At 40.3% G+C, this 250,652-nt stretch overlaps 8 protein-coding genes and 1 gene segment (V, D, J or C); 5 read left to right on the forward strand and 4 right to left on the reverse strand.

The window, feature by feature from the left end:
- The first annotated feature begins 2,709 nt into the window (after positions 1-2,709).
- On the forward strand, positions 2,710-67,356 carry numb (NUMB endocytic adaptor protein). 3 transcript variants are annotated; one of them, XM_074691712.1, is made up of 11 exons: positions 2,711-2,879; positions 40,348-40,484; positions 48,472-48,546; positions 58,609-58,641; positions 59,351-59,425; positions 61,669-61,809; positions 62,156-62,360; positions 62,451-62,750; positions 62,908-63,051; positions 64,713-64,865; positions 65,116-67,355. In XM_074691712.1, the coding sequence occupies exons 2-11, from the start codon at positions 40,359-40,361 to the stop codon at positions 65,892-65,894; spliced, it is 2,031 nt and encodes a 676-aa protein (XP_074547813.1). In that variant the 5' UTR covers positions 2,711-2,879; positions 40,348-40,358; the 3' UTR covers positions 65,895-67,355. The 3 variants fall into 3 exon arrangements, with proteins under 3 accessions (XP_074547815.1, XP_074547813.1, XP_074547814.1); XM_074691714.1 differs by lacking the exon at positions 64,713-64,865 and having other exon boundaries at positions 2,710-2,879; positions 65,116-67,356; XM_074691713.1 differs by lacking the exon at positions 58,609-58,641.
- A 385-nt stretch (positions 67,357-67,741) lies between these two features.
- On the forward strand, positions 67,742-74,447 carry exd2 (exonuclease 3'-5' domain containing 2). 2 transcript variants are annotated; one of them, XM_074692159.1, is made up of 10 exons: positions 67,742-67,861; positions 69,352-69,422; positions 69,512-69,950; positions 70,040-70,296; positions 70,387-70,531; positions 70,712-71,022; positions 71,181-71,287; positions 72,440-72,575; positions 72,813-73,181; positions 73,365-74,447. In XM_074692159.1, exons 3-10 carry the CDS (start codon positions 69,552-69,554, stop codon positions 73,579-73,581), a joined length of 1,941 nt encoding a protein of 646 aa, XP_074548260.1. In that variant the 5' UTR covers positions 67,742-67,861; positions 69,352-69,422; positions 69,512-69,551; the 3' UTR covers positions 73,582-74,447. The 2 variants fall into 2 exon arrangements, with proteins under 2 accessions (XP_074548260.1, XP_074548261.1); XM_074692160.1 differs by having other exon boundaries at positions 70,405-70,531; positions 73,365-74,446.
- Positions 74,448-79,562: 5,115 nt separating this feature from the next.
- LOC141806520 (BRD4-interacting chromatin-remodeling complex-associated protein) lies at positions 79,563-96,826 on the reverse strand. 3 transcript variants are annotated; one of them, XM_074692096.1, is made up of 14 exons: positions 96,689-96,826; positions 95,614-95,801; positions 92,749-92,794; positions 92,482-92,524; positions 92,217-92,282; positions 90,517-92,040; positions 89,523-89,741; positions 88,888-89,434; positions 88,643-88,791; positions 87,925-87,986; positions 85,606-85,754; positions 84,187-84,281; positions 83,997-84,099; positions 79,563-81,807 (listed from the first exon to the last, which is right to left on the reverse strand). In XM_074692096.1, the coding sequence occupies exons 3-14, from the start codon at positions 92,787-92,789 to the stop codon at positions 81,089-81,091; spliced, it is 3,717 nt and encodes a 1,238-aa protein (XP_074548197.1). In that variant the 5' UTR covers positions 92,790-92,794; positions 95,614-95,801; positions 96,689-96,826; the 3' UTR covers positions 79,563-81,088. The 3 variants fall into 3 exon arrangements, with proteins under 3 accessions (XP_074548197.1, XP_074548195.1, XP_074548196.1); XM_074692094.1 differs by having other exon boundaries at positions 89,523-89,744; XM_074692095.1 differs by lacking the exon at positions 96,689-96,826 and adding an exon at positions 96,149-96,606 and having other exon boundaries at positions 89,523-89,744.
- A 1,544-nt stretch (positions 96,827-98,370) lies between these two features.
- Positions 98,371-102,973, reverse strand: LOC141806740 (enhancer of rudimentary homolog). Its single transcript, XM_074692402.1, has 4 exons — positions 102,841-102,973; positions 102,138-102,225; positions 100,872-100,992; positions 98,371-98,650 (listed from the first exon to the last, which is right to left on the reverse strand). Exons 1-4 carry the CDS (start codon positions 102,841-102,843, stop codon positions 98,548-98,550), a joined length of 315 nt encoding a protein of 104 aa, XP_074548503.1. The 5' UTR covers positions 102,844-102,973; the 3' UTR covers positions 98,371-98,547.
- Positions 102,974-104,194: 1,221 nt separating this feature from the next.
- On the forward strand, positions 104,195-119,995 carry psen1 (presenilin 1). Its single transcript, XM_074692836.1, has 11 exons — positions 104,195-104,347; positions 107,222-107,307; positions 108,584-108,891; positions 109,887-110,028; positions 110,676-110,743; positions 110,849-111,069; positions 113,613-113,711; positions 114,450-114,545; positions 114,627-114,800; positions 117,764-117,882; positions 118,079-119,995. Exons 2-11 carry the CDS (start codon positions 107,272-107,274, stop codon positions 118,232-118,234), a joined length of 1,419 nt encoding a protein of 472 aa, XP_074548937.1. The 5' UTR covers positions 104,195-104,347; positions 107,222-107,271; the 3' UTR covers positions 118,235-119,995.
- Positions 119,996-128,737: 8,742 nt separating this feature from the next.
- Positions 128,738-158,063, forward strand: paplna (papilin a, proteoglycan-like sulfated glycoprotein). Its single transcript, XM_074691723.1, has 28 exons — positions 128,738-129,189; positions 132,635-132,697; positions 133,168-133,271; positions 137,783-137,843; positions 138,043-138,145; positions 138,249-138,379; positions 140,193-140,316; positions 140,447-140,527; positions 140,612-140,784; positions 142,265-142,388; positions 142,474-142,600; positions 142,693-142,758; positions 144,974-145,178; positions 145,333-145,515; positions 145,623-145,773; positions 145,961-146,041; positions 148,415-148,610; positions 148,858-148,942; positions 149,343-149,469; positions 150,505-151,093; positions 152,581-152,739; positions 153,524-153,651; positions 155,043-155,097; positions 155,208-155,354; positions 155,614-155,741; positions 155,939-156,047; positions 156,716-156,891; positions 157,383-158,063. Exons 2-28 carry the CDS (start codon positions 132,641-132,643, stop codon positions 157,541-157,543), a joined length of 3,831 nt encoding a protein of 1,276 aa, XP_074547824.1. The 5' UTR covers positions 128,738-129,189; positions 132,635-132,640; the 3' UTR covers positions 157,544-158,063.
- Positions 158,064-161,399: 3,336 nt separating this feature from the next.
- Positions 161,400-170,416, reverse strand: LOC141806795 (T-cell receptor beta-1 chain C region-like). The segment is given in 7 exon segments: positions 161,400-161,510; positions 161,608-161,723; positions 161,842-161,871; positions 161,976-162,332; positions 166,019-166,067; positions 169,937-170,250; positions 170,368-170,416. Coding segments are annotated over 7 exon segments (936 nt in total).
- Positions 170,417-208,877: 38,461 nt separating this feature from the next.
- On the forward strand, positions 208,878-213,919 carry LOC141806842 (dynein regulatory complex subunit 4-like). The gene is made up of 11 exons (XM_074692526.1): positions 208,878-209,000; positions 209,200-209,295; positions 209,787-209,984; positions 210,892-211,101; positions 211,224-211,278; positions 211,365-211,561; positions 211,731-211,880; positions 211,987-212,067; positions 212,150-212,359; positions 212,445-212,510; positions 212,598-213,919. Exons 1-11 carry the CDS (start codon positions 208,998-209,000, stop codon positions 212,709-212,711), a joined length of 1,380 nt encoding a protein of 459 aa, XP_074548627.1. The 5' UTR covers positions 208,878-208,997; the 3' UTR covers positions 212,712-213,919.
- A 1,657-nt stretch (positions 213,920-215,576) lies between these two features.
- Positions 215,577-232,198, reverse strand: LOC141806796 (uncharacterized). Its single transcript, XM_074692475.1, has 11 exons — positions 231,994-232,198; positions 230,278-230,343; positions 229,846-230,144; positions 226,423-226,602; positions 223,847-223,850; positions 223,421-223,699; positions 219,126-219,194; positions 216,231-216,602; positions 216,120-216,131; positions 215,862-215,968; positions 215,577-215,674 (listed from the first exon to the last, which is right to left on the reverse strand). Exons 1-11 carry the CDS (start codon positions 232,196-232,198, stop codon positions 215,648-215,650), a joined length of 1,620 nt encoding a protein of 539 aa, XP_074548576.1. The 3' UTR covers positions 215,577-215,647.
- Between the last annotated feature and the right edge of the window lie 18,454 nt (positions 232,199-250,652).

Here is a 250,652-nt window from a genome sequence, read left to right on the forward strand (position 1 = left end):
CTTCAAAAACAGGAGAGAACTACATTTATATGTACGGATGTAGAAAAATATTAGAAAACATCTGAATTGAATCTTCTTTCTTTTGTAAAGCATCTGTTAAAAACACATCAAACTTGTAAACAAAAATTTTGAATATGTCATTTTTGAGTTTTTAGTGCTGCTTTGATGGGATAATCCCTCATCCAATCCAATCCAACTTTATTTGTTAAGTGCTAAAAAAAAACAGACACTCTTGACCAAAGTACTGTAAAGAGAAATTAGATAATTAAAATAAAAAAAAACATACATCACTATTAAAACATCATTAAAATGCACAAAAAAGAGCAATCAAATAATTGTATAATTAAAAATAAAAAAAATAGAATCAGGGATTGCTGTGTGTTAAAAGCCAGAGAAATTATGCCATTACTTTTTAAAATTCGATACAGATAAATGAATCCTAAAGACTTCCTCTTTTCCCTTTCTTGTGACTTGGAGCCACTTACAGGTTAATTTGGATGAAGGATTAAGTTCATTTACTGACCACACCTAGAAATATTCTGTCACCACTAAAAATCCTGTAATGAAAATGGTACTGAAGTAAAAGTTTTCAGTTTTTCATTCTACATTCATGTGACCAAGAAACCCCAATGAGGACAAAAGCCTGGCAAAGATAGCAGTCTTACAGATTTAAATTCAACAAATTAACTAAAGCTGATTTTAAATAAGTAAAATGTGTCAAAGAAAAACGTGCACCTGCATCACGTTACTGAATTTACACATAGAGACCACAAGAGGGTGCAACATCCCCACAGTTGATTGAAAGGCCTCATGGTTACATTTATGACTCTCCGGCCTTCACAGGGTGATGGATGAGTGCTTGCTGTGAAAAAGGGGTCATAAAGAAGACTGGGTTTGAGATAATTAAGAATAAAAGAGGACGACAGGCTGTAAATAAAAGCCAGACAGTTTATGTTTGTGTTTGAGAGAGAGATTCACAGCTGGAGTATTGTTCAGACAATACTTTAACTTATAATTATCAGCATAACAGGCTTGACAACTTTGTTAACCTGAGTTTTTTTTCTTTGTTAGCTTTGCAACCTTGCAGGCCACAAGACGTGCCACACTGCAGCTTAGTAGGCCTCAAAAGTATGTCAGGAATGTAACTAAACTCTGATAAACTTCTGGCCTTTTAGAGGGGCTGAGGTTTCGTCATCGGGGGCAGTGAGGGTAAACAAATCATGAGGAGAAGAGGCTAACACATGGCCAAAGAGCAAGACATTACAAAAGTTAAAAATAAAACAAGAATACTATGTTTAAAATGTGGAAGCAAGACAAGCCTTGAAACAAGTTCCCCATCTAACAGCAGGTTGTTTTTGCATAGCTGGTAGAGATAATGAAGAACATGGCAGCTGCTGGACACCAAAGAGGAAATGTAATAAAGTAGATTTAATCAAACACTGCACTTACCTCACATCATATAATGTAATTCTTTGTTTCCCGTGTAAAAAGTTGCTCTAATAATAAGTAACTCAAAATGAAGATGTGGCAGAAAATTCAAAACAGAAATTAAGAGCTTTATAAATCTAAATTGTGCATATGTTCAAGATGAATACATCTTAAAAATCAAAATGAAAAATAAACAGCTGAAGCTTGAAATGGTTAAACATGAGTGTCTGCCTGTTAGGTATTGTTTACCACACCACAGTAACTTGTTAAATGTTGTATAGTGATCTACTCATGGAGGATTAAGATATGATACAGCTCTTATCCTATACTATGAGACTGGATCTTCTCTTATCTTGGATCTTTGGTAATCACATAACTAAGAGTTTGGCCTGGACCTGCTGTTTTTCAAAGCTTCTTAAGATAAAAATATGTTGCCTATATTCACTTAATCAAGTGATCACATTAATATGACAGGTTCAAGTATGAGTTACATTTCCCAATATTCCAAAACACTTTAGTTTTTTACCTGGAATAAGAAAAAAAATCAATTTGCAGCTATGTTTACTTACTAAAGTCAGGTCAGTCCTTATTTCTGGATTATAATAACAAACCTCTCTGCACAGCCAACCATGACTTTCGAGTGATCATCTTTATAATAGATGACGATGCTGCAAAAATATTCAATACCTCACTGCAGACATTGATTGTTGCAATATACTTTACGGTTTGGGGAAACATATCTTTCTTCTTTTTTATTTCCAACGTATAATACACGTAAAATGTATGTCCTTATATTCAAATCAAGGCAAAGCACATGTATTTTCTCTTACTTTTGAGGTCGACTTCCACTTTGTTGTTGACCACATCCTCCAATGTGATGTTACACCATTCACAATATATCATTCACAAAACATACACAAGATCTCTGCATTAACTGCTTTTGATTTTGCTTTTTCAAGCAGGAACACTGGGCTATATCATTAAGCTGTCCCAATTTACCTGAATGTACCCTTATTGATCTTTTCCATGAGTTGTTGTGCTGTTTACGTCTGGACCCCATCAATAGTTCACAGATAATTTGCGTGATTTAGTTTTCACATGTTTAACCACTATGACAGAGTGGCTTTCTCAAAATGGGATGTTGCTGATGTCTTGAAATATTCAGTGCATGTCCAGTTTGATCCTGGTCGAGCTGTCAATCCTCTATCGATCACCTCCGATGTGCACGCGCCGGCCAATGAGGCCTCGCGGAGGCGGTCCGTTGCTAAGGAGGAAGTTTGGTTGAGTCTCCGCGTAGCAGCCATTCAGCGGCGGTGTCTGAAGCGATTGGACTGAGAGCGTCTCCCGCAACACTTTCTGTGGAATTTGAATTATTTTTGGCACAGCACGGCTCGTGATACACAGGTGACGGCTTCAAGGGGGAATCTTCCGGATCGCAGCGGTGATCACAGGTATGTTGAAGAAACGTGTACCAGTTTGTGTCAATGCTCCTGCCCGGTTACGCTCGTTAGCTCCAGAAGCTAAGCAGCACTAGCCTGTGTTTTCGGATGCGGCACGCGCAGCTCCGGCTGTTAGCTCCCCTCAGACCCAATTTCATGGCTTTCAGGTTAGCTCGCTTTGCTAACATGACAAGAAATGTGAAGAAAGTCTACTGAAAGGCTGCGAGGGTGTTAACCATCCTCAGGAGATACTGGAGGAAACGTACGGGTGAGCTAACAGGTTAGTTAGCTAGCTAACGATAGTGAAGCTCAACTTACCTGGTCAACTTCAAGAGACGGACGTTACTCAGCAACCTGAGCTAAAAGGATGAAAAAGCTACCAGCTAGCAGCACCGTTTGGCGGAACATTTTAAAAACCGTACACATCACTTGTTTAGTTCCACTGTAAATAATGGAGAGTGACATTTGTATCTCTTTTATTTGCAAATTGAGCACGTCATTAATGAATACATTAATGGATACCGATGTTATAATACGCTGATCTGCACCAGAGTTAGCCTTGAGCTAATTTTTATGCAAGACATAATATACAGGCTGGAAGTTTAATATCCTTGCAGTTACTAAACACCACTGACAAAAATAGAAATGAAAATACGACACTTGATACAGAGTGACTGGGAGTAGTACATCACGAACACACACACCCACGAGCAACAAGTAATATCTGATTCAAGTTAAATGCCAATCTGAAGGAAGTTGAGTAGCTATTTAAGGGTTTTATTTTTTAGTTTTAATGCAAAAAAAGTAACTTTCTATCTTCTGCCTTCTTCTGAGTTAGGCAGGGGACTGTAAAGAAATGGTCTTCAGACGAGGATGTTATTGTGGATTTAGTAGACTTCTCAAAGTAGAGTCAACAGCATTAGAGATGGGACCAAAATATTTTAACTCCTTGGACAGAAATTTAAGTATAAAAGCAGTTTGATGACACCCAGCTCTCAAGACAAAACAATATGAGATACTGGAGTCATGACAGTAAGATCAAACCCTCATTATCCTGTAATAAGGTTAACTTCACGTTTACTTTCTGTTGCAGCTTCCTCTGCACCCCCAACACTACCCTAGTGGTTTAAAGCTGATATAAAAAGTTGCCATGAGTCTTGCCTGGCCAAATGAGCTACACCGAGACCAACTTGGATGGCAAAGTTGATTGTGTGTGCATAGTACTTTGTGACTGGCTCCAACCTTACCTCTGGATTAGCCGCTTCCATATTACATGCCCACTGTCACAGTGCTTAGATATTGTTTGTGTCTTGTCTGTCACTCTGTTGCTGTTTATTGATTTCACCGTGTGCCCCAAAATGCTGCCAAACGGATGATTGAAAAGCTGGCGTCTCGCATGCTAATTTTCAAGTCCAGCATCAGACTTTGTCATGCTGGCTACAGCTCTGAAATTGCTAGACAGCTTTTAATCTTGGCGAAAAATACTGTCACTCTTTAAAATTGATCTTGTCACACCCCTGAAGTGAAATCAGAATAATCAAAACTCTATTATTCTTCATTATGACAGAGTGAGTTTTTCTTAGATTTATTATTCAGAATTTAAAAACTCTTACACTTTAATGTCAGTTTCACTATCATGCTTCAGGTAAATACAGTCAAAGGTTTGTATTTATTGCGCTTAGGTTGTGACTTGGCAGGTTTGTAAAAAAGCGTGTGGTTTATATAAAGACAGCTGCTCAGACGTTCACCGCCCAGCCACATGGCAGGTTGATTCCCCTTCAGATATAAACTGTGACTCACAGCCTTAACATTTTTGTGTGGTGTGATAATGTGCCCTAGATTATCGTATATGGAAATGAGAACATGGCTAGACCTTCAGCTAGTGTAGTGACAGAGTTTACTTCTTGGAGCAGCCACGCGTTGAGCAAGAGATTTCCATCTTTGATCAGATAAACAGCAGTGGTCACATTACCTTCCACATGCCGACTTTACAAAGATAGCTGCGTGACAGATTGTGTTTGATAGCAACATACAGCAAAACACCCCGCTTAATAGACTCTAACCTTATTTGGTTGCTCTTGTTGACTTATTTATGCTTTATTCATGAGCTGGTGATGAGGTTTGTGACCTGAAGCTTAGTTATGTATTGGAGCTTATCTAAGATCACATTGTTTTCATCCACTGCCTGAATGAGTTTCTAACATGCAAATGATGCTCGTTATTTCATATTAACAGCTCAAAAAATCCAAACATACTCACTTTACTACCTTAAGAGGCAAAGAAAAGCATCAAATCACGTTTCATAACCTCATCTCTGCAAGTTATTTCTGCATTTTTGCCTGTGAAAGAAACTGAAACGGTCATTAGTTCCTCAGTTAGTTGGATTTAACAGTTGGGTTTAAAAATTTTGGGATATTTGTTACTGATGTTTGTCTTTTGGAAGAGAATCTGATGTTTGTATCAGACAAAAAAGGAGACTGATGTGAAAGTTTTTTTCCCACTTGAAATTCTGCAAGTAACTCATGGCTTAGCTCATCATGTGGAATGAGGGAGTGCAAGATTGGCTATCCGCCTCCCAACCCACCGTGCGAGTCTGTCAGCTGTTTGACAGAGGAGGAGAATATGAGAGTTGGTATCCGTACGAAGCTTTGTGATTCACTCTGTGGGAGAAACCAGCTCCACTGTCAGCAGCTTGCCCTGTTCTCTAAGGAGAGGCCTTTTCTTGGCAGTGATTTGTGCATGTGAATGCTGAGTAGTGATGCAACATGGGTAGATAAACCCGCCATGTGATGACGACGCAATCAAAGGGCTTCACTTTTGTCCCCCTGATAGCAGTGAGGTTGTGAAGCCTGCTGATGGTGAAAGCAGTAGCAAATTCAACGTAAGCGTAGCTCCCTGGCTCACTGTTAACTTAATAGATATGACAGGAGATACATGTGCCTCAGTGTGTCTGCTCTTCTCTTCCAGCATCAAACTGTCCCCATCAGAACTCTCTATCTGTGACCGCCTCCTGACTGCTCACCTGTCAGTTTAATCCTCATTTCAGCTCCGATGTGGGCCATCGAACATGTGGGCTAATGTTGTCATTTATAACCCATGCTTTCTGTCAACACCATTGCTCCCGAGGAGTGTGGGCACACCAAGCATATTTGGAGTGGTTGAACAAAATGCTCAAATGTTTGCTCATACAGTTAAAGTAGCGTGGGAAGGTGAGAGTAAGGATGTGTAAACTCAGGTGAAGAGATTCTGATTTGAGCTGCGGTGGCTGGATGAATGGAGCTGGGGTTGTTAAGAAGTCAAGTTGTGTCTTCATGACGATACAACAAAGGTGCTAGCAAGGCTGGTAGTAAATAAATAACATCAAAAGCTAGTGTTTTTACAGTTATGTCCCTTACTAGGGACACTTACTTATCAATCTGATTCTTTATTAATCTGTTTTTTGGTTCCTCCTGGGAATTTTCTGTGTATAAAAAGTCGACTTTACAGGTTTTCTGTGTCAACAACATTTTATTGAGTTTATAGAATAAATGTGACATGACACAGTGTGTAATATCGTGCGTAGACATATGTTTTATCATGTTGGTGGTGTTGCCACCCTTGATTGATATTGACAGTGTTTCACAAATTGCGCTTTGCATTTAAAGCATCCTTTTTATAGAGTGAAGCCAAGCTTTCGATTGCTTTGATCTTTCAGATTTGGATTCAGACAACTTTATTAATCCCACATGGGGCAATTCGTGTGGAGCAGCTTTGACAAGACGGATACACAAACAGGAACAAGGACAAGTTGATATAAAAGCAACAGTAAAAAGAATTTAAAAAAACTACACAAGTAGTTAAAACTTAAGAACATGAAAAGACTAAAGGAGATGATGTCACTGGGCAAGGTTAAAAGTTCTCCCATTGTCTTAGGGCGTATTCAGACCTGGACTGTTCTGTCCGCTTTAAACGGACCAGGGTTCGTTTCCCACGCTGGTGCGGACTTTTCATGCAGGTGTGAATAGACACAAACGAACCCTGGTGCGGACCAAACAACCGGACCGAGACCCACTTTTTGAGGTGGTCTCGGTCCGCTTCCAAACGAACTCTGGTGCGGTTTGCGGTTCTCCGTTGAAGGTCTGAATACAAACCAAGGTCCATTCAAACTAACTACAAGATACATGCGCCTTTTGGGCCTATAAAGCCACCGTAACCTAACCGTCTTTGGTTCATACCTGATCCACCATCTTCTGTTTAGCCACGCTGTTGCTAGCATGTTGTGGGTCAGGACACGCAGAGCATAGCGTCTCCTTGCTGCGTGCATTCGTCTTCGCTGTTCCTAAATTTAAAACGGTGTTGTTAAGTCTGCTTTGAAGGAGCTGCTCTTGAAACTGAAAATGATTTTGCAGCTCTAATAAGAGCACAAACACACGTTTACCTCCATTTCCAGGTCTGTATTCTGTGTGCCGCCCTTTGTCAGTGCTGTCCAATGAGAGCACTGATCGTCACACATGTGGATGTGTGTACAGAACATAGTCCACTTGCAAAAAGTACAATCTGAATAGGAACCGCACCAAACGAAAAAAATAAAGTCCGCTTTTGGTCCGGACCAAACAAGTGGACCAAAGGACTTTTCTGGTCTGAATACAGCCTTAGAAATAATGCTGCCAACAGATGAGAGTGATTGACATGTGACAAGTCATGTGACAATGATGCAAGGTTCGGGTGCTCTGGCGTAATGTAGGGAATCAACAAGGAAATCGTTGAGCATAAAGACTAAAAGTGTTGATGGATCAAACCATTTCTTAATTTATTCTTAACAGAACTTGGTCATCGATGCCCATCCCTATCCCTGACCTAATGGACTGTCATTCTTGATGTCTGACTTTGTATTTCATAAACGAGCAGACACATAACACATAAACTGTATGCCACAAAAAATTCCTTTGAGTTGTATTATTCAGATAGTTTCTTTTTAAAACACTAACTGGAACGATCTCTGAAATTTTGCAAGGAAAATATTAACACCGTTTCTTTCTTATGTGATCTGATAGCTTTTGGAACTGAATAAGAATCTATCACTTATCCTCATACTGTATGTCTGGGCCAGTTTTTCATGTACAAAGGCATCAGTTTTGAATTTAGTCGTCAAAAAACACATGAAGGTTTTTCTGGCTTAAAATGCAGGACATCTTGACAAGTCTTTTGTTTGAGTGAAAGTAAAAAATGACTCATTTGAGAAGTGGAATTTCTGTTGACACTCCACTCTGCCAAAAGCTGTAACCTTTTGAGGTTATTAGCTACCAAAACACAGTCTGATGGCACATCACAGTTTGATTATTTTTATCCCAGACAGTCATGTACTTGAAATTAGTTGGTGTGAGTCAGGGTGGATTGTTTACAGAAACACAAACTTTTCTGCAGCAGTTGTATCCATAAAAAATGACCTGTAAATGTTTTCAACCAGACAATATCTCACACATGGGAATTTGTAGCTTAGCATCATCATACAGACGGCATACTGTACTCACTCGTAGGATCCGCACACACTGCTCCCTGTATTGAGCAGATTGGGACTGGATCCAAGAGGGACACTGTGAGAAGATCCAGCCAGAGGGGAGCTTTTAGAATCAGGATCTCAGATGTGCAGCTGACCCCGTTTCGACACGAGTAGCCCAAAATAGGTTGTGCGGCTCCGCAGAGTTAGACTGAACTTTGTTTGATGTGTTTGTTGGTGAGCAGCGGTGTTGTGTTATCCTCCAGACTCCGCTCCACCACAGAGGGAAATTCTTTTTTTGTCGGATTTGACCTTTTCACAAAAAGCTAGATCTGTTTCAGAAAGAGTGTACACAAACCCAGGCATAAACAAGCTGGAGGCTGGGGCGCACCTCGTGTTCAGTCACACAAACACACATATCCACACATTTAAAGAAGTCAGGAAAGGTTAGGAAACCTGATGACAAGTTTACATTTGTTGCATTGTTCTTTTTGAATTTTAGAGCTTATAGATTTTTTTTCCTAATGTAAAGATGTGTAAGTTGTGCTTGTGATGTAGTTTTTACCAATTTTTTTTAAGGGTTGTGCAAAAACACTGTGCCATCCGCTGCTGCCTGCACGTTATCTCCTATTTTTAGACCCCAGCAAAAGTGATGACTCAGCAAAGTGACTGTCAAACGAAAGAAATTGGTACGATATGATGCGATACGTTTTTTCATCTCCTCTCTCTCGAAACCCAGATTGTATTTGTTTCCCACGTCAGTCACAACCACAGCTGCTCCTTATTATTCTTCCCTTCACTCACATCCCTTTGACTCTACATTCTTTGTGTGACCTTTGGCGTTGCACAATCACATGAATCAAAACCTGTTCGAGATGTTTATTGAGCAAGAGTTAAATCCTACCTCAAAAAGTTCAGTGTCTCAACTCAATAAAGCAAATTTGGTTTTATAGACTTCCAAGACACTGCCATTAAACTGCATTAGCCTCATTGTTTTCTACAAACTGTGCAGTATTTCTACCTGCAGGCTGTTGCATTATTTGTCTTTGTCAGCACTCATTTGAGAGAGGAAAAAACAAGGTTGACTGTTTCACAGTATTGTACTGCTTTGAACCCAGTTCTTTGAGTGTCTCCATGTGGGGCAATGTCTTTATCTCTTAATTAGGTCCAAAGGGCACCGGACTCCTCATTTCCCCGCTCTGTTTAAAACTCGGGATCAGGGCAGGGAGGGTTCGGGGGGAGTGCGTCACTGTATGTGAGGAGTTGCCTTTCAGGTTTGTGTCTGGGGTAGGCTCTGGGGCCCAGGGACTCCTTTTGTCTCCTATACAAAGTGATACCTGAGCCTCCTGGACAGGGACAGCTCATGCTTTATTCAGCCCTCTGATCTCTGGTTTAATTACGAGTGACACGGGACAGAAGGATCGCAGGTGTATCTCCCAGGATGGGAACTTTGTATGTCAATGAGTGCCAGCCAGAGAGGTTGTTTTACACCTTAAAGAGACACAACAAACCAAGAGGAGTGGTAGGGGTTTGTAGTTTTGGTTTCAGTGGTTTGGCTAGTAAGAAGAAAGTTTCTTGACCCATAGACCTGTCACTATAATAAATCGATTAACCGAACGATAAATAAAAACGTCTTTGGTAAGTTTGCCAGCCTCGATAAACTGACACGTGCATGCATAGTTGTTTTCCTTCTCTCTTTCGACCAAAGAGGCTGAATGAGAAGATGGCTCACTACGTCTATCTTTCCTAACATCGGGGTGCATAGGTTCTATAGCGGATTTAGCGGATTTATCGCGGAGTGAGCATCTGTCGAAAATGTGATCTTTGGCATCTTTTGCGATGGGGCTGCTTGCGCATACACACGGAGAGAGCTGAAGCGAGCGCCCTGAGGGGTAAGGAGGAAACACACGCTAATATGAATGATGGCACGAAAGACACGGTTCTTAAGCCACCTGCCACAGTCCCAGTGTGGGAATATTTTGTTTTTTATCAGAATGAACAAAGTGTGAGCTCATGAACACCAATGAGCTGATATGTCGCATTTGTTTGAAAATAGTGGCGACGAAGAAGAAGACGAAGGGGAGGTGCAGTGGAGCCTTGTTCTTTGACAATCCCCTCTTACTGAGGCTTTTGGTCGGCAAAGTAAATAGAAATAAAAGCGCCAAATGGTGGGCGCTCAAAGACAGCTACATTGCCAAAGAAATGCAGCCCTTCAATATGATTGAAAGCCAGAAATGTTAAAAATGTTTGACAGACAGTACGGATTGACTGGGAAAAAGTACATGTTACAAACAATTCAGGAACTGTATAAACTCCCTTTTATTTAGGCTATAGTTTTTATTGTTGTTTTTTCTTTAGAGACAGGATCTGTTTTATTGTTTTTGATTAGTATTAATAATTTTCATTGACATGTACTTTTTTCTAAAAGAGAGTCCATTACATTTTCATTGTTTTTTTCTCTTTCTTGTTTGTTAAATTTATTATATTTTTGTTTAATTTATTTTATTTAAAACATCCTGACCTTTTAATTACAGTTAAATACTCTTAAGAAATTAAAGTTTCTTGCTTTTGATATGGTGTACTCACTTAATTATCCCATTTATCATAATTACATCCATGAAAAAAATGAAAAAAAAAAACCAAAATAATATTGACAATAATATCGTTTATTGGCAATAATATTTTGGAAAATTATCGTCTAGCAAAATTTGTTATCGTGACAGGCCTATTGATCCATCATATCATCTGGTTCCTTTGAGGTGCTCAAGTTTGAGAATTGTCATTTCCAAACCTTTTCTAAAGGGGTGTTACCTTTTATTTTTCATCAGCCAAGGTACCCTGACACACAGCAAAAACTTTTTTAAAAAGACACTAAATCTGGTTTTGACATCCAGTAATAAAAACACAATTTCTTCGATCCTCCCTATGCACTGTCAACATCTCTGTGTGTGGTTGTTGTAATAACTCCCTGTCTACTAAGTGACATGTGTGCGTCTGTGTTTACGTCTAATGACAGCCTGTCTATAGTTTGACTGACAGCAAACCTATTCCCTCATACATGCTGCACAATTTCTGTTTACTCTGCTGAGCCTCGTTCAGTGTTGTTTTCTCATATAATCCTGTATGATCTGTGGTCTGACCTCTCGTAGCCCCACCTACATACCCACTTTCATCTCCCTGGTTGTGCAGCAGTGTTGCTGTGGAACCTGTTCCCTGATAACCACCGTATTGGTTGCTGGGTGATGGAGTGATGAGGACAGAATGACCCAACAGGTCACTCAGTTCTGTTTCCTATGATGAAATAAAGAAAAGTCCCTGCTTGTGAAATTCATTGAGTCAGAGATAATGGCGTACGACAGCTCCAGCTTTCACCAACAGATGTACATCTATATTCTGATATTTCTTTTTATAATTGGCAAACAAGAAGCCTTGATTTATTTTGTGCAATTTAAAGCTCCCACTAATGTTCTGCTACATGAGGTGTGTTTCTCAATTCATTGACACCAGTTAGACAGGAATAAAGTTAAGTTTGTGAAGTAAATTAACACCATTGGCTTTCTAAATTAACGTAGTTTGTCGCCTGTAAGAATGTCAAGCTGTATCTAAGCTGTCTTGTCTCTGCCAGGCTGCATTGTTTAACAAACAGCCACAGAAGTACAAGACAAACGTCAAGATTAGCATCACCTAACATGAGGACAGGTGTGGACATGGATAAGAAGACAGGGTTATTTATTTATTTTCTTTTTTTTGGGACATACTTGATATCCAGCTGTGTTTTTAAAAACATTCTTATGGGCTGAGAAATTTTCCACCAGAAACTGATTTAGAAGTGTTATATTAAATTTTAGATTCACAGAGATCCTCTTTACGTCAGCTTTTAGGGTGTGTCAAAGTCTGTTTTTCTGACATGGTGGTTTTTGCATTACAAAACTTAAGTTACCGACAACAGTTGTAGGATGCACTGCAAAAATATTGTCACCTTTCAGCCACTCATTTACACGGAAACAGCGTTTTAGCCAACCTTAAAAGCAAACTGTCGAAAGAGTGGTTTTTTTCTGAAACGCTGCAGCCGCTATTGCCATGTAAACAGTAAACCAGTAAGCTGACGTCACGCTCCTCTTCACGCAAGGACCAAGGTTAAAATAGTTTGGATTTGTCATTATGGTTTAGTTTTAGTTAGTTTTGACATTTTTTTCCATTATAGTTTAGTTTTAATTAGTTTTGGAGTGAGCATTCTAGTTTTTATTTAGTTTCAATTTTTGCAACAAGGCTAAGTTTTATTTTAGTTTTAGTTTTTTCGTACCTTATTAACCAGGTGCAGGATTCAAAAAGGTCAGAGTAAATATTTTGTAATACTGTTTATTTTCCAGTTCAACATAGTGCTCACTGTTCAGTCAATACTGATACTGAACTGTTGGCTGCTGCCTTAAACACAAGAAAATAATATAAACTTAATATAAAAATATAAACGTAAATTATATAAAATAATGTTAACATGAATTGAATAAAAATAATAAAAACATAAATTATATAAAACAATATAATATGAGCTTTAATAATTAGAAACTTGGACTCTGTAACAATAAAGTCAGACTAACATGAAATTTAACTATTACAGATGCTCTGATTCATTGCTCCTCTATGTTTCGTCACAGCACAGCGCACAGCCAGTCAGTGCAGTAAACAAGCACGTCCCAGTACGTCGCTGTGATGATGCCGTACGGCGCTGACAACTGACTAAATCTGTTGTAAAATTGGTTGGGAAAATGTGTTGGATTGATTTAAATTCTAAAGGCTATTATATCAAAAACTATAACTAAGGACATTTTGTCTTTAATTTTGGTTAATTTCAGTTAGTTTTGTGGACACAAGATACAGTTTTAGTCTACTTTTCGTTTTTGTCTTCTTTTCTAGTTTTTATTAGTTTGAGTTAACTGCAATGTATTTTAAATTTTAGTTTTCCTTTTTAGTTTCGTTTTAGTTAACTATTATAACCATGGCAAGGACATACAACATTACAAGAGTACTGTTGATATGATTGTGCTGCTCAATCTGCTGACTGTCTTTCACCAAAATGTGCATCTGTTGCTCCACTTCTGCTCTCAACATTCCCCAATACACCAGATGATCAGCCCAAATCTACTTCAGTGTATATCTACCAAAAGCTGCTTCTGGACAAGACAGTTATAGCACCAACTACAGGCTTACTACAGCGTTTTCAGTCCATCACTGTTTCTGTGTGAAGGCAGATTTTTTTCACTGTTCTTGAGCATTTTTGAGTGAAACATTGTGTAAACGGGGCCTAAGAATTTGTGATCTCTTGTAGAAATTTCAGAACAAAAAATATGAGTCAGCATAAGTTTCAGCAAATTAGCTGATATCCATAATGAGTCAAAAAAGGCCTGTTAAAAAGTTCAACAAGTCTTGTAACTCCAGGCTTCAGAGCTGTGAGAACAGCCTCTTCTGCTGACTCGTGGTTTACAGGAAAACACTCTCTGGTCCATATGGATCGACTTGGACCGGCACTGGCTGTTGTGTAAGTGCAGTGTGTCCGATCCAAGGTCCTCCTGCTACTGTGCTTCTGTTGAATAAGTTTTAGATGCGGGTATGCAGAAAATTCAGCGAGGGGACACTGAGGTTTCATGGTGTAATTGTGCTCTTCTGTCATTTTTACTGTGGCAAAGTGGTTTCAGTGGTCTGAAAAGCGTTTTGGGTCACAGTATTGTTGACAACTGAGGGAGCACAGAAACCTCTCCTGATCGATAATGAACGTTCCCCAAGCCCCAAGAAAGAAGTCAATTATTAATGAGCAGAATATCATGTTCTTCAAGACGAGAGGCTAGATTTTGTTTATAGATATGCACTGCCTCAAACAGACTTTTGGGGAGAGGTTTAAGAATGTTTTTGATGGACCGCACAGTTGGAATTTCTTTCAGCCCGTTTTTCTGTCAGAAAATGTAAAACATGTGAGGAACAGGTAGTTCAGCCTTTTCCTGGGTATGAAAGGGTTATCAGTGCTGATGGGCGGCGAAGAACATGTTTCCTGTGTGTTGCATCACCGTGCAGCGTGTTCGGCACTGCAGTGTTTTGTTTACCACAGAATTACAGGGACAGGTGTGTGAGCAGCATGTGTTTGCACATTTGCTGTACGTATGTTTCGCTGCACATAGCGTGGCAGAGAGTGTGAAAAAGCAGAGACATGTGCAGCAGGTTTACACACGCTCCACCGTTGCAGCATTTACTCCACCACCGAACGGTCCGCGTTAGAGGGGGGACGTCTGGCTCGTGAGAGTGCCACTGTGCTGAGTCGACAGGAGGGGAACAATTGCTTCACTGTGCTGCTGTCCGTTTGGCCGCCTTCATGCAGCATTTCAACGAGGGGCACCGTCGGCTTTTGGCTCTGTGAGCCTTGTTGACCAGGCCTTTGCCTGCTGGTCACTGACCCGTTGTGCCCACAGTGCCTGCAGCTCGTCAGGCCTCTGAGGACTGACGATTATCCCACAGTAATTGGTGCCTGGGCTCCGGCTGATCAAAGGTACCCGGCTGATTGTAGAGCCTTGGTAATTTTCCATTCTCTGATGCTCTGCAGTCTCTGCCTGTTGCTCTGTCTTCCTGCCTGCCTGCCCAGACCCTGGCTGTGGCTGAGGAGGGAGAGGCTTGATGTCTGTCAGCTTTATTAACCTTTATTAAGCCTACTTTTCTCATAGGAGATGACAGGGCAGGGCTGCCCTTTCTTTGCCCTTTAAAAATCCTTCTTCCCTGTAAGATTAACTTTACGAAGGTGTATTTATGGGTAGACCTGTAAACCAGTTTGTCAAAATCAATAGATAGTAAGGTAAAAGTTCAGGTCCCAGAACTGTGGTGTACCTAGCAGCCATGTGACTTGGTAAAGCTTTGTTGAGCAAGACATCTCCACCTGAGTCATGTGCCGCGCAGGCTTTCTGACTCTCTGAACTTTTCACTCCCTGATTTTTCTGATTAGTTTTAGATATGCACTTGAGGGTGTAATGCTTGGTGACATCATCCTGATTATTCTTTGGTAGGTGTAAAACCTGAGGATTTACAACCCCTCATACAATTACCCACTGATATGAGCCTATAATAGATATGCGTTACGTAACATGATGCAGAAAATAATGCTTTGGATGATTTTGAAATACTGTCATCGTTTTCAATTATCCAACAAAATTTTCCTTGGCTTTGTAATTTAATATTCTCCTCCCTGTCTGGATCACATTCAGCAGAGCAGCAAAGCTCAACAGAAGAAAGTTGACAGCAGTTTGCTCTAAACACACAGTATTCATTTTGATACATACTCACTAATAAAGTTATTACCTCTGCCTGTGTGTCTGCGAACAACACAACTCAAAAAGTAACAAACAGATCTTGATGATATTTTCAGGAAATGTTCAAAATGAGATAAGAAAGAAGTGATTAAATTTTGGAGGTGATCCAGATCACTGTCTGGATCCAGGATTATTTTAAAGGATTCTTTGTCATTCCGAGATAGGGCTGTTTTCACCATATGTGTATATAACTCCACAATAAATGGTCAGATTGCTTCGCAAAACAATACAAGACAAGGTCACCATAATTTCTGAAAGATGTAAGAGTACGATCCAGATCCTGGCAAAATTCTGGATACTAAGATCCGAAATATGAAATATGTACAGGGTCATCATCATTTTCATCATTTTCAACACTGTCAGGTAACAAATTATCATACAAACCTGCAACAAACACCAAATTGTAGCAGACAGTCTGCTGAAAGGGAGTATAACATTAAAGTAGGACTAAAGTGTTGCGTGAGGTTTGCGCTCTCTGAGTGCTTTTCTTGTCTCCATATATAAACCAGCCCTCTTGATGTCTTTTCAAACTTAAATCAAAAAGTTGTTTTCAGAATGTGTGCACCTTTAAACAGAAATACAGATATCAGAACCAGCTCAAGAAATGCTTTTAACTGGCCAATGAATTCCTCCCCTCCAAAGTGAGTATCATAAATTCCATCTAAAAGCTCCATAATGGTCACGTCTGACTAGTTTACATGCTGACTATATCAAGCATGATTAATCAACACTGCCACAAATGTCTGCTTAGTGTTCCTCAAATCTTAAAATACAACTTGATTTTACGGCCTTCCCGACTTCCACCTCTGACTGCAGAGAAAGGGCTTGATTACCCGGCTCCTTGGCCATGTGAACCGACATGATGAAACCACTTCTTATGTTCACATTACTGCCTGCTACTTTGGACTCTCTTACTACCGAGCTGTCCAGCATTTCTGGAAAAAGAAGGCGTCTTACCATGGCTGTTGAATCATTCCTGGCACTGAAATAAAAGGGCACTATTGAACACGTTGCTTGCTCCATTGCTTACATAAACTTTAGTGTCTATGACGTTATAGAAAGGGTATTTTCTGGTGAAACTTGTCATGATACAATCTCATTCTCCCTGACAATCCTATAGAGTTCATAGTCCAGCCCTCCACAGGTGCTTTCCAAGCTGGTTTCACTCACCACAGAACTATTTCCTTACAGCGTTGAAATCCGCAAGGACGAAAGTGTACCCTACTTCTGGGCCAGTGCTGCGATCACTAATCTAATTAAACCACCCAGCTAACACAATTCCAGCCATTAGGACTTAAGCCATTGCTTGGCAACATAGCATGGTTCTCAGCAGATAGATTTCTCACATATACAGTAAAGGAAGCTCCGCACTGTCCTGTAGTCATTTTCTCGAAGCAAAGTCCTGTCCCCCTCCTGCTGTGAGCCGCACCATAAATCTGCTGGCTAAATAGCCAGGTAGCAGCAGCAGTTTGGTTTAATCTGTTGCGTAACTTCTGTTCTACAGTCATCCTCCTCTTGACAAACAGCCCAACCAGGAAACAAAGAGGAGAGTTCAGGTACGTGGAAAGAATTCCTGACAGCAGAGAGCAGCTCCCCAGCTGCACTGAACACTATAGCAGCTCTTTTTACACTCATGCTCACAAGACCAGTTTGGTTGGCTGATTCTTGACGTCAATACAGGACGGCGTGCATCATGTGGACTCCAGTTACTATTTGAGTCAGTTTTTTTCCTTTTTTTACCCTTTGAAGGTGAATAAAAAGGAAGTTTCATTAGTTTGGTCACAGACTTTGCTTTATTTCCTAAAGCTTAGGTTACACGACATAACACAAGACTTAAAAAAGAGTTTTACACCTGTTACTTCAACTGTTGGACTAATGCAAGGTGTAGACATCATACTGCACACTGCTCCTGCCCCAATTCTGATCCCAAGTATCAGATCAGGGCCGATCGTGTCGTTTTCTAATTAATTGGTGATCAGCATCCTAGATGATCTTCTCAGCTCATCATGCACATTAGCCTTCAATGAGTGCAGTTTGCCTCTAAAACACTTATGCGTCAGTATAACCGAGTGCTCTGAGTTCATCCAGCCTCGTAGAGTTAATGAGAAAATGATAAAATAACAAATAATACAAAGAATAGAATATTCTTTATGTGTTACAGCAGCATTACAACAAACAAAGTGCAATAGTAAAATAGAATTTATAATAATACAATATAAAAATTAGACACAAAAAAAAAAACTTTTTTCACAAGAGCAAAATAAGTACAAGAATAAAAGAATTAACAATGAATACCGAACTGCAGTTCCCAGTGGGTTTTTTTTTATATTGAATGGTACAGTGATGGGGAACAACAGCCATGTTTGGCTTTTTATAGAGCCAAGCTGAAACCTCTGGTCTTAAAATATGAGACAATGCGGAAGTGTTAAAATCTGCAGTTTGTTGAGTGCCTGTTTGAGGCTGGCTTTGGAAATACTGGAAGTCACATAAACACCAAGACAAAAAAAATGCTGTATTCACCTCAAAAATAAATATGTTTACAGTCTGGTACAAGAAATGTCTCCCATCTGAATCACTAATTTCTCTATCAGCACATACTAAATACTGTACACACAATATGGCCATGCCAGCTGATTTGCTTTAAAACTCTGTTTTTTAGAAACAGACTGGTGACATCATTCGTTTATTGGACAGTCTATGTACTGAACACATGCACAACCAGAAACATTACAGCATTAACATCTGCTTTACAGCATCTTACGGTAACTCTCCTGAGACACATGGTTTAAACAATGAAAACAAACACAGGACAGTGTGTTACTTTAGCATTAGCAACTCTGTAGCTGAAATGTCAGCCGTGTGGAAATATTTCAAACCAGAAAGTGAGAATGTCAATACTTCTATATACTATGATCTTTTGTAATTGTTTCACATGTTTCATGTGCGAGGAGGGAGTTGCTAAGTTAAAGGCTAAGGTCCAATAGCTGAGATTGGGGTCAGGACATCCTTCTTCTAAAACGAAGCAGAAATAGAAGCAGCTTTTGACCAGCGTCAGCAGCCTTGTGTGTTGTGGTTTTCCTTTTCTGTGGCCATCAAAGTTGTAACTGTCTTTGGGTGAGCACTCTGCGCTAACAGACTGGTTCCCTTAACCAACTGAATGATTCAAAGGGGAGCACTGCAACCCCAGCAAACATAACTCTGACTTTAGAACAGAGCAGGCGTCAGTAAATCACCTGAGAAGTTGTTGCTGTAATGTCAACATAACTATTGAAGAATATGAAACATGAAGATGAATTCACTTGGCTTGAAGGATGAGTTAGACAGAAAATAATTCACGTAGGTTTGTGTGTGTCTGTGTGTATCTGGCTTGGTTGGTGAAGTGATTCAGTGTCCGTTCACTCAGCAGGAAGTTCCTGTTCAACTCCATCCTCTCATCACGCCTGCTGATGGACAAATACAGCTACTGACACACACACCAACACACACACAGAGTATAAAAGGCCAATGTGCTCTCATTCACTAACATTGTTGTCGGTTTGAAAAGACGTATCATTGACACACATTGACTTCAGCTGAAACCATTGAGTGGCTCCTCTGCGTGTTATTGATTCTTCCAATCTTTTTCCATGTAATCCATTTTCTCTCCCTCTCTTCATCCTTTTTTTTCTCCTTTCAGCATCTTTTCTCACACTCGTTTTTCATTCTTCCTTCTCTAATCCTCCTCCTCCTGTGTTGCCTCTTCTCTGCCTTTTTTTCCTCACCCGACCACTTCTGTGTGTTTGTGTATGTGTTATTTCTGCTCAGTCCAACCCTCCCTGTGGATCAGGGTTCGTATCCACGCGACTAACATGTTCTCTAGTGTATATGTGACGCTCCACTACGTGTCAGAAGTGTGTGTGAATGTCAGAAGTCAGCAGCGCAGTGTGTAAAGCCCCAGCAGAATACATTTCACCCTGCAGCCATGTCTAGATGATGATTGGGAGAGCAGTGAGGAGTGACGAGCCTTCATCACTCACTGAACACACATGCTGACACCATTCCTCTCTGCAGGGCATCCCTCGCCTCTCATACTCTCTGATAGCCTGCTAGTGGGATTCTTCTCTCCACTCAAGTAAAAGTGAAACTAAGCATTGAGGTCAGTTTGATAGATTTGCTTGTGTCAGGATATTTGTTATGATTAATACCTACACACTGACATGCTTGTTATAAGGGTGTGCGATTTCGCCTCAATATTATATCTCGATAGTTTAAGGAAATTTGCGATAATGATATTTATGACGATATTGGGAAAAAAATGAACAAGATATTATCAGTGGTTGCTGCCTCTTAATAGAAGCACTTTTATTGCACACACAGCATGGAAGCCACTTTTCCAGTCACTTACTACTACTACACAAGTTTGAAATGTAAACATAGTAAGTAGGTTAGATCCAGAGGAAATCTGACTTTTTGGGGGAGGAAAAATTAATCTTGGAGGTGAAAAACCTGCAGGACTATGTGGTTCTCCTGTGATCTTGTGATCTCAGGTATCCAGCTGCGATGGGCGCTGCATCCAGAGGTATGTGCTCAAAAACCGCAGCGCTGGGCTGTGTGGCGCTTACGCCTTATGTGTAAATTAGGGGTAAGGCTGATAGGGTTCAGACGTTCAGCTTGACCACGTTTGTTGTAGAGGCAAAAAACTCCATTGATGAAAACGTAGCTTTCACATCCTCCTCACGTGCCTTCATAGCCTGGTTGTATTCGGCCGTGTGTTTCAGCCTTAGGTGGTGAAACATGTTTGTGGTGTTGCCACCCTTCGCGGCAATAGTTCTGCACATTTTGCATATGTTGTGTTTTGCTGCATGCCTGATCTTTGGAAGCCAAACCACTTCTACACTAGGTATAGGTACCGAATTAAGTACTTTTTTAGGTACTGACTAAATTTCATCTTTAGTACAGATTCACATGAAATCAAGAAGTACCATGTTTAGGTACCTAAACGCATCCTTGAGACTGAGAGAGGGGATAAGTAGATATTTGTGTCACGCTGGACATGAACACTGCATTGCAAGTTTATATATCGAGGAATAAATATTTGAAGTAGTAGAAGTAAATACTGTATCGTTTCGAATGTGAAAGGTACCCATCACTACTCTACACCCTGAGGTAGCTCCTCTTTTAGGCACTAAATCCTCATGTGAGGACAAAGGCGATGCTGCCATGCTACTTTTGTTCTTGGCCATTGTTGTTTTGTACAAAGCAGGGAGCACCATACATTATTTCATCTCTGAACTGTAAATATCATGAGATGACAAATTTATGTTGTCAAAAAATTTACACTGGTACTGTCGTAGGCGTCATGATAGGGTAACCCCCACTTGTTATGTTGATATTCTGCCATGATTAGGGATGGGTACCTTTCACATTTAAAACGATACGGTACTGATGCCTGGTACCTGGCAATCGGAACCGGTACTCAGCAGTACCAATTTTCGGTACTGTTTTGTGTTTCTGTGGTAAAAAATACCAATTTGTTTAGTAATAAAATACATATTATTTTTGACTACATATTTATTCTTAATTAAATAACCTTGCAATGCTGTGTTCACGCCCAGCATGGAAAATTGGCTACCCTTCCACTCCCTCACAGTCACAAGTATGCATTTAGGTACCTAAACATGGTACCTTTTGATTTTACATGAACCGGTCCCTGATACTTTTGACAGAATTCGGTCATTACCTATAAAAGTAACTAATTCGGTACCCATCCCTAATGCCCGGTACCAGGCAATCGGTACTGGTACTCAACTGTTCCAATTTTCGGTACTTTTTTGTTTATGAGGTGAAAATATGATTTTTTTTTACTAATAAAGTACACTTTCTTTTTCAATTTAACAAATTTCCTCTTCAATATATAACCTTGCAATGCCGTGCTCATGTTCAGCATGGAAAATCGCCTACCCTTCCACTCCATCACAGTCACAAGGATGCGTTTAGGTACCTAAACATGGTACCTTTTGATTTCACCTGAATCGGTACCCGGTACTTTTGACAGAATTTGGTCAGTACCTATAAAAGTACCCAAATTTGGTACCCATCCCTAGCCGTGATATCTGTTGGTTAAAAACGCTGAGCAGTGATAGATATACATCCATTCGTGTGTCGGAATGTACTTTTAGCCTTTTGTTTGCATCTGCCTCTTTTGCTCACTTTCTTTGCACATTAGCATAGAAGACTGACTCATTTGCATCATATGTAGAGACTCTAACCTCCTGCTACTGCAAAGTGTGTCCACTCCATAATCTCTGTTTACCAAGATGTGGGAGAGTATTTATCATAAGTGGCAGCCTTTCTTAGTCATCAGTAACAGTTTCCAGGGTGGACACCACATTAAAGCATATTGCAAGGCTCTGCCAACCTCGATAGACAGCCCGATTTAACTTTCTCCTTATGCATTAGTACCACACACAGTATGAAAAACATCCCTGTGCAGTTCAATCCCTCCTGGATTGGCTCTGAAGCTCGTTATGGGAGCGAGTTAATTGGCTCAGATCACTGCATCATTTCATAGTCTTTGTACTTTTTCTTTGATGCTAAAATTTATTCCCTTCACTTTTTAAAATTCGCAATCACGTAATGTGTTTAATCGATAAATGTCCCTATTAAGCGAGTGTTTGCCTGGGGCTGTTACATCGCTGCGAGTCAGTGCCCTATAATCATAGCTTCTTTTAAAGGAGCAAAGTCATTTGGCAGCTGCAGGGCCGATGTCTCCTCTGGGTTCGCCTTAGCCGAAAGGAAGGGAGGAGGGTAAGCAGAGTGGGGCAGACTGGGACCTGTGGTTTGTCAACATTAAACTCACTGAAAGATGTCAGGATTGCATCAACCAGGTAGTGTGAGCAAAATTAAAGAGTCTGGTTTTCTTTCTTTTTTTTCATGAGGCTGTTATTCTCAAACCAATCTAACAAAAAAATTTTTTTAGCCTGTCTAGATTTTTTATTAAATCCTTTCCTGTTTTGATGCATGGCATACGTTCTTGATCATAAATGTAACTTTGATTGGTGGTTAAATCGAAAGAATTTTTACAGTCAGCAGCAGCCGAAAGCTGGTAGCAGGCTGTGTATGTCAGCAGCAATGACTGTGCGTCAGAAACCCAGCAGCTACAGCTGTAGTCACATGCTCTGATGTGGTTAAATGAGAATTGACGTAGCTGCTGGGGCAGAGGAAGAGCCGAGTGTTAACTGAGAGATCTCTGGCTTGTGATAGCTGCAGCCCTGAGCAACGACTGTGCATGAAGTAAGTCGCACATTGCCTGAAACACATTGCACAATTATTGGTAACATCTCTGTATCATGTATTTTTTTCTTCTGAATCAGCAGCTCTGCAGGAAGCACATGGTTACACCTTACTGTTTTCACATCTTTGCCCCCCACCAGGAAGAATTCAGTTTAGGCCCTGATGTTTCAGCTGTAACTTCATAAACATGTTGGAAATGATTCGACACAGCCTGTGTAGCCAGTCAGGGGTTAAAACCTCGGCTCCTCTTTACCATAACAGGCTGCTTGCTCAACATTTTCAGCAGTGGCTTGTAAAGTGGATGTTGACACATGGGACTTCAACCAAAGTTCTCAGATTGTTGCTGTCTCTGCCCACTCACTAATCCACGTGCACCCTCTGGGCTCAGGTTGCACCAAGTCCAAAGTGGTGATATCGACTTGAGAGCGGTCAGCGATCAGAATTTGGTCTGCACTCTCAGTTTGCTGATAGAAATGAGAAGTTATAGGCACAGCTTGCAGTCTTTGATCAGTATCCGTCCTCCTGGGCTCTGTCAATGTGCTAAGGTTTTCTTTTTTTAAAAATATGAGCCAGCCGTAAGGAGGATTAATAGATCATGTATTAACAGTGCTTTACTGGGGCCTGGTGAATGTGTAACATTGTCCTCCTCAGGTCAGTGCAGTTCACGGACTCAGTGTGTAGTATTTTGGCCTGATTTCTCCTCCCTGCTGCAGTGCTTTACTTTCATTCTGCGATGAAAACAAATCAATAAAACAAAATCATCAGCCTTAACAATTTTCTTAGGTGAAAAAAAAGCAATAAATCAAAGCAGAAGTTGGGGCCTATTTGACTTTTTGAGCCTTTTTTGCCCTTTTTTGGGCTGAGATTTGTGCCCTTAGAAACTGGATTTGAATTATTATACTGAATTTGGAAAGCATGATTTGAATAAGATTAAAAATATGAAACCGAATTGTTTCGCTTTGAAATTGTTTTATAATGCCCATTTCAGATTCAGTTTTAAGATTCATTTTCAACTTGGCACAACTATTTTGTCATCTACATCGATGAGAAAAATTGAGCACAAATTCACAGAAATCCTCTTCACTTCTGCAAAATCGTATTTTTGTCTGAAGATCAGGGACTGGGTAATTAGGTTTGCAGGTTTTCCGATATTACATTCATGCCTCTGGTGTTAAGCACACCCGCCCTGTGAAAAAGTTTTTATGGACTTGAAGAGGATTTCAGTGAGTTTCTGTAAAACTAGGGGTGTAACGGTACATGTATCCGTGCTGAACCACTCCATACAGTACAGTAAGTTTACGTTAGCCGCTGCAGATGGATCTTTAATATTCACGTGAGTAGTCGTCTATGATTGGCTGAGCAGGGAAGGCGTTTTAATATTCATGAAGAAAGTGGTCTGTGATCCATGCTTTGCGATCATGTGCATATCATGAGGACGTGACGTCTCACGGTGAGCCAATCAGAAGATGAATATCAAAGAGTTTCCGTAGCCACAGGAGCTTGTGTCTGAATTGTGCATCATGGCTGCTGCTAACGACCAACCGGAGCTTGAAGAGCCTACCCCCTCGCTGTATAATGGCAAGTTTTTAGTTTGATAAACATGCTAAACAAGCAAATGGTTTTGCGTTGTTCCATACTGTACCGGAAATGTACCGAACCGTGACCCTAAAACCAAGGTACGTACCGAACCATGATTTTTGTGTACCGTTACAACCCTATGTAAAACTGAATCTGGATTGTGCAAGCTGCGCTTGAAGTTTGTATTTTTCAATTTAAGGAATATGGAGAGCTGAATTTTCAAGTCCTTTAAATACAATTTCAAACCCTGAATTCAATTTCAGATCATGCTTTTTAGATTCAGTATATTCATTCAAATTCTGCTTCTAGTGGCAGAAATCTCAGCCCATAGATGTTGTGTTTACACTTGTGGGTTTATACAAGCCTGTATCTACTTTCACTACTGCTGCTGCTGTGTGCTTTGTGTGTTTGAGGCAGTGATGTAATGGGGAAAAAGTAAACATGTTTTCTATGAGTAGCTTTTATGCTCCAAGGTTTACTCCATGTTTTCCAGCAGAGGTCACTTCTTGTAGAGTCACTCAGGAAAGACGTGTTGTGGTTCGCTCTGAGTGATAGCAGGCGGAGGGGTTTAGCTTCTGTGACAGTCTGAACAAGAAAAGCACTCAGAGAGCACAGACCTCCACCAAGCATATTGTGATTGTCACGCAAAACTTTAGTCCTACTTTAATGTTATACTCCCTTTCAGCAGACTGTCTGCTACAATTTGGTGTTAGTTGCAGGTTTGTACAATAATTTGTTACCTTACAGTGTTGAAAATTATGACCCAGTACATATTTCATATTCTGGATCTTAGTTTTCAGAAAATTGCCAGGATCTGGATCGTACTTTTACATGTGTCAGAAATTATGATGACCTTGTCTTGTTTTGTTTTGCAAAGCAATCCAACCATTTATGGTGGAGTTACACACCCATATGTTGATAACGGCCCTATCTCACAATGATGAAGAATCCTTTAAAAAAAAGTCCTGGATCCAGACGGTGATCCGAATCTCCTCAAAAATTTAATCACTTCTTCCTTATCCCATTTTGAACATTTCCTGAAAATTTTATCAAGATATGTTTGTTACTTTTTGAGTTATATTGTTCACAAACAGAGACTCTCCAAAAAAAACACAACCTCCTCCAAAACCATACCTCCTGGAGGTAATAACACTGATGTCTTTCCAATCATAAAGTGAAATACAGATTCTCGTCAAGTTAAACTGGAGGGAGACAAACTGCAGTGACGCCTGAAGATTTACACCTGATTCAATTCTTCTTGCCATGGAAGGGGAAATGTTTTTTGATCCAGACTTTAGCCCTCTGAAACAGCTTGCTGATAGGGATGCACGATATTGGATTTTTGCCGATATCCGATATGCCTATATATTGAAACCCCTTTTGGTCGATACCGATACCGACACTGATAATCACAAGTTTGTTTGTTTTTTCCACTGTAAAGAAAGCTAAGTCTATCCTGTACTGGAATTTATATGTTACTCTAATTGTGACGGTCTTGTTTGTTTAAGAAACACAAGACAAAAAACATTTGATTTTACCATAAATAAGAAATGTATTATTTTTTCAAACTCAAGACATTCAGTATTGAAATACAGAAAAATAATTCCTTTAGATCACATGAACTTTAAATGTACAATGCATTTTTAAACATAACCAAGTGGCATTTGATTATTTTAGAGCTACTGTAACAACCTGGTGACAGACACAGAGCTCTGCAGTGCAAATAAATGAAGTGCTACATTTTATTTAAGGAGCTTATTTTTCAGATGGAAAATAATAATAATCCTAACTGAATGACACCTTATCGGCTGTGCATATCGGCAGAAATTTTCACATCTGCCGATACCGATAAACGTGTTTTTAAGCTTTTATCTGCCGATACCGATATTGTGCCGATAATATCGTGCATCCCTACTTGCTAACTAATTTTGGATTTGAGGACCAAGTTTGAACTTAAAAAAAAATGTTCTGACACTTAACACAAAAGGATTTAACAGTGGTTTGTCCTGAGACAAATAGCCATTTTGTCCGCCCCTGCTCATTTTCACATTCACTTTATGAAGATCTGCTTGGACCAGGGAGCAGGATTGATGGAGTAAAGGCACTCAGGCCGCTACCTCCAACCCCCCTCGAGCTAGCTTTCAGTTTACAGCCCCCCTTCATGGTGTTTACAGCTCTCCTCCCTTACTTGAAACTCCACTCTATTAAGCATACTGCCGCCTCTGGCAAGATAAGTAAAAAAAAAAAAAAAAAAACAATCACAGAAATGCAGTTTTGGGGCAAGTGCATGGCTCATAACTCTTAAGGATGCCTTGCAGTGGAAACCAGGACAGATCGATTCAGTCTGTGAGTCACAGCCGAGGCATGCCTGAGAGGAGAGGATACAGTGACAGTGATTTGCCACTCCCTGGTGCCAGGGCACTGCCCCGCTCGTTTAAATGTGGCCTCAGCTGTTGCCCAAAGTGATGTGTGGCTCTCCTCGGTGAATGGCTGGATGGCTTTCTTACTTTGCTGTTGGGATGGGCCCCCTTGATATCACACCACACACACACACACACACACAAACACACACTGCATACGCTCTGAGTTCGAATGGCTGGAGGGAAAAGCTGCTCAGTATCCCCTGAGCAGCAGCCTGGGCCCTACTTTCTTTCTCTGCAAACTCTTACCCCTGCAGTCATGTGTGCTGAGGAAACGGAGGTCATCATGTCTTGCTGGGGGCAGGGAACAGATTGAAGGACTCTGAAATGATTCAGAGGCAGACAGGGAGTGAGTGAGCCGTGCAAACAGTAGCCACTGCTTCTATTCCCACATTTCCTTCCTCTGCTGAGCTACCACCCTTTCACACTGAGTCCTCTTCGTTCCCTCTGGACTCGTATTCAGAACATGAAACATTTCAAACCTCCCGAATTAGAGATTTCCAAGAAATAAAGACACAGACTCATTTATCCTGCTGAGTCTTTTCTGTATTTTTAGTATCTTAACTTGTGCTTCAGCGAGTCATGCTTCCTGCATTTAGCTGGTCTTGCTTTGTACACTGCCGTGTTGACAGTCAAAGCTTGTTTTGGTTGTGTCCCTTGGATGTGCAGCAGTCTTCCCATAAGGGCTGGGCAATATAGCCTAAAAATAAAATCCCAGATTTTTTCACAAAAAAAATCTTTTTTTTTTTTTTTTGACTATTTTTTTCCCAAACTTCATTGACATTCTAGTTTCTGTTGTCTTGTCAGTGAACTGTTAAATCACGCTGCTCACATGCTGAGTCAGCAGTTTCTGCGGTACAAAAAGTGCGCAATAGCGGAGGAGAAAAATGTTTCTTTTTTTTAAATCAACCACAAAGAAAAACTCCAACTAACTGACATAATCGATTTATTGACCAGGCCTGCTTCTCATTATGTTTGTGGGGTTGAATCCTCACAGACAAAGGTTGTACCACAGGAAATAAAGTGATCTTATCTTTCTCAGACTGTGGGATTGGTGATTTCCACAGTTTTTAAAACGAGCAGCATAAATTGAAACTGACTGAATTAAAGTTGAATCAGTTTTTTTCTGGATGGAGGATCTTTGGATAACCTTTGACCTTTGATGCTTACATGGATAATGGTGCTTTCACAGCTTCCTTGTGATGTTTTGCACACTTTCATCCACGTTTTCTTCTTCTTTTTTTTCCTCCCTCTCTACTCCTCTTTTTACATAAGCAGCCCAAGCTACAAACCAGGGCCTGGAAAATTGGATTACCACGGTTACAGCATTTTTCAAATTCTCTCTTCATTTGGCTGTTTGCGAGCAGAGCAGTCTGAGGCACTATCACCCCGTCGGCCGGCTTCTCTGATAACAGCGCCCAGCAGATATGCCAGGCGGGCAGGCGTGCTTTGCATCACGGATGGCTGACTGGCTGGCTCTGATGATTGAGACCATCCTATCGCCCTGTTGCTCTCCAAACTATAAACTCAGATAACAAGGAATTCTGTGAACAGAGCGGTACAAAATAGGATGAAGAGTAACGCCTGGCACGGCGGTGGGGCGACTCATGAAAGGAGACAGACGGACAGTGGAGCCTCTTTGTCTTGAGCTCCAGCCCATTCTTCCTCTTCCTCCGTCTCCTGCTCTCACGCTCACACACTCTCCTGGCCTTTCTCTCCCTCCCTCTGTATCTCTTTTCTTGAAACCAAACCGCTGTACTCATCCCTAGGATCCTTCTGCAAGGATTAATCAGTTTTCCATTCCTGGAGAGATTATTCAAATACTGTTACATCCACAGCCAGAAGCAGTTCCCTTTTTTCCCAAGCAGCAGCAGCAGCAGCAGTTCTGACTGAAGGAAAAGTCCTGTTAGTCTCTTTCTTTTCCCTGCTATCTCTTTAACCCTGAAGGCTATCTCATGACCCTTTCTTAGAGTTTCTTTCTCTTATTTGTGAGATAGTTGTGGGGTACAGCTGGCTGTAAAACAAATTGCCCCTCAGGGAGGATAAAGATATCCTTGATCCTTGATCTGTAGTTTGTCTTGTTGTTTGCCTCTCTTCTCACTGTTTTCTGTCCACTTTGTGCTCCACACTGATCATATTGCATGTAGAGTCTTCAAGATCCCTCTGTTGCTTAATTCTGTGTAAGCTGTTACACAGAAAGCAGAAATGGACCTTGTGTAATTGTCCTCATTAGTGAACAGCCAGAGATCCTCACTTCAGCAAACTCCAGGAGCTGTGACAGCTCCAGCAGGGTTTAGATCCTGCCGTCCTGAACCAGAGCCTTCACCTCCCTACACCGCCTTCACACTCTGGCCCTCATTTAACTCCCACAGTCCCTCAGATGTGATGTAAAATTTGTCTCATCATCAAGTACACATTCATGTTTGAGGCCATGTCCACATGTAGACAGGTATATGGGAAACCGCATATATTTTTATGCATTAACGCTGTCGTCCACACGAAACCGCAGCTTTACATCACTGACTAAGATATTTTCTGAAAACTCTGGCCAAAGTGAAGATTTTGGACAACTCTGATTGCATGGTTTCGTGTGGACGCCGGTAAACAGAGTTTTGGTTCTCAAATGTCACAGCTGAATGACAGGGGCTCATTCTGATTGGATGGCACGGGTTTGATATCTGGAAAACACTGCCCTTTATGGGTTTTGCATGCCTAAATCCACACTTATCAGGGGATTTGCCTACTGTGTGTGGATGAAAGTATTTTTAAAAACTAACAAAGGGGGGGGGGGGTACTCTTTTTTGAATATACCTGGCTGCGTATGGACATGGCCTGATTAGGTACCTTTTTAGTTACCAACTGAATTCTATCAAAAGTACCAGGTACTAATTCACGTTAAATCGAAAGGTACCATGTTTAGGTACCTGAACACATCCTTGTGACTGTGAGGGACTGGAAGAGTGGGGGACTTTCCATGCTGGTCATCAACACAGCATTGCAAGGTTATATATTGAAGAATAAGTATGTTACATCAAAGAAATTTGAGATTTAATTATTATTAAATTTTATCAAATTGATATTTTTTACCACATGAACACAAAAAAGTACCTGAATTGGTATCATTTCAAATGTGAAAGTTACCCATCCCCAGTCAACATGCTGTGAGAAAACACCTCAAAAATTCTTCATTTGTGAATGAATGAATGAATGAACGCTTTAGTTCAAACATGTGAACATAATACAAAAAGAAAAAAAAAGGAAAATCAACAGGGAAAAGAACAAATGAAAACACAAAAATAAATAATAAAAGAGAAAGAAATACAAAAAAAAAAAAAAAAAAAACAAGGGAAAACAAAACAACAGCAACAATAAAAACAATTTTGACATGTTCGAAAAGGAGGAACTTCAAGAAAAAAGGCGATCTCTTTCTCTTTAGTCCAACCCCGTGTCTGTGGTTGAACATGATGTTGCTGGTTTGGCATTCATCATTTTTTTAATCTGTAATGAGAAAAAAAGAAATTTCTACCAATGAAAAAACAAGAACAGTCAAATAGCGAGAATTCTGGACACACAAACCTAAAGACAGTTACTAAAGATTGATCAAACCCTACCTTTTGTCATCAGGCTCCTCTGTGCCTTTTGCTTTTTCTTTGTAGCCATACAAAGAGCAGCATTTAGAGGTCACACCTTTTATATTTAGCTGTATCGGTCTTCACTTGAAAGAACTACACCAGTGTGATTCTCAATGCTGTTTCCATTAATGTCTACAAAGATCATAAAACTTTGTGAAGTATGTGCCAGACTCAGAGGCTTAAGTGCCCCTCTGTTCTCCTCCAGGTTTACCGCCCTGCATTGATCAGATGTTTTTTTAATCCAGTGGAAATAAAATATTTAAAGACATTTTGATGCTGTTAGGAGAACATTATCCTTATTTTGAACCTGAATAAATCAAACCTGAGGGGAAATGTGTGTAAGCTCTCAGCACCCCTGCCTGTTTTTCATCTTCCCTCTCCTTCACCTTCTCCTGTCTTTACTCCCTGCTTCATCTTTCCTTTCTGTCTCTGGCTCATGGCCAAGGAGACTGACTGCGCCTCACATGACCATCACCCATCCCGAAACCAGCCGTGGTACTCTGCACCAGGCGGCAAACCACCGGCAGACTTTCCCCCTCACTGCTCATTCTGGCCCAGTCTGCCTGGCCTCCATCCCGCTCACTTTTCACACCTCCCTGCCAACACTACTGCACACGCTGAATGGAGTTACCTAATGCTGCTGGTGCTGCAGCTAATGCAGATTTCATGCACAAGTTCCCTGTTTGACATGGGATAATGAACATGTGTGTTTGACCTACAGGTCTACTTTCAAAGGTTAATCCTGGTTGTTTCTGTTTGCATTGAGCTCTCTCATCTGAGAGCACCACAGTGTTCAACCTGCTATGATATCAGAGAAGAGAAATGTCATATTTTCCAGAGTGTTAAAGGAGATAAAGTGATCACAGGATTTTGCAGCAGAAATTGAATCAGTTTTAAATCTTTTCAAGTATTGATTCTGTACTTACATAAAGTTCTGTAAAGCCCAAAACAAGCCAGAACATCTTTATGAAAGGTCTAACTCAAGTCCAACAGGGTCATAAGGTCAAGTTTAGATAATTTATGGTAGATTGCAACACATTTGATAGATTTTTGATAATGTGAATTTAGAATAGAATCAGAATTTTTATGCATTTATTCATTTCACAGCGTCATTTTAGCTTATTTTATGAATGAATCCAGCAGTAGAGCACTGGAAGTGTTCAAGTCTCTGATGTTGTCTCTGTGTTTAACACTAGGTTATTTAACCCAGAGCTCAGCGTTTACTCCACACAGATGGGAGGAAGCAGCATTAAATGGTCCCTGACAAAGCACTTCCTTTTCCTCTATAGTCTTCATGCTGCTCTGCTGTTGTGTTGTATTTGATAACTTGGTAATCTCACTTCTGTGCCACTGATAGTAACTGAGCGGTTTTATTTATTCCTCAACCAACTTAATGCTTCATTCAGAAACCGTTCAATGAAATACAGCAGAAACTAGAAGTCTACTTAAAGTGTACAAAACGATACATAAATGTTTGTTTTTTTCACTGTCTGACATTAAATCTGACTAAACCTTTCTTCTTTTAAATCAGTAAGGATTACAAAAGCTATTTTTTTTGTTATATGAAAGAGTAACAACAGAGGAAGTTTATGAGATTTTTTTTATTACTTTCTTCAAATTAAAAACTCAACTAAGTTCACTATTCCTTCAAACAACTTAGTAAAAGCTACACGATGATTATGATGTCATAGTTTTTAGAAACTTTAATAGGTAAATAGTGAGTGTATTTTAAGGCACACCTCAAACATACTACTTCCTTATGAGACATCATGAGACGAGGGATGTCCCGATATTACATTTTCACTTCCGATACGATACTGATACTGCAGCATTGAGTATTGACCGATACAGATATTAATCTGATACGATATCAGCATTAAACATGCATACTTTTCTTACTTATTTTGTAGTATGTCTGTCATGTTAGAAAAGGCTTGATTAAGTGATATTATTCAAACAAAGAACAGTAGTCAGCAACAGTAGGTATGAGGAAAAACTGAACCATTTATTATTAACCAATGGGTAACAGAAACTGCTTATATCTGAGATTTTAGATGCATTTCGATACAATACCGATATTTGTTTTTTTGCTTATATCTGACCTATATCCGATATCAATATCGGACTGGGACACCTCTACATGAGACATACATGACTCTGGTTGGGGACAGGCTCTGTGTCCCAGAGATGAACTTTTTTTTCTTTGGTGTTAAATGTGGGTATCAACCCCAGAACACAAGGAAAACACTTTGTGGAGATGCTGGCTGAAGCTGGTAACAGAGCATCATCATCCACAGCCAAATGAGTCCTGTACTGACGCGGGCTAAGAGGCCACTTGGCGAGGAAGAAGACATGACTCCAGAAGAAACATGAAAAAGCTGGACCACAGTTTGCAAAATGCTAAAAGGGACAAAGACCTTGATTTTTGGAGACATATCCTGTGGTCTGATGAAACTAAAATCAAACTGTTTGGCCATAATGAACATTGTTTCGTTTGTTAGAAAGGGGAAACCTGGAGGCCTGAGAACAACATCCTGAAGCAACCCATGTATTTTGATTTTCTTAAGTGACCATGGATCGTGGTTTTGGAGAACTCTTTTGTCATTCTTGGTGTACCTGGAATGCTTTAGCACTGTTGTTTTCACTGTTTACAAAACTTCACTCTGAAATAGTGGAGCTAATTTAGCCTAGCCTTCATGTCTCTTGATAAGTGCAGCTAGCTTGTCGACTCCACATCACTAAGACCCCAAAGATCTGTCCGTTTTCTCCATGAATTGTTAAAAAAAAACTCCAATGCAAGCTCTCACAGGTTTTAAAGATGCCTGTGATACATTGTGATCAGTCACTCAATGTTAACTCTTCTCACTAAAGCCTCTTTTATCCCTCAGAGAGCAGCTTCTGAGCAACACAAAAGTATTCAAATGATCTCTAAGTGCTCATTCCAAGCATGTGATATTTTGGATTTTTACTCATAACACATTCATAAATTCATAAATGCAGCAATTTTACGCTTCCTCTCCCACGCACACGAGTGGATGTGTCTTAGTTACATTCCTGCTCTCTCCTTATTTGGCTCTGAAGTATGCAGGAGGGAAGGCGTGTGGGCTGTACGCTGGAAGACGTGTATGTGTTGAGAGGTTTAGACGGTGAGTTTAGATTGTTGCAACAAGTAAAGTTATAGAAATTAGGGAAAACACCCAACTATTATTCAGAGTGCTACAGCTTTCTGTCCACTGTTGATTAACTTATGGAGTCTTCAAACAGAGCTCTCCTGTTATTCACCACCACTTATATCAGCTTCTTCAGCCTGATGAGTATTTGGCCTAATAATGTCATTTTTGAGCTTCTGGTTTTAATTTGTTTTTCCAGAATGAATTAAGTATCAGGTTATGGGATGTTGATTGATGTTCTCTTCTCTTAAAGGGGCAGTGAGGATTTTAAAAGTAATCTTGAAAAAGTCTCCCTTTTGGATATATGACCGATCATAATCTACGCTTTAAAATCAGATTATCAGCAGCACCACTGTAGGTTATTTCGAAATGCCACTTCTTAGCATTTAGAGTCTCTATGACAACACCACACAGGCTGACGAAGTTTAAAAGTGAGAAGAGAGATTTAGTTTTTCTCTGCTAAAAACGATTTCTGTGATTAGTTTTGTAGTGATGGTTGACACAGGAGTCTAACTGTCAGACAGAAAAAGGACAGAAGAGCAGAAAAAAGCTAAACAGGAGAGTGATACAGCCTGAGCTAAAGGCTAAAAGGACTAAGCTGTTAGTGATAATGTGGTCTGTTCAAACTTGAGAGTCTATCAATAAAATAAAGAGTGAGGTTACGTTAGCTCTGATTGGTAGATGACTGGTAGGACATAATCAGGATTCACTAACACAGGGGTGGCCAACCAGTCAGAGACCAAGAGCCACAAAAATTACCATGGTACTACAAAGAACCACATTACACATGGGGTCTTACAAACACACTTCCTCTCACACATAAACGAAATAACATAAAATGACAATCAATACACTTCCAATTTTCAAAGCAAGATTTACTGTGTTTGTTAGTGTGTTTAAAATTCGTACCAGAGAAGAGAAACTGAAACTTAAGTATCAATCGCAACTGATCCCAACGTTGGCATCCATATATATAGTTAAGATTGATTGGCACACCACTACTCATATAAATATATATTTTTTGTATGAATGGATCGAAGAGCCACACACCGAAAGGCAAAGAGCCACATGCGGCTCGCGAGCCACAGGTTGGCCACCCCTGCACTAATGTTACACATTGCCGACTCATCTCACAGCATCGGGCTGTCAGCTATGTATCACGGCTACTAACTTACTGTAGGCTTGTTGTCACATTAGCCTATAGATACGTCGTAGCACCAGGCTGCTATTAGCGCTACATATAGCCGGCTATTGATGTCACGCTTCAAACCGTAGCGCTACATAACTGTACTGACCTGTAAAGACCTTAATTCGTCAAGTTGTATCCAGTAAAAGATGTCTTAAACAAAGAAAATTAGTTCCAAAACAAACACACTCCTGGTTGAAAGGCACATCTTTACAACAGTGTGCATGAGACTCCAGTCCAACAGATCCTCCTCATAGCATCTTTAAATTTTCCTGGTTTTCTGGAAGTTTTGGACTATTTAATAATCGCTGAAGACTGAACTGAGAAGTTGTCTGTGCAGCCCTGAAACGTTCCTCCATCTGGTACTTATTTGTAGGAACTGTGTGCTTGTCAAGTTGGCAAACTAGTTCACCAGCATAAAAACACAGCTGTCTCAAATTCTGGTGCAGCTCTTTAATAGAGATGCTTTGTCGTTGCTGTTGTTGTTACAGTATCACAAACAAGTTGTGTTTCTTGAAGTTGTGGCAGGAAACTCATCAGCCGTTGTCTTCACGTTACGGAGATCTGTTCCTGATTGGTGTGTGATGTGGAGCGACGATGTGACAAGTGTGTCTGAAAGGATGACATTTGCTCAGAAACAAATGTTTTAAACTGTTGTGCTGAAGAAGACGGGGTGCCAAAGCACTGACAAATGAGTTCTGCTTCTGCTCCTCCTCTTCACTCTGCAGGCTGGCAGCATGCAGCCTGTCACTGGCATTGCAGTGAGCCCAAACATGATATGACCTAAATAAACCAGTGTGTTAGCAAAGAGAGACAGATGAAGCAATATTTTCCTCCCCTCTAACTTCAGTTGTCTTGTTTTCAGTTACACATTCAACTGCAGGCCACAACTTGTGCAAGTGTGTGTGTGCACTCACTCAAGTCACACTGGCTGGTTTCCTATCATGTCACCTGCAGAGCTACTTGGCTTGTTATACAAAGCAGGTACTTTTACAACAGCTAAGCTGTTGTTCAACATCTCAATGGATGTCTCTTCCCTTGGTGTCACACATCTTAACTTGAGCACTTGTTTTCCTACAAGGAGGGAAACATAGGAGTTATCATTTTCATTTTCATTTTTGGATTCTTGCAGCCTTTTTTAGCCTTTGTGATTTGAAAATTGCATTCTATTACATTGCAATGTTGGTTTCAATTCGATTAATTGTTCAGCCCTCATCAAAATGCAATCAGGATTTGAGAATGTGCAATTATGTAAAGGCATCAAAGGCTGCGATCTGGGATTTATGATTTAAATAGCTATGTGCACCTACAAACATTACAGCCTCTCCAGCCTCGGACTCTGTTTGCTTTAGTGTGCAGCGTCCTATGATAGTAAAAGACAACACCCTGATGGACACATTATATATAATCTGTATTAACAGTGCAGAGAGTTTCATATCAACTAGACCTCTTCTCTGTATAACTTCAAACTCTTTCCTTTAGTATTCTGTGTTTTATGCTGCACTAAGCAGTTGGCTTTTGAACTTTTCCTGGAACATATACAAAGCTGAGACATCTTTTTATTTACCCACAGATAAAAAAAATATTTGATAGACACGTGCTGCCCATTAAAAATAACACTTGGTTTAATTTATGCTTTAGATGGTTAAATACATATTAATCTTACTCAGAAAACCCCCAGCTTTCCAAAGAAAGTTCCATCTTTTTGGTGATATTGCTGGATCATGATTTATAAACATTGACTGTGGGTAGGGAAACAGGTCACTGATGGGTGATCCACATTAACATCAAAAGTGTGGCACATTGCATGGCCCTAAAAGGCCCTTGAGAAGTTGTTTGACTTTTACCTAAGGAAACGTTGAGTCCCATCTTTCACTGCAACCCTGTATGCCATGAAATGAACCCCCCATGAAGTGAACCCTCCGTTCAGTATTGATCCGTGTGTTCATAAAAAAGTAACCCGAGGTTCCTGCAAACAGTTTTTTTTTTTTTTTTTAACCTTTATTCAACCAGGAAAAAGACTCATTGAGATTGAAAAAGAGTGTCCTTGCCAAGACAGCAGCAGCACATTACAAATACACAATATACACCCTACACAACATAAAATTGACAAATACCTCAAGGATTCAAAAACATCTTACACCAGACAAGACATCTGCAGACAGATGACTCTGTCTCAAACTTGACAGACCCTGACCCTGGGACCCTGGGTATGCGCTCCCAAGCAGGGGCGTGACCAGACTTTTTGAGACTCTGGTGACCTGACTAGAAGGGAGGGCTGAAATTTTGGGAACCCACAATTTTAATGTGATATTATGATTTTTATTTTGTTTTTTATTTATTTTATAAATAGGCTTTAGTATTTACAAAAAAAGAAAATACTTATAAACTAAAAGAAAAAAACAGCATTCAAAAGTAAAATTTGTAGTGTACTGATAACAGTACTATACAAGCTTTTTCAGTTGTATTTTTAAAAATTCAGTATCAATAAAATAGAAATGTGTGTGTTTTTAATTGAGATATACATCCAATCCAATCCAATCCAATCCACTTTATTTATATAGCACATTTTAAAAAACATTTAAGTTCACCAAAGTGCTGCACAGTTAAAATAACGTGAGGAAATCAATAAAAGAAATAAAATCAATTTAAATAACACATCGTAAAAAATAAGAGTCATAAAAAAAGGGGTTAAGACCATAAAAGACATAAAAGGACACGGATCACACAACTCTCATGCTGAGTTAAAAGCCAAAGAATAAAAGTGAGTTTCAAGAAACGATTTAAAAGTCGTTAGCGTGAGGGATGTTTTCATTTTGAGTGGCAGATCATTCCACAATTTGGGAGCCACCACCGAAAAGGCTCGATCACCTCGGGTCTTTAAATGAGTTTTAGGGACCACGGGGGGGAAAGTGGTCAGCAGACCTCAGGGACCGCGAGGGGGTGTAAACATTATACATGTTTCACAACAAACCAGATATTCATTAACATTAGGGTATTGATACAATATCGAGTGTCACTGGTCCCATGACGTGGCTCTAGATCTCACTAGACGGGTTTTAACAGCCTGATTTTTTCCCCTCACATTATGTGGAAAGTGAGAGACAAGAACTCAATCATTGGAGACAAAACCTCTGCTTTAGATTTGGCAGCGGTCATGCTACCACTCAGTGGCAGAGATCCCAACTGCCATTAGAAATTGTACTCATGCCATTTTACAAAACATCAATACATGAAGTAAGCAGCAAGTTTAACTCTGTGTTGTGTTGTGTTTTGGCCACGCTCAGGGTATTTGGAATGGAACGCTACAGCACAGGACAGAATTATGCCCATGAGTGATTCCTGACTCCAAGGTCCACTCCAGGCCCCGTCTTTAATGACAGGAGGAAGTTTGATGTGTTTTGGTGGCCTGGTCAGGACTGAAAGCTTCTTTGTGTGCTGCCCACAGAGCTTTGGAGCCTGTTATGGACAGATAAGAGAAGCTCACCTCAAACACTCTTTCAAGCCCCACCAGTACTGTCTCACAGGACAGGTTTCACTGTGCAAACACACAGCTCAGGCCTGTGTGTTTAAGTAGGTGCATATGTGTGTGTGGTAGCTGTGAGCATGTCTGTGAGTGAGCACTGCAGCTTCCAGTTTGTTTCTGTGTATGTGTGTGTGTGTGTGTGTGTGTGTTGGCGGACAGTCAGTCCTCCTGGATTAAAGACCTTTAATCCCGTCGATCCTCATCAGCTCAGAAGTTAATGGGTATAACTTGTTAGTCAAGGAGTCCACTCTGCTCACGTGTCAAAAGTTAGTGCTGCATGGCTGGAAGAGTCCTGGTCATCGGTTTGGAGTCGCTATGGGAGACGCGAGGCAGCCTTTGGATGATGGATGCACCTCTCAGCTCGAGTTTAGATCAGCAACTTTTAATTGGGTCTCTGGTTTCTTGTGCCCCCTAATCTCCTCCCAAAGCCAAGACGACACGCCTGCGCCGTTTAGAGTAGTGCTTTCAGTCTAATTACTCGTGCTGTTTTAAGGTTTTCAGAGGATTTCTGAGTTTTAACCTGCTCTCAACTCAAAAGCAAAAGCACATTTTTAAAAGAACATTATGAAACTTTGGTTTATCGTCATTTCTTTTGCTCAGTTTTAACAACACTGCTGTCTCCAAAGTACTAGACCAGATACTCATCTTGAGATTTGGGCAGAAATTGTCCTGAGCTCTTATCAACAGATAACAACGCAGCAGAGAGAGCTTCAGAGCGGCCAGGGGGCTGTACTCTGTCACCATCTCATTTTCTGCTCCCGTCACAGATGATTTTGTGGTTTTTGGACTCTCACTTTGTTTGAAACTTGTTGTGCTGATAATCCTGCACTGCTCTGTGTACAGTATCCCCCATGTTATCATTCACCGCAATGTTTTGCGCTTTATAATCTCATACCTAAGATAGTAGGGGTGGGAGAAAAAATCAAACATTGATATTTTGGGATTTTTTTGTTTGATGATATCAAAGTTATTGTCTTTTTTTTTAAATTCAGATTCTTCATTTCAGTCTTTGTTTATAAACTGCATTGGCAAAAAGTTAGCACTCTTCTCCAGCAGAGGGTGAAGTGCTTCTTGCATTTTATGGGAAATCATGGCTCCTGGTAAATTGTTAAATATATTGTAAGTGTTAAAAAAAGCAAACTAAAAATCGCAAAAATCGTAAATATTGTTGAATTGCAATCTAAAACGAATCGGCACCACAAAAATTGTAATTGAATCGAACCGCGAGAAAAGCATTTTGTTCTAGCCCTATCAGATACACACTCTGCTACAGTCTGCAGCTTTAAGTCATTGTTTAATTCTTCGTAAAAAAAAAAAGTTCAGTGAAGGAGAGGTTTGCTGTAGTCTTCAAAATGTCCAAAACAAAAGTTCAGATTAACTGTCTTTGAAAGCAAACCTGTAGGCTGGTATATTCAGCAGGTGAAGGGTCGCTCTGTGGGAGCAGCAGACTGTCCTTAAGTCTCCTTTGTTCCCTTTTTATTTTAGCCGCCCTGACTCCTGACCCAACAGACTCATCACATCCTCCTTATGAGTCAGTCACACACAAAGGGTTGTCCTCTGGAGTCAGAATTCAGATTTTCCCTTGATACAAGGACTTAGCATGAGACATAAAGCTGTTATCTTGCACTTTGGTTCTGCATAATCACCTTCCTCACATCTGTTATCAAAAACAGGATGTTGACTCATCTGTGTTGTGACATATGTGATGTGCTGCATAAGAATGAACACATTTCTTAACTTTTGTTTTAGAACTGTTTGCACCTTGAGCACGTATCCAGCCTTCATCTCCTCCTCTGTACTGCACCTTCAGATCCTGCTGCTACACAGCTCTGTTTTCATCCTCGGATTAATAAAATGTCCCTCCTCTCTCACAGGGAGCTCAGCGATGAATAAGCTACGGCAGAGCTTCCGCCGGAAGAAAGACGTCTACGTGCCAGAGTCGAGTCGGCCGCACCAGTGGCAGACAGATGAGGAGGCGGTCCGCAGCGGCAAATGTAGCTTTGCAGTCAAGGTGACTCTCCCTCAAACACACACAGACACACCTGCATACAAAACCTCACACACAAAGTATCTCTTACACAGAGCAGCGCTGACCTTACTGTAGCACATACAGTGAAACTTGCTCACTGCCCGGCTCCCCAAGGACGCTGCTTGTGATTAATCATAAGCATTCAGAGGCTGTAAGCACAGCTTTTATCTGGGTTGCAACATTATCTGCTTGTGCTTTCTAAAACTGTGGGATGTGTGCAAACTATAAATTTCAAGCCTTCCTTGAATCATCGAGTTAAAAGTGCAAAAATGGAGAAAATGTTTCATTATTGCTAGTGAACAAATTAGGTCTAAAGCAAGGGTAGGCAGCCTTTTCCATGACTCGTGCCACTTTAAAGTACACTCATACCCAAAGTGCCAGTACTTCTTTCTTAAATCATTGACAATCGATAGGAAAGTCTTCGTGAATGGTTTTCCATGCTTAGCTACGCAGTGAGAAATGCTATAACCTCCTCCCATTGCCTGGTTTTTAACAGTAGAGTAAGTTTTGAATGTGTTGCTTTGTTTCGCACACTTTGCTAACACTGTTTTTGTGTTCGGTCTCTCAAAGACCTGATGTCCTGCATACCATACTTTTACAGCAGAGGGTGCATATAGCTCGATCTTTGCCCATCTTTGGCAATAGATCCATACTATCTCATCCAGCTATGTTGGAAAGAATGACTGGAACTTGGTTTGTTTGCCTTGATAACACCGCTAAATGGACACGATTGCAAGCTAACAGATTGACATCCCAAGAGATTTGCGGTAATGCTCTTGCAAGATACATTTGCGTAATTGTAGCGCTATGATTTAAATTTATTATTTAAAGTGATACTCTGGGATGGAACAAGTTGGGTCCTATCACAAGGTTTAGGGCAGAAATTACCCCTACAGCAGTGTTTTTGTGCAGCAGAAGCCCAGGGCGCACACACCAAACACCTCCTCTGCACTCAGATGGGGCCATTTTTTACTTGACCAAAAACACAAATACATGGACTCACACCGAAAAATTCTGATATCAGTCTGCATTCACGCTTTATTTAGAGAATTTTCAGCGCGTTACTTTCACACAAAAACACAGCTAAATAAGGCTCTAGTTCTCATCGTGTCTCTCCCTCCTGGCAGACTACCTGTGTTTGTTTATATCTGGCATGCCGCGCGCAGACTGATACGCTAAGCGGCAAGCGTCTCGTAGCCAGCTGTGGCTCTGCAGCGGAGATAGCGCCGTTTACGACACAATGAGAACTAGAGCCTTATTTAGCTGTGTATTTGTGTGAAAGTTACGCGCTGAAAATTCTCTAAATAAAGCGTGAATGCAGACTGTTATCAGATTTTTTCGGTGGGAGTCCGTTTATTTGTGTTTTTGGTCAAGTAAAATATGGCCCCGTCTGAGTGCAGAGGAAACCGGCTGAGGAGCAGGGAGGGGGTGTTTGGTGCGTGCGCCCTGGCCTTCTGCTGCACAAAAACACTGCTGTAGGGGTAATTTCTGCCCTAAACCTTGTGATAGGACCCAACTTGTTCCATCCCAGAGTATCACTTTAAGGTCATAAGTGTTAACTTCAACTTCAACTTTATTGTATTTATATGGCACTTTTCATGCACTTGTGCAACACAAAGTGCCTCACAGAGGATAAAAACAAAAAAAAGCCAAAGAAATACAACTAAATAGAATACAACACAAAAGTTTTACAATCTATTTTATTTATTTGTTTTGTCCTCTGCCTCATTGTAATTATTCTTTGCGTGCCAACATAAATAGCATCACGTGCCAGCTATGGCACCCATGCCCTAGGTTGCCTACCCCTGGTCTAGAGACATAAAGAACTGGACATACTGTCCTGTAGCTGATGGAGTGGAGAGTTCTCTGTATTTTGGCAACAAAGCCTCTAACGGTACGCTTCCTCTCCTTGCATCGAGTAAAAAGGGAATTGAAAACCTCAGAGAGGAGAAAGTTTTCCTGAGAATATAGGAACTGCATTGCAGCTCAGTGCATGCAGATTGCCTATAACCACAGTTGTGGTTTCCTTATAGAGGGAACTGGGAGTTGAACCGAGTCTTATTAGCAGAGGAGTGGTGGAAACTTAAAGGAAGGGGAAGAAGGGTGTAAGATTTCCACCTGCAGCTTAAGAGTGATCCTGCTTTGCTTTTCCCCTGAGTGAGATTTGTTTGTATTTTCCACAATATTCTTTTAACGCTGTTTTTCATGTGTAGATGAGTATTTACTCTAAACATTTACTTTAAACTTTCTTGCGTCAACCCAAAGAGTTGGTGTATTTGTGATGAAAATAGAGTTTAGAGCTCCTTCAGCCACACACATGCACGCACTCTTCTTCTACTAACACTTTTCCCCTCTGCACTGGCTCTCATCATGCCGGTGCAACCTACCATGCTACTCCTCTGTGTCTCTCCTCCCCTTCCTGCTCCCTGGGCTACTAGTCTGGGTGCCTCAGAGATGCCGGTTTCTGTGTGTGTGGGCTGGAACAGTTGCAGTAAAATAATCACTATTGCCACCATTAAGAGAAACTAGTAGAGGAAGACAGTTTCAATGTTAGTTGTCCTGTCAGGATGCAAACTCATAGTCCATAGCTGCACTCTCACATTTGATGCATGTTCACTTTAAGCTGAAACTGCAGTGACAGACTGATATTCATCATTCAAGGTGATCGTCAAAGGCATAAAAATGTAGACTTGCTCTTTCTGTCCGACAATATTTAAAGACTCGCGCTGAATATGAGATGAGATTGCTTTTTGAAGCTCATGTATAACAAATGAAAAAGAGGTGACAAAGGAAGAATTTCTATGAACTCTGAGAACCATACAGTCTCATTTGTATGGAAATGAGTGCGCAGAGTGTGTGGACAGACTTTGTGTTGACTATGAGATCCATTTTGTGACTTAAAACTGATTCATGTGACCAATCTCTGGACTGGATTCCTAGAAAACACTGAGGTTACATTTACAGAATAAATCCAACATTAGGAAAACAGTTACAAATATGTCTTGGTGTATATTTTTGTGTTCTTTTTTTCACAGATTACTTAAAATAGATGTTGACATCGATGTGATTCCTAATCTCAGGTATAGGATCAGTCTAATTGATTGATCTACTTCTATTTGATAAGTGATCAGCAATTTATCCAATTTTCTCAAGCGATCATCCCTGTTATCTGTCACTGAGTAAAATGTGCTACTAAACGCCAAAGAGTCACTATAACCAAGCACTCTGAGTTCCCCCTGACCGCTAACTTGATGAGAAAATAATAGAATAATGAATAGTGCATTGACATTGTACAGCCACACTTTAAGCTTTATTTAAAAACACATGCACAACCAGACACTTTACAGCAATAACATCCGCTTTACAACACCCTACGGTAACTTTCTAGGGACATACGGTTCAAAAAGGCAGAAACAAACCCATAGGACAGTCTGCTACCTTAGCATTAGCAACTCCATAGCTTAAATGTTAGCAGTGTGGAAATAGTTTATCAAACTAGAATGTGAAGCCATCCAGCAGCCACATTGGAGAATCTTGTTAATGTCTTATATTTATGTTTGTAGTTTTGACTCTAACATCTAAACTATCTGGACTAAATTAAATTGATTTAATAAGCTCAAGACATATTTTAGCTATTGTTTTTTTACTATTCAGTTTTGCTAAAACACTAAAAAAAGGGTGCCTCTTTACCTCCTAAGCAAAGTTTGTCTCTGCAAACCAGGGGTGCACCAATCACAAATTTTCTGGTCAATCACCGATCTTTGAAAAGCCTGACTTGCCGAAACAGATTTGGGCCGATATTGATTATTATTTTTTTATTTTTTATCAGACAGCCAATACCTTTAATTTTCCAATTTTATTTTTTTGAAAATAATTGAACAATACCTGTGAAAAAATAAAATCTTTATGTTTTATCTTAAAGAACCAAAAAAGTGTCCTGAGTTTTGGTTCTCAGAGCAAAAAGCAACAAAAGCTGGCTGTCAGACCTTCCTGGTGGTATAAGATCAGTTTCATATGTAAGAATGGGCCGATCACCGATCCCTGACCCCCAAATTAAGGAAATCAGTGGCTATTAAAAACTTAAAAATCAAAAAAGGGGCAAAAACATCCCCAGAAGTAATGTGACTTTTGAGGATGCATTAGTTAAACTGTATTTTGAAACATCAGGCTTATATTATTTTACAGGTTTTGCCACACAAAGGAGCAATGTGCCTCTCAAGATGAGGCTATGATACATCAGCATAAGTTAGCGTAACTATTTGCAGGAGGACCAACTGGGAACTTGTTATTTACCACAGAAATGAGAAGAGTCCCCAGTATGGGATCTATTTATCGATGTTAAATATTTTTCTTCTAAATCCTTAAAATAAAAACATTACCACACTGTTCTCCTTGTTTTCTGCCTGTGGTCTCGACCTCTGCCTGTCTTATCCTTGGCTGCTCCAAATGTTTACAAAAAGTGAATTTCAGCTCTTCTCACAGTTGCACCTTGTGTTGATTCTACTTTACCTCTGATGGCCTCTCTACAGCGGGAAAATGTAAATACAACATGTCGATGTATGTGTGCTTCTCATCAAAGCTGAACAGATCAGTGCAGAGGCAGTGACTGCAGAATAATTTCAGTATCATCATATTATGTGTAAAATGAATCTAATTTCAGCCCACTGTGGGATTAGAGCAGAGGGAAACTAATCCATGAGTGGGCATGAACAAAACCTGATTTAAGAACAAAATTACCCTACATGTGTACAACACCGCACAGGAAATGTATATTCATTTTTTGATGGGGCTTTCTTTTCATCCTCTGAGTGTAAGTGTTTCCGGTTGTTTCTGCCAGCTAGTTACTCACAGGATAGAGTAAGAGGCTAAATGAGGCATCTGTTGTGACACTTCAAGGCTCCCCTGCAATTTACTCCTCACACCTCAGCTCATCTCCGGGTTGAGCTGCTGTTAGCAACACCGCTGCTTTCACTGTCCTCACTACCCACAACTGCCTCTTCACATCAGTATTGTCCTGTATGCACACATATTTCTGTGTGCATTTTGATGCCTGTGTTTGTGCACATGTGTATTCTTGATACGGTGACAGTGTGACTCACAGCTGTGGCGTCACACTCTGAAAATAGCAGGGCCAGAGGGTGGGGTTGACAGGCGTGGGTCAGCGTCACTCTGTGTCTGTGTATCTATAAGGAAAGGGTAAGGACTTCCTCTCTGGCCCCGTGTGCACAATGGCTTCTGGGCCGGTCAGCGCTTGTGACTCTTGGGCGACACGCAGCAGGGTGTGATGCGGCTCAGGAGGAGGGAGGCTCACACCAAAGGAGGCGGCCTTTTCCGTTCATTCAGTCACAGCGAGACCCGCTCACGTAGGATTTCCAGGTCATCTTAGTGTTGAGTTGTTGCTTGGTTTGGGTTTTCCAAAGAAATGACTGATTCGAATGTATGGAGTGATCAATCTTTCTTTCTGCAGCTTAGACTCTGACAGATCCTGATGTGACTAAATGAAGTCTGGATTCTGGGATAGAGTGCCTCTGCACTCCATCTTTATAGCTTACATCTTTGTTGTGTATATTTTAAGTGGTGCACTGATTCCCTCTGGCTTATGACAGTGTAATCTTCTGGCTACTGTTCCCTTCTTTTAAGAAGAGCATAAAAAATAAGAGCACAATAAAGTGTGGGGACATTCCGTTAAATAGTGTGTGTGTGTGTGTGTGTGTGTGTGTGTGTGTGTGTGTGTGTGTGTGTGTGTATGTGTGTGTGGATTTTGAAGATATCTCTGATAAAAGCAAAAGTTTATTACTTCTCTCAGATGATACAAACAGCAGCTTTGATGTATTCATTCAACCACATAATTTCAGGAGGGTAACCCTCGTGAAGAAGTCCCCCAGCCTTAAAGAGACTGTCGAGCTGTAAGGATGGCTTTTGTGCAACAAGTTTAGCTAGAAGGAGTTCTTGTTTTATTTTAGGCAGCATGTTTATTATTGTTACAAACTTTAAAAGGTCTTTGAATTTCAAATTTGTTAGACTATTGTCACAAACTTAGCTATTTAGTTTTTTTTTTTTTTTTCATTTAACTGTACTGCCTGGGAGCTGTTTAATAAACATATACTTGAAGGCATTTGATTGCAGTTAAGTGTTGGAGTTTGTATTATTCAAAATTTTGACACCAATATTTTCACTTTGACTGCAAATGAATATCGGCTTCAAATATCGCATATCAGCCTCCTTGACCACAAATAATCGGTATCGGTCCTGAAAAATCCACATCGGTCTATCTCTAATGTCCAGTAAATATCCAGAAACTTTCCATGGGAAGTTCCACTTGGGGAATTTGGAAATATTTGGAATAATTTTTAAAACTTTCTTAACTTTATGTAGTACTCAGGTGGATTCTTTAACAGTTTTGTATTGTGGGTTGGCCTGAGCAGACAACAAATTTTGCTGGATGAGATATTGTCCCTAGTTATTGACAATAAAGGATATTATTGACAATATTATTTTGAGACCAAATTAACCACTAATGTAAAAAATGTATATCATAATAATGCAATACACCCTTTCAAATGCAATAAACTTGTATTTCTCATGAGTATTTTGTAATAATGTAATTGGAATACCAATAACTTTCAAAGCAAACTATACTCTCCGTGTCCATGCAAATTCTCACTTATCCAGCTCAGTTATTCTAAATGCACCAAACGAGGCAACTTGACTGTTCAGAGTTTGTGAAGACGTTCCTTCTCTCATCCACGAGCCTTCATCAGCTTTTTCATTTCATCAGCTTCATCCCAAACTACAAAAACAAACACGCATGAACATAGTGATATATTGCAGCTGGCCAAGTTATTGAGTTTGTTTCATTTATTGAACCATAAATTGATTTAATGACTAACATCCCAGGCCTAGTTGTGGGCACTGAAGGGAGTGTGGCCTCAATAATAATAATAATAATAATACATTTTATTTATATAGCGCTTTTCAGGAACTCAAAGACACTTAACAACTGTTAAAATCAATACAAACAACGAACAGAAGTCAAACAGAACAAAACAAAACAAAGCAAAGCAACAGTACAATCACAAATTAAAAGCTAATTTAAAAAGGTGAGTTTTTCACAGAGATTTGAATAAAGAGAAGTCGGAGCAGTTTTGTACTCCAGCTATGTTTAAAGTCCCAGTTTACTACTAAATTCCTCTTTATTCCCATTAATTCCTGTTAAAAGCTTCTGACTTTGAAAATTCTTGGAATTTTGCCACCCTGAGCTTAAGTTTTTTAAAGCCAGGGAAAAAATCATTCTTCTTTAATATCACTGTAACATGAAGGAGTTGGTTGCTTGTAAAAGTGCATTAATCCACCTTTAAAGGTTGATACTGACGCTTTACTCCTTAGTTATCACCGCGCACTGGGTAGTGATTGATGATAGAGCCTTATTTTGTGGAGAACGACATCCCTTTCTTTAAAGTATCACAAAAACAAGTAACTTTTGTAAAACCAAAAAATGACTCCAACTAGCCAGTATCTAGTAGAGGAAATGTTTTTAAACGAAACCGGGATCAGAAATCAACCCTGAGTGATGTTGTCACTTTCATCAAATCTATCTCTAGCTGTTTGCTGACCACGCTGAGGTCAGGGGAAAGAGCAGCCTGGTTTTGCCTCGTCATGTCTCTTTGTACTGTCTTATGTATAACAGTCCTCCAAAAACCTCACACTCACTCACGCTCTCCAAAGACTAAATTAGAGATCGACTGGGGAGCTGTTGAACTGCGATTGACCCGAAAATGGTAATTAATGAGGTGTATAAATCACAAGCACCACCCTACCGGGGAATATCAGAGAGTCTGGACTCACTTTAATACCCGATCTCCCTCCAGAGTTTATTATTGTAATTTCACTTAAACGTCTGCAGATAGCCACAGGAAAAGCCTGTCGAAGCACGGCTAACTCTCTCTTTCTCTGTCTCTCCCCCTTGCAGTACCTCGGCCATGTGGAGGTGGAGGAGTCCCGAGGCATGCACATCTGTGAGGATGCAGTGAAGCGGCTAAAGACGGTATGTTTCACTAGAAACCCCTCAGTACTTCTAGGAACGAGGCTGCTAAATACCAGACACGGTCCTACTTCCTGTCTGTCTGTTTCTTATCTCTCCCCTGTTAGTTTCCCTCACTCTGCTTCCAACATCCTACTGACTCCTTCTAACATTTCCTTTATTTCACCCTCCTCCATGAGCCACCAAGTGTAGTTTTCTTCTTCTTTTGTAGTTTTGATTTCCTGCCTAGTTCACTCAGTCCAGGGTGTTGCTGTTTGTCAGGGAGGGTCTCCTCCTGTCGTGACCCTCAGACAACCTCCAGGGGTGTCAGGGTTGGATCTGAATGCACTCCCCCTTTCTTTTGCTGGCTCTCCCTCTTCCTAACCCTCTTCATGCGCTGTCTCAGCCGGAGGAGACGGACCGGCATGTACTTCCTGCTGCAGTGGATTCCGGTGGAGTTGCGCAAAAGGAACAAATTCCAGTTTAGGGAGCAGAGGAGGGGGAAGCCGTGGAGCGAATGCTTTTCCGTGCTGTCAATTGTTCCCAAGGCCCCACCCAGGCCATAAACTTCTGTGGGTTAACGAGTCTTTAGTCAGGGCCAAACTGAGTCGGCAGGTCTGCTTCTAGATGAGTCTTAACAGGAGGATCAGCACGTCAGGCTTGACTCACTCTGCCAGGAAGATTGAGAAAGTTCTGATGCCAGCTTTCAGTTTCAGTTTTAATCAAAACTGAGTATCTTTAATTCTTATTCTGATACAAATCATGTAAATGGCCTTCATTCATTTTTTATGTTTGACTCAATGAGCTGTTTAAAATAACTTGAGCTTGTGAGAGCCATTTTCAGCGTGATTGCACTGTAAAATATGTCCGCCTGGGGAATAATTTTATATTTTATGAACGCAATTAACAGACGGTAAAACACCTACATTCTCATACCGTTTAAAACAGTATAATAAAGCAAAACTAGATGAGAAAACACACACACACGTACACACACAGTTATGTGCAAGAGCCTGCTTCTGGTACGCTGGTACGCTCATTCAGTAATTCTATTATATATTCTTTCATTTTTTTGACCTAAGTTTGACACTTTTGTGCTGCCATCTTGGTTTTGAAGTAAACACATTTAGACAAGACAGTGGACACACTTGTCTAAATTGATGGACAAATCTGTACTCTGACAACCTGTCAGTCAAAGAGGCCAAGCACCAAAGGATGTCCTGTATCTTATTTTACATCATGGGTAAGATAGAAAATAAGACATTAAATCTTTAACTTGCTGCTCCACTGTTTGGCGGAGCTCTTTTTGAGTTGCTATATCTCATTAAAAATAAATGGGAAAAATGCTGGAAAAAAAATCAAATTATAGGACAAGAAAAATACAATTTATGAGAAAATCAGTCCTTATTTGGAGGTGAAAAGTCATTTTTTATTAGGTTAAAATGAAGTCAAAATGGATTGAAAGTCAGGAATTTGAAAGAAAACGAAACTTAAGGGAAAAATTCATCATCGAGATTAAGGTCAAGAGTCTGATGAAAGTCAAATAAAAGGTTAAAATACAAGATTTAATGATTTAATTATTTGTAATTTGGACTTTTTGGATTTACTCCTGTCATCATGACTTTTCTCCCACGTCGCTATAAAAACTTTTCAGGTAGGAATGTTCTTCACTTCAGCTTTGCTGCTTTGCTGTTTGATAGAGCATTTTTTTAACCGCTTTATCTCATTAAAAAAATGTGAAACTGAGTAAAAGCTGATTAGGTCGTCTCTACAAATGGAAAAGCAAGTTCTGAATTTTGTGGTTTCTGATCTTTGTGCTCCAAAAACAAAAAGTACAAAACATTTTTTTTTCTTTTTTTTCCTTGGAAGAAACTTCAAAGGGTTATAAATGAAATACACTGTATATCCCTTGCCTTTAAAAGGTTAGTGTTAAAGGGCTACAAGAAAGTGAAGTTAAAGGGTTTATTTTGGATCAAGACTTGGGATATGAAATGAAAATTAACTTTTGGCACCACTAAGCAAAAATCTGACGCATTCCCAGACAAGTACGTCCATCACTTTTTGCCATAGGAGCGTGTTTCTGTATTTCACTCACTGTGGATCAAATTCACATTTACAGCAACACACAAGCACACAAGTCGAACACACACACACACACACACACACACACTGTCAGACAGGCGCTCACAGGCAAATGATTTGTACGTACACAGGAAGAAGTGCACCCAGAGGCACAGCGGCCGGACATACTGTATACACACTGCTGTCTGATGAGGTCACATGGTGTGCAGAGAGCCTCAGGCTGTCAGGGCTTATTGAGTTTCATTCATATTAACACAGAGGACAAAATGGAGGCAACATAGAAAAAGAGAGGCGGGTGTTTGATCGCATGTCCTGCAGGCTGTGACTTTCTAAACCCTCTAGACGTCATGACATCTCTGGATCAGAGGTTTTGCTTTTCTAATCCATGTTTATAATTTGTGAGATCAGATCATAGACTGTATGTAGAGTGGACAGCGTGGCTACACCATTTACAGTTATACGGTTTTGAAGCCAAAATACCTCCGTCATAGGCGGAGACAATGGTAGCAGTTGACTGTGAGGGATTCTGAGATAATCTGAATGGATCCGGGTGACAAAAATATATATTTTTTTTCTTTTGAGAGTCTAATCACTTCTTGACTCTACCTCCTGACATGTTTAACAACTACCGTAAAAATACACAAGAACGGCAGCTGTCAGTCATCATCAAACATGACCAAAAACCTTGTTTTAAACCTCTTATAAATAATGAAAATGAAACTTTTCAGAAAAAAAGAGAACTTGGTATCAGTCGATACCAAAGCCCAGATATTGGTATCGTATTTGGACCAGAAAAGCTTGATAGGTGCATCCCTAAATCGTCCGTGAGAAACATTTCTACAAGATGTACTAATTTTTTAAAGTTTGACCACAGCCCATCTGGAATGACTGGAGAGACAGATTTTCTGACCAATCACCAGGGGGAGCAGCTTTTATGGCGACCTCACTTCGAGCTGAGCAAGATGACGTCCATTTTTTACAGTCTATTGATCAGATTAGATTTTGCTTTGTTCAAAATGAACATCAAGCTGTCTGTTAACCAAACTTTTTCATGTCAAATGCATGAAATCACATAAACTGGGAAAGTAAACTGACCTACAGAAACATGACTTAACAAAGCTGGGTTCCTGTGCACATCTTATATTGTAAGGATTAGGAAATGTACTGACTTATATTTGGCCTGATGACACTGGAGAAATGATTGGTCTATGCTCTGGGAAAGCTTTTCAAATATCCTCTTAATTTGAAAATTCATAATACAAGACATATCATATTTGCAACACCTGGCACAGGAGCCCAGAACAGCAAACAGAAGCATATGACACTGCTGTGTGTCACCCTGCCCTTCACTTCTGATTAGTTCTGCTCTCGGTGATTTTCAGACAAGAGTGGAATGGTAAACCATGAGCTGTTCTTGACACGATGGCGCCTCTGAAGATGGAGGAGAGAAAGCTGCGATTTAACTCACAAAAGAAAGTTTGACTCAGGGGTTCTCACAGTGATCTGAATCATAGATGTGCAATGCTAACACCATCTAAAGTCCATTTAAACTGTTTCTTTGTTCTAAGCTAGCAGCGCGCTTGACTCATAGCCGCTCACAGTGATTGTTTAAAGTGTGCTGCAAGTTTTCCCTGCCAAAGCTAGACTGTCCAGACCAGACCAGACCAGGACCACCCTTAAACAGAGACATGCAATTAGTGAGGCCCAATAAATCCCTCTTCATCCTCACTGATTCTTTAATAAGCTAGCTGTTGCCGGGCAACAAATACAACTCCAGTGGGTGCAGAGAGAGTGTGAGATAATATTACTCAGCAATAAAGTATTTCTAGGAAATAATGACTAAATTGATCTGGCACTGAGCCCCGCACCTTCAGATGCTTCATTATCCTGTGAGGGCAGATTCCTGAAAGTTAGGTAACAGCAGTCAGAGCAGCAAGAGATTAAAACATCGCGTCTGGTGGAGAAAAAGGAAGAAGTCATGCGTCTTAGTGTCCCTGTGTACATGCCGCGCTCAGGCGGAGCATACTGGTGGTCTAGCTGTCAATCTATGTGTGTGTTTGTGGTTGTGACAGTTTAAGCTTTGAGCCAGCTCCACTGTTTTCCCAGCAGCCTTTGGGACAGTTTTCTCACAACCTGTGACTTAAAGGGGAGGATAGAGGTGGGTGTTGTAGGAGAAGGAGGCTGCAGCAGCACACTGCAGCACCAACAACCTCCAACGAGCTGCCCCTTTTTTTTTTTTTTTTCTGCTTTGTCATCATGACATCACTTCCTGCTGTTGGCTGTGGGCCCAGGGTAGGAGGACGTGTGTTCTGTGTTCTCGCAGTGGGAATGTTTCTTTTGTTTTTTTTGCTGTGGCTCAGGAGCTCGTGGTGACCTGGAGTGCTTCCCCTGTGCAGACGGGGCGGAGCACCCCACCAGGAGATTCTGACATGCCGAAAGAATTCCAATTGTGTTTGCACACCAACATCCGGCAGCCTCAGGGTGCGTCATTGACGGTGTATCTGATTCCATTAGACAGAGCGTATATTAGGTGCTGTTTTGACTTTTAGTGTCACATGGTATGAAGAGCTGCCTCTCCATTCTAGCAGAGATACTTCCTGAGTAAACACCAAACAAGGGCAACTGCAAAACAAATCCTCACTTAACCCAGAGCTCAGCTGCTCCACAAAAATGCCCTGAACTTCAAAATGTCACTTATATAAAATGTTATTACGAGTATTGGAGGATGTATTTTGAATCCTCTCTTTGTGTAGCTCATGTCCAGGTTCAGGGTGTCACACTGGATACGTAACCGACCTCTTGACTTATTGGTGGTTTCATATGTTTTGACATTGTCTCATCGTCCGGGCTGAATTAGAATCTGGGTGATTCTTCAGTTGAGGGAGTTTTTCTGTCCCCAGGGTAGATTTCCAAGAAGAAAAATGTTTTTTGTTTTAAACAAATTTGTAAGGGTAAGGTGGAAGAAGTTATGAAAAAAGTAACTGTGTCTCAATGATGATATTTTAATACTTTTTCTCAGCAAAATATAACCATAAATTAATTGCAAATTGAACAAATATAAACTTTATAAATTTGGAAAGTGTGTTTTTAAGTTATTATGAGGAAATGTAACGTGAAGATTTAAATGAATTTAGCCCTTTTTTGAGTAGAATAGAATAGAAAATACTTTATTTATCCCAAAGGGTAAATTTATGAGGAGTCACAGCAGCAATTAAGAAAACAAAAGTGAGAAAGTGTATAGAAAGTGCAAAAAGGTCCATAAGAAAATAGATAATGACAGCTTGTCCAATAATCCCCCAGTTCAGCCAGCTTCCACCTCCACAGGGTCCAGGACTGAGCTTCTTCAGCGGTCTGTTCAGTCTCTGGCGTTAGTGTCTGATATTAGCTCTGTTAGCCATGTCTGTGAATGGCATGATGCTACTCTGCCCTCTGGTATTCCCTCTGTTGCTGGGTTAGCACGGCTAGCTCGTCCATCTTATTAGAGATAGATCTTATGTTCCCAATAACAATGGATGGAAGGACAGGTTGATGGCGTCACTTATTATCTCTCACCTGAGAACCAGCATGTCGTCCTCACCTCCTTCTCATCACCTTGTGGGGAAACATCAGGCCTTGCAGCAGTTAGCATTGACATGCTACAGGCTGCTAACAGCTGATTTCACATGTAAACAATGCAGCCATGGTTACATTTAGGATCTCTAGACAAACACAGGAGCAAAAGTAGTAAAAATATCACTGAAGGAAAAACCAGTTTGGTGTCCACAACCAATAAATTAGCCATAAAAGTAATGATTCACTTCATATACAAAGATGATGAAAAAGAGCGCTCTATATACTATTATATGATTTATATTGAGGGGATATAAAAATACCTGGATCAGGGAAAAGCCCAGAACAGTAAAATTCTTGCACATTTGAATTTTCAATTGACAGAAAAAGTATTAAAATATCATCATTTAGACACTGTTATTTTTTCCCTAGCTTCTTCAACCTAACTCTTACAATTACAATATTTTTTTTTTGTAAAAAACATTTTTTTTATAAAAATCTACCCTGGGGATGAAAAACTCCCAATCACCCATCTCCTCCTGTTTTTAATGTGTCTTTTTTTTTCGTGTTTTAGAGGTGCATTGTTGCACACATCAGCCTGTATAGGATGTTATACAAGATGTGTGACTTGTTAGTTGCACATACTGCTTGTGGCTAGCCTTGTTTTTGGGGGCTGGCATTACTTGAAGCCACTTGTCAGAAGTATAGCTAAAAACAAACGCGTCTGTGGGTTGCAGAGTTGTCCCACAGAGAAAAAAAGGGGGTCGAGTGTGGACAGTTTTGGTAACACAGAAGACTGTGTCCTGCCTTGTCATCTTAACCTTGATCTTTTAAAACTCAGCTCTCCTTTCTGCCCAGAAAGCTCTCCTCCCGCTGCTGTAGTTTCACCCCACTTCTCACATTGAATGCATTGAATATTGTTTTACCTTTTGTTCCTGTTATACAATTTTTTTGTCTTTTTGAGCAGGTTTTATTGTCGTGTTGCAGAGAATTACCTCCAAAATCTCCCTCCCCCACACTACCCTCACATTCTAGTTAACCTCAACCATGTAGAGATTTCTCCCCCCCTTTACCTTAGTGCACTAACTCAAGCTGTGCAGCCTCCACCGCCATCTGCATGTCTGTGTGCGTCTCACAAACACACACACCAACTCACTAACAAGCGCTTAGCTCACTCCAAATGAATCTCCAGAGCTGGTTAACACGTTAAATCATGCATTAACATGGTGCTCGGAGTGCCGTCTCCACTGTGGCTGTGTAACAGGAGCAGAGTGGCACTCCTTTTCACAGCTTATGGGGAGGAGAGGAACTCTCAGGGAGCGAGGGAGGTCGGGTGGAAAGGGGGAGGGAAGGGGAGGATTAAGACCAGGGCAGGGTCTGGTTGTGGTGTCTTTGTGTGGTTGAGGCGGCCTAAACTTGACCCCCTGACTCTGTCCGACCGGAGAACAGTCACAGGTTTGACTCAGAGGTCAAACCGCCGTCTGTGGGAATCTGTTTCTGTCTGCTGAACCACCATGGAATGACCAGGTCTTGGTCCACGAATCAGAGAGGACAGAATAAAATGGGATTTGGGATTATCCCCTCTTCGAACTCTCACAGACACACACCTTAAGGGCCTGCTGCCTTTATCTCCTCTGTCCAGGCTGCTTGGTGTGCTTTGTGAGCTGTCCCAGTCTTGTAGGGTTGTTATTCTTGTTGTGTAAATAACAGAAGAACTCAGGGGTGACTTTTGCTGTTGTCAGGGGACCAGTTAATTTGGTTTACTGGCTTCTAATGTGGTTACACTAACAGTAAGGGCTGGGCGATAATTCATACACAACATCCTAAAACATGATCCAGAAAAAAATCTGCTCTACGATACATCCTGGGCACTTCTCAAGCTGATACAGATCAGTCTGCAGCCCGTCAGTCTGCACTTTATAGTCTGCATGTCAAAGTAAATGTCAACCCACTCCCTAAGCAGTGCTTTGTGTACAGAAGAAGTCATGCAATGCTCTCTGGAAAAGAGAAAAGTTAAACCAGGAAGCTTAGAAGCGATGATGAGAACTCTAACATTTTAAGAAAAATCTTAAAGAGTGAAACTTGTCAAGTTAAAGCATATTTTCAGTGCAGCTGTGCGAGCATCCTCCCACCAGACACACTGAAGAGTTTGAGAGAAAGACTCATTTTCACACGGAAATGGCCTTTTAATGTGTTTCTGGTGGTTTCAGTTACCGCATCAGTCGTTCTTCACCCAAAAACAACCTTAACTAATGACAGCATCAGCTCAGCTCCGTCCTTTAAAAGCATCTGGGGCATACTGATCCACATTATGAAACTGAGTCATTTAGTATTTTTAATTACAGCAGTCCATTGTGGATAATTGTGCTCCCAGTGGAAACCTTGAACAATGATCATCGAAGGAATCTTAACCACAAACAAGCCCGGAGCAGAGAAACAAGCTGAGCTAATGGCTCTTTTCACATCGCGAGTCCGAAACATCACAGCTCAGCCGCCGTCACGCCTCTGTACTTTCACATCCTCTAACAGTGGTGTATTGGTTTCCAAGTGTGATTTCACGTTGCATTACAGCGTTGCAGAAGCACAAGAGCTAAACACACAGCGGGGGCTTCACGTAGTCTCACACACACACATACACAGCACTGTTCTGCCCCGCCTGCACCTCCTGATCCCGTCTCTCTCCTGTAAAGCCCGCTACTTCCTTTGAAATCAACACAGTGGTGAGACAACTTTTCCCACCGTTATGTCTCCAAAACAGTCATATCAAAACTTAAAATCACATCTTTACAGTGTTGGAACTAGGGCAACAGCTAACGATTATTTTAGTAATCGATTACTCTGACTATTATGTTTATGATTAATCGATAAATCCGGGAGAAAAAAGGATGAGAATGCATGATTATAAAATTCACAAAACCAAACTTGTTTTTATCTTAGTTGATGACTATTGTTTCCTTAAAGTTATATACAAAAAAACAACATAATTGAACATAGTTTAAGCTGGCCAGATGCTACATTTATAAACTGTAACAAGTGACATAAATGTATGGGCAAATAAACAGAAAACATACTGTTTTTGTCATCAGTTTAAGAACTTAGTGGTCCAAAAAGGCAAAAAAATAAAAATGTGGCATCCCCTCTGCCCTACCACTGTCTGTAGCAGCTGATGCTAATGCTAACTAGGGATGGGTACGGAATCAGGTACTTTTATAGGTACCGACCTAATTCTGTCAAAAGTATAAGGTACCAATTCACGTAAAATCAAAAGGTACCATATTTAGGTACCTAAACACACCCTTGTGACTGCGAGGGAGTGAAAGAATAGTTGATTTTCCATGATGGACATGAACACAGCATTGCAAGGTTATATACTGAAGAATAGTTATGTTAAACTGAAAAATAATATTTTATTATAAGAGAAATTGATATTTTTTACCACATAAACTAAAAAAATTACCGAAAATTGGGACCGTTGAGTACCGGTACCGATTGCCAGGTACTGGGCATCTGTACCGTATCGTTTTAAATGTGAAAGGTATCCATCCTTGATGATAACGTTGGTTTAATTAACTCCTTGTGGTTTTCAAACAGGATGATGATTTAATGAAAAAGACCAAATGAGTCCTGAAAGACATACCATGTATTTCACAACATATAAAAGGAGTGTATGTGGGATTTTGTAGCTACTTGCCTCGCCGTTGAGCTCCCCGGCTCGTCATCGATGAGCCCAACATGTTTGCGTTATAAGTGCTGGATCATTGCAGTTTTACTGCCGTGCCTTCTGAGGTCATTTTTGCTAGTGTTGCAGTTACCACGCTGTGTGCTTTTACTCAGTGTGAAATACTCCCAAACTCTGTGTTTACTTGTTTCCCTCACCTGCCGGCTCAGCTTCTCCTCCACCACATTGATCTGTTTACATGTGATGCATTCAGCCACACAGCCCAGGTAATCCACACTTTAGTCAAGTAGGTGGCGGTAATGCACCTTCGAATACACTGAAGACAAACTAATACAGTAATGGCGCAGCACAGAGCATCCATTATGGAAAAAAATGTTGTTGACGCTTTTACTAATCAATTCATTGTTGCAGCCCTCGTCGAAACAACTCATGTCTTTGCCAAATTTGACCACCTCTTTTATCTTTTTTGATTAAATCATTTGTGACATCGCCTAGCCCTACTAGTTTTCCAATAACATTCACAGCATCACCTGTCCAAACCTCCATCAGTGCGACTCCACGTGGAGCTACCTGATTCATTTCCTCTCTGTCTCACTCATAACCCAGCTTCACCTCCACAAACAAACAAAAAACCCAAATCATATCCCTCCCTGTGGGCTCTAGACAATTTTTAGACCTCTTAGGTAACATTTTCATGCCTTGTTCCTCCCCCGTCTCCTCCACCCCTCTCACCCACCCTCCCCCCCTTGTTTTTTTTTCACCACATCCACTTCCAGGACAGGAAATTCTTCAAAGGATTCTTTGCAAAAGTAAGTTATTGCTTTGTGTGTCTGAGTGTGTCTCTTGATTATGAGCATTGTTATAATTTTTTTCCTCCTCTCACGTAACACCTCACCCTTTGATCACACCTGAAGGCTGGGAGGAACGCACACACAAACACACGCACACACATGTATACACAGAGCGAAAGGAGGGGGGGTCTGTCTGGATTGAGACGATCACTGTGATGCATGTGTCTCTGAGCAGGTGGGATGGTTCACACTGGGGTGGGGCACTTTTTGTTTTTTCTGGTGTGTGTGTGTGTGTGTGTTTTTGTATTAACAGGCGTGCCTTTTCTCCCTTCAGCCCTTCTTCAATGAATCAAGCGTGGAACAATAAACTATTTGAGTGAATTAGTGTTTCTGTCATGCACACACACACACACACACACACACACACACGTGTAATTATTCTTTAATGCTGTTGTTCTAACCAACGGGGGCCACCACTGTCAGCTGCATCAGAGCACCAGTCCTCAAACCAACCTTCTTGTTTCTTTGATTCAAATTCGGGTACTACTGAATGACACAGCACATCTCCCTGAATTGTGTCCTCTCTTTTGTCTCTTACCTGGCTCCTTCTCTCTATTCACAGGTGTGCTTTGTGTGTGTGACAGGGTTTTTATGAAAAGATATCCACTAAGCATGGAGAGACTGGAAATGTTTCTCACTGCTTTCTGTCCCTGTGTTTCCTCCACAGGCCGGGAAGAAGCCGGTGCGGGCTGTGCTGTGGGTGTCTGCAGATGGTCTACGTGTCGTAGATGACAAAACAAAGGTAAGGTCTTCTAACACGGGCTCAAACACACCTCGATCAGAAAGATCGAGCTGCATTAGGAGGCATAGGTGGCTTCAGTGAAAGCAGAAGCCTCAGCTGTTGGTAATGATATATAAACTGTTTTACCTGTGGACTAGTGACCTCAACAAGGCTCTTTTGAAATATGTGCTCACTGCACCTGCAGGATTAGATATGATCAACAGTGAAGGTAACACTGACACCTGCTGGATATCACTGGTACTACAACAAAGCCTACCCACACATCTTTTAAAGGAAATTTAAAGTCTGGGGTCAGTTTCACATACTTCTTAATGACTGATAGGAACAGAGAATTTTAGTGTTAACAGTGAAGATCTCAGCCTTTAAACAAGCCGTAAGCAAGTTCCCAGGAACAAAGACTGTTATTCAAAGCGTCTCACAGACTCACTAAAAGGATCCAAACAAAAATAAACCCCTTTGTGTTTTATGAGTCTCTTTTTAACCGCCCTGCTCCATTCACAAAAACAAGTGTTTGCTCCTCATGTCGGGATCTGTCAGCTTGAAATAGTTTCCTCTCTGAAGTGAACAGATTTTAGTTCTGTGTGAATTTTCTTCTCATGGAGCAACCTGGTCTTAGCGGTTCAGGTGTGCGCCCCGTACACACAGCCTAAAGTTCTTGTCAAAACTGGACTCGCAGCCTTGACCGTTTCCTGCGTGTTTTCTCCTTTCTCTACACCCCATTTTTTAGGTAAGATAATCCTTTATTTGTCCCACAACAGGGAAATTTACAGAGCTACAGCAGCAAATAAGAAAGTGTACGGTGCAAACATCACAATAAGAGTATTTGAAACAGTGTAACCTAGAAAAAATATATGCAGGCGAGAAATATGTCGAGAACCAATATAAAAGAAAGAAAAGTGCACAGACTGATAACACAAAAGTACAAAGTGTTTTCTGAAAGGGGTGAGACATGTAGTCCATCAGAGACGACAGCTTGGCCATCAGTCTCCTGTCAGCCTCCTCCTCCACAGGGTCCAGAAGGCCGCCCAGGACAGTCTGTTCAGTCTCACTCTCTCCTTTATCCTGTTGCCCACAGAAGGTGAAATCCTTCCAATGTAGCGTTTCATGTCCAGTGTTAGTGCCGTTAGCCAATTCTGTGTGAATAGCATGATGCTACTCTGTAGGTATCCCCTAGCTCGTCCATCTTGTTGAAGATGGATCCTACGTTCCTCATAACGATCGATGGAAGGACAGGTCTATATTGTCTCTTCTCAGCTTGCGCCACAGTGCGTGTGCGTAGTCCTCGCCTCCCTCTCAGCTCACAGGGAGCTTTAGGCCTGTCGTTATCCTGTCTATCCTCAGCTGTCCTATCAAGAAAGCCAAAAATGTAACTAAAAAAAACTGTCCTTTATCACCTAAGTTTCAATTTCATTTCTCCTCCTACAAGAAAAACCGTTCATTCTATCAACTAGGGATGTCCCGATATTACATTTTCACTTCCGATACGATACTGATACTGCAGCATTGAGTATTGGCCGATACCGATATTAGATACAATATCAGCATTAAACATGCATACTTTTCTTACTTATTTTGTAGTATGTCTGTCATATTAGAAAAGGCTTGATTAAGTGATATTATTCAAACAAAGAACAGTAGTCAGCAACAGTAGGTATGAGGAAAAACTGACTCATTTATTATTAACCAATGGGTAACAGAAACTGCTTATATCAGAGATTTTGGATGCATTCCAATACGATACCAATACTTGTTTTTTTGCTGATATCGGACCAATATCTGATATCAATATCGGACTGGGACACCTCTATTATCAACACAGAGTTTTTCAGGGTTGAGGTAGTTTGTTGTTCAACAAGAGAGAGAGAATACTAAACCCACATGTCTTTAATATGAAGGTGATACCAATTATCAGATCCTTGCTTTAGATTTCCTTTGCGTTATCCAGCCTAATAACCTGTGCTGCATTTTGTGACATCTTTTTTTATCATACGAAAAATAGAGAGTACAAACTTTCAGGGTCTGAGATTCCTCTTTGGGTGAGGGGATTAGTTATTTTGTCAGAGAGCAGCACTCGTTGAGCTGGAAGCAGAGATTTCAGCACTCATGAAGCCTCTTGAAGCCTCCATATTGAAGCCCTGTTCACAAAGCAATCACTGTGCTCCTGTTTTGATTTGCCGACATTGAGTGTCACTTCACCCCTGACAGAAGATTTCGTCGTAATGAGGTAAAAATGATTTTTGCAGGACCTGATTCTGGACCAGACAATAGAGAAAGTGTCATTCTGCGCTCCAGACCGAAACTTTGAGCGGGCGTTCTCCTACATCTGCAGGGATGGAACGACAAGACGCTGGATCTGCCACTGTTTTATGGCCATTAAAGACTCAGTGAGTGCCTCCATGCTGAAATACTTAATCAGTGTTACTACAACAGTTTCTACAAATGTTGAGGTATTTGCTCCAAATCTGCTCACACCTCTGTTAAAAGGTTTAAAAGCTTACAGAGTTCTTATCCAGTCAGCAATTGAACGGGTCTGTTTAAAATAGTTTTTTTTTCTTTGACTGTTTTATATGTTTGTTCTGGTTTGAATAGTGTTTGAAATGTTTTTACTATATTTCTAAATCCTAATTTGATTTCTGTTCATCTGTGTTGCATGAAAATTTTAAGCATGTAATAAAATGTATAAACATGAGGCTTAAGTCAGAGAGACATTAATTTTCTGCTTTGATCCAGGGAGAACGTCTCAGTCACGCTGTTGGTTGTGCATTTGCTGCCTGTCTGGAGCGAAAACAGAAACGAGAGAAGGAGTGTGGGGTCACAGCGACCTTTGACGCCAACAGAACCACTTTCACCCGGGAGGGCTCGTTTCGTGTCACAACAGCAACGGAGGCGGCAGAGCGGGAGGAAGTCATGAGGCAGCTGCAGGATGCTAAAAAAGGTTTGTCCCTGAGTTTTGGTGTCGTGACTGTTTCTCTACGACCTGATGTTGCCGCTTCTTTCTTGCTTCAACGTCGCCTTTCTCTCACAGCAGAGACAGATGTGACCATTGCCGGGAACTCCGCCGCCAGTGTGACAAACTCCTCCACCCACCCGACGGGAGGCTCACCTTCTCCATCGTCCTCCCCTCCACTCTCCATGACCACGCTGGGACCCCAGGCGATACCACGCAGACACGCACCGGCTGACGTTATCGCCAGGCAGGGCTCCTTCAGAGGCTTCCCGGCTCTCAGTCAGAAGACTTCTCCTTTCAAACGACAGCTGTCGCTGCGCATGAACGAGCTGCCTTCCACCATGCAGCGCAAGTCTGACTTCCCCATGAAGAACACAGGTGAGTTTGGATGCTGAGCCCACGGCTCCTTTGTTTTCTCACACAACCTGCTGATAACCTTCAGGCACAGCTGACTGAAAACTCCTCTGGAAAGAAAAAGACTTTACAACTTTTAAACAACTACAGCTGTTTGATTGTCTTATTGTTGCCCCTCCAGTTCCTGAGGTGGAAGGAGAAAGTGACAGCATCAGCTCGCTGTGCACTCAGATCACCTCAGCTTTCAGTGGACCCCCAGAGGACCCCTTTTCCTCGGCCCCGATGCCCAAACCGGCTTCATCTCCACAATCTCCTGTAGCACCAGGTAAAACATGGAGCTGAGCCTGTATATGACACCAAGATATATCACTTCTGCTTAGGGATACACAATAATAGATATTTTGGTAATATCCAAGATGCCGATATTTAGCAACTCATTTAGCCGATACCAATATTTTTTCTGCGCATATAATTGCAGAAATCATCAACTCTCTTCTGTATTCAAAGTTGCGTATTGTATTTTGGTGCATACTTTGAAAGCTGGATGATACTGTTCCTGAGGAAATCATAAGATTACCCATAACCAGGGCAAATTTAGCCCATTTCATAATTGACAGTAAACGCAACCTCTATTCACAGGGAACATGTGAGAAGTGCAACCGTACAAAAATTAAACCCAAACTGGATAAAATGGTTAACTTTGGTGAATGGCAAATGTGACTAAAGTTGTCAGATACATGTTCCTCACAGACTGCTGTCTTAGTTTAACTTAAAATTGGAACAAAATATGGGACTGCCCTATCTGAACTATGCAAACAAAACCACAAAAACTTCAAAAAATATCCGCAGCTTCAGCTCATTATTTTATTGGTTTATCAATAATTCAATATCTCCCAATACTGATAACATGCAGATAACTAGGGTTGCATCGATATGAAGATTTTGGCCGTTACCGATATCCGATATAAATATTTCTGTTATGGCCGGTAACCAATATTTACCGATGTCAATATTGGTTTAAATTAAAAAGGAAAAAAAAACACAACACAGATGATGTGTCAAGGTGATTCAGAGAGAAAGAGTGGCGCGATCATGAGAAAAGATGAGAGAGATCATGAAAAGGATCAAAGTAAAAATGTGATCAAAAAAAGTTTGTTTTGTCTGTTTTTTTGATCAAAAACAGGAATAGAGACATAAAAGAAGAGAGTGCACTCGTCTTAGGTAGTTTTGGTGTTCACATAGTCTTAAAAAAACAATACTATTTGGGTTTTGAAAGATCGATCAAGATACTCTGAAAATGGCTGGCAGGTGATGAGTAAATATCGGCCCACTCTAACATGTCAGCCGATACAGATATGTTAAAAAAATGACCCACATCGGCCGATACGGATATAGATACCAATATATCGTGCATCTCTACTGTTAATATTGTGTATCCCTAGTTCTGCTTTAGTCTCAGTCTCTATCGGTGTGAGTGTTATTTTGTCTCACCAAACTTTAATTAGAATTTCAGACTCAAACCCCGAAGTCAGATGCCATTCACTGGAGTAAATTAAAGGTTTAGGGAGCAGGTCAGAAAGTTTAGTGGACCTATCACAGCATTTAGTGATTTTAATGTCAGGCCAGTTCTCCAACAATCAGTAACAGAATGAAAAACAACACACTGAGTTTGCAGCAGATGTCTGCCAAAACTAACCCTCCCCGGCCAACAGTTGCTCATTGCCCAGTGTTTGGCAGAGTGTTCTGGTCTTTACGCTCTGCAGGAAGTGATCAGACGTGTGTTAGTTGAATTTTAAATATGCTGTTACAGAAGCAGTGCCTGCACACATTTCCCCATCACCACATTTGTAATGTTTATTTCATAAACACGATTAACATTTTGTTGAAACAGTGTATTAATTGCATGATTATGTTGTGCACGTCTAACAAAAGACTGCCTGACACACCGGCCTGCTCGTACTAGCTTCTGTCTCTTGTCTGCTGTAGTGAACGGCACAGCTCCTGCCTTCTCTGTCACTGCTGCTGCATCTGCTGCTGCCGTAACCTCTAACCCCCCAGTTCTGCCCCCTGCCCTGCCTGCTCGAGACACTAACCCCTGGGCTAAGACCCCAGGAGGGGCCCCGGGCTCTGTACAGCCAGGTAAGCACTAATGAGGCATGATCCACATGTGTGCATGTCACAGGGTGAACTCAGTGTATCTCCAGTTATAAAAGCAGAGTCTTGTGAGGGGTGGATTATGTTAAGCAAATTAGTTAGGAATTGAAACTCTAGTGTTGAATAATGACTGATAAATGTTGAAGGAAACAAAAGACCAGATAAGCCAGAAGGATGAAGCCTTCTCTGTTGATTGTTTGAAGTTTCACTCCCTTTCTTTGCCTTCTTTTAACAGGAAGTAACTGGACAGCACCCACTCCAGTTATAGTGGTCCCTCCCTCATCGTCCCCCGTCATGTCCTCCCACAAACGCACCCCATCTGAAGCAGACCGGTGGCTAGAGGAGGTCACAAAGTCTGTACGAGCCCCACTGCCTAATCCGATTCTAGCAGGAGCTACGCCTCCCGCTCAGCCGTTCACAGCTCCTGTAGTACCGATGCCCGAGGCTCCTTCTCCCCAGGTTCCTCTGGTGTCCTGCGCGATTCCTCCAGCGGCCTTCTTACCCCTGCAGCCCACAGTGCCCGTCTTGCCCCCTCGTCATCCAGCCTTTCAGGCTCAGGCTCCAGCCTCCTACCCGATGCCGAATGGGCTGCCATTCCCTCAGCCCAGCGTGCCTGTGGTCGGCATCACGCCCTCGCAGATGGTGGCTAACGTGTTCGGCTCGGCCACGCAACCCCAGCCCTTCCCGATCCCAGCCACCACAACAACGCAGCACGACGCTCAGGCAGTAGGCAACATCAGCCCCTTTATCAAACCCCCACAGCCTGTAGCAGTGCACCCCGCCCCCCTCCAGCCAGCCAACGGCAGTGTGACCTTTAACGGGGCAGACAGCTGGGCTGCCCCGTCCCAACTCGCTCCATCATCCCCAGCCACACAGCCGCCACAACAGCAGCAGGAAGATGCCTTTGAGGCCCAGTGGGCAGCCTTGGAGAGCCGCTCCCGCCAGCGCACCACACCCTCCCCGACAAATCCCTTCTCCACTGAGCTGCACAAGACTTTTGAGATCCAGCTCTGAAGGCTGCGTCTGAGATTAGAAAGGCCTGGACAATAGAGAAGTGTGTGATTGACTCACGGAGAGAGGGGAACAGCTTTGTGTCTCTCTTTATCTTGGTTTCAGTGGAAGAGCTCAGCAGGACAAATAAAACAGTGAGACCGTGGAGAGCAGGGGGGGTCAGCAGGGAGCCAAGCCCTGTGCAGCAGAGAGGAGAGAAAAAAAAAGAACTCGCTGCTGTTAACGAGAGTGCAGCTCCCCGATGTGTCATTAGCTTCGTCTGTAATGTTTTGTTTGTGCTGTGGAGAGCAAGGTCATCCTTACCCTGTGGAATATCTGTGCTGAGCCACACCCAAACCCTTGTCAACCCCCCCAGCACCCACTCAGGTGTGGTGGCTCCTGTCTCCTACCTGCTTTTGCTCAATCCAGTTCCTGGCGCCCCCTGTTGGCAGAAGGAGATCGCCCTCATCTGGCAGAGGAACTGCAGCACTGAGAGAACTCAGCTTCCACATGAGAAGTTCTCATGATTAACTTCCCAATCAGAAGAAGCGAGTGAGACAATGCCAAATCTTTATTTTTATGCATTAAGTATATTTTAAATAGCTTTGGATCTAACAGAAGAGTTGTAAGTAATCGTGCCAAAGGCACAGGCTAGCTACAATGAGACATGTTCCTGTATACATGAAATTACCGTATATATTATACATAAAAAATATATATATCTATAAAGAATCTATACTGTACACACAGCTTACAGCAGTGCTAATTTTTAATGTGATGTAAAGAGATTTTGTGAAGGGACAGCTGCTTTACTCTTGTTTTTGTTTTAATTATTTTTGAAGAAGAAATCTCTTTATTTCCGTCTGATGCATCCTGTGATTGGATGTGAAGCATCTCACTGTAAATAGGGTATCATTGCAGCAACAATCAATGTGGACCTGGTGGTGGTGCCCGACTGGTTGCCTCTCTTCTCTGTGCTCAGTTTTGATAGTACACATTAGTGCTCCACACTTTACTTCTTCTGTCTTCACTGTCATTCTTTTTGTGTGGTAACGATCTCGTTTTTTTATTTAATGCTGTAGGATGAGTCGTCTTCTGTTTCACCATCTCTTATATTATTTTTTTAAGTAGTTGATTTCCAAATTTTTATTTTGCACAAGCACTAAAGTAGATGATTTGACCTCACAGGTGACCTTGATCAACACAGGGGAGTTAGTCTGTGGTTCAGCCTCCTTTGGCTCTGACGGCTAACAAAAAACTACCGAGGGGATTAAAACAGTTTCATCTCTCACTGTCATGAGTCCCTGTCCTCTCTCTGTCATGTTTTTATTTTTTTAAATCAAGCCTGTGAATATGATCTATTATCTGATCTATTTTTCCATTTTGTAATTATTTCATTACTTTATTCCACTTCTTTGGAGAAATATTGAAGCTAAAAGATTGAATAAATTGATGGTGGTAGAGGAGAATGTGGTCTGTGTTTTTGAGTGAATCTACCTGGGCACAGGGTAAACTTGGAGCAATTTTCCATTTAAAAGGCAGAATGTATTTAATTTTATTTTTAATTTTGCCCCGTATTGCTTTTATACAGAATATATAATAATAATTTTATTACAAGACAAAATAAGCTTCCCTATTGAAATAAAGGGTGAAATAATGTGTTATTATGGCTCAAAAAAACCTTTGTTATCCAGATATAACAAAGAAATATCAGATTAATTTGTAAAAATATAAATTAAAGTGGTCTTATCTTTGAAATAATTGAGAAGTCCAGCTTCTTTTAAGAAACACAAGCCACCAGTTGTGTTTTTAAACATATCTTTTTAAGACCATGTTTTATGGTGATGCTGTTACTCCATCCGTCCGACAGGGGGCGCCGGCTGCAGGGCTGCTTCGTTATAAAAACAGCCCGGAAGACATGGCTCAGAAGCATACAGAAGCAAAGATACATGTGCGGATTACCTGGCGTTGTGTTGATTAAAAGCGTAGAGGTAAGAATCTACCTTCATGAAACACTGCGCGGTGTTTGGAGTTTATCACAAACAGTTTGTCACGAGGACGTTTGGTCGGACGAGCCGCGAGGCTGCAAGTTAACCGGCTAGCTGTTGTGGCTAACACGGCTAACGTCTGTTTAACTTTGATTCCTATGAGAAAGGAAACAAGACGAACGACCACAACAAACTCTGCTAATAAAACCAGCCTCATGTTGAGAAGAATACCTATTTTAGCTTCGGTCTGTCTGAAAACATTAATGCTGGAGACGTTATCTGACGTTAGCTGTGAAGTGATCGCTGTACGTTCATTTTAACGGGGGTATGACAGCTCGTTGGTTTATGAACTCATATAATCCTCTACATAATAAACAGAACAGCTATCTTAACCAGATAACATTACCTGTGACAGATGCTACAAGGGGGTGAAGGGATCACCTTCCTCCTCCTTCTAAAGCAAGGTCTCATCATTAAGTACTTTTGCTTTTGCCCTTAAAAGCCGAAACACTGGGCAGTTTCTGTAAGCTGTCCCAGTTTCCCATTTACTTTATCGTAAGGGGGAGCAGTTTGATGTTTTTGCTTTGAAGTACTAAAGCGGGTTACCTGTACAAAACTGTCTACTTGAACTCATTTTACTGAAGACGTAGGCAAAACTAGGGGGCTACGGTGGCCCCGAAGTGCAAAACAAAACAACAACAAAAAAGAGAAAACACAAAAAAGAAAATTATTAGCCTTATAGCATGACTGTCCAAGCCCTTTTTGAAGTTTTCAGAAAAAAAGCAAGAACACATTTTTTTAATGTATATTATTTTTTCATTTCTATTTACAATATTATATGTATATTAAACATATTATTGATGTTAACTTATTTCATTTTAATTTATTTGACTCAGGCAATTATGCTATGAGGCTAACAAAATGTAAATTCATAAAAGTGATGCAACATCAAAAAAGAAAATACAGAGGAAATGGAAACAGTAGGTACCTTCCCTGCCAGCGATCAGTGCTGATTGGATTTTTCACACAATTTTTCGCCTTTTCCTCATTTTTGTGTGTTTGTGTTTTCTATTTTGTGATTCCATTTTCTTACTTGTTGTCACATTTTCTTTTGTGTTGTCATCGTGTTTTCTACTTCAGGGCCACCGTACTGGTCTGTTTATCTACTAAGTGAGCGTTAAATGTACTTTATTTGAAATGTACTGAAAGGCAGTTGTGAATGGTAACAAAATCAATTCAGTGGAGTATTGTACTCGTGTACATTAAATCAGTTTTGTATTTCAGTAAATCTTGTGACTTTTCTTTCACGATATTTGTAAAACAAAACTTTTTTGGCTCTACTAAATTTCTACTACCGCTCCTGTTGCTCAAAGAGGATTTCCTGGCTCTCCATGACAGACAGATTTTGGCATTTATGAGGGTGATTATCTTTGATGCTGTTGATCAACAAACAAAGCTTTTATGTCACAGCTGTTCTCTTTTTGTTGCTCCAGAAAGATGCATCTACTGTTCACATCACTAAAGCAGAGCCAGGTTTTTATGGCATCACACTGACACTGGACAGGTAACATCATTTATCTTTTAACTGTAAGAGTAAAGTTGTAATGCACATATCCATGACTTAACTCTTGTGTTTTTTTTTTTTATCTCCAGGTTTGCACTTTCCACCAGCTGAACATCACTACAAACCATCATGTCTCATCGAGGACCTTTAACGCCCGTCATCACGACAGTTTTAGGGGTGACTTTAGGCGGGCTGCTCATATGGCAGGTTTACCGGACAAAAAGGAAGAGGCTGCCTTTCATCCAGAAGGCGGCTGATCCTATAGAAGCCCCGTGTCCTGTTGAAAAGAAGTTAACAGCCGCAGAGTGTAAAGCCACACAAGTGCTACGTGTACAGGACAGAGAGTGTGCGGCTGTGGAGTGTCAGAGCTCCAAAGTGCTGCCCCCTCCTGTGAAGACGCCGACGTCTGAGCAGCTGCTGGGAGTGAAGCCGGTGATGGTGAGCTCTGCAGAAGAATGGCAGCAGCTGTGGCCGCTGATGGAGAAGGAGTTGTCGGTCTTCCCCGTGCTGGGGCTCGACTGTGAATGGGTAAATACAGTATTTTTACAGCTTTTGTATTTGATACGTCCTCTTATAGCGTTCCTCGGTCTCTTATAAGCTGCTGTTTCTTCTCCCAGGTGTCCATCAAAGGCCGAACGTCTGCAGTCTCCCTCTTACAGATGTCCACCTACTCGGGTCTGTGTGTCCTGGTGAGGCTGTTGGCGTTTCGAAACGGCCAGCAGTCTTTCCCTCTCAGCCTAATGGAAGTCCTCAGAGACCCGCACATCCTAAAAGTCGGCGTTGGCTGCTACGAAGACGGAAAGCGCCTGACTCGTGACTACGGTCTGTCGCTGTCGTGTACAGTCGACCTGCGCTACATCGCCTTGAGACAGAGGTACACTTAAGTCAATTGTCTTTTTTTTTCTCATTTGTCTGTGTTCATCTCATTGTGATATCCTTCATCAGGTGAAATAATCCTCTTAAGCTCTGTCTCCATTTCCAGGCAAACTACAGTGAGTAACGGCCTTAGCCTGAAGTCTCTGGCAGCAGATCTGTTGAATGTATCTCTGGATAAATCTCTGGAGCTGCGCTGCAGTGACTGGGAGGCAGATCAACTGACAACAGAGCAGGTGAGTCACAGTTTTACAGCCTCTCCACATTTCTCATCCTCTTATTTGTTCCATCTGTTAATAAATCAGCAGCTCAAAGTGCAACATCCGTGGAAAAGCTTGAGGATATATTTTTTTAAGTGTCAGAATCTCTCCAGTCAGTCTTAAAAGCGGACATCAAATCTGTTATCTCCCCACCAGATGACCTACGCTGCCAGAGACGCCCAAGTATCCGTCGCCCTCTTCCTTCATCTCCTCGGCCTCCACTCTGAAGCCAGTCCCGCCTTTTCCAGCGGGTGCTCGTACTCTGAGTTGGCGTCCCGCTGCCAGGGCCTGGTGGACGTTCCCTTCAGGGGCCGAGGAGACGGAGAGGACAGGAGCGCTGACGGAGAGAGGAGGCGGAGGACACGGAAGCTGGCCTGTTGTGAAAGCCCAGAGTCTGGAGATCAGCAAGTCCCAGACCCTCGAAAGAACAACAAGAGGAAACCACTGGGTGTGGGCTACTCCGCCAGGTGAGGAAGAAGCACAGAGTTATCAAAAAGCAAACCTGCTCAGACTCATTGTTCTCAGTGAAACAGTTCCTCCATTCAGGACTTGATTTTGGACACGGTGTGCTGCTGGATAAAAACCTTTCAAGCTCAAACCCTGGTATAACCTCTGTGTTTTACAGGAAGTCTCCTCTCTACGATAACTGCTTCCTGCACGCTCCTGACGGCCAGCCTCTGTGTACCTGTGACAAGAAGAAAGCCAAATGGTACCTAGATAAAGGAATAGGAGGTACACTAGATAATTTTGAATTTACAATGTGCAGCTTTCGCCTTTGAGAAAATCTCTCATTTAGTTTGAATTTGCCATTAGCCAGACTAAATGTGTGCTCATTTTTAAACCGCTACACATTCATATACTGCAGAAATTCCTGAATCGGTCTAAAAACAGAAACAATCTGTTCTTGAAATAGCACGAGATCTCTCCACAAGATCAAGACTGAAATGATGAGGTCATCATAGATAAAAATCCTGTAGCTGGTTAATGACACATTAAAGGGTGTGGGCCTCAATCACCAAGCTCTACCCATAGCTCCACCCCCTACAGGCTTTCAGAGGGCTGTCCAATAAGAGGGAAGGGGGTTAGTGAAGTAGGGAGCCTTGAGCCTTAAATCAGACACACAAGATCTGGGCAGGAGAATGCGTAAGGCTTTTATGCCTTTTAACAGTCCGCACGGTGTCCGTTTGTATCCATTCCCATACTGCAGGGGGCAGCGTATCACAAATGTACGTCTACCAGAGTACTAAACAAGAGTTGCAGAAGTTAAGTTTTGTTTACAACACATTTTCATATTTTTTTTCGAAGATTTTTCCAGGTTCTTTAAACAGATTACACATTTCTGCTGAGAGTGGCCGCAATTTCACGCCGAGAATTATTTACCACTCAGTTATCGCAGTGATCCCTGTGTGAAGTCGCACAGATGTTTGTATTTCTCCACTTTGACCACTAGGAGATCCCGTTCTTCTGCCATCTTGTCTGTGAGTCTTCGTCTGGCAGGTTAGAAATTTTCAAGTGTGCGCAGCGCGGAAACTTTCCGTGTGAAAGGAACCGCGCAGGTGCGGAAATGACGTCATTTGTCTGCACAAAGCTGCGCGGACCCTGCGGACAGGCCAAGCATAAATCAGCCTTTAAACGACAGCAGCTTAGACAAAGTGTTTGAGACCAAGATGTAAATTCATGTAAAGCTACAACAGGTGCATAATGACTAAAAACCTGTTTAATCCCAAATTTTTCCTGCACAGTAAGTGCATACACTTCATTCCTTCAACCTCCCTAGTACATAATATGTTTGATTTTTTTAAAAACCTATAATTTTTTATAAGTCTCTTTATTTATTTTTATTTTCATTTCATTATTCCAACAAACAGTCTGTTTCTGACCCAGTGCTGCAGAGTGAAGATCCTTTCATCGTGAGGCTGCTGTTCGAGCCGTCAGGACGTCCTGATTCTCAGCAGGACTATTATCTCACCGCCAAAGAGAACCTCTGTGTGGTCTGCGGGAAAGCAGATTCATACATCAGGTGAGAAATCATTATCCGTCATCTGTCTGTTCACCTGAGACCGAGGATGTTATTCATGAGGAGCTCTGTGTTTAGGAAAGGTTGTTTGATTTCTCAGATTCAAAAGTAGGTTTGAGATCTGTGTTTCATTCACTGGTTTGAAAATTGACTGTATTTTTTTTTGGGGCCTCTTCATGTTTTGATAATTTAGTGAAACAGTCACACAAAAGTTCTGATTGATTTATTTTCCTCCCTCAGGAAAAACATTGTGCCCCATGAATACAGGCGGCATTTTCCCACTGAGATGAAGGACCACAACTCCCACGACATCCTGCTGCTCTGCACCAGCTGCCACGCAGCTTCCAACGTGCACGACAGCTTCCTGAAGCAGCAGCTGGCTGAAGAGTTTGCTGCCCCTCAGGGCTGTGAGGAGGGGGTCCGTCTGCTAGAGGACTCAGATCGACGGCGGGTCCGTTCTGCGGCCCGCGCTCTCCTCACCGCTGGGGGCGGACTGCCGGAGCAGCGGCGAGACGAGCTGCAGGATTTGATCAGAAGTTTCCTGAACATGAATGAGGAAGAGGAGCTGACGGATGACGCTCTGCAGCAGGCCGCTGGACTAGAAACCAGGTGGGATTCATTAATGTGACAGCTGTGATGCTTTAATGCTCTACTACCTGGATGTAGAGATGCACAGATGACAGATGTGTCCTTTTTTGATTTTGAATGATCTGATTTCACCTTCAGACCAGATTGGAAGTTTTAATTCTGAGTGAATCCTCTAGAGTCTGACCCCTCCTCTCTCCTCTGCAGGATCTTCAATGAGGCCTACGTCCCTCATGGTCTGAAGGTGGTCCAGGCTCACGCCGAGCGAGGCCTGCCAGGACTCATGGAGCTGGAGCGACGCTGGAGGCAGCACTTCCTCACCAGCATGCAGCCCCGACACCTCCCCCCTCTGTGGTCCGTGGACCACAACCACAACAAGTTCCTCCGCAAATACGGAGAGGACTTGCCAATCAAACTCAACTGACGTCTGCGGGACCACACGAGGGACCAGAAGCTGCTACAGACTGAGGAAAGAAACTGAATCGTCTCGTCTGATGGTCGGATCCTCACAGCCACTCTTTCCATTTCACAAGCCAAATTTTTTTTTAAGTGAGCAGATGAAGGAAGTGATCCACCAGCTGGGTGTGCGGCTGTGAGCGCCAACACTGGACGCTGATTCTGTGTTGCTTTGCATTGAGTATAATTTTAATATGAATTTAAATTATTTAACACTCTGCCCTGCTTTGTTTTCAGTCTATTGTCTGTTTTAAGTCAATAGATGAAGGTGAGATCCCCAGAGGCATCCTGAAAAGGACTTCACCTTCACCCTGTTTCTTTACTTGGAGGCGAGTCTGGTTTGGAGGTGCCTTTGGGTGGCGTCTCAGAGGTTTTGGTGTATGATTTCACACAGAGGTGGCGTAGAAAGCTCCCCACAGCAAAGTTGGCTCATTTATCATGCAATCCCCTGATGTTTGCATCCTGCTGCTGATTCTCCCGACGGTTCAGACTCGTCTATGGCTCGTGTTTTAACGTGCCTCTTAATCCCTGAAACCGGACTGGAGAGTGTTTTGGAGCAGCAGGACATGACTTCCTTTCAGTTCACAGCCGTTTATCTCTGACGTCTTTGCACAGAATCCAAACAGCACAGCGAAGAAGAGGTGCCAACTTTAACCTGAGTTATGAACTTTTACTTCAACACTAAGCCCCTCAGACCTCCCCTGTCCCCTCCTTCCAAGGCAGATTGATCTTTTTAGAGCACGATGAGTTTATTTACAGCTGCTATGACTTGATTTCTGGATGTAAGCTGTTTTTGTTTTCCTAAATTGTGACTGAAAAAATAATAAAAGTAATGTTTGTATTAATTAATCTGTGTCTCATGCTAAAAAAGTCACACAAACAAACACATTCATTGTTCCTTTTTTATTTCTTACAAAATCACAGTTTAATAAATAGTCTGTAAAAATGAGTACAAAAGCGGTTTTCTTAACATTTCATATATGAATCACTCGTGACTTTCAGCTCAAAGGAGTCTTCAGTTGGATTTTTTTTGTCAGGAATGACTTTTTTTTTTCTTCTTTTTTTTTTTACAATCTAGTTTTGCTGAATTAAGGCCTCTTGATTTTGGCATCAGAACAATCTGTCAGTCAAATGTTTTGTATCTGAATTAGTGTAGAGTTATGAGCTCCCCTGGTTTCACAGTTCAGTCAGAAAAAAAACAACAAAAAAATAATAAATAGGTAAATAAAATGTACAAATAAATACCAAAATGGCTCAACATGCAGATGCTGACAAAACGAAGCACATTTCTAATGTTCAGTGTTTGACACTGCAGACAAACAATGGCACGTGAGGCTGCTTCTTTAAAGGGATTCCACCGAAAATTCACGTAATTTCCCTTTTTATCGAAGGAAAAAAAAGGAGGGCACAAGTAAGGAAACACTTTCTTAAAAATAAAACAATTTTGGTGGAATTCCCCTTTTTTCGAAGTATACTGTGACAAGGAGTGCAATCTTGTGTTGTGAAAGACACTCTGACATCTTTACTGCATTACATTGAAACCTCTGCAGGTGGAAACACACCGGAACGTTCCATCATCGGGCTCAGTTTGTGTTTTAGGAATCTCTCCTCTGAAGGAAGTCAAGGAAAGGAGACAGATAAAACAGATTGGTACCACTCAGTCGTCTGTTTCTCCAGAATGAAGCCTACGAAACCAGATGCTAGCTGGTTAGCTTAAACCAAGATGGGAAGCAGCAGCCTGGGTTGAAAAAGTAACAACAGAAACTTAAACACATAGCTTGTCTTTTTCGAGTTGTATACGACGCAAACCAAAAGTTTTTAAAGCTTCACGGCAATCCTGAAAGTTGAGCTGAGGTTTTTGGCCTCTTGGGGGCAGCAGAAACGAGCTGTGAGAACAATATTAACTCACACTCGCGTCCATAGACTGTACATAGAGTGGACAGCGAGTCTGTGCAGTAAAGACTGTGATGGATTCTGGGAGAATCTGAGTGGAGCTGGGTGACATGATAATAATTATTTTTTTTCTTTCGAGTCTAATCTCTTCTTGACTCTACCTCCCGACATATTTTACAATCCCAGAAAAAAAAACACAAGAACGGCAGCTGTCAATCATCGTTAAACGTGACGTAAAACCTCGTTTTTAACCTCTTATAACTAATGAAAACAAAACTTTTCAGAAAAAGAGGACTTGAATACAAGGCAGCCAAATGATATCTTCAAATCACCACACCAACCGGTCGTGAGAAACATTTCTACAAGGTGTATTAATTTTTTTAAGTTTGACCACAGCCCATCTGGAGTGACTGGAGAGCTGGATTTTTTTACCTATACTGCAGCCAGCCACCAGGGGGAGCAGTTTTTGCAGCGACTTCACTTTGAGCCGAGCAAGATGATGTCTATTTTTTTTACAGTCTATGTTCGCGTCCCAGCTCTGGCAAAAATAGGAGCCTTCTGCATCAGATATGCAATGCTGTTTGCAGGATGAAGCTGTGATGCGTCACAGGACGTCGAAAGTACACAGCAACTACCTAAAAATAGAAATTGACTTTCGAAACACACTGAACCACATAAAAATCAGATTAATTGAGTTTGAGGGAACTCCTCGGTTACACGACTCCATAAAACGGGCCAGATTGAACGCACCTTGTGTAAGTGGATAAAGCAACTTGAAAAAAAGTTATGCTCCATTTTTGGTCTCCACCACCCTCAGAAGGGACAATAGTTGTTTGAGCTGCTTACAGGGACTATTTTTTAACATAACTCAAAAATGAATATACGGGTCTTGATGAAACTTTCAGGAAATGTTCAAAATGGGATAAGGAAGAATTTATTAAATTTTGGAGGTGATCGGGATCACCGTCTGGATCCAGGATTCTTTTAAGGGATTTTTTATCATTGTGAGATAGGGCCGTTTTCACCATACATGTATGTAACTCTACGATAAATGGTTGGGTTGCTTTGCAAAATAATACAAGACAAGGTCACCATAATTTCTGACAGATGCAAAAGTACAATCCAGATCCTGGCAATATTCTGGGCACTAAGATCTGGAATATGAAATATGTACTGGGTCATCATAATTTTCAACACTGTCAGGTCACAAATTATCGTCTGAACCTGCAATTAACACCAAATTGTATTAGACAGTCTGCTGGAAGGGAGTATAACATTAAAGTAAGACTAAAGTGTTGGTAACAATCACAATATGCTTGGCTTTTAATATGAGCAACACATATACATTATTAGGCTGCTTTTTGATTCAAAAACAGCAATTTTATAATCCCTTTTCAAATGTTTTAGACTCTTTTAGAGGTTCCAGTTGATTGTTTTTACCTTTTAACAGCCAGGCCAGCCTTGTTTCAGCTTCTTATGCTAAGCTACGCTAACTGAATCTCACCTCATAGGAGCAAACAGACACAAGAGTGGATTCAAAGTGTTTCTCAAACTGCTTCTGTAAAAAAAAAAAAAAAAAGGTCTCCGGTGTGTTTCCACCTGAACTTTCTTTGGAGGATTCATCACTAAATTACTGCATATTATAACTCCTTTTGTTCATCCAACAAAAGAAAACTTCACAAATAAATACAAGAAATGAGAAGGCCTGTTTGATCCCAGCCCCAGATCTCTGGAGGTGTTTCACTTTTACAACATTTCAAACGTCTTCTCTTCACAGATTCAGTCTCCTGAAAAGAACGTTAAATTATAACAGTAAGGCAAACTTCATTCTTTCCAATTCATGAACCACATTTTTAAACATTTCAATTCATGCCAAAGAGAATTTGAGTTAGAATACTTTGCACATTTTATATGAAGGAGTCAGAAATCGACTTCCATTCTCACCAATTCGACAAGAGAAGAATCACGTTTTTTGTCCAAACAGACCTTAAAGATTGTCACATGAACACAAGCAAAAATAAAAACTGCTTCACAACTGACGTCAGAATTCTGTCCAGTAATCTTCAAACTAAAGTCAACTCTCGGTTTGTGAGAATGTGAAGCGGACGATTCCTCGAGTTTTTTTGGTTCAAAGGCTGCGTGACGATGCAGAGAGGCTTACGTTCTGTACAGTGTGTTAGAAAGAAAATGACAGTTTTGGTGTTTTTTGTTTTTAAGCTCTGGACAATTGCATGAACATGTATGTCATTAAGTGACCCCTAAAACATGTCTGACACGTATTTTCATAAACTACACGGGCTTTAATGACAGAAAAAAAAACTCTCCTCACTCCTGGAAACATCCTGCATCGTTTCCTCACTGCACGATTCTGGATCCACTCAACTGGGTTCACCGGAAGCTGTGGTTAGAAGCACTTTTTTAGTTATCAAGATTCACCTCAGTTTTAAAAAAAAGTTAAAATTTTACTTTGATTATTAAAAAAAAACTTCAAATGTCAAGTCAAAATAACGAGATAGTCATGGTTAGACAATAAAAGTCAAAGAAACGACACAAAAAGTCATTATTATGGCAATATTATGAGTAGGAAAGAAAAAGTTTAACTTATAAAAGACAAGTTTACAGGGGAGTCGTAATAAAGTTAAGTCAAAAAAGAAAGGTTAAATATTTGAGAAGTCAAAAGTGTGGTTAAGAATCATGATCGTTATAAAAACACAATGTAGGAATTAATTCATAATTAAAGGAGAAAAAAGTTCAAACAATGAGGTGAACCGTTGACGTTGAGGGATGAAAAGCTGCTTCTAAAGACAATTATAAGAAAACTAACAGATTGAAAAAATTCAGATGAATTAGATAATTTATAAGAAAAACAAGGCAAAATTATTAAGTAATATCAGAATTAAGAGGAAAAGTCAAAATCATGAGCTCTACGTCATAATTAGGGGTGGGAATCGAAAATAGGTTCCTGTTGAGAATCGATAAAAAATGTTTCAGTCCATCGATATCGTTAGCCTTTGTGCTTAATGATTCTCTTATCAATTTTTTACACTATGCCAGAGCTACAGGACCTTATGTGACTGGTCTGCCGCAGCTTTCTTAGCCTAGCAGTTTGATAACATTTCCCAAGAAAACCCTGTTTAAGGATTTCTAGCTTAAATTTTTCTGACGAACTGAGCACTCAAAGAAATCTACATTACTCTCTCACAGGAGATTCCTATTCAATACATTCAAAATAAACAAAATAGTGCTAGCTTGATGCTAATGTATATGGGAAATATATGCTAGCGGTTAGCATACATCGGTATAACTTTGGCTTCAGAGTAGAATTTCAACTTTCATCACAGAGGCATATCAGTAACTCTTTTTAAACAATACTGAGAACTCCAAATGTCAAAATTCTTTCAAGCAAAAGTTAGGCTCATGGTTGGTTTCATAACTACAACAAGGTTCCGAACAACTTAGAATAATGCTATAACCACTTTGAAACTCTGGATGGCCTACTTGAGTCAATAACATACTACAAAACTGTACATCAACGTCACATGATGTGCAACTTTTACTTATTTCTGTATATTTATGCCAGGAGATATCCAGATCCAGTAACCGATTACATATTTATTCGCTTGAAAAAGAAGGAATTGATAAGGGAATCTATAAAGAATTGAATCAATAAGCAGAATCAATAAGGGCATTGATATCGATAAAATCAATGCCCATCCCTAGTCATAATGAGATGAAAATATGGGAAACAAATGGAAAATCTGTGAGTTTGATTTTAAAAAAGTCAAGGTATGAGATGAAAAATTATCTGAATGTAAAAAGTGCGGTTTATGAGAAAATCATTTGCTATTTGGGAATAAAGGGTTATTTTTGGGACATAGTGAAAAAAAAGAGTGAAAAGTAGAAAATCTAAAAGAAAAAAGAAACTATAGAATTAAACTCATATTCATGATTAAAGTCAAGAGTCTGGTGAAAGTCGTTGATTTACTTTTTTATATTTTGGACTCCGGACTTACTTCAACATTTTATCAGGTAGAAATGATCTTAACTTTAGCTCTTGATTATTTTTTAATACATATTTGATTGAATATAACGCATGGTTTCTCATCTCATATTTCACCTTTTGTTTCATATTTTGACTTTTTCCCTCATCAAACTGTTTTATCTCTTTACAATAAATTGAGTGTCATATTTTTTTCCCATAATTGTGCTTTTTAATGTTTATTATTATCATTATTTATAGACTGCTAGGCTATACCAGCGCTCTATAACTATGTCTTTAACTGTCTCATCTCAGAATTTCAATTGTTTTTGAGTAATTTTATTTAATTTTACAATTTGAAACTTTTATATTGTAACTTTGATTTTTTTCAGAACTATTTTCAAAGCACACCGTTACAGCTGTGTGTTTCCTTGGCCACTGATTGCCAGCGAGGCTACCCTGCTCCTCAGGCTATCTTTGTTGAATTAGTGTTGTTTGATATTTAATTCTTTCTGTGTTATAATAATAAATCTATTTTGTGAGTTTTAAGGTGTCTCACTGTGATGCTTCTTAGTGTCAACATTTAAAGGTTTAATCCGCAACTTCTGAACATGTGAGCTCCAGCTGAGTGGATCTATCGTGCAGTGCAGAAACGAGCCGTTTGTTTTTCTCCCAGTGAGGCTGAGACATTACCTCCTTCTTCTTTTCCTCACTGCTCTGAACTCATTATTGCTTAAATGTTATTAAGACAGAACAAACGGGGCGCGAGTCTCGTCTCTAAAACTCAGAGTATTTCACAGTCAGACTCCAGCATGAATGATAAGAAGGGTCCAAACTCTTGGAAAACAAATAAAAACTGCTTCATCGTTTTTGTTCTTCGTGCTCCCCTCGTGGTTCTTTCTGCTTCCACACACACACACACACACACACACGCTCCAGTTTGTGTGAGAGACACGACACGGACGTTTGCTGGTGTATTCAGGATGTCACAAATTCTTTGGAGTTTCATTCGATAAGCCGAGATGACAGCCTGCAGGAGGGGGGGTTTATGCACTGTCCCCCTGCAGGATGCAATGTTTCCACACACACTCTTTACACACACACACACACGCTCAGTGCTCACCTTCCTCAATGCAACTCATCTGAAAACACAATTGGCACAGATTATCAAAATAAATACCCTGGAAGCTTGGCACTATGTAAAAGAAACTTCACATTTTGGAAAGAAATCTTATAAAAAACTATTGAATAATCTCAGTCTACTCCACGTCCTCCTCTCCTCCTCACTATTACTTAGAGACTCTATATGCTGATGAAGCTCACACCAGTGTCGTAAACCTCTGAATGACTTGACTACCACTGAAACAATATAGCTCCTATTCAAATAGACTTTTTTTTTTCCACAAACGTACATCAAAATGAAGTATCTAACATCTATGGGACTATAGATAGTGCTGTTGTCTGGTATGCATCTCTTTATAGTGCCTCTGAATTCTCTCCTCCGCCCTCGTCTCTCAATCACTTCTTTAAGAAGCTAAGTTCTCTGATCCCACCTCAGTCGGGTGTTTCTGTATCCGTGTGGACGCCTGTCAGTGTGTTTTACTCACAGGTGACCCCCGAGGATGCTGGTGACAGCCTGGTCCAGTGCGGGGCCTGTTGTGGAGGCCCTGGTCGGGGCTGCGGAGGGGCCCTGCAGGCGCTGAAGCTCCAGGATGCTGTCGATGGCGCTCTGCAGATGTTCGCTGAGCATGTTGTCCTCTTGGAGTGCGGGAGGAGGCGGGGGAGGGCTGAAGCTCTGCTCCGAGTGAGGCGACGCATCCAGCCTGAAGCATTTCAGTTTCGGGGCGCTGACATCTCTCAACTCGAAGCAGCCGGCCTCTGGCATAGAAAGAGCATTTTTGGGAGCTTTTATTTTGAAACTGGGTGCCGTCTGTGGGACTTCCTCTGCCGCGTCGCAGGGCAGAGCTCCGTTTGAGATCTCCTCCTCCTGCTGTGGAGGAGGCTGGGATGCTCCGTTAGGTGCCTGAGAGTGGCGTTCAGTCATAGCCCCGCCCCCGTTGGTCAGCTGACCTGTGTGGTCCCTCTTGAGTCCCGGGTCGCAGGCGGAGTTGTGGATGACCTTACGGGAGCCGGACTCCTGCTTGATGGTGAGCCTGAGGGCGCCGCGGGAGCTGGAGCGGTACGTCTTCAGGCCCGGGGGGCGGTCGGACAGTCGGGTCCAGGCAGGGGGAGAGGAGGGGCTGCTGGAAGAGCAGGAGTGGGAGGGGCCAGAGGAGGAGTAGGGGGAAGACGCTGATGAAGCCAAGGCCATCATGAAAGACTCTGGAGGAGAGAAACTGAGACATTAGCAGGATTTCTGCTCAGAGGTACAAAAAATCTGCAGCAATAATAATATTAAATAAACAAAAGAGTTTATTTCTGAAACACTCATGAACAATATGGGGCGCTGATTGTAAAGTTACACACACAACAAATAACATTTCTCCACATTTAGCTCTAAAACATCACTTCTGCAGATTACGAAAAATATTTCTGAAATATATCTGTCAAATATTAAATACAAATGTTGAATGTTATTTATAAATGTTATGAATGAATGACCTAATTCTAAATATTTAGCTAAGACGAAATGTTTGTTAAAAATTTATGAAGCTTTTGCAAATATTTCTCAATATTTGCCAAGGTTCCTAAATATTTAGTCAAGATTTCCAAATCTTAAGCAAAAATTTCTAAATCTTTAGCAAATATTTCTAAATATTCAGCAAATATTTCTAAATATTTTATTTAATATGCAAATTCACTCTCCAGCCTGCCAGTTAGTACCAAAATAAAAGTTAGAGGAAGCAATTTTGAGAATATCAGGCCCTTCTTCTTCTTTGTCATTTCTCAAAATCAACTTGGCTGGATCGCTTCCTCAAACTTTTATTCCAGTACTTTTTGTGGGCAGGAGTGTGAATTTGCATGTTAGCTAAATATTTAGAAATCGTACCTCAAGATTTAGAAATCTTGACTAAATATTTAGAAATCTTAGCAAATATTTAGAAATTGTTGCAAAAGATTTATTATTTTTTCATAAATATTCAGTCTTAGCTAAATGTTTAGAATGAAACTAAGTGTTTAGACATGTAGCTAAATATTTAGAATCAGGACTAGAGATGGGTACCGAGTTAGGTACTTTTATAGGTACCGACCGAATTCTGTCAGAGTACCGGGTATCGATTCATGTAAAACCAAAAGGTACCATGTTTAGGTACCTAAATGCATCCTTATGACTGTGAGGGAGTGGAAGAGTAGGTGATTTTTTCATGCTGGACATGAACACAGCATTGCAAGGTTATATATTGAAGAATAAATTTGTTAAATTGAATTTTTTTATATATTTCATTATTAACCAAATTGATATTTTTTACCACATAAACACAAAAAGTACCGAAACCGTTGAGTACCGGTACCGGTTGTCAGGTACTGGGCATTGGTATCGTATCGTTTCAAATGTGAAAGGTACCCATCCCTTGTCATAAGTACCAAGTACCAAAAGGTAAAACCAAAGTACCAAGTAAAACCAAAAGGTACCATGTTCAAGGTACCTAAATGCATCCTTGTGACTGTGAGGAAGTGTAAGAGTAGGTGATTTTTCATGGTGGACATGTACACAGCATTGCAAGTTTACATATTGAAGAATAAATATATTGAGTTGAATTTTTTTTATATTTTACTATTAAACAAATTGATATTTTTTTACCACATGAACACAAAAAAGTACCGAAAATTGGTACTGTTGAGTACCGTTACCGATTGCCAGGTACCGTATCGTTTGGATTACGAAAGGTACCCATCCCTAGTCAGGACATTCATTTATAACATTTATAAATTACCTTCAACATTAGATATAACACTTAACATTTAGATATAACATTTAACAATTAGATAAAGTATCCAACATTTATATGTAATATTTGGGAAATATATTTTACAAATATTTCTCTAAATCTGCAGAAAAGTGATGTTTTAGAGATAAAGTTGGAGAAATGTTATTTGCAGTGTGTGCAACTTTACAATCGGCGCCCCGTAGAACAAATATCCCAACACCAGAGCTGACTTTTCATCCTTTCCAGCAGCTTCTTTGCCCCTTTTCTTTTTTTGTTTCCGACTTTTTAATTAACACAACACCCCAGCTTTAATTTGCTCTTAACCTCCCTCATGTAATTTTCTTGTCATCATGCCGAGCCTTTCTCAGCAAGACCTCGCTCCACATTTACGCGGCTTAATTACACGCTCACACCTGGGAGCTGCTCCCAAGCAAATATGAGGTTAAGTGCTGCGCTCCGAGGCGCCACTGAATGAGTTTGTTATAAAAACAGAGAGAGCGTCACTAATTCGCTCTTCTGTCTCACTGCTGGGATTTAACACTAAAATTGGATAAATTCACACTCATACACACACACACAGAGACACACACAGGCTCAGTAGAAATAGGCGCTGGTGTGTTTTCCTCTAGCCGGGACACTGACCTGGGTCTCTGCGGACTCTCCGTCTGTCCTCGGCCAAAGCGCTGCGCTCAGCCTGGAGGAAGAGACGCTCCAACATGACCATCTCTGCTGACGGACTCTCCTGCTGTAGAAACAGATCAGATCCACATCACAGACATGCAGCGTCACAAGTTTCTCGTGGATCAGTTCCTGAGTGAGACTGACGTCTTACCTGAGTCTCTCTGACCAGTAGCTGCCTGTATTTGTTGACCATGTCCTTGGTGCGCTTCAGCAGGAAACCAGACACGCTGTCAAACTCCTGATCCACTGTGAGAGGACAAATATCATTCAGTCATTAGCTAGCTGGGAAATAATAACTTCCTGTTGATGATGATAATGATATGACTAATGATTTTCTCACAATTTTTTTTTAACAGAATGAGCTTGAAGACAAAATATGACTGGGAAAGATTCTTTAAATTATTTCTGCAACTGCAAAACCATGCAGTGAATAAAAAATTGAAAACACACACATTTTTTTTTTATTGTATAAAAACTACAAAACATATTTTCTCTTATTTTCAACAAATTAAGGAGAATTCCCCTTTTTAATTCTCTTGGCAAAAAGTGCCAGTGTAATTATATTTTATCCTGAAAACAAAAAAATAATTACAAACTTCTTTTTTTTTTTTTTTACAAATCTCACATCAAAATAGCTAAATAAATTGTAAATATAAACAAAATCTCTTTAAATAAACAATCTCAGGTCTGCATGTGTTTCTAGTTTAGGATTTACATGTTTTTTTAGTACGGAAAAAGCTCTCTGCTGTTAAGATAGGGGATAACAATTTATTTTTTATCTCAGTTCATTTGAATCTTCACACGATGCATCTCCACATCCCTGCTGAAAACTTTGTTGCATACTGAGCAGATCAATAAAACTGAAGCATATTTTCAGATTTGCTAACATTAGAAACGAGAGCAGCAAAGAAGCCTAAAGAAGCAGAGCTCCCCCTACTGGCAGGCTGTGGAACAGGTCACAAAGCCCACCTCCTCCATTATAACAGATGCCTGAACGCAGCAGGAGCCTTATTTGTCTTTACAGCTGTCAATCATGATGAAGCATCCCCTCTCATAGCAGATAAACAAACTGAACAACTCTTGTTTTTGTTTTTATTCTTAGAATATGGTCAACTTTATCCATTTGTCATCATGAACATTTTCTTTAAGATTTAACAATCTTTACATCTCAGTATTAACTTTAAGGCTGTTTCTGTTTTTGTCAGTTATTTTAATTTTCACAGTCATTCAACAAGTCAAGCTAACAATCTCCATCTTTCTTTGGCTCAATCATCCTTTTGTCAGTTGCATCCCCTTAGAGGATGAGCAAGCTAACTCAGTTTATGTCTTTATGTCAATAACTGTGTTAAAAAAAGACAAATTATCCCAGAAACAGAAACTTTCAGTCACACCTTGAACTGGTTAAGCTTCATGTTTCTTTCAGGTTTTTAAAACTTCCACATCACAGTAAATTCTTTATGGCCATTACTGCAATCCACCAGCAGGGGGAGCTCCAAACAGTTTCATTTCACTTCAGAGAGCGGCTCTGCCGTCCATCTTTCTATAAAACCAGCAGCTAAATCTCACCAACCTAAATCAAAGTCCTCCTGAGTGGGCAGGTGACCTGCACAGGCGTGGTACGGCAGCAGGCGTCTGACGGCGTCCTTCAGCGTGGAAAAGGCCGGGCCGGTGAAGGGGGTGTGGACTGTTCTGTGGTCCAAACAGATCTGCTGCTGGAACCTGAAGGACACAGCAAGAGGAGCCATCAGTTTGAGCATAGAGACACAGACGGTTTGTAAATGGTTTTAAACATTTCATCAGTCTCTGGAGGGCTAAGCAGTGAAGTTAGTTTAAGTTGAGTTTTATGAATAAAAATGGCAGAAACTGAGGGCGAGGGGAAACTTTTCAGGCTGAAACAGCTGTTCCTGAGACCTGAGACGCCGGATAATCAAGATACTGAACTTTGCTCATTAGTAGAAAATAAAACTGACTACAGGCACGTATTGATATTTTCTAAATTAATCTTCTGCCACTGGTACCTGATTCTAGTGGCAACCGAAAAATGTGGAAATCAGATGAAATATCTTCTGTTTTCATTGTTTTATATAAAATTTCCCCCATTTTTCTGTTTAAATTTGTACAATAATGGATGAAGTAGGCAATCGTAAATAGTTTGATTTTGATGAACATATATAAGACCAAAAGGGAAAGGAGTTCTTGGCGATGCTATGACTGATTAAGTCGAGTATCATTTCTGAGTCACTCAAACAGGAAGAGGAAGAGGAGCAGCAGATCATGTAGAAGCAGTCAAAGGAGTCCTGTAAGAGCTGGATTAAAACATTTCAGCAGGATCAGAGCTAATCCAGCCGACTCTTCATACATGAACTGGCTGATTAGAGCTGAGGTAAGAAAGCCTCTTTGCAGCTCATCATATCCAGATGTTTAACAAGTCAAATCCACAATAAGCCTGAAGAGATGTTAACGAAGGACACGACAGGTCAGCTGAGGGCAGATTTGAGCGCTGACAGAGACATCTGGGATTAGTTAAAGGATATTAGGAGTATTTTACTTTAACACCTTCTCCTCAGTGAAATAGACTCGTGTTCCCCTCAAACTGGAGTACCAGAGGTTTCCTGGTTTAGAGCAGCCTGTGAACGTGTACATGGCTATTGGTGGGAACATTTTTTGATGAAGAAGAATATTTTCTTTTTAATTCAATACTTTTAATTTTTTAAATATAAAATGAAGGTTTTACAGGTAAAAAATAGATAAAGGTAATTAATATTCAACAGCACACTACAATACATCCTAGAAAGGAACATACGATGGTGAGAGGTCAATCATAAATTAGAGCATAAATGGAAAAAAAAAAAAAAAGGGATGCCGGGCACACAATACAACTGTGTTGCTTTTAGTTTTGAAAAGAGCAACATTTGCTTAGCACCCTGTTGTGGCTGCATTTGGAGTGGGTCATTACTTTGTATGGTTCATTTTTTCTCCTGTGTTTGTCTAGAGATCCTACATGTAACCATAGCTGCATTGTTTACATGTGAGGTCAGCTGTTAGCAGCCTGTAGCATGTCAATGCTAACTGGTGCAAGGCCTGATGTTTCCCCACAAGGTGAGGAGAAGGAGGTGAGGATGAAATGCTGGTACTGAGGTGTGAACCAGGAAGTGACGACATGGACCTGTCCTTCCATCCATTGTTATTGGGAACGTAAGATCTATCTCCAATAAGATGGATGAGTTAGCCGTGCTAACCCAGCAACAGAGGGAATACCAGAAGGCAGAGTAGCATCATGCTATTCACAGACATGGCTAACAGAGCTAACACCAGACACCAACACCACATTGGAAGAGCTTCACCTGCTGTGAGCAGACAGGATCCAGGAGACAGAGAGTGAACAGACTGCTGAAGAAGCTCAGTCCTGGACCCTGTGGAGGTGGAGGCTGGCTGAACTGGAGAATGATGGACGAGCTGTCATCATCTATTTTCTTTAGACCTTTTTGCACTTTCTATACACTTTCTTACTTTTGTTTTCTTGACTGCTGCTGTGACTCCTCCTGATTTTCCTCTCAGGGATAAATAAAGTATCTATTCTATTCTATGTTGAAATACGAGGAAGCAGAATATCCCCTCTTTATGTCAACAAAACCAAACATCACAGAGTTGGCTCAGCTAATTTCTTCAGGCTTTTTGATCGGGTGTAGATACTTTCCATTGTTTATTCTTCAACAGTGTGTGTACAACAGTCAAACTGAGAGAAAAATAAACAGATCTATGAGACAAACTCAGACACTGTTGGAAATCCCAGGAGCCCCAGTACGCTCTCTGCTGAATGATTTCCATTTCACGTTATTTCTCCTCCAACATCTCACTCCACCGGTCTGAGTTATTGCTCTGTTCTTACCTGTGCCGGCGCATTGCTGGTGTGAGCCTCTCCTCTCTCTGCTGCTCCGGTGGAGCTGCCAGCTGGCAAAGAGAGGACAATTAGGAGGAGATCAGAGGACGGAGACAGGGGGCATTTTTTCAGTCAGTCATGATACGTTTTGCTGCATTTAGACCAAAAATGGATCTCAAAGCTTTGAGCTAAAGGGTAATTAGCCTTTAGATTGGGCTTTATCACTCTATAACACAAGGGCTAAGCTGTTTGTGATAATGTTGATTCCAACCCACAGTCAGCAGTTATTCTGCAGTGGTCTGTTCAAACTAAAATGAAGAGAGAGGTTACGTTACGGTGGCTACTAAACTACTTACAAACTGACAGTGTTTACTTGTTGTCAAGTTAGCCTAAAGATACATTGGAGCACTGGGCTACCAGCAGCGCTACATATAGCAGGGTGTTAACGTTAGCTCGATGTCACGTTTTAAACCGTAGCACTACTTAACTGTACTAATAAGTTACACAAGCCTCGCTAAAAGTAATTTACAACAGTATGTGGAGACTATGGGCCAGATGATGGTGATGGAGTGCAATTAAAACAAATCCTCCTCATAGCATCTTTGAATTGTTAATGTAATATCTATATCAAAATGTCAACAAATATCTAAGTTTCAGCTTCTGAGATCAGGACACTAAACTTCAAACTGCGGGTCAGAGAAATACAGACACTTTCCTTTGTCCTCACCTTGGTGCTGATCTGCTGGCTGGTCTGTGTGGGGGCCACCTCTCTGGGAGCTGGGGGCCCCTGAACCTGGAGACCCGGTGCTGCAGGAGAGGGTGGATGGACATCAAGAGTAAACACTTTACTCTCCACGACCAAGGCAGCTGTTGGCTCTGAGGAGGAGAAGTGATGACAGAAGTGAGGAGGAGGAGGAGGATTGTCTGGAGGGTGAGAAAGATTATTCATCCTCACACCGAGCACACACTCACTGTTGTGTGTGTGCTGTTGGACAGCGGGCTCGTCTCCTCCTTTGGAGAGACTTGCAGGAGCAGCTGTGGGATCAGACTGCTGCTGAGGCACCGAGACACGCAGAGGGGATGGACTCATTTGGACCGAGGGCTGAGGCTGGGATGCTGAGGGCTGCATCTGGACCTGGACCTGGTTTCTAGCAAACAAGGCCTGTGAGACCTGCTGGGGGGCCTGGTACTGGGTCTGAGGCTCACTGTGAGGCTGTGGAGCAGCGGGGACTGAACTCTCAGGTGCAGCTGGAGGGGAGAAAGTGGTTGGAGCTGGTCTCTTGGCGTCCTGGTCCGGAGCAGGGGAGCAGATCAGCGGTGTGTCCTCTGGGTCTGAGTGAAGCGGGGAGTCGTCCACACCCTGATCGGAGAGCACACTGTGTGAGTCCTGACCAGAGACTGCATGAGTCTGCTGCTGGGTCTCTCTCTCATCAGGGACCGGGGAGTTCAGGGACTCCATCGGCACCACCGGCAAAGCTCCGACCAACAACTCAGACGTGAGAGGAGAACTAAGTGCTTGCTGCAACAAAACAACAAGGAAAGTAACGTTAGAAAGGCGACACAAGCTTTAAGTCTCAGAGTGAACTCAGCTGGACTGAATGTCCGACCTGTTGCAGATGTTGCATAAAGGCCTCGTTCTGACTCAGAGAGTGTGTCGCCTCCTCCTCTGTTTGGCTCATGTCAGCAGGGGGCATCAGGAGTTTGGGGATCTCCACAGCTGGAGGAGGTTCAGGGGGAGGCTGCAGGACTGTGACCACAGGAGGAGGAGAGGTCTGAAGACCTGCAGAGGGGGGCTGCACCGAGACCTGCTGTAGGACGTGTCCGTACTGCTGTGAAATGAAAAAAGGTATCAGATGTATTTAACACTTCATGTTTTGATTTTGCTCTATGCAAATATTTTTCAAGCTCCTGTAAGCAAAATTTGGTTTGTGGTGACATTGGCGCCCCCTGTGGACAAAGTTGTCTTTGCTCTTTTTGTCCTTGACATGTGTAAATACCTCTTGTTTGTTTGTCTGTGAACAACATAACTCAAAAAGTAACGAACAGATCTTGATAAAAAATTCACGAAATGTTTAAAATAGGATAAGGAAGAAGTGATTAAATTTTGGAGCTGATCCGGATCACCGTCTGGATCCAGGATTTTCCTAAGGGATTCTTTATCATTGTGAGATAGGGCTGTTTTCACCATATGTGTATATAACTCCACCATAAATGGTCAGATTGCTTTGCTAAACAATACAAGACAAGGTCACCATAATATCTGACAGATGTAAAAGTACGATCCAGATCCTGCTAATATATTGGATGCTAAGATCTGGAATATGAAATATGTACTGGGTCATCACAGTTTTCAAACTTGCATTGAACACCAAATTATAGCAGACAGTCTGCTGAAAGGGAGTATAACATTAAAGTCGGACTAAAGTGTTGGTGACAATCACATTAAGCTTAGTGGAGGCCTTCTAGTTAATATTTTGACAGAAAAAAATATCTCTTCCTGCTCTCTTAGCCCTGCTCAAAAGTCTGTTCCAGCAGTTTGTTTGTCCTCTCTTCAGCCTGGTTCGTGTTTCTACACATTGATCTCTCAGAGGTGTTGCTGACCTGTGGTAGCTGCTGGAAGGTCTCCTCTGAGCCGCTCCTCTCCTCCTGCACGGCTCGCTCCGGCAGCAGCACCACAGAGGCCTGCTGCAGGCTCAGCTGCGTGTCCGTCACTCTGGTCTGAGGGGCCGGAGCAGCAAAGGGCAGACCCTGAACCACAGAGGGGCCGTTTACAATCGAGATGGAAGTGAGATCTGGGGGAAGGACCCCTGAACTATTGATCAGGGTGATGTGGTTCCCAAGAGCTGGACTGTGGACCAGGGTGGCACGCTGCCCCTGTCCCCCTGGTGTGTAAGTTCCAGCCAGCTGTGCCGGCATCTGGAAGACAGTAGGGGGCGCCGACTGCAGCTGCAAAGGTCCTGAAAGCACAGTGGCCTGGCGGAGCGCTAGCTGCCCTGTAGGGGTGAAGACGGGGCTGAAGTTCAGCTGTCTTTGGGGCACAGTGAGGATCTGGGAGCTGTCCACGAGCTGTCCAGCGGAGGGGGTCAGGCTGTGGACCGGGGGGCCATGGTGGCTGGGGGTCAGAAGGGATCGAGCTGCACCAGCAGGCTGAGCAAGAGTAACAGGGGACTGGCCTGGAAGAAGGAACTGGTTCTGGCCTTGGAAGAGTCCCTGAGGCTGCAGCACAAAGGAGCCGCCCTGGTTGACCAGCTGCAGGCTGAGCGGTTTGTGGAGCTGCTGGGAGGTCTGCGCTGGGGGGGCCGAGGGCTTTTGGCCGGGAGGTTGTGAGAGTAAGATATTTGGTGAGGCGGTCCCCGGGACAAACGTAAGACCTGGAGCGTGTTTCTGCCCAGAGGGCTTGGGGCTGATCTGGACCAGCCGGGGCTGGATGCTGATGGGCAGCTTGGGTTGGATGGGGAGGGGGGCACGCTGCAGGACGATGCCCGGAGCTGCTGCTGCTCTGAGGGTGGGGGTGATGAGAGGACGGCTGGTCATACTGGGAACAGCCTTGTGGATGATCATGCTAGACCCCTGGGCCGGACTCAGAGAGAAGGAGGTCTCTGGGGAGGCGGCAGGGAACACGTTCCCAGGCAGGAGCCCCATCAGCTGAGGGGGGGCTGCAGGTTTTAGAGAAGGGCAGCCTGGTCCAACAGCCAGGAGGGAGGGCTGAGGGGGCTCCACTGCTGCCTGGGTGTCTCTTGGCAGGGTGGGGGTGATCTGGGGTAAGGTCACAGACTTGGGTATGAACGGCACAGAGGGGGGAGAGAGGAGAGGGGTGGGGGAGTACAGGGACAGGCTGTCCCCCTGCAGACCTGCCTCCAGAGCCATGGTCTGCTCTGTGATCTCCGCCTCCTGCAGGCTCTGCTGCAGGATATCACACGCCACCTCTGCCTCCTCCCCTTCCTCCACCTCTCCCTTCTTCGCCTCGAATCCAGCCTCCACAGGTGTCCCCCCTTGCACCACCTGTGGGTCGTCCCCACCCTCCGGCGATGACAGGAGGGCCTCCTCCAGGAAGGACAGATCCACACACCCGGGCGGGGGCGTGTCTGGGGAATCCCTGCCATCTCCCAGCAGAGAGACGGGGCTCTGGGGGAGGAATCAGCGGGAGATGGAGAGAGGAGAGGATGGAGGAGAAGGAGGGAGAGCGTGTGATTAGCAGGAGTTAACAGGAAGCGGTTTGAGGCACAGAAGAGAGAAAAATCGTTCTCCTGGGGAACACGCAGGTTGTTGTGACGCTGCGGGCTGTGGATCCAGACACTCACCGGGGCGTCTGTGAAGAGGGAGGGCTCCCCAGAGGAGGAGTTAATGAGCAGGTCTTCAGTCTGCAGCTGGTGAGAGGAAATCAGTCCATTTTAGATCGCACTCACAAAGTCAGAAACGCACACACTTCATCATCAACATCAGGCCTCTGGTTCACACTGTCAGCTACCACCACCATGTGCCAAGAAATATTCCCGTCTGGAATTCATCATCGGCTCTATTGATTTTTTTATTCCAGTCTTTCTCCATCTAACACTCTTTTGTTACCTCATTGGTCCCATGAAGGAAGTCGTTCAGGGCTTGGGGGTCACTGCAAAGACAAAAGAGGATCAAATCGAAATCAGCTCAATCTCTGTGAATATTTGCTGCTCAGCTAAAAAAAGCACATAGTAGAAAAAAATCTCCCCGCAGGGACTGAATCCACAGTTAATTTCTCAAATGCAAACGAAACCTAGTCTCATCATTTTGTTACCTTTTATTTATAATCAACAGGATCTCAACTTTATGAAATACACCATAAATTAAGCCACTCACCACAAAACATCAAGTAGACAAGTCCCATCTTCATCCTCCATGTCAACTTCAAGAAAGAGAAGAAAGAAGTAGAAACACAGACATATGTTTATATCCCAAATCATCAACTCTAATTTGAGTGCCACTGTACACCCTCTGGAAAATATTTTCACATCTTGATAACCTGCTTTCTGTCTGAGTATGCAGACCTGAAAAAATACACTGCCTCCTTTTATAAACCATGCACAGCTGATTTAAAAGCTGCAGCACTTTTTCGACAATAAGACAGTGCCACGCTGGTCATCAGAAATCAGAAGCCATTCGCTCTCCCAGTGAGAAACCATTCTTCAGAAACCCTTGCAGGTCACAGAATCAGTCTCTATTCATTACAGTACTGTTGGACGGAGAGAGCATTTAAAAGGTGTTTTCATTTAGCTTAGCATCCCTCTGAAGAAAAAGTGACACATGGATCTTGATGAAATTTTCAGGAACTGTTCAAAATGGGATAGAGAAGAAGTGATTACATTTTGGAGGTGATCTGGATTTTTAAAGGATTCTTTATCATTGTGAAATAGGGCTGTTTTCACCATATGTGTATATAACTCTACAATAAATAGTTGGATTGCTTTGGAAAACAATATAAGACAAGTTCACCATAATTTCTGACGGATGTAAAAGTACAATCCAGATCCTGGCAATATTCTGGATACTAAGATCCAGACAGTCTGCTGAAAGGGAGTATAACATTAAAGTAGGACAGAAAAAATCTCATTCTGCTCTCTTTGCCTTGTTTAAACGTCTGTTCCAGCAGTTTGTTTCTTAACCCGTCCACCTGTTTCTTAGCATGGTGTTGCTTTAATATATGCCTGTGTTTTTGCAGATATATGCACAGTTCAATTTACTTTGGCTTCTGTAATATTGTTTTCTCTTTCTCCTTGAGTTTTCTCAACTGCAACAGGGTCAGGATGGCAACCTCTGCTCTAGAAATATGAGACAATGCAGAAGGGCTAAAATCTGCAGTTCATCAAGTGTCCGCTTGAGGCTGGCGCAGAAAGTACCACAAGTCATATACACACCAAGTCAAATAAAAGTTGTTTTCACAACCGAAAAAAAACACTATTAATAGCTTGGTTCAGAAAATGTCTGTACTGGGTGATATTTTCTAACTCGTCAGTTGAGAAGATGTTAAGATTGTGACACAGCTCAGCTTGCGTGACTGACAGGCACCCAATAGCTGTTAGAATAGAGACTCAAAGCTCACCCCGCTTCTAATATGGCCACTACAGTGGATTTGTTTCAAACATCTGTTTCAGGAACAGACGGGTGACATCAAGGAGACTACAGCCTTTTATTTTACAGTCTGTGGTGGAGGCTGCATCCCTGGCTTAAAAATCTCGGGCGGCAGTAGCTCAGTCCATAGAGCAGGGATCTCAAACTTGTGCCACGGAGGACCAAGAGGCTGCAGGTTTTCTTTCCAACCAAAAACTCAACCAGCTGATTTCAGTGATTACCTCACCTTCAAGCAGAGAGTAGGGACTAATCTGTGAAATCAGCTGGTGGAGTTTTTGGTTGGAAAGAAAACCTGCAGCCTCTTGGCCCTCCATGGCACGAGTTTGAGATCCCTGCCATATAGACTGGGGTTTGTTTATGGAGGATCGCTGGGGTAATTTTGAGAGATGTTAGCATAATTTCTTGAGCGCTGTAGTGGTGCCCTTGAGCAAGGTACTAACAATTCTGTACTTTGCTTTGGACAAACACGTCTGCTAAGTAAAATCATAAAAATCTCTGTGGTGAAGAAAACAAACTCTGTGGATAGATGACACTTTTTCCAAGTGCAGATTTGATTCTACTTTTAGTAATTCTTACGTCATGAGCTCATGCCCTCTATTCTGTCCTCCCTTCAGTGACTCCTGTGTTTAAGGACAAATTTTCAGTTGTGGCCAAAATAATCAGAACACCTGTCACATCTGAAAGTATTGACCTTTCTTTTCTGACTCCAAGTCATGATCATGAAACATGCAGATGTTTGCTCTGACCACGACAAATATCAGATGAAGTGAGTCTTTCTGTTTTTATCTTAACATTTTTTTAAACTTTGATATGTGGGTTTGTCCACCTCTTGCAGCAGTTACAGCAGCACGTCTCTCTCCTTAATCAATTCAAAATTGCTCTATTCTTCAGTATTTAGAGCACAATGATGACTTTGTAGATATATTATTCATTTCTGGAGCATTTTACAGCCAATTCAACAAAAACACATGAAGCATCTTAAATATGCCAAGTTTTTAAATAATTTTGAACACCACTGTATATTTTCTAAAAGCTGCTGCGAATTAAGCACGGAACAAAATTTGCAAAGACCCAAGAGGTGACACTTTGTCCAGCCTTAGAAGAAACTTGTGGTGTTTTTTTTTTCAAGGTGTGTTATTTTGTGGGCTCTCTGTGCTCATATTCAGAGACGACGGGACAGTGGATTGAGCAGGAAACCTGGACCCCATGACCCTTTAAACAAAGCTGTCTCCTTGAGCTTCTTTCTGATGACACCTGAGGTGCTGAAAGTAAACTCAATTGGACATTTTTTGTCTAAATTTTGTCATTCGAGGGATTTTTGAGAGAAGAGAGAGCTCTGTTTTTCAGTAAAAGAAGCAAAACTTGGAGGAGGTTGACAAGAAATGTGGGTAACTTAGTGTCAATGATGTCTTTCTACCCCTCATGTCTGAGTATTGTTCGCCACAGGATGGGCATCACAGATGATTTTAAAGATGAAACAATGCTGTGATTTATCTGCTCTCAGCCTCATAAGAAGCCAGCGCAGTGTCCTCCAAGCCAACAGAGAATGAGCCTCATCGTGAGTCCAGAAGGAGCCAGATCACAACATGAACCTACTTCATATGTGAGAGGCCCCATACAGAGCGGGCGAGCTGAGTTCTGCTGGTGGCCTCATGGGAAGTCGTGGCCAGGTTTCAGTGTCTGGAGGCGGCGGAGGGATGCCAGGCCGGGGCGGCGGGACAGAGACGTGTCCTCCTCCCTCTGCTGGAGCATCTCTGCGGGTCCTCAGCGTGCGGGTGGAGAGGCTGGAGGCACAAACACACACCACCACATGCTGTCAGGTCACATGAGGTTAAACCAACAAGCAAAAACACATAAGATCAATATGATATGATTCATCATCTGCTCCTCCTGAGGCTGGAATCCTGTATCAATAACAGCATCATGATTGTCTTTCTATTCTCACAGTATTGATCACCCCTGAGGCTGATGAGGAAAATGGGAGCTATTGTTGTGGCTATCACAGACATGAGAGGCAAATGCTGTAAATAGACGGCTCCCCCTGCGTCTTGGATGTGACTTGTCCTCTCTCCTCATGGCTGGGGAGGAAAAAAAAGGGAATGTGGTGCACGCTAAACGCAAGATTACTCACTATTTTCTGCTCAATTTCCAGGAGGGGGGACCCTGAAAAACAAAAAGACAAACCTCCCTCCCCGGTCCTGCTGCTGACATTTTCTTGTTTACAACCAGGGAGCCGCATTAACACCCTCCAGGTACCGCAGCGCCCAATGAAATCCACGCAAACGACCCTCATCTAAACCTGCAGCGGCAAGTGCATGCTATTCTCTGGCAATAACACGAGCACCGGGATGCATTTGTAGGTTACGTAAGGTGAATGTGTGTTCATGTGAAATCAATGTCCCAAACCGAGCAGCGTGGAGAGCCGCCGCCGCTGCCCGTGAGGAGATTTTTCTACATCTTTTTATGATTCTGCCTCCCTGAGTGGGACCCGCGGCAGCTGACGCCTGCTGTAAATCATATCGCGGTAACAAAAGATGCCGTGTGTGAAAATATCGTTTCCACGCGAGCCAGCCGCGAGCGCTTCCCTCCAACGATGAGCCTTCAGAGTAAATTCCGCAATTGAGGGAAAAAAACACACAAGCAAGAGGAGGAGAGGGAGAAAAAAACTCACCCCTTCTTTGTGGTTTATTGTCCTGTCAAGCGGGCCTCTGCGCCATCGATTCTCACTCAGTGGTCTTTTCAGATGCTAAAAGGAGGAGAGGGGAGGGGGAGGTGGGGAAGGGTGGGATGGAGGAGGAGGAGGAGGAGGAGGAGGGAGGAAGAGGGGGGTACCAGGGTGGGTGTGAGAAACAGACAGGCAGAGCCCATCACAACACAAAAGGTGCAGAAAAATAGGAGTGAGAGGATCCAGCGCCAGCTTCAGGACTGTGCGCGCCTCCTGCGCTCCATCAGCCGGGGACACACTCAACGCGTCACCGTGGAGCTCCACAGATGTTCCTCTTACATCTTATTGATTTTCTTTCAGCCTCTTTTTAATTCCCACAAGTCCAGAAACTGTAAATACATCCTTGGGGGAAGAGCTGTTTAAAAATCAATAATTGGAGATCGTTTGCTCACTGTATTATGCCAAAATGAGGAAACTGCAAAGCAAATCTTGAGTCTGAGGAGCACTTTATATCCTCTCCGGGGACAGAGCAGGTAGAAGAGTGAAGGGAGGTGGGGAATAAGACACTTTGATAAGAGAAAAATAAAGAAAGTGAGGGGAAAAAAAGGTAGGAAAGAAGTTGAAGAGAAGAAAACCAACCATAGTTCCAAGGTAGAAGAGGAAAACTCCAGCAGAACATTTTTAACAGCAGGTTTAAAGAGTCTTTACTCACAAAGAAAAATAAATGATGAGATTTCTCAATAGAAATCACAAAAAGGCAAAAGAAAAAGAAGCAAAGAAGCCTTTTCTCAGATTAATAAACCCTTGCAATTCTACGATTTTCCTCCAAGATCTATTTTCTAAGAAGTCAATTCTCCAAGGTGCTTTTGTTTGTTTCCATATTGAGTGAAAAGGAGAAAATAACCGCTGCAAAGCAGATCCTTACAAACAATTACCTTGAGTCAATCTCACGCCGTCACAGAAGGAGGAGGAAGAAAAGGAGGAATATGAAAACACAACAGGAGCAAAATGAGGAGACAGAGCTGGAAACAAACAACAGGAGGTAATCATGTTTGGTTACTTCCCTGGTTGAAAGAGTCGAGACCAGACTTCGTATTTACAAGAGAACATATTCAAAGTGTTTTGGTTCTGAAACTTTGGGAGGATTGTTTTTCTGCAGTCAACATAAGGAATTACACAAAAGAGCAAAGTGCTGGATGGAGGAAAGCCTCATATTTCATTCCAACAACACAGAATATTTTTATTTAAACACCTTGAGTGAGGTTAAAGAGACATTTAGATCTCCAACTGTGATATTTGGCACCAGGATTGCAGATCTTTCAAGGCCCAGAGGATGTGAAGTGGAACCACCAAGGATCAGACATAATGGATCTAAGCAGAGGTGTCAAGTAACTAAGTAAAAATGGCATTTTTTCCCCCCTTTAAGATATTTTTACTTCTAAACTTAAAGTAGTTTTGTAACTAGTACTTTTACACTTAAAGTAAAAAGCTTGAGTTGATACTTCAACTTCTACAAAAGTCTTTCTTAAACCCCAATATCTATCTTCAACTTGAGTAATGAATGTGAATACTTCTGACCCCTCTGGATCTAGGAATATGGAGGCTGATTCCTCCAGACCATCTTCTTCGTGGTGAAGTCCTACATTCAAAAACAACTAATTTACAAGAAAAAAGGGAAAAAAAACATGTACTATTGAAAGAAACTCTTTATTAATAAGTCAGACATTCAAATACAAAATACACCACCTGCCATCAAAAACAACAAAAAGTCCAAAAACCTTGTTTAAAAACTTCTCAAACATCTTCAAATCACTTGACATGAGCTGTGGATAAAAGGAAAACAACATCGAACGCAGTCAGCGGCTTCACTTGGAGGCCTGCTGGGCCTGACGGCGCAGCAGCACGTAGATCTTCTCCTTGATCCAGTCCTTGTTGTAAGGCTGGTACGTCTGTGTGTCGGCTCGGTACCTGAAGCAGCAGCAAAGATCAGATTAAGTATCAGATGTTCTTGAAGCTCAGTGTGCTTTATCTTTTGTACGCATGTGGGTCTCTCCTGAATAAATCATTCCTGCATGAATGAAAATCAGGATCACTTCTGCAGATTATCATCATTACTGATATTTTCATCCTATCTGATGATTTCATGACTTTTTTTTTCTATACTCACACACATTTTGTTATAAGCTATGATGCAAGTGTCTATATACACTTTGAGTAAAAAGCCATAAAAGAAAATCTGTTAAAATAACACTTTCTGAATCATACTTTCTCTCTCGGTATCTTAATATGACGTGTTAATAAATCAAAACAGAAACCTAACTGCCTCCTTGACTCCTAATGTGTCGGCAGGACCTGGAAAAACTGGTCCATGCTTCTGTCTTCAGTAGGCTTGATTACTGTAACAGTGTATATACAGGTCTCCCTAAAAAATTAGTCAGAAGGCTGCAGCTGGTGAATAACACTGCTGCTCGAGTCCTCAGGAAGACCTAGGGATGGGTACCTTTCCCATTTGAAACGAAACGGTACCGATTCCCGGTACCTGGCAATCGGTATCGGTACTCGATGGTACCAATTTTCGGTACTTTTGTGTGTTGATGTGGTAAAAATATCAGTATGTCTAATAATAAAATGTTAATTCTTTTCTATTTAACATATTTATTCTTCAATATATAACCTTGCAATGATGTGTTCATGCCCAGCATGGAAAATCACCTACTTTTCCACACCCTCACAGTCATAAGGATGCATTTAGGTACCTAAACATGGTACCTTTTGATTTTACGTGAATCGGTACCTGGTACTTTTGACAGAATTTGGTCGGTACCAATAAAAGTACCTAATTCGGTACCCATCCCTACTAAGACCAAGAAAGAGGATCACATCAGTCCAGTTCTGAGGTCTTTACACTTGCTTCCTGTTTGTTAGAGGACAGACTTTAAAATACTCCTGTTGGTTTACAAAGCTCTGAATGGACTAGGGCCAAAATATATCAATGATTTTCTAATCCAGTATGAACTATCAAGACAACTCAGGTCACCTGGATCAGGTCTGCTTTTAGTCCCCAGAGTCAGAACCAAACATAGAGAAGCAGCATTCAGCTTCTATGCTCTAAATATCTGGAATAAACTGACACAAAACATCAGGTCTGCAGAAATCCTCTGCTATTTTAAATCCTGGTCGAAGATTCACCTTTTTACAGCTGCTTTTTATTAGAAAATTGTATCAAAACGTTTTATTTCCTATTTTTACTGCATAACTCTGCAGCTCTGGACAGCAACTTTCATGCTTATATCTAAAAATCTATTTGAACCTTCTTTCTTTTTTTTATTTTATTTTGTTTTACCATATCTAATCTTGTATCTTGTCATTTTTACCTGCTTGTTAATTAAATTTCCATTGTTTTCTTTTCTGTAAAGTGCTTTGAATTGCCTTGCCGAAATGGGCTATATAAATCAACTTGCCTTAACTACAGGAGTTATGAATTACCTGACACCTCTCTCCTTCTCTGTTCTCCTTGCAGTGAATTTCTATCTTCATTTTTGTTCACTCAAAAAGGGGGTGCATTTCACTGCAGATAAAACTTTTAAATCTTATGTTTGCATGCTGAGGTTTAATAATTAAAAGGCTGCACCATAACCTAAGATTATGATAGGAACAAGGATCTCATATGCATCTTTATCCCCAAAGTCCAGGAGATCTAAAGAGAGAGTGTCTGAGCATAAAGACGCAGACAGCTCAAAAAAAATCTCCCTATCATGAAGCCTGGTGTAGCTCTTTATAACTCTGTGTGTTGTTAATGAAGTGTGAGAAGCACCCTGCAGTCTGGAGTGTGTGTGTTCACAGTGCCACTCAAGAGTATGTGTGAACAATTCCTCCACAGGTTCAGAGTGTTTTTCTGTAGATCTGTGCATTCAATCTGCAAACTGGACAGAGAAATGATGCTGGGAAATGATCTTTGTTCATCCCCCAAGAGGCTGATGTGTTTAACCTCTGCTGATGGACACCTCATGTCAAACTGCCGACATGTTCTTAACCACATCTGTAACTGACTGACAAAACAAGTGTTTTTGTTTATTTTGTGTCATATTTTTGGAAATTCAACCATCTTCCTGACGTTCTCCCTTAATATATCTTTTAAGAGGAGTGTGTGCTGCTGCTTCTCATGAATCACTTCATTTGTCAAACTTACACCAAGCAGCTGAGGTCCGCCAGATCGTCGATAAAGTCAAACAGCTGACTGATGTCGTACGTGATTGAAGGGCTGTTGGGGTTCATTCTTTTTAGATGCTCTTCATACATCTTACACACACCTGAAGAGGAGACACAAGATGTAAAAAAGTATAGTTTAAAAAATACCAAAATGTAAATGAAAAAGAGATTTCATTTAACATTTCAAAATAAACATGGGACTGTTTCCATCCTTTTTGTTTACTGCTGCATAGTGCAGTTTATTTGTTTCACAGAGAAATGTGGGTATGACTTCAATGTCAAAGTGTTTTTTTTTTTTTTTACATTTTGCATTTTACAGTGCATTATACCTTAGTATTAGAAAAATAAAAGGGATCAGGCTGCTGAACATTTGTTCATTCACTTTAACCTCCCTGCTCCTGACTTTCTCCTCTCTGTAGCCTCTACCTGAGCTGATATGGTTTGATACTTCAGTTTCCATCCAGCTAGTTTCAGTATTTTAGTTGATCTTTATTTCATTCATGTTGTTATATAAACATATATATAAATTCAATATAAATATAAAAGACAAAAAACTGAAATGAATGAAAAGGAGCAGAACGAAGAAATATCTTATTTCATCTGCCCCTTCTCTCACAAAACATTACCTAAACACTTGACAAAACACAAAAGAAGTTACACTTTTTGGTCAATATGCCATATTACTCTTCTATCAGATCAATGTTGGAACAAAACAAAACGCAAACAGTTTCAATTCAGACCTTTTTTAGCACCATGAAAACTCTCAACCCTCCAAACATATCTTTAAATCCATGCTTAGATGATATGCTTGAGATCTCTAGGAGTCACGATCCTCAAGCTACTTTTAAAGTAACTTGAGGATCAAGACTCGGCAGACTGGGAAAACCAGTTAGAGAAGGATACAAGAAGGAACAATTGGAAATGTGCTCCAGTAAATGAAGAACAATGTCTCCTGGGCAAAATTAGGTGTCATGCTTTTCAAAGTAACTACTTCAAAAAGGATTTTCAAAAGTTTCAAAAGCATTACTTGTAATAAATCACACAATACTCTTAGCAAGGGATATGAAATTCACCTCATACCAGGTTTAAAACGAACTAAATCAACTTAGCATATGTGACTTTAACCTCTGCTCCAGTTGGGAGGATACTGCTTGTCTTTGATTTGTTTGATTGTTGTTTGATAAAAAAATGTAAATCATGTCAATCTTATTTCTGTTGGAATAACAATGAAGAAAAAGGAGTTTACCTTCCATACAGTCATTCACAGACTCGTAGTCAGCGTATGTCCTCCCCTCAGGCCTCTTGGTGGGCTGCACCAGCAGGATAGTGTGAGACTGAAAAAAAAAAACAGAATCCATTTCAATACTAATAGCTGAGCTAAAATGGCTTGCTTAACATACTAACAGGTACAGTGAATGTAAGCAAATATAAATCAAAAACTTTGGCGATTTTATTAACCAGATCATTTTAGGACACTTCTTAGGAATTTGAGCAGTTAAAAATATTGGATGCATTTATTCCAGCATTTCTGGATGTTAGTCTTTTAAAACAGTAAGTGTAACAGTTGTAATGATATATTTCCAGCATTTGAGCTTGGTGGGCAGGACTGTTATATTTAATTTTTACATTACAAATTTCAACGAAGCCAACAGCTAAGTTTTTAACTTCCTTGCATATTTGCCAACATGGTAATAAAGGCACATTGAAAAATATATTTTTTAGGCTTTTACTCTGATTAGTTGTGTTCTGTGTTTTATTGACCCGACTCTCAGTTTATCACTTTGCAGCTGTTCAAACGTCCCCCACTCACATGCTAACATTAGCATACAACCTGCATCTGTATCGAACGAGTCCTCAACTGAAATAAAAAAAGGCTACTTTCACTGCAAAAAATAACCGTTGGTAAGTGATATATCTTTACTGTGACAATTGTATCATAATAAACTAACCATTATTGTGATGATTTGGTTCGGTTTCGGTCGATTTTCCTCAGATCCTTCTCTTCGGATCAGTTTCCTTTGACACCGGAAAAACTAATCCCCTTCTTCTCTTTTACACCGTTGCGACGTTCTGGGCTCTGATTACATATACCGCCCCCTGTTGTAGAGGAGCTGGAAGTTGAATTGGCCGTATTAACTGAGATTGGTCCTTTTCGACCTGTTAATAAATAAATCAATAAATCTTATAATTATGATTTTGCTATCTCACAAATTTTATACTGTATCTCATAACTTTGCCCTAGTATCTATGATGTATTATCTCATTGTTTTTCATGTCCTTCTAATCTCATAGCTATGACTTGGTAACTATGACTAGGTTTCACATAATTATGATAAAGTTTCTCATAATTAGGGTCGTCGTAAGCAAGAAGAGGTCAGCTTCTAGTTTCGACTTAGTTTCTCATAATTATGATTTAATAATTTAATAATTTTGTCTTATATCTCTCTTATAACTGTGACTAAGAGACTTTTTTTTGTTCTGTGTGTGTGTGTCTGTGTGTGTGTGTGTGTGTGTGGGGGGGGGGGGGGGGGGGGACTACCTGCTTTTGAATGAATTGAATGTATTCATGAATTAATGGTTGAAATGATTAATAAAATAATTAATGAGAAAATTATTAAGTGTTTATAAATGTGTATTTAGGGTCTTTTTTGTAAGGTCAAAATTTTGACTTCATGTCTCGGACCTTCGACTTAGTTTGTTGAAATTTCATTCGAATCTCATTATTTAGACTTAATATCTCATAATATCGATAATAAGTGGGACACTTAGTTGACATTTTGAAAAACTAATACAAAAATAAAATTGTTTAGTTGAAATTCAGATATAATTGAGTTATAATTCAGATATAGCTATATCCTAAATTTTAGGATGTAAATTTTGATAAACCATGTCGGAATTATTAGTTTCAAAGTCATAAAATGAGCAACTAACTTAGTAAAGTTATGAGATACTTATACTTATGATACCCAAACTGGACTGCTTGGTGGAAACGAGGCTTTAGATACTCTAAGTCTAAATTCTGAGATACTTTGTTAAAATTTTGTACACGTTTGCGTTTGTTTCAGCTCATTAAACACAAAATAAAGACAGTTTAAGAAGAATGAAGTAAAATATAACCAGTATTTAAACAAAGTTTTTTTTTTTAAGTACAGTAAAAAAATGTCTATTCGTGTTATTCAATTATAATGTATTTCAATATGTAAACATACACCAACTTATTATAATATTGTGATATTATTATAATTAATGAAACACTGGAAAGACAAGGGATTCAGCAGCGTTTGGTTCCTGAACGCACCCTGAGTCCTCGCTAAAGAAGGAAGTAGTTCAGACCTGCGGCCGGAAGCAGAGTGAGTGGACAGGAACAACAAAGAAAGGAAAGTACCCGGGATTTAACCATAGATTGGATTTAACTCTCCAGAACAATAAAACAAAGAGAATTACGGGTTGACCACAGTGAGTAAAATCCTCTCATGTAAAGGCTGATATGTAGGAGCTAGATTCAGTCTGGGCTGTTATTCGTTCGCTGCTGCGCGCGCTGCTCTGCCGTTATCACATTATTCGCTAACTAGCATTTTTAGCCCTCCGCTAATGATAAGACGCCTCTGTGTGTGGATCAGGCAGGGAGGCAAATGACGGGACAGAACGCGGTATTATAAGAAATTATAAAATGGCAGAAGAAACAAGTCTTGATGAAAAACTCTCCATTTAAATAAATGAGAGGAGTGTGTTAATTGCTGGGACGGGTATGTTATATTTTCACACTAATCAGTGTGTTTTATCGTGTCTAAATGATTTTTCTTACATGAACAGGAAACATTTACACCTATTCTAGTCTGTCTTGTTATTTAACACGTACATATGATCGCATGTGCGTTGAAATGGGCAACAGCCTGTGTTATCTGTTCTCCTGCCCACACTGTGCACGCAGTGATCTCATCCTAGTCAGATGTAAAAGCTGGGAAACCCACAGTCTTTGTTTCATCCAAAAATAGCACAGGCTGAGCTGATAACAGTTTTAGACAATGATGTGTGGTTTCCACTGTTTTCACATATTCTGCTCTGTGTCTACTTGTCCTCTGCAGCTCCAGTTTCTGCTCGATGCAGCAAAATGTGGAGCCCTTACAACGTTAGATTTGGTTTCTCTCGAGATTAGGACTGTAAATTATCAACAGAGGATAGTATTAGTTCCTTCTACCTCCTCCATACAGGGTAAATATTGGCTGTGGGAGGCTGTTAAAAATTTCAGGTCACCCTCGCTTTGCAGCAAACAGGTTTACCTCGTATCACCAGGTAATATCTTGAGGAATCTTAAATTAAGATTAGTCTGTAATCTTCTTTTTAAGGAAACAACAACTTGATGCTTGGAGCCAGAAACTGCTACAATAAGTCTATTAATCTGCAAATGAATGGAAGGAAAGCTAACATAGCATTGTTTTGTTGTTCTGAAATGACAAATGGTGCAAATTAAACAACAAAACATTTGCTTTTTGTGAGAAGAGTTTGATTTTGATACTTGTTGGACCAAATTCAATTCACTCTTTGAGGAGAGAATTTAGGATACCCTTTTTTATAGACTACAAATTACGTCTTGAAAATAAAAAGTATAGAATTCAAGCTTTGAGAAAAGATGATACAGTTAAATGCAGTTGAAGGTATTCTCTACTTGAGTGTGGAGTGGGATATGATAAATAACAGTGAGGTCACATCAGGGTGGTGTTAGCCATGATCTGAGTCTAATATAAGGTGCAATAAATATTAAAATAAAATTTTATAGCACCTTTCCTGACCTGTGTCTAGCTATTTCTTCTCTTGCATAGGTTATTGTTCCTCTCTTTCAAATATCCTCATCAGATGTCAACAAAAACAAACTGAGTTTGAAGTTCTGATTTGGTAGAGACAGGAGGAGTGAATAACAACTCTTTGGGTGTTCATTTGGCTAATTTTGAGGATAGTTTAGCTTTTACTTTAGATGACTGACGACTACCAGCTCACCTGTCTTATCTTTTTGACTTCTCTCAGTGATAAAATGTCTTTCATTTAGGGGAAGCCTTTCAAAATAAAGCACTGTTTCTAGAAATGGGTACTGAGTTAGATACTTTTGTAGGTATCGACCAAATTCTGTTAAAAGTACCGGGTACCGATTCACGTAAAATCAAAAGGTATCATGTGTAGGTACCTAAATGCATCCTTGTGACTGTGAGGGACTGTAAGAGTAGGCAATTTTTCATGCAGGACATGAACCTAGCATTGCAAGTTTAATATATATTGAAGAAAACATTTGTTACGTTAAAGAAGTGTGAGATTTAATTATTATTAAATTGTATTAAATTGATATTTTTTACCACATGAACACAAAAAAGTACCAGAAAATGGTACCGTTAAGTACCCATACCGTTTGCTAGGTACCGGGCGTTTCAAATGTTAAAGGTACCCATCCCTAACTGTTTCTGTTTTTGTTTTTTTTTCAAACTAGAGCAAAGTCATGTCATACCCCAATTTTTCCTCAATCCTTAAGATAAATGACTCCATCTGTTCAAACATCGTTAGATATACCAATAACGCTCCATAGATAAGTCAAGTCAAGCTGTATTTATATAGCACATTTTAAAACAACCACAGTTGACCAAAGTGCTCTACAAGCTTAAAAATAAGATCAATAAAAATCATAATGAATAAAGCACAATCAATTAAAAAAATGTTAATAAAAATAATTTTAAACAGTGGATAGGCAAAAAGCCACAATAAATAAAAGCAAAATAAAACGTTGGATGTCTCGCCTAACCTGTATTAAAAGCCAATGCAAAGAGGTAGAAAAGAGAACTCCACCTACAACACTAGCCACGTTTACATGGACCCAAATATTCTGCTTGCATTCGGTTTATTTGGGCAAACAGAAAGAATTTAACCTTTGTATACATCTCATTCCGAAAGAAAAGTGCCAATCCGAATGGAAATTTAATGGATAGTGGATTTAGTGGATACATGATACCTCAATCGGTTTCACAGAGGTGAAATATTCCATTCCCCAATCCGATTGAGGTATCATGTATCCACTCAAACGGAAAGTTGTCAGGGTGCGTTCTTTCAGCACATGCTCAGATATGACGCAAGACACAACTTTGATGAATCACGTGATGTTTACGTTTTTCTGTGCATGCCCCATTGACTATTCTGTTTGATTATAGCGGCGCATGTAGACCAGAGATTGGAATATTCCTTTCCATGTATACTATTGTTTTCGGAAAAGTCATTCAGAAAGATTCCATTCGGAAAGACAAAAAACTCTCCATGTAACCGTGGCTATTGTCTCTTATTCTCTTTCCACAGGACAAAAGAATTTGGTTTGCATGTGAGGGCAAGTGTCTGCAGAGCCAACCATGGCGAACAATGCAGAGGATATCGAGAACAGTCTAGTAAGTATGACGGAAGTGTTCACAGCTCCTCTAACACTGAATCTCTAACTCTGTTTGTGTGAACTTGTTTGATAATTATTACCCAGCAGTGTGAGGATTTCTTAGATTCCTGTGTTTGAGTGTCCAGTCAGTAATGAGAGACTTATGTGTCTTTGGTTTCATTCAATAAAACACATTTATGGTTGATTATGATCTGAAGGAAGGAAGGTGAGTCAGTGATGTGGGAACATGAGGAGGGTAAATGTCAGGGTGCTGCTTTGTCATCTTACTGTAAATGAGGGTGTGGTCCGGGGAAGGAGTCAAAGTCCCTCTGTGCTGTCAGAGTCCACACAACAACCATAAGCCTCTGAGAAGCTTTGTTTACCCCACAACACAACGACAACAAACTTGATGTCAGTCAGGTTGTTAAAGGTCAGACAGCCAAGTCAGGACAGTTTGAGTTTCAACAAACTTTCAAACACGTTGATTCGACCTGAAATCAGCGTTCACCTTCAAACACACTCAGCTCAGTCTTCTGTGTCTCTGCTGCTTTGGGAACAGCTTGACCTTATTCCCAGCTCTCAGAAACAATGTGTTAGAGCGCACAGCGAGGTCACTCTGCACAGCAGCCTGAATAAAAGCCGTGGCAGCTTTCAGCGCTCACAGCGGTCTCTGGAGGGTTCTCCTGTTTTCTGTGTACCTGGTGGTGAGATTGCTTCATCTCTGGGCTGTCACATGCCTCGACTCGCCTGACACATTTACTTCACACAGTCTTGTTGATTTTCAAGATGATTTTCATTCTGATGGGAGGAACTGTCAGGTTGAGAGTGAAGGGAAACAATGTTGGTAGCGCTAAATTTAGCTCTGAAATGCAAAAAAGGATCGTAATCCAACAAAGAAAACAGCTGAAATATAAACATTTTGTCTGACATGGTTGGTCTTCACTTAAGAGGAGGGAAAAGTTTTCAGCCCTTTTGATTCTTACGTGGCCTCTTTAAGTGAAACTTAAACAGTGAGAGAATTACATCAGGATAAATCATGAAAAACATCCCTGTTTCACAAAACCAAGTTCCTTTAGGTGCAGATTGTAAACTGTGACACCATCACTCAGCGCTTGCTAAATCTTGTGCATGTCCACACACGAGCCAGGCAGCAAGTCAGTCAGACTGTTTGAGGAAGAAATCTGGTTAAAACAAGAAATAACACAACAGTAAACGAAGATTGAAAGTGTCTTAAAAATGCATTTAAAAAAATAGGAGTGTGTGTAAAGTGTGATCCTCTCCATCTGTCCCTTAAGGACACACAGGAGACCGTCGTGTCCCCCGATGCCACCCAGCCACCACAGGAAGCTGGAGGCGTCAGAGCGCGGTCCAGAGGAGGTGAAGGAGGGAACGGGAGCGGACCAGAGCAGAATGGTCAGCCTCCTGCTGCTGCTCGGCCTCCACGTGTAGTGGAGACGGAGGAGGATGAGGATGAAGAGCTGACCCTGAAATACGGAGCCAAGCACGTCATCATGCTGTTTGTCCCCGTGACGCTCTGCATGGTGGTGGTCGTGGCGACTATAAAGTCTGTCAGCTTCTACACCCAGAACGACGGGCAGAGGCTGTGAGTACTGAGGCTTTTCTGAGTGTGATTATTCAACTACACCAAGGTTATGTTTTTGGGAGAGTTTGTTTGTCTGTGAACAACATAACTCAAAAACAGATCTTGATGAAATTTTCAGTAAATGTTTAAAATGGGACAACAGAGAAGTGATTAAATTTTGGAGGTGATCCACCGCCTGGATCCAGGATTTTTTTAAAGGATTCTTTATCATTGTGAGATAGGGCTGTTTTCACCATATGTGAATATAAGTCTACGATAAATGGTAGGATTGCTTTGCAAAACAATACAAGACAAGGTCGCCACAATTTCTGACAGATGTAAAAATAGGATCCAGATCCTGGCAATTTTCTGGATACTAAGATCTGGAATATGAAATATGTACTGGGTCATCATAATTTTCACCACTGTCAGGAAACAAATTATCGTACAAACCTGCAACTAACACCAAATTGTAGCAGACAGTCTGCTGAAAGGGCGTATAACATTAAAGTCGGGCTTAAGTGTTCCATGGCAATCACAGTATGCTTGGTGGATGTCTGCACTCTCTTGAGTGATTTTCTAGTTCCTGATTTATTTCCAAAAAAACTGCAAGTTTTGGGTTGTTGGCGAACCAAACATTTTTGGATATTTCAAAAACAAATTTCAATCTTTTTTTTTGAATATTTTTTGAAACCAAAACAGCTGATATGTCAATGAAAATGTGATCCATGACTGTTTGTTTTAGCCCTGGACTCGAGCCAGACTCCTCTCTGCATTATTGTCTGTCCAAATGAAGTGCAATGCAGCTGTGGTGCCACTAGGGGGAGTTAATGCAGTTTATAACACACCTTTGTAATGTGAAACTGATTGAAAAAGAATTCAATGATATTTTAATGCTATAAAGTGAGGAGTTTAAGTGTATACATGTTGAATTATTTTCATGGCTTTATGTATTTGTCTATATCTGAATTTTTAGGCTCTGTTAATTGATTTCTCTGACATCTTTCCTTCCTCAGGATCTACACCCCGTTCCCCGAGGACACAGACACAGTAGCACAAAGAGCCGTCAACTCCATCCTGAACGCCACCATCATGATCACTGTGATCATCGTCATGACTTTGGTGCTGGTGCTGTTATACAAGTACCGCTGCTACAAGGTAAAAAAAAACCTAGGCATGTGTTAGCACAGACAGGAACAGTTAATAAGTGAAAACAGTCACGGTTTGATTGTTTTCATTGACAGTAATAAAACATGCATGCGTTACGTTCTGAACACTGAGTGATTTCAGACACAGACAGGGTGTTTTCCTCTCGGGTGGAGCTCAGGTGGACTCTGTGTACTAATAGTTTTCTCAGGGGACGTTTCAACTTGCCGTTCACAAAGGTGCACCCACTATTATAGAAGCCTCATTCCATTAATGTCTGCCAGTTCTTGATCTCTCAGCGTGCTGGCACAGTCCAACGGCTTCCAGGGAAACCTCATAATGTTATTAGCTCCACCTGCGCTGACGTAGATCTGTCTGGTGAAACAAAGAGTTCGTATGTTGGATGAAGATGAATCTGTTAGATTTTCTGAGAAATTAGCAATTTTTTGGACGAAAAAAAAAGGAGCTGTGGTGGCAAAATGTGAGAAAACTCCAAGATGTTTAATTATCTAAAGAAATGGGCTGTTTGACTTGTGCTGGAGTGAAAACATTTCGTTTAATCTTTATTTTCAAAGCCTGATCATAAAATTACAAGCAGAAAGAAGAGATTATAAAAAGGAAACGTTTTTCACCAGTTTTGTAAATCTTCTTCGCTACAGGTGATCCAAGGCTGGCTCTTCCTCTCCTCCCTCCTCCTGCTCTTCTTCTTCTCCTACATCTACCTCAAGTAAGCCTCTCCTGACGTTCCCACACTCTCATAAATGTCTGATTCTTCATGTGCTAGATGGAGTCTTTCCAGGTGTGCCTGTCATGTCTCTGCTCCGTCCCACAGAGAGGTTTTCAAGACCTACAACGTGGCCATGGACTACTTCACCCTGGCGGTAATAATTTGGAACTTTGGCGTGGTGGGCATGATGTGTATTCACTGGAAAGGACCGCTGCGGCTCCAGCAGGCCTACCTCATCATGATCAGTGCCCTCATGGCTCTGGTTTTCATCAAGTACCTGCCAGAGTGGACCGCCTGGCTCATCTTAGCCGTCATATCTGTCTACGGTAAATCTCCTCTCTCTTATTCTCTCTGAGGAGGACTCTCACCTCTTGAAAAGGTCATTTTGTTCTCTAATAGTCATACATCTGGTTCCTTTTAGAGGAAGTGCTTTGTGTTTAAAATACGACACTCAGATTTAAAACACCTGATCATCAAGGAGAATTCAATTTGGATTAAAAGCCAGATTTACTGAACTATTTCAGATTCAGGGTTTATAATGAGGATGTTTCCTCTCTGCAGCTGCATGTCTTCATTAAACCTCAATAAACTTCTTTATTTCTGTGCTCCAAGAGGTGCACGGGAGGATGTTTTGCAAGCTTTATGCAAATGCTTCTGAGAAATGTGGGTTTAGAAATCACTGAGAAAAAGGAAGAAAACGCCTGAAAGCTTGACAAAGAATTCCTATAATGACTAGTTGATTTTTAAAAACCAGCTCAAAAAATCAAAACACTGGAGACTTAAATCACTGTAGATATTTGCTGAGGAGAAACTGGTTTGTAGAGTTTTAATGCAACAGAATGGGGTTAAAATTTAAGTTAACAAGTCACAGAGGCCTGTGGAGGTGTCCTGTCCTGCCAGAAGTACAGGATGAATGATAATTTTCCCCAAAAGTTTTTAAAATTTTAAATAAAACAGAATTTTGCAGTGGTTTAATTGCTGTTGGGAGATTTGAATACACACAAAAACAAAACCTGCGTCTTTTTCTGAGATGGTTTTGTTTCCACATCTTTTCACTGGAGTGTTTGGGTTGGATGCAAACTTGCAACTATCAAGGGATGAGTTAATAACATCCAAAGCATTTTCCTCTTTTTGTGTCATTTTGAACATCACTGTAAGTTCTTTATTTAAGAAATAAGAAATCTGACTGGGCCTACAACCTGAGCTGCACTTCAGACAAAATGTTAAATTTCTACAATTTCATTTGTAGACGCTTATGTCCAAAGCAACGTACAACACAAGCATGAATTTAGACAGAGGGAAAAACCCAGGTAGTGCGACAAAGTGCTATAAGTTTTGGCTGCAGGTGCTGCGATTAAGTGCAGGATTTTTTATTTTAAATAATGTAGAATAACATAGCCAACTAACCACAATCAATTGCTGCAACAATAATATACTTCAACCTTCAACAACTTTCAGTAATTAGTGCTGAATATTCACTAAGAGCTGGGTCTGAGACCTTCTGAGGACAAAGAGGAGAAGGGTCAGTGCTTAAGTGTTCCCTGAACAGATGAGTTTTCAGACATTAAAAGTAGAAAGGGACTCTGTGGATCGTATAGAATTAGGTTATTAATTCCACCATTTGGGAACAACAGAGGAGAAGAGTCTGGCTAGTGATTTGGAGCCGTGCTGGGCTGGGAGCACTAGGCGCCTTTCACAAGCAGAGAGTAGTGGGCCAGAAGGAATGTAGACCTGGATGAGGGACCCCAGGTAGGCAGGAGCTGTTCTTGTCAATGTTTTGTGATTCAGAAGAAGAGCTTTGAATTGGATTTGAGCTGCTACTGGAAACCAGTGAAGAGAGATTAACAGCAGAGGTGACGTGTGCTGTTTTGGGCTGGTTAAAGCCCAGACGTACCTGCAGAGGTTTAAATGTAGGGTCTGATCCACCTGATGTTATAAAGGGCACATTGACAAGATCTAGCAATCAAGGCTGCATGAGCTGGCCGAGTTTGTGGCCCAAGTTGATTGGAATCAGGCAGAACACTGATCTGTGGTTCCTCATAAAAGAAAACAAACGTCATGTTTTGCATTTGTTTTCTTCACTGTGATATAAATGCACTAAACCAGGACTTCAGCTGAACCAAGGCAACTTTGGTACGGCTACACCCATAGTTCTGAAGGTCCACTTTGACCATCAGGAACATCTTGTTCTGCTCAATTCTTGTTCTGTCATTGCAGAGCCACAAGTTTAAAGGCTCTGACTTTTCTTTTTATATCTGGTGTGTGGTTCTTTTTCTCAGAAAACTAGAAACTGGTGTTATGTGGAAGTGGAAGTAAGACAGTTTGGGGAAATTTTGGCAACTTAGAAATTTACTTCTTTAATTGTTTGTGTGAGTATAAACTGTAAAAGAAAAACCGAGTGTGGGTGCAGATATAACACAGCGGTTAACGTGCACGCTCCATGTGGAGAAGCTGTACGCAGCGGTCACTGTCCTCTCCCAAACATTTCCTGTCTGTCCTGTCAAAGGCAGCAGCCTAAAAATACGACTGAAAGAAACACCTAGAATGTTATTTCTGGCGCGAACACTGTTTTTGGAGCAAATAAACCTCCTGACAAGCCACCCTCAATACCAGAGATAGAAACTGTAGCTGCTTCACATCCCCACTGTCTTCCCTCCATGCTCCTCAGAGACAGGACTTCTCCTGCCTCTGCATCACACATGTCAGACAGGGGTGTGACAGAAGCCTGAGTTTCCCACTTTGAACCAGCTCAGCTTTGTGTGTTTTTACTGATGCCCTCGCCTCCTGTTATCTATAGATGTCATTTGCGGCGTCTCTCTTTTGTTTGACGGCTAAACTCATTGTCTGGCCTCTCTCTGTTTTCTCTCAGATCTGTTGGCGGTGCTCTGTCCTAAAGGGCCTCTGAGGATCCTGGTGGAGACAGCCCAGGAGAGGAATGAACCCATCTTTCCAGCTCTCATCTACTCCTGTAAGACGAATTAAGGGATACATGACGTCAGACTTTTTGATAAAAACAAAGATGGTGGTGGCCTAAGTGATTAGTGAACATCCAGTGAGATGCAAATCGCTTGAAAGATAAAAAACAGGAACATTAAGGAAGAAAAGGTTTCAAGAAATGCGTTATATACTCTTCTTTGATATGTTTTCAATAGGGATGGGTGCTGAATTAGGTACTTTTATAGGTACCGACCCAAATTCAGTCAAAAGTATCAGGTACCGATTCACATAAAAACCAATGGTACCATGTTTAGGTACCTAAATACATCCTTGTGACTGTGAGAGAGTGGAAGAGTGGGTGATTTTCCATGCTGGACATGAACACAGCATTGCAAGGTTATACATTGAAGAATAAATGTGTTAAATTGAAAAATAAATAAACAAATTGATATTTTTTATCACATTAATACAAGAAAGTACTGAAAATTGGTACTGTTAAGTACCAGTACCATTTGCCAGGTACCGGGCATCAGTACCGTGTCGTTTCAAATGTGAAAGGTACCCGTCCCTAGTTTCCAACCACGATCTGAATAAAGAATTGAAAGAAAAGCGTTTGAAAAGAAACACCAACTATTTCCAAACAAAGTTTTAAAAAAATGTAGATAAATGTTAAAATTTAAAGAAAAAAAGTGGATTTTTCAAATTTTCTGGTTAATTTTGAAATCCACTTGCTCCACATATTTTGATATTTCACTGTCTCCCTTCACAGCAACGATGGTGTGGCTCGTTAACATGGCCGACGCAGAAACGTGGCCGAAGAGAAACTCAACAGATGCAGCATCGCCTCAACAGGAAGCTCCAGCCGGTGAGCGCGGCGTCACGGTGACTGATGGATGTTTACCTCTCAATCAGGTTGTTTAGTCTGACCGCTATCTGTCGTCTGCAGCCGTAGTTTCCCCGGCTCCCTCCAGTCTGTCGCAGGACGACGGCGGCTTCACCCCCAACTGGATCAACCAGCAGCAGCACCAGCTGGGGCCGATACAGTCCACGGAGGAGACCAGACGAGAGATCCAGCAGATGCCCTCAGATCGGCCTCCAGTTGAAGACGACGATGAGGAGAGTGAGTGCTAACCGCAGGATTATTTACACTCTCACTGACATTCTAACCTCTCATTTGTGGCATGTTAGCTGCTTTGTATTTCTCAGCTTTGTTCTCAGTTTGTCTTGAATGTCCCTCGACCTGTGTGCTCTTTAATTTCCCTCTCAGTCAGTTACATCAGTTAAAGAGGCATTTGATCTCCTGTAGGGATCCAATTTTGCCTCACATGATTAATGGGTTTCCATTTAGTTGATTTAACATCTAAAAAACATCATCTCTCTCTTCACGGCAGTTTGACAAGCAGAGGATGGATGATGAATTATTAATCAAAGAGATGCATAATGATTTATTTAATATCTGGGAGCAGAAGCAGGCCAGTAAATCTCTCTGAATGACGTCTTTTTATTATCATTTTTCGGTTTAAGCGGCAGTTTTGTGTCCACGAGGGTGAAAGATGTAAAACTGGAGCTGTTGAGCCAGAACAGGAACTTAAAAATGAAACTTTAAAGCCATGAGGGGCTTGTCACTTCACATTATTTGATGAATTATTGAAGGGTGTTCTGGTATTTCTAAGCTTAAGCACGATTTTTGCACATTTTAGGACTCAAACTTTGCAGCCAGAGAGCCGTGACAGCCTGTCATTACTAATCCATGAAGGCAAATGGGCTGACGAAAGTTCCTCCACTTCAAGTGGACATGCTCAGACTTAATCCTTACCCTAATTTGTAGGGCTGGGACGATATGCTTTTCACGCGATTTGATTCTATTTTTGCTGATTGGATTTAAATTGGGATTTTTATTTACAATTTTTTGTTTGCTTTTTTAACACCAGATCATGTGAAACAGTTAAATGATGATGTCTACAGACTATATCAGGAGCCATATTTTCCCATAAAATTCACATCACATGAGTCGGCGAGAAATATTTCACCCTCTGCTGGAGAAAAGTGGTACCTTTTTCCCAATCCAGTTTATAAACAAAAACTGAAATGGAGAATTTTAATTTGGAAAAAAACGTTTTTTTGACAAAGAATCCCAATTTGGATGTTGTCAAACAAAAAATCTGGATATATCAATTTTTGATTTTTTTCTCCCACCCCTACTGATTTGTATGTCTTACAGTGTCAAAGAAACAGTCTCTTGTTGTAGATCTTCAGGCTTGAAGCTGTGAACCATTTTGATTGATTGTGTTGTTGAACTATGAAGATAAACTAAAAATAACACAACAAGCAGCTGTTCACCAAAATCTAATGGCACAGATGTGCTGCAAGGGAACAATTTTTTGAGGGTTATCTGTTTTGTTAAGTTTTTTTGCATAAATAGTTGATCATTATTTTGATTATGTTGGTATATAAAAATATATATACATGAAGTATAATTATAAAAGAAAAAATCTGAAATGAATGAAAAGGAGCAGAAAGAAGAAAAATCATATTGCATCTGCCCCTTCTCTCGCAAAATGTTGACTAGACACGTAATGAAACAAACACAAAAGAAGTAATACGATTTTGCTAGCATGCCTATTAACCTTATAGTGGATCATTCTTGGAGCAAACTAAAAGCACAATGATTCACAAACATAAAACTTAAGTTCCTCCAAAACAAAAAAAAAACAATCACTAAGTTTCAGCAACTGTAATATAGCTCCCAGGTGGGACTTTTCTGACAGCCAAAGTTCACCAGATGTGTATCTGCTCCATCACATCATTGGATCAGATAGGTTTTTATTCCAGTGGATGTGTTCAATCACACTAGCACCATTCTGTTGTGTCCAGGCTGCATCGAAGCCCTCCAGATCAGCAAGACTTTTATTTTTGCTGGATGCCAGAGCAATGATGCGGGACAGGAAGTCAGACACAACATTAAAACATCTGGTGACTTTCAAAATAAAACAAACCTCATTGACACCAGACCCTATTTATCTTGACCACAAAAACAATGAACAGACAGTATGAGCCTAGCCAGGCTAGGAATCAACAGGTTTGAGATTTTAACATTAACAAGGAGAGGATCATCAATGACGAGGGGTGTGCAGGAATTCTTTCAGTCTCCCAAATCCAGCCTGCAATGTGTCACAGCCAACGTGCAATGGAGCTGAGACAGATCTGGTGTGTTGTAGGAACACACCGATACCGATAAGTGGCATTGGTTATCAGTGTATCGGTGCCCCTCAAAGCTGGATCGGTACCGGTGGGAAAAGATCCATTTTGCTGTATTACCAGTCAACAGGGTATAAAAGTTTACATTTGAAAAGAACTTGTGTACATTCTAAAGAATAGTTTTGATGGTAAACATTTAGATATTTCATAGTTTCAATAAATATTAACGTATCGTCTTTATAAAGCTAAGTTTCGACACACACGTGTTTGCTCCGTCTCAAAACTGATAAGTTTGTACTGTTGTGTTGGTAACAGACTCAGACACAGATATTGAGAAGTTTTGCGTTTGACTTCTCATCCGAACATCTCTTTACAAAAATAGCGTAACCCTTAAACCAGGGATTAGCATCATGTTATGAATCAAGACATTGTGATGATTTTAGATTTACTGCAGCACTTTTATTTAAAGCAAGACTCTGTTGGTCTCCAGTGTCTCCTCTCAGTCTGTAATCATCATCATCATCTTTCACTTCCTCGTCAACAACACGTTTAATGTTTGTGAAGTTTTTATGTGATGTGAAATGAGTGTGTGTGTGTGAGTGTGTGACTCCATGTTCTCTGCAGACTGTTTTTAGTCAGAGCACATTAGGAAGCGATTATTTGTGGCAATTGCTAGGTTTCATGTCCATACTATTTGGGTGCCTGCGCTGTCTTCTAACCTAAAGCTCGGGTAAATACGGGTCTGAGCTCTTGTTTGTACAGTAATTACAGTTGAGGAAAGATTTCTATGGGGGTAAGAGGGTGCGGTGCTGAAGCGGATCTCGTCCCTTTTTTATTTTTTTGACTTGACTCCACCCTGACTGTGGTGTCTTACTGTGCTTTCAGGGGGCGTCAAGCTGGGCCTCGGAGACTTCATCTTCTACAGCATGCTGGTGGGGAAAGCCTCGGCCACAGCCAGCGGCGATTGGAACACCACGCTCGCCTGCTTCGTAGCCATCCTCATCGTGAGTGACCGCAGCTGCTTATTTTTGTGTCACCACAACCTCATCTCTGTCTCCCAACACAATGTGTAACCCAGCTTTATGTCAACCACTTGATTATATAACCTGTGGTGTTTTTCTGCCTCTGCCTGAGCTGCTTTTGTTTGGGACGCTAAGTGCTGTTTCCTCTGTTTTATTTGGTCTGTGTCTGCCCCCTCAGGGCCTGTGTCTGACCCTGCTCCTCCTCGCCATCTTCAAGAAAGCACTCCCCGCTCTACCTATCTCCATCTTCTTCGGCCTGGTCTTCTACTTTGCCACAGACAACTTGGTACAGCCCTTCATGGACAAGCTGGCGCTACACCAGTTCTACATTTAGCAGGACGCTGCCCTGATAACTCTCACCCACATAGCCCTCCGGCCAACAACACGACGACAGCGGTCCCTTCACAGCCGGGGAACAAAGGGCGATGCAGGGGCCTCTCCCGCCCCCACATCCCCTCCTAAGAACTCATGATGACGGGACACAAGTTGTTTTTGTTTTGCCTTTTTTCCGGCGCCAAGCGAGGGTTCCCCCCTTTAACAGCAGCTGTTCTTATATATTTTAATTCTGTTTTAAACCAAGGAGTGACATTTCCCGTTCAACTTGGGAGCTCATCCTCAAATCGCCGATCAGCGGCCGGTCTCAGGCTCATTCCAAACTTAGAAAACTTCACGGGGATCTTTTATTTATACGAGGGAGCTTTACAAGAGCTTGTCTGCTCCTGCTTCTCATCCACACACTCATACCTGAAGCCTCCCACCGTGTCCTCCAGCTGGGGCTTCACAGCAGGTGCCTTCTCAGGGACACCTCGGCGGTAGCTGTTGAGCAGAGCGAGACTGTTTCTTTAAATCTCCCTTCAGAGACTTTGAGCTTCATTTTTACAACCACCGCCCCTCCAAACTAAAACCACGAGTCGAAGCCTTCATGGATCTCATGGACACTGTACGATGATGTTGATTATAGATCGGTAAATGTGTAGTTTGATTGTGTTTGAGCTGTCGGTCACCAGATGTGCTTTTCTCACTGCTGTTAAGAATAACCGAGACGTATTTCCCTCCACTTCAGACACGTGAAAACCAAAGCTCTGAAGCCAGAGCGACTTCCACTCGGAAAAATAGAATCTGCGGCTTCGAGAGCTTAATTACGAGTGTGATGGTGACAATTCCCAGCCTGCAGAAAGAGAAAAGTCCACACACACACACACACACACACCCACACACTAAAACACTGACACACTCACACCTGAGACTTGCCTGCCATGTCAGTCGTGTACTGTCAGCCACTGAGCAGTTCTGCTGGAGCAGTCGGAGGTTCAGTGCCTTGCTCAAGGGCATTTCAGCAGTAGATGTTGTTGTTGTTGTTATGTGACAGAAATGTGCTTTTCATTCTCTTCCCTCACTGAGAGTTTGTTCAGTTTGTTTTTTAAGAACCTTCTCCTTCAGGGATTGTAACCCGTGATCACCCGGTCACAAACTCTGAACCTTTAGGCTACAGCCGCCCTCATGACGCTTGCCTGGTGCTGTCTGGAACTATGCTACATCAAACCTGAAAACGATCTCCACTAGATCTACACACAGATGATTTTTTTTCAAGATATGCAGAAGATAAACTTTGTACTTTTTCAATCATGGTGGAAAATGAGGTTCCTACGTGGATCAGAAAAACAAAGACAGAAAATCTGTATCAGACACCAAGTCCTGATTGGAGTCGCTGTAGTTTAATTTGATTCTCTAATTTGTGAAACAGATGAAGCACTATTTGCTTTAATGGATTTAAATCTTGTTAAAAACAAACCAAAAAGCTTGACTAAAGTCTTAAAATGAGACTTAAGGTTATGTATGAAATGACGTGTAAGAATCCAGACTGTGGCTTCTTCTTTAAATCTGGGATACTGCAGATTGACAGATGAGGAGGAGCTGCACTGATTGCTCTTTTGTTGTGGTTGCGCTCAAGTTTCATGCTTGCAGAGGAGAAACGGAGCGGGAACAGTACGATAATATTTGTTCTGATTCCTCTTTTTCCTTCCCTTTTTTGGTTTTAGGGAATGTGTTGGGTGACTGGCTTGTTTTCTGTCCTTCACATGCGTTTGTGTGTTTATGCAAAGTTATTCAATTCAGATTTTGTTTTTTAATAAATGATGAAACTCAAGATTCTTTCCTGCTTCTTTTGATCAAGGCAGTTACACAGATCTGTCATCCTTTACAGGAATAATCTCGCTCAACCGACTCTGGCAGGGGTTCCCAAACTTTATTATGCCAAGTTCCCCCAAACAGCATTTGCTCTGTCAGCCTAGGTGGGGTACTCTTTTCTTACATGTAGCCAGTAGTTAGACAGAGGATGAGCCTCAAAGTTCAGTTCAGTTTTTTAGATAGCTTTGTAAGAGGCACAAACTGCCAGGCCGACACAGACCAAAGATTATGGCACTTTACGTGCTGTATGTTCAGAAAAAAGAAGCTATAAAAATAAAAAATGAAATTAAAAAAAAAATTGGATGTAGCCCCCACTTTGAAAAACCACTGTCCTATGGGCCTCTATTCATGCATGTCAATGTCCTAAGCCTGTGTGTTGATGTTTTGTTTTCCCCTCTCTGGGCAGAGTAAGCGTGGTTTCATCAGCCAATCACAGCGCGCCTAGTGCGCAGGTGACTTTGCGTGTTGGTTAGCGAGTAGAAGAAGCTAACCCGAGCAGCTACGGAGAAAGGAAAACTCAACCAAAGAGAAACGCCAAACTGATACAATTTTTTGTACTGAACAAGGATGAAGCTTGGCTCGACTTTCACTCACTTTTGGCCACTTGTAGAGCAGCATGGGACGAAGAGTGACGTGAGTTGGCTTTCTGCTGACCAGGTATGAGTCAAATAGCCCTGATTAGCTTGTGCTAACATTTCAAGTAGGCTCTCGAGTCTCTCCCACGTAGAAACGCGATTCTACAGTTGGTTGCTAAGCTACTGTGAATGTGTTCATGTATTCGGAGTCTGCACTGAACAAAGGAGGAGGAGCCCAGTTAGTAGTTTTGTTTACTAATAAGTCACGAAAATTAATCTATTATTGTAGTAACAAATGTAGTATTGTTAAAGGAAGAGTCTGCTCTTCCTTTAACAGTACTACATTACAGTAGTAATGGGTCATGCATGTGAAATCTGAGAGTTGTGGTCAACATTCATGTTTTCTCTAATGGCATGGCCCTTTGGGACATATTGTGTTGCTAAATCTGTAAATTGTGGATCTTCTCTTAATCGGAGTTACAGACGTTCAGCGGGTTTTTCTCTGACAGTTAGAGTCTGCTGCTGTAACCTGCTGTAGGAAAGCCTCTGTCACAGTTTGGTACAGGGGACAGGTGAGGAGAAAATGGAGCTCAGTTTCAGTTTCCCCAGAGAGAGTATTCTCTATTCATGTGCCATAGCATTCCAATTTATTTTATCAGTTTTTATCCAGGGAAGTTTTTCCTTGCCACTTTAACTTGCCAAATACTGCGAAGTGCTGTACTCATGGTGGGTTAAGATGAGATCAAAATTCTTATCTTTCCTTCAGGTTGGGTCCCTGTTAATAAAATCATATTCGACAGATTCCTTACAGTGTTTCTCAAATCGTTTCAGACCAGGAACCACTTACTCCCCACCCAAAAACAAAAAACAAAACGCAACTCATGGGCCACCTGGTTAGATAGCCCCAAAACAACAGACCAGACAGCAAACTGATGTGTTATAAACTAGCATCATACATGTTAGCATCATAAATGTAGTAACTTTAGCTTGGCTGCTTTTTTTCTGGTGGCAAGAGACAGAATGGATGGGTTTAAGGGAACTTTTATGTGTCAAGGCAAACTTGTTTTTTTGTTTTGTTTTTTGTTAGTTTTCTTTATTTTACGTGGTCCGCGAACCACAATTTCAGAAACACTGTCTTCAATAATGTTACTCTTAGGGCAAGCTGATGGCTTCTTTTTTTTAGTCTTAAAAGTTGCAAGTGTGTGAACACCTTTCCACCCCAAAGTTATTCTCTAAGTTCAGTTACCTGAATTGTTTAAACCAGCCTTATTGTAAAGTATACCTGGGTATCACCTGCGTAACAACTAAGCTATTAGCAGTGTTTCCTGAAAAGGACAGGATTACAGCTCCATTAAAGGAGGCAAAATAAGATAATAATAAAAAAATCAAGTTTTAAAATTACAGGGAGTATATATACTACAATTAATTTAGTACTCCATTTATATTTTACTATCCTTTTAAAATCCTGATACTTACTTTGATAAATGCTGATTTGACAGAAGAATAAGATTGTGGCCATAGATAGTTTCTTGTGTTATGTTTTCTTTCACTGCTCTTCTCTCTGTTAAACCAACACAAAATGCTGCAGAAGCCTCATTTGTCCACAATCATCTTTTTTAAAAACAAATAAGTAGTTAACTTTTGGGTTTTTACGCCTTTAATTTGATAGGATAGAGGACAATGGATAGTGCATGAAACAGGGTGAGAGTGGGGAGTGCCATGCGGGAAAGAGGCCACAGACTGGATTTGAACCTGGGTCACCTGCGTGAGGGCGAACCTCATGGAGTGCTACCAAAACCTCTGGGCCATCTGCGCTGCATCAAATTATTCATTCAACCTGAAATTCTCTGAGAAATTTGAGCATAAATAAGCATGGTATGAGCTCAACTGTTAATCCATCTGTTGACAAAGGGGAGGCGTGGTTTATGACTTTGTCAGTCAGAAGGGGGAGCTCTAAACTTTTTTGCCTTCACTGTCCTGTTTTAATAGACAGTCTAAGCCAGACCAAAGACTTAAATTCTGACTTTATTTTTATAAATTCACAAGTTTATAATCCTGATATCTGGGATGTTGACTTAATGTGCCTCTAATCCTTCATCCTACCTAAGAGGGCACATAAGAAGGTTTGTTCTGGCGACACTGATCGTAAAACTCTGTGAGTAACTTTTGGCATTGACACAGAGGTTATCGTTGACGTGTACAAATGGGATCTAACTGATGGGATTAAAACCACGTAATGTTGCCATTATGTGGTCTAGACTTTGTAGCAGGATTATGGAATGTGTCAAATGACACAATGCGATCAGCACTAATCAGCATTATTATGTCACAGATTAGGCTTATTTTTAACGCTGTACAAACAGTTTGGTAGTTTAATCTGTTTTAAATTGTAATGCATGATTAGTGAAATATTTTAAGACATCTCTATCTGCAAAGAAGCCAAACATGCTAAAAAAAGAACATATTGTACTTTCTTTTTATATGACAGGAGATCTTCTGTGTATGTCTGCACAGATTTCTCTTCATGTTATGCAGAGGTCAAAGGTCGGGGGCAACACCATTGGAGCTGCTTCTACAAAATACTGTTGTCTCTCTTGCATTGCTGACACTGATTATCAGCGAACAAACCCTCTGACGCAAAGCATTTCTGCAGACGGTGGGAACATTGTGGAAATTCCTCGGCGTGCTGATGCGCTGGCATCTCGCGCTCGCCATCCCCCGCTGCCAACTGGCCGATGGGCTCAGTTGGCATGTCGTCTAGGCTGCTGGAAGCATTAGCTGTCACCATGGGGACCGTTTGGCCTGGCTGGCTGGGACAGTGGCACGGTATGGCAGTTCACCCAGAATGTTTAGCCTCATACTGTGACTTACCCAATGAGCCCTCTGTGAGGCCTCATTCTGGCATGTGAACCGTGTAGCTGTGCTGCTGAACAACCAGAGTTAATTCCATGAGGCTTCCCTTGCATCTATTCCAGACACTTGTTCTGTTCAGATTAGGTTACACCATCCACTTAAAGCTGTTTGGGTGGCTTTCCAAGAAAAGATTAAACCCTTCTGCAAGATTTCCAAATGATGAAGAAAGGGGGAATTTTCAATCTTTTGTTTTTGTTTTGTTTCTCTCCTCGAGGTCACAACTGTTTGCAGGCCTTTAAGTTCTTTCACTGTCAAGGTGATGAAACTGTGAGCAGTAATCCGTCCATTTCATCCTCTGCGTGGAGGGGACTTAAGCAGGAGACGCTGTGGTTGTGTGTCACACCTGTGTGCGTTGGAGGTTTCCCAGGATAGCTCAGCTAAGGAGATTACAGCACAGGGCGGGATATCTGCAGCACTGGAGACCTGTAACACTTCAATTAATCGCTCCAGGCAGACAACAAGTGCTGATCCTTAACAACACAGAGAGAAGAAGACTGAGTTTGAACAGGATCTCTGCAAAAAGGGAGTAAAAACACTTCAGAGATGTCTAAAGACAAGCTGGAGAGCCTGGTGAAGCACATGGAGGAGACGCTGTCGGAGATGGAACAGCTCAAACTGCACTGCGGGAAGCAGAGCGAGGAGCTGAGCCAGCTGGTCGTGGAGCTCCGGAGGGAGAACCAGGAGCTGGTGGAGAAGTACAACCAACTTGCCATTGAGATGAAGGAGGCCAAAGAGATTATAGAACAGCTACAGGAAACAAAATATGCTTTCAACGCCAAGGAGAGGCAGGCGCAGAAGCTCAGCCGGCAGCTCTGAAGGTCCCGCGAGGAGGATGGGAACACGCGTGTAGGTGGATGGATGTGACCTGGGTGTACCGAGTCCTGGAGGAAAACAAACTGGACAAGGCAGCTGGAAAAAGAACAGCATGTTGCAGAAGATGACAAAATACTGGGTGGGCAGGGAAGCTAAACTGGGTGCTGCTATTTTCCTCAATGTATAGAAGCTGTTTTTTCTGTCTTGCAATGTACATTTTAGGTTTTAGGAGGAGGTGGATGTAAAGCTTAGTAATTTGAATGTTAACTTAAATCCTGTGGTTCAGGGCTCCTTTTAAAGCCACGTCTAGACTTAATTACCAGGAATCAAAACTGGAGCTCTCAAAGAAATGTGGATGTGGAGAATTTACACTGAACAGGGTTTTTTTGAAAGTAGGTGGGCCTAAAAAATGTACATAAGGCATTGTGCTCATTAGGTTTCTATAATTAAAACAAGAACATGTCTGGAAGCAAGGCAGCACTGCCCCAGTTGAGATCTTATTTAATGACAGCCACTGGTGTTATTTTTATCTGTTAAGTGGACAGGAGAAGTGGGTGGTCACCTATGTTTGGTTTTACTGGAGTGAAGGTGCTAAAAATACCCCATTATCCTTCTCTGCCTTCAACCTTGGGGGGACGTAAGACTTCATCATGCCTCCCTCGGCACGGAATATTGAAGGACAGGACAAAGAAGAAAACTGTAACCTCTGTGTACCACAATAAAGTATTACCAAGTTTCACCTTTAAATCCTCCGTTGAGTTCTGAGTACGGAAATCATGTGTTTGGAAAGAGAAAGTAGAAACTAGAGGCATTTCATGGCATTATTTTGTAATCTGGTATTAAATGCTAGCAGCTCGTTAGCTTACTTTAGGATAATGTGCACACTGATATCACATTTATGAACTAGAGAAGCACACAGAGAGCGCAGACCTCCGCCAAGCACATTGCGATTGTTACGCAACACTTAAGTCCTACTTTAATGTTATACTCCCTTTCGGCAGACTGTCTGCTACAATTTGGTGTTAGTTGCAGGTTTGTACCATAATTTGTTACCTGACAGTGTTGAAAATTATGATGACCCAGTACATATTTCGTTTGCCAGGATCTGGATCGTACTTTTACATCTGTCAGAAATTATGGTGACCTTGTCTTGTATTGTTTTGCAAAGCAATCTGACCATTTATCGTGTAGTTACATACACGTATGGTGAAAACAGCCCTATATATCACAATGATAAAGAATCCTTTAAAAGAATCCTGGATCCAGACAGTGATCCATATCACCTCCAAAATTTAATCACTTCTCCTTTATCCAATTGTGAATATTTCCTGAAAATTTCATCAAGATAGGTTTGTTACTTTTTGAGTTATGTTATTCACAGACTGACAAACTCTCCTGAAAACACACCCTCCTTGGCGGAGGTAATTATGACTCAGCTATAAAAGATATCTTGTAAATGCACATGCTAAACCCTTAGAATATCTTTGAAAAACTGTTTAGGAAACAGTACTGACATAATTTGCTGTCTAAAGAAGTTGACTCTCATCCAAGAGGAGGTAAAGATTTGTCTGCAGATAATTCACTTACTTTTTGATGGTCCATTGAACTTCAGTGGAAGCAAAGTAGATTTGGTTTGACCTTTCCTTTTGGTTTTCCAGTTACATGCAGTGTTCATATACATATTATCCAGCCTTTCAGTCACTCTGTCTGCCCTCAACATGGAAACTGATCCCTCAGTGTAACCAGACAAACAAACATGTGGCTTGATTGGTTTTAGTGGCCTCAAAGTAGTTGACATATGTGAGGAAAAAATGTGTCTCTGATGGTTTCATAAACCTGTTCTGAATGACAAATACGCATTACACCCAAAATGTATTTTTACACCAGCCCACAGCAGCATAGCTCTGTAGTTTTGGGGTGTTGGATTTTAAATGCCAGTTAGGATGTTTGTAGAAACCTCACCCCCTGAAGTGAAGAGAGAAGAGGGGAAGAACTGGAGGTAAAGATCTTTCTGGAAAACATAGGCAGATGTTTAAACATAGCTTTAGTAGTGGTGAAGGTGGTTTGGCCTTTAAAACCCAAAATAATCATGTGTACATGTTGTTTCCATGCATTTTTAACATGTTCGAGGTCAGGTTCATTTTCTAGATGTCAGATTCTTTTGTGTGTTTGGTTTTGTGCTTTCAGTCTTTGAATGACTGTGAACACCAAATGAGAGATTAACTTAAAGTTGATTTACATTTTTGTTTTTGCTTTTTCAACACAAACATTCAGTTTAGATTCTTCAAACTGTGCTCCATTTGTTTTATACAAAAACCACCAAACCTTTTCCACATCTAGCTACTAATTGAGTGTTTTTGATTTAATTTCATTTCTTTAAGAAGCTATCTTTGGATATGTTTTAGTCTTCTACTGTTAATTGTGAATTTTATTGGTTTTAAATCTTGGACAAGAAGTCAGGCTGTAGTTAAGTATAACACTATTTCATGCTACGTGTCACAGACTGGTGTAAGGCGTCTGTCTACTGAAGTTTAACAAGAACTTATTTTTCAAAATTAAAACACAGGATCTCTTGGTAATCAATAAGATGTTAATTTTGTTTTGCTCACATTAGTACAAAAGTCCACCATAGCATCAAAAGCAACTCAATACATTCAAGAAAGTCCAAGAAGAGAGTCTGGAGGGCCTTGCTGGTTACCCGGGTGCTTCGACCCTAAACTCAGGGTACTCTTGAAGCTGCCAAAAACTCACGACAAGCTATAATTTCATCAAACATGAAGTGGGATGTTATGAAATTTTGTCTTTGTATGACTTTTTGTGGGAGCAAAAATAGCAATTTGCTCATGAAGACACTAAACATAGAATAATGAAGTATTCTCTTATTTGATGCATTATCAGTGCTTCATGATATAATTTTATCAAATGTGTGACTGCAGATTGAGACAAAAAAAAAACATTTTTCCCTGTGCCTTTCAATAAGATCATGAGATAAAAATCAAGTTACAAGGGGAAAATGGATTATTTTGACTGTTGGCCAGGTAGTTGAACTTGGACATCACATTTTGTTTTTTTCTCAGGAAAATGTGACGGGAGCTTATTTGCTTAAGAGAGAGTCAAGCCGCAGAACTCCACAGTGTGCATCTCCACAGCCAACCTGGATATACATGCAAAAAAGTTTCAAAATGAAGCCAGATTGTTCTTCCAATTAAACAACTAAGTTATTTTTTCCTTACTCTGTAAGATAAACATGTTTCTGAATGAAATCAGATATTTACTTCCATTTTTATAGTCATTTAGATTTCTCAGAACAGTCATTCATAATTATTTGATAAGTAAGGATTTGAATGAACTGTTGAGTGTGGAATACAATAGAATAATACATACATATCTTAATTATCAATTTGGGAATATGTATTCTCTTCTTGGGAGACATTTTGACAGAAAAAAATAAACTCCTTAATTTCATTGTGTAATATTCCTACCATATACTTCTTATTATTTTTCTCCATGAGCAATTACCTAGAGAAACTAAGTCACTTCTTTGCTGGCTGTGGAGGTCTTCACCAGCCAGCCACCTTAGCAAATTTTAAATGACAACAAAGAAATGAATATTAAGAGTATTTAGTTCACAGTTCCCAAGATGAAGATTTGACATTGCAGTCATTTTTCATACCAGGCTACAGTGGCAAAAAAAAACAAAAAAACTTTCCTTGTATTCGTGCTGTAACACCAGCAAACTACACTCTTTCTTTCTTTTAAATAACACCTTTCATACATGAACACATGCAGTCCAGAGTGCTTTATTAAAAGGAAAGAGACAGTGGATTACAGCTGTATGTGAAAGAAGTCATTTAACATACTTTAAAGTAGAAATACAATCAGTGCTAGCCTATATAAATCAGTACGACTGGATGTAATGCATAGCCTACTACAAAAGTATAAAATCAGTAGATTAATAAAATAAAATAAAATGGTTTAAAATGAAAGTAAAATAAAAAAAAATGTAGTAACTATAACGCAGCCCAGGTCTAAAAAGACATTTCTCATAATTTAAAGCTGGATTAAAAAAAATATAGGTTTGTTTGCTCAAATTGCTAGCTAGCTAGCTAGCTAGCTACACACCTCAATGTAGTGAAGCTGATGCCAACCTAACAGGAGGGATTAGGCCTATGTATTTGTATTACACCCTTAAACACCACACAGTTCATAGAAAGCCTTTTACATCTAACTTGAACATTTGGAACCAATTTCCATCTATAAATAACAGCTCTGCCATGTCTGGGTGAAAACCTGGTATTAGCTCTCATGTTCAGGGCATAATAATGACGCCTTGGTTGTGGCGAAGTGGGAATACAGTGTTTGACAAACCTTCATTGAGAACATGCTTTATGGGGGCCTCACAACAAACGGACACGTTGATGAAATGTTATTTCTACAGTTTGGATTACAGACCGTGTCTAAAGATCGCGGTCTCTCTGAGAGGGGCTGTAATTGTCCTGCACGAGCTGCTGGTTAAAAAGCGCGCTGATGACGCAGCGGAGGAGGTTTAACCAACGGGACTTTCTCCTCTTCACCTCCTTCGTCCTGTTGGTTTCCTGACACACACAGAGAGAGGGGGAGAGGGAGACAAAGGTTTCCAGTCAGATAGCTCCCCTCATATATCCAGGACTCTGCGCATTCAGACGCATCTTTGAGTCAGAGCTCCGGTGAGGAAGCAGCTGTCAGTCCTGCACGGTCCCTCCGCGAGGATCCACCGGTGGGTTAGGACTCCGACAACCCGCAACTGAAACCACTCCACGGGGTGAGTAGCCTCTTTTTTACCCCAGAAAACAACACTTTCATATTTATTTTCTCTACAGGCGACAGATTTTCTCCTTTATACTCCAGTGTGGTAACGACGAAAATATTAAGAAAAGAGATTTCCCGACTCATATCTCAATGTTGACATTTCTTGTTGTCTTAAAAAGTTTGGGTGTAAAGAAAGGGATTCAAAATGAGTTTAAAACTAACCTGCTTTTCATGCCAGTAGCTTACTGGAATAATTATGGATAATGAAAAGATTATGTAGTTCAAATACTTAGAGAGACTTAAAGACAAACGTGTGAGCCTGATTAAGTGATGATAAAAACACTGCAGCACACAGAGGCACTTCAGGGGAGGAAACTTAAGAAAACTGAGTGAGTAAAGATCTATATTTCCAGTTTTCTTTTAGCTTATTGATAAATTTGTAGACTGACCAGGTGCCTGGTGCAGACACCTTCCTCACACACTAAACAAGGCACAAGACAGTGCATGCCCCAGCTGACTGATGAATAATAGTTAATTTGGACGAATAAAAGCTTGTACAGCCTGAGGCTGAAGGCTTTATGAGCTGGTACAATACAAAGTGAGTGATGCAGGAATGCTTTTAATGGCTCATTGCTCAATTATGCTCAAGATAAGCAAGAATATCAATCTAACTGAGGGGAAATGTCAGTTATACAACTGGAAGTAATGTCAAACACTGGCTGGTTCAAATCCCCCCAGGAGGAACTGGTTGGGTTTTATTGCTTAGGCTTTAACATATCCCAAAGTATGTTAAGTATGTTCTGGTTTATTTCAGGAAAACACTGGTTAGTATTGAAAATGACAGAAGTGACATAAAAAGTTGTGCATTGTTATATTGTGTGTTTTATTGATTAATCAATCACCTGTTCGCTCTATGGAAAGACAGGAAGTTGTGAAAGTTTTTGATCGGTATTTCCTTGACACCTTTAGTCATCCACAAGTCAGTTTATTTTCATAAAGACAAAAGAAACTTGAGAATGTTTATGTGAAAGGAGTCGTTTTACATAAACAGACATTGATAGTTTATCAAAGTTTGAAACAACTGGGGGGTGGATACTGCTTTTATCTGTGCACTTATTGAGATGTAAACAGACAGCTATTGGTCAAGACAGCAGTGAATCCTGAGATTATCCCCAAGCAGAGAAGATGAAATCATCAAGTTGCTCAATTTGGGGCTTAAGTTGAGTGAGAGCATGTCTGCTCTGAGTGTGAGACAGGTCAGAAATACTGACTGTCTGTCTCCTCTTCTCTCCTCTCTGACATAACCAACCCTCTGACTTGTTGCCTGTTCTCCCCGTTCATGTCTGCAGGGTAACTCTCCTCATTGCTGGGGCATTCAGGCGTCACGGCAGACACGGGGTCAGAGGGGCTTTGGTAGCTCCAGCGACCTCTCTTTTTCTCTTCTCTCTGTTTCTCTCCTTCTCTCAGGGGAGAAAGAGACCCCCCATTTGTCCAGGAAAAAAAACAAACAAACAGCCAGTGCACATGCAACAAAGGAGACACTTTTTAGCTCAGTTTAGCAATTACATGAGGAGGTAGCAGAGGGGAATGATGAAGTTTGGTGACAATGTCTTTCTTATAGAAATGCAGCTTAAACAGTAGATACAGATGTATACAACTTCTTATAGGATATGTCATTGGAACAAGCTTTTCAATCACCAGTAATAGAGTGTAATTTTTCTCCAAATAATCTCATCAAAAAAAGTCAGAAAATAGTGAAAAGGTCCCTAACTTGGTGTTGGCTTCATGATGACTTCAGTCTTTTTCTGCTTTTTGATGTTCACTTTATTATTATGAACGTTTAAGTAGGCAGGCGTATATCATAATTTGTAACTCTTATAACCTAATGAAAACACAGATCCTGCAAAATAAGATTTATTCAAGGAGTTTCACAAAACAGAGCCTAAAGTTCAGTGAAATAGCGTTATTAGTATTAAAATAATATTAAACTTGTCAGAAAAATTGATACCATACCATGAAATATAATATGATACAATTTAAATGATACGTACTACGAAACCATACTGTAGGGTAAGATGCAGAATTAGTGATATGATGCATATGAAAGCCTGCAGTGCTGTACGATTTGACACAATTTGATTTGATATGGTACAATATGATACCATACAATATCATACAATTTCATACAGTACTACAGTTCATTGGATATGATATGATTTAACACGGTACAGTACGGTACCGTGTGGCAGGATACGGTATGTGATACGATACAGTACGATATGATAAATACGATAAGATATCACACAGAAAAGTATGGTATGATACGAAGCGATAGGATGCAAAACTGTATGATATGTCATAATGTGGTATAGTGCAGTTACAGTATGGTACGGTACAAAACAATGAAGTACAGTGCAGTGTGATTTGATACGGTACATTATGATGCTGCGTAATATTATATCGTACAGTGCAACACTGTATAATACCAAACAAGGAGATGGGATACGTTATGTAATGATATGATACATTCAGATATGAAAACATAAGGTATGGTACGGTATAACTCGGTATGGTACGGTACAATACAAAACAACACAGTGCGATATATTGTGCTATGTTATGGTATAGTTTGATATGAAATAATATTATATGACACAATACGATACTATATGTTACTATACAATAAGATAAGATACTTTACGATAAGTTACGTTACAACACATTTCATTATAAAATGCTATGTAATGACACAATATATGGTAGGATATAATATGATACAATACAGTACACAATGAAACAACATGGTACAAAAGATACAATGCAGTTAGGTATGATGCAAAACGCTATTATATAATTTGTTTTAACATGATCCATACAATACCATGGAGTACAATTTGATACAAAACAATACAATACAGTATGATACAATATGATATGATGCAGGTAAGATGACATCTTTTAGTTTTGTTCTTATGATACCCAACATGTTGTATCGTTATACTACATTTCTGTTTTTTTCAAATCTGTACTTGTGCTACTTATTGCTGTAATATCTAATTCATTGATTTACAACTGACTGAATTATCATCAGTGAAAGTATATCTTCCTCTCTGAGACAAACATCTTTTAATGACATGCTTTTTAAAGTGTCACTAACTGGAGCCACACATGTAGATCCAGCTGGTGATCATCTGCTGCGGTTGGTGGCTGTAAACCAAACCACAGAGCAAGCTGCTGCATTACTCACTGTGTGTACTTAGTTTGACAACCTGCAGGAAGATTTACAGGGAAATCATTACCACTGATTTATATTCTCGGAAATATTCTACCAGGATCTGTTTTTGGATCAGTTTCAGCTTCAACTCTTGTTACTCTGTTTTGTTTCCTGAAAAGTTGCTCAATCCATAACAGCTTGTATTCGTCACAGTGACTAACTGTGGCTGTGTCTCCTTTTTCAGGGAACAATGAAGACGCTCCTGCCTCTGCTCGTCTTCCAGCTGCTGCTGGCTCCAGCATTCATGGTAATCCTCCCACAGATCACTCTGAGAGGGAACACACTTTTTTTTTTTAGTAATGTTATTCTGTCTCAAGTTATTCAGTGGCAACCTCTGGCTTAAGAAATTAACTGCAGAATTTATTTTAAAAAAACTGCAGTTCTTTGAGTGACCACATGAGGCTGGCCCTAGAAGCACCAGGAACCACATACACACCCATTTAAAAAAGCGTATTTTTATTGCAAAAGTACACATAGTTACAGCCTGGTACTAAAATGACTTGGGTCTGAGTTGCTAATTTCTCTAACAGCACACACTCTACAGGGGTGAACTTTCTTAATACTGCGTAGTTTAGAAGATATTAGGGTTATGAGTTTTGCGATTTGCTCTTCTGAATATCAAAAAATGAACTTCTTGTGATTTTATCTGAATGCAAAACAAAACAAACTTGTTTTTTTCATATAGTGATGCATAGTAAGCTACTATTTTATGTCCAGGTGCCCAGTGTGGATCACTGGGATACGTGGGGGCCTTATGGAGAATGCAGCCGCAGCTGTGGCAGCGGAGTGACCATGAGAACCAGGCGCTGTATCACCCACAGGTAAGACTCACCTGCCTCTATTCATCTGTTTTTAATACATCTAAACACATTAACATTCCTGTAAAACCTCAGCCTCTCCTGGTCAAACTCAGCTGAACACACACGCACCAACACACACACCACTTCTCTTTTTTAATTGTGTGAATTGTGAATAATTGTGAGGTTCACGGGCACAGACTGAATCTTGATAGTGGAAGAATGCCTTGAAGTCACGCTGACGCGGGCTTGTTTTACATCCAGACTTGTGAACAGACTTCAGGGAGGGGCCCGTTCACTTTAAAAGACCTCTCTTCGCTGGGTGTTGGCTGCTGAGGAGGATCCAATGGGAGTGAACATTTTTCTGTTTGCCCCTTTTTGGCTTTAAAGACTTAAGATGTGGTTGTGTTTGGGTTTTTAATAGTTCAAGTTCTTCAAATACCATTTCCTACACTTTGAGGTCTGTTTGTGGAGCTGCTGCTCTTACACCTGAGTAAACAGGACAGAGTGAGGATGCTCGGTCATGGTCATTCACTGATCCTCTTGCCTGCGTTTAGACTCTTATGGTACATAAAATCCCTTTTATAACAGATATGGAGCAGATATTTGGGTGTGCAGATGTTGAAAATTTTTCACCTGAGCACCCTTCATGTAGGTGTGGAAGCTCCCTCCTTCTTCCTTTGAGCTAAATGAGGCCAGGCATACCTCTGGTGCATGATATAATACGCATACTTTAATGCAAACATAGACTTGAATTGAAAAAGATTGGCTCTGGTATTTGATGCATGATCCAGCTATTTGAGGTCGTCAGAATTTTATTATTATGCCTTGATTTGAAGGGGCTGTGAGGAGTTTGAAAGTGATCCTGAAAAAGTTTCCTTTCTAGATATATGCCTGATCATAATCCACACTTTAAAACGAGATTATCAGCACCAATGTTGCTGGTTACAGGTTATTTTAAATTGCTACTTCTTAGCTTCCAATTCGGGTTGACCAGGATCGGATTGATTTACGGCACGTCTAGGTCTCTATGGCAACACCACACCAGCTGAGGAAGTTTAGCAGAGAGAAGAGATAAAACACAGAGATCTGTGTTTTTTTTGCTAAAAATTCTTTCTGTGATTAATTTTGTAGTGATGGTGGACACAGGAGCCTAACTGTCAGACAGAAAAAGGACAGAAGAGCAGAAGAAAGTTAAGTGGGAGAGTGATACAGCCCGAGCTAAAGACCAATTAGCCTGTTAGTGAGAATGTCCATTTCAACCCACAGTCAGCAGTTATTCTGCAGTAGTCTGTTCAAACTTGAGAGTCTAGCAATAAAATGAAGAGTGAGGTTACGTTAGCTCTGCTTTGTAAATGACTGGCAGGACATAGCTAACCAGGATTTACTAACGTTACACGTTACAGACATGTCTTAGAGCACCGGAGCTGCCAACTGTGCTAAATATAATCGGCTACTAAACTGCTTACAAACTCACAGAGATTGCTTGTTGTCATGTTAGCCTACATTTACGTCAGAGAACCGAGCTGCCGATGTCGCTAACATAGCCGGCTTGATGCCATATTTCAAACCTTAGCACTATGTAACTATACTGATAAGTCCCTTATTGTGCATTGTATCCAGTAAAAAGATGTCTTGAACAAAGAAAATTTGTTTTGATCTGATCTCCATTTAATTTTAAAACAAACACACACCTCACTAAAAGTAATTTACGACGGTGTTCAAAGACTCGGGGCCACAAGGTGGCGAGGGAGTGCAATTAAAACAGATCCTCCTCATAGCATCTTTAAAGCCAGCAGTCAATTAAAGCTTAAATTATTGCTTGAAATTATCAGTTAATATCAACATTACCTTTTAAATTTACTTTTATCGTTGAATGTGAAAACTGATGATCAGATCCTTTAATTCTGCTAAATTCTGTTCTCTTTGACGTCCTGTACACACAGCTGACACACCTGCTGCGTTTACAGCAGCATGAGGGTGTGTCTCAGTAACTGAGCAATGTTTCTGCAAGAATTTGATAAAAGCGTAAATTCAATTTTCTCTCTGTAGAAGAAAAATACCCACCAGGCACAACATGCCTGTAATGAGCTGTTTCTCTAACATGTCCAAACAGTGCTCTGGTTCAGCTGTTTGACATGTTGTGTTGCATTTAAGTGACAGCAAACTGCAGGAAAAAGCGGTTTCATTAAATTAAAAATCAACAGTAGGGATAGATTAGTATAGATGATGTTGACTTTTGGATGTTTTCCATGTGATGCAGGTTTCCAGCATGTCTGTGCAGTCAGTCAGTGAGTCAGAGAGTCTATGTCCCCTCTTAATGTGAGGTGAAGCAGTCCTGCCCACTCCCACCTCCTGTAAGTGGATAAACTCTGTCACATCTTGTCTGCCAGGTTTGCCAGAATCACACCTTGAAGAGCTATGATTAGACAGCTGTTGAGTCATTGTTGGCTTTACAGGAACTCCCATTTTACTCAGCGTTCGTTTCAGTAAAAGATTTCCTGATCTCCATCCAAGGGTGTCGCACTTCAAAGTGTTGCGAGTCAAGTTAAGGTTATAATTTGTCAGTTATAGGCTATAATCCAGATTGATATTGTTTGATCCGTCATTATTAAGCATGAATAACCTTCATTTCCCCCTCCTGGCTGTTATGTAACGTTTAATTTGAAAGTATCTTGATGCTCCAAATGTTTATCATCCGTGCTCAGGTGAAAAGTTGAAGGCTGGATGTTGTCTGAGTGTTCGAACATGTTTTTAGTTTTGGCGTGCTGACAGCAGCAGCATGTCTTGTTTCTTTAGCCTGAGGGTGGGTACTTTTGGAGGTGACTTAATCATGAGTTATCAACATGGCTGGAGGCAAGGGTGGCGAAACTATCTGCTGTCTCACTCTTCCTGTGCGCCGATGTTGTTTGTGCGAGTTTCGGGATCAGCAGTGATGATGTCGAGGGGTACCTTTTCTTCTTTTAACAGGCGCAGATTAAAGAGGAATGCCTCTCAATTTCAGAGCACAAAGTTGTTATTTCTGCTCTTGCAGACAGTCTGAGCTGTATTTGCATACGTGCGCCGCAGCCTAACCTAGTCATTAACTCTTTCTGCTTCATTATGTTGACCTATAAAGTTTTAATATGAGCACGTCAGTTGGAAAAAATGCAAAAGTGGATTTTTTTAAAGGCTGATAAGGTGATAGAACACACGTATTGGTGGCTTAAAGGGACATTCCAACACTTTTGCATATGAATGTCAGAGGTGAAAAACAGATTTCACAGTATTTCCTTTGCTGCTTTGAGAGGGGGTTTCCAAAGCCTGAAAAATCTCTGATGTGTCGACATACTTGACTTTTGGTGTATTTCATTTGTACTCAAAAGTTAGGATTTACGACTTCCAGTTTCAACTGGAACTGTTTATTTTAGCATTTCTGACTAGTGTTTGACACAATAAATTAGCTGTGTACATAGTATTATCCGATGTTTATAGAAACTTTGCTGTTATGGCAAGTTTTTCCGACTTGGCAACTGGAAAACTTTTAACTCATAGATGATGTCATTCCCACTCCCTACTTCCCAGTTCTGATGTAAATGGACGCACCATTAGTGTTTGGCTTGCTGTTGTTGCTTTATGGGAAATGTAGGATGTGGTATTGTTTGAGCAAAGTGTCTGTTACCTCTGGTCTTGCCCTATATCAACTTAATCTATAGCAGGAGTGCCCAAATTAGTCTCATTGAAGGGCCAAAAATGAATCTGGGTGGAGGGTTGTGGGCCAAAACTAAACGTTCATGTTGCAGTGCATGACATTAAATATACCTATAGCATAATTGTGCAAAATAAATACTCAAACAAGTAATTTTGAAAATGAAAACACTTTTCTTTTCTGTATTTCACAGCATGAAATTACTGAACATCCATATGGCACAAATTCTAGGTCTATGTCTTCAAAGATATTTGGTCCAATATAACCTAAATATCATGGGACTCATGCTCATACAAAACCAAAATAGTGTACTTTCTATTCTTTTAAAATAAGGAATAGTAATAAAACTGGACACCTGCTTTAGATTCAATTTTTCTTTAGATTAATTTGTGATCAGGAGAGAAAGTACAACAATAAAAAAATGAACGAGAAAATCAGGCTGCTGGCAGTTGGAAAAAAGTAACAATAATTAAATATATATATATAATCATAATAAAAATTCAAACATGGGCAGCGGGCAAAAAAAAAAAAAATCACTGGCAGGCCAACTTTGGCCCACAGGCCCAAATTGGACAGCCCTGATCTAAAGGCTAAGTGGTAGCAGAAACTACACCAAGTACTAAAATCCTGACCCTTCTCCATTAAATCTGTCTCTTTAAGAGTAATCATAGCTTCAAGAAGATACAGCAAGAAAGAAAACACCACAACTTTTATAGAAACTGCATTTTTCAAAATTTAAGAGGGTAATATGAAATATACATCTTTGAATCAGGTCTCACATCAAGCCTAATCTTCATAAACATCAACTTTTAGGGTTTTGTATTCATGCTTCGTTGTTTGCACACAGGACTGATGGAGGACACAACTGTGTGGGACCAGAGAAGTCTTATCGCTCCTGTAACATCCAGGTAAACAACAAAATATCTGAAAAAATTCTGCTGTTTCTTCTTTGATACTAGGACTCTAAAATTCTTTTTTTTAACCAGTATAAAACACATTAACAATTCGCTAAAGTTTTTCAGAACTACATAATAGAACATCAGTGTAAACTACTGAGTCATCTGCATAACGACTTACTCTATGTTTGACTATCTCTGTCCCTCTCAGGATTGTCCAGAAGGATCTAAGGATTTCCGTGAAGAGCAGTGCTCCCAGTTTGACGGAACCGACTTTCAGGGGAAACGCTACAAGTGGCTCCCGTATTATGGAGGTCAGACAAAATGAAAGCTGAGCGGAGTTTAATTTTTGGGCCACCATGGCTGTGCACAAAGATGAAGCAAACCTCTTCTCCAAATGAGTTTCGTCTCTTACAGCTGAAAACCCCTGTGAGCTTAACTGCATGCCGAGAGGAGAGAACTTCTACTATCGCCACCGCGCCTCTGTGGTTGATGGGACGCCGTGTCACCCTGGGAGGAGGGATATTTGTGTGGATGGAGTGTGCAAGGTGAGAAAAATGAAGCGGGCAAAGATTAGACAAAGAACTCTCAGAAAACAGCTATAGAGTTGATCAGCAGCAACAATTTGAGATTCTACTTATATGCAGATGATACTCAACTGTACCTTTTATTCTTTCTGTTTTAACACACTGGCAGCTTCACCTGAGACATAAAATGCTGGATGTCAGATATAGTGATATAATTGGGCTTCAAGTCCCTCTGAACCAGCATGTGAACAAGTTTTGCAGTTGTATGCAGCTTTCTTAATTTTGGTACTTTTTATTCAGATAAAACCTCGAGATCATCCAAACATCCTTTATTTCCTTCTGTTTGACTTGCTGCAACTCTTTGTGCACATGCATAAACCAGAAGAGTTTGCACAAGTTTCGGCTCGTCCAAACCGCAGTGTTTTGTCTCTCCTCTAGAACCACAAAGAGAGACATAAATCTAGAATTAATTTCAACAGTTTATTGTTCACTTATAAGCACACTCTGGACATTTGTGATCTCCTCACTCCATATGTGCCAAACTTGAGGTCTGCAGCAAAGTTGTCTGGTCACTTTGGCTCCGTAAACCAGAAGTGTTAGTCCACAAACCAAAGGATGATGTCAGTGGCTGTGCACACTTCTTTAAAAAAGTCTGTGGTTGGATTCAGGCTAAGTTTTGCAGGGTTCTTCCTTTTTTAACCAAGTTTCCTTAAAATAAGGCTTGTAGTTTTACAGAAATTTTGCTGAGAAGGAGACAAACTCAATGCAGAAGCTGTTCTTTCCTTTTTTTGTAGTATTAATAATTCTAAGGCGTAATCTTACTTATAGGAGTTTAATTTACAGTGTTCTGCTCCTTGCCTGACCCCGTCCTCTGCCCTGTGGGTGTCCACTCAGATCTAACTGTATGTTCTGTAACATCAACCAGACTGTACAGAGAGTGAACAAAAGCCCAGCAGGAAGAGGTTTGCGACCAAAGACAAATGCAACCAACCTGTTTTGCACATTTGATCCCATCTCCCCAAAATCCAGCCTTTCTGCTTTTGTTAAAAGTCACAGGTTTAACGTGAGATTCAGAGCGTGCAAGCTCCGTCTTTACTCTAATCAAGCTAGACGCGGTCAGAGGAGCAAAGCAGCAGGATCAAAGATTACTTTCACTCTGTGGTAATGTCAAACACTTCTCCTGCTTTCATTTTGTTCTCCTGTTATTATCACAGCAGCCTTCTCCTCATGAAACACCTCCTCTGTTTAACCCCTGTCATCATGTCTTCATCACCTCCTCTGAAGGAGCAGAGATCCTAAACCTGCTCCGTCCTCACCTCTTAATTTGGACCCTTAACGTCCCTTTACCTTTTTTAAACACTCCTCGAACCTCTACATCTGCAGAAACCTCCTCACACTTCCCCTCCCTTTTTTAATCCACTTTTGGTATTTGGTTTGGCACCTCAAACAGCTATTTTGTGAAGTTTTATTATTGCAAGTTCTACAATTTGTGAGTACTTTACAAATTCAGCAGCCTCCCTAACCCTCCTCGTTGTGTGTGAGCCTGCATCACAGTCCCTCCAGGTGGATTTTTAAAGATCAGTATCAGACCGGTAGCTGTGAAACTCAATATTTTAAATGGATTTTGAAGATGTTTTTAGCAAGTATCAGGGTTGAGAAATCAGGCTTCAGGAAACAAAAACCTTCTGTCTTTGAAGCTACAGAAGGTTTGAAAGAGACACTAGAAAGTTTGGAGTTTGACTGACTTGGTGAGAAAGGTTGACATCAGCTCTGTGTTACTCTGGCACCGATCCAATTTATTCTCATGACCTGTTCCTCCTCTCTCCTCCTGCAGCGTCTGGGCTGTGACAACATGTTGGAGTCTCCTCAGCAGGAAGACCCCTGCCTGCAGTGTGGGGGCAACGGACAGTCCTGCTACCGCGTCCACAACACCTTCTCTGTGCGCGACCTGCCAACAGGTACTCTGCCTGGTTTTAACAAAAGGCTTCCAGATGTTTTCATCCTTTTCAGATCATCCAAACCTGATTCAACCTTGCTTCAGTTTGCAGCATTTTGTATTTGTTAAATGATTTGTTTGTTTTTCATCAGGCTACAACCAGATGTTCATCATCCCTGTCGGAGCCACCACCATCAGCATCAGAGAAACCATCGCATCACGCAACTACATCGGTGAGTTAGAAGATTCACGACAAAGCACTTAAAAACCAATCTGGCGTTGTAAAGAAAAATCATGTTACCTGTCTGTCTGAGCAGCTATTAAGAACCTGCGTGGGGAGTACTACCTCAATGGCCACTGGGTAATTGAGTTTTCCAGAGCGACTCCCATCGCCGGCACCATGCTGTACTACCAGAGGGGGGCTGAAGGCGACAACGTGCCTGAGACTATCATTGGACGTGGACCCACCACTGAGCCCCTGGTTGTTGAGGTAAGATTGAACTTATACCAAGGGAGCTTTTATTCAGTTTCTCATATTTCTATTTAGTGTAACTCTTTTTAAGGATCATGACTCTTTTATTTCATTTTTTTCTTTTTTAAGGATGGTAACACAACAACAACAACAATACATTCATCACGGGTTACAGTCCTTTACAGTCTGATCCATGTTTTCCTTTTTCCCCTTCTTTTATACTAGATCATTACGTCCCATATCAAAACATGCATTCGAACAAAAAACGGGGTGTTATATAAAAATGTAGATAGGAAACTAGAAAAATGCTTAATAAGCTTTATCGGGGTAGTGCAACTTTCTCACTTCTTCTAAATTCCCTAAAATTTAGTGTCCTGGAGCTTTAAAGAAAGAGTAATCCTGTCTATTATATAGACTTACCAAATGATATTAGACCAAACTTTGCCTGGGAAGCACTTATTAGTCTCCCTTTTCCATTTTTTGTTTTATGTACTTACTCTTGGGTGTCCTGGAGTCCCTTTTATAAAGTCTTAATATTACTTAAAGCCCTGAGTTGTTCTTATGTGCACTAATAAAGACTTTCAAAAGGTCATTTTCAAAAGCATCTCCACTCCCTGTCATGGAGCTGTTTATGTAATGACATATCTGCAGAAATCTAAAAATAAATCACTGTTTTTGAGCCCATGTAGTTCCTTAAGTGTTTGAATGATCAACCCTGTGTTATATAAAATACTTATAAACTCCAGTCTCTGCAGTTTTCTTATCTCTACATCGATAAAGTTTGATTGATGTTTTTCTGTTTGGGTTCAGCTAAAAGCTGTTGCAACCCTTGAACAGAAACAGAAATCGAACAAAGTGAGCCTTTACCTGATAAAGAAAGTAGGGCTGAACGATTTTGGAAAATAAACAAATTGCGATTTTTTTAGACCAATATTGCGATTGCGATTAAGCAAACAATTGTTTTAGGGGGACGTTTATCCTCTGCATTGTTCACTTAACACAAGTTTTAAGTCATTTTATAGTATGACTAACCAACAAAAGATACTGTTAACATTTAAACAAGTCTTTTTTCGAAATTCTTAATTGAAAATGAAAAAGGAACACTGTGAAATTTTACTGACCTCCAGTTGTCAGTAAGAGTAGCAAACCATCCAGAATAAAGGGATCAAGGGGTATGGCTCTACGATCTACTGGATGGATCTTTGTAGCTCACAGGGTTTTTTTTTGCCAGAAACAAACAGCATTTTGACTTTTGCTGGTTTCAAGGAAGAACAAGTACAAGTTACTATATTCCCTTCAGGTCTGTTTACATGAAACTTTTTTTTTTAATTGCAGCCTTTGCGATGTTGGTTAAAAATCGATAAATTGTTCAGCACTAAAAGAAAGCGGAACATCTAGCAGCTTAGGAGCACTTTAAGTTGGTGGAGACCTGCAGAGACTCCACGAGCAGGGTTTAAATTGAGAGTTTGATGATGTGAACACCCCTCTCTCCTCTCAGCTGATCAGCCAGGAGCCAAACCAAGGAGTGGAGTATGAATACTATCTCCCCAACGGACGCTCCAGAGAGGGATACTACTGGAGTTTTGGGTCCTGGTCAGCCTGCAGCAGAGAGTGTGGCTCAGGTCAGAGTCTGGAAGAAGCATGGTCCTGTTTACACGTCTTTTTACTCCCTGGAAGATCTAATTCTCCATTCTCCCCCGTCATCAGGCTACCAGTCTCGTTTGGTCTTCTGCACCATTGATAACGAGTCCTACCCCGACTACCTGTGCGCATCCCTGCCCAGGCCACAAACCAACCGAACATGCAACCCCCATCCGTGCCCACAGGTCCGCAGGTAAATCACAGTGAACCAGCTCTGGTGAAGACTTTGGTATCCAGACCTCAGAGCAGCTCTCTGACTCTTCTTGGTTTATGACTGTCTGAAAGGATGGCGTACCAGTATCCACCAAAGTTGTGGACATCCTCAGAAAGATCCAGAATCTATGTGTACAGGTAAACCAGGACGTGTAGTGGTAGCAGTAGAAGTAGTGATGATTTAGAAAGCTGCAAACACAAGGGGAGATCTAGAGGTTAAGATTTTCTGTAACCAAGATGGAGAAGTGATTTTGGATTTTGGCTTGATTGTGAAAACAGTTTTCATTTGCAGACCCACAGATGTGTACACAGATCTGCAAATGTGTTGATGTGGGTGTTGTGTGCACATTTCAGCCACTCCTAAAATATATTCAGAATAAATAAAAAAAATACCTAAATCTCCGTCACAAACTCTCCCCCTCAGATGTGTTTGACTCTAGTTTCTGTGTTAGAGTCTGTCCCCCCCACTCTGGAGGACGTAGGCGCGAGGCACCAGTCCAGCTCAGAGATCTTATTTCAGCCTTTAATGGTCCCCATATGTCTCCGACACACTTGATGTCCCTGCCGGTTGACCTCACGTTGATCTGAAGTCAGATTTCCATCACACAGCCCTCCTTCCTCTTTGACCTCTCAACCCGGAGCCTCCAGTATCCGATCCCTGAGCTGGGCTGCTGTCTAGCTGCTGTAGCCAGCATTTAAATTCTCTGTGATCGTCCTTTAGTGTAGCTGAAGTGTTGTGAGGTGTTCACAGGTCGAAGGTCGTCATGGGGGTGGTGTTAATGGGGAAATCTGAATGAGAAGCTGCAGTAGTGTTGTGGTAGTAAACAGTCAGTGACTCTCTGGTATTTCCTGCTTCTTGTCTTTGATGCTCAGAAACCTGAGACCTTTATGATGCTCTGACCGAACCCTCATTAACGCTCCATGCAAAGATACAGTGCATCAAGAGCAGAAGCAGGGAGGCAGAGATTTGCTATCTGGACGTAGTTAGTCTCTGTGTAGGCTGCTTCTGGTAGTCAGCACCTGAGAGATGTTTCAGCTAGGAATCACCAACTGTTGGTTTGCTTTCAGGAGTTTCTTGCACTCTGAAATGATGTGCTGTTCTTAACGTAGTCACAAAGAGCTAAAGTAAAGAAGATCTAAATATGATAAATTCATATTCATACAAACACTGCAATCAAAGGATTTTCAAAGTAGTGACTAACGAGAGCATTTCATAAATCTGGAGCCTGATGATGAGAGACACCATGTCCTCGTATCTTCACATTTATAAATAAATCTTTGTAAGTTGTTGAAAAGATCTCTGACACATGAAAATTAACAAAATATGGAAAAAAATTAAAAAATAACTCCAAACATACATTTTTTAATCAGGGATATCAGTGTCAAAATATTAATTGTAATCTGATGGAAGTCGAAAATACAGTGTTAGTTTTTTTTGTCCCTTTGGACCTTGGTCAAGTAGCAGTGTGTCTTCCTGACTCCTGCTTTGCACGTGATAGAAAGTACAAACTCAGTATAAAAAACACCCTATTGGGGCACAAAATGCCTTTTTAGCTTAATATGTGCCATATTCACCTGAAAAGTCCAGAATAATGTCTCATTATAAGTTATTTAAAGACAAAAATGAGGTCCTAATTGCTTATAACCAGTTTTAAAAATCTGCCAATGGAACAAGAGAAACGTTACTTGTATTAAGACATTATATTTTTAAGAATTTTTTTCTTGTTGGATTGGCTGATTTTTGTTGTACTTGTTACATACAATTCAGACCTCATTTTGTCTTAAAATTAAATGAAATAAGACATTTCTTGAATGTGGCTCATACCAAGTAAAATAAGACAATTTTTATTTGAAATAACACTTATTAAGATTTCAGTTTTTTGAAGTGTTTTGGCAACAAAGTTTGTCCATGTCTCAGGTTTCTTAGCAAAGTTTCTTTCTTGAAAAGAGAAAGTCACTTTTTGGACTGTTTCCCTTTATTCCTTTAAGTAAGAACTCTGTCTGTATGAATTTTGAGTGTTTTTTTAAGAGGTTTTGCTTTTTGAAAAGACACTTTTCCCAGTGTGTAAGATGTGGTGGTTGTCCTGAAGTGCAGAGCAGGACCACAAAAAAAATTGATGCGGAACCCCCCCCCCCCCCCCCCCCCCCCCCCCCCAAAAAAAAAAAAAAAAAAAGATATACAAAAAAAAGCCAAACAGGACACCAAATAACAAGATTTCACAAAAAAAGAATACAAAAAAACCAAAAGACTATGTGAAAAAAAACAGAAGAACCCGGAAACAACAAAGAGTAACACAACCTCACATGTACTTTTGTTTCCTGTCCCCTCCACCCTCTCTGGTGGGTTCCCCAGCTGGAGAACCGGTGAGTGGAACACCTGCTCGGTTACCTGTGGTGGAGGCTCTCAGGTGCGCCCCGTTGAGTGTATTTCCCATGATGCCTCTGGCCCCCGTGTGGTGGAGGATGCCATTTGCGCCGCCTACTCCCAGGCTCCAGTTTCTCTGCAGACCTGCAACATGCAGCAGTGTGCAGAGTACCGTGCGAGTAGATGGAGCGCGGTGAGTAAACCAACAGATCATCCAGAGGAGAAATGAGAGATCTGAGTTATTGAGTCACAAAGCAGCTCAGTGATAAATACAGTCAGTGTGAGTCAATGAAGAATAAGAAAGATTCAGAAAAACTGAAATTAATGCTTGTTGTTGTGGTCTGCAGTGCTCAGTGACCTGCGGCTCAGGCCAGCAGACCAGAGAAATCACCTGTATGGGCTCTGGAGGAATGAGACTGGAGGAAACATCCTGCAGCGCTTTGATCCGTCCAACTGCCGTCCGACCCTGCGAGATGGCGCCCTGCCCGAGCCTGAGACAGATCAGCTGGAGCGTTGGAGAGTGGGGACTGGTGAGCAAAAACACAAACAGCACAGAGACGCCCGTGAGCTGATGATATGAGTGAGTGCTTCCAGTCGTTCAGTGTGTACTCACTGTGATCTCTGCTTCGCTCTCCAGTGCACGAGGAGCTGTGGCTCCGGCTCCAGAGACCGTCGGGTGATCTGCTCAGACATAGACGGGAACCTGTACCCTGTGGATCAGTGCAGCGCCCAGCCCAAACCTTCAACTGTGGAGCACTGCAACACCCAGCCCTGCTACAGCCCTCAGAGTGAGCATGTGCAGAAACATACATGATGTTTAAACAGCATTAAATGTTAATGTCCCACTTGCTGCAGCTCTTTCTGCTTAATTTAAACTGTCACGTGCAGAAAGTTCATTTAAAAATTTACTCAAATTTAAACATTAAATCTTTCTTTTTAAATTGATTTTCATGTTGTGTGTGTTTGTGTGTGCAGCTGTTCCCAGTGTCCAAGACCCACGAGGCCATGACAACACTCAGACTGTTTTCCAGCCCTATAGTCCAGATCATGGAACATGTGAGAGCCAATTTCTTGAGTTTCAGTGTGCTTGGATTGTCTACAACACAAATAATGTGTTCACAGACAAAATATTTGTGTGTAAGCTAGGGATGGAACAGTTTATGAAAAAAAATGAATCGTAGCTCTGCATACACAACGCAATGCGAAGGATACAGCCGGACAGTTGTGGGGAGGCGTGTGGCGTTGAGTTGTTCTGCTGTCTGGGAGCACTTTAGATTTGATTTCTGGAGTTTGGAGTCTGACGTTGGAGCGTGTTTTGATCGCCTGAATGGTCAGCGTGTGTGAGCCCCTCCCCTGTCCAAAACACAGAGACAGTCCTCACTTGCAGCAGAAATCACGCAAGTGTGTGTCTAATTTTAGTCACTTCTGCCAGTCCACAGCCCAGATAAAGGAAGATGGTTGGTATTTAGACATTAAAAAAAAGAATAATAGATAGAAGAAAGTTAATTTTTAGTTCTAAACGTTTTTATGATGTTGTGTTTTACCTGCTTTCTGTCTCTCCCACGTTATTTCTCTCTCCTTCAGAATCCATGACAGTTATATGCAAATGGATATTTTGCAGCAGCGTCATTTAGTGACTTTTAGTGACTTCTGGGACAGACAATAGAAACTTTCCTTACTGAGGAGTTGGCATGTTAAAACTAGCAATGTTTCACTCAGCTTTAATGATGTTTGAAATGGGAAACAGCCTCATTCTTACAGATGTTTCATGACTGTACATGAGATAATTGATTAAAAATAATTTGTTGATAGTGGATTATTAATGTATATGGTAAAAATAAAGGTGTGAAAAAAACAGCAATGCACACCGAACCGAAAACTGTGACTACGAAACCATGGATTTTGTGAACTGTTCTATCTCTAGTGTAAGCAGATATATACACCTCTATAGTAAACTGACATGATGCAAAACCCTCAGATTGAGCTGAATGTTTCTCTGTAATCTGTCAGTGATTTTTTCCAGCCATTTCTTTTTGCGTACTAGTCCCATAGAGGGCAACTCTGGTTTTTTGACACCTGGACCTTATTCATGCTCATATACTCACTCAGACAAACATTGTGCAGCTCGGAGTCCTTCAGAAGTTATTTAGATCCAACCGATTTTAGCCGCACTCAGCGGGGGCCACGGCAAGGGAGCTTCAGCGCGGGACATAGTCTCTGCGAAATCGCTCATTTCGGCTATATTTTTTCATCCATCCCCAGTGTTATCATAAAGTCAGCTCGTCTACCGTCTTCAGGTGGGTCAGCTGACCAGGGGCCGACCTGTTAAACAAACGTTTGACGGTTGTCCTTACCGGTTTGAGCCTGAGTACACGGACGAGGAGCTCCATGAAAGAAGGATGCAGAGGGAGAGAGACGAAGAGCTGGCTCGAGAACAACAAACAGGAGCACGTCCACAACTCAATGCGAACTGGTGGTGCGCTTGTGGACAGTGTTCGCCTATGGCAACAGAAGAGGAGTATGTTTGTGATAACACTGGCGATGGATGAAAAAATATAGCCGAAATGAGCAATTTCGCAGGGATTATGTCCCGCGCTGAAGCTCCCTTGCCGTGGCCCCCGCTAAGTGCAGCTAAAATCGGTTGGATCTAAATAACTTCTGAAGGACTCCGAGCTGCACGATGTTTGTCTGAGCAAGTATATGAGCATGCACACACCTATAAATAAGGTCCAGGTGTCAAAAAACCAGAGTTGCCCTCTAAAGCTCTCAAATAACTGTCACACAATCCCTTCCTGCGTGAAAAACATCAACTTTTCTAGCTGCAGCGTTGCAGTTTTTATACATTTTGTGCACCAAACTGTAGGTATGATAGCACTCCAGTAGTCGCTCCCCTCCTGTTCCCCTGCAGCCCCTCCTCTCTGCTCATGTAACTCCTGTCACTTTGTGCCCATCTGGCCCCCCTTCTCTGTCCCAGCACTAATTATCCAGGCCTGATTGACGTGTTTTCAGGGGTCCATGGGTACTGTCAGCCTGATTAAAATATTTCTGGAGCACTGAAGTGTGCTCTGCAGGCTGTGGTGTGTCTGGCATGTTGTGGCATTCTGCAGAAGCGTCCCAGTGGTCAGGAATTTCATCTTCGAGGTCTTACAGGTGTTTGTTTTCTGTGTGATAGTTCAGTCTGATTGCTGAAACCCCGTTCCTGATCACTCTCTGCTGTTTTCTGCCTCATCTGCATGTCCTGAAGTGGTTAATTAAGTGTTTTTTTAAAGCAGTATGTGGAGTATTTGCTCTCTTTGTGTTCCAGCCTCTTGTTTTGACTCACTGTGTGGTCTCAGATACAAAAGCTTCCTCTCCATTGTCATTTTCTAAAGCGACGTGTGAAGTTGGTGCATGTGTGAACTCCTTCCTCCCTCGCTTGGTTTGTTTCAGCCCGCAGGCCGGAGACAGATCCGACCCAGACTAACACGGTCCACGACCCCCACAGCAGCGCCCCCGCCCTCCACTGCAGCCAGTCCACTTATGGCTGCTGCCCAGACGGACGGACATCAGCCGGGGGCCCTCAGGGACTGGGCTGCCCTCGGGCTGCAACCCCCACATCCGTGCAGCCAGCCTGCATCCAGAGCAGGTATCCAACCTGTCATTACTCTGTGGTGGAGGTTATAGAATAGACTCTGTCTGTGTGACCGCTTTAACCAGAGACTGTTTGGAATTATACGCATGACCACCAAACCTACCACTAAGAGGCCACTCGAAGGCAGAGGTTTCCTGGAAGTTGCACATTTTGTTTATTTTTGTCCCAAACCTTCGATATAAAGTGCTTTATTGTCTGTTTCTGCTCTCGTCTCTTCTTCTTCTTCTTCTCTTGTTTCCAGTTACGGCTGCTGCCGGGACGGACTGACGGTTGCTCAGGGCCCTAACAAGGAGGGCTGCCCTGAGTACGCAGCCCCTGCACCCACTGTAAGGAGGCCTTTTATGACATCTCCAGTCTTTTCATGTTTGTCAAAATAAATCATGACATTTATTGATGAGGCACTTCTTAAAAACTGTGTTTATGAGTGAAGGGAAAAAGTTTCCTCTGTCTGCTCCACCTCATGGTGCCACTCATAAAGCATAATTGCTAAGTGATGTTTAGTGCAAACATAATCTCTACTATCTCACAGCCTCATGTGGTTTCCTCTGGTTTTGTGACCCTCAGTTCAAAAACAACAGTCAGAAAATGATTGGATCACATTTATGGGGAACTTCTCCTGTTGTTGTTTTTTTTTTAATTTCGACTTTTGTGTCACAGGAAATCCTTCTCCTCTTTCTGATTAAACATCATGTTTATTTGTCACATTTCATCTTCTTGTTTTCTCAGGTGTCTCCATCTCTTCCCACTGAGAACGCCGCACAGTGCCGCCTCACCACCTACGGGTGCTGTTTCGACCGCACCACACCCGCAGGGGGACCCAATGGAGAGAGCTGCCCCAACCCACCAAACAACAGTAAGACATGGATGCTAAAAGTTTTTCGGCTGATTGATTTTAACATTTTTCATGGTCACTCACATTCCCTTTTCTTTTTCTTTTTCTCTTCTTTTTTTCTTTTTTCTGCCTTTTTCTTTTTCTTTTTGTCTCCTTTTCTTTCTCTGTTTTATATTCTCATTTTTTCTCCTTTCTCTCCTCTTTCTCTTTACTTTCTTTTTCTCTTCTCTTTTCTCTTTGTTCTTTTCTTTTTCTCTTTTTTTTCTTTTCTTTTTCTCCTTTCTCTCTTTTTTTCTTTTTTCTTTTTCTACTTTTCTGTACTTTTCTCCTTAAGTTTTTTCTTTCTCTCTTTTTCTCTCTTCTTCTTTGGTCTTCTTTTCCTATGTTCCCTTTCTTGTCCTTTCTTGTCTTTCTCTGTTTTCAATTTTCATTTCCCATCTTTTTCTTTATTTTTCCCAGTTTTAAGTGATTCTTTTGCTCTTTAAAAACCTTAATTTCATTCTTTTTTCAACAGTTTTTTAAACATCAATAATTACACTTTTTTTTTATATATGCCCATTAGTATCAACTGTAAAATCTTTATTCTGTTTTGGCATCATTCTGTTTTATGTTTTTATTGTTGTTATATTTTTATTTATTGTTTTTTAAGATTATCTAGAAATTTAAAAAACACAGATCAAAATATTTTATTTATTTATTCATAATTTATTTATGGTCAGGTATTACAGACAGTTAAACCCTGATCTTCCTCTGAGTGCTGGTCTTAGTTGTGCCAGACAGAGCAGATTTTTAGGTCATGGGCTGAGATCCAGACTCTATTTTTAAAAAGCCTGATTAGAAAATTAATGAAAGATTCCTTCTTCAGAGTTGGCAGAGCTTTGATGAAAAGTCTAGGATGACAAAGCAACCCAAGCTCAAGGCCCACTGAACAGCCCTTGAGCTGCTTTTAATGCCTGACGTCATCTCTTTCAGTCAGGTTATCTTAATGTTTTTGTAAAGACAGAGTGATACAGCTGTCATGTTGGTAACTCACCTCCTTTCATTTCTCCCCTGTAGTTGAACGCTCCATCTGCTCCCTGCCTCGTGCTGCCGGCTCCTGCAGCGCCTGGACATCCCGCTATCACTACGACGTCCTCACCTCTAAGTGTGCACACTTCTGGTTCGGAGGTTGCCATGGTAACAGCAACAACTTCATGACCCGGGCTGAGTGCCAGAGGGCGTGCCAGGTGCCTGCAGCGAGCCAGCCTGGTGCAGTGCCGATTGCTCCTGCTGTCGAGACTCCCAGGAGAGGAGGAGGAGGAGGAGGAGGAGCCCCAGCTGGAAGAACCCCATCAGCTGGAGGAGGAGGAGGAAGGTCTGGAGCTGGCAGCAGGTCTGGAGCTGGCACCACATCAGGAGGAGGATCAAGAGGTGGTGGATCCACCCCAGGAGCATCTACATCTGGAGGGTCCACATCTGGAGGGTCTACATCTGGAGGGTCTACAGGTGCAGGGTCACGCAACATGGGGAGGATTTTCACAGTCCAAGGGGGCACCGGGAGACAGGCTTCGTCTGCAGCTGAGCACGCCCACAGAGCTCGAGTGTATCTACGCCCCCGCCGACCCCCACCCAGCACCGCAGCACAGCACACCGGCCCTGCAGCGAGGTAAGAGCCCAAAGACCCGGGACTTTCTCCCCTCCAGCTGAAGGAGCCCCTCTGTCACCTCTGTGCTGAGTGTGAGGGGGCCTGAAAGTGAGCTGAAGATCAAACCGCAGCTACAGACACAACATGTTCATCAGTCGCCTAAAACAGATGAGGATCTCTTTATTCAAGTTTTTTATTAATGCTTTCGAAAAACAAATACTCAGAGCATGCAAGTTCTCTTCATCTTACACAAAAAACTTTAAAAAGTTTTGATCTAAGATTTATTTCACACAAGGAACTCAGATTTTAAAAGTTTTGAAAGTTAGAAAAATATTAATTTGGACTTTTTTCAATATTTGTGAGTTAAACGGCAGCCTGAGAGAGCAGCTCAACACGTTTTGTTTTTGCTGACCTCTGTTGGTTGAGCTTGTCACCTCGCTGCAGTGACTTAAACTCTAAACCAGGGATGATAGAAAAACTCAGGGGTGCATTTTGTGGCTTTGTCATGCATCAAACTGAACAGATGTTGGAGAAAATTTACAAAAACCAAAACCAAAAGACAGATTTTTTTTTGTATTTGAGCTGGATTCAAAATGTGCTGACTTGCAAACAAAATTTAAAATTTACAACCAAAAATTTTACTCTTTTATTTACTTTCAATCTAAAATGTATGATTGCATTTTTGGTTAGTTTGCTCTAATTTTAGGCTTTTGAGATGCATGAGAAAGACACAAACATAGCTTAGATGGTGCTAAGATAAATTTTAATCTGTCTCAGTTTGTGATCTTCTGTATTTCACGCTTCATTGTATGTAACACGCGCTCTGCAGTGAGTAGACTCACCTGATTCTTGCTCATATAATCTCAGCCTTGCTCTGTAAAACAGCTCTGCTAACTTTGCCTCTTTCGTCTTTGACCCTACATGTGTGGAGAAGTTTACAACCTCACAGCGATCCTGACTGGACAGCTTTCATGTTTTTATGCTTCTGGGACTTTCACTGTCTGTCTACGTGTCATGTCAGTCGTCTCGTGCCTTTGTTTTTGTCTGCTACCTCACCGTGTTGGTCTCTGTGCTGTCACCTTGTTGTCATCAGATCAAACTAATAAAGGTTCTGCTGTGATGCTTCATCCGTCATCATATGTGTGTGGTCACTAAACCTGTGGAGGTGTTCCGGTGGGGACTGTGTTTTCTGTCTGTGTGTGTCGTCATCATCTTTGATTTTTTTTAACACACAGAATCAAATGTTTGTTGGTGGAGGTTTGTCTCGTCACTCTTCATGTTGCATGGGCGCGTGTGTGTGCCATTTGGTTTCCTATCTGTCTTTTCTCTCCTCCTGCAGCCAGGACGTGGGCGTGCTTTATGCTTGCTTTGGTGACCAACAGTAGAGCATAAAGTGACTCTTCTCTTCTTTTCCTCCGTTCAATTCTCTCTGTCTCCTGATTCTTCCTTCTTCATCTCCTCCCTTCCTTTCCTTCCTTCTTTCCTTGTGTCCCCTCCTGTCTCCTCAGTTTGACGCTGGGTGGAGTGAGCATCGATAAGTCGGACCCCTCCACGGTGGAAGCATTGGTGGGTCAAACGGTGGTGCTGCCCTGCAGAGTCAGTCCGCCTCCATCCTCCACCGTTATCGTGGAGTGGAGGAGAGACGGCACCGCTCTGTCCCATAACAGGTACACACACTCACACACACACAGTCATTGTGTCCGAAATCACTCACTAATTCCCTACTCACTACCCACTATATAGTGAATTAGTGGACTATATAGCCAATTCAGTCAGCTAAATTTAAACATTTCGGACACTACTCTTTTTTTTTTTTTAATTGAATCATTGACACTTCAAGAATCGTAACACAAATACAAATACAATAACAAACGAGACAGGAAAGTTAATAAAATGAAAAGGAAAAGAATAATACAAAAGTGGAAACAAAAATCTTGTGCGAGAAGATTTTTTTTTTCTCTTTTGTATTTTTCTTTTCCTTTTCATTTTATTTCGGACACTACTCACTCACCCGCCAGCCGCTGACAGTGACGTAATTACTCTCGTGTCGCCCACGGACGGCTTGGGATTTACAGTTATAACTTTTCTCAAACACTGCAAACAGTATTTTAAATAATATTATACTTTGCTCATATTCCACAACAGTCAAATGTAATAGTATCATTTATTACACGTTATTTTCTAAATAAATGAACCATATATCTGCCTATTTGCGCGGAACGTATGCTGTGTTTGTGAATTACGAGGTCCTGTGAATGCGTCACCCGCGATGAACGGTTAGCGGCTAACGTCCGTGTTGTTTGTTTCTCTGCTCGAATTAGTGAGAGGGGCTCGTCTGAAAGTTAAACAGAGATATCTAAGTGTTATTCTCTGGCAGTTTTTGATGTTGTGATTTCGGAAACAGCCTCACCTATCTTGTCCATCAGTGTAACCTCCACCTCTTTCCTCCAGGCATCACCAGCAGCCCAACGGTTCCCTGTTAGTTGGTCCTCTCACTAAGGCGGACTCTGGTTGGTTCCTGTGTGTGGCCACTCGAGTGCGAGAGCGGGATCACCGCTACATCTACCTATCTGTCACAGGTGAGATAGCACCTCTGTTAGAGGATTTAATGTGTGAGGTAGCTTCACTGTGTAAGAGCCTGCAACCTTCAAGCTACCGCAGTGTTTATGGTGCTGGATATAACGTCAAGATCTGTCCTAGTTACAGAGGTGGTGCCCATTGATAGCATTAGTTGTCTGTTGAAATCTGATTGGCCGCCCAGAAATCCCAAACTAGGTTGCCTTGTTGGAGGAAGGACTCATGTCAAACATTAATATTTGGGCAGTGTTGTTAAAGACTTCTTCTTCTTTGGATTTTATTGACGCGCATATATTTTTTTAACTTGTTTATTTAATTAGAATAAGTTAAAAAATGTTTTCATGAAAGCTCACTGATGACAGCCTGCAGGATCAGATTTTTGGCTCTGGCCTTTAGATGGGCAGCCCGGCCACTCTCCTGCTTGTGTTTGCTTTCTGTCTGTAAATAAAATGTCAGAAAAGCCTGAAAATATAACTTAAATATAAATTTAACTAATATAACTCAAAAAAGGGAAGTGATAGCACGAGGAAAGGATTTTTCTTTCTTGAAACCATCAAAACTACTACTCTAACCTAATGTGTCAAACACTTTCTGGACATTGCAGTAAGAGCTAAACATTTACAAAAATCAATGTTTATGTGGAAAAAAAAACCAACAATTAATCTAATATTAAAGAAAATAAAGAATGAATACTAGCCCATCTTCTCCCACCCACACCCACAATGTAAATACAGTCAAACAACACTTCCTTGATTCAATCAAGCAAGAGCTGAGCTGAATTTAAGGCTTAAAGAGGGGGCACTAAGGTAAATCAAATGTCAAAAATAGAAAAAAAACAAGAAAAACAAAATTGGGGTAAAAAATAAGAAGATTAAACACTTTAAGACAATTTATGGAATAAACTAGCATTAATAAACTATAGAAATAAAGACATTAAAAACCTCATAAAATATTATTAAAAAATACAGTATTTGGGTTGTTTGAACAGATTTAAAAACAAAATAATAAAAAAGTCAATAATTAATAAAGTTTGGTCTTATTTTCTTTCAATTATCAAGAGAAACTTTTTTTCTTTTGAGGATCGAAATTGTCCTCCAGCGTGCAGTTGAGCTAATTGGGGCCAGAGTCGGTCAAAACCTCAATACGACCCACTTTAACCCCAATTAGGCCATAACAGGAAATTAGATTAGATTACCGAGGTGAGCTCTGATGTCACGGATGATGATGTCACAGGTTGTCAAAATGAAATGACCCTGAAAAGTTAGCTGTTCTTTACGCATGACGTGCTAATGTGACATTATATAAGTGAGTTATGGCGGTTTGTTCACCAATTGGTGTGTGTGTGTGTGTGTGTGTGTGTGTGTGTGTGTGTGTGTGTGTGTGTGTGTTAAAGAGGGATCACCTCCGCTGACACCAACCTTACTGCCCGGTGACAGTCCTGTCCCTCGGTAAGACAATCTCTTTATTCTTGTTGTTACACACAAAACTTTGTCCTTGTTTTAAATGTTGTCTCTTAAACATGAATTTAAAGAAACTGTAAAAAAAAATCCTCTCTCAGGTTTAGTATCGAGCGGTCTAGCTCATCCGTCCTGGAGATGCGTTCAGGACAAACAGCACAACTGAGCTGCAGGATCGTCCCTCCATCAGCTCTTCAGTTCGTCAACATCCAGTGGACTAAAGATGGACAAACCATCCGCGACTCCAGGTACAGTATCACCACTTTACCCTTCCTAATTAGCAGATTTAGATTTTAAAAGATAAGAAAATGTTCTCCAGGGGGCGATATGGGGAAATTTGTGAGGATTTTATTTTTTTATGTAAGGATCAGGATCTGGATCTGGAATTCATCAGGATTGTATTTCATATCCAGATTATTTTGACCTGCACACATTTTTAGCCCTAGATATTTCTTATTTCTTATTCTAAAATATTTTTAAGCACCATTTCTCCCTGCTGTCTTTCAGGTATATACAACATTCAGACGGGACGCTGATAATCGGCCCTCTGAGGTCAGACGACTCCGGAGTCTTCACCTGCACGGCCTCCACCCAGCAGCAGCTGGAGCAGAGACAGCTGCAGCTCAAAGTGCAAAGTACGTTTCCTCCTGGTCTATCACCTGATGGACACATTACACTGTGGTTACTACAGATGTTTGCTGATGTTTTTATTTCACTGTATCACCAGCAGAGGTCAGTCTATCTGTGTGCTCTGATAGTGTTTCAGGTTGATTTCCTCCAGAGGATATCTGGGATAATATTTCTTTCTTTCTTTAATGTTGTGTTTTTCCAGCTGACCTGAAGATCACCACGGCTCCTAATAATATTGTGGTGTCTGAAGGTAGCACGGCTGTGCTGCCCTGTGTGGTGTCAGGAGACAACGTCAACATCGGCTGGTCCAGGTGAGAAGTCAAAACTCCATCAAGCACTTACATTCATCCTGTTAGACTTACTATGAATCAATGCTAAACTATGCATGCAAGAATATTAAATTATTTGATATTTTATGAAGAGTCTCCTGGTTTTAAGTTTTGAAGTGAGCATTTAAATACAACCAACTGGACCATGGATATTTTTAACTATATTTTCTTAAACTAATTATTTTAGATCATCTAAAGAAAGTAGTAAGCTAATGATAAAAACTGAGTTCTTATCACGCATTTATAATATTGGATCTTGAAGTAAAAGGGTCGTTATGACTCTGTGATTTTGTGAAATCTTCAAAGGTAATCCCGGGCTGATGCAACCTTAAAAAAGATACATAGCATCATGGACACAAAAAAAGTGCTGCATGACTGTTTTCAGTTGCTTAAAAAACTTTTTCCTCAAATTAAAAACAAGTTTGCAGGGATTTAATTTGTTATCTCTGCTTGTATCATAGATCAGTCTATCTGTCATCAGTAAATGAAAGAAAGAAGAAGCTTTAATCAGCAGGAAGTTATATTCTTTCTGTAGTGTTACTTTAAATACACACATGTATTTCATTGAATCATTTTCATTTTCTGCAGATTTTTTGTAGACAGAGATTACGGAAATATCTGACTATAGGCCGTCTTCCATCTCATTGCAGAAACGGCGTCCCGGTCCGTCCTGACGGTCGTAACATCCTCACCTCAGCTGACGGCAGCCTGATCCTGAACAACGTGAAGCCTTCAGATGAGGGGACATACACCTGTAACGCTTACACAGGGATCTACTCTGTTAGCGCCACGGCTGAAGTTAAAGTCACCAAAGACACACAAGGAGGTGAGAATAAAACTCTTACTGTTTATTTTCTCAGTATCACCAGATTCTATTCGAATTTGTTTATTTTTCGCTGTTAAATTTGGAGAAGTTAAGGGAATTGCAGCATGGACACATCAAAAACAGAGATAAGAAGTGATAAATGCCTGGTTTATGAACAGGAATCCTTTTTTCCCCCACATAATACTGAACTTCAGACTGCTTTTTTTCCTATGTTGATCAGTGATAAACAATCTTAGGATGTGGCAAAATACTAAAGGTTGAGTACCAAGCCAAAAGACAGATGTTTTGATGAAATTCTGCTGTAAAAAATATAAAATATTTTCTGGAAAAGAGATTCAGTACAACACAGACCTATGCAATGCAGAAACAGGTATCTAATGTTTATGTTACTGGATGATACAGGGCTACTGTAAACGCCAAAACACGAAACGGTATTCTGCTTTTATAGATTAGATGATGCAAAAATAATAACTGTTCTTAAATCATCTCAGGTGGTGACGTCCCTCCAGAGTGCGTGGATCAACCTGAGCTCGCCAACTGTGAGCTGATCGTCTACGCCCGACTCTGCTCCAACCAGTACTACTCCAGTTTCTGCTGCGCCAGCTGCACCCGACACTCACAGAGGAACAAAAGGTTCGGCCGGCTCGGATAAAGCTGCAGAGGTTTCTAAAGACTCTAAAGGTGCTGAGACAGTGATGGAGACCTTGAAGCTGTTTTTATGGACTGCATTTGTTCTATCAAACCTTCAACATTGAACAATCGCCAAAAGGATTCCAGACACGGAAGTCTGACCTAGTCATACAGAAATGGAAAAAGAAAGGGACTGATGACTGTAGGTGTAGATGAATCTATGAAGAAGGCCTTTTCTAGGGAGTCTGAACCACTGAACACAGAAACATTTGAAAAAAGCCTTCAAATGAAAAGCACCACTGTAACAGCTGAATGTGATGAAGCTAAAGTTTGTTTTGCTCTGCCGTGTCTTCAAAATAAGTTATTCACACTGTGGACCTACTGAACGTGTTCTCTGTTTTCTAGAGAATCATGATTTCAAGGATTTAATGTGTAAATCCAGTAAAACACTCACTTCTGAAATGATTCCCTCTGCTGTGCTCTTTGACCACTGATGTTTTTATATCAATACTCTGCCGTGTCCCTGTCAAAGTGTATTTTCTCCGCGCTGTTTATTTTTTATGTAATTATTTGATAATAAAGATATTTTGATTAAAAAACAAGCTCGTGGATTTCTTTGAATCAAATGTGACTTGATGTTCCAGTCTGTACCACTAGGAGGCGTCTGACAGCTGCCTTAAACCTGGATGCATCTTTTTAGTACAGTGCAGGGTTTGCAGGAGGAGACGTTAAAAGCATGACAACAACATGTGTCTTTTGAGGTCTCATAAGCACAGTTTCCTGTTTTTGTGACACAATTATGATTTTAAGGAAACATCTGGAAGAAAAAAATAAAGACAAAAACATCTTCTGTTTGAGTAACTTGGTGGAGAAATGTTACTTGAGATGTTGTGTATCTAACCTGATGAAGATACCCCATGATAACCCTGGTGATGTAGTCCAGAAGTGGGGCCATTAACTGCCAATAAACACATAAACAGAGCCTGAATCTGCTAAAAGTGATGCTGTTTGGGTTGTGGGTGAGTCCAAACACATTAGCTGATGTTAAGATCGTAACTTAAAATTGTGGAGGACAACACAAATAAAAGGTCAATTGAGACCATTTTTTTTAACCTGATAATCCTCTGATCTCATTCATATTTTCAATCAGGGACCCACAACTTTAGATTAACCTGCACAGGGATATAAGGCTTGTTGAATCAGTTTATTTTTTAATCACATTTCATATTCTTAATACCTTGTTACCCCATTCCTACTTTATTGTTATCATGTTATCAATTCAAACTGTTATATGTACCTGGATTTTTTTTAAATTTGCTTCTACATTCTCTTCTCTTCTATGTTTTGTCTTATTGTGCCGTATTTATCATCATCTTTTTTTTTTAAATCGTGTTTTCAAGTTTACTTCATTTAATCTACCTGAATTAACATAATTAGTGCTAATTTAAATCTTTTTTCATTTTTCTTTTTTTCTTTCTAATTTTCTGCTATAATCTTTTTTTGTTTGTTTGTTTGTTTTCTCATGCTTACCTTTTCTATTTCTTTCTTTTACTTACCTGTGCTTACCTCTGGTCCTAGTGGTTTCATGAGGGGGTAGATTCAATTGCTGGCCTCTATCTATTTTATTTTATTTTATTTTATTTTTATTGTTTCTTGGACTTCTGCCGTGAAACACTTGTATACTAAGGTTTTTAAACGGTTTTTATATGTGATTTACTTACTCTCCACTTTTAACATTAATCGGGTAACGAGTCTGATAACATGAGTTCTCGCGTTACCAAACGAGACTTTGGACGATAAACAATTATCCATGTCGCCGACCAACGTCGTCAGCCGACCGTCCTGGCGTGTGTTGAGGTATGCAGCCACTGACAGGGAGACAGGAATCTGGGTAAATAACTCCACACATTTCTCCTCTATTTCATTTTCTCTGCTCGCTACGAGGACATTTTGTTCACGTTCGCGGCCGTGACTCTCGTTAGCTGCAACATCCGGTTTATGACGCTAACTCCTTGCATTGGTTTGTTCGGGTATTCTGCCATATGTTCCCAAACAAGGATTGATGAGCTGTAAAATGTTTCACATTTACGATTGGGGTTCAGGAATGCACTAAAAGAGTGATATTGATTTCACACACTCATGAGATTTTACTTTTGGACCAATAATTGTGTACAATCAGCCCCGAATAAGGCCACGCCCCCTCGTCGCGCACAGTTACTGCCAGTTTATCGTCTTGCTGGCATAAGTTTCTTGTTTTTATATTAAAATGCTCTCCAATTTAGAATTGTAAATTTTGCATTATATGTAATGGTTACTGTGTTTATTTGGATTATTTCACAAAAACTATCTGCATTTTTGTTTGAAACAATCTTAGATTGATTTAAGTAAGGAAGCTTATAGTATGATTAAACTCCATCTTTACCTCACATGTTTCACAAACACACACGTAAGGATGAACTCCTTGTACTTTGACCTTGAAAGTCAAAATAAATAGTTTTAGAAAGTGCTTTCACAAAGTTCCTTCTGGAAAGTTACTTTTCTGACCTTCAGGGCCACAACCCATTCTACCTTTCTGGAAAAGTGAAACCTGAGTAAAGCTGATGAAGCTGCAAAGTTGACCAAAGTTGTAAAGCTGTTTTATTTTTGTTAACCTGACTTAATATGATAATCTCATGCATAACCTAAAAAATTGGATGCACCAGATCATGAGAACAACTGTTGTAAACAGCGTAAACACACAGTTTAATAACACTTGAAGTGAAGCTTCAGTTGACACAGAAAGCAGCATTTTGCATCTGTTTGCACAGAGCTGTGCAGTGTGTGGTGTGTGTTTGTGTGTGTGTGTGGGTGCAGAGCTGCAGGTGTTTGTGGTGCCTTAGCGAGCACAGAAAGCGATGGTGTGCAGGCTGCTCTGTGACCACATCCTCTCCTCTACAGCTCTCACACCTCGCTCCGTCTCCCTCAGCAGCAAACCACGCTCACTTCCTGTCTTTATGTGCTGCCTACTCTTCCTGACTCTGATGCTTTAAAGAATTCACTTCTGTAGATTTTTTAACTGTCACAAAAGGTCAAGCTCTTTCTTACAAACCTTGAAATACAGCAAATTTAATGGAATATGTTTGTCAGTTGAATTTGACAGGAGCTTTTTGAGTCACCTCTTAGTGCTCTTCTTGGAAATGGCCCAAACAAAGCAGATTCAGTTTCCTGAGCTGTTTCAGTATCATGCAGAGGAATCATCTCAGGTTTCTGAGAATCGATGCAGATAACAAAGCTGCTAAAGATAGCTCAGACTGTGTGTGTGGAAAAACTGACGTTCAGTTCAGTGGATCTATTATTCTGTCTCATTTGAAAAATTATGCCTTTTCTACGGTAGCCTGAAAGGTCAAAACACAAAGTAACTTCAGGAATAGTTTGCACAAGATGTTTCTTATCAGGCTTGTGTCTTGAGGGCCACCATACCTGTCTTTTCTCTGATTGTACTAAAAGTATTTTGGTCACATAACTGACCTCTATAACTGAGCTACAAGTCATTCAGTCACAAACACGTATTAATTATTGAAGCAATTTTATTTTAATTTTAAAGAAATGATACAACTTTACATCACTCCCGACACAGGGCAAACAAAAGATGCATTCAGACTTTTAAAAGCTGCTCTTGTATTTTAAGTTTAAATTTCATGAACACAGAAATAAGATTTCAGCATCTTAAAAGCGGATAAATTGAAGATATGAAACAATAAAATACAGACAGCTTAATATTTAGCATGCATCTGTTTTAGCTTGTGACAGATTGTAATTTTGGGAGTTATTTCATTTAAATTTGCTGAAAGATTAAAATCTATATTAAACAAACATTTATGAAATCTTGTTGCAGAGATGTTGTAGCAGATATTAATGTATGATTTCCAAGTTTTTATTTACAAAATTTCACACAAAATCTCTTCTCTGCTCAGGCTTCGGCTCTACTCTCACTTCTTCTCCTTCCCTCCCTGAAACAGACACAATGAGAAACACACTTCTTAGTTCATCAACATATTTACAGGCAGAATCAGGTTTTTTTCAGAGTTTATTTTGTCGGTAACAAACCTGAAGCTTAAACAGCAGAAAAGTCACGAAGGCTCCGAAGAAACAGCTCTTGATGATTAAGATGGTGTAGGAGATTTTGGCGGTCTGCGTGACCCTCAGGTATTTCTCTGCAGAAAGTTTTAGAAAGATTTTAAGAGAAAAACATCCAGTTAAGATCAGCAGCTATCTTTGGTTTTACTCTGAACGCAGTGAGAGGATTTTTACTGTGAGCTCTGTGATAATGAAGAAACTCACCCCTGGTTGGAAGTCCTCCTTTGGCTTTAGCTACAGAGGAAAAAGAAGAATCAGACGAGGAAACCTGAACGTTAGTATGATTTTCTGACAGAGAGACTCAGATTAGATAATTTCTGCAGTTATTGTGAACAAACCTGCTTCTCCAGCGACTGAATCAGTGTATTCATCCCACTTGTCGTTTCCGATAAAGAACTTAACGTGGCAGGTGAAAGTCTTGTCCGGGTTGTGCCAGTCTTTAGCAGGGACCCTCAGCCTGCTGCTGATCTTGTAGTACTTGTCAGGCTGCCGCTGGGCCGCGCTGTCATTGGCAACACCTGAGGTGGCATTCTCACCATTGATGGTCCAGTAGATTTTAACATGGTCTGGGTAGAAATCACGGGCCACACAGACGATCGTCTTCTTCTTCTTGTCCTCCTCTTTCTGGCCTCCACACTCTTTTGGAGAGGGAGGAAAAACTTTGAGTTTTGGTGGAGTGACCTTAAGTCCGTCTTCTGCAAAGACAAGAGGCAGAAACCACTGCGTTAAAGCTACAGGAAGATTAACAGTCGGAAAAGTCTAATAAATCTAGTGTAAACATTATGCCTTTAAACACCAACATGAATCCACCCTGAAAGATGCTGTTTGAGCCTTTTTTTCACCCTAAATCAAACATGATCCCCTCTCAGAGCAGAATCCAGACGGTAAACATGTCAAAGTCACATAAAAACTGGATTTTTTTGCAGAGATCTTACCCAGAACCGTAAGTTTGGTTCCCGCTCCGAAGTAAGCAGGATACGAGCCTGAGCACAGCGTCGACTATCAGGAGTAAAACTGACACAGACCAACAAACAGCAGCAGCTCTTTCTGACTCTTACACAACCACTTCATTACTAAACAGCCACTTTATCAAATGAATCCTGCTCTTAAATCTGTTAATGGCATTTTTCTTTTTCTGTTTCTGCTTCACTTTTAGTGGAAGAAAGAAAATCCAGAGTTTGTCACCTCTTAAGAAATATGCTAGAATAATATAAGAGCTAAGAATTGAAACAAGCAGAAAACAACATTCTTAAATGTGTAATTTAGAGACTTAAATTAAACTTAAGCTTGAAGTTTTACCTTCAACACATATGGTATGTAATTTAAGAAAAGACTCAGAGTTTCAGGATAACCTACAGATGATTCATTTTATGCATTTTTTGGGTCAAATTAAGAAGTCAAACCCTCTTCTGAATTTTGGTCCTGAAAAATTAACTGTATTTTCAACGTCTTAGATTATTATTTAAATTTCTTTGTAGCCTTTTGAGACTTGATGTTTAAGACTTTACACCCTGGTCATATGATCTAACAAACTTCATTAGCATCATCTTAATTTTATTCCCTTTATCATCACCTTTCTACATCTTTAAAATATGATTCATTTAGTCTCACGCTGAGAGGAATATCACAGATTTAACTCAAATTTTAGCTTTCTTTGTTGCTGTGGTGCACCCTTTCAGCCAAGCTTTGCGCTTCTGGAAATATTTTTTAAACTTAATTTCACAAAAGACTAAAATTCTTTCTCCTGAGCCAAATAATTTAAGAAAAAGCAGTCCACATAATGTATATTTTGCGTTATATACTCAATTGAAAACAGCAGCTCTGTCAGAATCAGAAGTACATGAAGAAGAGCAGCTGCATGACATCCATATAACACGAAAATAAAGACTTTAAAGCTGCTGTTTTCCTCAAGATACATTTCTGAAAGTTTAAGGAGGCTTGGAAAAAGTTATGATTTTTAAATTACTTTTCTTACCCAGCACTGTGAGTTTGGTTCCTCTGCCAAAGTAAGCAGGATCATAGTTGTTCACACTGATATGAGGCTGCAGAAAAATCCTCTGAGCCCTGAGAGCCGCACACTTTCTAACTTAAAACTTCTGATTTCAGAGCATGAGACGAAAAACAGGACTTTGACCTGACAGAGCCTCTGATAAATCCTGTGCCACATTATTTTTAGTGTTTGAGATTATCTTACCTAAAACAGTGAGTTTAGTCCCAGCTCCAAAGTAAGCCTCAGCCTGGTTGCTCACAGTGTTTCAGGGAGCTGTTAAGAAGTCAGCTTTGGGCACGATTGCACAACACACAGCTCTGTTTTTACAGCTTCTGACTTTAACACACTCTGGACATTTTTTACAAAGAGGAAACTTTCTCCTTCATTCATCAGCTCAACAAAAACACTTTTCTTTGCGTGTGTGTGTGTGTGTGTGTGTGAACTGTCTCGTAGCTTTTCTTACCTAAAACAGTGAGTTTAGTCCCAGCTCCAAAGTAAGCTTCTCTGTCACTCACAGTGTTTCATCGAGATGTTAAGAAGTCAGTGTGAGAGGAATAATCTGGGCTCAGAGCCAAATGTTTTATCTTTTACTGCACGGCCTATTACCCACTGGATTTATCACAAACAAATGTCCACTTTTCACTTAAAAAAAAAAAAAAATTCTTCACTTTTAAATTAAAGCTTTAAAATTAAAACTCTACAAACATTTTCTGAGTCGTTTTTCTCAAACTTTAAATGATTTTTAGCTCTGTGTGAGTTCTGTTTTGCAGCTTTTTCTTACCTAAAACAGTGAGTTTAGTCCCAGCTCCAAAATAAGCCTCCGCGTAGGAGCACAGAGACTTTCTACTGTGACAAAAACTCTTCCTGACGTCTCTCTTAAAGATTATTCAACACCTGTTCCTATGTGTCTGTAAAGACTCTAAATCTCCAGAACAGAAGGACTTAACATCCTCTATATTTTTTTTTACATCTAACTGCGAGTTTGTTGTCGTTATTTTGACATTATATAATGAAATTATGAGATGATTGATTGTTTTTTCCACATAGTTTAAGTTTAGGATCATGCTTAAAGAGTCCATACACCTCAAAGAAACCACACCTTTACTAAATTTAACACACTTTAAAAGTTTTCTTACCTAAAACAGTTAACTTTGTTCCTCCACCGAAGTAAGCTTCATAACCACCAGAGTCACAGTGAGCTTCATCCGTGCTCAAAACATCACTCTGCTTCACTTTGGTTCTTTACGTTTTACATACTTTTACATTTCTGGGTTTTTTTCAGTAACTTCCTTCTATGAAACATTCTCTTTCTTTAAATCCAGATTAAACTTTTGCTGCACTAACTTTTTACAAGCTGAATGTAATGCAAAGGCTTTTCCTCTACAACAAACCTGCTTATTCCTCTTTTTTTTCCTCTTACAGGTGAAGTTAACAGAAAAATTATACATCGTTTGTTCAGTCTTTTACTCACCAAGAACAGTCAGTTTAGTTCCAGAGCCAAAATAAGCTTCATACTGACACAGTGCTGAAGCTGAGTGTCAAAAAGCCTGAGCTCAACCTGAACTCTAACAAGTTTGAGGAAGAATTGCTCTTTTTTAAAAAGTCCTAAACTTCTTTCTGCAGGAATAATCACAAATGCTTTAACGTAACAAAAAAATGCTTACCTAAAACTGTTAACTTTGTTCCTCCACCAAAGTAAGCCTCTGAAGTCCCAGAGTCACAGTGAGCTCCATCTGTGCTCAAAACTACCCAACGTACTGCAACTTTCTGCACGTTTTAGCTCGCTCTGCTGTAAGATTTTCCGTCTCATGGTGGAATTCGCTCCTTCCAGCGTCCAAACCAGTTTTACAGAAGCAAAGAAGATGCAGTTTGGAGGTTTTACTCACCGAGAACAGTCAGTTTAGTCCCCTGACCGAAGTAAGCTTCGAACTGACACAGTGTCTGAGCTGAATGTCAAAAAGCTCTGAGCTGACACTCAGCTGTTAACACCCTGAGCCCGACTTCATCACAGACTCTACAGATAATTAAATGTCTCTTACCTAGAACGGTTAACTTTGTTCCTCCACCAAAGTAAGCTTCACCACCAGCAGTGTCACAGTGAGCTTCATCCCAGCTCAAAACAACTCCCTGCTGCTCCCTTTTTACTTTTCTAGCTCTTATTCAGACACTGTCTCACCTCCTCTTATTGGGTTAATTCACTAAACTTATAGTTTGAAGTCTTACTCACCGAGAACAGTTAGTTTGGTCCCAGCGCCAAAGTATGCTTCGTAATTCACACAGCGCTCGAGCTTCATGTCAAAAAGCTCTGAGCCAGACTCATAGAGAGCCAAATGCTTCATGGTTTAACAGCCCTTATCACTTTTTAAAATATTTCAGGCAACTTTCACTCACCTAAAACAGTCAGTTTGGTTCCTGGTCCAAAGTATGCTTCGTTGGCATTGTCACAGTGCAGAAACGCCGAGCATCAAACTCTCCTGACTTTCTCTAACAGACTCACCTTAAGGAAGCTTTCACCAATATTTCTATTTTTTCCAAGACTTTACAGCATTTTTAAATCTCAAATATACAGATTAGACACAAAATATTTACCCAATACAGTCAGTTTGGTTCCTGGTCCAAAGTATGCTTCGTTACCACCGTCACAGTGAAGAAGCACTAGGCATCAAACTCCTCAGACTTTCTCTAACAGACTCACCTTTAGGAAGTTTTTGCTTGTGTTTGTATTTGTACTGAGACTCTTCAGCATTTCTATTTTACTAGATAAAAGTAAATAGTTGAAATATTTACCTAAAACAGTCAGTTTGGTTCCTGGTCCAAAATACGCTTCAGAGTTTGTGTCACAGTGAAGAAACACCAAGCATCAAACTCTCCTGTCCTTCTTCATCATGACTGTCTTAAGATATTTCAACCATATTTTTATCCATAATTTAGACACTTGGACTTTTAAATTCTATGAAAACAAAGTGAAAAGTGGAAATATTTACCTAAAACAGTCAGTTTTGTTCCTGGTCCAAAGTATGCTTCGTTGACACCGTCACAGTGCAGAAACACTAAGCATCAAACTCCTCAGACTATCTCTAAAAAACTTACCTGTAGGAACTTTTTGCTCATGTTTGTATTCACACTGAGGCTCTACAGCCTTTTTAAATCTTTAAAATATAGAAAAGAGCTGAAATATTTACCTAAAACAGTCAGTTTGGTTCCCGGCCCAAAGTATGCTTCGTTGTTGTTCACAGTGCAAAAACTCTGAGCATTAAACTCTTCTTTCTTTCTTTTCAATTACCAACTCTATGAGCTTTTGACTCTGATTTCTACCTACACTAGGACTTTACAGTGAGTAAAACTGATCCAAAATACAGGAATAAAGTGAGATATTTACCTAAAACTGTTAGTTTGGTTCCTGGTCCAAAGAAAGCAGGCTCATTGTAGTTCACAGTGCAGAAACACTGAGCATTAAACTCTTCTTTCTTTCTCTTTAACTATCAACTCTGCAAATTTATGACTGATTCCCAACTAAACAGGGACTTAAAGAAATACCGAATTCAGGAATAAAGTGAGATATTTACCTAAAACAGTCAGTTTGGTTCCTGGTCCAAAGAAAGCAGGCTTGTCATAGCTCACAGTGCAGAAACACTGAGCATCAAACTTTTCTCTCTTTCTCTACAACGATCATTTCTATAAGCTGTTAACTCTGATTCCTGCTTACCTCTGGACTAAATTGTGTGTGAAACTGATCAAAATACAGTAATAAAGTGAGATATTTACCTAAAACTGTCAGTTTGGTTCCTGGTCCAAAGAAAGCAGGCTGAGTGGTGCTCACAGTGCCTCCGTTTAGCTCAATATTTCAGAGTTTTCACAGCTTCAGGTTTTCTTTCCATCTCACACCAACATTTGACTGTTTTCACTTTGTTTTACTTTATTACCTTCACAAAAGTTGAAACTTACCCAGAACTGTGAGTTTGGTTCCCTTTCCAAAGTAAGCTTCAGCTCCAGTGTCACACTGAAAGTCTCCTTCACCAAAAAGTCTGCTCACTTTGCAGAATCTGTGTGTTGAGACTGAGTGATAATCCAGAGAATGAGGAAGGTTTAAAGATGCAGGATGAGCTTCATGATGATCACATTAGTTTTCTGTTTGTGAGGAGGAGAAACAGAAGCTTCCAGATGATTCACCTCTGGACCAAAAGTCGTGTAAAAACACTTTTTTCTGCAGCTTTTTCTGCACATAAAGAAAGTGTTCACTACTGAAGTGTTGTCTCGTCCTGTTCAGCTTTATATTTCATCTTTTTCTGCTCTCCTGGCAGCACCCAGAAGCCTGCACACTGTGTGTCAATGGGAGGAGGTTTTTGTACGGCGGCTCTATGGGAATGTATCACCGTGGCCCCCTGTCCCCACGGTGAAAAAGCATCAGACAAAAACCTGCAGCGAGTTTGTTTCTCTGCTGCTCCGTATCTCAGCCTCCATCTCGGTGAGGCTGAGGGAGCAGCTGTGCAGCTCGGCTCCAACACTACGACACGGATCACTGCTGCTATTTCTGTGACAGCTAAGAAAAGAAGGAGGAAGGAAGAGAGGAGACTGATGTGTGTTTGTCACTCATCAGAGGGAGGGTCGAGTCTGCTGGTCACACCTCTTCATCCTCTTCACCTCTTCATCTTAAGAGACACGCTAACTAAAAAAACAGTCATTAAAAGACATGATGCATTTCTTTGGAAAGAACTGTGTTAAAAACTTCCTCCACATCTTTTTTTATCAAGTTTTCTCTTGATGTGTTGTTGAGCTTCATTTTGACACTGCATAGATATTATTGTTCTTTACTGTATGATCATGCATTCACTCAAAAGAAGTTTCTCATTGCCGCTAATCTCTCATGAAGTTTACAACAGCTGCTGCAAGTGTATAGTTTCTTTTGTATTATCTAAGTTTGCAAACTCCAACAGTCCTAAATGCATTAATTTTTTTAAATTAAAAAAATGGTGGCATTGTATTCCAACCAATGATTTAAATCTTACAGATTTTAACATTTTTTTAAAAAGACACTCAAATTCATCTGGTAAAATGATTTAAATTTATCTTCAGGTATTAAAGTAAATATTTTCATTGGACACATATGGTGGCCCTGGTATTACATGATATGTTGGTATGATATGTTACAATCTGTAAGACTTTAAACACTGGTAGGAATAAAATCTCACAATTTATATGTATATGTATATAAATGTATTTTTTTCTAATTTTAAAGTCAGAATTCTAACTTTTTTCCTCAGATTCTGTCTTCAATCTCAGAAAAATAATAATAAATAAAATACATATATATATATATATATATATATATATATATATATATATATATATATATATATATATATATATATACATAAATTTTATTCTGAGATTGAAGACAGAATCTGAGGAAAAAAGTTAGAATTCTGACTTTAAAATTAGAAATAAGATTGTTTAAGATTAAAAAAATTAAAATTAAATTGATTATTTTTAAATTACTTTTATAATTGATAAAAATATATCTCAGAATGGTAATTATTAAAAAAAATAAATGTATGTTTTTTTTTTAATTTATATTTTTTTTTTTTCAAAAAATATTTACTCACACTCCTGGCCTCTATTCCAGGCCCCTTGCCTGTACCAGGCTGAGCTTCCTTTTGCCCTCAGAGCTTCCCTAATTCATTTTTCCATAGATTAAACAATGTGCTGGAAACAAACCCTCAGAGATTTTGCCCCATACTGACATGACAGCATCACACTGTTTCTGCAGATTTGTCATCTGGAAATACATGGTGAGAATCTCTGATCTGGATCTGGGGACTGTGGAGGCCGTTGGAGTCCAGTGAGCTTATCCTCAACTCAAGAAACCAGTCTGAGGTGATTTATGACATGGAGCGGTATCCTGCTGGAAGTAGCCATCAGAAGATGGGTACACTGTGGTCATAAAGGGATGGACATGGTCAGCAACAATACTCAGGTAGGCTGTGGACTTTACTATATACTCACTTGATACTAAGGGGCCCAAAGTGAGCCAAGAAAATCCCCTCCACACCCTAACACCAGCAGCAGCAGATGCTGATAACCAACTCTTAACAACTCTGAGCCCTTGTCCTGCTTTTGCCTGCTATGAAGCTTTTTTAAATGAATTTATGACTTTATTTCCAAAATCCTGTTGAGTTTCTCTTTCATGTGCTCCTTTAGTTTGTAACCTAAGTGTGTCAGTTTGTGTCGAGAGGCACCACCTGCAGTGTAAACGCTCCCATCTCAGAAACATCAGAGGGTTTTTAGTGAGTGTGCAGCATCAAACCACATCACTGTGTTACTGGCAGCGCAGAAATAAACAGCAGAGTGTGACTGGTTTGCTGTTTTTATGATCAGAGCTCCACTAGTTGGGCTTTCTTTGGTCAGCTTGTATTCTTCCTCAAACTGTCCGTCATAGGTTGGTGAAGTTCTCCCATACTCGTACCCGATGAGGGTTAAAGACCGACTTTCTTTTCTCTGCTGATACCAGAGCATGAGCGGAAGGGAGCTGTCACTGTGTTTACAGGTGATCTGTACCTCACTGTTCTCCTTCACTATCTGTGGAGGAGACTGGTCGATTTTCACTGCAGCAGATCTCACCTCACCTGTGGAGAGAGCAGATCAATGTCACTGATGCACAGCAAAGATAAGGAAAACATGACTGCAGATGTGTTCTTCTATGATTATAATTGTCATGAAATGTATAACATTCAGGCTCTTACTGTAATAACATACGAGGAGAAGAACAAACGTCTGAGCTGATGAAGACATTGTTACTGAGAAGACAGAGTGAAGAGGCTCTGTCTATGGGTGTGTGTGTGTTTGTATGAGGATGTTCAGTGACACCACTCCCTTGTGGAGAGACCTAAAAGTGTCATATCATGTGCTGTGCCTCCACCTGTTGGTTGAAATCTTTTTTGGGACTCTGGTCCTCTGTATGACTCTACATATTCCAGCTTTTGTTGTTGTTGTTGTTTTTGGAAAACATGGCTTCCTCAAAGCTTAATATTGAATATTAAATATTTTCAGTTGATGATTCTCTTACAAGTGGAAAGCTGGATTCAAAAGAGGTAGAATTCAGTTTTTTCATCAATCAGTATGTCTTTGTCTCTAATAATTTAGAAAATAATTATCAAGATATTTTACTGAGGTTGATATTTTTTGTTTTTATGTCATCATTTAGCAGGGGCTCTATGCTGAAGAAGTTTACTTGGAGAGAGACGAAAGATTCAGGTGCTGATCTCATGTGGTCAAATTGATCACAGACAACTTTATAAACTGTCTAACTTTAAAAGCAATCTTCAAATAGTCTCACGCTTATGTGTTTACCCTTTCATAACCCACAATTTAAATTGAGGAATTAAAATTGAGGAATTAAAATTGTTTATTTCTAATTGGTATTTTTCAGTATCTGTGGATGGGATCCATTCATGGCTCATAGACTGAATGTCTCTTTGATGACTCTGCCAGTCAGCAAAGTTTATCAAGGAAAATGATTCCTTGGATTTATTTTTTAGTAATGGTGGAGACTGAAGCTAGACTGAGAAAAAGAAGAATAAAGTTAAACAGAAGAGGGATAGATAAAACATGAGTGAAGCTGTTTGTGCGAATGTTCATTCCAACCCACGTGCAGCAGTTATTCTGCAGTGGTTTGTTCAAACTTGAGAGTCTATCAATAAAATGAAGAGTGAGGTTATGTTAGCTCTGCTTGGTGAGGTTGGAGTTGGTAGATGAGCTCTGGTAGGACATAACCAGGATTCACTAACCTTATAAGGACACGTCTCAGAGCACCGGGCTGTGAGAATAAGTATAAGCTAAGTATAGCTGGTTACTAAACTTGGGTATGAACTGAGTTAACAAAGTTTGCTTGTTGTCACGTTTCACTACATGAACATTAGCTCATGGGATCATCTCCACAGCGTCTTTAAGCAGAGGATACAGCTTTTGTAGTTTTGAAGTAGTTCTTGAATATTATTGGATTACAGCCTAAACTTGAATCAAGAGGACCCTTTCCATTGCAGCAGGAAGGTTTGGACTTTAACACAATCATCAACAGATGTTAGCGTCAACTTAACTTTCAATGGAGTCAACAGACAAACTGTTACCAAGGTTAATATCTTTATTACAGTGGCGATTGCTCTAAGACTGCAAGGGAAACCCAGCTTCCCCTAAAATGTCCCCAAATAAAGTGGTGATATGTACTGCTGTCTGTATATTTCATTGACAAAATATGCGCTAGAATTTCTTCATCTTTTGTTCAGAATCAGCTACACAGGTAACTGGCTCCACCTCCTTCTCATCCATCCCCTCAGTGTCTCAGCGCTTTAACACAGTCGGACGCTGGGCGTCTTCTGACTTCAGCGGGGAAGCGTAGAATGGGTTGTTCCACTGTGGAAACTGGACAGTAATTGGATAAATGCTGGGCTTTGTCCCGCCTACCATACGCTGAGCATCTCTGGGGGTCTATGAGGCAGTGGGCTGGCCTGTACACTCGGCTTCTGCATGATGATTGGATGATCTGTCTGAGGCTGAATCCCTTTTTGATACACAGTGAAATGAGCCAGTCAGCGATCTTGAAGTATAACCCTCCACCAGAGCATCTTCTGAGTTTTACCGTCAGTTGTTCTGGACTAGTACAGTGACTTTATCAATCCCCAGCAAGTTTACCTTTCTTAAAAACAACAAGCGTTGTGTTTAAAGTTTCTCTTTTCACCAATAAGCAGCTACAGTTAATGTTTTTGTTTGCATGTGAAAGAATATCTGCGGAAATGTTCTGCAGCCATAAAAAGCAGACATAATGTGTTATGGATCATGCTTCTTGACAATACTATAAGGATAAAAAATAATAAGCTATTACTGACTCACAGTAACAAACAACCAAATTTTTTCAGTGTCTCAAAATTTGTGAGGGATAAGTCTGAGGCTTCTCTCGTAAAACCTCCTTTTCTATCATCAGATCTGGAGAAGACACATTCAAAACAGGTGTCAGAGGCTGTTAGCTGTGACGCAGACATGAAATAAAACCATCTGAAGGTTTTTGTATTGAGAAACAAAGATCTGCAGCACTGTGTTTACTAGCAGCACAGAAATACACTGCACTGCTGCTCAGGTCCACGTTGTTGATGGTTAACTTGCTGTTTTCTCCTTTATTTGCGTTCCCTGTCATCTTATATTTATCTTTGTCCTCAGGATATCCCTCATTTATGTTCTGGTATCCAAGGTATTCCATCTGTCCGTTTTCCAGCTGTTTGTACCAGAGCATTCGGTTGTAGTTATCAATTTCATGATCACACCTAATTTCTGCTGTTTCACCTGGTTTCTTGTAAATGTCGGATGGACTCTGATTGACCACTTTACTCTCTGAGGAACCTGAGGAAACAGTAACAAAACAAAGTCACAGTTTGTAAAGAATAAGTTTAAAGAAAATATTACAAGAAATATCGAATTTAAATAAGAAATTTATCCATCAACACTTCAGTACCTGAGACGGTGACAACATTAAAGGTTAAACAGAGGAAGATGATCATGATGTTGTTTCTGACTGAGTTGTAGATCAGTCTGGATTTTGCTCCTCTTTGGTCTCCACAGCTCACTGTGAGCCAGTGTGCTGACTTTTCCAGCTCTCTTCAAGCAAACACCTCTTCCTGTTTCACAAATACAACCTTTGAAAGTGGGAGGGGTCACCTTGAGCTCTTCACATGAAAACATCTCATCATCAGTCATGGACACCAAACTTTTTGTGGCTTCAGTGATATTTTCACTACTTTTTCTCCTGTGTTTGTCTAGAGCTCCTACATGTAACCATGGCTGCATTGTTAACATGTGAACTCAGCTGGTTGCAGCCTGTAGCATGTCAATGCTAACTGGTGCAAGGCCTGATGTCATCCCACAAGGTGAGGAGAAGGAGGTGAGGATGACGTGTTGGTTCTCAGGTGTGAGCTAAGAAGTGACGACATGGACCTGTCCTTCCATCCACTGTTACTGGGAATGTTAAGATCTATCTCCAATAAGATGGACAAGCTAGCAGTACTAACCCAGCAACAGAGGGAATACCAGAAGGCAGAGTAGCATTATGCTATTTACAGACATGGCTAACAGAGCTAACATCAGACACCAACGCCACATTGGAAGAACTTTACAGTCCTGGACCCTGTGGAGGTGGAGGCTGGCTGAACTGGACAATGATGGACAAGCTGTCATCATCTATTTTGTTATGGACATTTTTTCACTTTCTTTACACTTTCTTACTTTTGTTTTCTTGATTGCTGCTGTGACTTCAATTTCGTTGTACTTGTTACAATGACAATAAAGTTCTATTCTACTCTATTCTATTCAAATTGGTGATTTTTGACAGGCAGCCCTGGTACTCCTCCCCTGACTGCACCTCAGATCAATCTGTGTACAGGGAGGAGGAGGGGGATTCAGGGAGCCAGGTGGGAGAGAACGGGTTCATTGGCAGATACACACTACAATGCTGTGCGATGGTGATGTTACCGTTTTCCTCTTGTTTAAAATTATTCTCTGTTTCTTTGCCCTCTGTCAGGTTTATTTGTTTTAACTATGTATGTTTAGCCTACTGAGTTAGTTTGGGCTGGAGAGATCTGTAATCCTGTTTTTTTTTAATTTATTCCTTTGTGATAGGATCACTTTTCAGTTAGATAGATTAGGGTGAGGTGCTGAGAGCACTGGCCCATTGCATGGTTGCCTCAGCTCTTTCCCAATTTTGTTCTGTTTGGCCGGACCTCCAGGCTTTTCTGTTGGTTTAAATTTTTTAGAGGGTTCAGGTTTTGTGATAGGGGCTGTAAAATCTGTTTTCGTTTTTCATATGTTGTGGTCTCCTTTTCTCTTATGCAAGTCATTTATGCATTAACGCATATGGAAGGCCATAACAGACTTCTTGCAGACTACATCCTTATATTACACTGCCGATGGTCTCTGTAGGACATAAATAAGAGGGGAGGGTCTGAGTGACAAAAGCCCAGGGGATTGGGTGATCAAAGAAAATATTTGGATTATTATTTTTAAAAGAGTTCAGCCACTGTTATGTAACTGAATATCTGAGGCTGCTCTCATAAAACCTCCAATTTCATTATCTGATCTGGAGAAAAACATTAGAAACAGGTGTCAGAGGCTGTGAACTGTGACATGCAGATCAAATAAAACCCTCATCAGAAGGTTTTTGTATTGAGAAACAAAGATCTGTAGCACTGTGTAAACTAGCAGCACAGAAATACACTGCACTGCTGCTCAGGTCCACTTTGTTGATAGTTAACGTGCAGTTCTTACTCTTCATGGCGCTCCCTTTCATAGTCACATCAGCTCCGTCTTCAGGATATTCTTTATCTACACTCATGTATCCCAGAAGCTGCATCTGTTTGTTTTTCAGCTGTTTGTACCAGAGGAAGGTGGTGTAATCCTGGATTTCATGTCTGCACACAATTTCAGCTGCTTTTCCTGTTTCTATGAACAGGTCCTGTGGATTTTGAATGACCACTTTACTCTCAGAGGAACCTGTGGAAACAAAAATTAAATTCAAAGGTTTTTATTTTAAAGGTGAAAATAGGAAATCATTGGTGAGCCGTAAATAAAAATCACACTTTTGCGAAACCCTTTTAACCCCAGTACCTGAAGCAATGACAAGATTAAAGGTCAAACAGAGGAAGATGATCATGATGTTGTTTCTGACTGAGTTGTAGATCAGTCTGGTTTTTGCTCCTCTTTGGTCTCCACAGCTCACTGTGAGCCAGTCTGCTGACTTTTCCAGCTCCCTTCAAGGAAACACCTCTTCCTGTTTCACAAATGCAACCTTTGAAAGTGGGAGGGGTCACCTCGAGCTCTTTACATGAAAAACATCTCATCAGATACCAACACCCATTTGAGGCTGCTGTCATAAAAACTCACATCCTATTATCTGATCTAGAGAAGACACATTAGAAACAGGTGTCAGGGGCTCTGAACTGTGACATGCAGATCAAATAAAACCCTCATCTGAAGGTTTTTGTATTGAGAAACAAAGATCTGTAGCACTGTGTTCACTAGCAGCACAGAAATACACTGCACTGCTGCTCAGGTCCACTTTGTTGATGACTAACGTGCAGGTCTTTCCTTGGTTTGCATCCCCTTCTATTGTCACATCCACTCCTTCCTCTACGTCCGGACTGGTTCCAAACATATATCCAAGGAGCTGTGGCTGTCCATTTGACTGTTTATACCAGAGGATTCTGTTAAAGCTGGGGTTTTGGTGTTCACAGTTAATTTTGGGTGTTTCTCCAGGTTTGATGAAAATGTCACCTGGAGTCTGGATGACTTCATTCGGATCAGAAGAATCTGTAGAAAGACAACAGCAGAAAGGGGATTAGAAATACCCTTACTTACCCTTAATGAGTGAATCTAAAATAACCATATCTGTACTTTTTTGTAGTTTTATTACCTGAAACATGAAAGATGTTCAAGTGAATGAAGAGGAAGAAGATGATCATGATGTGTTTGCTGTTTGCTGAAAGTAAAGCCAACAGTTTTTGAGAGTCTGAAGGTTTTAAAGTGTCGCAGCAGATGAAATCAATCAGACTTCCTTTTTGAGGAAAAACTGAGAGAGTGATGAGGTGGGAGGAGTCTGAGATTCTTCCTCCTCCTCTTCATCAGTCACCACAGCTCATAGGTGCAACACTATGTAAGCTGTCTCATATAGATAAAGGAGGTTTTTGTGGTGCAGAGCGGTGACATGTGTCACTGTGTAAACTTGCAGCACAGAAATACATGGCACTGCTGCTCAGGTCCACTTTGTTGATAACTAATGTGCAGGTTTTATTTTTATTTGCACCCCCTTCCAGCTTCACTTTATCTTTATCTTCAGGATACTCAAATGTCCCATACATGTATCCCAGAAACTGCACCTGTCTGTTTTCCAGCTGTTTGTACCAGAGGATGTTGTCATAAGTATCAATTCTGTGTAAACAGTTAATTTCTGCTGCTTCCCCTGGTTTAGTGAACATGTCTTGTGGAGTCTGGATGACTTCTTTGCTCTCGGAGGAACCTGAGGAAACAGTACAGCATACATCACATCCCAATGTGTTCAAAACAGTAGAAAAAGATTTTTAGTTCAATACTTAGATGAAAGGAAAGTCTTGTTTTACCTGAGACTATGAAAAGATGAAAGGTCACACAGAGGAATAGGATCATGATGGTGAGTCTTTGAGTTTCAGATCAGTCTGTGTCTGAGTTGATGTCTGAACTCTGTAGGCTGGGTTTCTGATTTCTCCTCCTCCTTTAAAGGAACCCCTCCTTTTGTTAAACACAAACAGACTTTAAAGGTGGCAGTATCACAGCTGTAGCTCCAAGTCTCATCATGAAAAGAGACAAATTGACAATGTGCAGACCTTAGAAATAAGTGTTTATTATAAAAGCAGCTGATGTTAAATGTTAAAGGTCCAGGACTGAATGGATCTTTGTTTCAGTCTTAGGATAATGTAAATCTTATTGTGTTATTCTTATTTACTGACTAAGCACTGTCAGTTAAAAGCGTGGTGTTGTTGTGAAATTTAAGATAAGGAGTAGGAAAATACCCTTTGGTTTATTTTGATAATGCTTTCATAAATATGTAATTAATAAGTAGTTGTTTGCCTTTCTAAAGTTTGATTCATCCAATCCTGGTTGTAATGCATCTAGCACAAAATATTTGAATATCTGAAGCTGTATTTCATAACCTCCAGTTTAATTATCTGGTCCAGAGAAGAAACAGAGACGAGGGTTGGTAAATACAGTTTAAAACAGGTGTCAGAGGCTGTGAACTGTGACACAGAGATCAAATAAAACCCTCATCAGAAGGTTTTTGTATTGAGAAACAAAGATCTGTAGCACTGTGTCGACTCGCAGCACAGAAATACACTGCACTGCTGCTCAGGTCCACTTTGTTGATGGTTAATGTGCAGTTCTGATCTTTATTTGCATTCCCTTCTATCTGTATTTTATCCTTATCCTCAGGATAACCAAACATTTGATCCATGTATCCAAGGAGTTGTATCTGTCTGTTTTCCAACTGTTTGTACCAGAGGATTCGACTGTAGTCATTTATTTTGTGTAAACAGTTAATTTCTGCTGCTTCCCCTGGTTTAATGAAGATGTCTTGTGGAGTCTGGATGACTTCTTTGATTTCAGAGGAACCTGAGGGAACAATACCAAACTTAACATAACAGTGTGTTCAAAAATGATAAAACAGGATTTTTAGTTTGACATGCATATGTCCAAAAAAGTGAATAAAACCCTGGCATTACCTGAAGCAATGAAAACATTAAAGGTTAAACAAAGGAAGATGATCATGATGTTGTTTCTGACTGAGTTGTAGATCATATTGGATTTTGCTCCTCTTTGGTCTCCACAGCTCACTGTGAGCCAGTCTGCTGACTTTTCCAGCTCTCTTCAAGGAAACACCTCTTCCTGTTTCACAAATGCAACCTTTGAAAGTGGGAGGGGTCACCTCACTAGATACTAACACACTGCACTGTGCCAGGAAAGGTGTTTACTGACACCTTTTAAAAAAACCTAGCTGACCTCAGACCTTTTTTTTTTGTAGAGCACAAAAACTTTTTTTTGATTTTTTTTTTTCAGTTTCAGATTTATTAATTAATAATTGATAAGTGATTGTTAACATTTCCTCTACATGATGTTAGTCTTGGTCAGTGTTAGGGCTGCACGATTATCGCAATCGCAATGTCAGCACATGCAATTACGTAATCGCAAAAGAGGTTATCGCAATGGCAATGTCAGTACATGCAATTCAGATTTTTCTCTATGATAACCAAGCAAGTCTGTAGACTCATCATGACACAACTTTTTTTATTAAATCCCAAGCACAATCGCAATCGCAATATTGTCCACCTAATCGCAAATCGCACCTTTTCCCCAAATCGTGCAGCTCTAGTCAGCGTGGACCTAATGGAAAATCAGTGAGTATCTGAAGCTGCTCTCATATAAACGCCAGGGACCTCCATTGGAAACCAACAGACAATATATGTAAATAAAAACAAAAAATTAATTTATTCAAAAAACAGTCAAATTTAGGAATGTATTTTTCATCCATTTTTGAATGATTTTTACATTTGTTTAGAGCAGGAAAATTATCAACAATCAAAAGCCTGGCTCACACAAGTAGGTCATAGCAAAAAGGAGAAAGCATTTCAGGGCCCTGTCAGCCAAGGTGGGATACTCCTCTTTTTCATGTATAGTCAGTAGTTAGACAGGGGAAGAGCCTCAAAGTTCTGTTTAGTTTTTTAGATAGCTTAATAACATTAGGGATGAAAATCGAAAACCGGTTCCTGTTGAGAATCGATAAGAAATGTTTCAATCCATCGATATCGTTAGCCTTTGTGCTTAACGATTCCCTTATCAATTCTTTACATTGTGCTTGACCTGGGCCTTAAGTCGACTAGTCTGCTGCAGCTATCTTAGCTTAGCAGTTAGATAACGTTTCCCAAAAAAACTCTGATTCAGGATTTTCAGCTTGAAGTTTTGCTGAAGAAATGACTTCATAAAGAAATGTACATTACTCTCTCTCTCAGGAGATTCATATTCAGTACATTTAAAATGGTATAAATCAGCATTTTTTCCAAAATGACAAAATAGCATATATGGGAAACTGCATTGATATGCTAGCAGTTAGCATACATCAGTATAACTTCAGTTTCAAAATAGAATTTCAACTTTCATCACAGAAACATATCACATCAACTCTTTGTAAAAAATACTGAGAATTTAAATGTCAAAAGCTAACAGGCTCATGGCTGACTTCATAACTACCGAAAGCTTCCAAACAACTTAAAACGTTGCTATGACCACTTTGAGACACTAGATGGCCTACTTAAATTATTAATATATTACAACACAATACATCAACGTCACATTGTGTGCAATTTTTACCTGTTTCTGTATGATTATGCCCAGAAATATCCAGACTCAGGGACCAATTACATTTCATTCACTTACAGCATAAACTCAATTAAATGTTGTTGACACAGAAAACCTGTAAAGCTACTTTTTGTACCAAGAAAATTCACATCAGGAATTGACAAGGGAATCGATAAAGAACTAGATTGATAAGCAGAATCGATAAGGGCATCGGTATCAACAAAATCGTATCAACTCCCATCCCTAAATAACATGCACGAACATGTCGAAATTGCAGCTGTCACACGAAGCACAGCTTGGTACAGTTGGAAACTTGAGAATCCAATGATTACAGCACTTTACACATTATAAGATCAGGGTTTAAAGAATTTTTAAAAAATGAAATAAATAAAATTTAAAAAAATGAAATAAAATAATACTTAGATCCTATTTTTCCCTTCCCTCCGATTTTCTGAAGCCCCCCTGGTGCCCCCTGACAGCCCCCACCTTGAAAACCACTGGGTTAAAACACTTCGAAACAGGTGTCAGAGTTTGTGTACTGTAACTCAGAGATAAAACAAAAACCCTCATCAGGTTTTTGTGTTGAGAAACAAAGATCTGATGCACTGTGTCGAGTCGCAGCACAGAAATACACTGCACTGCTGTTTGTGAGGACTCCTTCAATGGTTAATGTGCAGATTTTTCCTGGGTTAGCATCCCCTTCAATCTTCACATTCACGTCTTTATCTGGGCCTGGAATGTTACTCATTATGGACCCAAGGAGCTGCAGTCGTCCTTCTAACTGTTTATACCAGAGGAAAGTGTTATCGAGAGGAATTTGGTGACTGCAGTTGATTTTGGCTGTGTCTCCTGGTTTGATGGAAATGTGAGCAGGAGTCTGGGTGATTATTTCACCATTGGAGGAATCTGTAAAAAGACAACAGAAAAAGAAGCTCAGCAGCACTTTAAAATGCCTTAGAACAAGTATGACCGAAATAACCATAGTTTTACCTTTATGTAGGTTATTTACCTGAAACATGAAAGATGTTTAAATGAATATAGAGGAAGAAGATGATCATGATGTGTTTCCTGTTTGCTGAGGGTTTCAAGAATTCACAAAGAGGACAGTGGATTACTTCTAAAATCAGACCTCCTTTAGAGAAAAACTAAGATAGTGATGAGGTAGGAGGAGTCTGAGATGCTTCTTCCTCCTCCTCCTCATCAGCCACCACAGCCTCAGTTGTAACACCTCATAGAGATAAAGGAGGTTTTTGTCATGCAGAGCAGTGACATGTAGCACTGTGTAGACTGGCAGCACAGAAATAAACTGCACTGCTGTTCAGGTCCACTTTGTTGATGGTTAATGTGCAGTTCTCTCCTTGGTTTGCACTCCCTTCTATCTTCACATTCATGCCTTCCTCTACATTTGGACTGGTTGCAAGCATATACCCAAGAAACTGCAGCTGTCCATTTGACTGTTTATACCAGAGGATTCGGTCGTAGCCAGAAATTTCGTGTTTACAGTTAATTCTGGCTGGGTCTCCTGGTTTGATGTAGGGGTTGAGTGGAGTCTGGTTGACTTCTTTGATTTCAGAGGAACCTAAGGAAACAATAAAAATACAAGGTCACATTTGTATGTTAAAGATATTAATACAAAAAAATATAGAGTTCAAGAATGTTCAACAAGAAGCAGTGGATTAAGTACCTGCAGCAATGACAGCATTTGAGGTCAAACAGAGGAAGATGATCATGATGTTGTTTCTGACTGAGTTGTAGATCAGTCTGGTTTTTGCTCCTCTTTGGTCTCCACAGCTCACTGTGAGCCAGTCTGCTGACTTTTCCAGCTCTCTTCAAGGAAACACCTCTTCCTGTTTCACAAATACAACTTTTGAAAGTGGGAGGAGTCACCTCGAGCTCTTTACAGGAAAAACATCTCATCAGATACCAACACAGTGCTCTGTGATGATGATATTATTACACTGCGCCAGTGTTGCAAGAAACGGATAACAGTAATAATACTCATTCAATTAGAAATGAGTAGTATTTAGAATTACTCTTGAAATCCTATTTATAATATTACAGTTATTAATACAAAATGTTTCTTCCTCTAATGTTGTTATTAACCAAATAATGGTTTTAAAATATTACAACCTGCAGAATAATTTCATTGTGTACATCAGAAAAGCAGCAAGGTAGATCATGTCATGGTTGTCAGTTGTGCAGTTTTCCTGCAGAATTTAGCATCTTTTAGGTGCTAATGCTAGGTAATTTTTCTTTGGTCTATGGGCTTTTTTATGTATTTGTTGTCATACATACCTGGCAACCATGACCAGCTTGATAGATGGAGCAGTACATGTTTACATTAAGCGGTTGGAAGTATCCCTATCACTTTAGTTGTATCAAGAGGTAAGATGACAGCAGCATCAATGTTAGATGTAACTTATGTCCCAGTTCAAGGTTTTTAAAAAAATGTGTTTCTCATCCTCAGTTGAACCAGATGTGTATTTCATAAAGCCTGTAACTCTGATGTGTTCATATACTGCAGAAATGCACCTGCTGTTTATATTACTGGTGAAATTCACACATAAGCCATGTGAAGATTGTTTGAAATCCATTAACATTAGAGCCGTCTGCTTTGTATGTTTGTAGTCAGTGTTTTAAACATGCCTTGATATGGTCTATGTGCATTGGGTTTCAGTTTAAAAAAAAATTTAGGGCAGGAAAATCTTATTTGTTATGATTTCATCACAGGAAAGGCCATGTTTTGTTTATGAATAATCAAAATATAATAGTTAATGATTTTCAAGCTTGAATTGGATCTTAATTCATGGTAAAAATCCTGGTCTGAGGCTGCGCTAATCAAACCTCCCATTTCATTATCTGATCTCGAGAGAAGATATAAGAAACAGGTGTCAGAGGCTGTGAACTGTGACACAGAGATCAAATAAAACCCTCATCAGAAGGTTTTTGTATTGAGAAACAAAGATCTGTAGCACTGTGTAAACTAGCAGCACAGAAATAAACTGCACTCCTGCTCAGGTCCACATCTTTGATGGTTAATGTGCAATTATTTCCTTGAGCTGCATTCCCGCCCAGTGTCACAATAACTCCTTCCTCTACGCTTGGACTGGTTCCAAGCATATATCCAAGGAGCTGTAGCTTTCCATCTGACTGTTTATACCAGAGGATTGTGTTATAGCCAGAAATTTTGTGTTCACAGTTCATTTCAACTGTGCTTCCTGGTTTGATGTGAATGTGAGCTGGAGTCTGGGTGACTTCTTTTTTTTCAGAGGACACTGTTGAAAGAGAACAGAATAGGAAATTAGCAGCACTTTTAAATTTCTTTTAACAAGTAAATCTTGAATAGCTATATCTGTAATTTTATGTATGTTCATTACCTGAAACCAGAAAGATGTTCAAATGAACGAGAAGGATTATGATGATTATGTTTGGGTTTCCTGTTTGCTGAAAGTGAAGCCAACAGTTTTTAAGAGTCTGGAAGTTTTAAAGTGTCGCAGCAGATTAAATCAATCAGACCTTCTTTAGAGAAAAACTGAGAGAGTGATGAGGTGGGAGGAGTCTGAGATTCTTCCTCCTCCTCTCTATCAGTCATCACAACCTTAGTAACAAGGAGGTTTTTGTGGTGCAGAGTGGTGACATGCAGCACTGTGACAGTTGCAACACAGAAATACACTGCACTGCTGCTCAGGTCCACTTCTTTTATAATTAATGTGCAGTTCTGGTCTTTTAAGACACTCCCTTCCAGTGTCATATAAACTCCATCTTCAAGAATTCCCTTAAATACACTCATGTATCCCAAGAGCCGCATCTGTCTGTTTTCCACCTGTTTGTACCAAAGAATTAGGCTGCAACCATTGATTTTGTGTAAACATTTCAGACAGAAAATACTGATTTAAAATTTACACAACTTCTCCCCTTAGCACCTGAAACAAAGACAGCATTAAAGGTTAAACAGAGGAAGATGACCATGATGTTGTCTCTGACTGAGTTGTAGATCAGTCTGGTTTTTGCTCTTCTTTGGTCTCCACAGCTCACTGTGAGCCAGTCTGCTGACTTTTCCAGCTCTCTTCAAGGAAACACCTCTTCCTGTTTCACAAATACAACTTTTGAAAGTGGGAGGGGTCACCTCGAACTCTTTACATGAAAAACATCTCATCAGATACCAACACACATTTGAGGCTGCTCTCATAAAAACTCCCATCCTGTTATCTGATTGAGAGAAGACACATTTGAAACAGGTGTCAGAGGCTGTGAACTGTGACACAGAGATCAAATAAAACCCTCATCAGAAGGTTTTTGTATTGAGAAACAAAGATCTGTAGCACTGTGTAAACTAGCAGCACAGAAATACACTGCACTGCTGTTCAGGTCCACTTTGTTTATGACTAACATGCAGGTCTTTCCACTTCCAGCATTCCCTTCTATCTTTACAGTCACTCCTTCCTCTATGTTTGGACTGTCTCCAACCATATACCCAAGTAGCTTTAGCTGTCCATCTGACTGTTTATACCAGAGGATTTGGTTATAGGTTGAAATTTGGTGTTCACAGTTTATTTTAGCTGTCTCTGCTGGGTTGCTGTGAATGTCTTGTGGCGTCTGCGTAACTTTTCCACTGTTAGAGGAACCTGTTGAAAGACATCATTATAATACAGATCAGCAACACTTTAAAATATGTTTTTAACAAGTAAATCTTAAGTAACCATATCTTGAATTTAATGTAGGTTCATTACCTGAAACATCAAAGATGCTTAAATGAATGAAGAGGAAGAAGATAATCATGTTGGTTTTTCTTTTTGCTGAAAGTGAAGCCAACAGTTTTTGAGAGTCTGGAAGTTTTAAAGTGTCGCAGCAGATTAAATCAATCAGACTTCCTTTAGAGAAAAACTGAGAGAGTGATGAGGTGGGAGGAGTCTGAGATACTTCCTGCTCCTCTTCATCAGTCACCACAGCCTTAGTAATAACACGTCATAGGTTCAAGAGTCTGTGAGCTGTTTATAAAGTTAGAGGAGGTTTTAGTGGCACAGTGCGGTGACATGTAGCACTATAAACTTACTATAAACTTACAACACGGAAACACACTGCCCTGCTGCTCAGGTCCACTTCTTTGATGGTTAATGTACTGTCTGTCAGCTGGATTTTCTTAATAAATACATCCAAGAAATTGTAGCCATCTTCCTGACTGTTTATACCAGAGGATGTTGTTATAGTTGGGAAATTGTGTGACTACATCCAATTCTGGCTGTGTCTCATGGTTTGTTGTAAATGTGAGCTTGGTTGTAACAACTGGTTTAAATTAGGGCTGTCAAAAATAACACATTAACTAGATTAATCCCATCATCATGATTAATCTGATTAATAATTTTAACACAATTAACTCATCTACTGCCCTGAAATGTTGCTGGTAAAACATCTTTAGCTGTATGTCTGAATGGATTTGAGTACAAAAACAACAACGAAAAAAGGAAAGTGGCCCATTCTGCTAGCACCTTGGCTAATGTGTCCCCTATCTTGCAACAAACTCAAGACCCATTAATATTAACGAGGACATGAGCTTTCTTAATGTTTAGCAAGTTGCCTCTCAAGATATATTGTGCAAGAGTCCACCAAGAAGCTCAAAGATTTTTGTTAATACGAACTGTTAATGTGTTTAATAACATGTTAAGTGCAAAGATGTTTCCTTCTTTCTTGAGTCTGTTTGCTCATGCAAAATTAAACATGATCAACATAGATTGAAAATTAATGATTTTTTAATGATCTGGTTAAACATTTTAATAGTTTGACCTCACATTATTGAAAAAAAAAATCAAGTCAGTTGTGGTTTATCAATATATGGATTCTATCCATCCATAAACTTCCTTCAGCCTCAGGAGAGTGTGTGGGTGTGTCGGAGAAGACAGGATTAACTTCATTAAATTTTTAAATCAATTGATAGCAGTATTTTAAAAAAACAAATACAAGAAATATTCAGTTAAAAAATTAAAAAGCACATTAACTTTTCCTCCAAGTACCTAAACAATGACAACATTAAAGGTCAAACTGAGGGACAAGGTCATGGTGTTGTTTCTGACTGAGTGCATCCAGTGAAAAGTTACTGAGTATCTGAGGCTTCTCTCATATGAACTCCCATAATATTATCTGAACTAGAGAAAAAATATATTAGAGGACTCTGAAACAGGTGTCAGAGGCTGTGAACTGTGCCACAGAGATCAAATAAAACCCTCGTCAGAAGGTTTTTGTATTGAGAAACAAAGATCTGTAGCACTGTGTCGACTCGCAGCACAGAAATACACTGCACTGCTGCTCAGGTCCACTTTGTTGATAGTGAATGTGCTCTTCTCTCCTTCTTTTGCTTTTCCTTCTATCTTCACTTTATCTTTATCCTCAGGATATCCGTGGTTTATGTTCAAATATCCAAGGTACTGCATCTGTCCATTTTCCAGCTGTTTGTACCAGAGGATTCTGTCATTGCTATTGATGTGATGTTTACACTCAATTTCAACTGTTTCACCCGGTTTCTTGAAGATGTCAAGTGGAGTCTGGATGACCACTTTACTGTCAGAGGAACCTGTGAAAAGGGTCACAATATGAAGTTATGGTTCGTTAAAATGTGTTGAAATACATTTTTTTTTTTTTAGCATTTTTTATTTCTTTCCAGTACCTGAAGCGATTACAGCATTATAGATCAAACAGAAGATGATGATCATGATGTTGTTTGTGACTGAGTTGTAGATCAGTCTGGTTTTTGCTCCTCTTTGGTCTCCACAGCTCACTGTGAGCCAGTCTGCTGACTTTTCCAGCTCTCTTCAAGGAAACACCTCTTCCTGTTTCACAAATGCAACCTTTGAAAGTGTGTGTGTGGGGGGGGGGTCACCTCGAGCTCTTTACATGAAAAACATCCTATCAAATACCAACACACTGTATTTTGTCAGGAAAGGTGTACACCCCACACCTGTCAAAGGCTGGCCTCTGACCCCTGTCAAACTTTTGATTTTAATTACTTTAATTTAAAAACTTTCAACACTCTGACTGAAAGTTTTTCTTGTTTTTATTTTTTATTTTTTTCAAAGCAAAATTGAAGCATTGTTTGCAACTTGTACCACCATTTTTATTTCATTTTAGATATTTATTTATTTTAAATAAGCTTTAATACAGTTATAGGAAAAGATAGTCTCAGTCTCAGCATTCTTATAAGATTTGTAAGGTCAGATATCTGACATCACAAATATTGATGCTGCAAACCCAGATTAATTATTAAATTAACAACCCTGCTCTTTATTATCACATTCAGTTGTATTTTCAACATGCCTCTATATAATCCAATGCTACTAAATATCACCAGTTGTATGCATTGTGTTGATGTGTAAAATGAAATTTTGAGAAAGAAAAACTGGGTTGATATTTGGTTTTGCTTATGGGGAATTGATGAGTAATTTTTAAAATTTCGCGAGATCAATCTGCATCACTTTTCATGATGACAGTCCTGGTTAGAGTGAATCCAGTGAAAAGCAATTGTGTATCTGAGGCTGCTCTCAGAAAACTTCCCATCCTGTTATCTGATCTAGAAAAAAACATATGTAACAGGTGTCAGAGGCTGTGAATTGTGACACAGAGATCAAACAAAACCCTCATCAGAAGGTTTTTGTATTGAGAAACAAAGATCTGTAGCACTGTGTAGACTAGCAGCACAGAAATAAACTGCACTGCTGCTCAGGTCCACTTTGTTGATGACTAACGTGCAGTTTTTATCTTTATTTGCATCACCTTTTATCTTCACTACTTCTTTATTTTCAGATAAATCAGTTGTTCCAACCATATATCCCAGAAACTCCATCTGTCTATTTTCCAGCTGTTTGTACCACAGGATGTTGTCATAGCTATCGATTCTGTGTAAACAGTTAATTTCTGCTGCTTCCCCTGGTTTAGTGAACATGTCTTGTTGAGTCTGGGTGACTTCTTTGATTTCAGAGGAACCTGAGGAAACAGAACAAAATACATCACATCCCAATGTTTCCAAAACAGTATAACAGGTTTCTTATTTTAATACTTGGATGAAAGGAAACATTGATTTTACCTGAGACTATGAAAAGATGAAAGGTCACACAGAGGAATAGGATCATGATGGTGAGTCTTTGAGTTTCAGATCAGTCTGTCTGAGTTGATGTTCAAACTCTGTAGGCTGGGTTTCTGATTTCTCCTCCTCCTTTAAAGGAACCCCTCCTTTTGTTAAACACATACAGACTTTAAAGGGGACGGTGTCACAGCTTACCTTAGAAAAAAGTGTTCTCTAGAAAAGCAGCTGATGTTAAATGTTAAAGGACCAGGACTGAATGGACCTTTTTTCAGTCTTAGGATAATTTCATGCTTGTTTTTGTATAAGGCTGATACATTTCTAGTCAGGAATGAATTGAAAAATATTTACTTCAGTTACATTTGATGAATACTCTTTGAGTCTTTTTATTTTCAGGTCATTGCAACAGTCTGGTATGACTAAGTGACACTCATCTGCTCATTCATTAAAATTTCTGAACTCTGATAACACAGCAGTGACACTGCTGGTTAAACTTCTCATTGCAGGTGTGTGTGGTGTATGGTGTGTGTGTATGTGTAAGGGGGCACTGATAAAAAGGGTTTTTGTTGTGCAAAGCACTGATGTGTAGCACTGTGTAGACTAGCAGCACAGAAATACACTGCACTGCTGCTCAGGTCCACTTTGTTGATTGTTAACGTGCAGTTTTCTCCTTGGTTTGCATTTCCTTTCATCGTCACATTCACTCCTTTCTCTGGGTTTGGGTTGTCGATATACATATATCCAAGAAACTGTAGCCGATTTGACTGTTTGTACCAGAGGATTCGGTCATAGATTGGAATATTGTGTCTACAGTTAATTTCTGCTGCTTCCCCTGGTTTAATGAGCATGTCTTGTGGAGTCTGGGTGACTTCTTTGTTCTCAGACGAACCTGTGGAAACAGTAACAATATGAAACCACAGTTCATGAAAATGTGTTTGATAAACAAACAATACAAGAAACAGTTCATTCAAATATAATTTTTTTTCATCAACAATTCGTTCCAGTACCTGAAGCGATGACAGCATTAAAGGTCAAACAGAGGAGGATGATCATGATGTTGTTTCTGACTGAGTTGTAGATCAGTCTGGTTTTTGCTCCTCTTTGGTCTCCACAGCTCACTGTGAGCCTGTCTGCTGACTTTTCCAGCTCTCTTCGAGGAAACACCTCTTCCTGTTTCACAAATACAGCCTTTGAAAGTGGGAGGAGTCACCTCGAACTCTTTACATAAAAATCATTCAACAAACTAATTCCAACACACATTCAGTGCAAAATAATGAAAATCTGAGGCTGCTCTCATAAAAACTCCCATCCTATTATCTGATCTGGAGAAAAAACATATGAAACAGGTGTCAGAGGCTGTGAACTGTGACACAGAGATCAAATAAAACCCTCATCAGAAGGTTTTTGTATTGAGAAACAAAGATCTGTAGCACTGTGTTTACTAGCAGCACAGAAATACACTGCACTGCTGCTCAGGTCCACTTTGTTGATGACTAACGTGCAGGTCTTTCCACTTCCAGCATTCCCTTCCATCTTCACATTCACTCCTTCCTCTATGCTTGGACTGTCTCCAACCATAAACCCAAGGAGCTGTAGTTGTTTATCTGACTGTTTATACCAGTAAATGTAGTTGAAGCTGGGATTATTGTGTCCACATTCAATTTTTGCTGTCTCTCCTGGTTTGATGAAAGTGTCCTGGGGCTTCTGGTTGACTGCGTTAGCATCAGGGGAACCTGAGGAAAAAGGAGACCAGCAGCACTTTAATATGTCTTTAAAGAAATGATTCTCATATAACTGTTTTAGTACTTTTATGTAGGTTCATTACCTGAAACTAGAAAGATGTTCAAATGAATGAAGAGGAAGAAGATGATCATGATGTGTTTCCTGTTTGCCGAAAGTGAAGCCAACGGTTTTTGATCAACTGGAAGTTTTAAAGTGTCGCAGCAGGTGAAATAAGTCAGACCTCCTTTAGAGAAAACCTGAAATGAAGTGATGTGGTGGTTGAAGGAGTCTGAGATACTTCCTCCTCCTCCTCTTCACCAGTCACCACAGCCTTAGTAATAACATGTCAGAGGTGCAAGAGTCTGAGCCATTTCGTAGAGACAAAGGAGGTTTTTGTGGTGCAAAGCAGTGACATGCCTGGTTTCTTCAGGTTCATCAGTTATTCTCTTTAAAATGCAACAATGTTTGAAAAGTTGCTGCTCTGCAGAGAAACACTGCACCCTGATGGGTTGGAAAACTCTCACTCTGATGCTGAGCCAGCTGTCTGAATTCAGCCGTTCTCAGACGGGTTGATTGCTGTTTCTGTGGTTTTTATTCTCTGTCTGTATCAGAGCAGGTTTTTGTTAAAGACTGAGGGTTTGTGCAGCACTGTGCTGACTAGCAGCACAGAAATACACAGCGCTCTCCTCTGATCCACTCAACTTTATATGAAGATGTGACAGACTTCCACCATCACCGCTCACGTTATACGTCCCCTTGAATTCCTCTTCCAAATTTGGTGACTTGAATCTCACATAGGCGAGCAGAGTCATGTCATGTTTCCCAGCAGACTGTTTGTACCACTGGATCATATCAAAATCAGAGTTTGAATGGTTGCATTTTAACTCTGCTGTTTCTCCAGGGTGTTGGATCAGAGCTGCAGGAGTCTGATCCACTCTGTTCTTGGAGAGTTCTGCAAGAAACATGAGAAGAAGCAGATTTAGAGTTAAAATAATCACTGCTGATCATCATTTTTAAAGTTATTGTAGTATTTACCTGCTGAACAGAACACCAGAGTGTGTAACAGAATGAGGAGTCTGATCATGATTGAAGCACTGATGAGGTAAAGCTGTTAGGATGACTGTGACCTGACAGGATGGAGAGGAGGGGTTGACATGATGAGACGTCACATGTCTTCTTCAGTGGATGTCTTTGTCAACATTTATTTTAAGGTCCCATATTATGCAAAATCCCTTTATTAAGTCTTTAAGTGAAATTTGTGGGTCTTTGGCTTTCCTCCCAACCTACAAAATGTGATATTTATGGACAAAACCGGCACTTAGTAGTGCTTGTGAATGTAAAGTCCTGACCTAAATCGAGCTGTTTGGATTTTTGGGATTTGCCGACGTCAGCGATTCCCTTTCTTGACCAATCAGGAGCAAGTCTGACCTGATTGGTCCACCGGAGCACCCCGCCCACTCCCCTCCCCGCTGCTGGAGAGATTTGCCAAAGTTGAAGAGCCATCACTGCTCTGTTTTTGGCTGTAAACAGCAACATAGTTCCATTCACAAACTTCCCATCTCGGAAGAAGACAAGACTAAGTGGCTAGAGTTCATTTATCAAGGAAATGTGTCAGCTACACTCAGTAAATCTGTGCATGTGTGTGCTAGTCACTTCACGGCCGACTGCTTTTCCAACCTTGGACAGTACAACAGAGGGCCAGCGAATAAATTGGTCCTGAGTCTAGGCGCATTACCAACCATCCACCAACAAACCTCGGACCCTGGAAATGTGAGTATTTTAAATGCTGTGTGCTGTGGAGCAGATGTAAGAGCTTTCCCTCAGTGTCCCCCCCTGTCTCTGTATTAGCTTCAGGATGATAACTGTAGCTGCAGTTAGCCTGTTGTTTTAGCCTGTAATGTTACAGTGAATGAGCTTCGCTGATTTCTAAACATTGTGCCGTCAGAGCTTGTGGCGCCGCTCTCAGCAACACGGAAGAGTGGGGCGGTATCAGCGGTGACTCATTTACATATGCAGGTCACGCCCACTAAATCAGAGCGTTCTGAACAGAGGGGCTATGAGAGCCTGGAAACAATGCTGCTGTGCTTGATTTATTGGCTTTTTGGACCAAAACATGTTACTACCATTTCATGAAGACATCAATGATCCATATTAAACTGCCGAAAAGGAGCAGAATATGACACCTTTTAACTTGAAATGTATAACGTTCAGGTTCAATTCAGTGTTTTTAGAACAATCAGATGAAGAACCAGGACACAGACTCATTTTTTTTTTCTTTATTTCCATCTTTGTATTTTATCAGTGGAGATCACTTTAAGGGCCTGCTCTTCATGGTCATATTTGGTTGTGTTTTCAACACTCTTCTCTTCTACCAAGGCTACTCAATACAATCAGTTGTATGCATGTGTTGATGTGTAAAATGAAATTTTGAGAAAGAAAAAAATCATTCAGTTTTTGGTTTTAGTTTAAGTAACTGATGAGTGATCATTGACATCATTAACAGAGTGAATCCAGTGCAACGTAACTGAAAGTCTGAGGCTGCTGTCATCAAACCTCCAATTCTATCATCTGATCTGGAGATAAATCATTTGAAACAGGTGTCAGAGGCTGTGAACTGTGACACAGAGATCAAATAAAACCCTCATCTGAAGGTTTTTGTATTGAGAAACAAAGATTTGGAGCACTGTGTTGACTAGCAGCACAGAAATAAACTGCACTGCTGCTCAGGTCCACTTTGTTGATGACTAACATGCAGGTCTTTCCACTTCCAGCATCCCCTTCCATTTTCACATTCACTCCTTCCTCTATATTTGAACTGTCTCCAACCATATACCCAAGGAGCTGTAGCTCTTTATCTGACTGTTTATACCAGAGGATTCTGTTAAAGTTAGGATTATTGTGTCCACATTCAATTTTTGCTGTCTCTCCTGGTTTGATGAAAGTGTCCTTGGGCTTCTGGTTGACTGCGTTAGCATCAGAGGAACCTGAGGAAAAAGGAGACCAGCAGCACTTTAAAATGTATTTAAACAAGTAAATATTTAATGACCATATCTGTACTTTTATGTAGGTTCATTACCTGAAACTAGAAAGATGTTCAAATGAATGAAGAGGAAGAAGATGATCATGTTGTGTTTCCTGTTTGCTGGAAGTGAAGCCAACAGTTTTTGATCACAACTAAACGTTTTAAAATGACTTCCTTTAGAGATAAACTTAAATAAGGTGGGAGGAGTCTAAGATGCTTCCTCCTCCACTCAATCAGTCACCACAGCCTTAGTAACAGCCTCACTCAAAGATAAAGGAGGTTTTTGTCATGCAGAGCAGTGGCATGTCGCACTGTGTAGACTCGCAGCACAGAAATACACTGCACTGCTGTTCAGGTCCACTTTGTCGATAACTAATGTGCAGTTTTCTCCTTCAGCTGCATTTCCTTCCATCGTCACATTCACTCCTTTCTCCAGGTTTGGATTGTTTTGATACATATATCCAAGGAGCTGTAGCTGTCCATCTGACTGTTTATACCAGAGGATTATGTTGTAGCTGGAAATTTTGTGTTCACAGTTAATTCTGGCTGGATCTCCTGGATTGATGTGGAGGTCTAGTGGAGTCTGGTTGACTTCTTTGCTCTCAGAGAAAACTGAAAAAGCAGTTACAATATGATGCACAGTTTGTTCAAATCAAACAAGAATTCAAATATGGGATAAGCAAACTAAGTTGTCCTTCCAGTACCTGAGACAATGACAAGATGAAAGGTCAAACAGAGGAAGATGATCATGATGTTGTTTCTGACTGAGTTGTAGATCAGTCTGGTTTTTGCTCCTCTTTGGTCTCCACAGCTCACTGTGAGACAGTCTGCTGACTTTTCCAGCTCTCTTCAAGGAAACACCTCTTCCTGTTTCACAAATGCAACCTTTGAAAGTGGGAGGGGTCACCTTGAGCTCTTTACATGAAAAACATCTCATCAGATACCTACACACGTTTGAGCCTGCTGCCATAAAAACTCCCATCCTATTATCTGATCTAGAGAAGACACATTTGAAACAGGTGTCAGAGGCTGTGAACTGCGACACAGAGATCAAATAAAACCCTCACCAGAAGGTTTTTGTATTGAGAAACAAAGATCTGTAGCACTGTGTTTACTAGCAGCACAGAAATACACTGCACTGCTGCTCAGGTCCACTTTGTTGATGACTAACGTGCAGGTCTTTCCACTTCCAGCATTCCCTTCCATCTTCACATTCACTCCTTCCTCTATGTTTGGACTGTCTCCAATCATAAACCCGAGGAGCTTTAGCTCTCCATCTGACTGCTTATACCAGAGGATTGTGGTAAAGCTGGGATTATTGTGTCCACATTCAATTTTTGCTGTCTCTCCTGGTTTGATGAAAGTGTCCTGGGGCTTCTGGTTGACTGCGTTAGCATCAGAGGAACCTGAGGAAAGACAAAGGCAGAAGAGGAGACCAGCAGCACTTTGAAATGATTATAAACAAATGATTCTTATATAACTGTTTTAGTACTTTTATGTAGGTTAATTACCTGAAACTAGAAAGATGTTCAATTGAATGAAGAGGAAGAAGATGATCATGATGTGTTTCTTGTTCGCTGAAAGTAAAGCCAACGGTTTTTGATAAACTGGAAGTTTTAAAGTGTCGCAGCAGATGAAATCAATAAATCAGACCTCCTTTAGAGGAATACCTGACATGAAGTAATGAGGTAGGAGGAGTCTGAGATACTTCCTCCTCCTCCTCTTCATCAGTCACCACAGCCTTAGTAATAACACGTCATAGGTGCAAGAGTCTGAGCCATTTCATAGAGACAAAGGAGGTTTTTGTGGTGCAAAGCAGTGACATGTCTGTGTTCTTCAGGTTTATCAGTCATCCTCTTACAAATTGAGCAACGTTTGAAAAGTTGCAGGATCAGTGATTCCTGCTCTGCAGAGAAACACTGCACCCTGATGGGTTAGAAAACTCTAACTCGGATGCTGAGCCAGCTGTCTGAATTCAGCGGTTCTCAGACGGGTTTATTGCTGCTTCTGTGGTTTTTATTCTCTGTCTGCATCAGAGCAGGTTTTTGTTAAAGACTGAGGGTTTGTGCAGCACTGGCAGCACAGAAATACACAGCGCTCCTCTCTGATCCACTCAACTTTATATGAAGATGTGACAGACTTCCACCATCACTGCTCACGTTATACGTCCCCTTGAATTCCTCTTCCACATTTGGCGACTTGAATCTCAGAGAGGCGAGCAGAGCCATGTCCTCTCCATCAGTTTCCACAGACTGAAACAAAGATAAAGGAGGTTTTTGTTGTGAAGAGCAGTGGCATGTAGCACTGTGTAGACTCGCAGCACAGAAATACACTGCACTGCTGTTCAGGTCCACTTTGTTGATGACTAGTGTGCAGTTTTCTCCTTCAGCTGCATTTCCTTCCATCGTCACATTCACTCCTTTCTCCAGATTTTGATTGGTTCGATACATATATCCAAGGAGCTGTAGCTGTCCATCTGACTGTTTATACCAGAGGATTGTGTTGTAGCTGGAAATTTTGTGTTCACAGTTAATTCTGGCTGGATCTCCTGGTATGATGTAGAGGTTGAGTGGAGTCTGGTTGACTTCTTTGCTCTCAGAGAAAACGGAAAAAAAAGTTACAATGTGAAGTCACAGTTTGTTCAAATAAAACAAGAATTCAAATATGGGATAAGAAAACTAACTTTTCCTCCCAGTACCTGAAACAATGAAAACACAAAGGGTTAAACAGAGGAAGATGATCATGATGTTGTTTCTGACTGAGTTGTAGATCAGTCTGGTTTTTGCTCCTCTTTGGTCTCCACAGCTCACTGTGAGCCAGTCTGCTGACTTTTCCAGCTCTCTTCAAGGAAACACCTCTTCCTGTTTCACAAATACAACCTTTGAAAGTGGGAGGAGTCACCTCCAGCTCTTTACATGAAGAACCCAGAATATCATTTGGCTCCCATTATATCATATCTACTCCACTTATTATGACGCAACTTACTCCTGACTAGTAGAAATGCTTTTTTTTTTTTTTTCTTAGAAAGAAAGAGACATAATTTTCCTTTTGGTTTTCTTATTGCTGCAAGCTAACATTCAGTGTTTTGATCCTCTCTCTAACTGACCATTGACTTCATTTTCACAAGACTGCTTTTCATGTTCAGAGATTTCAACATGACCTTATTAGATCCATAGCCGTTATAAAAAAAAGTCTCCAAAAATAAGATTCAAAGCTGGAAAAACTCATTTTTTATAATTAAAGCATAGGAAATTACACAGTTTTGTAAATAAGTAACTAACATCTAATGCTAAGTAACTGAGTATCTGAGGCAATTTTCATAAAACTTCCCATTCTTTTATCTGATCCGAAGAAAAACGTAAAACAGGTGTCAGAGGCTGTGAACTGTGACACAGAGATAAATAAAACCCTCATCTGAAGGTTTTTGTATTGAGAAACAAAGATCTGTAGCACTGTGTTCACTAGCAGCACAGAAATACAATGCACTGCTGCTCAGGTCCACTTTGTTGATGGTAAATGTGCAGTTCTTCTCTTTATTTGCGTTCCCTTCTATCTTCACTTTATCTTTATCTTCAGGATAATCAGTCGTTCCAACCATGTATCCCAGAAACTGCATCTGTTTGTTTTCCAGCTGTTTGTACCAGAGAATGGTGCCAGATGCAGCAATTTTTTGTAAACAGTTAATTTCTGCTGCTTCCCCTGGTTTAGTGAACATGTCTTGTGGAGTCTGGATGACTTCTTTGATTTCAGAGGAACCTGAGGAAACATAACAAAATATATCACATCCCAATGTGTTCAGAGCAGTAAAACAGGATTCTTATTTCAATACTTAGATGTAAAACATAAATAAATAAATAAATCTGACTTTACCTGAAACTATGAAAAGATGAAAGGTCACACAGAGGAAAAGGATCATGATGGTGAGTCTTTGGGTTTCAGATCAGTCTTTGGGTGCGCCTCAAAGCGATAAAATTCCATCCTTCCTTCCTCCGCTTGTGTCGTTCTCTTGCGTCTTAGTCCCTCCCACCAGAGATGCAAGAGAGAGACGTGAGGAAATGAAGAGAGGATAGAGGATGGAGGACAATCGTTTTTAGAGCAATGGGACATACGTGTTTCATTGATTACGGCATCAGCTGATCACCTCTGGATCATCTGTCAGTCAGCTCTAACAGCTGTTTGCGCGTCTGGGCATGTGCGCTGTAATAACTGATCAAACATGAACAGTAACAGAGATTTGTCTGTTTCTTTAACCCATTTAACAAACCCATTACCATGAAGAAAACCTGCTCTCTGTTTATTCTGAGTGCTGTTTAGAAGCACATGGATCACTTTACTGGTAAACTACGTAATTGTGAGATTATTTATGGATTATTTATCCTTATTTTTTCTCATTAAACTCTGTTGTGTTTGTTTCATGTAGAGAAGTCTGAGTCGCTGCAGCGTCCAATCAGAGAGTGATATTCAGCATGGGGGCGTCTGTTAGAGAAAAGACTTCCGCAAAGCCGTTTTTCCTCAATCATCGCTCCTCTGGTCAGTCTCCTCCATCCTCTCTCCTCTGAGCGCAATTATCGCTTGGGACAGTCTTCAAAATGGTGAATGGGAAAGTACTTCTGGTACCGCAGAGGAGATAGGATGGAGGACGCACAAAGTCAACGTATTGAGATGCACCCTGTGTCTGAGTTGATGTCTGAACTCTGTAGGCTGGGTTTCTGATTTCTCCTCCTCCTTCAAAGAAACACCTCCTTTTGTTAAACACAAACAGACTTTAAAGGGGATTGTGTCACTGCTGTAGCTCCAAGTCTCATCATAAAAACAGACAAACTGACAATGTGCATACCTTAGAAATAAGTGTTTATTATACGAACAGCTGATGTTAAATGTTAAAAGTCCAGGACTTGATTCTATCTTTGTTTAAGTCTAAGGATAACATCAGAGTTGTTTTTGTATAAGGCTGATACATTTCTAGTCAGGAATAGGACAACCAATTTTTACTTCATTTACATTGGATGAAAACACCAGGTCATTGCAACAATTTGATATAACTCAGTGACACTCAGCTGCTCATGCATTAAAACATCTGAACTCTGATAAGACAGCAGTGACACTGCTGGTTAATTTTTCTCATTGCAGGTGTGTGTGTGTGTGCTGATCAAGGAGGTTTTTGTATTGAGAAGCAAAGATCTGTTGCACTGTGTTTACTAGCAGCACAGTAATAAACTGCACTGCTGCTCAGCTCCACTTTGTTGATGGTTAATGTGCAGTTCTTATCTTTATTTGCATCCCCTTCTATCTTAATTTTGTCTTTTTCTTTATCTTCAGGATAATCAAACGTAACATCCATGTATCCAAGGAGCTCTATCTGTCTGTTTTCCAGCTGTTTGTACCAGAGAATTCGACTGTAGCCATCAATTTTGTGTAAACAGTTAATTTTTGCTGCTTCCCCTGGTTTAGTGAACATGTCTTGTGGAGTCTGGATGACTTCTTTGATTTCAGAGGAACCTGAGGAAACAGTACAGCATTCATCACATCCCAATGTTTTCAAAACAGTAAAAGAGGATTCTTAGTTTAACACCTAGATGGAAAGAAACCCTGACATTACCTGAGACTATGAAAAGATGAAAGGTCACACAGAGGAAAAGGATCATGATGGTGAGTCTTTGAGTTTCTGATCAGTCTGTGTCTGAGTTGATGTCTGAACTCTGTAGGCTGGGTTTCTGATTTCTCCTCCTCCTTTAAAGGAAAACCTCTTTTTGTTAAGTGACACTCAGCTGCTCAATTATTCAAATATATGATCCCTGTTCATAACACAGCAGTGACACTGCTGGTAAATATTCCTCATTGCATTTGTGTGTGGTGTGTGGTGTGTGCTGATAAAAGGAGGTTTTTGTCATGCCGAGCAGTGACATGTAGCACTGTGTTTACTAGCAGCACAGAAATACACTGCACTGCTGCTCAGGTCCACTTTGTTGATGGTTAATGTGCAGTTCTGATCTTTATTTGCATCACCTTTCATCTTCACTATATTTTTTTCTTTATCCTCCAGAAAATCAGTTGTTCCTGTCATGTATCCCAGAAGCTGCATCTGTCTGTTTTCAAGCTGTTTGTACCAGAGGATGGTGTTATAGGTATCGATTTTGTGTAAACAGTTAATTTCTGCTGCTTCTCCTGGTTTAGTGAACATGTCTTGTTGAGTCTGGATGACTTCTTTGATCTCAGAGGAACCTGAGGAAACAGTACAGCATACATCACATCCCAATATATTTAAAACAGTAAAGCAGGATTCTTTTTTTAATACTTAGATGGAAGGAAAAAAAAACAAGTGTAAAAACTTTAACAATACCTGAGACTATGAAAAGATGAAAGGTCACACAGAGGAAATAGATCATGATGATGTGTCTTTGAGTTTCAGATCAGTCTGTGTCTGAGTTGATGTCAGAACTCTGTAGGCTGGGTTTCTGATTTCTCCTCCTCCTTTAAAGGAACACCTCCTTTTGTTTAACACATACAGATTTTAGCTCTAAGTCTCATCATGAAAACAAACAAATTGACAATGTGCATATCTTAGAACTAATTAATCTCAAGATAAGCGGCTGATGTTTAATGATGAATGTCAAGGACTGAATGGATCTTTGTTTCAGTCTCTGGATAATCTCAGACTTGTTTTTATATGAAGCTGATACATTTCTTGTCAGTAATGCAACGAAAAAATGTTTACTTCATTGACATTGGGTGAAAACGCCAGGTCATTGCAACAGTCTGGTATGACTTAGTGACACTCAGCTGCTCATTCATTAAAATTTCTGAACTCTGATAAGACAGCACTGACACTGCTGGTTAAAATTTCTTATTGCAGGTGTGTGTGGTGATAAAAAGAGGTTTTTGTATTGAGAAGAAAAGATCTGTAGTACTGTGTAAACTAGCAGCACAGAAATACTCTGCACTGCTGCTCAGGTCCACTTTGTTGATGGTTAACGTGCAGTTCTGATCTTTATTTGCATCACCTGTTATTTTCAATTTATCCTTTTCTTTATCTTCAGGGAAATCAGTTGGTCCCGTCATGTATCCAAGGAGCTGCATCTGTCTGTTTTCAAGCTGTTTGTACCAGAGGATAATTCTATAAGTATCAATTTTGTGTAAACAGTTAATTTCCGCTGCTTCCCCTGGTTTAGTGAACATGTCTTGTGGAGTCTGGATGACATCTTTGATTTCAGAGGAACCTGAGAAAACAGAACAAAATATATCACATCCCAATGTGTTCAAGACAGTAAAAGAGGATTCTTAGTTTAACACTTAGATGGAAAGAAACTCTTGTTTTACCTGAGACCATGAAAAGATGAAAGGTCACACAGAGGAATAGGATCATGATGGTGAGTCTTTGAGTTTCAGATCAGTCTGTGTCTGAGTTGATGTCTGAACTCTGTAGGCTGGGTTTCTGATTTCTCCTCCTCCTTTAAAGGAACCCCTCCTTTTGTGAAACACATACAGACTTTAAAGGAATGGTGTAGCAGTGACACTGCTGGTTAAACTTCTCATTGCAGGTGTGTGTGTATGTGTGTGTATGTATGCTGATAAAAGAAGTTTTTGTGGTGCAGAGCGGTGACATGTTGCACTGTGTTCACCTGCAGCACAGAAATACACTGCACTGCTGCTCAGGTCCACTTTGTTGATGACTAACGTGCAGGTCTTTCCTTCAGCTGCATTCCCTTCAATCGTCACATTCACTCCTTTCTCTATGTTTGGACTGTTCATGAACATATACCCAAGGAGCTGTAGGTGTCCATCTGACTGTTTATACCAGAGGATTTGGTTATAGATGGTTATTTTGTGTACACAGTTGATTTTTGCTGTTTCTCCTGGTTTGATGTTAATGTGAGTTGGAGTCTGTGTGACTTGTTCACTGTTAGCGGAGCCTGTGGAAAGACAATGATGGAAAAGGATGTCAGCAGCTCTTAAAAATACTTTTAACTAGTCCAACATAAATAACCATATTTGTACTTTTAAGTGGGTTTATTACCTGAAACCAGAAAGATTTTCAAATGAACGAGGAGGAAGAAGATGATCATGTTGTTTTCTGTTTAAAGAAAGTGAAGCCAAAAGTTTTTGATAGACTGAAAGTTTTAAAGTGTTGCAGCAAATGAAATCAATCAGACTTCCTTTAGAGAAAAACTGAGAGAGTGATGAGATGGGAGGAGTCTGAGATGCTTCCTCCTCCTCTTCATCGCTCACCACAGCCTTGGTTTTGTAACCTCAGGTGCAAGACTCTGTGAGCTGTTTTTAAAAGATAAAGGAGGTTTTTGTCACACAGAGCAGTAACATGCAGCACTGTGTACACTGACAGCACAGAAATACACTGCACTGCTGCTCAGGTCCACGTCTTTCATCACTAATGTGCAGTTCTCGTCCTTGCTTGCGCCCCCCTCCATCGTCACCTTTACCCCTTCCTCTGGGTATCCTTGTTGGTAATTCATATATCCAAGGAGCTGCATTTGTGTGCCTTTTGTCCTCTTATACCAGAGGATCTGATCATATTTACTGCTGCTGTGTGAACATTGTATTTTAGCTGTGTCTCCTGGCGTGTGGAAAACATGAGGTGGAGTTTGTTTGACATCTTCACTTTTAGAGGAACCTGAGGAGAAAAACATGAGATTTAGCCAAAAGAAAAACACTAAATCAGAAATAGATTTCAATGTGCAGCAAAAACAAAAAGAAAACTGTTCAGACTTTTCATTTTTGTTACCTAAAAGCAGTAAAATGTTCAAGGTGATGCAGCAGAAACAGATCTTCATGCTGTGGTTGAACTTAAAGCTGCTCTTGAATCTTTTTACTGCTTCTTCAAGTGAGCTCTGGTTCAAGGAAACTGAGGTGGGAGGTGTGTTAGTGCAATAACCTTCTGTCTCCACCCACCGATAGACACATGTGATCTGGCATGCCTACTACATGCATGTGGAAAACTAAAGCTATGGAGACACACCATCTAATCTAGTTTAGTTTAGTTTGGTTTAGTTTCATTCATGATGTTGTAAAAATATTTGTAGCCATTGTATTGTTAGCCTTGTTGCTAGGCGCTGCCCCGTTGTGGCTGCCTGTTACAGCAGCTCTCTCTTCCTTGTTCATTTCTTGTTATTTTTTCATCTCTTTTTCGTCATTTTTGCATTTGGAGTGGATCATTACTTTGTATGGTTCATTTGCTGGTCATAAACACTAAACTGGTTTTGTTTTAAGCAATAATTTCACTATTTTTGCTCCTGTGTTTGTCTGGAGATCCTACATGTAACCATGGCTGCATCGTTCACATGTGAACTCAGCTGTTAGCAGCCTGTAGCATGTCAATGCTAGCTGGTGCAAGGCCTGATGTTTCCCACAAGGCGAGAAGAAGGAGGTGAGGACGACGTGCTGGTTCTCAGGTTTGAGCTAAGAAGTGACGACATCAACCCATTTCATCCATCGTTATTGTGAACATGAGATTTACCTCCAATATGATGGACAAGCTATATAGGGAATATCAGAAAGCAGAGAAGCATCATGCTATTCACAGACATGGCTAACAGAGCTAACACCAGACACCAACGCCACATTGGAAGAGCTTCACCTGCTGTGAGCAGACAGGATCCAGGAGACAGAGACTGAACAGACTGCTGAAGAAGCTCAGTCCTGGACCCTGTGGAGGTGGAGGCTGGCTGAACTGGACAATGATGGACAAGCTGTCAACATCCATTTTCTTATGGACCTTTTTGCACTTTCTATACTCTTTCTTCTTTTGTTTTCTTGATTGCTGCTGTGACTCCTCCTGAATTTCCCCTCGGGGTTGAATAAAGTATTTTCTATTCTAAGATTGAAAATCTCTAATAAATGAAAAGGAGCAGAAAGAAGAAAGAGTGTTACTTTATCTGCCCTCGCTCTCACACAAAATGTTAAATAAACACATGATCAGTGAAAACAAAAATACCGTCGGCTGGTATGCCTTTTAACTTTCCATGAATCGTTTCTTACAGAAAGATGACAAGCAAAACAATCCACTAACTAAAATGCTAATTTGCACCACAAAATAACAGAGTCAGTGGGTCAAACAGAAGTGATTCATGCTCTGCGGAGAAAACACTGCACCCTGATGGGTTAGAAAACTTGCTCTGATGCTGAGCCAGCTGTCTGAATTCAGCCGTTCACAGACAGGTTTATTGCTGTTTCTGTGGTTTTTATTTTCTGTCTGTATCAGAGCAGGTTTTTGTTAAAGACTGAGGGTTTGTGCAGCACTGTGCTGACTGGCAGCACAGAAATACACAGCACTCTCCTCTGATCCACTCAACTTTATATGAAGATGTGAAAGACTTCCACCATCACCGCTCACGTTATACATCCCCTTGAATTCATCTTCCACATTTGGTGACTTGAATCTCACATAGGCGAGCAGAGCCATGTCATGTTTCCCAGCAGACTGTTTGTACCACTGGATCATATTAAAGTCAGAGTTTGAATGGTTGCATTTTAACTCTGCTGTTTCTCCAGGGTGTTGGATCAGAGCTGCAGGAGTCTGATCCACTCTGTTCTTGGAGAGTTCTGCAAGAAACATGAGAAGAAGCAGATTTAGAGTAAAAAATAATCACTGCTGATCATCTGTTTTTAAAGTTATTGTAGTATTTACCTGCTGAACAGAACACCAGAGTGTGTAACAGAATGAGGAGTCTGATCATGATTGAAGCACTGATGAGGTAAAGCTGTTAAGATTAGTGTGACCTGACAGGATGAAGAGGAGGGGTTGACATGATGAGACGTCACAGGACACAGATTCCTAAATATGAGAAAAGTACAAAGGTTAATATTTGAAGCCAGATGATTGGATTGGAGTGACATAAACCTCTGATTTCCTGCCTCATATTACAGTTAGATGCAGCTGTATCCTTCCTCCTCCTGAGGAGTCGTCTGATTATCACTGAAGGTTTTTGTAAGGAGGAGCGAGTCATTGAGTCACTGTGCCTACTAGCTGCACAGTAAAATACACCACTGTCCTCTGCTTGTCTCAGCTTCAGCACTTGAAGATCAGCCTTCTTTGAGCCATCTCCACTTATATCAAAATGTGGTTTATATTTTTCCTCCAGGAGAGAGCTTGAGTACTGAATATATCCAATGAGGTTGAGTCTGGAGTCTCCCACCGGCTGCTGGTACCACAATATGGTATAATATGTACTGACTGAATGATTACAGCTGATATTTAGAGAGCCATTTGGGCTTCCTATGATTTCTGGGGGGTTTTGGTCAACTTGATTGCTCAGTGATTGACCTGAATGAAAAAAGAAAAGACATTACTCACTGATGATGTATGGTTTTAATCAAAGAGCTTGAGTTTAAACTTACAAGAGAAGCAGAGAAGCAGCAGAGTGATCCTGATCATCATGATGTTCTTCTCTCCCTCTCTGTGTCTGCGCTCACTGACAGACTGATCCAACATGAGAGTAGCTCAGAGGGGAGGAGACACAGGGTGTAGCCAGTAGTTCATGAAAGAGTGGAATTCATGTGAAGAATACCAAGCAATGTTGAAATTGGAAGTCCTTAAGTGTACTTACCCTAACTTCATGCCATGCGAAGGAGATTTATTAGTGGTTCTGGTTCAGCATCATCCTCTTTGGTAAAAAAAAAAAAAATGTGTCAACTTTTTGAATAAAATACATCAATACAGATCTTTTTTTAGTCCAATTTTTGTCAGTTCAAAACATCTTTTATCAGGATGAAGAGTGATGAGGTGATTGGAGCTACATCAAATTGTTATGTGCAAAATTACTGTGCTTTGTATGCTAGGCTAATAGTCCAGTTAGAAAGAATTTGGAACAGGAAGTGGGAAAGAAATCCAAGAACTTAACCAATTACATTCATGCCAGGGATCACATTTAAAACTTTGGTTTTGACCAAGTGGCAACCTCTGGTCTAAGAGTATGAGACAATGTGGAAGTGCTAAAATCTTCTGTGTCTTAAGTGTCCGCTTGAGGCTGGCTCTGGAAGTACAGTCACATACACATCAAGCCAAAAAAAGTTTTCACAACAGATTTTAACCTATTTATGGCCCAGTTCAAAGACCGTCTCCTGTCTGAATCGTTAATTTCACTATCAACACACACTGTACAAGGGGTGAATTTTTTTTTTTAATCAGCAGTTTAGAAGATATTAAGATTCGGAGTTCGCCCAATCAGAGGCACAGCTCAGCTCGGACGGGGGCCCAATAGCTGTTAGTGTGGAGACTCAAAACCTGTCACTTCCAAAGTGGTCGCTACAGATGATTTGCTTCAAAAATCTATTTCAGAAACAGATGAGTGACGTCTGGGAGACCATGTCCGTTAACTCTACAGTCTAAGGTTTTGACATTACTTTCCTATCATATAAATGTTGGATTGCAGTACCTCACATCTCCACTAGAGGCAAGCTCCAAAAGTGAGAAATTCAGTATAGATCCACATTTAAAACAACAAACTTACAGCAGAAATAAAACATAACACAGCCTCATGTGAAATGATTTGGTCTCTTCATCTGTGGTGGATCTGAGTGACAGATTGGAGCTGCTGATAGGCCTCACTGACCTCAGATGACCACAGGTGAGTGTCAGTTGCAGACATTTCCTCTAGATTTCACCCAATTGATGTTGTACAGAGTTATTTGTACCCTTAAAATGAAAAGTTATATCAATAAAGTTAAATTTCTTGACCTGAAACTTCAGTAATCTTTAATCTTATGCTTGTTTCATCTCATAACAGTCACATGAATGAGTTAAGTGAAGAAAAGGGGGTCTTCAGTGTGGAGCACCTCTGTTAGGGACTCAAGACTAACACTGCTTTAATATCAACTGATCCAGACTTCTGGCCTTCAACCTGAACCGAGCGAACAGGTTTGGAGCTCCCCCTACAGTTAATCAAAACACTTTATCTTGTATTCATTTATGACACTCGGGGGTATTTGTGCAGCTGTCTGAGTCAGCCGTATCACTGTGTTTGCTCACAGCACAATAATACACTCCACTGTCTGACGGCACCAGATTCTCCACCGTCAAAGATCCAGTATTAGCGTCAGGTTTCTTCGCAGGAAATTTGTCCTGACTGAAGCTGGTCCAGTACTGGTATGGTGGAGTTGGGGTTGTGAGAACGATTTGTTTCATCATCTCTCCTGGTAGCTGTCTGAACCAGTACATCTGGAAATAAGATGTGTCTTTACTGTGATTGCAATTCATTGTGGCAGAAAGACCCTCTGCCTTCCACAGCAGGGGAGGGTCCTGGTCCACATCACTCCCATTGATTACACCTGTGGAAGGTAAAAGTGTCATCATTTCACAATACTGTGTGTTGTAGCAGAAAGTATGGTCATAGTTTATGTCAGCTGCCTTATAAAGTTGAGTACCTGTAATACAGAGCAGAGCTGCAGAGAGATGGATGAGAGCAGCTGTGATCATGGTGTGTTCGGAGCAGAATGATCCCAGAGAGCAGTCTGTGGAGGTGGTGGTGTGTTGGGAGGAGTTTTAAAGAGATAGAGAGTACATCATGTCTAGGTATAGGTTTTAATAATGAAGTCTGCCACAGTATGTTTTGATTTGATTCAGTTCAGGGGCCTGTAGTCAATAAAAGTGGGGTTCATTGGCTATTGGATATATTAGTGAGGGTTTCTTGGATGTTAGACTAGTTGTCCTTTGTTTTCTGAGAATTCTATTTAATAGGGGTATTTCTGACATTCCCATGTGCTTTGTTTTCTGATATATTTCAACTATGGTGGCCCTATAGGTCAGCTAAACAAACATATGGCCACACTGAAGACAGTTTTACAAAAAGACGGATCCAACATGAGAGCAGCTCAGAGGGGAGGAGACACAGGGCGTAACCAGTTCATAAAAGACAAAGATATGTAAATGTGTCCAGGTAGAATTCATGTGAAGAATATGAAGCAATGTTAAAACAGGAAGTGCCCTAACTTTAAATTTGATGTTGGTTCTGTTTTCTCCTTTGCATGAAATCAGTTGTGTCTTTCCTGACGGAAGACTACATTTCCCATCAGCACCAACTATCTATTAAAATGTGTCAGTTTGTTGTTTGATGTTAGTTAGTTGTACTGAATTCTGCATATCCTACCTTATAGGTGTGTTTCTGACAGTTCCATGTGCTTTGTCTTTTGATTTGTCTTAACTATGGTGGCCTAGAAGACAAAAAAATACAAACATATCATGACCACACTGGAGACGTTTCTCAAAAAAAAAAAAAAAAAAAAAAAAAAACATTCCTCCAAAGGCAAAAATATATTGATATGAATATTTATAGTCATACATGTGTGAATTTGACTGTGATATATTTCTGTGCTGTTTCTAAAATAGACAACCATGATATGAAAAGGAAGGTGTTTTTAAAAACTTGGGAAAAGGACTGTGGATCAAATCAAAACCTGGATGACAGAGAAATGGGGATTTAAATTTTGGTTGGTGTATGCATGTATGTATGTATGTATGTATGCTGTCACTCTTGTCCTCAAACAAGTTCAGAGTCAGTTCATCTGATAACATCCTCAAAAGCTCTTTTTTATGGAGGCTGCAGGTGTTCATGAGCCTTATCATGTTGTGTGTCTGTAAACAGAGGAAGAGGAGAGATTTTGTACTGACTTAAAGGTAATCTACAGCACTGTGCTGACTGGCAGCGCAGAAATACACACCACTGTCATTTACTGTCAGATCAGAAACTGTGAGATTTGACTCATTCCGTCCATCTCCATCCATGATGATCTTTCCTTTCACATCCTCCTCAGGATTAGCAAAATTTGAATTCATATATCCAAGAAACTTCAGAGCTCCATGTTTGTCCTGTTTGTACCAGAGAATAGAATAAAAATTTGTATTTTTGTGTGAGCATGTGATCTCACGAGTTACAGATTCACTGATCCTCTTAATTATAGAAGGAGGTGTTTGGCTGACATCTTTGTCCTGAGAGTCACCTGTGGAACAAAAACAGAAGAATTTAGAAACAGCAGTCACAAACTCTGCAGCATTTTAACTTTCTTTACAACTTTTCCTCACCCTTGATAGTTGGTAGATGACTGAAGCAGATTATGAAGAGGATTAACATGTTAAAGATGGTGAGAAACTCCACTATGTGCTTACTGTTAAAGAATTCGACACTGATGAAAAGCACGAGAGCACATGACCGCCACAGTGTGAGGAACAGGGTGGTGTCAGTGATCTATGTCACAGATTATTCTGTTTGCAGAAAAAAGCTGAATTAGAGGAGTCTCAGTGTGAGGCATTATCCACAGGTCAATTGTGGATGTGTGTCGCCTCCTGCTGGGTGCTTTTAAAACTGCCTTGTTTCATTAGTTTAGCTTGAACTCAGGCCCATCCCACCCCCACCCAACCACTTACCCAGTAAGTTACTCCCTCCCTTCAAGGAATGGCCTGTTGCCAAGTTTGTCAACACAAATGCAGATCTGAGGCAATTATCAATTTATATGAGTCACTATTATAAAATATAATTGATACATGGTCAACTTTACTTGTTCTTGTCTTATTTCTTATTTCTTATTTCTCTCTGAATCAAAACACACAAAATCATAATTCTTACTTTTCTTGAAGTGGAGAAACTTCATGTAATTTTGTGTGTGCAGTTTTATTCAGCTGAGGGCAACTTTACAGACTTTGAGCTGAAGTCCTCAAACTTGCATGTCCATCACACATTCAGCATCTTCAGTAAAGACAGCTTCATCTACATTAGAAAAACAGACATAGCACTAACTATGAAAGTAGTAATATTAAAAGTAAATAAATGAATACATAAAACTTAACCAATAAGAATAATTAAGAAATAAAAAAAATAATTGAAAAAAATAAAGGATTTGCCCTAAATGAAAGCAGAAAAATATTGTTTTAGGACCTGCCATATTTTTTAAAGACAGTTTCCATTCGTTTATTTACCCATCTATCTTTCTTATTATTTATTTATTTATTTATTTATTATTACCTGGTGGAAATGGGCTTCCACACTATACAAATAGACAGTTTTATACAAAATGGAAGCCAGTTCTCACAAGTTGGGAAAAAAATAGGAAACTCTTCAAAATGTGAAGGGCTTGCCTTGAAGAAAAAAAAATCTGTTTGCAATATTTATTACGATATTTATTTATCAGTTCGCTTTTTTTTTTTTTTTTTTTTTTTACTGGGTTGAGATGGGCTTCCATAAAAGTGACAGTAATCCAAATCAAAGATGAAAGTATGAATTTGTATTTAGGAAAGTCAAAGGAAGATACACTTGAAAAACTTTTTTTTTTTTTTTTTTTTTGTAATTGGAAGTTTAGACAAGTAAAAAAAATGTAGTCAAAATTCTTATATTTCTTTATATATACATATATTTTTTTGCCATCGTTTTACTTATGCGTTGTTCCGAGTACTGGGGACAGTCAAATAAAGTATGGCTAAAAAAACAAACACATTTAAAAAAAAACGGTCGATTTCGCCACGTGGTCACGTGGTACCTCGTCATGCAGCCTCCGCGTGTTTGTGTAGCCTGTGTTGCCATGGAAACATCTCAGCTAGTTGTCGAGCAATAGTAGTCGACCTCTTCTCGCTGACTTTTGTCTAAGCTGCCCAAAAGGACTGACTGCCCTGCTGTCTACGTGTTGTTAGCGCAAAATTAAAGATGGCAAGAAAATTATTCTCTACATTTCCAATACTTATAAGTGAATTGCTAACGTTAGCTTTTCTTTTGCTTTTAATGTGTTATCGTTCATTCATTCACAAGGAGCAAAGGCTCAATATTTTAATTGTGTCTTAAAAAACAGGCTACGTAAAGTATAAGCAGTTTAACGTATTGATTTTATTATTATTTGACTTTTAATCAGCCACCCAAAAAGAAAGGCTCAAGTAAGAAGCCTCCAAAGGTAAAGACCCCCATACTGATGGACGGCCTCACCAAGGACGAGATGACCAGGGACCAGGTTAGAGAAAGTCTCATGTGTTTGAAAGTATCAAGTGATGTTTGGATGTTAAATGTTAAGAGTCTGTCACCTTTGCACTGACTACCACAGCTGCCTAACTTCTTGAAAGTGTTTTCAAATCAGCTCCTCTTGCAAACATGAACCCAACAATGAACAGATCTGTATATTAAAGACTGATAAAATCATTGCAAATTTCAGTTGTAGATAAAGCATCTATAGAGATAAGACATATTTCTGAATCTGTGTGGGTGTTGGACAGCAGTAACATGCATCATTCAAATTAAGGGTAAAGAAAGCTAAGAGGATCTAAATAAATGTACACATCTGCTTTAATGTAAGTTTTTGTGCACAAATCTTGGAGTCTCTAAACTCTGCGTTTGTTCAGCATCTTAATAAGGGTTTTTTTTTTGTCATCCAGAGTGAAGAAACTGAATTTACCCTCAGATTTCCTTTCAGTTTTTGATAGTCTAAAATTTTCCCCTGTAAATCAGATGGTGGGATACGCAGCACGTCTTCAAGAGGAGCTGGATCGAGTGAGGGAGGAGAAGAAATCCTTTAAGCAGGAAAGAGACCAGTACCTCAAGTTTCTGGGCATTACAGAGAGGGAGCTGAATGAGGTAGAGGCAGACCTGAAAAACCAACAGAAAGGTATAGAGGAGGACACGAGATGCCACCAAGAAGAGATACAGGTAAGGTTAATAAAGGAATGTTCTGCTGCTTCATAGAATAGAATAGAATAGAATAGAATAGAATAGAATAGAATAGAATAGAATAGAAAATACAAGGAGAAATTCAGGAGTCACAGCAGCAATCGAGAAAACAAAAGTAAGAAAGAGTATAGAAAGTGCAAAAAGGTCCATAAGGAAATAGGTCCTGACAGTTTGTCCATCATTCTCCAGTAAGCCAGCCTCCACCTCCACAGGGTCCAGGACTGAGTTTCTTCAGCAGCCTGTTCAGTCTCTGTCTTCTGAATCCTGTCTGCTCACAGCAGGCGAAGTTCCTCCAATGTGGCGTTTATGTCCAGTTTTAGCTCCGTTAGCCATGTCTGTGAAAAGCGTGATGCTACTCTGCCCTTTGGTATTCCCTCTGTTGCTAGGTTAGCACAGCCAGCCTGTCCATCTTACTGGAGATAGATCTAATATTCCCAATAACAATGGATGGAAGGACAGATCCATGACATCACTTCTTAGCTCTCACCTGAGAACCAGCACGTCGTCCTCACCTCCTTCTCCTCACCTTGTGGGGAAACATCAGGCCTTGCACCTGTTAGCATTGACATGCTACAGGCTGCCAACAGCTGAGTTCACATTTAAACAATGCAGCCATGGTTACATGTAGGATCTCCAGACAAACACAGGAGAAAAAAATAAAATAAAAAATATTACTGAAGACAAAACCAGTTTGGTGTCCATAACCAACAAAAGAACCCAACAAAGTAATGATCCACTCCATGATGAAAAAGAGATGAAAAAATTCCAAGGAATGGACAAGGAAGGAAGATTCAGTTAAGTCAAGATGGTTTACGTTTTACTGTCTCTGGAAACAGTGTACATGAAAATTTGATGGTAATGAACATTTGATTTCTACCTCTTCCAGGTGATCAAGCAGGAGATGAAGTTCCACCTGTGTCAGCATCAGAACACCATTTCTGCACTAAAGGCAGATGCTTTGGTGTCCACTGAGGCTGCCCAAGAAGAGCAGCAACAGTTAGAGTTGGAGCTTCATGAGAAAATTTGGACCATCAAGCGGGACATAAAGAAACTTAATCTTGAAAGCCATGAAAGTCATGTCAAGGAGCTTGAACTGGTTTGTTGTTCAATCTATTTAACTCCTACACTTAAAGAGCTTTAGATTTAAGGCATCTGTAACCCAACATATTCCTCGGTACACCGTCTCAAAGACTGTTTTTTTTTCTATTATCCCAACAGGCACAGGATAAAGAAATGACTGAAGCAAAGGATCACTTGGAGAAGCAACGACAGGGTAAGAAGCTGATTGCATTTCAAGCTCAACTCAACATTTCTCAGAGGTGAAAAATAAAAGCAGCGGTGATTTTCGTTCCTGGATAGACACAAACATCAAGAATAAGAACAAGCTGGAGCAGCTGAAGCAAGAGCTGGAGACAAAGATGAAGAAAACCATCAGAGACGTTAAGAACCGGTGGGAACATCATGTCAGCGAGCTCAGAGGGGACCACAAGGAAGCCATCAATGAATTGCATAAGCTGATGGAGGAGTTGCGCATGGAGAGCTCAGATTACGCCAAGGTAAAAATACACTTCAGCCACAAAAATATTTTAACAGATCTATTCAATCAGCCACAGTCTGTTATTTTGTGATCTGTAAAATGCCAACGCGTGGCTCTGTGTTGAAAATGGATGCTTTGTCTTCTGCGTATCTCGTTTTGACCTGCTCTGTTTGATTGTCTCTTCTTAGCACTGTGCAAAAATAGAGGCTCAAATCAAGGCGAAGGCGAAGGATATGCCCCATATTTTACAAGATAAAAAACGTATCACTCAGCATATCTCGGAAGTCGGCAAGGACATTGCTGCATTGGAGAGACAGCTGAAGTATAAAGTGAAAAAGGTCACTTTTGTGTTCATGTTACAGATCCATCTGCTGATATTAAGCATCATGGCTGATATGCTTTGTTACTAAGCACCAGGTGAATTTAAGATGCTGTTTTTTGCAGAATGATGCTGAGATGGTCAGGCTGGAGGAGCTGGCTGATCTGGAGAGGAAACATGAGGCACTGGAACAGAAGTTCAGAAAGGTTGGAAAGAGGATTGAGCTGCTAATCATCAACCTCATGTGCCTCTATGTTATTTCATTCATGCAATCCTTATGTCACATAGCTCCAGTTGAAGAGGGATGAGCTGTACAATGCAGTCCCGCTGAAACTTCAGGAGGTGCATCAAAAAGCCGATCAGAGAGGAGAGGTGCTGGAGAGGAAGCTCAGCGCTCTTGCAGAGCATCAGGAGAGCACATGGACTCAGCTAGACGCGGTGCTTTCTAACCCCAATATGGACCAAACTGCACTGCGAGGGATCATGAACCAAGTGGAGGTCTGTTTCCTCCTACTCGTACCATCATACTCTACATCCCTGATTGTTTTTTTCTGCCTTTAAAGAAGTCTGTGTTTGCTTTCAGGAAAAACTCGACACCAGCGGTAACTACATCAAAGACTTGAAGCATAAAATCGCTCTCATCACCAAGGCAAGACACTCATTCACCTCCTCAGAAAGAAAAGCATTTAATTTAGTACTAATGCAGATTTTAATGATAATACTGTGTGTCTGCCAGAGCCGTAAGGATCTTCTGCAGCAATTTGAAGCAACGCAAAGAGCTGTCGGTGTCCCTGTGCAGGAGCTCCATGTGGAACATGGTGGAAGCAGTCCAGCTGGGAAGAGTCTGTAACAGGAAGTGGGCAAAAAAATCTTCTGTTTCTAGTAATACTTTTAACCATTACTTTCTTTGGCATTGGCTTCATTAGGTTAGAGCTAACTCAAACCATAAAAGTTGTGTGGAGTTAGCCTTAAAATGGAGTAAGATCTCTTGACGTGAAACCAAAGTAACACTCAATCATCTGCTGGTTTCATCACATAACAGTCATGGGAATAAGTTACTTAGGAAAAAACAGCCTTCAAATGTGGAGCACCTCTGTGACAGAGAATTCTGACCTTCAACCTGGACCAAGTTTTCAGGTTTAGAGCTCCCCCTACTGGTAATTTAACACCCATGTCTTGTGTCTTATACATATCTCATTCTGTATTGTTAAAGTTTATAAACAAATACAACTAAAATAATATTTTAAAAATTCCTTAAATTACAAGATGTCAATGCAGTGGTTGATAAACCAAACTCCATTACTGATATATTTAGGGTGAACTCTGGCTTTAGGCATTCCTGTGATTTAGCTCTTTCTGAAACTTTTAAAATTTTTCTTTGAAGTTTTTTAGTTGTAAATTCAAAAGCAGATGGAAAAATTTCTAAAAGAAAAAGGAATAAATAAAAAAAAACAGATGGTGCTGTTAGAGATATTTCTGTAGCTCACAGATGTCAGGTTTCTGTTGAGGTTTGACACACATGGTTTCCTGTTTTCACGAGACACCAGTGAAGGCAAACATGTTCGAGGGAATCAAATGAGGTTAAAAGAAAAAGTAGAAACTGTTCTGTCCTGGTTAGGGTCTCTTAACTTGTACATGTTAACATGATATAAATTAAGTCATTTATTTGCCTTAAGCTGTATGAATATCTTGATGGTAAGGACAAAGTTATTAGTAGAGTCATTCTGCAGAGCTGTTCACATTGTGTTTCTGCAGACAGGCAGTTCTTTTTGGATATTTTTGACACTATAAAAACTTTTTCTTTTCTTTTCTTTTTTATTTACTCAATGAAGCTGGAATCCAACTCCAAAGTGTGTCTCAGCAGAAATAAAAACAAAGTACTCCAAAGATTTCTTCTAAATATTTATTTTATACCATACTTTTAATCTTTAATTTTTGTCATCAATTTATGTTATTGTTTTGTGTTTTTGTTCTGTGTTCCAGTCTATGCACCTTTTTGTTTAGACATATGTGGATGTAAAGAAGCAGGATCTCATGGTCCCCAAATAATAAATACTATCACACTGCCTGTTTTAATATTTTCATTTACAGCTAAAGCAGGACTTATTTTATTTTAACTTTATAAAAATACATTTAAAGAAGCTGAGTTTAGGTATTGGCTCTTATTTTGAAATGCCATTGAGGGCATCCTGTGTTCTTTGTTTTGTTAAAATTAGCGCCCTGCATCTATTATTTTTATTGTAGTGCTGTGAAGTTTTATTGTAATGTTGTTTTACTGACTTAAACTTCCATCTTATTTATCCTATTTTCAGGTTTTTTTTTTGTGACTGAAATGATTTTAGTTAGGTTGTTTCTTTTTGTGTGACAAAAATATTTCTGTCCAAAGAGCATCAGAAGCAGTAAACAGCTGCTGTGTGAGAATTAACAAACAAGCTTCAGTTGACACAGAAATGGGCGTTTTGCAGCTGTTTGCTCAGAGACGTGTATCGCATGTGTGTGTGTGTGTGTGTGTGTGTGTGTGTGTGTGTGTGTGTGTGTGTGTGTGTGTGTGTGTGTGTGTGGGGGGGGGGGGGGGGTTGTGATGTTCAGGCTCTTCTGTGACCACATCCTCTCCTCTGCAGCTCTCGCACCTCGCTCCCTCTGCCTCTGCAGCAGCAGCAGCCGCTCAGAGGAAACGACGCTCACTTCCTGTCCTCATGTGTCACACTCACAGTCTCACATTCATTCTTCCTAACTCTGTCTGAATCAACTGAATAAGTCCTGCATTTGTGCCAGGAAAAATAACTGTCATAACTTTCTGAACAGAAAACAGTTTGTTGATGCAAAACTTACTAGTTTGTACTGGAAACGTGTGTTTAGTTTGTCCTGAGCTGACGTTTTGAGCACCATGTGGGTGAGAAACAAAAGGTTTCTGAGAAAAGATTCAAATAAACTAGAAGCTAAAAATACCTCAAACTGTGGAAAATATGATGTTCTGTTGAGGAAGAGGTGTGGGGGGAGATTGTATCTTAACTGCATCAATTATTGCAGCAATAACTCCTTGTATGAGCTTACTTTGTAAAACCTTGAAATCAATGCTAATGTCATCTTTTATGATTTGTAGATCTGACTTCTTTTTTTTTAGAGAAGAATACCCAAGTCAGCAAAAATAAAAGTCTCAAATAAAACATTTTTTCTGTAGTATTAAATCCATTTTGCAAGGGATAGATAGTGATTTTATAGCTAACTCTTTCTTTGTCGAGAAGGAAGCTAAAACAGTAAATTTAGTTCTACAGATCTATGTGTCAGCATCAATTCAATTTCAACTAAGCACCCAGAGTAAAAAGAGTCAAAGGAAAACTCAAATAATGATCAAATAGATCCTCTTATGTGCTTTTATTATGAAGAAAAATGAAAAAAAAAGAAATATTAACTGGTATTAACTGGTTAACAGATAGATGGATAGATGAACCTTTATTGTCCCAAAAAAGGGAAATTTGTTTCCACAGCTTGCCATGTCATCTCATGATCACACTGAACACAAACAGAACAATGGACAATCACAAACAAAAACAGATCAAGACAGCACTTATCATTGCCTGGCAAGTAGGTTAAGTCAGAATGGTAGATTGTTCAGTGCAGCAACAGCAGGATTAATAAATGTTTAGAAAGCAATGAAGCAGTGAAATCTAAAGAAGCAGTATTTACACCATCACATCATCAAGCTGCTCATATTTTCCTCTAATGTTTGATTTTCTCTGAACTGATATGTATAGGCGTGGTCCTCCACAGGCGTTCGTTCAGCTCTCACTTCTTCTCTTTTCCAGCTGAAGACTGAAAAAGACAGAAAACGCACACCGTCTTTTTTTTTACAGATGTTTACTGAGGTTTAGAGACAGATGATACAGAATGTAGGAAGTGGAAATGTCCTGCATGGTTTTGCCCACAGCTATAACTAAGAGACGGTAAAAACAGGACAGGACAGTCATCAAATAAGTGACGGAGTGATGTAAAAACAAACCTGAAGCTTGAGCAGCAGCAAAGTCACAAAGGCTCCAAAGAAACAGCTCTTGATGATGATGACAGTGTAGGAGATTTTGGCGGTCTGCGTGATCTTCAGGTACTTCTCTGCAGAAAGTTCAGAAAAGAGAAAAACATCCAGTTTAGATCAGCAGCTATTTTTGGTTTTACTCTGCACATAGTGAGAGGATCTTTACTGTGAGCTCTGTGAAAATTAAAGGTGCCGACCTCAGATTCACTGAGGCGAAAAGAAACTCACCTCTGGCTTTATCTGCAGAGGAAAAAGAAGAGGATAAAACCTGAATGTTAGCATGATTTTCTGGCAGAGAAGATTTAAATAAGATTATTTCTGTAGTTACTGTGAACAAACCTTCTTCTCCAGTGACTGAATCAGATACATTAATCCATCTTGTTATATTGTAGAAGCTGACAATGCAGGTGAAATTATTCCCTGGTTTGTACCACTGGTTAGCAGTGACCCTCAGCCTGCTGCTGATCTTGTAGTAGTCTCCATCTCGCTTGGCTATGCTGTCAGTGGACACCATACCTGATGGGGGTTCACCATCATTGATGGTCCAGCTGATTTTAACATGGTCAGGGTAGAATTCATTGGCCACGCAGATGATTGTCTTCTTCTCTGTCTTCTTCTTCCCTGTCTTTTTCTTCTCTTTTTGGTCTTCACACTCTTTTGGAGAGGGACGAAAAACTTTGACTGTTGGTTCAGTGACTGTACAGTTTTTTTCTGCAAAGACAAGAGATACCAAAACAAAATAGTAAAAAAAAAAACATTATCTACTCAAATTTCTTCAAAGACAGATGTAAAGCTACAGACATTCAACATAACTCTGATCTTCATGCCTTTAAAGCAGAATCAGGACATGACCATCAGGGCAGAGAAGTTTTTTTCACACGTGACATAAAAAACAAACTAAACATGGTCACCAGAGGTTAATCAATAGAACATTAAAGCTGTATCATTATGACACGTTTTGATGCTAATTTTACCCAAACCACCGCTTCTTTCAGCTGATTAACCTTCAGTTCACTGCTGAGATCTTACCCAACACCGTGAGTCTGGTTCCCTCTCCGAAGTAAGCAGGATAGTTTCCTGAGCACACCACGAAGCTGTGAGCACAAAACTCAGCACCTCTGCACACCTAATGAAGCTTTAATGTTTTCTTTGCGGTTGAATTTAAGGTGATTTTTTTCCTTTTCCAGAACAAATTAATTATGAGTTACAACTGACCTGTATGGACAAATCCTACTGTAAACACCCTGAATGTTTATTATATACAGTATGAATGACTTTAAAGAAATTAAGAGTCTTATTTTAGATTTCTGATCAGCTCATTTTGCCCATGAGGAATTGACTTTCTTCTTATACAACCATTTACAGTGATCCCGATTGTATTTTTATCTCAATCATTTGATATTTTCTCGAAGTTTTCACCTATTTCCTTCACTTTTTTAAACACTCTTGGTAAAGAAATTATTTTAACGTGAGTTTATAACCCTGGAATACAGAAAAGTGAAGTCAGTTTTTTTCCCCTGTGTGCTCCAGATCTGTAGTTTTCTTCTGAATTTTTCAAAACCACACATCAAACACTAAAAAAAATTCTGGACTTGTTTTCTCTGTAGATTAAGGGTGAAAACAAACATCTCGCAGATGATTTAAAATCCTTTTCTTACCCAGCACGGTGAGTTTGGTGCCACTGCCAAAGAAAGCAGGATCATAGTTGTTCACACTGATACGAGGCTGCAGAAAAATCCTCGCTACCTCTCAGCAGCGACACCAAACTCCCTCTCTGTTTTTAAATTTATGCTCTTAACTGTGTCCATAAACCTCCAGAAGAAGAAATGATTTCTCACAATACAACTACAGAGTTTTACTTTTTAAGGACAGGATATAAATGTTGTTTTTTGAGCTAATCAGAAGAGAATTTAACGCTGCATGAATCAAAACATTTTCAACCCTACCTTTTGATTAGTTCTGTTGAGAAATTTAAACTTGTCTTACCTAAAACAGTGAGTTTAGTCCCTGCTCCAAAGTAAGCCTCTCTGTTATCGCTCACAGTGTTTCATCGAGCTGATGAGAAGTCACTGTGAGAGGAATAATCCGGGCTCAGAGCCAAATGTTTTATCGATACTCTACTTTGACTGCACAGCTCACGAAACGCTAAACTCTACACTCTGCTTCAACCTTTTTAACACTTTGACTTTAGAAAAATTTGTTAATGAACATAACATTGAAACAGATAAAGTATCTTTATGCTGTTTACATTTTTAATGAGAAAAAGATATATGAGACAAAGAAAAACAGTGTGTCGGGGGAATCTGGAGTCTTTTTCTTACCTAAAACGGTGAGTTTAGTCCCAGCTCCAAAATAAGCCTCCGTGAGGGAGCACAGAGACTTTCTACTGTGACAAAAACTCTTCCTGACTTCTCTTTTTTTCTGTGCAGCTTAGAAATGATTCAAACATCATCTCTGTTTGCCATATAAAGATTTTAAAGCTCCCTAGTTCCTCCAAAAGTCTAATCTATCTCCACTAGACTTCACTTAAACATTGGTTTCACTCATTTTAACTTTTTTTATAATGATTATTTAGACTTTAAACTGATGCAATTAAAGTGTGTTAATAGATGTTTCAGGGTACGTGAAGCCTCAGCAGAGTCAGGAACATTTTACAGAAAACCCACCTGAGCTTTTTTTTACAAAAATGTAAATATTTTCTTACCTAAAACAGTTAACTTTGTTCCTCCACCGAAGTAAGCTTCATAACCACCAGAGTCACAGTGAGCTTCATCTGTGCTCAAAACATCACTCTGCTCCACTTTGATTCTTTATGTTTTACATACTTTTACATTTCTGGGTTTTTTTTTCAGCAACTTCCTTTTTTGAAACATTCTCTTTCTTTAAATTCAGATTAAACTTTTGCTGCACTAACGTTTTACAAGCTGAATGTAAAGCAAAACCTTTTCCTCTACAACAAACCTGCTTATTCCTCTTTCTTGTCTCTTACAGGTGAAGTTATCAGAAAAATTATACATCGTTTGCTCAGTCTTTTACTCACCGAGAACAGTCAGTTTAGTTCCAGGGCCGAAATAAGCTTCATACTGACACAGTGCTGAAGCTGAGTGTCAAAAAGCCTGAGCTCAACCTGAACTCTAACAAGTTTGTGGAAAAATTCCTCTTTTCTAAAAAGTCCTAAACTTACTTTCTGCAGGAACAATCACAAACTTTTTAATATAACAAACAAACTCTTACCTAAAACAGTTAACTTTGTTCCTCCACCAAAGTAAGCCTCTGAAGCACCAGAGTCACAGTGAGCTTCATCTGTGCTCAAAACACACTGCTGACTTTAAAGGTCTCTGTCAGTTTTATACAAAGTGATTGTTTCATAGATTCAAGTCTAGTTTTCATGTAGGTGCATAGATTTCCTCCAAAAAACAGATCTACTGCTATTAACTTTGTTTCTTTGTAGAGATAAATTTATCATAAACTTAAAGCGACCTTTCACTCACCGAGAACAGTCAGTTTAGTTCCAGGACCGAAGTATGCTTCGTAATTCACACAGCGCTCGAGCCTCATGTCAAAAAGCTCTGAGATGAGCTTAACTGACCATATAACTAAAATTTTAATTATTCTTGCTGCAGTTTTCAAGGCTTAAATTTGTTCTTGTGAAATATATTTGACTCACCTAAAACAGTTAGTTTGGTTCCTGGTCCGAAGTACGCTTCGTTGGCATTGTCACAGTGCAGAAACACTGAGCATCAAACTCTCCTGACTTTCTCTAACAGACTCACCTTAAGGAAGCTTTTACCAAAATTTCTATTTTCACCGTGACTCTATAGAACTCTTGAATCTATTTAAAACTGTTAAGAGCTAAAACATTTACCTAAAACAGTCAGTTTGGTTCCTGGTCCAAAGTACGCTTCGTTGCCACTGTCACAGTGAAGAAACTCCAGGCATTAAACTCCTCTGACTTTCTCTAACAGACTCACCTTTAGTAAGTTTTTGCTCATGTTTATATTCACACTAAGACTCAACAGCATTTTTAAATCACTAAAATATAGAAAAGAGTTGAATTTTTTACCTAAAACAGTCAGTTTGGTTCCAGGTCCAAAGTACGCTTCAGAGTTCGTGTCACAGTGAAGAAACACTGGGCATCAAACTCTCCTCTCTTTCTTCATCATGACTATCTTTAGAGATATTTAAATTATGTTTATATCTATTCTTTGAATTCCAGGAAATGTAACATCTATATAAAAAAAGAAAGAGCTGAAAAATTTACCTAAAACAGTCAGTTTGGTTCCCGGCCCAAAATACGCTTCATTGTTGTTCACAGTGCAAAAACTCTGAGCATTAAACTCTTTTCTTTCTCTCTTTAACTACCAATTCTGTGAACTTTTGAGTGTGATTTCTATCTAAACAGGGACTTTAAAAAAGATCAAAATACAGTAAGAAAGTGAGATATTTACCTAAAACAGTCAGTTTGGTTCCTGGTCCAAAGAAAGCAGGCTTGTCATAGCTCACAGTGCAGAAACACTGAGCATCAAACTTTTCTCTCTTTCTCTACAATGTTCATTTCTATGAGCTTTTAACTCTGATTCCTGCTTACCCTTGGACTAAATCGTGTGTGAAATGGATCTAAATACAGTAATAAAGTGAGATATTTACCTAAAACAGTCAGTTTGGTTCCTGGTCCAAAGAAAGCAGGCTGAGTGCTGCTCACAGTGTCTCCGTTTAGCTCAATATTTCAGAGTTTTCCCAGCTTCAGCTTTTCTTTCCCTCTCACACCAACATTTGACTGTTTTCACTTTGTTTTACTTCATTAACTTCACAAAAGTTGAAACTTACCCAGAACTGTGAGTTTGGTTCCCTTTTCCAAAGTAAGCTTCAGTTCCAGTGTCACACTGAAAGTCTCCTTCACCAAAAAGTCTGCTCACTTTGCAGAATCTGTGTGTTTAGACTGAGTGATAATCCAGAGGATGAGGAAGGTTAAAGGATGAAGGATGAGCTTCATGATGATCACATTAGTTTTCTGTTTGTAAGGAGGAGAAACAGAAGCTTCCAGATGATTCACTTCTGGACCAAAAGTCGTGTAAAAACACTTTTTTTCTGCAGGTTTTTCTGCACATAAAGAAAGAGTCACTGCTGAAGTGCTGTCTCTTCCTGTTCAGCTTCATATTTCATCTTTTTCTGCTCTCCTGGCATCAGGCAGCAGCCTGCACACTGTGTTTCAATGGGAGGAGGTTTTTGTACGGCGGCTCTATGGGAATGTATCACCGTGGCCCCCTGTCCCCACGGTGAAAAAGCATCAGACAAAAACCTGCAGCGAGTTTGTTTCTCTGCTGCTCCGTATCTCAGCCTCCATCTCGGTGAGGCTGAGGGTGCAGCTGTGCAGCTCGGCTCCAACACTACGACACGGATCACTGCTGCTATTTCTGTGACAGCTAAGAAAAGAAGGAGGAAGGAAGAGAGGAGACTGATGTGTGTTTGTCACTCATCAGAGGGAGGGTCGAGTCTGCTGGTCACACCTCTTCATCCAGACACACACACACACATAAGGGAGGGAGACATATATAAGAGAACAGTCACTGCTTCATGTCTCATTAGGAAAACTTAGTAAAGTTAAAGGCTAAACTCTGCAGGAGCATCCATTACTGCTAAGTGTCATTCAGCTCACACAACCCCACTTCAAAAACTGTCACATTTCCATTGTCTTTGAGCTCTTAGTTTGATTTTACTTTTATGCTTTTCTTATTATTAAAAAGCAGGAAGGCGGGTCCTTAAAGCACTGGTTTAAGAAGACGCAGTGTTGTAATTTTTACTGTTATCGTTGAGATGGATACTTATGGGAGAAGAGAAACAGATGCTGTTTTCCAAACTGTTTGCTACCTACTATGAATGTAGAATGCAGTATGTACTGTATACTACATCCTGCTTTTGAATGACAAAACAGGTGATGTGAATCATGCACCAATAATCAAAACAGAAATAAGGATGAGTTAGCCAGGTCTCAAACCCTCTGGTCCATCATGAAAATGTGCCAGATTTAACCAGACCAGCAGATGAAATGTAATACTATTTTCAGTATTAACACTTCACTGTAACACCAATTATAATATTCATAATTCAATTAAAATGTTTTCGCCAAATGCCAAAGTTCTGATGGCACTGTATGGTTCACTATATTTAAAAACGTCATTATACTGTTTTTAATTAAGTTATTTCTTTTCATGGCGTCACCTCTGAATAAGGAACAAACTCAGAACCAGTCTCTGTGGAAAAAAAAAATGCTGGTTCAGACACAGAACTAAGCCTGTTTAACCCTGTAAAGCCTAAATTATTTAAAATAATAATAATAATAATAATAATAATAATAATAATAATAATAATAATAATAATAATAATAATAATAATAATGATAAAAAGGAAAGAAAAAAGGCCCAAAAAAATCATTATTATTATTTTATTATTGGAACTGAGATGTTTATTAACCCTAAAAAAAAAAAAAAAAAAGTCAATTTGTTTTTAAAGTTTTTTTCTACCACATCTGTAAAATTGGGCAGTTTCAGCATCTGTTTTACTCCATTTTTTGAGCAAAAAAAAATGCATTCTTTCAATGCAGAAGATACTTATTTTAAAAAACAAGTTATAATTTAGATGTAATTTTCACCATAACCTCTTGAAAGTAAAGTAAGCAATGACATGGTTTTAAATGGCACAGCATCACTGACCTCAATCTGCACCTTTTACTGTAATCCCACATGTTTCCTGTAGAGGTCAGTATGTGTTAACCTTTTGGTTGTCATATTGTATAGCTTTATATTGTCAGGAACCACACAGAATTAAATAAACAGTGAAGTCAAAACTTTTCTCAGAGTGACAGGGATCAGACGCTGCATTAAAGGAGAGTTATGGTGCATCGTGTTCAGTTTTAATGCATCAGTGTTAACACCTGCTGTTTTATCTAATCCATCAACTCTGCGGTCGAAAACTTTGGAGAGGCACTTTAGTTTCATTTTTTATAGAGCTATAGAAATGTTCATGCTGCTTCAGACCTCAGAAAAAGGTTTAATGCTATGATTATTATTTGAACAAGCTCGTGTTTTGCAATCTTTAGCAGATGCATCAGCTGTATAAATCACCTTTTTATTACATTACAGCAATTCTTGATTTTAATGTAAATATTTTTTATCTATCTCTCTGCACCGTCTGACGATGTGTTGTTGCAAAGCACTTTGTGTATATCTGCATGTATACATGTTTCACCTGGATACTTTGTGTATCATACATATCATATTTTGATTTTAAAGTGCACTTACTGTTAAATACTGTCTTGACAGTGTATTTGATGGTCTGTTTAATTTAGCTACTCGTTTTAGATCAAGTCTATCAGCTGTGACGTTGATTAACAGATTTTGAATCAAACCTCTTTATTGAAACCAGTCTTATAATCAAACCACAGCTCCCCTGTCCTGTGAGCCATCTGTGCCACACTCTGCTGTACACTCTGTTATTTGTATGACTGTCTGCTCTGTGTGCATCACTGTGACTGGCAGCACAGAAGTAGGTGCTGCTGTCGTTCAGGAACACATTGGTAATCTGAAGAGGGAAGCTGTTTCCAGCAGCGTTGGGCATGGCCTTGAATCTTCCCTCACTTTTTTCATGCTCTTTGGTGAGGAACTCCACTGTGGCTCCGTGGTGTCTTTGTCGGTACCAGAGCATGGTGTAGCTGCTCATGCTGAACCCTGGACCCAAGCTGCATTCAAAGACCACTGTGAGTCCTGGCTTAAGGATCTGATCTCCAGACTGGTTAACTACAACAGTGAGACCTGCACATGGAGGAAAATGTTAATATTCTATTCCTCGTATCTCATTTCCAAATATGTGACACATACAGCAAAAACAACGGATCCTCTTCCATTTAAGAGCCTCTTTCTTTTCAGTAAATCCAGAATAAGTGAAGGTATAAAACCCACCCGACTGTAAAAGAAAAAACAGATTGAGCACAGTGATAAACATGTTTATCATGATTTGTCCTACAGCTGAATGAAGCAGATCAAGTGAAACTTATACACCTCCTACAGACCATAAAGTCACATGACCATGCTGACACAGCAGTGATGTAAAACTGACTGTTACTCTCATTGCCTGAAAATAGAAAACTGTTCTGTTCACACTAAGGCAGCCAGTACTTTGTGCATACCTTTTATTGCCTTCAGTTGATACAAACTGATCATGTTAACATTAGAGAAACCTGATCAGCGTTTTTTGAGGCCCTTTGGTGGTGTGAAAGGAAATGAGCCAAGATTTAGATTTCTGTTTGTAGTTCGACATCCTTGTGCTCTAGAGTGATGGATAAGAGTCTGTAGACTCCAGTTTGGAAAAGTGGGAAGTTTTTTGTATTTCTTCTTTATATTTATACAGTTTTAAGACAGAATGAAGGCTGTAAAAATAAATAGTGGTATAAGTTGCTGAAATGATTCATTTTCAAAATAACAATATTCTGGTCAATATTTAATATTAAACAACCAACAAGGTGTAAATGTTTTCATTTATTTATTTATATTTTCAACTTATTTTCTATTTTCTTAGTGTATATCTGAGAAAGAACAGACAAACAGATGATTTTTTAAAAAAATTAGATTTATTGTTTTCAACCTAATTTAACCTTGATTCATTTTGTTATTGTATTTTTTTTTTTATTATTTTAAGTCATTGTATCCTGTTCTAATTCACTCTTTTTTGTTTTAACTTGTTTTAATTCATTTTATTTGAACTCATTATATATTATTCTTTAATTTACTTATATTTATTGTATTGTTTTTTTTTTAATTATTATTTTCCTCGTATTTTTAGGACTTCTCTTCTCACATATTGCTTTTAGTTTTTTTTTTTTTTTTTTTTTTTTTTTTTTTTTTTTGTTAGGCACATTTTTAGCAGTTTGAGTTTTGAGTTTCATGCAGTTTTACTAGTGTTAACAATATTATATTAATATTATATTAATTAATATATTCAGGCTTTGAATAAAAAAAAAGAAAAAAAAGGAGGAAGAAAACATTTCGATATAATTTCCGGTGTCCGGGCCTTGTTTACAATTCGTAGAGACTTGTGGCAGTGATGAGCACTGAAGGAACGTGATTGGTCAAACTGACGCAGCTTTCGACGACTGGAAACCCCGCCCACTTTTTAACGTTCTAATTTCAAAGAGTGCTAATTCGGCAGCGAAAACCTAGATGAATGCAAAAAAATGTGAAGGAATTCATCGTAGTTGTGTGTATTTGGTGTATTTTAACCAGATACATGTATTTCAACCAAAAACATGGCGGTCAAACATTTACCTACCCTCATATCATGGCAGAACTCTGGAAATCTCGTCTTCGTGAGGCGAGAAAATGCTGCTTTGGTTCCTAAGGTATGCCCGCTTCTTGTGCTAATATAGTCGCCGTATTTATTGACTACTGAAGTTTTCTGATGCTGAATATCCTAAGTGCTTTTAAGACTGTAGCTGGGATGTTACCATAGGTTATCACAGTTGCATTTTTTTTTTCACGTGTGATTTTATCATTTAGTTACGCGAGGTGTCTCTGACAATGGAGTGCTTGTACAAGGTTAACTGTGTAGCTTGTGCTTGCTTGGCTGCATGGAGAGGTCACTTTTTAATAAATTGTGTTGTTAAATTTTTTTTATTTAGTTTAAATGTAGAAAGCTCTATGAATGCAAAGTTGGAGGATTTAAGTACTATGTGGTCTAAATCTGTATGGAAGCCCTTAAAGGCCAGGATTTTTATAGTTTATTTTCTCGGTTTCCCTGAGATAACTGATTAATTTCTGTTTTATTTTTTTTATTTTTATTTTTTTGACAAATTTTGACCCAAACACTGTATTCTGTATCCTGTATTTTGAACCATTTTGTGCACTGTTTTTTTTTCCTTTTCTGCTCTGTTCTGCTCCTTAATCTAGTTTGCATCCTCACAACCTGTCTGATAATGTTTTTATTTGAACTGAGCAAGTCAGTATGCAATGGGCATCATTGTTTTTTTTCTGTCTTTTTTTTTTGTTAAGCAAATACCAGATTTTTATGAGAAACACTGGTTACACCAACTGGCCACATTTTACCCTTTCACCCTCTACCCTATGTATGCCCTTTATTCAAAATCCTCAAAAATCATTGTTATATCATTTTGTCTATGGTATATTTTTAATCATATTTGCTAAATTGATTGGTTGGGCAACTTTTTTTAGTAAAGTATATTAGTAAATGTGCATTTTTAACAAACGAGTAACAAATATACAACTTCAGCTGCCTGTAGTGAAATGATAATCTTCAAGGGGAGTAGAATACCTTATTTTAAATTGATTGATTTATTTAACCATTTTTCAACAGGATTTAAGGTAACTATTTATCACGTTGATGAGAAACTCATCTTTCAAATGTAATACGTTCAGCTTTTTAGGGTTGAGGAAATACCGTATTTGAGTCTTTATGAATCTTGAGAATAACAGAGAGAAAAGAGACAGGTTTTTAGAGAGGGGGTGCCATTAAACCACATCACTGTGTTGCTGGCGGCGCAGAAATACACAGCAGAGTCTGACGGAGTCACACTCTGGATAGTCAGACCTCCATTTTTGACGTTTGTTCTTGTGATCTTAAACCTATTTTCAAACTCCTTCTCATACTCGGGGTTACTGTTGATGTAGCTGTATCCGATCAGATTCATCAGGCCATTTGTTTGCTGGTACCAGAGCATCACATTTAGATCTTCACCTTGGTAACTGCATTTAAACTCTACCTCTGTCTTTTCATTCACTATCTGCGGCTCAAACTGGGTAAATGTCACTTTTGTAGATTGAGCTGAGGAAGAAAAATAAAAAAAATAGTTTAGTGCTTTTTTGTAAAAAACAAATCAGAAAAATTCACATTTCTAGCTCTTTACAGATAAAACAGAAAAAACATTTGTTACCATCATTACATAGTGGCAGGATAAGAAGAAGTCCGATCACAGCTGGAGACATCCTCAACGCTGCCTTGTCTGCGTGTGAGTCATTAACAGGAAAAAGCAGAAGGTTTTCAGAGAGGGAGTGTCATTAAACCACATCACTGTGTTACTGGCGGCGCAGAAATACACAGCAGAGTCTGATGAAGTCACACCGTCAATTGTCAGACCTCCATTTTTCATGTCTGCTCTTGTAATCTTAAACCTATTTTCATACTCTTTCTCATGCACAGGGTCATTTCCCTGGTAGCTGTACCCGATCAAATTCATCAGGCCACCCTGTGTTTGCTGATACCAGAGCATCACATAAAGATCTCCATTATTGTGGCTGCAGGTAAAAGTAAGAGCAGTATTTTCATTCACTATCTTTGGATCAGACTGGTTAAATGTCACACTTGAGGATCGATCTGTGGAAAAAAAAAGACAACACATTTAAGAACGTAACAAAAAAACAAAGCAGAAATAACACAAATTATGCTTCACTTCGGATTATTCATTATTACATGGAAGCAGGATGAGTAGAAATCCGATCACAGCTGGAGACATCCTCAACGCTGCTTCTTCTGCGTGTGAGACATTAACAGGAGAGAGCAGAAGGTTTTTAGAGAGGGAGTGTCATCAAACCACATCACTGTGTTACTGGCGGCGCAGAAATACACAGCAGAGTGCGACGGCTTTGCTGTTTTTATAACCAATGTTCCATTCAGTTGTGTGGCTCTTTTCAGCTCAAATTCTTCTCTAAACCCATCCTCAGTGGTTGGGGAGTCTTTATATCCAGAGGCAATGAGGGCCAGAGATGTGTCGTCCCTTCTCTGCTGGTACCAGAGCATTAAAATAAGAGAAGAGTCATGATGTTGACAGGGGATCTGGACCTCGGTATTCTCCTTCACTATCTGTGGAGGAGACGGGTCGAATTTGACAGCTGCAGAGCTCACCAGACCTGTGAAGAGAGCAGATTTAGGTGAATGTATTACTGACACGTCACACACAGAGATCACACTTATGTTAAACCAGCTTTCTGAGCATTTTCTACTTCAGTTACAAATAGTTTTGGGTGTTTTGAAATTGAAATGTTGGTATCTCACATAAAAACAAAAGGAAGAGACGACCAAACATGTTCATAAGTGGAGACATTGCTGAGCAGTGAAGAAGGAAAGCTGTTCCCTCTCAGAGTAAAGAGGGAGGCGTCTGTGTGATTCAGCTCATCACAGATTTCTCCTTATAAAAGCAGCATGCATGTGCTGTGCCTCCACCTGTTGGCAGGATTAATTCAAAACAATGATTTGAACAACTACAGGAAATCGAAAGCAAATACTGGTACACACTTTTGATGCATGATTATATTAAATTTTAGGTAATGAAGACATATGTAAAACTCCACTTGATTGTTTTAGTGGGGTGTTAGAGGCTGTGCCAAAACGACTTTCCATAAGTCAAAAAAGTCCCTGAAAGTTGTAGCAGTGCTCTCTGTGTCTCATTGTGCTGACTCTGATGAGGTTGTGCTTTATGTAAACAGATGCTTCACGATGACGTAGGCGGGTCATGCCCACTTAAGTCTGGTTCATATTGGAGTAGTGTGACCGCTGGCCGATCCCCAGCTAGGGAGCAGCGCTGTGGGGGGGCAATTGTGCTAAAGCATGGCGCAGTTTATATGGCCAGTGTGACCGCACCCTGTTTTTTAAGGGAGACCTGGCCAAGACAGGTAGCAGCAAAAAAACTAATTTACAGACAGGAAAACACAAATATAGACAAAGCACAGTCAATAAAACACAAGATAATGGATTAAAATCATGGAAACAACTTTTCAAACAAGGAGCTAAAACACTGGCATCGTATAGAACCAGCCTCCCTGTCTTTTATTTTAGATTAAAAAACCATTCAAGGACTTCAGCTCCTTGAGCTTTAAGTCGTTCTGCAACTGATTCCAAGCTGAGGGCAGAGCACCCAAAGGCCCTTTTCCCTGTTACAGTCGGAGCATTTGTGACAGAAAGCATAATGAGGTCCTGAGAACACTGAGAGTACTGTCCGGTACTTTTCTGCATGATAAAAACACATAAATAGTGAGGCAGCAGACCAAGTGCCTCATAGATAAAAATGTACCAATGTCTGAGCCTCCGAGTCGCCAAAGCAGGTCATTCAACCCGAAGGTACAGCTCAAAATGGTGGGTCAGAGGTTTACAGTTTGTTATGAACCTCAAAGAGGCATAGTTGGCAGTATCCCTCATATGGAGGCACTGTGCAGGAGCAAGCATTTACAAAAGGTCTCCATAATCTAAAACAGATAAAAAGGTTGCAGCAATAAAACACTTTTTTACAAAAAAGGCATTGTGCAGACTAAATAATCCATCATTTAAAATAACGTATTTATAAATACTATTCCTCAGAATCTGCATTTAGTGGATTTTTTTCTGAAGAAATTGAATCCATTGATGGCAAGCTATGCAGTGGGTAAGTCTAAAGTTTAGTTGTTGTTTTTTTCTGCTGAAAAGATTTCTTGGATTTATTTTGCAGTAATGGTGGACTCTTGCGCTATACTGGCAAAAAGAAAAAGGACAGAAGGACAGAGATAACAACAAAGATAACATATCAAATGTTGAAAACTGCAATTTTTTGTTGTTTATTAAAAAAAAAAATCTATCCTCTGAATTCGATGACATGACAGGTTTGGGCTCTCAGGGGCAAAGATGTAAAGGCGTTGACCCAAAAGACACAAATACTTTATCAATTATAGATATAAGAAACAAATTATTTACCTGGCAAAATTCTTTCTGAAATGCAGAAATTTAAAAACTGTATCCTCTATCTTTGTTGACCCAAGCATGTGTAAAAGTGGGGCCTGTATTATGAGCAGAATGAACAGAAGTGTTTCAGGAGTCCCTGGTTCCAGCTCCCCTCCTTGTGGTTTCTAAAGAGTCAGGTATCAGAACAATCAGCCTTTCCTGCTGCATGTTTTTGTCACAGTCTTGAGTTCTGCCACAGCACTGTGTAAGCTGCACACAGATACACAGCCTCGTCTTTTTCCTGAACATCCAAAATCCGTAGAGACCAGTGCTTTTCTTCCAGCCTCACCACCGGGTAACCAGAATCGAAGCCCTCTTCATATCTTGGAAAGCCGGCTACTAACATTGACATTAACTGTATACCTCCCCCTCTCGGCTGCTTGTACCAGTACAGATATTCATAATCTGTGTTATTCTGGAAGCACTCTATTTCTACTGAACCGCCGGTAGAGTTAAAGATGTTTTCAGGCCACTGCGTGATGAGGACAGACAGAGAAACATCTGAAACAGAGAAAACAACATTAACGTTCATGTGTGAGAACTTTAAAAATACAGGTTCAGTGATTGAAAGCCAGTGAGACAACGCTTTCTTGAGTCTCTTTGATTTTTGAATCAGGACTGATGGAAACTTCACCTGCAGCCCAGAGCAGACAGAAAGTCAGGGCTGTGCTGCTGAGGCTCATTCTGAAGACCAGATGAACTGAAAGACAGGGATTGAACACTTGACATATATAGGGAGGAAATGACATCAGAGTCTCGTCAAGGTGGTGACTTACAAGAGTGACAAACAGCACTCCACCTTAAACTGAAAAGTTGTATCTTTCCCCTGAGCCAAGGGTTTAAAGTCAAGGAGAGCAAACTGCAGATTGTAACTTGATCTAGAAAAGGGAGGTTGAGTTGTATTTAGCCTGTGTCAGGATCTGGATTCAGTGTTGCCAACTCAGCAAGGAAAGTAGCTATTGGCTTTCCTAGAAGTCACTAAATGACGTCTTTGCCTAATGTAGTTGATATTCCATTTGCATGTAATTGTCATGGATGCTGTAGGAGGGGAATAAAATCATGGGAGAGACGGAAAGTGGGTAAAAACCATTGTATATGAGTTTAGAACTACAAGTGAACTTTCTTCTGTTGCTTATTTTTTCTTTTTTAATGTTAAAGTGTCAACCCTCCTCCTGTATCGGGGCTTGAGACCGGCAAAAGTGACCCAAAAGAGACAAACACATGCGCTGTTCATTTGCTTGCAGTTGCCTGCTCTGGCTGCAGCTGAAAGGGACTGCTGTGATCGAGGAGGACTCGTCTGCCTGTGAGTGATTTGGATAAGGAAGGGGCCTATAGCAACACCCACTGCCCAATGAGAAGGATAAGATCAATATGTGCTTTCACGTCTGGGTGTCCAAACTCATGAAAAGTTGCTAGATTTGTCGCTAGTTTCTTATCCTGCATTGTAAATCAACTTAAAGCAGCAATTTTTCCATTTCTGCATCATTTCATAACTTCAATTTATTCTTGTGTCCTCAGTTGTGTTTTTTTGAACTCTTGATGTTCGTAAGACACATTTTAATATCATGATAAATACATTTATTTAAACCCATCAGCTGTAAGAGTTTCCGCAGAATGTAAAGAATTTCACCTGTAGTAGTCTATGCACAGTCCAGACGTTAGGAGGTGTACTTTGGTTTTGTTTTTGACCTTGACAGAAAATGTAAATGTAGACATTAGGGGTGCACCATCACAATTTTCTGTTTTTTTTTCTTCTTTTTTTTATAACTGACAACATAAATCTTCAATGTACCAATCTTATTTTATTGAAAATCTGTGAAACAATAAAATTTTTACGTTCAACTTAAACAACCAATAAAGTTCCCAGAGTTTTAGGTCTCAGAGCGAAAAGCTACAATGGCTTGCTGTTAGACCATCCCGGAGGTATATAGGATCAGTTTCATATGTAAGGATGGACCGATCACCGTTTACAGATCACCCATCCCCCAAAATTAAGGAAATCGGCACCGATCTTTGGCTGACAAATCGATCGGTGCATGTCTGGTAGACATCATATAACACATGATTCATTTCGGTTCCATAGTTAATACATTGTAGGATGAAAGCTGGGGGCTGGATGAAAATGTACCTCGGGCTACACTTGGCCTTGGCCTGACTTTGGACGTGCTAAGAAGAGTAATCCCTTTAGAACATCCCAGCATATTTTACAGATAAGAGAAGACCGAAGGGTTTCTAATGACAAACTGTCACTTCCTCTTTCATCCACAGTTCAGGTTTGAGGCAGGTGTGTGTCTGACTCTGCTGCTCTGTTTTTGTACAGGAGCTAAAGGAGATGAAGCACTGTGCTGACTGGCTGCACAGAAGTACTCTGCGCTGTCATTTGAGTTTACTCTAGAGATCACAAGCTGAGCGTGGCCCTTTGAATGACCTGTGATGTTAAAACGGGCCTCAAACTTCTTCTCCAGGCTTGGGTTTTCATAATGAAGCTGTCCAATCAGCTCCATGGTCCTCTGGTCGCCTCCTGCTGTTGCTGACTTGTGCTGGTACCAAAGCATGTAGGGATAGCCGTTGTCTCCATGGTAACATGTAAGCTGGGTTTCTCCTTGTTCGGGTTTTACCAGCTGATGAGAAGGTAATTGTTGGATCGTCAACGATAACGCAACATCTAGAGAAACAGAATAAAAACTTGAAGAAGGCCATGCAGGGAAGTTGATGCTGTGATGAATTTAACACACGTGGCTGTTACCTGTGAGCAAAGAGAGAAAAAGCAGCAAAATGAGAGACATTTCAAACAGAGATGAGTAAAACTTGTAGTCTGAAGTAATTTGCTCTAACCAACAGAGACAAAGGCGTCTGTTTCTCAGGGTTTCATCCTGTGTCACGTGGTATCTCAGTGGTTTCCGGATCATGTTTTTGAGTTTGCAGAGTTTTTGTATGAGGGCGTCACTGTTTCTCTGACTGTGTATCCAAGCTGCTCCAAAATACTCCCCACTGTGCTCAGGGTGTTTCAGGCTCTTGATGTGAAGATGAGCTTCTTTCTCTCCATCTCCACTCACATCGAAGTGCTCTTGAAAATCAGACTCAACATAAGACTTTTTGTATCTCATGTAAGCAACCAGCTTCAGCGAAGTGTCTCCTGCAGGGCGGTGATACCAGAGAATGGTGTCGCACGAGCTGATGTTATGCCATAAGCTCATGTTGACTTCACCATTTGATTTCATTATCAGGGCATCTGGAGTCTGAAACACTTGTTTTTCTTTACTGAAAGACGCTCCTGAAAAAACCCACACAGGATTAAGAGTTAGAGCGTTGTCTTACGAAGTCACACAAACAGTTTTAGATTCTCATTTTAAAACAGGACTTTCTGAATCCCTTTACCAGTTTACCTCTAATCCACATAAAAGCAATGATGGTAACGATAAAACAAGAGGGCCTCATGCTGACTGTGACGAACCTGCAACTCTCTGCAGTTCTTGTTGAATCTGAAGGAGGAGCAGGAAGTGATGTAATAAAATGAGAGAAGAAGCTGATACAGAAAACTCGAGAATTAGCCTGGACCCTTGCTGTATCCTGAAGTCTAGCCTGTGTCATTGGCCAAAATGGACCTATCACAGTGTTTCACAGGTTGTAAAAAAAAAAATCCCGCCACTGTATGACAGACATTTGAGAGATTGGGGCTTTTGGGGTGCACCAAAGCATACTGGGACAGAGATTGGATCCAATGATCAGTACAATAAGGACTCTGTACATGGGGTGCCTGCTCTAAGCAAAAACATACTGAGCAAAAACATTGACAGTCAGTTTCTCTGAGTGATATTTGCACAACTGAGAAATAGAGTAGATGTTTTCAGGACGTCTTCATGGTGACTTATCTATGGAAGGATTGTTTCACTATAAATTATATCATTTTCTATGATCAGTTTTTCCTGTTAGTGGATCAAAATGACTAGGGATGCACATTATTATTGGCACGTTATCAGTATCGGCCAATATTGGCTTAAAAATAAAATATTGGATATCACCCAATGAACCAAATTCTGCCAATATAATGAACCGATAAAATAATAGGCTGAAACTGCACACATTTTTTTACTTTTGTGTCTACTTTAGAAAATTTACCATTTAACAAAGTAAATAATTGTATTCAATTTGGGTTTAATTGCTGTACAGTTGCACTTTTCACATGTTCCCTATGGACGGAGGTTGCATTTACTGACTGACAATTGTGAAATTGGACAAATTTGCCCTGGTTGTGGGTAATCTTACGATTTTCTCATCATCCAGCTCTAAGTGGGATTTTTCTTTTGGATTTCTTTTTGGTTTGAAAGCAATTATATAAATATAAATGAATAAATAAATAAATCGATAAATATATTTTTCTGATTTTGCACAATAAATAAATATTACATAACAAATGTGATAAGAGTATGCACTATAATACAATATGCTCCTTACAATACAGAAGAGAGTTGATAATCTCAGCAATTATGTGCACAGAAAAAAATATCAGTATCAGCTTAAGGAGTTGTTAATACAGGTATATTGGATATTTGCGAAAAATCCAATATATTGCATCCTTAAAACTTATCACTGGAAAAAGATACACCCATTCGGAAAGTGTCAAGTGAGGTAATACTAAGTCAAAAGACAGATAGGGTCATTTTTTTCACCTGGGCTTCTATTTGCCTCTAGTGAGGTTGCCCCCTGATGGCCAAACAGGAGAATGCATGTGTGAGGCACACTGGCTTCCCTACAGAGCCCAAGATTCTCAGGATATAAGAGTTTAATAATCATAGAAAACATCTGACATAGTCTATCTACTGAAGAATTTACAACATATGAAATAAAATATGTCAGGTGAAGACATTTTTCTTAAAAAATTCTGTTTATGATACACCCAGAAAATTGAGCTGATAACTGTAATTCAAGTATAGAAGTGATTTTATGTTAGTTTAACTGTTGTGAGTAAATACTCCATGAAACTGGAGGTTTAGTTCATGTCAGATGGGAGAAAAGAAAGTAAAGTTTTGTGAATGATAAATTGACTTGTCATCAGCAGAGACTGGGGGCCAGGGTTTTTGTCAGGAGCAGGTGTTTGTTTGATGCACTGTGTTGAAGCAGCACAGAAGTACGTTGCAGTGTGTTCACGTGCTTTAAGATCGATTATGGAAAGTGAGCCAGTCTTTTTGTTTCCACTCAGATCACCGTCTAATGTGAAGTGTTTTCTGAACGGCTGCTCCACGCTGTCATTATTAAACTGTCCGTATCCACATCCAACCAGTTTCAGAGCTTTGTCTCCAGGTGATAGCTGGTACCATAACATCACTCTGTAATCAGATCGGTTATGGGAGCAGGAAAGCTGCACACGTTCACCAGGGTTCTTAAAGACGTCAGGAGACTGATCGATCTGGAGACCCAGACAAAAACCTGCAGCAAGGAGAACCGACTGATTTTAGATGTGGAGGTTAAAGATGGACACATTTTACTTCAGAATACAGCAAATTTTACCTGTGAGGAAAACGCAAAAGAGAAATCGGATCATTTTTGACTGTTGTGACAGGGTCTCTACTGTGACTGCTTTCTGACTAACCTGAGACGGATGTGAGCAGATGGTAAACCTGATCTAAAGAGGAGGAGTGGCTTTATGTCACACTGATGTTTGTGCAGCTCCTGGTTTTATTAGAATCGTTCTGGTCGCATCAAACCAGAATCCAACCACAATACAGGTGTCTCAGAATATCTTTTATGTTTTATTCAAAACCACAGATGAGTAACACTGCTGATGGTTTTTGTAACGCTCAGAGAGGATTTTACTCAGCGTGCTTCACGAGCTGCACAGTAATACACTGCACTGTGCTCTTTCCTCACACTGTTGATGATAAGAGAGCCGTTCTTTGCTGTATTCCCTCCCAAATCTCCAGACATATTAAAATCTTTTTGATAGTCCTCTTCCATTTTGACGTCTTCAAAGTACAAATATCCAATGAGTTTCATCGCCGTGTCTTTAAATGAGCGCTGGTACCAGAGTATCACTCTGTAGTCTCTTTTTTCATGGGTGCAGAAAATCTGCACTCTATCTCCAGGGGTTGTGATGAGATCAGAGGAAGACTGATTCACCACCAGAGCCTGAGCGCTACCTGTGTGAGGATAAAAATATAAAAGGGTAGCAGCAAAGACAAAAAAAGATTTTTTTTTTTTTTAAAAAAGCAAACTTTTTTGTCGTTACCTGAAAGGCAGCAGAAAACTAGAAAGCACAGCATCTTTCCAGGTGTGAAATGTCTCTTCAAAATTAGCGTCTTGCAGCTAACTGACATCTGATGAAGTTGACTGGTGGATCCGCCGTCATGGCTGTGGTTTATAGAGGAAGGGGAGGTGATAAGGAAACAGTTACTGAACTCCATGTTTAAAATAAAATAAAATAGAATAGAATAGAATAGAATAGAATAGAATAGAATTGAAAATAACTTTATTGTCATTGTAACAAGTACAACGAAATTGAAGTCACAGCAGCAATCAAGAAAACAAAAGTAAGAAAGTGCAAAAAGGTCCATAAGAAAATAGATGATGACAGCTTGTCCATCATTGTCCAGTTCAGCCAGCCTCCACCTCCACAGGGTCCAGGACTGAGCTTCTTCAGTCATGCTCCATCTCAGTCTCTTAGATCCTGTCTGCTCACAGCAGGTGAAGCTCTTCTAAAGTGGCGTTGGACTGATGTTAGCTCCGTTAGTCATGTCTGTGAGTAGCATGATGCTACTCTGCCCTCTGGTATTTCCTCTGTTCCTCTGTCTCTTGGTTAGCATGGCTAGCTCGTCCATCTTATTGGAGATAGATCTTATGTTCCCAATAACGATGGATGGAAAGACAGGTTGACGTCGTCACTTCTCACCTCCTTCTCCTCACCTTATGGGAAGACATCAGGCCTTACACCAATTAGCATTGGCATGCTACAGGTGGCTAATAGCTGAGTTCACATTTAGACAATGCAGCCATGGTTACATGTAGGATCTCCAGACAAACACAGGAGAAAAGCAGTGAAAATATCACTGAAGCCACAAAAAGTTTGGTGTCCATGACCAACAATGAACCATACAAAGTAATGATCCACTCCAAATACAAAGATTACAAAAAAAGGAGCGGTATTATTATAAAACAAGCATTGACAATGAAAGACACCAAAAGAAAACAAATAAAAACACAAACCATAATATACAGACAGATAAATTGCAATGCAGGTTGACTGTGGGTGGAGAGCTAGCCCACGGGTAGGGAGACCGTAAGAGTTTCGTTTGAGGAGTAAAGTGCATAGGTTGCTGACTAATTTTGATAATTAAACAGACTATTGTGCATGAGGTGACTCATACAATGAAATGATGCCGATATGTTTTGGAGAGACTGCCCATGAGACTGAGGATCAACAATAAGTTAAGATCAACAAGATGTATTCACTTGAAAATTTTGCTAAATCAAGGCTAACTGTGCCAACTGTAGGCTACCTGTACTTTCCATTTGCAAAATTAAACAAAAGCATTTGCTATCTGATGAAATTAAAGAGAAATTCAATTATGTTGTGAACAATTGCCCAGTAGTTTGGAGGTTTGTCCAGGTTATTTTGAGAATGTAATTTCTGTTTCAAGAAATGAGCCAAACTAAGGGCTAAAAACTGTAATATAGAGAGTCAAAATAAATAAGTATCTTTGCACCCCCTGGTGGCTGAAAAGAAAACATAATTTGCCCAAGGCTTCAGCATGATGTAAAGAAAAAAGAAGATATGACCTACTTTTTCCTTAGTACACAAAATAAATAGCTAAAAATTAAATAGACTTGAGCCATAAGGTAGAGTCAAAGTCACATTCATACTGTTATGTCTTTATCAACCACATAAGCAGGTGCACAGAGAGCCCACTTATTCCAAACCACATATAAAAGGAAGGTTTTTGTTCAAGCCAGCGGGGATTTCTCCTCATCGTGCTTTGCGAGCTGCACAGAAGTACTCTGCAGCGTGCTCAGGTCCTGTGACCGTAGTGACTAGAAAGCCAGTCTTTTCACCGCTTCCAGACAGATCTCCAGTGATGTTAAACCGTTCCTTGTATGTGCCTTCATACGATGGGGTGTTATAGTTCAAATATCCGATGAGTTTCAAAGCAGAACTTTCAGGTGAGCGTTGGTACCAGAGCATCACCCTGAAGTCGTCTTTGTTATGGCTGCAGGAAATCTCCACTCGGTCTCCAGGTGTCGTGATAAAATCAGAGGGCAACTGACGGACATCCACACCGACACAGACGCCTGTGCAGAGAGGGAAAGAAAAAACACACTGACATGGTTTAAGATGTTAGGTTTTAGATGAATAATATCCACAGCAGTAATTACCTATGAGATAAAAGATGGAGAGATAACAGATCATCTTAATTTCTTCTTCACACAGTTACTTCAAATTATTTTGATATCATTCTAAACTATGCGTTAAAGTTCAAACTGCTCATGAGAGCTGTGTTCGATAACTCATATGAGCACAGCAGAAAAGAGGAGAGAGGAGGAGTCGATGGTACTGATTGGAGTTTACAGCAGCCAATCGGAGTGAAGGGCATCATAAACATATGTTTAGGGATGCCCGATATTGGATTTTTGCAGATATCCGATATGCCGATATATCGAGACCCCTTTTGGCCGATACCGATACCGATAATTACAAGTTTGTTTGGTTTTTTCACTGTAAAGAAAGCTAAGTCTATCCTGTACTGGAATTTATATGTTACTCTTATTGTGACGGTCTTATTTGTTTAAGAAACACACATAAAACAAGACAAAAACATTTGATTTTACCATAAATAAGAAATGTATTATTTTTTCTAACTCAAGACATTCAGTATTGAAATACAGAAAAATAATTTCTTTAGATCACATGAACTTTAAATGTACAATGCATTTTTAAACATAACCAAGTTGCATTTGATAATTTTAGAGCTACTGTAACAACCTGGTGACAGACACAGAGCTCTGCAGTGCAAATAAATGAAGTGCTATATTTTATTTAAGGAGCTTATTTTTCAGATGGAAAATAATGATAATCCTAACTGAATAGCACCTTATCGGCTGTGCCTGTCGGCAGAAATTTTCATATCTGCCGATACTGATAAACATGTTTTTAAGCTTTTATCAGCCAATACCGATATTGTGCCGATAATACCGTGCTTCCCTACATATCTTTTATGTTTCCCAGGAAATGACGAACTTTAAAACATCTTAAAGGGGAGATACTAAACTTGTATCTTTGCAACTGCAGACTTCAGTTCACTCTGAGTGACGCATGCCTCTCTGATCTGACTCAGGTTTTAACAGGAAACAGAAGCAGAGATGAAACAGCGTCACTGGAGATAACTGGAGCAGCTGGCTGTGTGGAGCCTGATCAGTTTTTGTAAACATGAGAGGGGAGCTGGTGTCAGTGTGCATAGCTGGCTGCACAGTAGTACACTGCGTTGTGCTCCGGTGCTTTTAGATTAACAATAAACAGAGAACCATTCTTCGCTCTGTCTCCACTCATATCACCCGTGATGTTAAAATGCTCTTTGAACGACTCCTCGTGCTCTATGTTGCCGTAATACACATGCCCGATGCGTTTCAGAGCGTTGTCTCCTGGACTTTTCTGGTACCACTGCATGAGATTGAAGTCTTTCTGTTCATGGCTGCAGACCAACTGGACCTTGTCTCCAGGTCGTCCAAAGAGAGCTGGGGGAGTCTGTGTGACTTCAACACCATAACAAACACCTAGAAAGACAAAAAAGTGAATCACTTGTTGAGGAACTAAAAAATGAAATTTGAGTCCTGGATGCTGAAAGTGGTTACCAAAGAGCCAAGATAGAAAGAATAACGCTGGCATGTTGTCTGTTGCTGTGAGCTCTGAGTGGGTCTGAAAGCTTGTATTGTGAGGACACCCCTCCCCTTTAATCCATCACATCACTGTGATAGTGACGCCTGTATCTCTGCTGCTGTAGCTCCACCTACTGGAAAGATTCAACACAATTTAACATCTCATCAAGCAAACTTTCAAACAGTTTTTGTTCAGCTGCTCATGTTGATCTGATCACTGTGCGCTGACAGCACAAAAATATACTCCGCTGTCGTCAGGCTGCAGGTTTTTCACCGTCAGGGCCCCAAACTCGCTCTTCTCTTTGACGGCTGAATATTTGTCTTCAGCTCCTCCATAATCTGGTTTTATACCAACAGCTGTGTAGACGATTTGGCTCATGGTCTCCCCTGGACGCTGTCTGTACCAGTACATCTGGTTATAAGTAATGTCTTTGGTGTGGCTGCAGTTCATCTCAGCTGATGTAGAAACATAACTCCAGGTGATCTCAGGGCGCTGGGTAACAACCTGACTGTGAACTGTACAGAGGGAATACAACACTTAAAATTAGCAGTATTGCATCAAAAAACTGTGTAAAAAATCATCAGGTATTCTACTACAGCTATGTGTGTGAAATATGATAAATACATGCTAAAACCAACTCGTCTATGAATTGGTTGAATTCTTGTACCTTGAATCCAAAGAGATGAGACAGCAAACGTGATGAGGAGATGTTTCATTGTGACGCTCTCAGAGTGACTGCAGACTGAATGCCTTTTATAGGCGGAGGTGGGATCTTAAAGTCATCACTCCTCAGAGAGGATTGCAGACTGACAGATGTGTGACTGAAACTCAGTCAGATTCAGTTTCAGCGTTTGCATTTCTATCTATCTATCTATCTATCTATCTATCTATCTATCTATCTATCTATCTATCTATCTATCTATCTATCTATCTATCTATCTATCTATCTATCTATCTATCTATCTATCTATCTATCTATCTATATAGATACTACTTAAATGTCTCATATTATGCAAAAATCACTTTATTAAGTCTTTTAGTGAAATTTGTGGGGCTTTGGCTTTCCTCCCAGTCCACAAAATTTGATATTTAATGACTAAACCTGTACTTAGTAGTGCGTGTGAATGTAAAATCCTGACCTTAAAGGAGCTGTTTGGATTTTTGGGATTTGCCGACGTCAGCGATTCCCTTTCTTGACCAATCAGGAACAAGTCTGACCTGATTGGTCCACCGGGGCAGATACTCCTGAACCCCTCCCCGCCCACTCCCCTGCTCCAGCAGCCATCACTGCCATCACTGCTTTTTTTTTGGGCTGTAAACAGCCTCATAGTTCCATGCACAAGCTTCCCATCTCGGAAGAAGACAAGTCTAAGTGGCTAGAGTTCATTTATCAAGGAAATGTTCCAGCTACATTCAGTAAAACTGTGCATGTGTGTGCTAGTCACTTCACAGCTGAATGCTTTTCCAACTTTGTACAGTACAACAAAGGGCTAGCAAATAGACTGGTCCCAAGCAGCAACCTCCGGTCTGAGAATATGAGACAATGCGGAAGTGCTAAAATCTGCTGTTTCTCGAGTGTTCGCTTAAGGCTGGCTCCGGAAGTAGCGGAAGTCACATACACACAAAGCCAGAAAAAGCTGCTTTCAAAGCAGAAATTAACCTATTTACAGCCTGGTTCAAAAAACGTCTCCTGTCTGAATCACTGATTTTACTACCGGCACCCACTGTGCGGGGGTGAATTTCTTTCTAACGCGACTGTTCAGATGCTATTAAGATCGCGAGCTCCCCCAATAAGAGGCACAGCTGAGGGTCACCTGACAGCCGGGGCCCTATGGCTGTAGGCGAAGCTCTTGCCACTACCAATATGGCCGCTATAGCCAATGTGCTTCATTTTCCGTTTCAGAAACAGATAGGTGACGGCAGCGAGACTACGTCCATGTTTTATACAGTCTATGACTGGTCCTGAATCCAGGCGCATTACCAACCATCCACCAACAAACCTGGGACCCTGGAAATGTGAGTATTTTAAATGCTGTGTGCTGTGGAGCAGATGTTAGAGCTTTTCCTCAGCGTCCCCCCCCTCTCTGTGTTAGCTTCAGGATGCTAGCTTTAGCTGTGGTTAGCCTGTTGTTTTAGCCTGTAATGTTACGGTAAACGGACTTCGCTGTTTTCTAAACATTGTGCACTTGTAGCTCGTGGCCCCGCTCTCAGTGGCGTGGAAGAGCAGGGCGGCATCAGTGGTGGCTCATTTACATATGAAGGTCACGCCCACTAAATCAGAGCGTTCTGAACAGAGGGGCTATGAGAGCCTGGAAACAATCCTGCTGTGCTTGATTTATTGGCTTTTTGGACCAAAACATGTTCCTACCATTTCATGAAGACATCAGTGATCCATATTAAACTGCAGAAAAGGAGCAGAATATGGCACCTTTACATCGCAGACACCCAGAATGAACTATGTAACTAAGACACAGTGACGCAAAGCATAAAAACACGGTGTTAACTGACTGAATAGGGATTATTTTGAGTGCATCAATTCAGAAAAGCTCACCAAGCTTTCTTTGGTCATATGTGGCCTAAATATTATCAATATTAATCAATATTATCGTAACATTCTCTATTCCTTTGTATGAGGATGAGAAGTATGTTTTGGCAACCTTAGGTGAAAATTTCACTGTGGTGAGTCATGAAAAAGGTGGATCAGGCTGTAACTGAGTGTTTCTGTGGGACTTGAGGTCTCTGCATGATGTGGATGGCAGCCTTCCAGCAGTATTAATGACACACTCAAGAGGTTTTTGTTCAGCTCTCTCCTCTTTCTGTATCACTGTGCTCACTGACGGCACAGAAATACACGCCGTTATCTCCTGGTTTGAGATCCTTCACAGTCAGTGATCCGTTCTCAGGTTTAGGCTGCTTGGCTGGGAATTTGTCCTCGCTGAAGCCGGCTTCATATTGAGGTTTGTCGCCAGTGATAAACAATATTTGTTTCATTGTTTCCCCAGGAAGCTGTCTGTACCAGTACATCTGGAAGTAGAGAGCACCCTTTGTGTGGGTGCAGGTCAATAATGCGTCTTCACCCTCAGATTTCCAGAGTAATTCTGTCTGGTTGACATCATTTGCGTTAGTACGACCTGTGTGCAAAGCAGTTAAAGTTTAGAAAAACTTTGTTTAGAACTTATCATATAAACTTGTGTTAAATCAACGTTTCTTTGATAGTTACCTGTTGTCCACAGAGGAACGACTGAAAGAATAAAGAGCACTTTTTTCATGACAGCATCCATTTCCTTCTGAAGGACACAAACCAGCAGAGCCAGTTCATATAAAGAGCAGGTAGTCTCACTGTCAGGGTGTAGATTAAACTGGTAGTGGCTCTGTAGCTCCTCCTTTAGTACTGATTGAAGTGTATAGCAGCCAATTGGGCTGAAGAGCATCATAAACACATCTTTTTATGTTTCCTGGAAAATGGCAAACTTTAAAGCATCTTTGAGGGGACCTACTAAACTCTTTTTGTCATATTCAGATCACCAAAAAATTTTGAGTTTGTGCAGCTGTATTCAGACTTCAGATCATTCTTAGTGCTGTTTGCCTCTCTGATCTGACTCAGGTTTTAACAGGAAACAGAAGCAGAGATAAAACAGCGTCACTGGAGATAACTGAAGCAGCTGGCTGTGTGGGGCCTGATCAGTTTTCAGAACATGAGAGGGGAGCTGTTGTCAGTGTGCATAGCTGTCCTCAGGTCGTCCAAAGAGAGCTGGAGGAGTCTGTGTGACTTTAACACCATAACAAACACCTAGAAAGACAAAAGAGTGAATCACTTGTTGAGGAACTAAAGAGTAATATGTGAGTCCTGGATGCTGAAAGTGGTTACCAAAGAGCCAAGATAGAAAGAATAACGCTGGCATGTTGTCTGTTTGAGCTGTGAGTCTGAAAGCTTGTATTCTGGGGACACCCCTCCCCTTTAATACAGCTCCATCACTGTGATAGTGGCACATGTATCTCTGCTGCTGTAGCTCCACCTACTGGAAAGATTCAACACAATTAAACATCTCATCAAACAAACTTTCAAACAGTTTTTGTTCAGCTGCTCACGTTGATCTGATCACTGTGCGCTGACAGCACAAAAATACACCCCGCTGTCGTCAGGCTGCAGGTTTTTCACCGTCAGGGCCCCAAACTCGCTCTTCTCTTTGACAGCTGAATATTTGTCTTCAGCTCCTCCATAATCTGGCTTTACACCAACAGCTGTGTAGACGATTTGGCTCATGGTCTCCCCTGGACGCTGTCTGTACCAGTACATCTGACTATAACCACCACCTTTGGTGTGGCTGCAGTTCATCTCAGCTGATGTAGAAACATAACTCCAGGTGATCTCAGGGCGTTGGGTAACATCCTGACTGTGAGCTGTACAGAGGGAATACAACACTTAAAATCATCAGGTATTCTACTCCAGCTACTGATGATGAATACATGCTAAAACCAACTCGTCTATGAATTGGTTGAACTCTTGTACCTTGAATCCAAAAAGATGAGACAACAAACGTGATGAGGAGATGTTTCATTGTGACGCTCTCAGAGTGACTGCAGACTGAATGCCTTTTATAGGCGGAGGTGGGATGTTAAAGTCATCACTCCTCAAAGAGGATTACAGACTGACAGATTTGTGACTGAAACTCAGTCAGATTCAGTTTCAATGTTTGTATTTCTTAGATTATAGAAGTTAACACTTATTCAGTGAATTCAAGGCTTGGAATGAAGACAGGTTCTACTTTACACATATTTGACATCATACTTGCAGTGGCTTTTATCATTCCAGCAGGAAACTTAAACAGCTGAATTTTTTTTTTTCGTAACTCTCAACCTCAAGGACTTAAATCAAAACTAATAAGCAGGGGGAAATGTAATGTAAACCCCTTTTTTTTAGAGTGTTTTTACCTGTTTTGTCTTATACCTAGTTATTTTTAAACAAGTTACGTCACAAACCCTTGTGATTTAGGATATCTAAAGAACTAGTTCTTAAAGTAAACAGTCTACACTGTTTTTTCTGCCAACCTCTTAAAATTGAAAGCTATGAAAACTTTTTTTTCGCCGTTAGTACAGACGGTCCGTTTTGCCCACTAATGGCTTGTCATTCATACGGGCCCTGGACTATTAGTTGGGATAACAGACCATTTGTACTAATGGTGAGTAAAAAAAAATTGATTAGAGCTTTGCATGTGCCAGGTTAAAGGCCCAAACGACAAAGCGATACCCCACCATTATGGGCGCTACAGGCAGGATTACAGTGCCTGTTAGGCTATTTGAAGGCAGACATCGCACAGAACATTACAGTTTGACACAAAATATACAAAGACAGTGGACAATCCTTTGGAAAGGTAGTGATGTGTAGCCAAACAGCAACTTTAAATTTAAGAAACGCATCCTTTCAGCGAACAGATGAGATAAGTGAGACAAACTGACAAGGCTCTCTGCCATCAGTTTTTTTTTCAAGTTTGATTTGCTTTTTGATTTAAGGCATCCGGTTCCTTCTAAGATATGTGTGGGGAAATGTTGGAGTTCATAAACTGCTTTAAAAGTTATTAGTCTAGGTGCTTACTTTGCAAAACAGCTTTCATATCACTGATTTTATTATTGAGGTTTGCTACTGTGCGCTCAGAAACAACACACACATTTACTCTGTTCAAGATCGTCAAACTTTCTCTTTCTCTTTATTTAAATGATTGACTTTTGGATAGCAGCTGTTTGTGTATTCTTGTAAAAAATGTCAATTTATCCGGCAAAAAAATGTTTTCCTTGATCTTTTCACAGTCACTCTGCTTGCCAGGTTTATTGCTGGTTATGGGTGGTAGACATGCCCAGTTTGAGTTTGTTTGATGGGGTTTTCCAGGAGGTTCCCTTTAATTATGATGTAATCTGCACCTGCGTCTCTTTCATGGTGTAACTAGTTAACTGGATGATTATTTGCAGTAATGCATGTGGCTAATGCTGCGGCCAAACGGGCCTCTTTACAGCATTAAAAAAAAGAAAAACTACGGCGTGGTTCAAAAAACGGCTTGGCTCTGAATAGGTCATTACTGTATCAGCACACACTGTACTTGTGGCTGAATGTTTGTCTAACTGAGAAGTTTAGAAGATATTAAGATTACGAGTTTGTCCAATCAGAAGTGCAGCTCATGTGACAGACAGGTCTGTGTCAGCAATTCCAATATGGCTGCCGCCAACGAAAGGCTTCATTATTCCATATTAAAAACAGATGAGTGATGTCATGGAAACTACAACCATGTATTTTACCAAGTGTTTTTGAATTTTTGTAAAGCCACATTTCACTCTTAACACTTCCACTTATGTTGTAAATAACCTTAAACAACTAACCTTAGATAGTTAACACTACACTCTCTTGCAAAGCTGCTTTGTGTGTTACATACAATTATGTTTCATCTGACATCAGTATAATTGTAATAGTCTCTGTTCCCTGATAATATAAGAATAAGAATGAAAATTGTGTTTTGGTAACTTCAGGTGATAATTACACTGTGGTGAATCCTTGAAAAGGTGGATCAGACTGTCTCTGAATGTTTCTGTGAGACTTGAGGTCTCTGCATGATGTGGATGGCAGCCTTCCAGCAGTATTAACGACACACTCAGAGGTTTTTGTTCAGCTCTCTCCTCTTTCTATATCACTGTGCTCACTGACGGCACAGAAATACACGCCGTTATCTCCTGGTTTGAGATCCTTCACAGTCAGTGATCCGTTCTCAGGTTTAGGCTGCTTGGCTGGGAATTTGTCCTCGCTGAAGCCTGCTTCATATTGAGGTTTGTCGCCAGTGATAAACAATATTTGTTTCATTGTTTCCCCAGGTAGCTGTCTGTACCAGTACATCTGGTAGTAGGTAGCACCCTTTTTGTGGGTGCAGGTCAGTAATGCCTCTTCACCTTCAGATTTCCAGAGTAATTCTGTCTGGTTGACATCGTTTGCGTTTGTAAGACCTGTGTGTTAAAAAGTAAAAGTTTAGACAAAGTTAGTTCAGAAAAAAGCCTATCATATAAATAAAACAGTTTCTTTGATAGTTACCTGTTGACCACAGAATGAAGACCGACAGAATAAAGAGCGCTTTTGTCATGACAGTATCCATGTCCTTCTGAATGACAGAATTCAGTTTACATAAAGAGCAGGTAGTCTCACTGTCATGGTGTAGATTTAACTGGTAGTGGCTCTGTAGCTCCTCCTACAGTTCAACACCGTCATTTGTGATACTACATTGTTGGCTAACAAAGTCATCCTAACCTTTATTGATTCCAAAATTGCATTTATTTGACAAAATGTCTAAAATAAAACTCTTAAGAGTAGTTTTTTTTTGTAACAAAACAGCTTGAAATTGTTTCTGTTGACCAACCAGATTAAACCAAAGTAGGATTCATTTACAGAATACACTACTTTAAACGTGTCAGAGCAGAGAGATTTATTACAACATCTTTATTCATATTCATACAGAGCGACAGTAAGCTCAGTGTCAGCTGAGGTCAAACAGTTAAACAGCTGATAAAATCTTTGCAGGCTGCAGGTGTTCATGAGCCACAGAGGAGAGTTTTTGTACCGACTCCGAGGAGATCTACAGCACTGTGCCACCTGGCAGCACAAAAATACACACCACTGTCGTTTAGTGAAAGATTAGAAATATTGAGGCTGGAATGAGAACGTCCATTTCCATCAAAGCTGATTTTTCCTTCTACGTCCTTCTCCAGCGAAGGTATGTGGGTATTCAGATACCCAAGAAGCACAAGAGCACCATGCTCGTCTTGCTTGTACCAAAGTATTACATCGTGGTATGTGATGTTGTGTGTACATTCGATCTCCCTGCTGACAGATTCACCAATCCTCTTTAAGATGGATATTGGTTTTTGGTTTACAATCTTTGGTTCAGAGTCACCTGTGAACGAGAAGAACTGGAGTTAATAACAGAAATCAGCAATTATGTGTTTGTAAATGTGTTTGTGTCTCTTACCTCTGTTTCCTGGCAGATGAAGAAAACAGAAAATGAAGATGTAGATCATGTTTTCAGATTTCAGCTCTTATTTCAGTGCTGTGTGCTCAGTGCTGTATGTTGTGTGCAGTTTGACAGTGAAAGAGTCACAGCTTTAACTTTAAGGGGAGGAGAGTCATCTTTGTGTTCTGCTGGGGTTTGCCTCCCCCTGCTGGTTGGAAAAAAGAACAGCAGTTTTCTGACCTTTGACCCAAAGATGTGCTTTTTCTTTTCTCAGACTGTAGATTGAATTTCAGTGTCCATTCTGGGCCTTAAACCTTGACAGACTTAATTGACGTCACATGGAAAGTGTTGGAGTGTTTGTGTCTAAGGCCATGTCCACATGTCCAGGTATCTGGAAAACTGCACATTCTTATACGTTTAGGCCTTTCACCCACAAGAAACCACAGTTCAACGACACTAAAAACAATGTTTTCTGAAAACTTTGGCCCAAGTGAAAATTTCGGGAAACTCTGGTTTCATGTGGACACTGGGAAACAAAGTTTTTGGTTCTCAAACGTCACAACTAAATAAAGAGGTTTCATTGTGATTGGCTGTCAGGGGTTTTACATCTTAAAACACGGGCAAATGTAGGTTTAGCCTTTACTTATCAGCAAATTTTCCCAGCATGTGTGGATGGAAGTATTACCCTTCTACTTTTGTCCAAAGCCTTAAAATGATAAAACTGGAAATGGGATGACACCTTTCCACTGCTCCTATAACCTGCGTGTCATCATGTAGCTCATCTGAGCAGCACACAGAATTCTTACTGAACAATTTTTAGTTTAGAATTGATTGAACTTGACCCAAACACTCCTATTAGTAAAAACAGATCCACCACAAAGACGAAAGAAATAAGTTTTATCCATGTGAAAAATTCTTAATATGTCAAACTGCACATACACCTACATGTAAAGATATATATAGTGTAAAGTTTAGGGCTGATTAAGGCTGTTTTATACATTTATTCGTAAAGGAAGCGACTTCTATTTCGTGGAATTTAGTGGAATTCACATTACGCGTTCGTTTACCCTGCTGTGTTTGCAGGCTTCTGCTGGGAACCCCATGTTTCATGCCACATTGCTATGAACTGTGGGTAATTCCCTCTCACTAAGTCTGCAAATATCCCAACGTACATAAACATTGACAAGAATGGCTTCTGCCTACCTGGGGTCCCTCATCCAGGTCTACACTTCTTCTTGCCCACTACGCTCTGCAGGTCACCCTGCAGCACATGAGTTGATACTTGATGTGTTCAGAGAGGTTTTTGTTCAGCTCCCTTGTGTCTCTGTATCACTGTGTGTGACACCCACAGCACAGAAATACAAGCCAGCATCTCCTGGCTCCAGATTCTTCACAGTGAAGGTCCCGTTCTCATAGTCGGGCTTTGTGACTGAGAATTTCTCCTCGTTGAAATTTCCAAAATCAGGTTTGCTGATATGTGATGTTGATGCGATAAGTTGCAGTTCTTGTCCAGGTTGCTGTCTGAACCAGTACATCATGATAAACTGTGCACCTTTTGTGTGTTTGCAGCTTATTTTTGCTTCATCACCCTGAGCTTTCATTAGTGAGTCCGCCTGGATGACTTCAGATGTGTCAACTGGTGCTGTTTAAAGAAAAAGGCACACAATTAGATATTTGTTACAGAAATTATTCACATTAAGCTTGATTTGTAAATCACCTGAATTCCAAATCACAAAGACTGACACAACAAGGAGGCCTTGTTTTAAGATGAGGATGATATCCATGTTCTGTTAGAGTCTCTTCTTTTAGTACACGGACAAAAGCTAAAGCAAAGAGATGCACAGTGTTGTTTGAAAGGATCAATTTAGCTTCACGGCTTTAAAGCAAAGCAAAGTTGGACTTGGGCTCCCCCTGCAGGCAACTCACACACCCAACTCTGCAGCCACCCCTGGTGGTTATACTTCTGGTTTTCTGCTCCTCAACAGGATGCTAGATTATCACAAGGTTATTTTATCCATTTTTCTCTCCTTCAAAATAAATCTAGAAAATAGGGAAGTTTTCACCATATGTGTATATAACTTCAGGATAAATGGTTGGATTGCTTTGCAAAACAATACAAGACAAGATCACCATAATTTCTGATGGATGTAAAAGTACGATCCAGATCCTGGCAATATTCTGGATACTAAGATCCAGAATATTAAATATGTACTGAGTCATCAAAATTCCAACACTGTCAGGTAACATATTATCGTAAAAACCTGCAACTAACACCAATTTGTCAATTATTGGTCTGTGTTCAGTGACTTTCTACACACCACCACTGTGTGGACATCAAACATAACAAAAATAAACCATTTTGGGTGCTGTAGTTATGAAACAGGAATCAACATAGTTTGATTTTTACTTGATGCGTGCAAAGATAAAAACTCTTGTATCATGGCAACTCCTGGTTGTTTTAAGCTATTGCTCGTTGTGAACCAGTGCTTTGGTTGAACATCCTCTCTTCTGTGGTTTGGTCCAGTAGATGGCACTGTTTTCATACTCTTGAAATCAGTTGTTCTAGTTCCCAGTCTGCTTGAATGTTGGTATCATCTTCCACTTTTCTTTTTTCTTCACTTTACAAACGGTGAACTAGTTATTTTCTCTCCTCTGTGGGCACTGATAGCAAGGTGTTGTGAAATGCATTCCAAAATAAAATAAGGGTTACAATTACAGTTAATTACATCCATTATTGTAGAAAACATAAACTCAAATAAGGTTTAAGGGTCATTTAAAGCATTTGTGTTTGATCTGATTTCTACATTTTTTCTGTTGAAGATCTCTGAGGTGTTTACACCAGGATAACAACACTATCAGTGGATGTGCACGTAGGTAAACCAGTTTTCTACCGATTAGATAAATTCAGTATCAAAACTCTTGTTTGTCTGTTTATGATTTGGCCTAACCAACTTGCAGTGGTATTCCCACGGCAGAGGGGCGCCAGTCTCCAGCACGGCTTTTTTATGGGATGAAAACATTGGGAAACCCTGCTATAGATCATGTTTTGCAAATGTTTTTTACACTGCTGCGGCTGGTTTTCACAGTTTTTTTTTAAACAAGAGTTCAGAGAGAGGATTTTAAGGAATTGGATGCTTGCTTATTTTGAGCAGAACAGACAAA

Source organism: Halichoeres trimaculatus, unplaced genomic scaffold (genome assembly GCF_033239565.1).
Source record: "Halichoeres trimaculatus isolate MK-OKI-2021-1 unplaced genomic scaffold, fHalTri1.1 fHalTri1_scaffold_17, whole genome shotgun sequence".
Taxonomy (NCBI): Eukaryota; Metazoa; Chordata; class Actinopteri; order Labriformes; family Labridae; genus Halichoeres; species Halichoeres trimaculatus.

Bases quoted from the DNA above. Each gene is read 5' to 3' on its own strand.
- LOC141806842 (XM_074692526.1), top strand. The intron at 209,985-210,891 runs GTAAGGTTAATA...TACCTCTTCCAG, and splicing joins GCCACCAAGAAGAGATACAG to GTGATCAAGCAGGAGATGAA. The intron at 212,068-212,149 runs GTTGGAAAGAGG...TATGTCACATAG, and splicing joins TGGAACAGAAGTTCAGAAAG to CTCCAGTTGAAGAGGGATGA.
- exd2 (XM_074692159.1), top strand. From the start codon at position 69,552: ATGTCTCATCGAGGACCTTTAACGCCCGTCATCACGACAGTTTTAGGG. The intron at 70,532-70,711 runs GTGAGTCACAGT...TCTCCCCACCAG, and splicing joins ATCAACTGACAACAGAGCAG to ATGACCTACGCTGCCAGAGA. The intron at 71,023-71,180 runs GTGAGGAAGAAG...TGTGTTTTACAG, and splicing joins GGTGTGGGCTACTCCGCCAG to GAAGTCTCCTCTCTACGATA.
- psen1 (XM_074692836.1), top strand. From the start codon at position 107,272: ATGGCGAACAATGCAGAGGATATCGAGAACAGTCTA. The intron at 110,744-110,848 runs GTAAGCCTCTCC...TCCGTCCCACAG, and splicing joins TTCTCCTACATCTACCTCAA to AGAGGTTTTCAAGACCTACA. The intron at 114,546-114,626 runs GTGAGCGCGGCG...TGTCGTCTGCAG, and splicing joins TCAACAGGAAGCTCCAGCCG to CCGTAGTTTCCCCGGCTCCC.
- LOC141806520 (XM_074692094.1), bottom strand. From the start codon at position 92,789: ATGGAGGATGAAGATGGGACTTGTCTACTTGATGTTTTGTG. The intron at 89,435-89,522 runs GTCGGACATTCA...GTTTTGTTGCAG, and splicing joins TTATGCAACATCTGCAACAG to CAAGCACTTAGTTCTCCTCT. The intron at 87,987-88,642 runs GTGAGGACAAAG...TCTCTTTGCCAG, and splicing joins GCCAGCAGATCAGCACCAAG to CTGGCAGCTCCACCGGAGCA.
- LOC141806796 (XM_074692475.1), bottom strand. From the start codon at position 232,198: ATGCTTTGGTACCAGCACAAGTCAGCAACAGCAGGAGGCGACCAGAGG. The intron at 216,603-219,125 runs GTAAGAGTTTGT...TTGTCTTTGCAG, and splicing joins AACAAAGTTAACTGTTTTAG to AAAAAAACTGTACAGTCACT. The intron at 215,675-215,861 runs GTTTGTTTTTAC...TGTCTTTTTCAG, and splicing joins TGCTGCTGCTCAAGCTTCAG to TCTTCAGCTGGAAAAGAGAA.
- paplna (XM_074691723.1), top strand. From the start codon at position 132,641: ATGAAGACGCTCCTGCCTCTGCTCGTCTTCCAGCTGCTGCTGGCTCCA. The intron at 149,470-150,504 runs GTAAGACATGGA...TCTCCCCTGTAG, and splicing joins CCCCAACCCACCAAACAACA to TTGAACGCTCCATCTGCTCC. The intron at 156,892-157,382 runs GTGAGAATAAAA...AAATCATCTCAG, and splicing joins CACCAAAGACACACAAGGAG to GTGGTGACGTCCCTCCAGAG.
- LOC141806740 (XM_074692402.1), bottom strand. The intron at 100,993-102,137 runs GTAAACTCCTTT...TCTCCTCTTCAG, and splicing joins TGTGAATGACTGTATGGAAG to GTGTGTGTAAGATGTATGAA. The intron at 98,651-100,871 runs GTAAGTTTGACA...CTGCTGCTTCAG, and splicing joins GCGGACCTCAGCTGCTTGGT to GTACCGAGCCGACACACAGA.
- numb (XM_074691712.1), top strand. From the start codon at position 40,359: ATGAATAAGCTACGGCAGAGCTTCCGCCGGAAGAAAGACGTCTACGTG. The intron at 48,547-58,608 runs GTATGTTTCACT...ATCCACTTCCAG, and splicing joins CAGTGAAGCGGCTAAAGACG to GACAGGAAATTCTTCAAAGG. The intron at 62,361-62,450 runs GTTTGTCCCTGA...TTTCTCTCACAG, and splicing joins GCTGCAGGATGCTAAAAAAG to CAGAGACAGATGTGACCATT.